The 246,168-nt window shown below is 43.5% G+C and overlaps 5 protein-coding genes and 1 long non-coding RNA gene across 35 annotated transcripts; 4 read left to right on the forward strand and 2 right to left on the reverse strand.

Moving 5' to 3' along the window:
• Positions 1 to 2,870: 2,870 nt before the first annotated feature.
• myo9bl (myosin IXb-like) lies at positions 2,871 to 57,058 on the forward strand. Of its 26 annotated transcripts, none has more exons than XM_023954634.2 (45): positions 2,871 to 3,431; positions 23,516 to 23,739; positions 24,248 to 24,467; positions 24,632 to 25,141; positions 35,522 to 35,616; positions 37,877 to 37,939; positions 40,111 to 40,210; positions 40,575 to 40,675; positions 40,905 to 41,034; positions 41,105 to 41,194; positions 41,325 to 41,441; positions 41,512 to 41,646; positions 41,837 to 41,958; positions 42,039 to 42,180; positions 42,568 to 42,763; positions 42,970 to 43,045; positions 43,465 to 43,557; positions 44,615 to 44,728; positions 45,331 to 45,370; positions 45,485 to 45,607; positions 45,695 to 45,775; positions 45,857 to 45,967; positions 46,124 to 46,249; positions 46,336 to 46,485; positions 46,599 to 46,759; positions 46,844 to 47,860; positions 47,964 to 48,039; positions 48,104 to 48,225; positions 49,668 to 49,786; positions 49,866 to 50,047; positions 50,114 to 50,221; positions 50,316 to 50,486; positions 50,557 to 50,598; positions 50,681 to 50,792; positions 50,869 to 50,942; positions 51,056 to 51,248; positions 52,043 to 52,171; positions 52,278 to 52,383; positions 52,537 to 52,668; positions 52,772 to 52,895; positions 53,054 to 53,104; positions 54,234 to 54,349; positions 54,431 to 54,579; positions 54,687 to 54,741; positions 55,019 to 57,058. In XM_023954634.2, exons 2-44 carry the CDS (start codon positions 23,579 to 23,581, stop codon positions 54,698 to 54,700), a joined length of 6,294 nt encoding a protein of 2,097 aa, XP_023810402.1. In that variant the 5' UTR covers positions 2,871 to 3,431; positions 23,516 to 23,578; the 3' UTR covers positions 54,701 to 54,741; positions 55,019 to 57,058. The 26 variants fall into 26 exon arrangements, with proteins under 26 accessions (XP_023810402.1, XP_023810403.1, XP_078802571.1 ...); XM_023954635.2 differs by having other exon boundaries at positions 54,431 to 54,567; XM_078946445.1 differs by having other exon boundaries at positions 48,107 to 48,225; positions 54,431 to 54,567.
• A 2,502-nt stretch (positions 57,059 to 59,560) lies between these two features.
• use1 (unconventional SNARE in the ER 1 homolog (S. cerevisiae)) lies at positions 59,561 to 65,495 on the forward strand. 4 transcript variants are annotated; one of them, XM_023954636.2, is made up of 8 exons: positions 59,561 to 59,844; positions 62,503 to 62,552; positions 62,660 to 62,738; positions 62,809 to 62,961; positions 63,046 to 63,064; positions 63,171 to 63,201; positions 63,269 to 63,431; positions 64,858 to 65,495. In XM_023954636.2, the coding sequence occupies exons 1-8, from the start codon at positions 59,746 to 59,748 to the stop codon at positions 65,038 to 65,040; spliced, it is 777 nt and encodes a 258-aa protein (XP_023810404.1). In that variant the 5' UTR covers positions 59,561 to 59,745; the 3' UTR covers positions 65,041 to 65,495. The 4 variants fall into 4 exon arrangements, with proteins under 4 accessions (XP_023810404.1, XP_023810405.1, XP_023810406.1 ...); XM_023954637.2 differs by having other exon boundaries at positions 63,049 to 63,064; XM_023954638.2 differs by lacking the exon at positions 64,858 to 65,495 and adding an exon at positions 63,554 to 63,790.
• A 6,454-nt stretch (positions 65,496 to 71,949) lies between these two features.
• LOC144991983 (uncharacterized) lies at positions 71,950 to 195,743 on the reverse strand. The gene is made up of 2 exons (XM_078946453.1): positions 192,831 to 195,743; positions 71,950 to 72,231 (listed from the first exon to the last, which is right to left on the reverse strand). The coding sequence occupies exons 1-2, from the start codon at positions 195,636 to 195,638 to the stop codon at positions 72,154 to 72,156; spliced, it is 2,886 nt and encodes a 961-aa protein (XP_078802579.1). The 5' UTR covers positions 195,639 to 195,743; the 3' UTR covers positions 71,950 to 72,153.
• Positions 101,785 to 191,892, forward strand: LOC101168764 (insulin receptor). 2 transcript variants are annotated; one of them, XM_023954641.2, is made up of 23 exons: positions 101,785 to 102,996; positions 128,090 to 128,638; positions 161,155 to 161,363; positions 161,432 to 161,565; positions 165,719 to 165,858; positions 165,931 to 166,075; positions 166,151 to 166,365; positions 166,997 to 167,123; positions 171,552 to 171,802; positions 172,509 to 172,676; positions 172,765 to 172,960; positions 173,392 to 173,518; positions 173,965 to 174,118; positions 176,949 to 177,097; positions 178,454 to 178,610; positions 178,718 to 178,814; positions 178,897 to 178,964; positions 179,288 to 179,517; positions 181,862 to 181,972; positions 182,104 to 182,266; positions 182,348 to 182,477; positions 185,421 to 185,555; positions 186,526 to 191,892. In XM_023954641.2, exons 1-23 carry the CDS (start codon positions 102,882 to 102,884, stop codon positions 186,878 to 186,880), a joined length of 4,125 nt encoding a protein of 1,374 aa, XP_023810409.1. In that variant the 5' UTR covers positions 101,785 to 102,881; the 3' UTR covers positions 186,881 to 191,892. The 2 variants fall into 2 exon arrangements, with proteins under 2 accessions (XP_023810409.1, XP_023810407.1); XM_023954639.2 differs by having other exon boundaries at positions 101,958 to 102,996; positions 172,762 to 172,960.
• On the forward strand, positions 167,323 to 170,854 carry LOC144991982 (uncharacterized). Its single transcript, XM_078946452.1, has one exon. It carries the CDS (start codon positions 167,543 to 167,545, stop codon positions 170,663 to 170,665), a length of 3,123 nt encoding a protein of 1,040 aa, XP_078802578.1. The 5' UTR covers positions 167,323 to 167,542; the 3' UTR covers positions 170,666 to 170,854.
• A 30,513-nt stretch (positions 195,744 to 226,256) lies between the features above and the next one.
• On the reverse strand, positions 226,257 to 230,060 carry LOC105358148 (uncharacterized). The gene is made up of 6 exons (XR_002873235.2): positions 229,862 to 230,060; positions 229,610 to 229,731; positions 227,168 to 227,235; positions 227,010 to 227,089; positions 226,584 to 226,682; positions 226,257 to 226,456 (listed from the first exon to the last, which is right to left on the reverse strand). It is a non-coding gene; the product is annotated as an uncharacterized LOC105358148 (long non-coding RNA).
• Positions 230,061 to 246,168: the final 16,108 nt, after the last annotated feature.

The raw sequence follows: 246,168 nt of genomic DNA on the forward strand, positions 1-246,168 counted from the left end.
ACTTTTATGCTCTTGCGGGCCACAGAAAATGACATGGAGGGCCACATTTGGCCCCCAGGCCTTGAGTTTGACACATGTGGCCTAGTGGGTCTAGATGACCCAACTCCCACTGTTAAAGTGCCTAGGATAGCACAAGGGTTAATGCATCTTCAAAAGATCTTTAACATCTGAAAAGCTCAGTCTGCTGTGAAATTCTTCTCTGCTACAGATGTTGCTGATGCGGCAGAAACTGTCTTTCAGCAGAGTTTAGCCGCTCCTTTCACACATCTGCTTCTGCTTCAGTTCATGACTGAATTCCACTTGTGGGTCATGGATGACCATAAGCACCTGTTTGCTATACCTGGTTGATCACCTGACAATTAACATACGAAATCCCGGCTTTGTGCAACTTGACCTAAAAGAACTGATGCTAGTTTGATGACAAAGGTGGAAACACGTGACATTGACTTGATTTTCATGTTTCTTTTGTTTGCTCACTTTGCATTTTGTAAAAAACATCAAACAACAGTTATTTCTGTTTTTAAAGTATTTCTTGTTGAAAGTGCTAGATTCCCGTGCACAGAACTGCATATTGAATGCACACAAATCAAATGAATTCAAATCAAGCACTTTTCATACTTATGTAACACAAAGTGCTTTACATAGTAAAAGCATTTTTTAATTTAAAAAACAAAATTCAGTTAAAAACCAGAGGCGGGTAGGAAGGTAGGGTGGATGGATGGATAGGTAATAGGGTGGAACGATTCATGTTAACAGCAATTCAATTCCCATCATAATATGTGGTTGACGATAGTATTCCTAGTCATTATTGATTCATTTTAAACTGTCCGATCCTCTGACCTAAAGTGGATCCAGATCCTCTGTCCTAAAGTGGATCCAGATCCTCTGCCCTAAAGTGGATCCAGATCCTCTGACCTAAAGTGGATCCAGATCCTCTGACCTAAAGTGGATCCAGATCCTCTGACCTAAAGTGGATCCAGATCCTCTGTCCTAAAGTGGATCCAGATCCTCTGACCTAAAGTGGATCCAGATCCTCTGACCTAAAGTGGATCCAGATCCTCTGACCTAAAGTGGATCCAGATCCTCTGACCTAAAGTGGATCCAGATCCTCTGTCCTAAAGTGGATCCAGATCCTCTGACCTAAAGTGGATCCAGATCCTCTGACCTAAAGTGGATCCAGATCCTCTGTCCTAAAGTGGATCCAGATCCTCTGACCTAAAGTGGATCCAGATCCTCTGACCTAAAGTGAATCCAGATCCTCTGACCTAAATTGGATCTAGATCCTCTGACCTAAAGTGGATCCAGATCCTCTGACCTAAAGTGGATCCAGATCCTCTGACCTAAAGTGGATCCAGATCCTCTGACCTAAAGTGGATCCAGATCCTCTGACCTAAAGTGGATCCAGATCCTCTGACTTAAAGTGGATCCAGATCCTCTGACCTAAAGTGGATCCAGATCCTCTGACCTAAAGTGGATCCAGATCCTCTGACCTAGAGTGGATCCAGATCCTCTGTCCTAAAGTGGATCCAGATCCTCTGACCTAAAGTGGATCCAGATCCTCTGACCTAAATTGGATCCAGATCCTCTGACCTAAAGTGGATCCAGATCCTCTGTCCTAAAGTGGATCCAGATCCTCTGACCTAAAGTGGATCCAGATCCTCTGTCCTAAAGTGGATCCAGATCCTCTGACCTAAAGTGGATCCAGATCCTCTGACCTAAAGTGGATCCAGATCCTCTGACCTAAAGTGGATCCAGATCCTCTGTCCTAAAGTGGATCCAGATCCTCTGACCTAAAGTGGATCCAGATCCTCTGACCTAAAGTGGATCCAGATCCTCTTCATCCAAACTTCCAGCAGTGAGACTCAGACAGAAATTCCTGCTACTGAACAGTTTTCCAGATTCTTGGATTTCTTCCAGATCATCAAGTTAATGAAATCTGTGTCCAAACCAACCAGTAAACTAGAATGAATGTCAAATCCATTCACATGTTAGTTTCCTAAAGTTCACCACTGTTGTTTTTCCACATCCAAAGAATCCAAAGGGAACATTCTTAGAACATTCTAGACACTGGATGGTCACATGACTTTATTCACAGTCTGTCCACACGTTGGACTGGAATGATGGACTGATCCGTGTTGATGACATCACACGTGTTGTCTGCTGTGATTGGTGGTTTTTTAACAATAATCCTGCTGTACCTCAGTCCAGATGGTATTTTCCCACATCGCTTATCAGTTTATCAGTTTGGTTGAATTGATTTGTAAGTTGCCTCAGACAGATCGATCTGGTTGGATCGTAGGAATGCAATTGATTAATTGATTAAGTTGATCAGTCGTCACTCTTCTAAAAAGTAAGCAAATAAAATTAATAAACAAACCTGAATAGGTGGATATAAGTCACTAAGATTGCAATAAATAGATAAAAAGATCAAATCAAATGAGTAGAAAAAAATCATGAATACATTAAAGAATTTATATCAAATAAATATATTTCGAAATTTCAGCTAGAAGCTAGATTAAAAAGGGAGGTTTTGAGCCTTACTTTAAAAACATTTATATGAAGTTAGACCAATAAATATTACTACTATTACTACTAAACGATTTAAAGGTTCTATTTATGTTTTTAAAGCTTCAATTTAGTTGGATAAATGCATATAAGCATAGAGTATTATTTAAGAACGTAATATTTACTGATTTGAAGCTATTCAACAGTACAATTATGAACCAAAAATGTTTATTGGTATGTTTTTTGTAACAGAAGGGGACGCGTCTCAGTACCGCTATGATCCTTAAGGGGCGCTGTCCTGTAACTAACGCGCCTCAGTACCGCTATGATCCTGAAGGGGCGCTGTCCTCTAACCTACGCGTCTCAGTACCGCTATGATCCTGAAGGGGCGCTGTCCTGTAACTAACGCGTCTCAGTACCGCTATGATCCTCCAGGGGGCGCTGTCCTCTAACCTACGCGTCCCAGCAACAGGGCGCCGTCATTGCTCAGAATCTGCCTTTTCCTCAACTTTTTGTCCGCCGCTGTTATTAGGACGAGCGGAAGGGAAGTAGCGGCAGGCTAGCGCCGGTTAGCCGGTGGAAGCGATTTCTGGTTGGAAACATTCAGCTGTTTTTAAAGCCGTCCTTTTTTAGTCTTTTCTTTGGAAACGACTTCGTCTGACATTTTCCCTCAACGGAAAGGATGCGAGTTCGCCCCCGGCCGCCTCGGTGTTGGCTCCAGCGACCCTCCAGCTTGACAACACCGAGCTTTGTGTGACTCTCCCGGGACTTCTTCGTTTGGGACGAGGCAGCCTTCGGTCAACGGAGGAGCGGAGACCCGGGAGACGCTCCGACCGGCTCTGAAAGCGTTTTTATATAGTTTCCAACGGTCGCGGGCAGAACCGAGGACTCCAGCAGGACAATGAGACAACGACCCGTAGAAGAAGGTATGTCGGTGAAAAAAAGCTTCTAGTTTTCTTTTCTGTAGAATTTCATAGAAATGTGCAGTTTATGCGGAAATAAGTAGCGGCATTCAGAGCCCGGTCTGCTCTAGGAAGTGGCTGAAAGTAGCTTTGCTTAGATCTTCGGGGCGATCCCGGAGGTTGTCGGTGCGATGACGGTCCAGTCTGCTGGTCAGTGACGCACGGTGGGAAGGTCCCGGTCCCGGTCCCGGTCCCGGCTGTAATCTGCACCAAACCTGGACTGTTCCTGTTGGTGTTGGGACCATAAAGGCACACAATGACCCCGTGATCTACCCCACATGGGGCAATATGTGTGTCTGGGTGCAGCTTGATGGACTGGGTTTCTCTGGTTTACCCTGATGTCATAGTTATTAAAACATCAACAGAGGAAATGAGACTTTAGTCAGTAGATGAGTAACATTTAGTAAAAAGTAAAATAAAAAAACTGGATCCTGACAGTATCTGACAGTATTTCAATGAACTATCAGGTATTTCCTCATATTCCTACAGTAATGAAGTCATGTATGGAGGTAAACACATACATTAAAATTAGTCCAGTTTGTCCAGTTGACTGTCACTTTGAGTCCCTCTCTGATCAACTTTGGATCTGGTTCCCTAATTAGGATTATACCATTTTTAGCTGAAATCATAAAAACCTGTGGTTTTCTTGGACATCATTTCTGCAGAAGGTCCTTGAAATATGCACCTCTGAGTTGCGGATGGGGCTGTTGGCACGGAGTAAGCCCACCCCTGCTTCCCGTCATCCATCTGTTTACTGTCCCACATGCTTACAGCCCCTCACACCCGAACCGTTGACTATATAAGAGAGAACTGGACCAGGCGAGTGTGACGTCATCCATAAAGCGTGCTTTCCTTCTGGCTCCAGCAAAATGAGGCCAATTCAGTCACCTTTTTTCCGCCATACGGTCGTCGCCATGTTGGAGCCAGCTGACCACTGGTTGGTCATCCACTGGTTTCTATGGCATCTACTGTCACCAAATCAGAAGAAAGCTTGTCCACACCCCTTCCACTGAAAGGTGGGGGCCAACGGGCACAGGATGCTTTTATTGAGGCATCTGATTGGTTAGCTTTTAACTTAGAAAACAAGCAATAAAAAATATGATAAAGAAGAGGATTATCAAGAACATGTTAAAGAAGTACCAGAGCATGAATGGTTATTCTGAATAACTGAGTAACAGCTGTTTATTTCTCTATAGATATGGGATTTTGGCTGTTGGGGAGGGATCGCTCAGTGCAGTTCTCATATACAGTCTATCAACCCCCACCTAGCATTGCCATAGCAATCAAAATGGTAGCAATATCAGATCCATCCATCCGTACCGTTTAGATCCAGATTCCAGCTCAGACCAGGGAAACAATGGAACTGCTTGTCTGCAGGTGGATGATCAGAATGGAGCAGAGCAGGAAGTAGGGTTGTGCCGATGGACGATACCATCGTCCATCGTGATGGGTGACTGACCTCACGATGGAGAGACACCATCGTGATGCCACGCCCCCGCCACGCTGCAAGTCCACACCATAAGCTGCAGTTACATGTGCAAAATATCTTGATGGGATCAATGGTCGGATTAGAATCCAACCGTGTAGATGGCCCAGAAAAATGTTTTCAGAATATAACAAACGTTCACATGGGTCACACTTTCACTCGACATAAATCATTCGCACATGCGCAGCAGTGTTTGAAATACCGGAAGAGGAAATGAGTTCCGCCGACCGGCTACATACATAGACATGTTTCAGCCCGGTCATATACGAGATGATCTTCTAAACGTGCTTTCATTAATGTTATGAATATTATGAAGCGCCTGTTCGCTCATCATTTTAATTTTAATCCGTGTGGTCAGTGCTTTTTCTGTTGAAGAACGGAGCCGGAAGCCAGGATTAGCAGTATGCTAACACAGGCTAACAACATTAGCTTTGGATGGACATAAATCCATGCTGGAAATCCTGCAATCTGCATCTTGGCTGAACGTAAACATGTGGGAATAACATCAGCCTTTATTTAGTCGGGACACGACTGGAAACACAAATCCACATGATTGTTTGAACGGTTTCTAAGGACTGAGCCACATTTCTGCTTTAAGCTCACACACCGCCCCAAAGCCGCTGTGTGTGCTGGCGGTCCGAGCTCTGCCCGGACACACACGTTTTGACCCGGTTCTCCTGAGTTCGGTAGCTCGTTCACCTAGAGTTGCAGGACGGATCACAGTCCTAAATCTCCCACACATATCGCACACGTAACAAAGCATACTTCCTTCCCCTCAAACACACAGCTGTAAGTCCGCGCTCTACCGGTCCACTTGACTGATTAAATGCAGGAGCGGACCACTTCTTTTCTATTTTGTTTGTTATTTTTTTGTTAAAGTCACTTCCCTCAGTTTAGACTGGATCATCGCGGATGAGTCATTAGTCGGGAATAAAATAAAGTAAAATAACGAATAATAATTATAATAAAAACAATATCATCGTCCATCCCGATGGTTTACTGCAAACATCGTCAACGGCCAATTTAAGGGACATCGTCCAACCCCAGCAGGAAGTTTGGGGCCTGCTGTTCTACATCACACCTACAAGCTTTTTCTTCTGATTTGACATGATGTGAATAATGAAAAACACAGAAACCCAGTTTTAATCCTAATCGTCTCTATATATGGCAGCCATCATCAGAAAAATGCTACACGAGCTTTAAAAACACCAAAAACAGTTTTCATGGGAGTGGGTCTTTAAATAGATGTTCATGCCATCTTTACCCATCAGGCAACATGATTTATTTACTTTGTTGTCTCATTGGTTGTGACATGATGAGACTTGAGCTTTCAGGGGAGAACCAGAGAGGAAATAATCTGTTTATCCTCCGTGACATAGGTATATGTATATAGAGGTCACATGTCACTGTGTCACATTAAAAAGGCAAAACACAATGTGTGAGAAGAACAAATAGCAGTTACACATAAAAGCACTTCTCACTCAAAGGAACGTTGTGTCGTTTTTTTTTCAATCTGATCTTGTGGAATTTTCCTCATGACGGAGGACATAAATAGAGAAAATTAATCGTAAAATTGCATTTCTGAGTATTTTTTTATTCAAGTTGTAAATCAAAGAATGTGATTGGAAAAGCTTGTAGGTGTGAGGTGGAAGCTACAATCGGCAGACTGCAGGCTTCCTGCTTGGCTCCGTTCTTGGAGACCATTGGATCCACGTACGCCTTTGTTTTCCTGGTCTGAGCTGGAATCTGGCTCCAATAGCGCCTTCCATTATTGTAGCACTGGTAATGGTAGGTTGGGAGGGGCTGTAAGCTAGCAGGTGAGACTGTAACAGCAACAGTCGCAGCAGGGAAATTTCTAATAAACTTCTGCTGCCCTGCAGAAACTATGACCTAGAAAAAACCACCCAGGTTTGGATTTAGGCTAAAAACAGCATCATCATCATCATCATCATCATCATTTAAAGAGCACTGGGAAGCTTTTACAATAGATCAAAGAGGATGACTTTAAGTTTCATTGACCTTTTATTCAGAAATTATGAATACTTTAGACTTAAAACTTTTTGCAAATGAAGCAGGATCTCATTAAAAACTGTATTTTCAAACTAAAAAGCAAACTAGTTTTTAAACAAGATAATGACATTATTCTGCACATTAGGACTGACTTTTTCTGCATACCATTCTAAACTCCTGATGTTTGCTAGTAGCCTTCAGTGGAGCACTGTGATGTTTTATTCCTTCAGTTCTGGTGTTTCCAGCAGCACAGACTGCATTCTTTCTCCCCGACACAAAGCCTGTGACGTTAGAGGTGTGGGGCTGAAAGTTTCCTCCCCAGCCTTACCAAATGCAAGAACCTGAAGCTTTCTTCAGGGCAGAGATTACCTCCAGGTCTGCCAAAGAAACCCAACAATCCAGTCATTACCCTGGGAAATGTTTTAAACGTCATAGCTTCTGCATCAGACTCTCTGGGGGCCCACAGAGGCTCTCTGCCATCGCTATTGAAAGAAAAAGACCATATGGCCCCCCGCTAATGGTCTTTACTCTGTGACAGTGGTTATAGAGGGGGTTGGGATGGAGTACCGGTCAACCTTCAGCTCCGTTTTCAGTCAAACCGCTGATGTTGTTGAGAAAGCAGAACATTTTGTATGCCTTTCTCTCAGATCAGACTCTAATTAATCATTACCTATGTGTTACACTTTGCAAGTTTCCTAAATAGAAAAGCTTTTTTTTCCAGTTCTGTAGATTTAAAAATCCCCAGAGCTACTTCTTCTATCTATAAAAGTTATATCCTCTTAATAATCACACAGTAGTGTTTCTGCTACGTTTTGGCCTTTAGTGGATTTGGATCGTTAACCTGACCACATTAGAGGAAGCTTTATTTCCTTTTGCAGAACGTTGTGCTGTGACTCTAAAGCCAGCTGAATATTTTAATGCTAATCTAACAGAAGCGCTTCCTCAAGCGTGGCAGGAATGACATGTTTTCTGAAGCCTTTTTTGGACTCGCTTGCTTATTGACATCGATTTTTTAAAGAACTGTGTTTCTGTGTTTTTGTATTTTTAAATGGGTGATTTCAGAGATGCCGTTTTTTTGACAGCAGTTGAAGCTTAATGGTTGCAGAGCAAAGTATTTCCATTTTTATCTACAAAGAAGTGTTTTGCAGATGTATTTGAAAACAGGAACAGATGCTGACACAATCTACCATGGTACTAGAGTGAAGTTAGCAGAATATGAGCGGCTGGCTGAACTTGTTCAGTCTCGTTTCATTGTGACCACGTGCTGGTTCGATTCCTGTCAGTTCTATTGTTTTCATGGGTTACTGGTTTAGGTTTTACAGAACAAGGACAGGAACCGCTGTGGCAGCACAGTGAACTGTAACGAGTCCCTTAGCTGTATATATTGTCTCTATACTGGTGAAATCTTCTATGTAGGCTACATGTTGAATGATTTAAAGACCTGCAGTCCCTCAGCTTTGGAGTCCAGCCTCACAGATCCACCAGGTCTACTATCTTTAGGCAGAGGTATCATGGGAGTTTGCTAGGACCTGCCCATTCTCCTACTTTCAGCAGTGGACTTGTTGCTTCAGATCCCTTTTTTCACTCCAGGAATGGATGTTAATCTCCTTTAAGATGGTGGAGGTATGTATAACGTTTGAATGCTTTTTATTGGCATATCATTACACCTGTAATGAAAACAGGCTTTGCATATTTATTTGATCTAGCTATTTGAAAGTGAAGTAAATGAAAGTGAAGGAGATATTACGAGTAGGTTTCATACTCAGCTGCTCCTTTATTTTTATTTGTTAAACTGGATTTTTACCTCAGAAATCATGAACCTTTAAAGGCTGCGGTGTGGGCTCATTTAAAATGGCATAACATGAACACATGCAGAGACTTGTACTTCTATTTATGTGTAAAAATTGCTATTACTCAATGCCCTTACATTGTTGCTGAGTAACCAGCTCAGGCTGGTGTTCCCTGCTTCCGTAAACTCTGCGTTCATCTACTGCATTATGTCTTAGAAGATAAATCAGTTATCTAACACTTAACTTCCTTAACAAGCTGAAGTTGGTCTTTTCAGTAGATGTTAGCCTCTCAAAAGCAAAGGCTGCACAAATGCTCTCAAACTGCTCTCTTAACCACTACAACAAGCTCACTAGATGTGTGCTCATGGAAAGAAGGAGGTCAGGAAGGATAAATGGGACACCAGTATGGATTTTTTCGAATGCAAATTGTGGTTGTGTTCTACTTGATTGTACAGTCTCAGGAATTCTCCAGGACATACTTTATTAAAGCAAAAGATTGAGCTATTGTAAACCTTTAAGTTTCCTTAACATGATCAGATGAATGCAGTCTCCATTAAACAACTTTGAAGGTGACACACGTTGCTTCTCAAGGTTTTCCGACAGTCTATATGACATAAGCAGCCGATGACGTCTCCTCTTCAGCTGCTAGCATCTCTGAGTGGAAGCTAACATGGCCAAACGTAAGGTTGAGGACTCAATCCAGAACAAGTTAAGCGGACTCGGTCTGGACCAAAGGGTTTCCCCAGTCTGATGACAATCCCTTACTGTTTTTAATCACTTGGCTGCTAACATAGTCAGAGAAATTCCATTATCACTCTGCTCTCCCTCAGACCACTCAGGGTCACAATAAACATAATCAGGGGTGTGTTTATAAAGTACTATTATAGGCAGTAAGCCCATAAGCTATATTAATATCAAGAGATTGCATTTAACAATATTTGCATTCTGTGTTGGCCCACTTATTTCTGAGAAGCACTGTGTCCTGACATCATCAGCCAACTTTTTATTTTTTAATTTGACAACTGATGTCAGCCCACACAGCCAGACTGGAGTGAACTGTCAGCTGTGATGTCTCTATTTTATCCACATGCAGTTTATCAGCCTGTTTCTGAGTGACTTTTATTCATCCTTTTTTTCTAGAGATTTAGACTCGATCGAGTCATTTGACTGAGATCTGAGCATAGATGAAACATTTTCCTCTTGCACTGAAAAAGCAGATGTTTGTGGTCGATGGCAGATCTTGATGCTGCGTTGAAGGCAAAGGGGTCGAGCAAAAGGGTTTTGATTGCCTCAACTCCTTAGTAACTCTTTCCTAAAGTGTTCTTTCTCTGTGGTTAGGTGAATTTGTGGACCTTGTAAATAGACCCAGCAGTAATGAAAGGGTATAAAGTTGAAAAAGTAGAGGGCCCTATTGGGGAATGGCCTACTTCCAGTGGATTTCTTTGCTCGTTGTTAGTCCTCCCTGAGTTATCTGTGTAATGTTGAACACATCTATTCAGCTTGATGGGAAGAAGCCAAGATGTTAACAGATTTTACCAGCATTGCTCAGTTTATTCTGTTTTCATTTAAAGTCCTTCTCAACTATAATTTTATCCATTTTATAATCCCACCCAGGGGTCTTTTAATTATGATTCTTTTTATGATTTTTTGCAAGAATCAAAAAGCTTGTGTTGTTTTTTAAGACGTATTTTCTGCAGCGCAGCAGGAGCTCGTTAGAAATGTGTCTTTGGGTTGTGGACCGGCCTGTTGGCACTGTCCCGCTAGCTCACAGACCCTCACAACCCCAAGCTAACATTAGCATATCAAAGTAAAAACGGCCGGCAGTATTGGAGCTACACAGCCGCGCAGTTTGTAGCCAAATGGTAGCTCAGACTTTAATGGATCTGTTGGTTTTCGAGTGGAGAATCTGGAATAAGAGCAGAGCAGGGAGACTTTGGTGGCCTTTTATCTGCTTCTGATCATCACATTTTGAGGATAGAAATACTCAGAAATGCTGTTTTAATCTTAAACTCTTTTATATATGTCCTCCATCACGAGAAAAATGCGAGAAGAACATGTTAAGAACAATCACCATTTTCATTGGAGGGGTTGTTTTAAGGGTTTCAAAGCTGAGTCAAAAAATTACAATTCAGGATTTTTTTAATAAAGAAAAGATAAAATGTCATTTTCATTGAATATATTATAAAAGTTTATCGTGGGAAATGTTCTTGTTAATTGTTCCTCTTAATCATCAGTGTTTCACGTTCCGGCCGGTGGATCGTACAGCGTTCCATGTTTTACAGAATTGTATTGGTAGACTGCATTGTGGACTGAATAAAATGGTAATATTTTGGTGTTAACTTCAGTAGAAATGTTATTTTCCTTTACACTGTTATGTTTAATGCAGAGAGATGATAGTGGGTCCTTTCTCAACAAAACCTAATTTAAAAATGTCTTGTACAAATAAAGTTTTTAACACAAATATATTTATGTAAAGCTATATACAATAACCTTAAAGAGTGTGATAGAAGAAGCCTCTTTGAAATGTTCCTTCATGCGTCATGTTCAACGGTTAGTTCTGCTTCTCATTCTTCATTTAAACAGAAATTGCACCAGACTCACAGTTGCACCAGATAAAAAAAATCCAGTCACACAGAAAGATTTAATTTTTAGGTGTAATCTTTTCAGTAATATTACTGCTTTTGTCAACAACTCAATAAATCTAAAGGTCTATGACCTATGTTTGTGTTTTTTTTAATATCCACTGAACTGTGTTAATGACTCTGGGTCAAGTGTATAAAAAACTTTATTAGCTATTTTACTTGAACTAGAATTGTATTTGTTCAGCTCTAATAATGGAAAATGAATCCACTCATAAGTTAAATATTTGTTGCTTGAGTTTGTGAAGATGTCTTTGTTCTAACCAGATAATACTAACCATGCATCTGTACTTGGATACAACAGAAACATTTCCTAGAATCCCATTGGTACAGTTAGACCTCAGCATTTTAGCGTTAAAGTGAATAGTTTATCCTTAAGGCAATGATCAATAAACCCAGTTTTATGAGTGAAACTGTGCATGCACAGAAATATAACATTCTTTTTGTCGGGTTTGAGAATCTGAATGTTCTTGACATGAAAGCCAAAAAAAAAGAAGTGCAGTTTAACAGTCTGTGAAACTGAGACACTTTTCAACAAAGAACAGAAAACAAATTTAGTTCAATTTGTTATTTCTGTTTCACAAAGATGGCGGAATTTCTGAAAAGAAAGGTTTCCTGCTGATGATACGGTGAGAAAAGCTTCATACATCCTTTTTCTTGAGCTTTCTTACCTTTTTGCTTTTATTAGTTTTGGTTGTGTGCCTTTTTAGTGTTTTGTCTAAATGACACAAACTCCTTCTATCAGTGTTTTGTAATAGTCAACCTAGGCCTGCACAATTTACCGCAAATTTATCGTTATCACAAGATCAAGCTGTGCAATATGCATATCGCAAAACACAGCAAAATATGCAATAAATGGTTACCTTAAATGTGCTAAAACAATCTTATGGCAGCTTAAATTATTTAACGAATCAAATAAATCCCTTTATGCATTTGACCAATCGGATAGAGCCTTTAGCGTTGTTGACAAATCAGATGGAGCCCTTTTATGTTAGATGTTCCCTCCTATGTCAACGAGGGTCATTTGGAGTACAATTCTAAAACTGTTGCAATAAAATGGGAGTGATGTTTTTGGTTGTTTCGCTATTTGTTTATATACCGCAAATTATATCGTTATCGCAATATTAATCCCTCATATCGCATATCGCAAGTTTTCCTCATATCGTGCAGACCTAAGTCAAACTATTTTGAAAATTCACCCACATTCCCTTGGATATAGCATGTATTAAGCTAATATTCGATTACATTCTCTAATCCAGAATGTCAAGATTGAGAAAGCTTCTTAAAATGATGTGAAACGTCTTTAAATAATAATGACAGTAAAGCAACAATAATAATGATAAAAAACAGTTCACAGTCTGCTTTTGTACCTGTAACGTTGATGGAAGCAAACTGGACGAACAGAGGCTGCAAACAGATATCCAGATTGTGGAACTTCTGTGTAAATTTGCTGACTGCAGCTTCGTCTGACCACCAGATGCCTGAAAGGCTGTGAAGAGTGACAAGGGGAACAGAAAAGTACAGAAAATGTACTAGAAGTGGAAAAAGATGGAGAGAAAGAGACCAGCCAAAGGCGTAAAGAGAAAGAGACAAAGTGGGAGCAGAAACCCTGGCAGTGCTCTTGCTGTTAGCTGAGCTTTGCTCTGTACTGTTTGCTTTTGCTCTATTTTTAACGTTCAGTCTGACTCTGGTCACTGATGAATGACTTCACGTAAGTTCCTTTACATCTGGCAGAAATCATCCAGGATGCCTTGTCCAGGTTGTGCAAAACGGAGTGCGAAGAGGCGATGGTAAGCTGAGGAAGCAGAGAAACGTGACGATTTAAACCAGGAAGTAGAGGAACATGACAATTTTAACCAGGAAGCAGCGGAACTTGTGACAATTTCACCGGGAAGCAAAAGAACGTGACGATTTTTAACAGGAAGCAGCAGAACATGTGACAATTTTACCAGGAAACAGCGGAACATGTGACAATTTTACCAGGAAGCAGCGGAAAATGTAACGATTTTTTACCGGGAAGCAGCAGAATATGTGACAAATTTACCCAGGAAGCAGAGGAACATGTGAAAATCTTACCAGAAAGCAGCAGAACATGTGACAATTTTATCAGGAAGCAGAGGAACATGTGACGAATTTACCAGGAAGCAGCAGAATATGTGAAAATTTTACCAGTAGGCAGGGGAACATGTGACAATTTTACCAGGAAGCAGCAGAATATGTGGCAATTTTACCAGGAAGCAGCAGAACATGTGACAATTTTACCAGGAAGCAACGGAACATGTGACAATTTTACCAGGAAACAGCATAACATGTAACCATTTTTTACCAGGAAGCAGCAGAATATGTGACAAATTTACCCAGGAAGCAGAGGAACATGTGAAAATTTTACCAGAAAGCAGCAGAACATGTGACGATTTTTATCAGGAAGCAGAGGAACATGTGACGAATTTACCAGGAAGCAGAGGAAAAATTTCACCAGCAAGCAAAGGAACATGTGACGATTTTAACCAGGAAGCAGCGGACCTTGTGACAATTTCACCGGGAAGCAAAGGAACGTGACGATTTTTAACAGGAAGCAGCAGAACATGTGACAATTTTATAAAGGAGCAGCGGAACATGTGACAATTTAACTAGGAAGCAGAGAAACGTGACGATTTTACCAGGAAACAGCGGAACATGTGACAATTTAACCAGGAAACAGCGGAACATGTAACGATTTTTTACCAGGAAGCAGCAGAATATGTGACAATTTTACCAGTAAGCAGCAGAATATGTGACAATTTTACCAGGAAGCAGCAGAATATGTGACAATTTTACCAGGAAGCAGCGGAACATGTGACAATTTTACCAGGAAGCAGCAGAATATCTGACAATTTTACCAGGGAGCAGCGGAACATGTGACAATTTTACCAGGAAGCAGCAGAATATGTGACAATTTTACCAGGAAGCAGCAGAATATGTGACAATTTTACCAGGAAGCAACGGAACATGTGACAATTTTACCAGGAAACAGTGGAACATGTGACGATTTTTACCAAGAAGCAGCAGAATATGTGACAATTTTACCAGGAAACAGTGGAACATGTGACAATTTTAGTAGGAAGCAGAGAAACGCGACGATTTTTACCAGGTAACAGTGGAACATGTGACGATTTTAACAGGAAACAGCGGAACATGTGACAATTTTACCAGGAAACAGCGGAACATGTAACAATTTTTATCAGGAAGCAGAGGAACATGTGACGAATTTACCAGGAAGCAGAGGAAAGATTTTACCAGCAAGCAAAGGAACATGTGACGATTTTAACCAGGAAGCAGCGGAACTTGTGACAATTTCACCGGGAAGCAGCAGAACATGTGACAATTTTTAACAGGAAGCAGCAGAACATGTGACAATTTTATAAAGGAGCAGCGGAACATGTGACAATTTTACCAGGAAGCAGCGGAACATGTGACAATTTTACCAGGAAGCAGCAGAACATGTGACGATTTTAACCAGGAAGCAGCGGAACATCTGACAATTTTACCAGGAAGCAGCAGAACGTGTGACAATTTAACCAGGAACCAGCGGAACATGTGAAATTGTTACCAGGAAGCAGCAGAACATGTGACAATTTTACCAGGAAGCAGCGGAACATGTGACGATTTTAACCAGGAAGCAGCGGAACATCTGACAATTTAACCAGGAAACAGTGGAACCTGACAATTTTTCCCAGGAAGCAGCAGAATATGTCACAATTTTACCAGGAAGCAACAGAACATGTGACAATTTAACCAGGAAGCAGCGGAACATCTGACAATTTTACCAGGAAGCAGTAACACATCTGACAATTTTACCAGGAAGCAGCAGAAAATGTGACAATTTACCAGGAAGCAGCGGAACATGTGACAATTTTACCAGGAAGCAGCAGAATATGTGAAAATTTTACCAGGAAGCAGCGGAACATGTGACAATTTTACCAGGAAACGGTGGAACATGTGACAATTTTACCAGGAAACAGTGGAACATGTGACAATTTTTACCAGGAAGCAGCAAAATATGTGACAATTTTACCAGGAAGCAGCAGAACATGTGACAATTTTACCAGGAAGCAGCGGAACATGTGACAATTTTACCAGGAAACAGTGGAACATGTGACGATTTTTACCAGGAAGCAGTGGAACATGTGACGATTTTTACCAGGAAGCAGCAGAATATGTGACAATTTTACCAGGAAGCAGCGGAACATGTGACAATTTTACCAGGAAGCAGCGGAACATGTGACAATTTTACCAGGAAGCAGCGGAACATGTGACAATTTTACCAGGAAACAGTGGAACATGTGACGATTTTTACCAGGAAGCAGCAGAATATGTGACAATTTTACCAGGAAGCAGTGGAACATGTGACAATTTTACCAGGAAGCAGCAGAACATGTGACGATTTTTACCAGGAAGCAGCGGAACATGTGACGAATTTACAAGGAAACAGCGGAACATGTGACAATTTTACCAGGAAACAGCGGAACACGTAACGATTTTTTACCAGGAAGCAGCAGAATGTGACAAATTTACCCAGGAAGCAGAGGAACATGTGACGAATTTACCAGGAAGCAGAGGAAAAATTTCACCAGCAAGCAAAGGAACATGTGACGATTTTTAACAGGAAGCAGCAGAACATGTGACAATTTTATAAGGGAGCAGAGGAACATGTAACAATTTTACCAGGAAGCAGCGGAACATGTGACAATTTTACCAGGAAGCAGCGGAACATTCGACGATTTTAACCAGGAAGCAGCGGAACATCTGACAATTTTACCAGGAAGCAGCAGAACATGTGACAATTTTACCAGGAAACAGGGGAACATGTAACGATTTTTTACCAGGAAGCAGCAGAATATGTGACAAATTTACCCAGGAAGCAGAGGAACATCTGACAATTTTACCAGGAAGCAGCGGAACATGTGACAATTTTACCAGGAAACAGTGGAACATGTGACGATTTTTACCAGGAAGCAGCAGAATATGTGACAATTTTACCAGGAAGCAGCGGAACATGTGACAATTTTACCAGGAAGCAGCAGAACATGTGACCACAAAGAACTGGAAACAAACCTTTTGGACTTCCAGCACTAACAGGACATTCAGTAAAAAGTGTTCATTCGGAGACAGCGGTGTCTTGGACTGATGCCATCATGCTACAATGCTTTCATGATGTGATGTCATCACGCTATGATGCTTTGCTAATGAGCTGTTCTGTGTGTCACTTGCATGTTATCATGGACCACTTTAAAGTTGGACTATGTTTTCACCTTTCATGTCTGGTGAGTCAAAAGTGAGATTTTGGTCTTTAGTTGGGACTTTAAACTTGGAGCATCAAACTCTAAACAGCAAAATCTGTTTCAAGCTTGTTGCTCTGCCGAGTGGTTCTAGTATTTCTCTTCAGGAGATGATCAAGCTAGCGGTAGCTCCCAAAGCATCAGCAGCATTGATCTGCGGACATTTTTACAGCTTGTGTTTAGGTGAACTTTGGGTTAGAGCTTTGTTCAAACCTCAATTTATTTCATCACTGTTTGGTTCGATATGTGATCTGTGTATTACAAAACAAAAAAAATCCTCTTTTAAATTTGTTGATAATCAAGTAAAAACGATGTAAAACCTTTCAGGTAGCCTGGTGTAATGTATTAAGACAATAAAGCCTTACATTTAGCACAACACGTTTGTCACTTTCAGCATAGATGTGTGGTAGGAAGCAACGATTCGCTTTCCCCACCATTCTGTGTAGCAGTGTAACAGAAACCCAGAATTGTGCCATAACTACAACGTCTTTCTGCAATATTTTAGTTTTGCTGTCTGTTTTCATGAACTCTAAACCAATTTCAAACAAATGAGAATCCTTTAAAGACCTCAAAGATTTGATTTTTTGCATTAAATTGCATTATTTTCCCTCCAGTACATTGTATAAATCCAGATTTGATCATGCATGAAGCTCCCGCCTGTCCTGGTCTTTTTATTCCACCAAAGTGTGTCTTTGTCATGTAAAGTTGCAGTGAGAGTACTGGGTATTCAAACAGCCATTTATTTGGAGCATTGCTGCAACTATTTTGGTCTTACAATGGAGTCATGTGTTTTAATGCTGGTAGCCCACATGAGCGAGTAGAATAATCCCCTCTGTCTGCCTCTTTCCCTTCATTTCCGTTTGCCTTGTGTTTCTGATTTTTGCATACAGCTGCTTCACGTCTCCAGATTCTATGTTGGGTGTTTATTATTGGGGTCAATCAAACCTGGACACCAGTTCAAGACCCGCTCAGCCTGTTTTCTGCAACAGTTTTGTTGATTTGGCGTCTGTTTTACCAAACCTTGCCATAAACGTATGCAAGCCTTTGATTGAATTTTGATTTCTCTTCAGCTCAACAACATTTAAAAGCTGAAACTCACAAACATGAATGGTAAATGGCGTATACTTATATAGCGCTTTTCTACCTACAAGGCCCAAAGTGCTTTACAATCACACACACAGTCACACACCCACATTCACACACATTCACACACACACACACATTCACACACATTCTCACACTGGTGAACATGAGTTCTGAAGGAGCCTTGATTTTCCTCTGGTCTCCTCAGCAGTAACTACCATTTGTAACCAAAATTAGACACTTGTACATGAGTTCACTTAAGCGCGAGTGCAAAAAAACCCAAACTGCTCTGGTTTTACCTTTTAATGTATTTGTATTTATGGCAGTGAGTAGTCTGGATCTGCTGTCATTTCCTTGGAGCATGACATGGGAAATGAGCTGGCTGCTGGGTTGCATTAACTCAGACATGTCATGATCTCACTGCTTTGGTGTATAAACACTGCTTTAGGATACTGATTAAAAACATGTCTTTCTCCACATTTCTGCATTTGTGTTTGCACGTGCTTTTAGCGGTGCTGTACTTTGGGACAGTTTGAAACCAGATAGAAGGTATTTTAATGTAATGTAACTATCTTCTCTGGAGCTTGGCCTCTGCCTTGAAGATGAAGTTCCACAGTAATACAATCTTGTAAATCAAAAACACCAGACATTGATGTTTTTCCTTTTATGGAGGCAGTATTATCTCAGGTTTGTTCTTTAGCACTCTCCTTTCCTTCCTCTTCATCTGGTCTAGGTTAACACAGAAATGGAGAGCTGAAGGGGTTGCCAGTAGGGGGTCAATTGGTGAGGTAGAACTGTGGGAGATTCTGTGAAATAGATGCCAGGAGAGATGGAGGGAAAGTAACATACTTAAAGAAGTAATTTAAAACACAGCTGCAGCAGACGGTCGCCCAGACGACGCAGGAGTCATGTGAGACTGAACCTGGATCCACAATCCAACGTAGAATGGATTTAAAGTACGAGTTCACAACATTGTCAATAAAGTTTAATTTTATTTTGATGAACTAGAACAAGTATTAATGGATCCTTTAGAGCAGTTATACAGGATACAAGTCAGAGTAATATGAATGAGCTGCTTCAGTTTGTACATACATGACCTGTAGGTATGATAGTGGGAGTGGCAGATCAATGCAGATGATCACATGGTATTCATAATCTATTGGACCAGGCTGCTGTCCTTTCATTGAGCTTTGGTTTAGGAAGTTTATGAGGGAGATTTTTTCATTGTCTGTACTTTGAAAGACTCTATGACGGCACCTTCCCCTCTGTAGTTGATGCTGTTGTGGCGGCGTACTTGTGTCAGGGGAAAATAGCCTGACAGAAGCACAGGCTTTATATTGAATGGACGGCATATTTCACAAAGTCAAAGGCTGCTTCCCTGTGGCTTTTCTCTCTTTTATGCCTTCCTTCAGACTGAAGGAGCAGATGCTCCTCTGCTCTGGTGTTATTGTGTGCAACCGGCCAGCCTGCAAGCTGGCGAGAAGGCAAAGGGGGAGGAGACAAGCTTTGCGTGCCCCTTTTATTTGACCTTTTTCACAGTTCTCGCCGTTAGTCTTGTTCAGCTCATGCTGTCTGTAGGACGAGTAAATCTCTTATGGTGGAGGATGGCCCCTTTAAGCACAAGTCTGCACATTTTCATTGACCAACTGACAAGTTAAGGCAACCAGCAATCTTCCTGTAAATGCACCTAAAACTAAAATCTAGTGGGAATAACAAACAAACACTGACCGACTTTGGTTTGGTTTCATTTAACCCAGGGGACAATAAATGCCTCGAGTTGGTCCCCATATGTTCATGGGAGGACAGTTGTCGTGGCGATGGATACTTAGTGGTCACATCTCCATTTTCCCTGTTGGCCTACATCCCTGCAGCCATGAACTCAGATGCCCCTTTGGAAACGTTGCAATTGCATCCAGACTTTTATATTCTTTTAGAACAAATTGTTTTTTCTACAATTTCAAATTCTGCATCCTGCTGATTTTCCCAGTTTATGTTTCTTTTCAGCAAAAACAAAGACAGTTTGAAATGGAAACAACTTTTTTGCAACAGTTTGTGAGATTTACAAGAGTTAAGATTCATGAAACAATTTGGTGATTCAGGTAAAAACTCGGTGACTAAAAAAGAAAAGGCAGACCTGTTACGTCACAGTTTTTGTGTGCATGTCATTTTGTTGGCAAAGTCAATGTAATGCATAACAGTTAGAATGAAATGACAGCAAACAGTGAAAGCGTTCCTTCACTATTTTAATGTGTCCATTTTTACAGCTATTGACAGGAAAGCTTCATGTCAGGGTCTGATTCCATCACTGACTCAGGACAAGCAACATACTTCTTGGTTGTTTTGTTTCTATGGTTTGCATTAGCTTGTATGAAGGACTTGAAGTTCATTAGGACAAAAATGGACTTTGTGTAGAAAAGAGGAAGTACATAAAACCTGAGCTTCATAAACAACCTACCTACTAAAAGTCCTTTTGACTGTCCTCTGAAGACATTCAATCATTTCTCCTCATTATTCTTGTTCTGCTGGTGGAGGCTTTTACTGAAAGGTAAAGGAACCCAAATGTTTGTCAAAGGGCCAGCTTCAGTGTAAGTTAAAGTCATTCCTTATGATGATTATGCTTTTTCTTTCCTCTCTGTCAGAGCAGCAATATTCATGATAGATTGCATGACTGTTCTCTTAAATTATCAAAGATATAATGTGTCGTGTTTGATAATGTTGCACCTTTCTGTAGAAATCTGTAAGTTTTGTGGATAAGAGTTTGTCATCTGAAAAAAAGGTAAACAAAAAAAATCAATAAATAAAAAACAGATGTTGATTGTCTGGGGAATGACATCTTTGTGTTCTTTCTGTGTGCTGTAATTGTATTTATTGTTTCTTTTTAACTTATAAATAGTATATATACCCAAACATTTGCTAAAAAGGCTTCCTTATCTAGCCAAAAAGGGGTTTGGTAGGGATATGCCTAGTCTTTCATGAAGAATGGCGGCTTTTAAATTCCCGCCATTGCCCACGTTAAGCAGGTACACAGAACCCTCAGACTGTGTCTCCGCCGTCTCCCCATCGACCCCCATAAGCAGCTAAAGGGCCAGGCTAAGCCAACACAAAGCAGACAGCGCGGGGTCTTATCTGTGGAATGCCGGGCCGTCACAGAGGGTCTCCTCTGCATCGAAGAGCTTTATTATCTTCAAGCCTCTGTCTGCCCCCCAAGACCTCGTCTTTCTATCTCTTTAGATGTTTACCTTTCTATTTCTGTCACTTCCCTAGCCTGTCGTTGGTACATTCTGGGTTTTTCCTGCTTTTAAACTGAAATGAGTCTCGTCCTCTCATGTACACTAGCTTTGTATTGGCTGTGCTGTAGCTTGTAGACAGTAGAAGCAGATTGTGTCCGTGTTGGAAGATCCGGAGGCTGCAGTTCCCTCTGGTTGCTGCCGTTCTGCACGCCTTAGCATTTTTATAGACTTGCATGTTTGCTGCGGTCAGTCTTCCTGGCAAGACCCAATCTTATGAATGCCCAGCTGCTCTTTTTTCTTCCCGATTCTGTAATTTGACCTCGTTAATTCTGTATTAAGCTTTATTATTCTATTTTCTGCTGTTAAATGGGTCATTCAATGTCTTTTTTTAAATCATCACCATCAAGGCAGAAGCATTTTATGGGACTTTTCACAGATTTATATGAAAGCAGGAGCCGTAATGGGGTCACGTCAGGATCTCATTACTGGAGCTTGAGCTTCTAGCTCTGTCGCTCCACAGAGTTTTCTTGGAATTTGAGATCTTTTTAAAGATTGGCCCCTCATGGTCACATGACGATGGAGGAAGACCCCAACCTATTGGTCACGCTCACACAAATGTATTTTTTAAGAACTTTTAAATGTTTAATCTTATTTTCATTTGTAACTTAGCTACAGTAGATGAGACATGTATCTATTTCTGTGAAATACATGTTAAGATATGGAAATATATTGTTGAATCAGACAATACCGTTGTCTGAAACGTGACGCCACATGTGTAGCATCTCCTCCTGTGTGGCATTCATTTCTCTGGAGTAAATAAACACTCAGCTTTAATGACAGACATTATGCATAAACGGAGGTAAAGACAAACCCGGATGGTTTCACCAAAGCGCTGCAGTCTGCCTGCCAGGCAGCAGTTTACACCAGGTTCCCGTTTCCTTTAAGGACTTTTTCAGAACCCACCATTACACTGAACTATACGCAGCTTTACACAGCTATAAATCACAATTCTATTGAGGCTTTATGACAGGTAAAATGGGTTCAAATGACCATTTTTCTGTAGCTGTGTTCCTGCGAGATATTTAACCAAAAAAAACATACTTTTCAAGCTGCTCCATGTGACTCACATGTAAGCGGTTATGATGAGATAATGGTTGTGTGCATGGCTGCAAAGCTGTCATCAGGCCACTTTGGCACAATAACCTGACTTAAGATTATAGCCAAAATATAAATATATCAAATTAGTTTTCTTCTTTCTGGAAAGGAGCTGAAAACGTTTGAAAACATAAAAACTCAGGCTGTCGTCATTGTTCTCCAAGTTGATCAAATCTGACCTTTGTTTACATGAGTAGATGAGAAAATGTTTGCTTTGGAAAATTTAACAACTGTTTTTTCTATGGCTATGCTTCAGTAAACTGAAATTACCATCGGTACCATCCGTGCCATCACCACTCTCAGCCTTCCGGTGGGCTGTAAGAAGCTGATGGGCACTGGTGGGCCAGTTAGCATTCATTCATTCATTCATTCATTCATTCATTCATTCATTCATTCATTCATTCATTCATTCATTCATTCATTCATTCATTCATTCATTCATCCATCTTCCAAACCCGTTTGGTCCCTTTTAGGGTCACGGGGCTGCTGGAGCCTATCCTGGCCACTTGTGGCCAAAGGCAGGGGACGTCCTGGACAGGTCGCCAGTCTGTGGCAGCCAGTTAGCATTTGACTGGATTTTATAAAGGATTTGAGAGTTCAGACATTAGCACACCTGTCATTCTTTTGGATTAGTTTGAGAATATCACAGCATTCTGCTTCTGCTACTTTGTTTAAATTGCAGTTCAAGGTTTAGTTTAGAATTTGGGGTAATGGAACAGAAACAAAAGCTGTCACAATGCTTACATTAACATGTATTTGTCTTTTTATGACAGAATCTGTGTTGTTATTAAAGGTTCCCCCCATATGGCGCTATATTTGTGGGGGGACTTAACCTGGTTGCACGGAAGCAGTCTTGTACCTGGAAGTGATTGTTTTGCAGTCAGGTGACTGTAGTTTACCTGCAGTGCTCTCTGCATTCTGTTATCAGAAAGGATCACGGCGGCTACCGCATGCTAAAGTTTCAGGCTAATTAGTAAAAAGCTTTTTAAGCGTACGTTGATCCTTCATATTTAACTTTTTGAAAAATTAAAGTACATTACAATTATTTATTATGTCTATTTGTGTATATTGTTACAGGTAAAAGCTAAAGATTTTAAATTAAAATTACATTTATTTTGATTACGTGTATTATGTGGAGGATTTTTATGAGAATGTAATATCCTTTCAGGTTCTGGTTTGCTTCCCACAAAAATAAAATGTTTAGCGTCTTATTAATAGGATAGCAAATAAGACTTTCTAAAAATGATGCAATGTCTTTGGATCTGCAATCTTGCACAGTCATCAACATGCATAAACAGGAAATTATTGTTACTCATCAATCTGCTTGTCATCTCTAGGTGCTGCTTGGTGAGACCGGCGGTGGCGGTGCGGCATGCTGAGGCCACTCCCCCTGGCTCAGGATGAGTGTCATAGATGGCCCTGCCACCATGGCAACGAATGGAGTTGGAGGGGGGGGCGGGCCAGTCGGCCCAGGTGGGCCTAAGGATGATGATGGCCGCACATACCTGCTTCAGATCTATCCGCGGCTGGCCGGACAGTCGTCTGCGTGCTGCGACCTGAGGTGAGTCCCCACCAGGCTGGAGAGCGTGATGCTGCACACGCCTGGAACACAACTCCTCTATACAATCAGTTTATTCTTCATATGTTCTTTTACATAGAATATTGTGATGCGTATTCTTTGTGGAGGAAAGTATTTCCCACACGGCACACACTTTTGCTCAATGGCACTCACACAGTTGAAAGTTAAATTGTTAAATGCTTGCCTATCATGTTATAATTAAAAACAAATCTAAGAAATAATTCCCAGATGTTCAAACTTTATGAAACTTGATTAAAAACAAAGGATTACCTGCACAACTGTCATGTTAACAGCTGATAATTAGTAATACATTAAAACGCTTTTAAAGATATGTGTTCAAACATTGGTTTATTATTATGTCATCACAGTGGGGGGGCCACTAAGTCAGGTCATGTGGTTGTTGTAGATCCACATAAAGAATGCAGAGAATCTGATTTCCTATTGCTTGTGCGTGTTGCTTGTGCGCGTGTGTTGTGGTTTTCCTGCTCAGGGTGCAGAAGGATGCAACGGCAGCCTCTGTGATCTCTGAAGCGGCGGCAGAACTGGGGCTGGACCCCGGCCGTCTGTACGTCCTGGCTGAGGTGAAGGAGTGCGGTGGGGAGGAGTGGGTGCTGGAGGCTGCAGACCAGCCCGTTCAGAGGTTTCTGCTGTGGCCCCGGAAAGCGCAGGAAAAGCATCCTCAGAGCTTTGGCTTTTACTTCCTGCTTCAGGTAATCACACGTCACTCAGTCTGTGAGGTTCGGTTGGAGGTTTTTGTTCTTTATGAATACAGAATAAGTTTCAATTTAAGCAGTGTGCTCTTTTGTACGTGTCTCCTGAAGCTTTATCCAACCACTGTACCTCTGTTTTTTGTCACGTCTGTTCTTTATTTCAGGAGAGGAATAATGATGGCTCCATCCATTACGTACACCTCCCACCTTTGACCAAGGAGCAGGAGGCGCAGCGGCTTGCTGCCAGGGGCTTTCTTCCTCCGCCTCAGGATGATTTTGCAGATCTCTGCAACCTCCCCGTCCTCAATGAGGACCGCATATTAAACAATCTGCGCTCACGCTTCTATAAGAAAAAGATCTACACCTACGCAGGCAGCATTCTCATCGCCATCAACCCCTTCAAGTTCCTCCCCATCTACAACCCCAAATACGTCAAGATGTACGAGAACCACCAGCTGGGCAAACTGGAGCCTCATATTTTTGCCATTGCAGATGTGGCTTACTATGCAATGCTCAGGAAGAAAATCAACCAGTGTATCGTCATCTCTGGGGAGAGCGGCTCAGGCAAAACCCAGAGCACCAACTTTTTGATCCACTGCTTGACCGCACTTAGCCAAAAGGGCTACGCCAGCGGAGTGGAGAGGACCATTCTTGGAGCTGGACCAGTTCTAGAGGTAAGATTCAGACGCGTGTAATTATTCCTAAATCCGTTATAACTATATCATTAAGTTGTCTGACTTCACATCTGCGTAAATCGGTCAGGTTTTGTGTCAGGGCTGCTGAAGTGCAACATAAAGACACGCAAGCACGTGTAGAGGAAGTGTTCAGGGAGAATGTAGTGAAGAATGGGCTCTCTCTGTCTTCCTGTTTTTGAACAAACACCATCTGTATGCTGGTCCAAATCTAGTTGTCTTTTTTAACTGTTTCAGTCAAGTCTGTGCTTTTTCCTCTCTGAAAAACTGCAATGACTTGTTCTCTGAGTTGCTGACAGGTTATTAAACCAAACTGAAACTTGAAACCCACCATCTCATTAACCAGACGGAGCAACTGTCTCTGCTGGGCCGGCACAATAAATCGCTCATTTATTGTTATTGCAAAAACGAATTCAAGCTGTACAATACATATATCGCTAAAGATGGGGAATATTGCAACAAATGGTTACCTTAAATGTGCTAAAACAATCTTATGGCAGCTTGAAGTATTTAACAAATCAAATAATTCAATTTATGCATTTGACCAATCAGAAGGACTCCTTCATGTTGTCGACCAATCAGATGGAGCCCTTTAATGTTTGATGTCAGGGTCATTGGGAGTACAATTTAAGTTATGTTGACTCTTACTTAAATTAAACCGTTGCAGTGAAATGGGAATGATGTTTCTGGTTGTTTTGTTATTTGTTCATGTATCACAAGCTATATTGTCCTTGCAATATTGATCACTAATATAAAACATGGCGAGATTTCCTCATATCGTGCAGCCCTAGTCTCTGTAATTCCCAAAGGAATAGATAGATTTGATTAGAAAAGTGAACACACATATTCATTGAACACAATGCAGAGTGCATCAGACATCTCTCCTTACTGCTGTTGTTTTTGTGTCTCTGTTGTGACTTGCAATGAACTGACCTCAAATACCTTCACTTTCAGGCTTTTCAAGCTGTTACGGTTTCAAATGATTAAGAACAATCCACTACAGAATCTGTATTTCCCCGTCCTCCCTCCTATGTGTTTTACTCGGGCCCTATTTGGCCGTGACCCCGTGCACACTGCTGATCTGGTGACAAAAGAATGTCGTGTGTGAATCGCTTACATGTTTTTGCAAATCGAGTATTACTTAACCTGTTCCGTGCGCATTCATGTGGCTGACGGATGGATCATTATTGTGCTGCTGAAACAGACAGAAAACCCCAGAAGTCGTCATGGCGTTTACCAGCATGTGATGTGACATTAACGTTCTCCAAACGCCTTATCATCTATTTATATCCTTTTTACTTTCACATCCTCCTCCATGTCCCTTTTTTATGTGCTTTGGTGATTTTTTTTTTTAGCCAAAGCTATGATAGTTTTTATAAACATCCTAAAAAACACTCACATGGACGCATTTATCAACTGTTTTGACTTGAAAATGCTAACCTTGCACTGTAAACATCAGCTGGGAAATTCCTAGAGACATCCTGTCTTTCATCACATCATAGGTACATCTAAATGAAATCTTATTTTATAAGAAAAATGTCCAGTAGGTAAACGGATCCTTTTTTGATCCATATTTGAATCAAAGTTTTGGAAATATAAAGTCCCCAGATAGCATTCTGGGAGGATTTGTAGTCTTAATGACTCTCCGTTCAAAAACTGTAACATTTAAGATAAAAAACCCTCAAGCCCCTTTTTCCATATTAGCATTTAGCTCCTTCTATGATTTTTTATTTTGTGGTGTGTAATCAGTACTAAAGCAAAAAGACAGGATAAAACACGAACATAATGAGGCACTGGATAAGACATTAGATCACAATAAAAGCCCATCACATGACAGTACAGCAGTAGAACTGCTTTGGTTGAAGTGACTTTTTATAATATTATTACAGTTGGAGCCTCTTGCAGACAGTTTACGGGAAAAAAAGAGAATCTAAACTAAGAAACAAAAGGCCTCATTCTGTTGACAAAAATATGAGTCTTTGCAGATATATTTTAGCTTTCATTTTTTATTCAAACAGCTTGCTCTGCATATTCTGTATATTTGTACTATCACAATTATCTTTGTATTTGAATTGATACCTTATTCTGCAACCTCTTTGGGTTTCAGGCGGAGCTTCCTGATAAGTAAACTGCTTGTTGTGTTGATGTACACCACTAACTGCACAAAAGACAAGTGTTGTTGTTGTAGAACGTCACTGCCATCTCCGTCATGTTATTTCACCTGGAACTCTGATAACGCTGTGCTGCTTGTATTCTGCTTGTATGTGAACACCTTTCCTGTGGGGAACAAAACTTGGTTTTCTGGATCCAGAAGTAAATCTCAGCCACAGACTTTTGAGTTTTATTTCACAGAAATGTGACTTAAAAATACACCGTTAGTCTGAAAGGAATGTCTTTCATCTGTAAAGTTCTTTTAAACATAAAATGTTCAAATTAGCATGAGTTAGCATGTTAGCAGGTCTACAGTAAAGCAGAACCACATTGGTCTTTACGTCTCCTCGTCTCCTCACATTTGCAGAACTGATGGAGTTTTCCAAAGCTTTGCATAAGGACAGAGTGGATGCTTGCCGTGCGTGAGCCGGTGGGAGGAATGAAAGCAGCACAGTTTCAGCACAGTTTCCGTCCCTTCGGCAGACTCGCTGCCACTGCTGCTCACGTGTAGAAAGCAGAGTATGTTTGTCAGCCCGCTCCATCTTTGTGGTCAGTGGTCACGGGCCCAGACGGAGACGGGCCGGACGGAGCTGCCCTGACAGAGGGCAGCTTTTAGACCAGATTGCAGAGGGAAACAGTCATGCAGGCATCTTCCCAGTAAAAAGCCTGAAACTTCTCCTGGTCTAGTAAAATATAATCAAGTGTTTCACTTAAAGATCTGAAAGAGTTCTTCAACACAAATGCTATGTTCATTTTTCTAGGCTGTCTAACTCTGGGTTATCTTTAGAATTTAATAGGTAGCAGAAAGAAAGAAAGTGTTATTATTTTTGAAGCCTTTGCCAAAGGAGTCGTAATTCAAGCAACACATCCAGTTTTACTTTGTCAACAAGTTTAATTAGCTTTTTTTCTTCTTGTAAAGCAACAACTGAATTAAAGCCGTTTGACGTGTGCACACATCAACGTGCACCACTGGAGAGCTGCTAGATTCTTTGTTTGGACCAATGCTAACAGCTCCTAACCAGCGTTCGACATAAGTGTTGTCCAAGACAACCAGATATGACGGAGGACAACCAAAATGAACCTGACGGTTGTCCGTGTGACAACCTGCTCTTTTATTCAACATTTTGGTATTTTTCCACTATTTTTCAAAGTTTTTGGGAAACCGACTTCCGACTTTTTAAGAAAAAAGCGAGTGTCATGTGACTTCCGGATGAACCGAGTACGCCCAAAGACATCATTACACCTGCATGTCTTGTTTAAAAGATCAGGGATATTAGTCTTTACTGCTACTCCAGCACAATGGAAACATGGTATCATGTTTATTTGAAATAGATGTTACATCATAACTTTTCATCAAATATAAATATTACTTTATATTTGGAATGCTGTACTGGTAAATGGTAAATGGCGCATACTGACAGACCCATTCACTCACGGGTGGCCGCTTCGCTGCCAAACACTGGCGCCAACCTCCCACCAGAGGCAAGGTGGGGTTCAGTGTCTTGCCCATGGACACTTCGACACATGGGCGTGCAAGGCGGGAATCGAACCTGCAATCTTACGATCATGGGTCGACCGCCCTACCGCTGCCCGTGTTCTGGTCCCAGTCCACACAAGTGTTCTAATTTTAAAAACACTCATTAGGTTACAGTGTTGGTTAATGTAATACATTTTCTGATACATTATAGGGTAAGATAAAGTATTTTCATTTGATCGTAACAGTATTTGATTTACATGGCAATACTTTGTGTAACCAGATGCTTCAATATTTAGTAAAATGTTTGTTTTTAATATTTAAAAAGTTTTTTAAATGTCCATCATAAGAGGCAGTTGATATTAGATGTATAGAAGAAATAAAGATGTAAGTACTGACATCTGAGTAGGTTTGGTTGCTGTTGAATATTGGTATCCAAGGACAACCAAAAATGACTTGTCAGTTTTTTCCCTTATTTCTAACACTGCTAACTATTCTCCTTCTTGGGTTAAGATCCTCCTCGTTCTCCTTTTGTGCTGTAAGGCCTTCCCTCCGTATTCAGCTGTCTTGTAGTTGTTAGCAGGAGAAGCAGTTTTTACGGGCAGTGTTCAGACAAAAAGGTTAACACCTGCAGAACAAGTCTGCAGCTCTCAATGCTTCCTTTTTTAGAACCGGTTGAGCTGGTTGATCCTCTTTCATGGAGTTACCCGTGAGACCATTCTGTTGCCTGACTTTCTTCATGAAGGTCCTCCTCTGCTTCCTCATATATGACTTATTGAATAAAAAAGGAAGTGGTGTTTCTGTAGCGTGTCTGGAAGCCGTGGTTAGGAGATGGTCAGAATGAGGCTACAGCCTGGAATAGACTCATACAGCGGATCCAGTTTATTATTTTAGTGTTTTGTTCCTTCAAACCTATTAAATTACAGAGTCAAATCACATTTGAATGAGAAACATTGACACTGCTCACTAGTTTGTGTCTGACCCTTTTAAGAGACTGGAAGGATGGAAGTTTAGCAGCTTTTGCTTCGATATGACCTTTTATGTTCATGCATCGCGCCTCGCGCCGCATCACGTAACATATAGTCCGCGTCGCGCAGCAGCACCGCTGCAGTTAAGATTCGGCGATATATATATGCTGATCGTCCCGATGGGTTGAATAAAGCATCAATTCAGAGGGAAAGTTAATCGCTTACCGCTTGTTTCTGCCCAGATGATGAAGCAAAAGGTTGTTTTACAGAAGCCGGCGCAGTGATACAAATCATTTAAGCTAGCCGACCGGAACTTCTTTTTTCACCGTGCGGTTATCAGGTTTTAACGCATACCCAGCAGCCAATCAGAATCGAGTATTCAACCGGACCATGGTATAATTCAGTTTATTGATCGTATTATTTATGTTTCCAGAGTAAATGTTCAGCTGCAGAAGATTCTCTTGTCAAATGATGACAAAACGCCAATTATTTTGATGCTAGGAGATCCAAATCTATAGAAAGACACTGAACTTCAGCGTTGTCCTCAAGTCAAGTCCAGATTCCTCTTTAAAGTTTCTGCCTTTTTTACAGCTTCAGACAGGAAGTGTCTATTTTCCAGAACCCCTTAACAGGAAGCTGCTACGACGAGGGAAGTAAAGGCTGTAGTTCCCTCTGTGGGCTAAAGGCCTGGAGGGGCGTGGTCTGTATTGTTGTTCAGGAAGTACAGAGTAGCAGGCCTTTCTGTCTGCTGATCTATTGTTGATCTCCTCTGGATTCAGGGTGGGTGGCATTGTGTGCAGGTCTGAGAAAAGCTGGCGTTAGAATGTTTATGTCATAGAGTCAAACCATCACAAACACAGATGGAGTTATACCTGCTGATATTTACCATGTATTTATCCCAGCATGCCTTTCCTTACAAACCAGAGGAGGCTGCAGGCCTCCAGAGCCTCCGTCCGTGGTCCTCTGACTACCAGATGCTGCTTGATGACTCGGGTTAGGCTTAGGTTTGACCAGACTAAATTACGTTAGTCTGATGAAAAAAAAGCTCAGACCACAAACAAAATAAATGGATGAAGTTTTAGTCCAACTTTTAAAACTTTTCTGTGTGTTCATGGAGGACGTGCTGAAGGCTTTCTTCACAGATGTTATGAGCTGTAATCCAAAGTGGTGGCTGGTTGCTGCGCTTAACTTCCTTCAGTTGTATTGAGCACAAAAAGGTTCATTATCACTTTTTACTGACTTTTCAATGGGAAATGAATCTACAAACAAAAACAAGCTGGAGTCGTTGAACCGTTTTGCTGCACTGGTCTGGATGAGCTTTCTGAGGTTTTCCTGGGATCGGCTGTACCCCCCCCTCCAGCTTGGGGGTTAAAGAACCACTGATGGAAATGCTGTTTTTGGCTTTTTAACATGTTCTTGTGGCATTTTGCTGATAATGGAGAACATATATTTAAAAAAAAGCTGAAAATTTTATTCCTGAATGTTTCTTTATTCAAGTTGCTATGAATTATAAGCAGATGGAGAAAAAAAAAGAACTTACTTATGACAAAAACCCAGGCCGGGCCAGAAGCTCTCCGCTCTGCTCCATTCCGATGCATCCGCTTGTAGAAGACCAGACTCGTGAACGTCTTTGTTTTCCTGGTCTGAGCTGGCATCTCAGCCAAAACTGTACAGCTGGATAGCTCTGATATTGCTCGCTATGTTTGTTGTGCCTGTAATCTTAGGTTGGGGTTGTGAGGGGCTGTAAGATAGTGGGAGGGAATGTCAATGGATAGCTTTCAGCAACAGGGGGGGTGGAGCAAGGTTCCTGCATGTCCGAAACTCAGAGGTGAATTTCTGATGAACCCCTGCCGCTCTGCAGAAACTACAGTGAGGTCAATAAGTATTTGATCAGCCTGTGATTTAACAAGTCCTCCCACTTAGAAAACATGGGGGGGTCTAAGATTTTCATCATAGCTGCATTTCCACAGTGAGAGTAATATACAAAAAAATTGTTTAAAAAAATCATACAACGTGATTTCTGAATGTGTCTTCAGATTCTGTCTCTCTCTGTGGAATATATTTTTAATCATTTTATCATAATCTGTCAATTATGAAGCAGCTATTATTATTATTATTGAATCAGTCAATTTCTTCATTTTCAAAAATTAAAATTTCCCATCAGGCTTGTTTACCTACTTGAGTGTTTTCAGTTCATCATTTGATAAACGTCTTAACCAGACCGTCGTGATCAGAAGCATCATGGGAACTGTAGTTCATGAAGGACACACCGATCAGGTGCTAATGAGCCAAAAGGGGGAAAACGGCCTCCATGTCATCATTCCACACACTGACAGAGAACAACTGCAGTCAATGAAACCGTCATAAAACCCTCAGAGTTGATGATGCCATCGATTGTACCTCATGGCGTCAGTTTCCCGCCTAAAGCTGGAGCGGCTGTTACTTATGCTCAGCCTGACAGTGGCGCACAGAGGAGGAACTGTGTAAAGATGTGGTTGCCTTTAGTCCCCGCCTACATCATGTGATTGCACCAAGGCATTTTCACACATAACACAACAACTGTGATCATTTTGTAACTCCTCACCACGGCTGTTTCTGCTGTCCATCACAGCGGCGTTCGGTTTAACCCTAACCTAAAAGTCTGAATTCAACCAAAGTTGGCATCTTGTCAGTAATCCAGTAAAGGCTGAGAGTTTCATCAATTCAAACACAAATTCCCTGTTTGTTGTTTTCTAACAGCTTGGACACATACATCATTGTGCTGCAGTGAGGTGACCTTTAACCTTTAGCTGAAGACTTTTAAGAAGAAGAGAGGATGTAGCCGAGGGTTCAGGACTTTACGTATCAGCTGCTAGTTTTTTGAGACTTTCTGAGTCTTGGAGACGACCCACTGCTTGGTTGTGTTTTTTTTTGTCATCCATGTCTTCTCATTGGGAATTTGAATCCCACATCAGGACCCACAGAAATGCTCTTCTCCCCACTCACACTGGTATCATAACTGTTGTTGAAGCTCTTTGGCAGTAGATTATTTATGCTTGCATACTTGTCCCCTGCTTTTGTGTTGAGACAAATGGCTCATAAACTCTGCTGTTTTAGAGACACGCCCACGTTTGGTTTCAAGAAGTTTGTTTGTGCTGTTGGCTAAATCAGTTTGTGAGCTTGCTGGTGGTTCTGACTACTGAACTGGAAAAGTACAGGGAAAATGAATTCAAGAAGTGCTGCCTCAGCACAGTTGGTCAACAGACTATTTTTCCGTGATAGAAATTATATCATGTGCACAAACTGCTGAGGCCTTGTGCGCCCCTTTTCCCATCACTCTCCTTTTCTGTGCTCCTTCGCCCCTCTGTTTGCTAACTCCGTGTCGTAAGACTGCTGATTAGCCTCGTCTTTCCCCGGCCTCAGTTTGGCAAGACCTCGGTCTTCTTCCTCATAGTTTCAGAGCCGTCCAGCCAATCAGAACGGCTGTGGTGAACATGTTTGAATATGAATGATTCTGGTAGATGCTTAGAATTCCCTCCGCGGTGTGACACTCTGCACATGAGGAGATTTCTCAGGGTTTGTAAGCAAAGGGGTTTGAGCATCCGCTCCAAATCCATTTACAGAAAGTAGCAGTTATCTAGATGGATATGAGCTGTTTAAATGGAAAAGGTTCAAAAGAAGCAGATACAAATATCTGGGATCTCTGAGAGCCTGCATCGAGATGGAAGTCATGTCTGAACGAGTCGAGTTAAGACAGAAGATAATTTTAGTCACAGACAGCTGAGCATCTCTGTCAAACTAAAACATGCAGCAACTGTGGCTTCATGCTCTCTCTTTTTAAAAACAGACCTGGCTTTAAACATTTCATTTAAATATCAACTTTTATCAATATCAATTTGACCAAAAAAAACAAGATCATGTTTTGCAAATTGTAGTTTTTGATTGATTTTAAACATGCAGGGATATGTGTGCTCCCATCAGCTACTGGACCCAATTAGTTCAACTGCTGTGAAAAACACAATGTGGGCCTTTTTAACATGCACCGAGTCAACTTCCTTTACTGTGTCTTTTGTTCAGTCTGCGTTTGTCTCTGTAACCATGTGAACACCAGCATCGCAGCGGAAGAAAGGCCGCCATTCTGTGAGCGTACAGACACGTGTATGTGTGAGCGTACAGAAGCACATGTATGTGTGAGCGTACAGAAGCACATGTATGTGTGAGCGTACAAACGCAAATGTATGTGTGAGCGTACAAACGCACGTGTACGTGTGAGCGTACAAACACACGTGTACGTGTGAGCGTACAGACACACATGTACGTGTGAGCGTACAAACACACGTGTACGTGTGAGTGTACAGACGCACATGTATGTGTGAGCGTACAGAAGCACATGTATGTGTGAGCGTACAGACACGTGTATGTGTGAGCGTACAGAAGCACATGTATGTGTGAGCGTACAGACACGTGTATGTGTGAGCGTACAGAAGCACATGTATGTGTGAGCGTACAGACGCACGTGTACGTGTGAGCGTACAGACACGTGTATGTGTGAGCGTACAGAAGCACATGTACGTGTGAGCGTACAAACGCACGTGTACGTGTGAGCGTACAAACGCACATGTATGTGTGAGCGTACAAACGCACGTGTACGTGTGAGCGTACAAACACACGTGTACGTGTGAGTGTACAGACACACGTGTACGTGTGAGTGTACAGACGCACATGTATGTGTGAGCGTACAGACAAACGTGTATGTGTGAGCGTACAAACGCACGTGTACGTGTGAGCGTACAAACGCACGTGTACGTGTGAGTGTACAGACACACGTGTACGTGTGAGTGTACAGACACACGTGTACGTGTGAGTGTACAGACGCACATGTATGTGTGAGCGTACAGACAAACGTGTATGTGTGAGCGTACAAACGCACGTGTACGTGTGAGCGTACAAACACACGTGTACGTGTGAGCGTACAAACACACGTGTACGTGTGAGCGTACAAACACACGTGTACGTGTGAGTGTACAGACACACGTGTACGTGTGAGTGTACAGACGCACATGTATGTGTGAGCGTACAGACAAACGTGTATGTGTGAGCGTACAAACGCACGTGTACGTGTGAGCGTACAAACACACGTGTACGTGTGAGTGTACAGACACACGTGTACGTGTGAGTGTACAGACACACGTGTACGTGTGAGTGTACAGACACGTGTATGTGTGCGCAAACAGACGCACAGGAGAAGGTCATGAAAGCAAATGGATGTAAGCAAAGGGAGGGGGGGTGCAAAGAGAAAATGAGTTGCAGATGCCGACTTAACCACACTGACATACACAGGCACATACACGCATACAGACACACAAATGCACATCCTCTTTGCAGTTTCATCTGATGCCTGAAGCAAACCCTTCCCTCTTTAGTTCTCAGTGGCTGTAGAGATTTGTTGCTGGTAGAATCATTATCATCGTCTTCATCGTTGTTGCTGGGACTAAACCAGCTACAGGATGACTTCCTTATATGGCTTCAAAGTCGACGGTTTGCAGTCAACATTGTTTGAAAGCTGCAAGAAATTCAAACTCATTTGTTTCAGGGGACTCTGATCAAATAACTCCCATCTTTTTGTCGTATATTGTTATACCTCTATATATTTTCAACACTTGCTTTGAATTTTTGAGAAATTACAGCAATATGTTTCTAAATATAATGAGGAAAATCATCTGTATGTTGCAATCACTCTCAAAAGTTTGTTCTGTTTTCCTTCTTGTTGATGTGTTTTTGTCTTTTTAGGCCTTTGGTAACGCCAAGACTGCCCACAACAACAACTCCAGTCGATTTGGCAAATTCATTCAGGTGAACTATCTGGAGAGCGGAGTGGTCCGAGGGTGAGTCATGGTTTGCAGGTACACGTTTGTAGTTGGAATGGATGGATGCAGTGACACGTAAAGGCGCTCTGCATCTGTAGGATCTACAGGTCACATGACTCTCTGCTCATGCATCGCCCCAAGGGGGGGCGAAACCTTTAACCACTCATGTTCTTCCTTTTCTGAGCAGTCAGACTAGTTAGGAGCTGCTGTAAAGTCTGCTAAGCCTGGTCACTTCCCTGTTTGCTCTTAAGGAAAGTGTAACAATGTGTTTCTCAAAGAAATGATGGTGGAGAACATGAATGACTTTGATGGCCTTAAAGCTTGTGTGCCACCAATCCCTCATCCTCTTCTAAAGGCCCGTTCACACCGGGACGAATTTCGCGCGCGATATTTGCCGGCGTTTAACGCCTGGTGACTAAACAAAGGGCACCAATGTGAGTGTCAAAGCGTCATTTTTTAAAAACGCCTCTGGTTCGTATTTTTGGTTTGACGCACCACGTCAAAAACTAAACGACCAATGAGAATGGCGCTTTTGCACACATGTCTGGAGCTTCTGAAGTTACAGTAAAACACAACTTGGGGGCGCTCAAACACAAAACTGCCTTGCTGAGCACACATACCAGCGAAGAAGATAGACGCCAAGTAGCGTCTACACTGCCGCAAAGAAATAAGACGAAGAAGATGCACTCACTGACGGACATTCTAAAATATCCCAGAAAACGCTCGTGATACATTTTCAGCTCTTGTACCAGTCGATAAAACTCCCCATGTTCTTCTCTTCTCGTAACTATGGGATGTACCCAAAATCGGCGTCTTTTCCGGCGTCTTTCATCATCAACAGAACAATAATTTCTTCATCTCTGGAACTGGAGCTACTGGTGATTGAAATATTCATGTTTTCTTTATTATTCTGACAAGCGCGTAAATACTTGCTCTCTTCTTCTGAGTGAAAAGCGACTTTAAGAAGCGTAAAGTTGCGCAGCGCCACCTTGTGTACAGGAGTATTTCTGGTTTACATTAAGCGCCATCTAATGTCAGGGATTGAAATTGCATGTTCGCTCGGCTCATCGTCGAAAATCGCCTGGGTGTGAACACAAAAAACGTGTTGGAAAACGCTGGCGAATATTTGTCCCGGTGTGTACGGGCCTTTAGTTTCAGAATTTCTCCGGTACATCAGCGCCTAATAGAGCGTGATTATTCTAAGTGGTGCTTGGTCTCACTCAGCTGCAATTTAACCTCCATTTTGAACTTAAACTGAGTCAATGAAACGAAGACAGTCGTCAACATTCTGTGACTTACTGTCAGTGATAGATAGTGATGGCCTCAGAGTTCTGCTCTGTGAACTGAACAAAGACGGCTGGTGTCTGCAGCCTCTGCAGAGAGGACTGCTGTGCTGTTTTCCTCCTCAAACATCGTCACCTTTTATGATTCCGTCTTTGGCTTTGAGGATTAACAGCTTTTGTTTGAGATCACAGTTCTTCTCATTTGCTTATTTTAATTTAGCTTCTATTGCAGATTGAATTATTTGTGATTCTGTAAACATATGATTGTTTTTCAATGGATGACCAATTTTAGGACTAAAACCTTTAAATCTACACAGGTGTTCATTCATGTCCATCCCATCATGCTTTGCGAGGGTTAAGGGGATTCTGATGGGATGTTTTTGTTGATCTGAAATCATTTAAAGCCTTTTACACAGAAAGTACTGACCGTTTTAGACCCAGTCAAGCTGCAGGTTCAGCTTTATTTCCACTCATTTATTCACTCTTTCTCTCATTACAGCCCATAATATCACTGATTGTCTGAGCTTTCTGTCGATGTGTGAAGATTATGACTTGTGTCAGGTTCTGTGTTTGTGGCTGTGGCACCATAATTAACACTTTGCTCCAGAATGGCTCTGAATGTAAACTAGCAGTGGTTCGTGTGATGACACTTTTTATAGCGGCTTCATGAAGCCAGATCTTCTCACAGCTGAGCTTTAATCTCAGCACATTATGAAAGGCTGGTAACAGTTTAGCTGTAGAGACATCAGACTAATATAATCTGATGTATTCTTGTTTGAATTCACGACTGATATGGAAATGAGGCCTTGGTTTCTTCTGAAGTCTCAGCCGTGGAGGTCAGTAGATGACTGGCTTTATGGCCTGTGATGTGCTTCAGTAAACATCTGACCACATCTGGACCTTTTGCTGCATTTTCTGTCTGTCCCTTCGTCGTCTGCTGTCCTTCACTCGGTCGCACACATTCTGACGGTGTTTTGCTTCTCTCTGCCTTTCAGCGCTGTGGTGGAGAAGTACCTCCTGGAGAAGTCTCGCCTGGTCTCCAGAGAGAAGAACGAGAGGTGAGGAGGGGGTCTCGACCTTTCACCCACACTGAGCTTAATGAGCAAAGGGCTTCCCTCAGGAGTCTGGGATTTTCACATGTTAGGCTTTAGACTTTACAACCTCCACACACAAAAACACTGTAAGTCAGTGTTTTTCAACCAGTGGGAAATTGCCCTCATTCACTGATCTAAAAACATTTCCATCTCCAGGATTTCAGCTCTGTGTTCATCCAAACAGGCCCTGATAACACACTGAGTAGTTAGGAATAGATCATGAAATACTTTTTTCTTTGTGTTTATTTGATTCTATTAAAAATTTTTGATAAGAATGACGGTACCGCGATTTAGCCACAGCTTCAGCTGTATTAGGAAAAGTCCCGCCCCTTTAACTATCTCCACCTATCATTCTTGGAGGCTTAATCACATGTCATCAGTCTGACCAATCAGAAGTGGTTAAAGTCTTCACTTCTTTATTCTGATACCAGCTAAAGCTCTTCTTTAGCGGTGTAGCTTTCCACAGAATCCGGTGTGAGACCGTGGAACAAGAGAACAAAACAATGAGTCTGTCTGCCATCACTACATCTCCCATGATGCATTGGGTTAATGTGACAGCGTCTTAGCGCACAATGAGTCTCTCCTCGAACACATCAAACAGTTTTTAAATCTTCTAACTTAACATCTTAACATCTTTTAGAAAAAACAGCTGCAGCTTCCAGCTTTTTCTGTCACAATTATCACTAAAATGCACGTGAGATCATGGAGGGACTGCAGATCAATACAGACTGATGAGTTTCTCCTTTTCTTTTCTTTTTTTTGGATGCTTGTGTACCGCGGGATTTTTGTCAAGGTCAAAGTGTGCCGTGGCTCAGAAAAGGTTGAAAAACACTGATCTAAGTAACCTCTAGCAGCAGATGATCTTATTGAAGAAAAACCAATATAAGTTCTAGATAGTTCATGAGAGGGTTTTTCCATTTTAAGGTAAGGATTTGATATCTGTACTGAAAAACAGAACAGTAACAGGAAGTGACTTCATCGTCTGTCACCTCTGGAAGGCTGCCTCCTTTGTTTTGTTTCTGCTCTCTTTTTTCACAATATGCAAAGTGTTGTTTTAACATCAGTCACTTAGAGACTAGACTGCAAGTCTGCAGCTACTCGGATGACTAATCCGCAAACAAATATCTAGTCTTTGGTTAAAGGGAAAGACAGAAATGATGTTTGAACTGATCTTCATTTTCTGAGAGTCAAGAGACAAACGGATCTCCATTAGAACCACTTAAAGGCTCATAAAGGTGTCAGTAAATCATTTATTGTTGATTATTAATTTTTAAATGAAGTTATAATTTAATTAGTGACTGCCTTGTAGAAAAATAGTTTGAGTTTTGAGGTGGCAAACGCAGTAAAGTTCTTTGGTTTCTGACTAAAGTGGTCCATCTGCAGGAGTTTGTCTTTGTAATCACTAGCAGCTGCACATTCAGCAGGACTGCTGCTGTTTGTCAGTGATAACTGGAAACTCATTAGTCCTGTGTGTCTTTCCTACACCGTCTGCACACAGAAAACTGAAATGATCAACTCCCAGAACTGATTTTTCCTTGTATTGCCTTTTATAGCATGTTTACCTGCATTTAATTAGCAGAACTTGTTCTTGTGTATTATTAGACTCCTATAGTAGAAACACCTTGTTGGATATCATCAAACGGATCAGTTTGATTATTTATTATTTCACTCTCGTAAAAGAACTTTAAAGTCCCACTCAGTCACATTTTAATATGAAGTGTTCCCAGTGGTCCTTTAATTATGATTCTGTTGTTTTTAGGCAAAACCAAAAACCCTGTGTTGGTTTCTAGGACATAGTTTCTGCAGAGCAGCAGGAGTTCTTCAGAAATGTGCCTCCAAATTGTGGCAGAAGTAAGCCTCCACTGACATCCCATCATCCCTTTGTTTACACTCTCTCCTGCTGACTTACAGCCCCTTCCAACCCCAATATTCGAGGCATCCAGCCGGACACTCAAAAACAGTTTTAATCTTAAATATTTTTATAAATGTCCTCCATTAGAAAATGCTGCGAGAACATGTTAAAAATCCCTGATGGTTTTTTATGGTCTTTAAACCTGTGTGCAGGAAGCTTCTTACGTTGCCGTAAGTCCTTTCAATGACGTACCGAGTGTTACAAGTGTTTCATTGTTTTCCAGGAACTACCACGTGTTTTATTACCTGCTTTTGGGTGCTTCAGAGGAAGAAAGGAAAGAATTCAAATTGCTGCCACCTGAAGAATATTCCTACCTCAAGCAGGTATGATTCTGTCTCCTCTGGCCGCTCAGTATTTCGGATCATTCGCTTTGATTCATTTCGTTTGTCCTTAAGCGTCTCGACAGTGAACATCAACCTGATGAGCTGTGTAGATTTGGCCTCAGGTAGCCCTGCAGCTGATTTGGAGTGGCACTTGTATTTACGAAGGCCGCCAAGCCTCTGAATAAGCTGCTGTATAGTCCCTGGGCTTACTTCTCTCCATGTGGACAGCATACTAATAAGGCGCTCTTTGTTTGCTCGCCTCTTTTGATTCCCCACTTTTTCAGCCTTGGTTTTTTTTCTGTTCCTTTTCTTTGCCAGTGTTGGCTTTCCTGCTTTTATTTTGAAAACCTTCTAACTCTTACAGGAGAATTTCAAGATTGAGGATGAGGAAGATTTGCGTCATGATTTTGAACGGCTGCAGCAGGCGATGGAGATGGTTGGCTTCCTTTCAGCCACCAAGAAACAGTGAGTGAATCCATGAAAGTCTTGAAACAACCGTTCTGTTAAAGGTTCATCCTGAAGGAGTTTTGTCAGATTTCAAATTGCACATCAGCCTAAAAAAGAACATTATTCGAAAGAACCCTTTGTTTTATGTGTTTCTGTGAACAAGTTAATAGGAAATGAGAACCTCCTAGATTCTGCTTCACTTCTCTTGCTTTCAGGTCTTGTTAGAAATATTTTTGCTGTGTTTCAGGATCTTTTTGGTTCTTTCTGCAATCCTTTATCTGGGTAACGTGACATACCAGAGGAAGTCAAACGGCAGAGACGAAGGCTTGGAGGTGGGGCCCCCGGAGGTCCTAGCAACCCTGTCTGACCTTCTGAAGGTAACTCTTCTGGCTGTTCTGCCAGGTTGTTGTTGGGGTCGGCAGCATTCAACTGTGCGTGCTCTCATAGGTTAAAGAGGAGCTGCTGGTTGAAGCACTGACCAAGAGGAAAACGGTGACGGTCAATGACAAGCTCATCCTGTCCTACAGCCAGTCTGAGGTGGGCTTCTTTCACATCTCTGCACCAAAGATTTTCATTTCCTGGCTATAAATGTTCAGTTTGTCGTTGATGGCGTTCCATTGGTGGTAGATGATGAAGCCAGAGTTCATTCCTCTCTGTGTCCCACCAGGCCATCACAGCCAGAGACTCCATGGCCAAATCCCTGTACAGTGCCTTGTTTGACTGGATTGTCCTTCGCATTAACCATGCATTACTCAACAAAAAAGACATGGAGGAGTCTGTCCCAGTAAGACATTGGACTCACTCACACTCAGCAGTACAGAAGCCCAGTTGATGAACACTTCTCTGCTTTCCAGTGCTTGTCCATCGGTGTTCTGGACATTTTTGGCTTTGAGGACTTTCCCAACAACAGCTTTGAGCAGTTCTGCATCAACTATGCCAACGAGCAGCTGCAGTATTACTTCAACAACCATATCTTCAACCTGGAGCAGGTGAGACGCGACATCATTAGGCTTCTTGGGATAAAAACCTTTGCTGTTTTAGTTTATACTCAGCATTCACCAAAAGCTTTGATTGCATCGAATCAATGAGCTGCTACCACTGCAGTTATGCTGCAATGTTTAGTAGGCATGAACAGCCCCTTTTCAATATTTCTATCAATGACTGCACTGCTTGATGTAGGAGGAGTACCAATCAGAGGGAATCACCTGGCACAACATCCACTACACAGACAACGTAGGCTGCATCCATCTCATCAGCAAGAAGCCCACAGGCTTGTTTTACCTACTGGACGAGGAGAGCAAGTAAGGGCATGCACTCATTCAGTCATGCAGGGACTCTGGACGCTTTCTTCAGATTTTCCTCCTTCCTTAACTCTCTGCAGCTTCCCACATGCCACGGATGAGACCTTGTTGGCTAAATTCAAGCAGCAGCACCTGGGCAACAAGTACTTTGTGCCCACGCAGGTCATGGAACCGGCCTTCGTCATTCAGCACTTTGCAGGGAAAGTCAAGTACCAGATTAAGGTGAGATGCCGAGAACAATCTAAGGCTCCTCTTCACAGTTTATATTCAAACAAATCACTATCTTTAAAGACAATTATCTTTGTAAAGGTTTTCCTAGTGCTCTTTCAATTATGGTTATGCCATTTGTAGCCAAAATCAAAAAACTGTGATGTTTTCTAGGACATAGTTTCTGCAGAGCGGCAGGAGTTCGTTAGAAATTCCCCTCTAAATTGCGGGTGGGACTGTCGGGCCCCCAGTTGTGGTTACACGCTCTTCCACATTTATTTGAATAAGGAAATATGAGAATTTTAAGCTGAATTCTTTTCGTCTGTTTGTTAAAAACATCAAAAAGACAGTTTTCATGGAGCTGCTCTTTCCTTTTTTCTTCGTTCTCTCTGACCTCACCAGGATTTCCGTGAGAAGAACACTGACCACATGCGTCCAGACATCGTGGCGCTGCTGAGGAGCAGCGACAGCGCCTACGTGCGGCAGCTCATTGGGATGGACCCCGTGGCCATGTTCCGATGGGGCATCTTACGCGCCACCATCAGGGGTATTTCTGCTTTTAACGAGGCTGGACGCTCCTGGGCGGCTAAGACGTCAGGTACAGAAATCCTAATGTAAATACGCATCACATGGTTGTTTTCCACCAATTAGAGCTTTTTGTTGCTTTGTCTTCAAACATTTTTTTTAAAGTATTTCTCAGCAAATAAATGTTTTAGCACTTTTATGAAAGGGAAAGCTCTACAGCAGCCGTGTGACTTTAGACTCCTAAATCATCTGTGTTTGTGCTTTTGCTCAATATTTTAGGCGTTGTCCGTTCAAAATCCAGAAGTCCTCTGAGCGAGCTTCAGCGGCCCAATACCCCCATAGAAAAAATGTACAAGTAAGTGCAGTTCTTGCAGGCGTAAGCTGCTCTCTGGTCTGTTTGGTGTCTCTCTTTCTGGAGCAAATGTTGGGTTCCCGTGCGTTCAGAGTGAGACCACTGCCGTCGTTTGTGGTTCATGGCTTTACTCGCTCACACAAAACAGTCAGTACACTCACACGATGAGTATTTGAAATGGTCCTCCTCTAAAAAACTGATTCTCCTCCCTTGAAAATCTCCAGTTTGAAGGTGAAGGAATGAATTCTGTCTGAAAGGAACCTTGTGGAACCATAAAACAGCAGGGCTCCTTTTTTGTCTCATCTGTTCTTGAGCCGTTTGCAGAAGCCTCGGTTCCCCGACAGTTACGTTCTCCTCATCTCCTCTCCACCTTTTGGTGACCCTGGTGTGTGCGGTTCTCTCCTTTCCTCTCCCCTCCACAGACGAGCCTCTTTGCTCGATTTCTACTTTGATCACTCTGAGGAGCGCCCTCTAGAGGCCTTTGAAGACATCTTTGCTAGCTATGAGAGGAAGAAGTAAGTGGATTTGATTGAACAAAGGGGAAGAAATGAGGACGAGGCCAAGCAGGCAGGAATGAAAAAACATGCATTTGCTTTTTTTCTAAAGGATTTTAAACTTTAAAAACGCTACTCTAATGAGTTATCAGATGTCCAATCAAAATAGATCAGATGTTAAATGTTTTAATGCTTTAGTGTTGTGGTCAATAAAGCAGAATTAGGCACTAAAATGAGGCACAAAGCTCTCTTTTAGCTTTCAATTCCCCCTTTTCTGACTGTTACCTTTATTTTCCTTTTTTCTTCAGTTTTTAAAGTACCTACTAGTACTTTTAAGCATACGAAAGTGTTTAGCAGATGTACTCCCTCAGATGACCCATGTCAGCTGCAGAGAGAGAAATAACCAAACCTTTTTGAAAACCTCTGAAATGTTCGTCACCTCAAAAGCCTGAATAAATAAACCAACATTCTTCAGATTCTGTCTTTTAGATAACTCAGAGATTTAGAGCTTAGGTCCAAGTCTTTCCTTCCCTGCTTGACCTCTGTCTGTAAGGTCAGTGTCTGTTGGTTTACAACGGTTCTGCATGGACCAGCACTGGAATACTGATGATTAACCTCACCAGAACCAGCTCAAAACCTCAAAGCAAGGACTCTATATACAAAAACTCCCCCTTGTAACCACTCACAGTCACAGAACGCAATAACAGTCGCAGCATGGATAGAAAAAAACAAGGGTTGATCCGACCCGGCAGACGTCAGCTCAGCCCTGCATGCTAACTGTCACAGTGGCAGGACCGCCCTGACTGTCCCAGCGGGTCTCTGCGTGTGGGGGTCCCTTCTGCAAAGGGGTTTGGCTGCATGGTTGGGTGGTGGAGCGTGTCTCATTGTTTCCTCTTTTCAAAAACCGGCTGTGGGGATCACAGATGAGCAGTGCGGAAAACCTGACGTATGAAAGCTTTCCTGGATATCAGAGCCTCAGCTGCCCTGCAGTGTGTGGGTTGCTGTCCTGTCTCTGTCCCCCCCCCAGTACTTTCCCATCCTTCTATATTCACTGTGCTTGTCTGTGTGGGGTGCTTAGAGAAATGCATGCAGAGATGATCAGCTCCATTAAGAACTTGCAGCTGGATGGGGAGGACCCGCGCAAGCTGCTGCAGTCATGGGGTCGCCTCCGCTTCCCCCGACACATCCTCCAGTGAGTCTGCAGGCGGAGCAGGCATCAGCTCTCTGACAGAACATTTAGCTTTCTAATAAAATAATAAAGCAGCTGCAACCGTTCACTTTGCATTTATCTTTCCTAGAGCATAATTAACGTCTCACATGACTCACTCTGAAACTATCACACTCTTACTTCCTCTTTATGCAAAATTAGTGTTTTTAGACATTTTCAAGGGTTTTTAGGGCTGATGAGATGCCAGGAGTTCTTTAAATTTCCAGTATGAACCTTTTTGAAAAGCGTCTTTTGGAAAATGTGTCTGTCAATACAGCATGTCAGCATTTACGCAAAAGTCTCAGGCTGAAAAAGGGAGAGCATCTGACCAAATTCACATCATCTTGTTAGTAGTCTGTGTTGGGCTGATGATTGCACACCCGTGTCCTGCATCAAACTCCTGCTTCCTCTTCGTCACCTTCAGCCTCTGGGCATCACTCACCTGAGTTCAGGCTGAAGCCATCATTTCATCACCGACTGACCTTGCATGAAGGAGAATTCCCTTCATACTAACATCCACTGATTCATCTCAAAGCCTGACTTAGAGCCTCTGGAACATCCTGAACTTTTCTTCTCCGTTCTGACAGGAAAAATAAGAGCATCAAGCAGAAACAAGCCATCCCAAAGGTAACTGTGAGCGCAGATGGGTGTCTGTCAGCTTTAGTGAGGCAGATCAGTTTTCTTAGACTGAATAATTACAATGCGGGAAGGAAATGACTTTATGTTGTTGCTGTTTTGCAGAGTCTGCTGGACTCACGGTCTTTGAAGCTTATTGTGAGTCTGACCCTCCATGACCGCACTACCAAGTCTCTTCTGCACCTTCACAAGAAGAAGAAGACTCCCAGCATCAGCGCTCAGTTCCAGGTGACATAAATAAACCACAGCAGGTAGCTCTATCTTGTCTTAGACCAGCATTGGTTCAATGTTTGCTGGGCTCTTCTCTCTCCTCAGAACTCTCTGACCAAACTGTTGGAGACTCTTAATAAGGCTGAACCTTTCTTCATTCGCTGCATCCGCTCCAATGCTGAGAAGGTAAAGGTCACCTGTCTGTTTTTGGGTACAAGGACAGGAAACGGTAAGAATGTGGTCATGTCTGCGTGCTCCTGTGAGCAGAAGGAGATGCATCTGGACGAGGCGCTGGTGCTGCAGCAGCTGCATTACACAGGGATGCTGGAGACGGTTCGCATCCGGAGGTCAGGCTATGGAGCCAAATACCACTTCCAGGTACCCCCCTTCTACTGTACCGCCATGAAAGCAATGATAAAGGCACATGTAAAACATACGTTTTTTAGTGATATTAATAATTTGCTGAACTTTCCTGTTTTAATTTCAAGTTCTTAACTTTTCTCAATGGAGGCCATCTTTTCTTTTCTCCTGCAGGAGTTCATTCAGCAGTTCAGAGTTCTGCTGCCAAAGAACCTCTCGGATTCTAAAGAGGACATCTCTTTGCTACTTGAGAAGAAAGTGGGCCTCGACCCCACCATGTACCAGATCGGCAAAACCAAGGTAATCTCACAGCACGCTAGACTCGTTTGGCTGCAGTTTCTCGTCTTTTCTTCTATTCTTGATTGCATTTTGTTTGGTTTCTTCAGGTGTTTCTAAAGGAGCTGGAGAGGCAGAAGCTCTTGGACATGCTGCACAAGGATGTGATGCAGAAGATCATCTTCCTACAGCGCTGGTTCAGAGCTCGCCTGCAGAGGAAGCAGTTCCTCGAGATGAAAGAAGCAGCTGTCGTAATCCAAGTAAATCCAGGCCATTTGTTGGGTTTTTTGCACCAATCCTTCTGTTTTCTACTTTGTCATAACTAAGAGGCAGTTCAGGCAGGCTCTTGATTTCTTTCTGCTCCGCCTCCCAGCGCTCGTGGCGTGGGTTCTGCAAAGATGAGCAGATGCGACACGCAGCCAAGTTGATCCAGAGCTTGTGGAGGGGCCACAGACAGAGACTCAAGTACCAACGACAAAGACGAGGAGCCACAAAGATACAGGCGCTGGTCAGAGGACACTCTGCACGAAGACGGTAAAGAAAAAACTCCAGGCTAACATTTCAAATGATGTGTTATGTCACAGCCGAGTGACATGGTAAATGTCTTGTGCATTTCAGATGTCACTCCATACGAGAGGAGAAACGAAAGAAAGAGGTGGAAGAAACTGAGATGAAAAGGAGGGAAGAGGAGGAAGAGGCAAGAAGACGAGCAGAAGAAGTTGCAAGGAGACTGGCTGAGGAGGAGGAACGGAAAAGAGCTGAAAAACTGAGAGAGGAAGAGGAGGAAAGACCGGCTGGAGAACCTCAGACGAGAGAAGATCCAGATATAGAGCTGCTAGCAGAGGAGACGCTGGACAGAAACCTCCCTGTCCTGGAAGTGCAGTTGGAAGAGGACAACGAGGAAAGAAAGCAGCAGAGCGAGGATGAGGAGCTCAGGAAAAGGTCTGAGGCTGGACCTCATATGGGTGAGGATGAGGAGGAAGAGCACCAACAGTCCGACTCAGAGGGAAACGCATCCTCTGCTCTTCCATCCTCATCTTCACCTGAGCAGAAGGATGAAGAGGCCAGCGGAAACTCCACAACTTCTGCTGAAGAAGCTGGACAGAAGAAGGAACAATTTCATCCCATCATGCGGCGTGTTTCCTCCCGGAACCAGGAGAAAAGGGAGCTGAGGAGACAGAGAGGCTTGGAGCACAATCAGAGAGAGACTGAACGTGCCGCCTTGACTTCCTCCTCCTCCCCCTCCTCCTCGGCCACAAGCCAAGACAAGACGTCTTCGAGGAGCAAAAGCCAGGAGAGCTTGGTACTGAAGGAGCGGTCAGAGAGCAAGGAGCTGGACCAGTACACCTTTGTTGCTTGGAAAGTGAAGGAAGACAAGGGAGGCAAAAAGGAACCTAAACTACCTTCCGCCAACCCCACCCGTCCATCTTTTCTACCCCTTCAGTCAGCTGACTCTGAAAACCAGAAAAACGAACTAGGCGAGGGTTTGGGGGCTATAAATCTGCATCGCCGTCCAGGAGCCATGAAGGAAAGGCCAGAAAAATGGAGGGGAAAGAGGAGTAATGGGGAGATCCCCTCAGAGACCTCCTCTGCTGCGCCTCCAAACAAAGATGAAAGGATGAAAGAGGCTCTTGTGTACGTCTGCTGCTCCTGGTCCTCACATTTACAGATAATGAACCAAACATGCTGGTGTTGTCACTGTTATGCTGAATATGACTTGTTTTCTTGTTCTCTGCAGAAGCAAAGCTGCTGCTCCATCCTCTGACAGATTGTCCCCCGGGTCTGAAGGAGCTAACTTTGTCTCAGACAGAGAGGTGAGCGCCGTTCTTCACCGCCGTAGATGTGAGGTCCTTCATGTAAGGCGTGTTCTGTGTTCAGCAGGTTCTTTCCTCGTCAGAGAGTTATGCCGACGGCTCCAGAGGAAGCTCCTTCAGGAGAAAGAGCCACGAGAGTTCTGCTAGCCAAGACTCCGCCCACTCTTTCCCAGTCACACCTGACAGGTAAACCATTTGTGAAGACAGCTTTCCTATTTAAAGACCCACTCCCACGATAATAATGGATTTTTTGGTTCTTGTGATGATGGGGACATTTATAAAGAAGATGAAGCTCAAAACTGCATTTTTGAGTTATTTTTAATTCAAATTGTTGTGAATCAGGAGCAGATGAAAACATGCAGGTGTAAAAAGCTTGTAGCTGTGACAGAAAAGCTCCAATATTGCTCGCCATTTCTGCTGCACTGTTAAGTTAAGTTGGGGTTGAGAGCGGCTGTAAGCTAGTGGGAGAACATGTAAACGGAGAACTCTCACTAACAAGAGGGAAAACGGCGGCGGGGTTGTTCTGCCCACGACTCAGACGTGAATTTCTAACGAACTACTGCCGTTCTCCAGAAACTACGTCCTAGAAAACGACTTTTTTTGTTGTTTTTTGATAAAATTGACATAATCCTAATTGAAAGGCCTCTGGGAACGCTTTGAAAATAGATCCAAAGATAATTGGGGTGGTTCCGTTTGTGTCTGCTGCGCCACGGTCAGTCCATTCTGCAGGTTTGCTTGTGTTTACAAAAATAATCGGGTTGCTTTGTATGATGAACCTGATGACACATAGCAGAAAGAGGTGACTGCATAGAAAGGTAGCCACAAAATAGTGCTCTCCAAAAATAAACCTCTTGAACTCGTCTCCCGTTCAATGCCGAGTGCCGCTGTGCGAGCGCTTATCAACATGAGAAACTCTGCCCGATTGACTCCGGTGCGTCTCTCTTGCGTTGCGTGGGGAGTCCGTCTCACAACTGTCATTTAGTTCCCATTGCCTCTGTTGCCCCCCTGGCTTCTGGGGGAGGGGTTTGTCCTGCCACCCGTGGCGTAATGAGGCTCAAAGTCCCCCTCCTTCCTCTGAGTCCTTGTAGAAGCCGTGCTTCTGGTCTTGAATGGTGTTTTTGTACTTCCAAAGTTACACTTCCATTGTCCGTGGTGACAGTAACATGCGTTATTGTGTGGACACGTCCTCTTAGATATAAAATACAATAGTATACATTCTTTTTTTGAAAGATCAACAGATGTTTTTATGTTGAAACCTGGACCTGTTTCCCATTTCTCCGGCTTTTTCCCCCCAAAAATCGGCACATCGACGGGCTGGAAATAGAGAACTCCTGCGTAAAGCTGGCATTGCAGAGGGACGGATGTCAGGCGCACACGAGGGCGGCGATGCAAACATTCTGATTTGTTCATGAACGTTCTATTTTCTCTGTCAGTGAAATGCAGCAGAGGCACTCTGCAGACAGACAGACGGACAGTGTTAATCAGGTTAAAATACCTGAGGAAATGCGCAAACACCATCTGCAGCTGAATAACTGCTGAGGAAGAATGTTTTTCAGCCCATGCACAGACACAAAATAGGAAAAATACACAAATCTGAAGATGTGATTCTTGTGCTTCTGTGTCTACAGGTCAGGTGGTTTTCTCAGCAAAATCCTAAAAAAACGACCCCACAGGGAGGCTCAAACTCCAGATAACGGCGAGCTGACATTGGCTCAGAGTCTCAGTGACAAGTCAGCCTCAGGAGAAGGTAGAACAAACACCACCTTTTTCCTCACATCCACGGAGACCCGTCTTACTTTGATTATCCCAATCTTTGCTCCTTTCAGGACACTCATCCAGGTCCGTTTCCCAGCCCCACATGGACCATCCTGGGAAGACGATGGGCAGAAACCCCTCCATTAAGATCAGTCGGGCCACACGGGTCTCTGAGCAGCTTAGCGCCTCGCTGGACCGAGAAATCACAAACACCAACGAGCTGCGACACCTCGATGAGTTTCTGGCCAACCAGGTAAACACCACAGACCTACGGCAGATAAAGAGGCCATTTTACAGAAATAACGGGGTTTTTCCGTAGGTTAATGATTTCCGCTCCAGAGGCAAGCCCCTGTCAGATACGGAAGCCATCTTTGTCTCAGCCACCAAAGAGTTCAGGGAAACCATCAAGTCCATGTATTCTGTTCCTGTAAGTTTCTGCACAGGCTTGATGCTCTTTGATCAAAGCATTCCTCGCCGTCTTTTCCTCATCGCGTGTTCTGCGTTTGGTCAATCTTTATCAGAAACTAACAACTGGCTATAAAGGCCTGATGGCAGGTTACCAGAACAAAGTCAGCCACCTAGCAGGCAGCAAAAACAAGGAAGAAGTCAAGCTGGTGGTCAACCTCTTCCAGACCATGCTGGATGGCTTCATCAGAGGAGAGATCAAGAAGGAGGAAGCTGAGCCTGCAAAGGTGAAACACTGACACCAACCATGGTTATGGCCCAACAGAAAACACTCATTCACTCACTTATTCGTTTCAGCCTCTGAAAACTCGAAAGAAAAGAAGAAAAAAGGACAAAAGTGTAAGTGAGGCCTTTAAAGGTTGACGGGACTTATGTTTTAGGTAGTTTAAAGCCTGACTGTGTGGACCGCTTGTCTTGGTAGATGGAGAGTCCTCTGGATCACGTTTTCATTAACTATCAGGTCAGCATTGTGCAGTCATGTGACCAATGCACCTCCTACATCTGGGCCATGGATAAAGCCTACATGTGTAACTGTGAGTACAGACTAGAGCAAAGAGCACAGCTTTACATTGACGTCTAAGACTTGAAAAGATGCTTTTGTCTGTACAGATTGCAAAATGGTTTGCCACAAGAAGTGCCTCTCTAAAATAGTGACTGACTGTTCCTCCTTCTGTGCCAAAAAGGTACGTCCTCAGTGTAAAAGCCAAACTAAAAAGGAGGAACACACTAATGTGACATAGAAAGAGCTGAAAAGTACCAAGGCAATGTCAGCAGCTGTTGTCTGCGTCCTCCTCAGAATGAGGAGGAGTTCAGCGGCCAGCACTTCGGGGTGAAGGTGTGTCACCTGGTCAGTGAGAAGAATCCGGTTCCCACGGTGCTGGAGATGATGCTGGAGCACGTGGAGATGCACGGCCTCTATACAGAAGGCATCTATAGGAAATCTGGATCTGCCAACCGCATGAAGGAGCTGCACCAGCGCTTAGGGACCGGTTAGACCCCTTCCTGTCTCCTAGGGCCGTGGATCCTGGCCTCGCTTGGATTCACGGCTCAACACCAACAGATCAGACCGTCATTCTTACTGTTCAATGCGTTATGTCTGAATAGGTGCTGTATGTATGTATCTTTAATCCTTGTTTAGAAATGAAAATCATGTGACTGGAATCACCATTATTTATATTTAGAACAGAGATCAGAATCACCTTTGCTGGTTTTAGCACTTTAATCGATGTCATACTCAAAGGTTTTTCCGTCAACTTCCTGTTTTTCCGTCCTCAACGTTTAGCTGACTACAGTTCCAGCAGTTCGAATATGAGAAGTTGGTCCATGAAGACACAGCAACACGTCAACACAAAGGAGAAAACGCTCACAGTCCCTTCAGAAACAGACAACCGTCTTTCCAACACACGTGTTTTGTTACCAGACTTTTTTCCTCTTAGGAGGAAAAAACACAAAAAGCTCCCAAACTTTACATGAACATGTTACAGATGCCAGTTTCCCATGATCCCTTTGTTTGCTAGCTTACAGCCCCTCACGAGCTAACATTATCACAGATCTATGGAAGACTTTGGCCCACCCATCGCCGTTTCTATGTCACAACTGAGACCTTTTTCAAACGGCATAGTTTCGTCTGGTCCTGATTGGCCACGGTTCTTTTCTTTATGTCCTCCATCATTAGAGACATTCTACAAGAACATGTTAAAAACATCATTTACATTGGAGTGGGACTCTAAGGCTTCTCCTGATTGTGTGACACGTGTTTCCCTTTTGCGTTTCGTGCCTTTAGACCCCCATCTGGTTTGCCTGGAGGACGAGCCCATCCACACAGTGACAGGCCTGGTGAAGCAGTGGCTGCGGGAGCTGCCAGACCCTCTGATGACCTTCACGCTGTACAACGATTTCCTGCACGCAGTCGGTGTGGAAACATTACATTTATGATTTATGACCGGATCTTATTTTGGGGGGGGGGGTTGAAATGAAGTTGATTTGTGTGGACTTGTGTGTTTTTTCTCCTCATTTAGAGCTGCCAGAGAAGCAGGAGCAGCTCCAGGCCATTTACAAGGTGCTGGAGCAGCTTCCCTCCTCAAACTTCAACACGTTGGAGCGACTTGTGTTTCACCTCGTCAGGTCTTCATCCCCTAAACATTTTTAATGGTGTCAAAACATCTGCAGATCTTTGTAAATCAAGAGTAGACGGAGCTCGTTTTCTAATTTAGATTGTTTTTTTTGGAAGAATGTGGAGCTTCACGATGGATGTGTGTGTGTAACGATGCTCCACAGGGTCGCTAAAGAAGAGCCTCACAATCGCATGTCCTCCAACTCGTTGGCCATCGTGTTTACCCCGTGCGTCCTGCGCTGTCCAGACAGCGAGGACCCCTTCCTCAGCATGAATAATGTCAAAAAAGCAACCATGTAAGCATATTTACAAAAGTCCTCTGACTGTTTTACCATCTCCTGACTCACACTAGACTCTGAACATGTAGAGCTTACATGTCGCTCCTCTTTTTCCCGGAAGGTGTTTGGAGATGCTCATCAATGAGCAAACCAGGCGCTACAATGAAAAAATGGAGGAGATTGAGCAGCTGGAATATGCTGAAGCTCTGGCCGTCAACCAGCTGAAGCTCCGCAGACAGAACACGGTGAGAAAGCTTTGAAAGGAGCACCAAGATGTGCTGCGCTAACTCTACAGAAGCATCCAGATAGTCCAGGAGTTGAGTTTGACGCGTGGACAGCCCTGGTCAGTAGATGTTTGTAGGTCACATGGGTAACATGGCCAATGTTCCTTGTCTCTCTTTAGCCCTTCCTGCATTTACCTCTCAGATTCTCAGCTCCTTACAAAGGAGTGGTGGTATGTATCTCCCAGCTCTCCTGCTACTGTAGATGTAGTAGTTGTGTGGTAGTCCATCTGCCTGTGCATGTTAGATGTAGAGAAGCACATTAATGCTGTTCACTCTTTCATACTAACTGGGACTAGAATGCATGCTGCTGGTAGTCTGGTTCCTGTTCTGCTGGTCACATGAGGACTTTGTGGTTCTTCTTTACCACAGGAACTCTAGGATGGACTTTCTGTCCTTAGAGGCCAAGCCCAGCATTAAGCCTTAGTCACAGCGGTCCTCCTGGGTGGATAAGGGCAAACCTGTACGGCGCACAGGACATATAAAGATCATAGACCGCTCAGAGAATCTCTGAAACGAAAAAGCTCCAGCACATTTTTTCTATGAGCATCCTCCGAGCGACAGGCCAAAGCCCACACTTCTAGCACATGCAAGGTTAGGGGGACGTACATGAGACGCAGGCGTGTCGTATGGCTTGTTGATTTTTTAACCCCCAAACCTGTTCAAGTCCTAAGGGCAGCCTGACTGTTTAGACAGAGCGTGGTTTGTGTGGACATCGTACAAGCGTCCTACATGCGACCTGCGCGCTCCGTACGTGCAGCATTTGAGCTTTGTGTACCAACTAGAGTGTGGAACCGTACGACGGCATCACCAAACGTCATAAGTGTGTCTAACTCCCATCATCTTTATGGATACTTCACTATACACCTGCCACACCAGCAACAATGGTACGTTCCTTCAGATGTGCCTGTAGGAGGCCTAAAGGCAGCAATGAGACACACCTGTGCTCCTCTCTATGACCCCGGATAACCCCAAACCCATACAGGTCAACCCCTGTACGTGTGCATGTGACTAAGGCTTTATGGATGTCATCTAGAACTAAATTATCGGTTTGTGGTGATGTATGTGGTAGCTGTAGTAAGATGGGAGATCGTTGACTCTACACCTGTTCTTCTGTTGTTAAAAAATGGCGGTTCACACATGAAGATGCATGAAACCAGAGGCTCCACCCACCCTGCTTTCATCAGCTGACTAACAGTCTTCAGTTTACGTTTTCGGTAGTCGTGTTACTAATGACGGGTGTTTTCTGGCATTTCCTGGGAAATGGCGATGTTTTAACATGACACGCCGTGTCCTGTGCAGATGCACGAGAAGGTGAACTCGGATCTCAGCGTGGTTCCGGAGAACGAGCCGCTGGACTCGGACACGGAGGCCGAAAACAGCCTGGTGGAACGCATCAAGTCCATCAGACACGAGAAGTAAAGCTGCTCTTAGCTCTTAGTGTGCGATCATCGATTGTCCCGTTTTGACCCATGTTCTTGTCCTCTGTGTCTCATCAGGGACGACCTGGCCTGCAGACTGCCAGAGATGGATCAGCCTGGTTCTGACCAGGAGAACCTGGACTCGGAAGCCTCGCTGAGCTCAGAGAGTCTTCTGGATGAACAGCAGCGTACGACCTACAGCTCGGAGCCGGACGGTCAGTATCAAGGCGCGTCTGGACTTTCTTTCCTTCGACCTGTTCCCGTCACTCGTCTGTGGGTTTCTGACTGCGCTGCCGGGCCACTGGGTTGGGCCCTTCCTGTCTTTGTGGTACAGGTCTGGACCAGTGATGGGGATGTGGGCGCTGATGTCTGCTCTGTTAACAAAGCAGGTTGGAGGAACAGCAGCCGTGTTTCTGTTGTGTTTGTGTGCATGTGGTTTGGCGTGTGGCACAGGAGCATGTTTGCACAATTCATTTTCTAAATCATGGAGCGTTTAGAGGCGTGCTTGAGATTCCAACACCTCCAGCACCCTTTCTCTTGGATAGCATGGTTGCATGATCTTCAATTTGGTGTCATCTTCTCAGCTCCTCTGTGTGTGGATTCAGCAGTTCAACACAGTTTGTCTTCCTCTTTAAATTTGTTTTTTCTTGTCTTTTTCTTTTCTAGGTCGAAGTGGCCAACAGATCAGGAGACACAGACCAGTTTTTCCTACCAGACCGTCAGACCTCACCCAAAGGTCCAAAAACCCAGACCCGTCCCCGGGAAGCCTCACTCCTTCCAGCTCCACCTCCTCGCTGTCGAGCTGCACGTCTACGACGTCCGAGTCCTCCAAGTCGTTTGTACGGCTTCAGCTGCACCGCCGCAGCCCCATCATCCCAGACACGGTGAAACTCCCCCTGGGCGTCCTTTCCCAGCCGGCCGGCTCGGGTCCGCCTCAGACCAGCTCTCCTCTTGGAACTATAACATTTCAGAATGCGGTCACCAAGAGAGGAAACGCCGCCCGGCGCAAAGACAGCACCCGCTCGCTGGTCATCGACAGCTCCGAGTGTGACAAGTTTAGGAATTTCTCCTCGTGCCCTCCTTCAGCTTCCTCCTCCTCCTCCTCCATCTCCATGGTTACGCCGTCTCCTCCGCTCCAGCAACTCAAGATAGGTACCTCAGCAGGACACAGACGCTTTTCTGACCCAGACATACCGTACATGGATGAGGATGTCTGACCGGGCCGGACGACGCTCATTTAGGAGCTGGAAAGATCCAAATCCCAGCAGACAAAGGAGCTGTGTGTGTGTTTGTGTGTGTTTGTGCACACGCACTTTGTTTGTCCCACAGCTTCACAGACTGGTTTTCAGAAAGGTCTTTAGATCAAAATAACTGGACAGGTTGTTGCCAAGCACCTTTACTAACATTTGAAAATGTTTGGGTTTCCTGAACCTTGAGCTGCGTCTTCCGCAGTTTTTTTTTTTTTTTTTTATTTGTGCTAAATTGAAAAAATGATTGCAGGTTTCATTTGCACTCTCCCTTCCTTTGTTTTTGTAAGGAGTAAAACTGCTCACTGAACGGCGACTTAGTGCCTTTTCCATCCAGTTGATTATATTTCCCATAATGCTAAGGGAGGGAGGGAAAGCCGGGACTTGTGTTTTTATTGCGCTGAAGTGGCCAAAGTGCCTTCATCCTGAGGACAAACTTCTTCTTTTAGCTTCTGCACCACCACATGTCACTGCTTTTAGACGGCAAAGGGAAACGGGAGCAGCACACGCCACTTTCTCCATGAAACGAAAACACGCCGCCATACCTGTGAGGCTTCCTGAGCGCAGCCTCTCCCCAAACGAACGCACGCGTGTGGACAGACCACGTTCTGCTGGCCGATGTACGAAATGTAATACTAATGCTTCCTGTCTGGGTTTTAAGGACGACGTCTGCCGTCTTATCAGTGAATGTCTGAGTGATTCCAGCTGTTGTTGGTATTAAGAAGAAAATACACAACGTGATGCTTGTAATTCCCTCCATTGTGTCTTTAATGCGTAGAGATGCTGAACGTGTAGGTCTGTGAGGAGAAGCAAAGGAGATTGAAGGAGTCGGAGCAGCTAAGGGTAAAGAAATGGAGACAGCTGAGCTGATCCGTTGGGATTTTTCTGCCTTTTCTCCCTCAAGCTGCAAAATGAGTCTATGATCCATTTAGATGCTTTAGGAATTTAGCATTGTAGACTTCAAATTAGATGTTGGAGCAGACCAGACAGCAGTCATTCTACTTTTATAATATCTATAACATCTAATTCCTGATAGTCTTCCTCTGTAAAAATGTAACAGCCAGAAGTTTCTAGAATAAAAGCCAAACTGAACATTTGTTGAACCTTTAGGTGAATTAAAGCTACGAACGGCAGGCGCTACCCCTCAGGGGTGTCCACATGAGGGAGGGGTCCTCCCCCAGGAGGATTGACTAATTCAATGAAAAAGCACTTTTTTCAAAATGCCGCTTTTCTGTTGGTTTATCGCCATAGCAACCATTTTATGTATTGGTCACCTGGGAGTTTTTTTTAACCACGCCCACATTGTTGATGTGTCCGTGTCGTATGTCACATCATTTCATTCAGCAGGAGCCAACGATTCATGTATCGACAATGTTCCAGTAAAAAAAACACGTTTGAGCGACGGGAACGGCCCTTTTGAGAGCTGGATAATAAAGATATGATGGCCTTGATCAACAAAGTTCCAGGCTTGGGTTGTGTCCAAATTCCTTCACCACGGACTTCTTTGCAGTGCATCATATAGCTTCTATAGATCTCTGGGTCTGTTCTTTACTGGACATCTCCTGCCTTTGCTTATTGTCAGACCAGCTCACAGAAACCTGACATCGTTTGAGAGCACAAGATGGTGGGGGGGTTACTGTGGCGGATATAGACCACAATGCATTGCGTTTGAACAACCTTTGTGAGAAAAATGTATATTAATCTTTTTGTTTTTTATAAACCAGCGCTTTCATCATCAGTAGGCATCATAAATAGCCTCCGTAAATGGATCCGTTTTTACGCTGGGAAATCTGTGACACCAACGTTAAAAAAAAGTAGTGAGCGGAGTCTCCGAATTGTTTTTAAAATCCAGATCTTTGGATATTCCCTCCCTGTTTGGGGAGGAGAGAGGGAATTCGGACAGCTGCTGGGATGTGTGGGACATTTTGGGAAGGTTGCTTGAATTCAAATGTTTTCCCATATTGTGGAAAATGTGAAAATCACCAAATTTCACACTTTGACAGAAAATGGGTGCCAAGCTGTAGATCCTGTGGCCATCCCATAATAATGTCATCCCTAGATATCCCCAACACTTGTGTTTTGGTTTTCCCACTGTGATGTCATCATTTGGGGGGGGGGGGGGTCACTGTACCCAAAATTCATTTTTGACCAAGTCCTACATTTCCCTTAAAGGGTTAAGGTTTGCAGTAAGAATTGCTAAAGGATTCTGGTCCTTGTAGTACTGACAGAATTCTAGCTCCTCTAGAAACTTTGATGTTTCTGCTCCTCCATTACCCAGCAGCCAATGCTCCTCCTGACGTCTGCAGCCTTTATTTTATTACAGATGTTTCCTAGAAGTGGCTTTTCTCTCACAGCTGCACTTTCATTTCCCCTTTAGCGGTTCAATCTTTGTCTTCCTGCTGCTCCCTTCAGGATCACCACGTTAAATCCTTCATCTAACCCCAGGATGGGGGCCTCCAGGGCCAATGTGTCTGCGCAGTTTCCAGCTCTTGTTAACCATGACTGCTTACCTGGATCAGGTGTGTCTTAGAACATTTCAGAGCAGCCCTCGCTCCCCACAAACCTCCTGCAGCCTCAGCATGTTCCTTTTTCTCAAACCGTCTATTTCCCTGCATTTGCAGAACATGAGCAGTCTCTTTTAGTTCTCAAATAAAGGAAATAAACTGAAACTTTCATTTTTTAGCCACATTCTTGTGGAGCAGAAGGGATTTTTGAATTCAGAGAGCTAAGTATCTGCAGCTTTCCAAAACACCTTCATGTCTAAAAAATGGTTTTCTCCTAGTTAAGTCGTTTTGGAAATACTACAGATGATGAGCTTAAGCACAGGTCATTGCTGCCAATCATCTTACAGTTTTGTTTTTTAAAAAGGTGAAGAGCTCAAAGAAGTAGTCGTTTTAATAAAATAACATGGTGGTGTTTCATCAGTTTGGGGTATTCTGAGTTTGCCTTTGGTGTAGAAAAGACTTTATTTTAACATGTTAATTGGTTTTTTAGGTTTTTGCTTTGCTTCCAATTATTTTCAAAGTAAAAAGGTCATTGAAGACATTAATGCAGAATAACCGGCTGAACAGGATTTGTGGAGTTCAGGTAAGTCTCTGTTTTGGTTCACTGTGTTTAGAAAAACTCCCTGAAAATATGTCCAACACAAGAGGCCCTCAGTTCTGGACAAGACAAGTTTAAAAAACAAAAAAAAAAAACTCCCTGAATTCTGCCTTTTTGAACGGTGACCTTTATTGCACTTTTTCTGCAAAAAGTCACACTAAACATCCATTACTAACAGAACCTTATGTGTGATTAATCCATATTTGTCTTTTATACTATGCACGTTTGAAGTATTAAGAAGCTGTACACTGGAGTCACTGAACCGGGTTTTTTGCCAAGTCAGCAAAATACTCTGAGAAGTACTTATTTAAATATATAAATTATTTTAGTCATATGCATGGACTAGTGAGTACTCACATCGCAAAAAGTAGTCTATTCAGGTATACTACGAGCATGCTTAGTTTACTACTAACTAAGGCCGTATACTTGAACTTTACTTTTTATGTACTATCTATATATTTTGTAAACTTAAAATATTCCAATTTAGTCTGAAGAATTCAGTTAATTTACTTCCTAAACTACCCACACATGGTAAAAAATACTATAAACATATATTTTATACATGGTATAAAATGGTATGAAATAGCTTTACAGAATACTTGCTATACTTTTACTAAAGTATATTTAATTTAAAAAAAAAACAAGTGTATTACTTTTGGCTCTGTTTTTTTTTTTCTAACCTCTAATCTCTTTTTGGTCTGAAAGGGAAAATTGGAAAATTCAAGCGTCCAGAAATGCTTCAACATTTATTTTAAAACACGAAAAGTTTATTGCAACATGAAGACTTACAAAGAAACAAAACAAAAGGCTTCCTTCCTGTTGTGAACATAGAAATACATCCACAGATTATAATATTTCTATCTAAAATACATCTACAGAGGAAACTTTAAAAAAAATTATTGATATATTTTTCAGTGGTAACAAAGTGTGTAGAGATTTAGAGAATTTAGAATTTACCTTTCAAAATGAAACACCCCCCCCCCCCCTCCTTAGCGGTCTTTTCCTGTGACGTCAGATTTCCGCGACCGTGTGTCAGCGTCAAACATGGCTTCAAGATTGGAGATTAATTTCATCAGATTGTTGTCTCGCTGTGAATCTATAGCGTCTGAGAAGCGAGGGGAGACAGAATGGAGGCTAGAGAAGGTAAGGAAGTCTGAAATTATGGGATGTTTTAGCAGCAGAACTGAATAGTGGGTGTTGTTGGGGTTAGCTGTGCAGCTATTAGCCGCTGTTAGCCACGTCGTCACTAAAACCAGACTGGTTTCTTTGAGCTGTAGTTTATGAGTGCTGCACTGAATTACTTTAGTTTAACCAGATTTCTTAAGGAAATTTGCAGAGTATGATACACATTGTGCCTAAAAATGCCAACAGTCATTTAGTAGTTTATTCGCGGGAAAACATTCATTTGTTTTTTTCTTTCCTCTTTCTTAAGTCCTCGTCTACATGTGCAGCTGTTTACACCGTTCATTCATTTTTCATCTTCTAATCCGTTTGTTCTCTTTCGGGGTCACGGGGCTGCTGGAGCCTATCCCGACCTCTCACGGGTGAAGACAGGTCGCCAGTCTGTCATAGGGCCACACTCACACACCCACGCACTCTCACAATCTCACACTCACACACCCATGCACTCTCACACTCACACTCACACACCCACGCACTCTCACACTCACACACCCATGCACTCTCACACTCACAATCACACCTATGGATAATTTAGATGGACCTGTCAAGCATGTTTCTGGACGGTGGTAGGAAGCCGGAGCTTGCTCCTCTTCTGTTGTTTTAGTGCCAAACAGTCCATTTTGTGTCTTTAGTTCAGAAAAAGGCTTTTCTTTCACATGTCGTATTTTTCTCAGGTTCCGGCTCGTCCTGGTCGTGTTCTCAGGGTTCTGGTCTCCAGGTCGGCTGCATTTTAAAGGTTGATCCAGAATCTGTTTGGCTGATCTTCAGTTTCAGCTGCTGATGGAGAACTTAGGTTAAAAATGTCCTGAAAACGTAAGCGGTGTAGAAAAAAGAAAGAAAGATGAAGTGAGTAATATGTGAGAAGATGCAAATGGATGAGGAAGGTCGGCTGATGTTCTGAAGGTTCCGTACCTTTGCCGACATAAATATCTGCTCGCATAGCATCCGGTTGTTAAACTTAATTAACCTGAATTCTTTAACAGCAGGTCTTCTAGATGAAATGTGAAAGTGTGGCTGACCTGAAGACCAGAATTCTGGGATTTTTCTAGAAAGATTCAGACATCAAACTCTTCCAAAGTGTCGAACCCAAACATTTTCTACTGCTTCTTTCCTTCCTTATACATATTTTTCTTGTCTGTTTTGTTTTTTATTGCCTAAATAATTATTTTTGTCTTTATAGTTTTTCGCATATTTAGATTTAAGATTGAACTCAAATGCTGTTTTTAAAGTTAAGTTATAGTTTTATTGCAACGGCGGCTGTGTCCCCGGGGTGCCGGCTTCCTGGGCCCGGCGGTGCTCTCTCCGCACGGTGGGGGGGTTCACATTACATCTGAGCCGGGGGTGTCTGGTCCCTGGGGGGTGGGTTCTGGTCCTCGCTCCTGAGTGCTGGGCCCCGCCAAATTTCCAACTGTGGCCGAGCCTGGTCGGGCGATATTTATAACACCCCTTGTGGGCCCTCTTTCTTTCCCCGGGGTTCCCCCCTCCTGGGCGGGGGCGGCGGGCCCCTGCCTCGCTCCTCCCTGGACCAACCGTGGGCCGGGCGGGTGGCTACCTGGAGTGCGGAGCGGGTCTCCCTTGGGGGGTCCTGGCTCGTACCTGGGGTTGGGGCGGGGGGTTGCCCGGAACTCCTGGGTGGTGGTGGGGTGCTCGTTTGGGGCTGTGGGCGTCCTTCTCCGGTGGGGCCCTGCGTTGGGTTCTCCCGGCGCGGCGGGGGGGCTGCTCTCCTGGTTGGGCTGGGGCGGCGCTCTCTTTCCCTCCGCGCCTCCCTGGCCTCTGGCTCTGGGGGCCTTGCGGCGGTCCTGCTGGTCCTGGCCTGGGTGGCGGGCTTGGTCGCCCGGGCGGCGGTTGTTCCCTGCCGGTTCCCGTGTGGCGTTGGGGGGATTCCGGCTGCCGCTGCTGCTGCGGTGGGGGTCTTGGTGTGGGGATGGCTGGGCACTCTCCCTCCTTCTTTTCACATTCCACCATCCATTTTAGAAGAACATAAACACTCACCTGAGCACAGGTGTTAGCTCACCTTTGCACTAACAGTTTGCATGACTGAAATATTTCACACTAGTTGGTTTAAAGGCATAAGTATGCGTGTGAACACTATCTGTTTTGTGTACATGTCGACAGGTGGACATTTTTGCAGCTAGCAGGTGTGTTTAATACATTTCAGTGTGTGTGTGGACAGGCTCCGCCCCCTTTTTTTTTTTTTTTTTTTTTTTTACTACTACATTTGAACCTTACCATAATGATTAACAAACAGTAAACTTGTTGCTGTATGCTGCTTCATGGTCTTATCCCCCTTCCCCTCCTATTATCACCCCCTACCCCCCCCTCTCTCTATCGTCCCTCCCTCTTCTTCCCCTCTTTCCTTTTCCGTCCGGTCCAACACCAAAGATTTTCAGACATGTTTGAAATTAATAAAGTTTGGCCTCAATTACAAAGGGGGTTTATTCAGACATACCTTTGGTTTGTCTGAAGATTAATAACCCCTGTTGTTAAAATAAAATATGTCCAACACAAGAGGCCCTCAGCTCTCATCTGTCTGCCCAGCTGTTGGACAGGACAAGTTAAAAAAAAAAAAAAAAAAAGTTATAGTTTTAAGCTAAATAGACAAATCTCTGTTTTTTTTAGTACGTTGGTGCTCTAGAGGAGATGCTGGTAGCCTTGAAGAAAAACCCCAGGTAAAGTGGCTTTGTTCTATTTTTACTCGTATATTAGCTGATGGCACTGATTTCTAATTAATAACCAAACAGAGATGGCGCTTTGTTGACGATCTGTCTTCATTCAGCAAACCCACACCAGAGATCCTGACTGAATACATCAAGAAAGTGGATTTTCTGAAGGGACTCCTGGAGGCTGAGAAGCTGGTGAGATGTGGCTCTGAAGTCCTTTGTGGCTGACTTTTCTGCTCTGAATGGTTCCTTGTTGCTCCTGCAGTCCTCACCCACGGAAAAGGCCTTAGCTAACCAGTTCCTGGCGCCCGGTCGGACTCCCACTGTAGCCAACGAAAGGAATTCTGCCACGAAGATGGTCCACATGCAGACCAAGGCCAGATGCACAGGCGAGATGAGGGACGAGCTGCTCGGCACGGTGCGATGCGGTTCCCAGTAATGTCTGTTGTTTACTGTGTTTGTCATATTTGTGATGCTCACATGTGGCTCTCTTGTGTCACAGCAGCAGGCCTCAGGCAGAGGTTAGCATCTATTTGGCTTTAATATCATTTACAGAAAACAAACAACTTTAGTTTCTATTCTGATTTTCCTCCCTTTTAAAATATTTTCTTCTTTCTTGACCTTCAGGACCAGCAGACAGAGATTTGAGAAACAGAAGGTAAGCTCAAATGTGGTTTCTGGAAGAGTCAGCTTCCTTCTCACGCTCTGCTTTGGAAATCTGCCAGAGGACTTCCTCTCGATGAACGCCAGTCTGCCGCGGAGCTGGACGCCGTCCTGCAGCACCACCACAACCTCCAGGAGAAGCTGGCAGAGGACATGCTCAACCTGGCCAGAAACCTGAAGAACAACTCTCTGGCGGCGCAGAGCATCATCAAACAGGACAACCAGGTGATTGGTGGGAACCGGCCCACAGGGAAGGAGCACTGATGGGACTTAGAAGCTAGCTAGGAGGTTTTCTCACAGCCAAAATGAGCTGAACAGCTTCTTCTGTTTTGATCACTTTGTTGCAGCTGATGCAGCATCTAAAGCGGCGTTCACACCGGACGCGGTTCGCACAGCGGCCAGTTTGAGTTTTAAGTCCAAGGGACGGACGTGATCTGAGGTTCTGCGGCAAAATTCGAGCGGCCGGCGCGAAGGTCTGGCAGGAGCGGGACCTGAGAGGCGTGTGCGCGGCTGGCCAGAGTTTAGGAGGTCGTAGCATCAGCCAATCAGGGACTGGACCTTGGGCACGGATTCAGTGACAGCGGGTAGAAAACATCCAATCTAGGGAATGGATCCACAGATCTGAACCTCCATTCAATTTCTTAACCCGCTCTTTCTCTTTCGGGCCAGCTGGGTTTCAGGAAGCGTCCTGACCGCCTTTGGGACGGTCTGTGGCAGGGCGGGGGGAGCGATTGATCTCGCTAAGCGGCTCCAGATACGGCCCGCTCTGCCTCCTGAACTCAGTGATATTTTCCTATTTTCATCGAGATAATAATTAAAAAGGTCCCTGATTTTATTCCTGTTTTTATTTTTTCCCTCTCGGGTGAGCGCGGGACAGCGAGCCTTCAAACTCTGGAGAGAAGCTCGCTGAACGAGGAGAATCTGTTCGCAGACGTGGAGACGTGATTACCCATGTTTTTGTAGAGCTCTTCCAAATAAATGAACCTGATTTCTCAACATCCTCCGTGTTTTCCATGCATAAACACCGCTCTATGTAGCCATCAGGCTAAGGAGCTGGTAGCTCCTCCCACACGCGGCAGTGAGCTTATGAACACTTTTTGGGACAGGCGGCGAGCAAAGAACCGCCGTGCGGTGAAGGAGAGGCGTTTTTGCAGCTTATGACGGCTTTCTAGGAGTTTTAAGATGAATTATGGGAAAATGAACCCTGTATAGTCTCACTCTGATCATCTTTTGATTGACTTTCAACGCGTCTTTTAATGATGATGCTGTTTTTAGCCTAAATCAGAAAACCTCTCATTTTCTAGGACATCGTTTCTGCACAGCGGCAGGAGTTACCGCGTCTCTTCTACCAAATACGATCTTTTTCAAACAGCCTTTTTCTTCTGCTCCTGTTATACAATTTGAACAAAGAAATACTCAGAAATGCACATTTTGAGCTTAATTTTCTTCGTAGATGTCCTTCATCATCAGAAAAAGCCATAAGAACATGAAGAAAACAGCATTTTAAGTGGAGTGAGTCTTCAGGGATCAAATTGGAGACTTATTTTATAAACCAGGTGGAATGTGGTTGCTTCATGCTGTCCACTAGGGGGCAGCAGAACCTGAGAAAAGCCCGTCTTCTGCTGATCCATCTTCTCCTTGTGTCCTGCAGACTCTCAGCCAGTCCATGCGTCAGGCAGACCTGAACTTTGAGAAACTGAAGACTGAATCGGAGCGTTTGGAGCAGCACACCAAGAAGTCTGTGAACTGGCTGCTGTGGATAATGCTCATCCTGGTGTCCTTCACCTTCATCAGCATGATCCTCTTCATCAGAATCTTCCCCAGGCTCAGATGATGGCAGCCCAGAACGCTTTTGGTCCAACTGACCTCCACAGATCTGCTGCCTCTAGGGCAAAAACGAGTCCCAATGAAGGAGGGAAGTGCCGTCACTTAAAAACAGGTGAACTGGCTTTGAAGTCCACCTTCAGCTGAACTTGGAGGACATGATGTCAAGAATTAGTGCTTAGAGCTCAGCAGCAGCAGGAGGAGCTGCACAGATGCAAATCCCTCTTCTAGAAAACCCGACTTCTTCCCGCTGTGTCTCAACGAGCCGCCGTTATGAACTTTCCATCAGTTACTTTATCGGATTAACCCAGTTAGGCCTCTGAACATGAGTTAATATAGACGGCATCAGGAGGTTCTGAGAGTCACAGAACCAGGCCTATAGGTCTGTTGTAGGTCCACAGCTCCATGTTTGTGTTCTTTTCATAAAGACACGGTTAATAAAGATGTTCTGTCTGGAAACGACAAGTTCTTCCAGCTGTCTGTTGGGTTTTGTCTCTGGTGTGTTTGGTTCAGTTCATTGAGAAATGCTGGTTTTCCTGCAGAACTGTTCGGTTTGGAGATCGATGAATGAGGAACGCACAAAACACATCACGCACGTGTCCCCAAAGACCAAAACTTCACACGTGGAAGATCCACCAGATGTGGCTGACACGGCCTTAAGAAACACTAAACATGAGCCTTTCAATGAAGACTTCCCTGTTTGTATGCAATGCTTTAATGACTAGGGGCCTCATTTCTAAAGCTTTGCGTAGGATTTGCGTCAGAAGTGGCGTACGGATGAAACATAGGATGTGCGTACGCACAGAAATATTCGGAGTTATAAAACCGTGCGCACGCACATCCTACGCATCTTTCTCTTAATAAATCACAACCAATTCTAAATGCTGCGCAGCTTTTGCGGCTTCATGACACGCCTATAGTTGCCCATAAATAGTCCGTGAAACGCCCACAAATGAATATTCATTGATTGCGAAACCATGCCAAACACGGAGAGAAAATCAAAAAAACGTAACTTCTCTCAATGTGAAGTAGAAGTTATCGTTGGCGAGGTGGAAAGGAGGAGAATAATGTTGTTTGGAGGGCACAGTGTGGCCTTACTATTGCCAAAAAGGCACGTGAGTGGCAGACGACGAAAATGCTGTAGCCTCACAACCTCGGACCGTGGCCGAAATAAAAAAGAAAAGGTCGGACATCAAAGTCAAGGCAAAAAAACGTCTAGCGCTGACCCCCCCCCCCCCCCCCCCCCCCCACACACACACACACCCCACCTCCACACACACACACACCCGTGTCTGCCACGGGTGTGTGTGGGGGGGGGGGGGGGGGGGGACACCGGAGCTGACCCCTCCTGATGAGAGACTGGCGGCAATAATTGGGGAATCCCTTTTAAGTGGAGTGGTGACTGAGGCGCAGGGGGACACCGACGCGCCAGATGCACCGGCTGACACACCCCCAAAAGCCAGCAGAGGAAGTCGGATCGGCTCATAAGCCACTCGTCCTCATTTGCCAGCACGTCTTCTTGCTGTCTAAGATGCGTTCACTCTGAATTCTTCCATTTGCCACATCTTCTAAGAGCGCAAGATCAGCCATTGTGCGTCATTACGCATTGTGATGGGGCATTTTATTTCCCTCCATTTTATTACATCTGACAAGCTACAGATGTCGGTAATAATCGACGTGGAAATGGGAAATTGATCAGCAAATGTAATTTCTTGTTGCTTTCTGAATGGTCGAGACATACGCCATACATTGTTTTATCAAAAATAAAACAAACTAAAGGCATATGCATGAATACCATAATTCTGTAGCTTATGAAGAAATATTTTAACATGAAAACAACTTTCCCCAGTGGACAATTAATGCATCTCTCTATCTATCCATCTGTCTGTCTGTCTGATTGCACCTATCTGCTCCTCCAGACGGACACACTGACGAGAATATCAGTTTTGTACATTATTTCGTTCTGTTAACTATATTATTTATGAGGATGAATTGCACAACATGCCAATATTGCAGAACATATTTCACTTTTCTTTTTGCAAATATGTTTTCATTTGAATTTCTGTTGTAATTTTCGTTTGATTTTTTTTTGTTTGTTTCACTGCTGATCGATCAAACGGGTGTTGGTGTAGCTGTTAATTGTCAGACTTGCTTTGTGAAGTCTTCATGTTATTTCTGAGAGGCAGTATTGTCATTTTCACTTTCACGTGTTTCTTCCATCTGCCGACGGTGTCGCCATTTCTCATTTCACCTGTTTTTGTGCGTACGCCTGGGTCAGAGCTTGCGTGAAGGACCGCACATTTTCCCGTCAAGTTTGCTTTTTATAAATCTCAACTATTGCGTAGAGAGTGGCGTACGCCTTCTTTTGTGCGTACGCAACGTTTATAAATGAGGCCCTAGATCTTTACAGATGAACCGTCTGCAGCGAAATGCAAACATTGTCTTCATCATTCCAGCTCATTGTGGGGGGGTCCTCTCTTGCTGCACGTACACAACTGAGTTTATCAGATAGCGAACAGCCTCATGGCTTCTCGCTCACATGTTGTGGCTCGCACAATCATTTCGTGTTGTCTGCAGACGTGTGGACCCGTGTGTGCGTGTCTGCAGACGTGTGGACCCGTGTGTGTGTGTCTGCAGACGTGTGGACCCGTGTGTGCGTGTCTTCAGACGTGTGGACCTGTGTGTGTGTGCATCTGCAGACGTGTGGACCCGTGTGTGTGTGTGTGTGTCTGCAGACGTGTGGACCCGTGTGTGCGTGTCTGCAGACGTGTGGACCCGTGTGTGCGTGTCTGCAGACGTGTGGACCCGTGTGTGCGTCTGCAGACGTGTGGACCCGTGTGTGCGTGCGTCTGCAGACGTGTGGACCCGTGTGTGCGTGTCTGCAGACGTGTGGACCCGTGTGTGCGTGTCTGCAGACGTGTGGACCCGTGTGTGCGTGTCTGCAGACGTGTGGACCCGTGTGTGCGTGTCTGCAGACGTGTGGACCTGTGTGTGTGTGCATCTGCAGACGTGTGGACCCATGTGTGTGTGTGTGCGTCTGCAGACGTGTGGACCCGTGTGTGCGTGTCTGCAGACGTGTGGACCCGTGTGTGCGTGTCTGCAGACGTGTGGACCCGTGTGTGCGTGTCTGCAGACGTGTGGACCTGTGTGTGTGTGCATCTGCAGACGTGTGGACCCATGTGTGTGTGTGTGCGTCTGCAGACGTGTGGACCCGTGTGTGCGTGCGTCTCCAGACGTGTGGACCTGTGTGTGTGTGCATCTGCAGACGTGTGGACCTGTGTGTGTGTGCATCTGCAGACGTGTGGACCCGTGTGTGCGTGCGTCTCCAGACGTGTGGACCTGTGTGTGTGTGCATCTGCAGACGTGTGGACCCATGTGTGTGTGTGTGCGTCTGCAGACGTGTGGACCTGTGTGTTCGTGCGTCTCCAGACGTGTGGACCTGTGTGTGTGTGCATCTGCAGACGTGTGGACCTGTGTGTGTGTGCATCTGCAGACGTGTGGACCCATGTGTGTGTGTGTGCGTCTGCAGACGTGTGGACCTGTGTGTTCGTGCGTCTCCAGACGTGTGGACCTGTGTGTGTGTGCATCTGCAGACGTGTGGACCTGTGTGTGTGTGCATCTGCAGACGTGTGGACCCATGTGTGTGTGCGTGCGTCTGCAGACGTGTGGACCTGTGTGTGTGTGCATCTGCAGACGTGTGGACCCATGTGTGTGTGCGTGCGTCTGCAGACGTGTGGACCCGTGTGTGTGATTGATTGATTGTGTCTTGATCCCACAGTACTGAATAATTACAGACCTATCTCTAATCTGCCATTTTTAGGAAAAGTCCTTGAAAAAGTTGTCTACCAACAGCTCACTGATTTTCTCTTATTAAACAATTCATTTGATGTTTTCCAGTCAGGTTTTAGACCCCATCATAGCACAGAAACTGCTCTTATCAAGGTAACCAACGACATCCGCCTGAACACTGATGATGGAAAAGTCTCTGTCTTAATCCTGCTAGACCTGAGCGCTGCCTTTGATACTGTTGATCATGGGATCCTTTTGCACAGACTCCAAGACTGGGTTGCATCTCTGGATCTGCCCTAAATTGGCTCAAGTCTTGTCTAGAAGACAGGAAATACTTTGTTGAAATTGGGGGTTGTGTCTCAGACTGCATGGCCTTGACTTGTGGTGTGCCCCAGGGATCGATCCTGGGACCCCGTCTGTTCAACCTCTACATGCTGCCACTAGGGCAGTTAATACGCAGTGATAACATATCACAACTATGCAGATGATACTCAGATCTATGTGTCACTGACAACAGGTGAATATGGGCCAGTGGATTCACTCAGCCACTGCCTCCTACAGATCAGCGCGTGGATGCAGAACAACTTTCTCCAGCTAAACTCAAACAAGACCGAAGTTATTATTTTTGGCCCTCAGAAACAAAGAGAAAGTGTCAGCAGCTACCTTCATTCTTTGTCTCTTAAACCCTCAAATCAAGTCAGAAATCTAGGGGTGATCATGGACTCTGACCTGAACTTTAACAGCCATATCAAGTCAGTAACATCAGCGGCATTTTATCATCTGAAAAACATTTCCAAAATCAAAAACATAGTGTCAAAGCCAGACCTGGAGATACTTATTCATGCATTTGTCTCCAGTGGGTTAGACTACTGTAATGTAGACACAGGGGTTGCAAGCCAGTTACTTCTGTGCCGGTCCCAAGCCCGGATAAATAGAGAGGGTTGCGTCAGGAAGGGCATCCGGCGTAAAAATTGCCAAAATAACCATGCGAATCATCCACAACACTTTAGACATACCGGATCGGTCGAGGCCCGGGTTAACAACAACCGCCACCGATGCTGTTAACCTACAGGGTGTCGGTGGAAATTTGACTACTGTTGGTCGAAGAAAGAGGGGAGGCAGAAGGGTCCGTGGCCAGAGAGAGAAGGGAAAAGGCAGGAACATAGGTTTGAGAATAGGGACTCTTAACGTTGGCACAATGACAGGGAAAGGCAGAGAGCTGGCAGACATGATGGAGAGAAGGAAGGTAGATGTACTGTGTGTGCAGGAGACAAGGTGGAAGGGCAGCAAGGCACGTAGTATTGGAGGAGGATACAAACTGTTCTATCATGGTGTTGATAGGAAGAGAAACGGGGTAGGAGTGATTCTGAAGGGGGAGTTTGTAAACAGTGTTCTAGAGGTGAAAAGAGTCTCAGACAGGATGATGAGCCTAAAGTTAGAAATTGAAGGGGTGATGGTGAATGTAGTCAGTGGGTATGCGCCACAGGTTGGCTGTGAATTAGAAGTGAAGGAGAGATTCTGGAGTGAGTTGGATGAGGTCATAGAGAGTTTCCCCAGAGGAGAGAGAGTTGTTATTGGAGCAGACTTTAATGGGCATGTTGGTGAGGGCAACAGAGGTGATGAGGAGGTGATGGGCAGGTTTGGTGTGAAGGAAAGGAATCTGGAGGAACAGATGGTGGTGGACTTTGCGAAGAGGATGGAAATGGCGGTAGTCAACACTTACTTCCAGAAGAGAGAGGAACATAGAGTGACATACAGAAGTGGAGGTAGGAGTACTCAGGTGGACTACATCCTATGTAGACGAGGTCATTTGAGAGAGGTTAATGACTGCAAAGTGGTGGTAGGAGAGAGTGTAGCCAGACAGCACCGCATGGTGGTGTGTAAGATGACTCTAGAGGTCAGGAAGAAGAAGAGAGGGAAAACAGAAAAGAAGACCAAGTGGTGGAAGCTACAGAATGAAGAAACTTGTGAGGAATTTAGGCAGAAGTTGAGACAGGTCCTGGGTGGTCAGGATGAGCTTCCAGATGACTGGGAAACTACAGCAGGGGTGTACAGAAAAGTGTACAGAAAAGATGGAAGTAGTATATTGAGGAGCTGATGAACGAGGAAAATGACAGGGAAAGAAGGGAGGAAGATGTGGTTGTTGTGGAGCAGGAAGTAGCAGAGATTGGAAAGGATGAGGTTAGGAAGGCTCTGAAAAGGATGAAGAGCGGAAAGGCCGTTGGTCCTGATGACCTACCTGTGGAGGTATGGAAGTGCTTAGGAGAGACAGCAGTGGAATTTCTAACGAGGTTGTTCAATAGGATTTTAGAGAGTGAGAAGATGCCTGAGGAATGGAGGAGAAGCGTTCTGGTTCCGATCTTTAAGAACAAGGGTGACACGCAGAACTGCAGCAACTATAGAGGAATAAAGTTGATGTGCCACACAATGAAGCTGTGGGAAAGAGTAGTGGAAGCCAGGCTTAGGAAGAAGGTGGAGATTTGTGAGCAGCAGTATCAGCAGTTTCATGCCCCGTAAGAGCACCACTGATGCCATTTTTGCTTTGAGAATGTTGATGGAAAAGTACAGAGAAGGTCAGAAGGAGCTGCATTGTGTGTTGGTAGATTTAGAGAAGGCGTATGACAGGGTGCCGAGGGAGGAGCTGTGGTACTGTATGAGGTCGTCTGGAGTGGCAGAGAAGTATGTCAGAGTAGTTCAGTACATGTATGAGAGAAGTATGACGATGGTGAGATGTGCTGTAGGTCAGACAGAGGAGTTCAAGGTGGAGGTGGGACTACACCAAGGATCAGCTTTGAGTCCTTCTTTGTTTGTTATGCTGATGGACAGGCTGACAGACGAGGTAAGACAGGAATCTCCCTGGACAATGATGTTTGCGGATGACATCGTAATTTGCAGTGAGAGTAGAGAGCAGGTGGAGGAACAGCTAGAGAGGTGGAGGTTTGCTCTGGAAAGAAGAGGCATGAAGGTCAGTCGTAGTAAGACAGAATACATGTGTCTGAACGAGAGGGATCAAGGTAGAAGCGTTAGGTTACAGGGGGCTGAGGTGAAGAAGGTGCAGGAGTTTAAGTACTTGGGGTCAACAGTTCAGTGTGATGGGGAGTGTGGAAAAGAGGTGAAGAGGCGAGTGCAGGCAGGTTGGAGCGGGTGGAGGAAAGTGTCAGGAGTGTTGTGTGACAGAAAAGTGTCAGCAAGACTCAAAGGAAAGGTGTACAAGACAGTGGTGAGACCAGCTCTGCTCTATGGGTTAGAGACGGTAGCAGTGAGACAGAGACAAGAGGCTGAGATGGAGGTAGCGGAGATGAAGATGTTGAGGTTCTCCTTAGGAGTGACCAGGTTAGACAGGATAAGGAACGAGTACATCAGAGGGACGGCTCATGTTGCCTGTGTTAGCGACAAAGTCAGAGAAGCCAGACTGAAATGGTTTGGACATGTTCAGAGGAGGGATAGTGGATATATTGGTAGAAGGATGTTGGAGATGGAGCTGCCTGGCCGGAGGGCAAGAGGACGGCCAAAGAGGAGATATATGGATGTCTTAACAGAGGACATGAAGTTGGCTAAGGTTAGGGTAGAAGATGTTCATGATAGAGTGAGGTGGAAAAGGATGATTCGCTGTGGCGACCCCTGATGGGAAAAGCCCAAAGAGAAAGAAGAAGGTTAGACTACTGTAACGGCCTGCTCACCGGCCTCTCCAAACGAGCTGTAAAACAGCTTCAGTACATCCAGAATGCTGCTGCTCGAGTCCTGACCAGAACCAGGAAGTATGATCACATTAGTCCTGTGCTCAGGTCTCTGCACTGGCTCCCTGTACCTCAAAGAATAGACTTCAAAGCTCCTGTTCATTCCCAGAGTCAGAACTAAACAAGGGGAATCAGGGTTTCAATATTCTGCAGCTAAAATCTGGAACAGCCTCCCTGAAGTCGTAAGACAGGCCTCTTCTATGTTCATGTTCAAATCTAGACTTAAAACATTTCTGTTTAGCCGTGTATATGACTGAAAGGTCCTATCTGCACTTTTCTTTCCTTTCCTTCCTTTGTTTTTAAATCAATTTTCAAGTTTTTTTCTTTTCTTTTAAAGTAAATTTTACGTTGATTATTTCCATGATGTATTGTGATTTTGATGCATTTTTCTGTTTTGTGAAACACCTTGAATTACTTTGTGTACGAATTGTGCTTTACAAATAAACTTGCCTTGCCTTGCCTTTTATTTTGAAAGGAAGTCACCCAAACTTCTGTCGAAAACAGTTTCACATTTTGACAAAAGGCTTGTTTCTATTTGTATTTCTGTTTTTATTCTCTCTCTTTCTCTCTCTCTCTCTCTCTCTCTCTCTCTCTCTCTCTACATATAATACATATATGGAACAAGATGAAAATGGACTAGATGTGAGAACAAGGTTCTGTTAAAATGCTACTACTCAAGTACTTTACCAGAGGGGTTACATGCAGAGAATGTGGAATGAATGGATGCTTGGAAACTCACAATCAAGGCAAACTGCCAAACAACTGGTCGCCCAATGCTCTAACATCCACAAATGGCAACTCCTATCACAACTTGAGATTGAAGCGATACAATACAATTCCAAGGGAGAGCCAAAACAGCAGGTCAGAGAGGAGGTTATACCACACTCCCACCCTGAGCTTGGGTACACAGCCCCAACAACTACAGATATCCTGAGCGAGGCAGCAACTGACCTGAAGGACAAGATACTGTCTAGAATGACCACTGACCCCGACACAAGCTACAACGGTTAAGTGATGTACCGCCTGAAAGTCTTCTGGAAACTGTGAATGAGGCATTGAGGGCAATTCCTACCACAACCATCACAGAAACCAATGAACTGGTTTACACTTCAGCAGCAGTGATCCTTGAGATGCTTGGTTACAAGAGCAACCATGGAAGAAAACAGTACCCACCATGGAAGCAACAATAAGAGGCCAAACTCAAGGCAACTTGGAAGGATGTGACTAAGCTGACAGAGGGTAAAAGAGGTGTAATGAGAAAGCAAGTCCCTAAGAGATACAGCCAGATGCCCATACCTGAAGCACTGGAAAATGCCAAACAAAGGCTCCTAGCCTTGAGCAGCCGCCTAAAGAGGTACACAAGAGACAATGAAGCCAGACGAATAAACCGGCTCTTCGCAACTCAACCTGCGAAAGTGTACGCTCAGTGGCAGGGTGAAAACAGCCAAGCAGACCCACCAAGGCTAGAAACTGAACAGTACTGGAAAAGTATATGGGAGAAAGAGACAGCATATAACAGCAATGCCCAGTGGCTGGTCTCTCTGAGAAAAGAACATAGCAACCTCCCTGAACAGAATCCAGTAACCATCACAGTGGCAGACATCCAAGAAAGAGTCTCAGGTATGAAGAACTGGACAGCACCGGGCCCTGACATGATACATGCCTACTGGCTAAAGAAACTCACCGCACTTCACGAGCACCTGGCAGCACAAATGAACCAGCTGCTTAGAGATGGGACTCACCCCTAATGGCTAACGGAAGGGCGAACGATCCTGATCCAGAAGGATCCTTCAAAGGGTGCAGTCCCATCCAACTACCGGCCAATAACCTGTCTCTCCACAACATGAAAGCTCATGTCAGGCATCATTGCAACCAAGATAAATAGGCACATGGATCAATACATGAGCAACACACAGAAGGGCATTGGTAGAGACTCCAGAGGAGCCAAACACCAACTCCTGGTCGACAGAACAGTCGCTCAAGACTGCAAGTCACGACACATCAACCTGTGCACAGCCTGGATTGATTACAAGAAGGCCTATGAATCAATGCCACACACATGGAACACTGAATGCTTAGAGCTGTACAACGTCAACAGGACTCTAAGAGCCTTCATAGGAAACTCAATGAAGCTGTGGAAAACCACCCTTGAAGCCAATGGGAAGTGTCCATCAAATGTGGGATATACCAAGGTGATGCTCTGTCCCCACTGCTGTTCTGCATAGGTCTGAACCCCCTCAGCCAAATAATCACCAAGACTGGCTATGGATACCGACTCAGAAATGGGGCCAACATCAGTCACCTCCTCTACATGGATGACATCAAGCCATATGCTAAGAGCGAGCGTGACATTGACTCCCTGATCCACACCACCAGGATCTACAGTACTGACATTGGGATGTCATTCCGGCTCGAGAAATGCAGCCGGATGGTGACAAAGAGAGGCAAGGTAGTTCACACAGGAGGGGTCTTACTCCCAGAAGGAACAATAGCAGACATCGAGGACAGTTACAAGTACCTTGGAATTCCTCAGGCAAATGGCAACCTGGAGCAGGCAACAAGGAAAGCTGCAACAGCTAAATACCTCCAGCTCAATGGCAAAAATAAGACCCGGGCAATGAACAGCTACGCACTGCCAGTTATCAGATACCCTGCAGGAATAATAAGATAGCGAAAGGAGGAGATACAGACCACGGATGTTAGTACACAAAAGCTCCTCACCGTGCATGGAGGGCTCCATCCCAAATCCAGCACCCTGAAGGAGGCTGAGGACTAGTGAGCGTAGAAGCCACTATCCAGGATGAAACATCCAAGATGCATGAGTACATCAAGCTCAAGGCCCCAACTGACAGTGTGCTCAGTGAATGTCTCAGGCAATGGACAGCAGAGGATACAGTGCTGGAGGACAGATCCTCATGGGAGGACAAACCCCTGCATGGGATGTACCACCGGACCATAACTGAAGTGGCTGATATCAAGAGGTCCTACCAATGGCTATAAATGGGCTGGCCTACAGGACAGCACTGAAGCGCTCATCCTGGCAGCCCAGGAACAAGCCCTGAGCACCAGAGCCATAGAGGCTCAGATCTACCACACCAGACAAGACCCAAGGTATAGATCTACCACACCAGACAAGACCCAAGGTGTAGATCTACCACACCAGACAAGGCCCAAGGTGTAGATCTACCACACCAGACAAGGCCCAAGGTGTAGATCTACCACACCAGACAAGACCCAAGGTGTAGATCTACCACACCTGACAAGGCCCAAGGTGTAGATCTACCACACCAGACAAGACCCAAGGTGTAGATCTACAACACCAGAAAAAAGACCCAAGGTGTGGGCTGTGCAAAGAGGCGCCTGAAATAATCCAGCACATAACTGCAGGGTGTAAGATGCTGGCAGGGAAAGCATACAAGGAGCGCCACAATCAAGTGGCTGGAATAATATACAGGAACATGTGTGCAGAATATGAACTGGAAATCCCAAGATCAAAATGGGAAACACCTCTGAAGAGGGTAGAGAATGAGAGGGCAAAGATCCTGTGGGACTTTGTGACGGTGTGGCACCGTCAGATGACGAGGGGGGGCCACACCGTGTTTTATTGTTTGTGCATTTCATGTATTTTATGTTTTGAAGTTACTACCTGTGGTGCCACCTGGATGATGATTAGAGAGCAACACCCAATAGGCTTGGCTTAGCGCTTAAAAGGGAGCACCACAGGTAGCGAAACGAGGAGGATGACAGAGGTGCCATGCGCTGGTGCGGCCCTGCGTGTAGCAACTGTGGTGCTAACTGTTCTAAATAAACAAAGAACCCCCTCACCTTGGCTCCTCTGCATTATTTCCTGACGGGACCCTGTCACAGACCTCCAGATCCAGACTGATAGGATGGTGATGGAGAACCAACCAGACATTGTAGTGGTGGATAAAGAACAGAGGAAAGCCGTTGTGGTGGATGTGGCAGTGCCAAGCGTTGGGAACATCAGGAAGAAGGAACATGAGAAACTGGAGAAATACCAGGGACTCAGAGAAGAACTGGAGAAAGCCTGGAAAGTGAAGGTGAGAGTGGTGCCTGTGGTAATTGGAGCACTCTGGGAAGTAACCCCCAAGCTGGAGGAGTGGCTACAACAGATACCTGGAAAGACCTCAGACCTCTCAGTCCAGAAAAGCGCAGTGCTAGGAGGCTGGATTACTGTAACTCCTTGTTAGCAGCGTGTCCTAAGAGTTCCTTAAGAAGTCTCCAGCTTGTTCAGAACGCAGCAGCTAGATTGTTAGCTGGAACCAGCAGAAGAGATCACATCACTCCTGTGTTAGTTTCACTTCACTGGATCCCAGTTGATTCTAGAATCAAGTTCAAGATCCTCCTGTTAACCTATAAGGCCTTACATGGAATGGCCCCGTCCTATATTAAGGACCTCATAGTCCCTTACCAACCAATCAGAACACTTCACTCACTAAATGCAGGACTGCTTGTGGTTCCTAGAATCAGTAAAAGTACGGTTGGAGGTAGAGCGTTTAGCCACCAAGCCCCTGTCTTATGGAATAAACTCCCAGCTCATGGAAGAGAGGCCGACTCAGTTTCTACATTCAAAGCTAGACTGAAAACATTCCTCTGTGGACAGGCTTATTGTCAGACTAGTTAGTATTCAGAGATTATTTAACTTAATGTTAATTTGTTTAAATTAAACTTAATAATAACTATTTCTTTTAAAAGGCTGCTAGAAGTTGAAGCTGGGGTAACTATGGTGCTCTGGGGTTCTGTCCTCTTTTCTCTTCTACTTCTACCCTTCCTCTCCTCTATTCTTGATCATAATTCATCATTTAGTTCTCCATGCCTCTGTTTGGTGCAGTGCGATTCATGTATTGTCCCTCCTACCCTCTTTCCCCTCCTGGGGAGTGGGAGTGCTTCCAGACTCCAGTTGGTTCATCCGTGCTCCAGTTCCTGACCGAGTACCTCGTCTCTGCTCCTGCTCCTACACCTGGCTGTGGATCCTGTCTCCGGCTCGACTCGCGCCTTTGACTGTCCCCCCAACCACGGCTGGATGAAGCTCGTCGGCTGGACTTTATATATGTAGTTGTAGATTTAGATAAGTTAATTCTCTCTAAGATTTCTGGTAAATCGCCTGTCCGTCCTGGGGGAGGATCCCTCCTTCATGTGGGCACCCCTGAGGTTTCTTCGTTTTTTCCGGAATCCGGTTTCTTTTGGGAGTTTCTCCTTATAGAGAAGGGGGGTCTAAGGGCAGGGATGCCAGTATAGCTTAGTCAGTTTGTTAGTTCATTTTAGTATTTTTCTATTGAACTCTTTGTATTCGTGATCCTTTTGATTTCATGTTTTACTTCGAAGCCCATCGAGACGACTGTTGTTGTAATTTTGGGCTATACAAATAAAATTGAATTGAATTGAATAGGAACAGCTAAGATACTGCAGGACCCTCAAGCTCCCAGGACTCTGGTAGAGGACCCCAGCTTGGAGGACAAACCACCAGCGGAGGGTGAGAGGGGTGTGTTTTTTTATATGTGTGTGTACACATTAATTCTTTTATTGTAGATTAACAGTGTAATGGCTGAAAAAAGCATTACATTTTTCTAAAGGATGAAATTAAACTTTTGCGATTCTTGCTCGTTTTTTATTTATTTATTTTTTTTAACTTGTCCTGTCCAACAGCTGGGCAGACAGATGAGAGCTGAGGGCCTCTTGTGTTGGACATATTTTACTTTAACAAGAGGGGTTATTAATCTTCATACAAACCAAAGGTATGTCTGAATAAACCCCTTTTGGAATTGAGGCCAAACTTTATTAATTTCAACCATGTTTGAAAATCTTTGGTGTTGGACTGGACGGAAAAGGAAAGAAGGGAAGAAGAGCGAGGGATGTCAGCTCGGTTTTGATTTGGCTCTTTTACTGTTAAAGCTCCACTCTAATATCTTTTGATCTTCTTTCAAAGCATTCCCAGTGCTGTTTTCGTTAGGATGATGCTGTGTTTAGGCAAACTGTAAAAAAAAATCTGTGTCGTTTTCTATTACATAGTTTCTACAGAGTTACAGCAGTTTATTATAAATTCACCTCTAAGTTTTGGGTAGGACTGTTGGCGCAGAGCAACCCCGACCCCCCTTCCCCTCCCTATTGCTGAGTTCTCCCACTAGCTTACAGCCCCTCACACCCCCAACCTAACATTATTGGGGCAACAAAAATGGCAGCAACATCAGATCTGTCCATCCGTCCAGTTCTGATCCAGATTCCAGCTCAGACCAGGAAAACAAACACCTTCATGGATCTGTTGGTCTGACAGTGGATGATCACAAAGGGGCGGAGCTGGTGACCCGCCCGGCATATTTTCTACGTCACACACAAACAAAAATTTCAAACTGCATTTTTTTTCGTCTGTTCCTGATTCCCTATGATTTGAATAAAGAAATCCTCAAAAATGCAATATTAAGCTTAATTTTCCTAATATGTATATGTCTTACATCATCAGAAAAATGCCCCCTGAACGTGTTAAAAACACCGTCTTTATTAGAATGGGTCTTTAAAAGGTGCAGACTCCTGATCCAAAGAATAAAACTGAAAAGAAAAGCTCCAATCTTTGTTCTTCATTTGTGATGGAGCTGGTCCATGTCAGACTCTTCTCCTAGTTCAGCTCTGATGTGACTGCTCAGCCCTTTCATGTGCCGAGCACAGGTAGTGCTGTTCCCGCTTGGAAGCTTAGCTTAATTTTCCCACTACACCTTTCTTTCCAGAGGTCTGGATCTCCCAGCAGGCGAGAATGGCGGCCGTCGCTGGGATGCTGGACGGATCAACATGCTGCTGGTTTCAGCAAGACTTCTGGTAAATCATTTAAATCCATCAGAACCACATTCCAAATACCTTTTTAATTTAAAAAAAAAAAAAAAAACACTTTATCTGCCATTTCTCTTATTGGATTTAAGCTGTAATTTGAGTTAAATTTAAAATATAAATACATTTGCATTTTGGCAAATGTATTTATATTTTCCTGTCCACACCTCGACTTTTTCTGATCCCTGCACTTTAAAATCTTTGTAAAAATTTGAAATAATGAACTTCTGTTTTATTTTATTATAGTTATTATTTGAATACATTCATTTTGAAATGAAAATGTTGTGTGAATTCGCATATTAATGAGCTTTGGCCAGAAAATGCATGAATACATTTTTTTATTATTATTCTACTAAATTAAAAAGTAGAGTAAGACTGTTAAGATTGACAATGTGAAGATTTTTAAGGACCAAATACTGCTGGACCCCCCCCAATCAAACAGAGGAGGTTCAGAAGGAGAAAAAAAGTATCTCAGGCTTTGAGGGACATTTGAAAATCCAAGTTGATGAAACATTTCGGTGTTGAGGGTGAGACTCAGCCTGTTTTTTTTGTGAGAATGTTTGAGATCAAGGCTCCCTTCAAGGGCGGCTGCACCGTCATCCGTCGGCTGGAGTGCCGTGTCACGGCCAAACAGACGCTCCATTATTGAAATGCAAAAATGTGGCTGTTTTTCTTCAGTTTTTTGGGAAAAAAGTCTCAGGGATGTCTCTGGGAAAAAGTCGTCCAAAACTGAAAGTGCTAAGGCTTTAGCTGGAAAACAATGAACTCCCTGTTTTTGCTCATTTTCTCAGCTTTCATCTCCACTTAGGGGTAGAAGTGGAGCATTCTTCACCTGTGCATTACTCCAACCGATCCAGATCCACACTGATACTACTGTGAAACCAAAACCGACTCTCTGTAGTAAACTACTGATTCATGTCTTACTGCGTTTCCTCTGCCTCATTAAATGACTGAGCGCTGGAAGCAAATATGTTACAGGCTGGAATGAGGAACCAGACACCGGCGGCAGAAAAGCTTCTGCTTCCAGGAAACACGAGGTCATGGTTTAAATCAGAACTTAACGGACTCTCATCCAGTTTGAGGTTGAGCCACAGGTTTAGGCGAGGGCATGTACGATCTGTGCTGTTGCTAGCTCCTGAGCAAATTTGCAGCTTATCTTTCATTTGCCCCCACTGTTGAAAAGTTTGACGTTATTTTCTCCAAGCCTTAGTCACATGCACCCCTACCGGTTGTTTGGGAACAACAGCAACTCAGCCACCGATTGGTAGACCACGTAAACTGATAGAGAGGGGTCAGAGGATGCTGAAGTATTTAAACACTGGGACTGTCAAGTTAAATTAATATAATTAGAGAGTTTATAGAGAGTTTATCTTGGCAGTGTGGTGAACCAATGAGGAGGAACGGATGTAAGAACCCACATTGGATCCCACCTCATCACAACGCGCACCAAGATTCACCCGTTCAACTCAAACACCAAGTAAATCCTTCTGAACGGAGCGGAAACATGGAGAACGACAAAAACCACCATCAAGAGATTAAAATCTGTTCCTGTCTACGAAGAAACCTCAAAATCCACTGAGCAGGAACCATCATCAACAGAGTTTTGTTGAAGAACAACCCAGGCAGCAGTGAAAGAGAAGATCTGAAGGAGGAGAGGGGGTTGGATCGGCCTCATGAGGAAACCAGCATCAAGCATCACCTGTCTGGCTCTGGAATCCCCAGAGGAAGAGAAAACGAGGAAGACCATGGAAGACAAGGAGATGGGACCTGGAAGCTGCCGTCAAGCAGATCGATCATTTCAAACCTGGATGGAGCTAGAAAGGATCGATCGGGACAAAAGACTGCAAAAAAGGAATCATTAGAAATTAAGAAGAACCTTGTTTCAAGAGAAACAAAATGTCTTGCAAGAAAAAGAATCTTATCAAGAAAGTTTTTCACCTGAAGTGAAGTTGAAGTAGTTTGATAATAGTTGTCTTTGGGGTAATAATCTCTGAAAGCCACAAATTTGCATAGGCATCTGGCAAAAATCTTGCACAATTGGGTGAGATTTATATAAACTATGTCAAATACACGTAAACTGCGTCATTTGCGTTGACTAACCATAAATTTCAAACAGCTCAAAACCAAATTCAGGTAAAGATCCATCGGCCGAAACCCTCAATGGACATCTGCGTACATCAATGAATGACGAACAAGAAACACTTACGTATATCACGCAGGGATCATAAAAGACTTCATTCATGAAAAATGTGAAAATGGAGATAGTGGCTGTGTGACACGGCCTAAATGTAGGTCATTTGACACTCGACAAACCAAATCTGCATATATATGGAACCAAGTGCATTTTACAAACAACTTCCCTTTTGTTCTTTAAAAGAAAAATGTCGTTTGAACTCCAACATGAATGGATATACACATTAAGCCATCTAAATTCAAAAATAAAAGCCAGGGAGCTTTTATTAAACACACTGACATGTTCCACTGATGCTTCAGTCCTCATGTCTACCCAACACTGTGAATATTTATCTCCCAGATTGTTGATTGATTGTTGAGTCCCAGACCTCTAGCTGAACTCTTCCCACTTCCCCGATCCCCAACTTCCTCGTCCTTCTCCGTGTGAGAACATAAACAAACACTATTTTTATTATTGTTATTCTGGGAAGTCTCAGGACCCGACACGGTCCCCGGTTCCTCCCATTCTCGGAGTGCAGCGAGCGGACTCCGGGTCACGGAGCAATAGTGGTTGCAGTCAGTCAAGCTTGAGTTGCAGGATGTGGAAGTGCAATGCCTCGGGGCCGAGTCTGAAAATAGATCTTGAGAAGACCAAACGGTTAAGGCCTCGAAGCCCGGCTTCCTCCTTTCTGCTGTTCCAGGATGGAAAGAACAAACCATGCACGCAAAAAAACACACACCCAGCCTCTCTGTCAAACAAATGACAAGGCCTTGGGGCCAGTATGTAGGCTTCAGTCCACAAGGTCAATCACAACAGTGAAGGCAGGCGCTGGAGGAAACTAATCACTGACTTTAACCGTTTGTTGGGCCAGCTGCTGATTTTACTTAAAGGGAAGTCTTCAGAGAGGGAAATGGTTCTGCAAGCTACCATCGAGAGTGCTCCCCTGTAATTGATGCAGCCAAGAACACTGCAATCTGACTTTGATCCTGGAAGAAGAAGTAGTTCTCACCTTGGATGTGGCGTTTGCACATCCAGCCTGGGCGGCGTGCTGCTCGCTCTGTTTCCTCTGTAAACACCAACACAATGCTGCTGCATTTATCCCACAAACCTTCCTCACTCTCAGGAAGTAATTCAATGTTTTCCCCCTATTTCTTCTGTTTCTTTTTGTGGGTTCTGTGGCTTTAGGTTTAACCACCTGCCATCTTTTCCTTTTAAACGCATACTTCCTGCTAAATCAACTTTTTGATCTTTTAAGAGTTTTATAATGGTCATTCCTCACAAAAAACAACCCCAAGACGGTATTTTGCTCCTTTCACACATTTCTGAGTATAGTAAACGCCCACTTTCTCAGTGGAGCTAGCGGTGATCAGCTTAAATACTTTCATTTGAAATGCCCAATATGTAAATTCATCTCTGCAATAGTTTGAATATGTGTTTTTGTGGACGAAATGCAAACACGCTGCCGAGGCCGACTCTAGGATGATGTCATGAAATGGGCGGCACCCACACTTAGCCTCAGAGATCAAGTCGTCTTATTTCCGGGTAAGAAAATGAGCTGTGAAAATAACTCATATTTTATTAAAAAGTGTTCTTTAGTGTGCCAATGGTGATGTATTATCATATATGGATATAGTTTCCTCTCAAGGTTTTATGAAAAGCATGATACAGTCCATTTAAACATGGGGTTCAAACATGTAGTTGTAGAGTTACATAAGCTCATTCTCTCTACGAGTTCTGGTTCATTACCTGTCCGTTCTGGGGGAGGATCCCTCCTTCATGTGGACACCCCTGAGGTTTCTTTTTTCCCCCCCAGAATCCTTTTTTTTTTTAAAGGATTTTTTCATTACCGAGAAGAAGGGTCTAAAGGCAGGGATGACCAGTTTAGTTTAGTCTGTTTAGTTAATTTTCATTTTCATTTATTTATTTGTTCCTTTCATGAAAATTGATATCCAAATGTTTACATGTTTGGTCACATATTGAACATTTTCATGATTCGAAGGGAGCAGAATTGAAGAATACAATTCTTATAATTATCTGCTCCCTTTGAAACATTGCATCCTATTTACATTTCTCACACCATCACCTGTGCTCAGATTTCACAATATACAGTTTAAATACACAGTAAATACATTCCATTCATTAAATACCAACATTACCACTTTTCTTGTGGCCAATCTAAGGCACACCTGTGCAATAATCATGCTGTCTAATCAGCATCTTGATATGGCACACCTGCGAGGTGGGATGGATTGTCTTGGCAAAGGAGAAGTGCTCACTATCACAGATTTAGACAGATTTGTGAACAATATTTCAGAGAACTGGTTATTTTGTGAATGTGGAAAATGTTTCACATCTTTGAGTTCATACCATAAAAAATGGGAGCAATAACAAAAGTGTTGCGTTCATATTTTTGGTCAGTGTATTTTTGTCTTAAAAGAACAGGACATCACTGCTTATTTTGAGAAATCTTACCAAGATAAATTCTGCAAGTTCTATTGGCCGATTCTTTCTCTTATAAAATGTAAAATGTAAAACACAAGAACATCTTGCTTTGAAGATGTTTTTGCTGATGAAATCCACTGACTAATATGTGATGCTTGTATTCATGTGTGAACCACCATAAAGCATGTTTAAAGTAAAATCTAAAAAAACGTTATTTTATCAATGATTGGTTAAATTAATTAAATAAAGAGACATTTATGTACTTAGAGAGTTGAATGCATAGAGAAAGAACAAGGCGGGGGGTTGTGAGGTCCTTATGCAAATGGAATTCTGGGAATTTGTATCCTCATGCTGATCTGGACTCATGAGTTTCCTCATGGGTAATTTCACATGGACCTGAGGAAAGAGGTTAAAAACAAAAGTGCAAACTGCATGACTGCTAGAAATGTTAATGAAGATGAAACATTTGATCAATAAGGAACAGGAAAATCTGCAAAAATTAATTTTCAAGGATAGGAACTTTTGCTAGATTCCTGGGGATTTTTTTGTTATTGTTTTTAAAATCATAGTAAAATTTAAAAATTATTAAGTCATCTTTAATCAAATGTTTTTTAGTCAGGGGTCAGAACTGTTTGGGCCAGTTTTTTAGCACCCAAAACCCAGCGGGAGCTGCAAAGTCCCACCTTGATATTTTAAAAAATGTAATTTTTTTTATGTTTTTGTGGCCTCTTAACAATTCAATTTTATAAATGTAGATTTTAAATATTTGACAAAAATTGAATTACAACAATGTTCTATTTTTCATCTATGTACAACATGGAAGAAGATATATCATAATAGTGGATTATTTTTATATTATATTTATACATTATTTTACTTTTGACAGAAGCACATATTTGTTCCTTTCAAAATAAAATGCATTTTGTATCAAATAAGATTTCATTGTACGTGTAACTATGACAAAGACCTTAGATCCTCCTGTTGCAGCAGATTTACTTTCAACTAAACCCCTTTTTTACTGCCCTTTCTTTTGTGTCTTCATCCCCCATCTCACATCACACTCTCACCTTCTCTCTTCTTTTTTTTCATCTGGTCCAACAAAAAAAGTAGACAAACATAATTATCATAAATAAAGTTTCGCCTGTAATACAAAAGGGGTTTTTACTAATATACTCTGTCAGAAGATTCACAACCCCTTATTGTAACCGGAAAATCAAACTCGAACCTAAAATATCTATACATATAAATGCAGTTTTGTACTGTAAGAACGTCATCTGTGAACAGCAACTAGATACTGGTGTGCAGCAGAAGAAAAGTTCATTAAAATAATTAATTATATTTAATTATTATAATTAATAAAAAACATTCTGACAAAGATTAAACATTTTACTATCATTTGTCTCAGTTTTCTGACATAGTAAAAATCTAAACAGAAATAACCAGACTTAACTAACTAAAACAAGTGAACCATAACAACGAATCTATTTAATTGAAGTGTCAAAATTTTAAGCCAAAGAGCTACAATGGCCCCAGAGCGTGAGGGTGCTGACCCCTAGTTTAGGCAAAAAGACAATCTGGTTGAACAGAAACTGCCTACTCATGCCACATTATAACAAAACCAAAATTATGATTAGCAGGTGAACTTCTCGTTGTAATTTCTTATATCCAGTTGATCGTTTGGTATTAAATGACATTTTATTCGTCGGGCATAAGTCTTTGATCCCTTTCATTGCATAGCAGGCATGAGAAGAAAGGAACAGACTTCACCTCAACTTAACCAGTAATCCTCACTCTTCCCAACAGTCGTGTTTCTTGGAATTTGGCCTCCGTCACGTAAGCACAGACGCGTACATTTCTACTCGCAAAAGGAAACAACAAAATAAAGACATACATTTAATGCAGGGGGGGACGCTCAAGAACTGGGCTTTGATGTTGTGCAGCACACACCATCTTCCTGAAGCCGACACACATTTTCCCCCGCAGATTGTGCTTCTCGCAGACCTGTGACCCTGACCCACTCTGACCATCCAATGCTTTAACCCTGCTTCTCCTGCTGGATGTATTTCTCTCATCATTAGTCTTACAGTCTGTGGATAACGCTGACACATCTTTCCAGGAAGCGCACGCAGGTTCAAGTTCCTCCCCGGCTCCATATCAACGATAAAACCTTTGACCCTGCACATTGCTCGGACAACCCATGGGGGCTCATCAGTGTGAGAAAAGGGAGTCTTCTATTTCACATGTGAAGAAGAGGAAGGAGCAAAAAAAAGGGGGGGGGGGGCAGATAAAGGTAAAAAAAGGCCAAGCAGGAGACAAACGTGCAGATGGATGGCTTGGGTTTTCAGGGTTGTGACAGGGCAGTCCAGGTGATGAGAGTCAACACAGGTAACCTTGAAAGTCTAATCTGTTTCGTGGTTTTGAACCATATGTGGGAAAAAAGGACTCTGTGGAGAATCTGGGTGAAACATCCTACCGTCCAATCATGAAACTTGCAGAGGGATGCACAGCACATGTACGACGTATAGGCAGAGCAACGCAGGGCTCCACAGCTCAGGGTTTTGTTTAGTGACAGAGCTGCTTCAAAAAGGGGACAACATTTTTAAAAAATGTATCTACCAATATGAAATGTGTGTTTTTGTATTTGCGGTGCTTGGAGACTCCACTTCATCAGTTTCACATATAAAACTAGAGTCAAATCCTGAGAAACACCTTCCTGTTTGCCCAAAAAACAAGAAATGTGATAAGTACTAATAGCAAAAGAAGGTAAATTACCTTTGAAAGAAATGTCATGCAAAATCCTTTCTATTAAAAGGATTAGAAAATCTGTGGGAACCGCATAATTAATTCATTCCATCTGTCATGCACGGACATTTTTTGTGGCTTTTTGAAATGAAGAAACCTGCTAAAAAAAAAAAGTAATAATAATGTGCATTTCCAGACGATCAAAGTTCTTCCACTGTGTTCATTATTCATTTATACTTGGTGGTGGTAACTACTGATGTAGCCACAGCTGCCCTGGGGCAGAACGATAGAGGCATGACTGCCGGTTCGCGCCATCACCGGGACATTTAAGTCAGGCTTTAAACATTCCTCTTTGGACTGGCTTATTGCCAGAGTAGCTAGTAATCAAATAATATTTAAATGACGTATACTTATATAGCGCTTTTCTACCTACAAGGCCCAAAGTGCTTCACAGTCGCACACACATTCACCCAGTCACACACGTTCACACACTTATGGCGGCTCCGCTGCCAAACACTGGCGCCAACCTCCCACCAGAGGCAAGGTGGGGTTCAGTGTCTTGCCCAAGGACACATGGGCGTGCAAGGCGGGAATCCAACCTGCAATCTTACGATCATGGGTCGACCGCCCTACCGCTGCACCACGGCCGCCCTCACTTACTGTGAACATGTTTGAATTTACCTTACCGGTAATAACAATAACAACTAGAGGCTGTTAAGCTGCTAGAAGCTGGGGTAACTATGGTGCACTGGGGTTCTGTCCTTTATTCTTGTCTACTTCTACCCTCCTTCTCCTCTCTATTCTTGCCTCTGTTTGGTGGAGTGCGATTCATGTACTGCCCCCCCCCCCCCCCCCCCCCCTCCTGGGGGAGTGCTTCCAGATTCCAATCGGCTCATCTGTGCTCCTGTACCTGATGGTGGGCCTCCTCTCTGCTCCTTCACTTGATTGTGGACCCCCCCCCTTTGGTTTGTCTCGCCTCCCAAGCCGTCCCCCCACTCATCTGGATGAAGCTCATCTGCTGGACTATTGTGCTATCTTAGATGACCCCCCCCCCCTTCCATTGAGGTGTTCTCCCTACCATGACAAAGGTGGATAAAGGTGGAAAGATTTCATGTAATCCATGGACACCAGTGAAGATCACAAATCATTGAAGAAAAAAGGTTCAGAGCACTGTCTAGTGGGTCTAGATGACCCAGCTCCCAACGTTAGAGTGGCTAGGATAGAACAAGGGTTACCAGAGTCGTGCAAAACCTTGATGTGAGGGTTTTTTTGAAGAGTGTTTTTTTTTTCTTATTTACAAGGGGGAAAATGAACTACTAAAAGGTTTATCGTGATAAATTACACATTCTATTTCAAACTGTACTTAAGAATTTGAGGAAATAATTTCTGTAGCTGTCTCCTGCTCCTTTGCCTGGCAGATGACAGGAAGATCTTGTTGTTTTCATAACCATCCCAGAACTGCAGCGACAAAGACCAGAAAGCGAATGAACAAATTCCTCTTGAAGCCCATGAGCAGATCTTTGGTGGATCCTGGCTCATCACACACTCATAGAAAAACACCTTAATGAACATAGTGGTGGTCTGTTCCTCATAACTCCCAATGCAGCTGATTACTGAGTTTTCTACACTGTGAGGAGAAGTCGGTTCATTCAAAAGTGTCAATTGATCCGTTTAGCAGGTGCAGCAGGGCCGAGTGCACACAGGCAGCAGAGGTTTGCCTTCTGCGTCTGTGTCAGTGCAGAGGATGACGCAATGCTGCTTTATGATGTGAGAAAAAGGAAAAGCAAACCAATATTTGACCTGTTTTTACTTCCAGGTGTGTTGGTGCAGCCAGTCTGGCGTCCATCAAAACTCCACGTTTGAGACAGATGTGTGCAGGAGAGCCATAAATAAAAACTGTACAGTTTAATCTCTGAAAACTGGAAAAGGATGAATGCTCCTTAAAGTTTGCCATAAACCACATGTGTTAGGTATTGACGTCGATAGCAGACTTATAAGTCAAACAATGAGTCTCTTTACCAAAAAAAAAAGACAGGCTCCACCTTTGAGGACACTCAGCCTTCTAAATGGGAACAACAGTGATACCCGTGTGTACTGCATGTTTTCATCAAGCTTTTATCAAGAAATGATCATCTTTTTCAATAAACAAATGAGATAAAAGATTTTTTGTTTGACAAATACAATCAGTTACTTTAAAAGAAAATTATTTAATAGATTTGATCAATGTTACGTTGATCCAATGGCTTTTTATAAACCTAGTGGTATCAATAATCCCATTCACAGAAATCTTCTTTCCCTTTGAGAATTCATATTCTGATTAATCCAACTGATATAAATTCAGTTCAATTTAATTCAATTATGAACTGAACTAGTCTAAACTAGTTTAACTGGACTGACTTGAATTAAAGTTCCTAAAATTGTTAAACATCTGTTGGCAAATACAGGTTTCTAGCATTGGTGAAGAGCATCGTTCCCATTGTTCGCTAATTCATAGACGCGTGTAAACACTGAAGGCTTCCACGGTAAACAACTCTTACAATAGTTTTTGAGGAAGACATAAACTATAACAAATATTTACATATTGGACATTGCTTCCTCTTTAAAAGAATTACGACTGACTAGACTGAGAAACTTGTTTACATTTCATTGGCATGAATAAACGTCCAACTTTAAAGTAGGAACGTCGTGAAAAAAGGAGGACGCATCAAAAAATCACTTTGGACAAAACTTCAGTGAAAGCCAACAGGTTTGTAAAATGTATATCTGTAAGATTAGAACACATTAGTTTTCCTGCACCAGCCTAGCAGATTCCAAAGTGCTCTTGTCTTGCCTTTTTTGTCAACATTTAGTCCTTCTTATCCTCAAAATGTGACTTTCTTTGTCTCTGTTTGGTGAGAAATGAATTGGTTGCTATTTTTGGTGCCACCTACTGAAATGCAGTTGTAGTACCACAGAACAAAAGCAGGGCTGCAGTGTCGCTCCTGTGACAGCCTTCTAAGAAGGCTAGTGGGATAAACGCCATTCGCTTAACCTCCTCTACACCCGCAGAAAGAAACAAACAACTTGTGCTCAGCACCTGAGAGGAAGTGGAACGAGTGTGAGAACGTGTGGGCCTCCTCTTGGCATCAGGCGGCATGAATGGCACAAAGAGATCCGTTTTTGACGAGATTCCACAACCCTTAGTCCTTCAGACCTGTGACATTTAATCTCACTAAGACCTCATTTACCCTGCTCACCGGGTAAAACACATTCCTCAGATTAACAACAATCCTGCTCCACCAGCTCTCAGGCAGGCGAAGCAGCGTTCATCCATCCAAGCATATCAACTGTGCTCTTAAATTATAAATAATCTATTTGTTCTTCAGACCTAAAGCTTCTTTCGGGGAGATTGCAGCCCACTCCCGGCTGTTGGAAACACTTGCAGTTTTATCAACATGACTGGTTACATTACGAGGTTATTTGCCATGCAAATCTGCAGGAACTGCATGTACCTTCCTTGCTGGAGGCAGGTATTTACTCTCTGGTAGCAGGATTGAGGAAGTGTGTAATGTTTACACTTCTCCATGACACAGGGCAGCTTTGTTTGGCCTGTAATCTCACTGGTCTACAACAATGTGACACTGTGAGAGAAAAAAGCACAATGGTTAAAAAACAAGCTTGGTTTCATGTTGTCCTAATGTAATGACTTTTAAATTCTGGTGTTTTTCACAAAACTGTGAAATGTGTCATTTTAGCTTCTGCGCCAGAAGCTTAAATCAATGGAATACTTTTACTTTTTTAAAATCATGAAAGTTTTCAATTGTCTATTCCATAAAAAATGTTCTGATGAGCAAATCACTTAATCATTACAATAGTGCTTTAAAATGAGTTAAAACAGAACATAACGGGGTGTAGAGATTCATTTGACCAACAATTTAATTCATATCATAATTTGTGGTTCATGATACAATACATAGTCAATATTGATTCATTTTAAATGATCCGATCCTCTGCCCTAAAGTGGATCCAGATCCTCTGACTTAAAGTGGATCCAGATCCTCTGACCTAAAGTGGATCCAGATCCTCTGACCTAAAGTGGATCCAGATCCTTTGTCCTAAAGTGGATCCAGATCCTCTTCATCCAAACTTCCAGACAGAAATTCCTGCTACTGAACAGTTTTCCAGATTCTTGGATTTCTTCCAGATCATCAAGTTAATGAAATCTGTGTCCAAACCAACAAGTAATCTAGAATGAATGTCAAATCCATTCACATGTTAGTTTCCTAAAGTTCACCACTGTTGTTTTTCCACATCCAAAGAATCCAAAGGGAACATTCTTAGAACATTCTAGACACTGGATGGTCACATGACTTTAGTCAAAGTCTGTCCACACATTGGACTGGAATGATGGACTGATCCGTGTTGATGACATCACACGTATGTTGTCTGTTGTGATTGGTCGGTTTTACCCTATAGTCACATAAACGTATTGTACCTCAATTCAAATGGTATTTTCTCATATCGATTACAATCAATCAATTTCATTTTAAAACAATTTTATAATGCATAAGTCGATTCAATTAACAACTTGCCTTAGCGTAGTAATAGAAATCAATTCATCGATCAAATGGATGGACCCTTACAGCCCTGTACTGTAACCATTTTTAAAAAGGCCTTTTAACCATTTGTTAAAGAGAAACTTGCCTCTGATATTTCCTATATGGAGGTGAAATAAAAACCTTTTTCTTGTGAAAACACTTGTGAACATAAACCACACTGAATGATCTTAATCTAAAGGAAAAGAACTTCCAGTTTGTTTTCAATGAGGCTACATCATGAAAACCTACAATGTGCCTTAGCATGTTTTTTATTTATTTGGAGTCTATATTTTTCGTGAAAGGGACAAATAATAAATGTTTAGTGCAATGCTTTGAGTAATTTGGAAAATATAAATTAAAATTTTAGACTTGGGTATATTAATAAAATTGGTCTAAAAACAGTGTTTTAACCCTCACCAATGTTTTTAACATGTTCGTGTGGGTTTCTTCTCATGATGGAGGACATATATTAACCCTTGTTCTATCCTAGGCACTTTACCATTGGGAGTTGGGTCATCTAGACCCACTAGACAGTGCTCTGAACCTTTTTTCTTCAATGATTTGTGATCTTCACTGGTGTCCATGGATTACATGAAATCTTTCCACCTTTATCCACCTTTATCATGGTAGGGAGAACACCTCAATGGAAGGGGGGTTTCTTTATTTAAATCCTTGGGATTTAGGAGCAGGTGTAATAATGTTTTTGGAAAGGGCTTGTAGCTGTAATGTATAAGGTACCACAGCGAGCCACAAGCTGTTGGAAAAAGAGCTTATTTGTGGCGTACAAAATACAACGGGCCGGGCAAAATCTCCCTGCTTTGCTCCATTCATTTTTTTTGTGTTCTTCTCTAACTTGTCCTGTCAAACAGATGAGAGCCTTTTGTGTTGGACATATTTTACTTTTACAACAGGGGTTATGAATATTATGATACACCAGAGATATATTTAAATAAACCCCTTTTGTAATTTCAGCTAAACTTTATTCATGTTAATTATATTTGTAAATACTTTTTGTTGGACCGGACGGAAAAGAAAAGGAAGGACGAAGAGAGAGGGATAACAGACGGGGGGGGGGGGGGTGTAGAGGGGTGATTATAGTAGTGAGGCTAAGATCATGAAGCGTCAGAAAGCAACAAGTTGCTGGAGCTTCATAATCACACCTGACACGTTAAGATGCATGAAAAATCTAAAATGGGCGGGGCCTGTCCACACACTCAAACGTAACAAACACACCTGTTGGCTCCAAAAGTGTTCACACACAAACATGTCTACATGGACATACTGCCACTAACATTCACACACGCGTACTTTCAGACTAACACATGTGAAACATTTCATTCAGTCACACAAACTGTGTGTTCGAGTGCTCGAGTGAGTGTTTATGTTCTTCTGGGGAGGATGATGGAATGTAAAAAGAGGGAGAGAACCCCCCCACCCACCCAGTCCCCACCGCAGCAGCAGCGGCAGCCGGGACCCCCCAGTAAAGTAGATAGAGAAAGACCGCCTGCCGGGCTCTGCTCCATTCTGATGCAACCACCTTTGTCTTTGTCCGAGCCGGCATCTGCCTTAAAACTGTACAGCTGGATAACCAAAATATTGTTTGCCATTTTTGTTGCACCAGTAATGTTAGGTTAGGGTTGTAAGCTACTGGGAGACAGTAGTAAACAGACGGATGATGGGAAAGGGAAGGAGGTTTACTCTGTGCCAATGGCCCCGCCCATAATTCAGAGATTAATTTCTAATGAACTCCTGCTGCTCTGCAGAAACTATGTCCTAGAACATGACACACGTTTTTTTATTTTTCCTAAAAACGGCATCATCATAATTAAAAGACCACTGGGATTGCTTCAAAAATAGATAAGAGTAAGGCGAGGATGCTGTAGTATCGCGAGACCCAGCGAGACGAGTGTGGTGAGTAGACTTGGCGGCGCGTAAGCATTTGAACAAACATTTTCGATCTTGTTTCATTTTTCCGCCATATTAGAATATTTCCTGCTAACTAACATAACCTGTTAAGAGTATTAAGCTTCTGTCAGCCTGGAGGACCTGGAGAATTTCATTGACGAGTGTTTTAATACCTGCAACATGGTGAAGCCCAGAACCGCCACCACCACCCCCTCCTCCAAGCGTGAACGGCCTGAGGACTCTCCCGGGGCTGTGTCCTCTCCAGGCAGCGGAATGAGCGATATCCTGGATTCGATTGATAAAAAGCTCTCCAGCTTTGATGGCCGCCTCAATTTGCTGGAGATCCTCCATAGAGAATTTCAAGGTCTGCGGGAGTCTCTGGAATTCAGCCAGCAGCAGGTGCAGGAGCTCGCAGCGGAGAACCAGGCCCTCAGAGAGACCGTCAAGATCTTAAACAGTGACACCGCTCGTCTCTCCGAGGAGAACCGATCCATCAAGGAAAACCTCCTGGATCTTCAGTCGAGGAGCATGAGGGACAATTTAGTGGTCGCAGGGGTTCCAGAGGAGGCAGGAGAAGACCCCGAGGCCACCGTGAGATCCTTTTTAGAGGTCCACCTGAAGCTCCCCAAGGAGGAGGTGCAGAAGATCTCTTTCCACAGGGTTCACCGCCTCGGAGGAAGAAGGTCCGACCACCAGCGCCCGCGTCCTATTGTGGCTAAATTCGAACATTTCAAACAGAAGGAGTTGGTGAAGGGCCGCGGACGGGAACTGAGAGGCACGCATTACAGCGTTAATGACCAGTTCCCGGCAGAAATCCTCCGTAGAAGAAAGATCCTGTTCCCGCTGAGGAGGAAGCATCTTGCTGCTGGTTCGAGAGCGATTGTGGCCGTTGACAAACTTTACGTGGACGGCCGGCTGTTCCGGGACCCGGAGATCACCCCCTGGCTGTGCTGAAGGCTTTCAGATCCGCGCTGAGAACATCTGCGCTGCCCAGAAGAAACCCGCTAAACTTACTTCAATGAATGGAAAACCGGATCATCAATAATCCACACCTCGATCTCAGGAAAAGTCTTTTTTTTTCTTCGTCACCTCAGTCCCACTGATGTTTCTATTGTTGTTTTGTTGTTGTTTTCGTTTTCCCTTCTATCTCTTTTCTTCTTTCCTTTACTCTCCCCCCCCCTCTCCCCCCTCATTGGCGGCTGGGTAGCTCGGTTGGTAAGGTGGGAAGCTACCATGCAGGAAACCAGGGTTCAATTCCTGGAGGGGAATGAGCAATGGTACTGGGGGCAATTACCATATCAATGGCGAGCAGTTAACATCACCCAGTGAGGATCCTTAGGCAAGACCCTTAACACTACTGCCTCCCGAGCGCGGTTTCGGCTGCAGCTCACCGCTCCCCAAGGGGATGGGTCAAATGCGGAGAAAGAATTTCCCTTCGTGGGATAAAATACAGTGTATAAAAAAAAAAAAAAAAATCATATGTAAATCACCTGGAAGCAACTCATCCTCGGTAAGTATTTATTTATGCACGGAACGGGCGCGCGCACACAAGCACACACAGGGGCGTGCACATGCGATCCCGCACACACACGCCGACATACTGCAATCACCTCACACAGGCTCTCATAGGACGCACGCGACACGCAGCTCACATAGCCAGAAAACGTTCACGCGCACAGCGCTTCTCAATGCGGGCACGCGCACACGGACTGGTACACAAGCACTACTTAGCTTTACACCTTTTCAGTCAGAGCAGTTATGAACAGTCTTGACATCGTTAGCTGGAATGTGCGTGGACTTGGCTCTGAGCCAAAGAGATTGAAAGTGTTAAATCACCTGGATGGTCTAAAAGCAGATATAGCTCTACTGCAGGAGACCCATTTATCAAATTATTTGAACCACCTTATGTGCTGCTTACAATTTCCAGTTATATACTCTGCCAGTTACAACTCCAAACAACGAGGAGTTGCTGTTTTAATTAATAAAAATCTTAATTTTACTCATAAGGATACAGTTACTGACCCAGAAGGCAGATTTGTAATCATTAATATATCCATTCAGAATAAGGACTTTTGTATAGCGAGTGTATACGGGCCTAATGTTGACGACTCTTCCTTCTTTCACAGATTCTTCACCTCACTCTCAGTTCACTCTGACTCCACAATCATTATAGGAGGAGACTTCAACCTTGTTTTGGACCCTGAACTTGACAGACTCAGCACAGCAGCAAATCAGCGTACATGGCAGTCTGCAAGTATTCTAAAGCAGTACATGAATGATCTGGGTCTCTGCGACGCGTGGCGCTCATGTCACCCAAACACTAAGGGGTTCACCTTTTTTTCTCCAGTCCACCATTCACACTCCCGTTTGGACTATTTATTAATCAGTAACTCTCTTTTAAAAAATATTCAAAGCTCCAATATCCATCCAATTATTATCAGTGACCATGCACCAGTCTCTGTAAACATTTCTAGGGAAAAATCCACACCCTCCGGTACAACCTGGAGGTTTAATACGTCTCTGTAAAAGGACCAGGAATTTCTTGAATTCATTAAAAAAGAGTGGGCAACCTTCTTAGACTTCAACAATACTCCAGACATCCCACCGTGCGTTCTTTGGGAAACAGCAAAGGCAGTCATGAGAGGGAAAATCATTTCTTATTCAACGCACAAAAAACGCAAAGAGGAAGCAGATTTATTAGAATTAGAAAATAAAATCAAAACCCTGGAGACTGCTTATGCTGCTTCTGCACAGGAACACATTCTGAGAGATCTGAAAAATTTAAAGCTGCAGTTAAATGACATCATTAATAAACGAACACAATTTCAAATACAAAGGCTACGACTTGAAAGATTTGAAAACTCTAATAAATCTGGCAAATTTCTGGCTAATCAGCTTAAAATTAATAGAGAAAAATCATCAATCACCTCTATTATGGACCAAACAGGAAATGTCACTCATGACCCGGTCAAAATTAATAACGCATTTGAAAAATTTTATAAAAACCTGTACACACCGCAGATCAATCCGTCAGAGCAAAGTATTGACTCATTTCTTAATAATGTAAACCTACCCAGGCTAAATGAGGATCAAATCACAAACTTAGATTCTCCGCTCTCGCTGTCTGAACTTCATGAAGCTCTGTTACTTATGCCCAATGGTAAAGCACCAGGGCCTGACGGCTTTCCTGCTGAGTTTTATAAAGAATTCTGGGAACAACTGGCACCAACATTTTATAAAACGGTCACATCTATTAATGAGAGCCAATCAATGCCACCTAACATGAACTCAGCCAACATAATTCTTCTTCTAAAACCAGACAAAGATCCCACTAGTCCTTCAAGCTATCGCCCTATTTCTTTAATCAATGCAGATGTAAAAATTATCTGCAAAGCACTAGCACAGAGAATAGAAAAAATCACTCCTCACATAATTCACTTCGACCAGACTGGATTCATCAAAGGCAGACACTCGGATGATAATGTCCGTAGACTAGTTAATATAATAGACTTTGCCACCATTGAAAACCAGGAAATGACTATACTATCGCTGGATGCTGAAAAAGCCTTTGACAGAGTAAATTGGAAGTTCCTTATTGCTGCCCTCCATAAGTTTGGTTTTGGAGAAGCATTCATCAATTGGATCAAAATATTATATCACAACCCCAATGCATCAGTTAGAACTAATAAACAGACTTCAACCAGGTTTTTTCTTGGAAGAGGAACTAGACAGGGCTGCCCACTCTCTCCTTCTCTTTTTGCTATATTCATTGAGCCTTTAGCTGCAGCAATAAGACAGAATGAGAGCATTATAGGAATAAAAACCAAACACAGCCATCATAAAATTAGTCTTTATGCAGATGACATATTACTGTTTTTAAGGAATTTACATTCTGTAAATGAAACAGCAACGATCATAAATGAATTCTCCTCCATATCAGACTATTCCATTAATTGGAATAAGTCTGTTTTATTACCACTCAACAGGAATATGGAACAAAGACTCACAATTCCAGTTAAAACAGGAAATATCAAATATCTGGGTATCTACTTTTCCCCCAAACTATCAGAACTGGTGCAGCTAAACCACACCCCATTACTGAAAAGCATACAGGACGATCTAACACGCTGGACCAACCTGCCTCTGTCCCTTATGGGCAAGGTAGCCACGGTTAAAATGAAAATCTTACCCAAGGTTAATTATCTCTTCTCAATGATTCCCACACAACCGCCATTAAAATGGTTCAAAACATTAGACTCATCCATATCAAGCTTTCTATGGAACAACAAACCTGCAAGAATTAGTCTAAAAACTTTAAAATCTGCAAAAAGCTGTGGAGGATTAGAATTTCCTAACTTCCACAAATACTTTCTTGCAAATAGATTACAATATATCTTAAAATGGTTAAAAAATAATCCAGAAACCAACTCATGGTTAGACTTGGAACAGGCGTTATGTGGAAAGATCAACCTGTCACAGCTACCATTTATTAGCCAAACAGTTAAAAAACAGGATTGTTTCAAAACTATTAATATAAATGCCACTTTAACAGCCTGGTGGGAATTTCTCAAAATATCAAAATCATCAATTCAACCGTGCAAAATGACACCCATCTGGAAAGACCCGGACATCCTTATTAACAAAAAAATGATTCACTTCCCAGCTTGGCAAGCAGGGGGCATAAAACAACTAGAGCACGTAATTATTGATAGAAGATTCATAACTCCCCAGGAACTTCAAGACAAACATGGAATAAATAACTTCTTGGAATATCAGCAACTCAAATCAAGTATTACTAAAAAGAATAAAATTAAAGACGACGATTTAAAGCTACCAGATGTAGTTACCACTCTGATTAATTTTTCAATGAATAGAACTCTCTCCAAAATATACAAACTTTTATGTAATTTAGATAACAATATTGCCCTTCCAACAAAAAAATGGGATGTAGATTTGAGCATCAGCACAGATGAAAGCTTCTGGTCAGAACTCTGTCTAAATACCTTTAAACTGACAAAAAGTCCAAATCTGCAGCTAATCCATCTCAAAACTCTTCACAGAATTTACTACACTGGACAGAGGATGTCCAAGATGGGTCTCAGTAACTCAGACATTTGCGAGCACTGTGACAGTAATCTACCCGACAGCTACATGCACGCACTGTGGTTCTGCACTCCTGCCCAGGCTCTCTGGCAGCAGGATGGGCTGCCCATCTGCACCTGGGGCTGGGATCGGCCCTTCCCTGGCTCTGGGACGGGACGGGACAACCCTCTCGGGGCCCCCGGTCGCTCTGGGTGTCACCCGCTTCGGCTGCGGGGTCAGGGGTGGGGTGGGGTGGGGGGCTTGTCGGCCCTGTCCTGTCGGGGGGCGTTCTGGGGGGGAGGGGGGGCCATTATTGGTACGGGTCGGGGGGGCTAGCGGGTCGGGGTCTCCGCTGAGGCAATCAGTGGTTGCCTCGGCCGGTTGGCCTCCTCGGTCCCGTCGAGGCCTGACCAGAGCTCCTCTAGGGCCGACGTCTGGGGGTGGGGGCCTGGGCTTGCTCCGGGGGGGGCAGCGCTTTCTGGCTCCTCTCTCTCTGTGTGGGGTGGGTGGTGCCGGGCCTGGGGTGTCGGCGCCTCCGGGGGTGGGGCCCCTGGGCTGGGTGGCCCTGGCCCCTTTGCTGGGGGTGGGCTGGGGGACGGCTGTTTGACCACCGGGGGACAGTCTACCAGCTGTCCCCAACTTACCCCCTTCCTCATATAACCTCATATTAGGGTGAGGGGGTGGGGGGTCTAGCCTGCGATGCGCCTTGGGGGGGGGCTACTTGGGAGTGGCCCCCCTCCTATGGTTGCCGTATGGAGTGGGCCCCCCATCTTTCGGTTTTATTTGCACCTTAGACATGTAGGGTCCTTGGTAGGGGGGGTGCTTGGACATCACTGCAAGCAAGCAGCAGATGTCCTCCTGGCACCCTACCCGCCAATTTTAACCGCACCTTAGACATTTAGGGCCCCTTGGTGTGGAGGGTGAGGGGACATCACTGTGAGTAATCAGGAGATGTCCCCTTAGTGCCCTACTCGTCAATTTTAACTGCACCCCCCTTAGTACACACACCCCTCCCCCTTCAATATATACATTCAAACATAAACACACACACATGCACACAAACACCCTCTCAAACACCCATACACGCACACACATTTTACAAGGAAGGTGGGACCTGGGTCCATCTGTCCCCTACCCCTTCCCTGGTGGGGGGTGCGGGCCCCTTGGCGATGGCGGCCGTGTCCCTTGGGTGCCGGCTCCCTGGGCCCGGCGGTGCTCTCTCCGCACGGTGGGGGGGTTCATATTACACCTGAGCCGGGGGTGTTCGTGTCCCTGGGGGGTGGGTCCTGGTCCTTGCCCCTGGGCGCTGGGCCCCGCCAAACTTCCAACATGGCCGAGCCTGGTCGGGCCATATTTATAACACCCCTTGTGGGCCGCCCTTTTTTCCCCGGGGTTCCCCCCTCCTGGGCGGGGGCGGCGGGCCCCTGCCTTGCTCCTACCTGGACCAACCGTGGGCCGGGTGGGTGGCTGCCTGGAGTGCGGAGCGGGTCTCCCTTGGGGGGTCCTGGCTCGTACCTGGGGTCGGGGCGGGGGGATGCCCGGTACTCCTGGGTGGTGGCGGGGTGCTCGTCTGGGGCTGTGGGCGTCCCTCTCCGGTGGGGCCCTGCGTTGGGCTCTTCCGGCGCGGCGGGGGGGCTGCTTTCCTGGCTGGGCTGGGGCGGCGCTCTCTTTCCCTCCGCGCCTCCCTGCTCTCTGGCTCTGGGGGCCTCGCGGCGGTCCTGCTGGCCCTGGCCTGGGTGGCGGTCTTGGTCGCCCAGGGGGCGGTTGTTCCCTGCCTGTTCCCGTATGGCGTTGGGGGAATTCCGGCTGCCGCTGCTGCTGCGGCGGGGGTCTGGGTGTGGGGGTGGCTGGGCGCTCTTCCTCCTTCTTTTCACATTCCACCATCCATTTTAGAAGAACATAAACACTCACTTGAGCACTGGTGTTAGCTCACCTTTGCACTAATAGTTTGCATGATTGAATGAATGAAAGATTTCACACTAGTTGGTTTAAAGCAGTGTTTTTCAACCAGTGTGCCGTGGCACACTAGTGTGCCGTGGTAGATGGTCAAGTGTGCCGTGGGAAATTGCCCTCATTAATCATTAACTAATCTAAAAACATTTTCCATCTCCAGGATATCAGCTCTTTGTTCATCCAAACAGGCCCTGATAAAACACTGAGTTGTTAGGAATATAAAAGATCTTAAAATTACTTTTTCTTTGTGTTTATTTAATTCTATTAAAGAAATTTTGATAAGAATGACGCTACCGCGATTTCCCTGCAGCTATGACAGTTTGCGGAAAAGTCCCGTCCCTTTAACTGTCTCCACCAATCATTCTTGAAGGCTTAATCACATGTCATCAGTCTGACCAATCAGAAGTGCTTAAAGTCTTCACTTCCTTGTTCTTAATTCTGCTGATAAAGTCGCTCAGTTCTAACAAAAATGCCAGCTAAAGCTTTTCTTTAGCGGTGTAGCTTTCCACAGAGTCCGGTGTCAGACCGTGAAACAAGTGGACAATACAATGAAGCTCAGAGACGCGAGTCTTTCTGCAAGTTTTCGGCAGTTTTCACACTACATCTCCCATGATGCATTGGCTTAAAGGTGTCACAGCGCAGTGTCCCAGCGCACAATGAGTTGTCCTTGCGAAACGCCTTGAAACCACAACAAACAAACAGTTTCTAAATTTTCTAATTTAACTTTCATTTCATCTCTTAGAAAAAACAGCCGCAACTTCCTGCTTTTCCGGCCACAATTATCACAAAAATGCACTGAGATTGCGGGGGGGCTGTCGATCAATACAGACCATGAATCTCTGTTTTTTTTTTTTTGGATGCTGATGTGCCGCGGGATTTTTGTCAAGGTTAAAGTGTGCCGTGGCTCAAAAAAGGTTGAAAAACACTGGTTTAAAGGCATAGGTATGCGTTCGTGAACACTATCTGTTTTGTGTACATGTTGACATGTGGACATTTTTGCAGCTAGCAGGTGTGTTGATAATGTTTGAGTGTGTGTGAACAGGCCCCGCCCTTTTTGTACTACATTTGAACCGTACCGTAATGATAAACAACCAGTAAACTTGTCTGCTCTATGCTGCTTCATGGTCTTACCCCCCTTCCCCTCCTATTATCACCCTCCTACCCCCCCCCCCCCCCTCTCTTCTTCCCCTCTTTCCTTTTCCGTCCGGTCCAACACCAAAGATTTTCAAACATGATTGAAATTAATAAAGTTTGGCCTCAATTACAAAAGGGGTTTATTCAGACATACCTTTGGTTTGTCTGAAGGTGAATAACCCCTTTTGTTAAAATAAAATATGTCCAACACAAGAGGCCCTCAGCTCTCATCTGTTTGCCTAGCTGTTGGACAGGACAAGTTAAAAAAAAAAAAATAGATAAGAATGATTGAAGTGGGCCTTTAAAATGATAACGTATAGTTTATTTGTATTAACTGGCAAACACAAATACATTTAGTGTATATTTTCTTTGTACTTGCTGATCTTTTGGCTCCAGCTTGTGGCGGGGGGCTCGGCGTCCTCCCTGACAAAGAACGCCGCTGTTCCGCGCTCACTCCGGATCCTGACTCCGGGAAAGCAGCGCCGCCGCGGCGGTCCGGGCCGGGTTTTCCCGCCGACCACGTGCGGCCCAGCTGAGGTGACTGGCAGGACTTGTTTACTGGTGGAGAGACTGAGAAAGGAGACGGAGAAGCTGCGGGAGAGCGATAGCAAAGCGGGACGGGAATCCAAGTTTCCACTCTTCACCCGTCTTTCTGCGCCTTTCTTCGGTTGATTTACCTCATTTTCTCCAGATTGTAGCAGACAGGACGCTCACTTTGCGCGTATTTTTGTATTTTATTATTATTCGCCAGCTGTGTCTCTAGCGCCGACGCCTCGTTTGTTTTGGATTAGCCCGCTAACGCTAGCTTCCATCGGCTAATCTGAGAGAAGCAGCGTGGTGGAGTTTACTCACTTCCCGGAGCCGCGCGGGCGAACAGCGGACACTATTTTGCGGTTTTCTTCGTCGTGATTTGCGGGCAGAAGTGTCGGTTTCCCCCGGATTTCACCTCCTTTCCGCCGCTTCATGGATGTTGGGTCGTCAGCGGGGGTGACGGAGTTCAGAGGAAGGTCGTAGTTGGAAAGCTGCTCGGTCGGTGTCCGTGCTGCGAGTTTCCCGGGATCCCAAAAAGGTGACTTTAGTAGCAGAACAGCAGAGGACACCAGGCAGAAGCCCAAACCTCCAACTTCAGCTGTCTGCGGGAAAAACAAACATCCCAGGAGCTGAGCGTTAGAATCCCGGAGGACGCTCCCACTTTGGAATATTGTTTTCTTCGACCTCCGAACCCATCAGATGGACGCGGATTGCCGCCTAAGTTCCTGTGAAAAATGAGCGTTTTTACACCTAAACCTGCTACCAGAACCCGAATTCACGTTATTTAGGGGCCTGCAGTGGTTTCCACCGAGAAACTTCACCTTCATCACAAACTTCCTCCCGCTAAATTAGGGAGGGTGACTTCAGAGGAACTTTTACATTTTCCCTGTTTCTTTGGCTTTTTTAAATATTGACTCCGAATGAAGATTTTCAGACTAGAATTTCTTCAATGCTTAACGAGGGAAGCACAAATCCAGTCAAAATGAAGAGGCTGCCCGCACAAACGGTGTTTTTGATCTTCTGCACCTGCATCGTTTGCCATTGTGGACTAATAAACGGGGAAAGTAAGTCTTTTTATTCTACTATTTTACACGCTAACACTTCTGTTTGAATAACTGTTAAAATTCTAAATGAGGTGTATATATATATATATATATATATATATATATATATATATATATATATATATATATATATATATATATATGGACACTGTTTTATTGGTTGCTCATTAAAACACATGATTCTTGCTTTCTTTTGCCACAAGACTTGTGTACATATTCGCGCATGCTCAGACGCTTGCACAGACAATCTTGATGCTCGTAATTTCAACTGTTGCGGCTGCGCGTTAATGATTGATATTCCAATCATGTGTCGTCACATCCCCGCCCTTTTCTTTTCTGTTTTTTTTTTTTGCCGTCTTGCGCATTTTTTAGCGGCTTGTGATGGTTGCGCGCGCGCCTTCGGGGGCAGATAAGTAACTGACCGGGGGTGGTGAGCTGAAACTGGGAGCAGCAGATCTGTCCCAGCTTACCTTTGGAGCCGCGCGGCGGGGACGCGCGCGCGCAGCCTGGATGTAAACAAAACAACCGCCGAGCTCATTGTTTGATTAGAGCATGTGAACCAAAATACTTTGCAGGATTGACAGCAGGAAGTTTCGCGTCTAGATAGAAATTTTTTGTTGTTGCTCGCAAGTGTTTACAAATCTGGAATTCTTATTTTTTCATATTTTATTATAATAAAATAAAAAAATGTTTTTTTCTATAAACAGATATTTTAAAAAGAGATGCAAGAAACATTTTTGAACGTTTGAAACAATATCTCAGTATGGAATTAAAATGAGAAATGTTTTGATTTCTTTAAGTAATTATTGCGTTATCTGCATTTCAGTCCAAATTTTCATTGTAAATAAATAAATTCATGATGTAAAACTAAAAAGTTTCTTTGGTAGAACAAGTACAACTGTTTTCCAAATCAGTTCATTAGCTTTAAACTTGTTTTTCAGTGGTTTAACCTTTGGCCTACATGCGCCTTTGTTGGATTTTGTCTTCAGAGTTGTAGATGAGGTGTTGCACAAGTCTGCAGAATGTTCCTGCACATGAGCTCATTACAAGCTAGCAGGTACCGTGAAACCATCCAAAGTGGGAAACCACCTCACAGGCCGTTTTTCCCAATCCACCGTGTTGTTTTTCTCCCCGGATTGTCATACGTGTTCTTCGGAAGGGGGTGGTGGTGGGATTCACATTCTGCTGCTTTCTGTATGTCAGGTATGCAGACACAACAGGGGCCCCAAAAGGGGGTCTTTTCAGACTGCTAGCACCCCCCACTTCTTTATATTTGTCTCCCTGCTTGTATGAAGGAGCACGGCGCGTTTCATTGGCTGCTAACGATTACTCTGGAAGTAACCATATTTGGAGTTTATGGGATGTTTGCAAAAGTGTGGGTAGTGACAAACGTGCGCAAGATATTTCATTCAAGGCGAGGCAGCGAGCTGGCATTCCAGGAAATTGAATACAATGATATGTTCTAGTGGTTTTTCCCTCCTCAGTTGAAGTTTTTGTTCCTCCTGGTGTGTCGCTGCGATATTCCTGGGAATGATATCTGTAGGAATAGTTTTCCTTTCACTTCCAGGCGCTGATAAAGCCCCACAGAGCTGTCCTCCATTTGCTGTTTCACTGCAGCACATTTCTCTGGCACCCTTTACTGAAGTGCACGTTGGTATTTTCAGACAATGCTGTGCATGTTGGGGAATGCCTTTGATGTGGCCCATCATGTAGGTGTCGCTGTGTGTGTTTGTGTGTGAAAGTGTGTATCGCTGAAGCTCGGCCCCTGCAGGCTGTTTGCGGGATCTTCTCTCAGCTCCTTACTGCCCTGCTTGTGGGCAAAGCCAGTTTTGTTTGTTTGTGTGCAGATGAGTGTGTGTGTGTGTGTGTGTGTGTGTGTGTGTGTGCGTGCGCATACTGCTGCTTAAAGCTTAAGTGTGGGCTCTCTCAAAGCTAGTAGCTGTTCCCCCGAGTGGCCCCTTGACCCGCCACACCTCCACATCCCTGTATAGGTGTCTTGATGTACAGTTAATCAGAGAAAAACGTTCTGGTTTAAGGCTTTACATTCAAGTTTATCCGCTGTTTGTGGAGATTAAGTTCATCTAACCAACCTATTAACAAGTTTCTGATTCAATGTATTTCCAATATATATTTGTCAAAATTTCGTTCCAAGACCAAACAAAAACAGGCTAGTGGGAGTTTTGTAAGTAACAGGAGGTTCAAAAGTGAAATTATTGCCATATACATTTTTTTAATGAAACAGATAAAGGATCATCATCTAGACTAGTATATTCATTCGTTATGGTTAAAAAACATCACGTTTACTTTAAGTTATTCTATTTTTCATAAAAAGGAGGTATGTGCACAAGTGGGAAGTGAAAGGATGTGGTTTGAAGATCACATACTGATGAGACGCCATTCTGATTCAAAAGACTGTTACTGTATTCCAGCTGCTGCTGACCTCATGCTGTGAAGTTGGGGCGACTTTGAGATGGAGGAAAGACGTCTTTGGAGAGTATTGAGCTGAAAGGACAGAAAGTGTCCACAGATGTCACCTCTTCTTAGTTTTGTCGTGTCTTTCTGTGTAATTTTTATTGAGTTTGATCTTCATGTAAGTAGATGGAATAGTGGATGTTATAGCGGAACATAGACTAACACACAATAATTGAGTAGAAATGCAATGTGCAGCTTTTAGGCTGTTTGAACTCCAGGAAGTGTGGAAAGGTTTAAAATAGTCGACTTTTGCTGTTTTACCAGGGCCAAACTTTAAAAACCCGCTCCAATCATCTTTGGATGTGTTGTCAAAGCCTTCCCAGTGGTCTTTTAATTATGATTATGCTGTAGGGTTGGGCGATGTCCCTTAAATTGGCCGTTGACGATGTTTGCTGTCAACCATCGGGATGGACGATGACATCGTCGGGGGGGTGGGGGGGGGGTGTTGGTGGGTATTTTTACATTTTTCGTTCTTATATAACTGCTATTCGTTTTTTTGCTTTTTTTCATTTTATTTTCCAACTAATGACTCATCCGCGATGATCCAGTATAAACTGAGGGAAGTGACTTTAACAAAAAAAGTAACAAACAAAATAGAAAAGAAGTAGTCCGCTCGCGCACTTAACTAGTGAAGTGGACCGGTGGAGCGCGGACTTACAGCTTTGTGTTTGAGGGGAGGGGGGGGGGGGTGCTTTGTTACATGAGCGCTATGTGTGGGAGATTTAAGACTGCGATCCATCCCGCAGCTCTAGGGGTACAAGCAACCGAACTCAGAACCGGGTCTAAAAGTGTGTGTCTGAGCACAGCTCGGATCGTCAGCACACACAGCGGTTTGAGCTTCAAAGGAGAAATGTCGCTCAGTCCTTAGAAAACATTCAAACAATCACGCGGATTTGTGTTTCCAGTCGTGTCCCGACTAAATAAAGGCTGATGTTATTCACACCATGCAGCACCACCCAAAGCTAATGTTGTTAGCCCGTGTTAGCATACTGCTAATCCTGGCTTCGTCCAGAAAAAGCCCTGACCACACGGATTAAAATTCAAATGATGAGCGAACAGGTGTTTCATAATAACCGTAACATTATTAAAAGCACGTTTAGAAGATCATCTCGTATTTTACCGAGCTGACATGTCAATGTATATAGCTGCTCGGCGCTGTTTAACATTGTTTTGTATTGAATTGTTACATTCAATAAAGTTTGAAAAAAAAAGCCGCTCGGCGGAATTTATATCCTTCCGGTTTTCAAACCCTACTGCGCATGTGCGAATGATTTATTCCGACCGAAATTGTGACCTTAGTGAACGTTTTTATATTCTGAAAACATTTTTCTGGGCCCATGTACACGGTTGGATTCTAATCCGACCATTGATCCCATCAAGATATTTTGTACATGTAACCGCGGCTTATGGTGTCGACGCGCAACGTGGCGGGGGCGTGGCATCACGATGGTGTTCTCTCCATCGGGATGTCAGTCACCCATCACGATGGACGATAATATCGTCCATCGGCACAACCCTATTATGCTGTTTTACCCCTAATCCCTAAACCTGTTGTTTTCTCTGACACAGTTTCTGCAGAAAGGTGGTAGATCATTAGAAATGTCCCTCTGAGTTGTGGGTGGGAGCAACATCGGTACGAAGCAACCCCGACCCCTCTTCCCTTCCCAAGCAGAGTGCTCTTGGCCCGCCCAGCATATTTTCCTGTCATAAATACAATTTTTATGATGGCATTTTTTTGTCTCTCCTCCTGGTTCACAATTTGAGTAAAGAAATACTCAGAAATGCAATATTGGGTGTAATTTTCTTCATATATGTCCTTCTTCATCAGAAAAATGCCACAAAACCATGTTAAAAATACAAAAAACACAATTTTTATCTGGATGGGTCTTTAAAAAATGTGACAAAGGAAATGGGATTTTTTTATTTTGTTCTTGTTGCAAAAACAAAAAAAAAGCTTTTTATCTAAAATCTGTCTCAAGGCAACACAAGTCCTTCCAAAGCTGTGCTTTATAGTGGTGAAAAACATTACACTAAAACTGGCAATGATTCACTTATCATATTTTTAACTTCAGTGCACAGGATAGAATCTCAACATGAAGCCTCATGTAAAAGTATCTTTGTCCTACAATGATACTTCAAGAGCCACTCCAATGAAAATGCTGTTTAACATGTCTCATGATGGAGGAAATGTGTAAAAGAAAATTCATTTCTGTGCATTTCTTATGAATCAGAAAATGAGAGAAGGTCACTGTAAAAGCTCTTTGGTGACGGTCGAAGTCATCTGGCTCTGCTCCATTCTGATGCATACCTGATGCACTGATGCAGCACAAAGAAGAAGAACAAGAAAACAACACTGTTTTTGTCTGACAGCATAATCATCATGAAAAGGCCACTGGAGTGCTCTGAAAATAGATCAACACAGATGAAGACATTTGTATATTTGAAGCTGAAAATACGTTTTTTCCTTTTTAAAGATATCTCTTTTTATTCTGAAATCTCTCTGGTTTACCCCACACAGGCAGTCATTTTCCAGCTCTTCACATTTGTCAAGGCGCTCGGCTTGTTCTCTGTTTGAGCAAAGCTGAGGCCGCACTTTGCAGGAAGTGTCCGAGTGTGCGAGGGCACTGAGTGCACGTATATTTGCATGCTGAGGGCGTCGCGCTGAAGCTGGCTTAGATTTATTTTGAGTGCTGTCATATGACAGGAGCAGTTTCACTCACAGCCAGCGGGTCTCCTGGCAGTCAATTAGAGCGCACACGTCTGCACGCGCACACGTCTGCACGCGCACACGTCTGCACGCGAACACGTCTGCACGCGCACACGCCTGTAAGTGAACACGTCTGCACGCGCACACGTCTGCACGCGCACACGTCTGCACGCGCACACGTCTGCAAGCGAACACGTCTGCAAGCGAACACGTCTGCGCGAGCACACGTCTGCGCGAGCACACGTCTGCAAGCGAACACGTCTGCACGCGCACACGTCTGCACGCGAACACGTCTGCACGCGCACACGTCTGCACGCGCACACGTCTGCACGCGCACACGTCTGCACGCGAACACACGTCTGCGCGAGCACACGTCTGCGCGAGCACACGTCTGCGCGCGAACACGTCTGCACGCGAACACGTCTGCACGCGAACACGTCTGCACGCGCACACGTCTGCACGCGAACACGTCTGCACGCGAACACGTCTGCAAGCGCACACGTCTGCAAGCGCACACTTCTGCACGCGCAAACGTCTGCACGCGCAAACGTCTGCACGAGCACACGACTGCACGTGCACACGTCTGCACGCGCACACGTCTGCACGCGCACACGTCTGCACGCGCACACGACTGCACGCGCACACGTCTGCACACGCACACGTGGGAACCAGGCGTGTAGAGTCCATCCGTTCACCTTTTCTGCGTCACAGAAAGATACGGTGATTGGAACCAAAAATCTCCAATTTGGACTCATCAGACCAAAGCCCAGTTTTCCATGGTCTGATGTCTATTCCTTGTGTTCTTTAGCACAAACAAGTCTCTTCTGCTTGTTGCCTTTCTTCAGCAGTGGTTTACTAGCAGATATTCTAGCTTGAAGGCCTGATTCACACAGTCACCTTTGAACAGTTGTTGTAGAGATGTGTCTGCTGCTAGAACTCTGTGTGCCATTGACCTGCTCTCTAATCTCACAGTTTTGATGTCTTCAGTGTGAATCTACAATTTTCATAGTCATGTAAATTAGGCCTGCACAATATACCGCAAATTTATTGTTATCGCAAAATCCAGCTCTGCAAAATGGATATCGCAAAAGACGGCAAATATCGCCATAAATTGTAAACCTTAAATGTGCTAAAAGAATCTTATGTCAGCTTGAACCATTTAACGAATCAAATAAATCCCTTTATGCATTTGACCAATCGGATGGAGGCCTATTATGTTAGATGTTTGTCACCTATGTCGACGAGCGACATTTGGAGTATAATTTTTAAACTGTTGCAATGTAATGGGAATGGTTATTTGGTTATTTTGCTATTTGTTTATATACCACAAATTATATTGTTATCGCAATTTTAATATCGCATATCGCGAGTTTTCCTCATATCGTGCAGCCCTAATGTAAATAAAGAAAACTCTTTGAACGAGGTGTATCCAAACCTTTGGTCTGTACTGTATGTCTATATTTACTTAAATCCAAAACAGTTCATTCATGTACAGTAAAAATTGGTATAACCATAGTCTTGGAATCATCTTTGTGGAAGTGAGTTATCAATGACCATTTTCAAAGTGAAAGCAGACATAATAAAAACAGAAGTAGTTAATGAAAGTCATTAACTCTTACAGTGAAAAAATCGACTTGCTAAAATATCATCTACAACCAGTTTATGTGGACTTTAGGCAGAAAAAGTTTCATAAATCCTCAGCATTTCTGCTAAAAGAAAATGCAGCTTAAATGCTACAGATGAGTTTTTTTCTCATGTCTGCGAGCTTCTCGTTCCTTCTCTTTTCTGAAGAAGCGATCCTCCTCGTCGCGCTTCCTCTTCCTCTTCCTCGCCTCCGTTCCTCCCTCCCTCCAGGTGTTTTTATGTTCAGGGGTGAGAGGGTTCGCTGTCGTCCCCTGATTTGCTGTTCGTCTCAGGCTGCAGATGCGCACAGCCTGCGGTCGTATACAGACCCACCGCACATCCACACCTGCTTGTCTGGTGTTCTGCTGTGGGAAAGCCTCTTGTTTTAAAAGCGTGTTGACCCCCCCACTTTGGCCTGTTCACATCCCTCCCCTCCCTTCAGGACAGTCAGGATTTTATGGGAGTAGCTGTTGAAGAGCAACCAGCTTTTTTTTAAAATGCAGACTAGATTAAGCTTTTCAAAGTCCTGAAGGTTTGCACTGCAAATACCTGCAAGTTATTTATTTCTTTATTTTGATGTTTTTGTTTCATTTCCTCTACCTTATCTGGGGCATTTAGGTTTTTAATTCATGAACTTGAAGCGTGGTAGATGCATCCTGATCTGCAATTGACTTCTCTGTTTATATTTATCACGTCCTGTAAATCAACTCAGCCTCCTTATATTTAGTCTGAACCCAAACACCGTAAATGTCCTGTGCAAACTGTCCACCTGCTCTGAGCTCCAGTTTAGAGACCAGAGACTCATGAAGGTTGTGTGAAACGTTGTTTTCTTTCTGTGAGTTTGTTGTGGACGTGGACGGTGGGGGCAGCAGCTCTGGTGTCGGTCAGACTCCCAGCAGTGGCTGGACGTGCCGCTGCTTCCAATGACTTCCTTTGGGTTCTGAAAAACCACTAGATTAAGCAACATTGACCCAGTTTGGGGGGGGGGGGGGGGGGTCAGCTTTGCATACATGTACACAGCAGGGAAGATGCTAAGATTGTGAGATGATAAAAATTAGTTCTATTATTTTAAGCGATCATTAACTGCCTTTAAAGGGGAGTAGGAAGATGCAACTTCACATAAATTCACCCCTGTTGTGGTATCATGGTTGCTATGATCTGGTTTGTAGCTTTTATTTAGAGGTATTTATACTTTTACCATTCTAAATGCAGATTATTTAGTAATTATAGAAGTTTTAAAAAAATCAAATGGCAAAAATGAAGTTAATATTGATTACTAAATGAAGACATTTCATTATTCCAGGAATACTTATCACATATCGTATGGCAAGTAACAAAAATGGAGTGCTTATTGATTATGATCAGAAAAGATTATTACATTAATCCAGAACTGATGATTGTCATTATTTATTATTATATATATCAGGGCTGGGTGATATGTCCTAAAAATAAAATCTCAGATTTATACATATACATATATATATGTATATATATATAATATATATATATATATATATATATATATATATATATATATATAGTATATATATATATATATATATATATATATATATATATATATATATATATATATATATATATATGTATACATACATATATATATATATATATATATATATATATATGTATATATATATATATATGTATATATATATATATATATATATAATATATATGTATATATATATATATATATATATATATGTATATATATATATATGTATATATATATATATGTATATATATGTATATATATGTGTATATACATATATATATATATATATATGTATATATATGTGTATATACATATATATATATATATATATGTATATATATATATATATATGTATATATATATATATATATGTATATATATATATATATATATATATATATATATATATATATATATATATATATATATATATATATATATATATATATATATATATATATATATATTTTTTTTTTTTTTTGACACGGTAACTGCGGTATATTGTGCAGGCCTAAACTGGAAGTTCTTTTGGTGATGTTGTACTCACGTGGTCCAGTTATTATATTTAGTCAGTAGTTCCATATGCTATAGATCAGTGGTCCCCAACCTTTTTAACACCGCCGACTGGTATGACGTCATACAAAGTTTCCACGGACTGGTCTTTAAGATGTGGCGGACGATTATTGTAGCAATGCTATGATGAAGGAGGAACAGAGACATGACAAGATGAACTCTGAGCTTTTACTTTGACAGGCATGTCATAGTACATGGCACAGGTGTCATCATCCTCTCCCCTTCCCACACTCATGGTGCTAAAAAGAAGTACTGTCTGGTAACCCTTGTACTATCCTAGGCACTTTACCATTGGGAGTGGGGTCATCTAGACCCACTAGACAGTGCTCTGAACCTTTTTTCTTCAATGATTTGTGATCTTCACTGGTGTCCATGGATTACATGAAATCTTTCCACCTTTATCCACCTTTATCATGGTAGGGAGAACACGTCAATGTAAGGGGGGGGGGGGTCATCTAAGATAGCACCAGGGTTAAACGAATCATGTGTTGATATTTTGTCCATGCATACTCATTAGATCATTCTAAATGGTCTGTCCATTCGCTTTCATTGTGTTTATGATGGTTATGCTGCTTCCAGTCAGATGTATTTTTACATTGGAGCTTTTAACAAATCACATTTAAGCTGTCCTTTGTTGCTAGGCAGGATAAGGGTATTCACCATGAGCTGTGAAGGCCTCCTAATGCAAAATCAATGTCAGTCGTTCATTTCCTACAACCAATCAGATTTTGAGTTGGTGTCAGCAGGGTCTTCTAGCAGGTTTACGTAACAGTATTCAGACTTCCTGATTGGACAGAAGTTTCAGGAAGTCACATGCAGCCTTGTCCAGTTTGACACAGATCCACAGAGCACTTTTAGATCCGTCTCAGTTAAAAACAGACTGACTGTAATGGATCCATGGAGGATCTCTCCCACTGATCTCCTCGACTACCTTCATCAGAAAAATCTGTGAATCATGAAGCAGCCGTACAGATTTGTGTGTTTGGACTGACCGTCCCCGTGTCCACTGCATCTGTCCAATGGGCTCCAAAGCGAATTCAAACCTACACAGAAACACAACTGGGCTCTCAGCACTGGCCTTGATGGAATAGAAAAGGACTTCTTGATGGAACTGAAGACCATAATCTACATAATCTTCATTATACAATGGATAATGACAATAAAAGCTAATCTAATCTGATGGATTGTTTTTGAGGACAAAGAAGATGATGGATTTTTTTCTTTAAATCATTCTATTTTTTTTGATGAGTGAAGTGATAAATATAATAAATAATGTTTCCAATTTAGGTGGTTGTTTTCAATGTTTTGTGCTGGCTGTAGTTGCATAACGGGATTTGTTTACTGTTTACTGTTTTGTTTATTCAGGTTATTTAGAGGCAGAAAAACGGTTATTAAAGGGTTGAGTGATTTAGACGTAGTACTACTGAAGGCCCAGGTGTGTAATACACTGTCTGCCACTGGTACCTGGTAAAGGAGTTTTTCATGTAAAGCTGAATTGTTTGGTCGATATAAATCAGTCTGTTTTTCCCATTATGTCCTATCCAGACGATCTGAAAGAATTCTGCTTTGACATGCACTTTCCACTTATTTCCTCACATTGTGACCAGTCTATTTTCAAAAAACGGTTTTAATGACCATTCACCTGCCTTAATGGTAAAATAATCACATTTTTTTTATCAATGACATGTAAGGAAACATGGAAGATGTGGCACATCAAGAGCTAGCTAGCTTTTGCTTGCATAGCTAATGGTGACAAACATCAACAAGAAAAGAGGCCATGAAATGGTGCTGGTAAAGACAAAAAACGTTTTTTTAAAACAGAAACAAACCGTCAAAGATGAAATTAATTTTTTGTCTTAGCAAGTGTTTGCTTCTTTAAATAATAAGAATATGTTTAGTTTTAGATTATTTTTTATCCTATTATTTTATTAGAATTACATTAAAAAATATAGAAATTAAGATTGGTTTACGTTCAAATCTAAATCAGGGCTCCAGACTAACTTTTTTCACTAGGAGCACAGTGGCCCCCAACTGAAAATTTTAGGGGCACAACCAGAAAATTTAGGGGCGCATACCGTAAATCAACATGCTAACCAAATCTACTAATTTCCACTGTATTACTAATAAATACTTTAATAATAGATGCAGAGATTACAATGTGCTGTTTCTAATTCAGTGTCACATTTTAATCTGCACTTTTGAAGATGCAACGAGGTAAACTGACAAAAGCATCGCTGTCATGACAGTACAAATAAGTAAAGAAAACGGATGGAAATTTATGTTGGTGACACCAAATAAGTGCAGCCAAGATGCGCAATAAGCGTGTTTGAGATCACCCAGGTGGACTCAACGCTGCACAGATCACCTGGTGTGTGACATATATTTTTGCTTTTGCTCCAACATCTCCTGTCAATCAAAACAAAAATATCAGGAGAAAGGGGTGGGAGCAAGGCCCCAACCTGAGCGAACGCAGCTGGAAATTTAGTACTGAACTGACTGAAAGCTGCCCTGGCGACTACAAAACAATGCATTATGGGACATGTGTCCTGATGGTTTTTGTAGTTCAGTGATCAATCAAAATAATTTAAAATACCAATTGATTAAAAAAAGGCTACATACATTACAAGACATTAAAATAATCATAAAATATATAATAACACAGATCATACTGAGGGAGAGAGGAATATTAAAACTAAATTGAGTGGTAAGGACAACTCCAACTTCCTGTTGTCCTTCATTCGCCTTCACTCCCCCCCCTTGCCTGGTCTCCCCAACGATCCAGGCGCTGCGTTGGATCATCTTAAACACGTCTATCGTTGCATTTTCCCCAACGTGTTTTCAGTGTGTCTAAGACTAAATCTTGTCACTCGCACATATTTAAAGTTCAAGCCCCGTTAGCTGTCACGCATGTAGGTGTGGGACATTTATTCTCCTCAGCTGACCCGACTCCCGCGGGAGCGGTGAGCTGCCGTAACAGCCGTGCATAAACCGTTTGTGGTCGGGGGTGACACGCCGCCGTGCGCTTGACCAAAACCCTAAACCTTCCTCCGGGTCTATGCGACCCAGAGAAAAGTTCGGCACGGACTGCATGTATTTAGAAAATTACGAGCGAATAAATACGTTCTAAAGGAAAGTAAGGAACTCCTTAATGTGGTCCGGGGAGGGGGCTGATAGGTTTCCTGCTTTCAAACCCTGTCATTGTCACGCCCCCCAAGAGTCATATACCCCACTGTGATTGGTTGGTCAGCTCCGTGCACGACAATGAAAATTTGACGCATTAAAATTGAACTTTTTCATATTAAGGCGGGGGCCGCAAAATATCATCTTGGGGGCCGCGAGTTTGAGACCCCTGCTGTACACTCTGGCACTGGTACACTAGCTGCAGGTCGGAAGAACGAATCAATAGTTTGCTTACCCATAGTTCAGACGCACATATCAGGTTGTGATATTTTTCTCTGTTTCCTTCCCACAGATGTTTACGCGCACTCGATTATCTCTAGGCCCCTCCCCCTCCACGCATTTTAGCCACTCACAGTGACTTTCCCTATTCTTCTCACACGCAGTGGCCGCCTCACACACAGGCATCACGCGAGAGTGTGCTCCGTTTCATGAATATGTGCACGAGTGTGTGTGTCTGCCTGCGTGCGTGTGGGCTCGCGTCTCATTGATTATTTCATTGATCATTGACGTGCCCCTTCTACGTTTGATGTATTAAAAATACGGAGGATGGGGGAGGCAAATTTACTGGTCGCACATGTGCGACTGGATGTAAAATTTAGTCGCACACTCTCAAATTTTGGTCGCAAAATGCGACCAATTGGTCGCAGTCTGGAGCCCTGTAAATACCTTTGCTGACGATCTGTATGTCGACTAAAGCGAGGCCTCCCCCAGCTGTTCTCTGCTCCGTCTGGTCAAAACGTCGCTCATCGTGATCTCAAGACCACAGAGGATTTGGCCGTGACTCGAGAAAGGAGGGGCTCATCAGTAAACAGTCTTTTCATTTTCTCCCGGAAAAGATTCTTAACATTTTCCTAAAATAAAGCATAAATTAAACCAAACTGCTTTTAAGAGGAAACCTTTGTGTTTTTGTAAAACTTGATTCTAAAAACTCTTTTTTTTAACGGACAAGTTTGTTTCAAAAAAGGTGCCATTTAATCCTGAGAAGATAAGTGCTAAACTTAATTTAAACACTATTGCGGAACGTTTTATTGGTAAAACCGGATTTTTCCTTCGCCTGTGGTTACTGAAAACCTGATGATGCTTATATGATTTTTAACCAGCAATTAGGTTTCACGCCTCTTTGAGAAAAGCAGGAAAATGGCGGCATAGAGAATAAAAACAAAAGAATCGTTTCAAGGGTTGTGACAAGGGACATGGTGCTGAGGCGCTTGTGTGCAGTTTATGAGCCCACATGAAGCAATCCTAATTCCATTAGAGTTAAAAGAGTTCTAGATTAAATTATTCCGTCTTGTTAAATGACAACAAAATAAATTGAAGTAATTTTACAATACCACTGTGGCCGCAGACCTCCCGCTCTAGGGACTTTCTGTCAGACATAAGTGAATGATTTGTTAGCCCGGGGTGTTTTGGACGTTAACGTGACGTCAGGAGGCCTTCTAAGTAATACCTTGCAGACGTACAAAGTAGAAAAATAGAGGAGCAGAGCAGGAATGGAACATCAGGGAATGTCTGAGGAGGTTTTCTGTAAAAATGGTGCATGAGATGGGCTTTATGTTCATGAAGAAATCACAAGTCTTCATTGGTCACGTACACGGAACACTTTGGAATCTTGTCAAAGAAGGAACTTTTGATTTTGTTACAGGTTTTGGAGCTTGTTCTGCTTTGTTTCAGGATAGTGTAAAAGGTAAAGGAAAGGAGGAATTTAGGAAGGGAGAAAGTTTTTTTTTTTGCATTTTTACAGCAGTTAACAAGAGATGTTGGCCTAATACAGGGGTGTCCGGCCCGCCAGGTGGTTAAGTCCGGCCCACACATGAAGAGTAAAAATCATAAGGATGTTTTAAAAAGAAAGCAAGTTTCTAGTCCATTCCTGTGGTGAGTTACGATTTTTTAAAGAAATAACCGAAATGCGCAATTCCACCACTAGGGGGAGCAAAGGAAAAGCTTAACAGGTGAAACAACATTACTCTGCATGTGCCAAAAACGAAACCTAACAGCTTTGTGTCTGGGTAGGCAGTAGTTTGGTTCCCTGTGAGCCTCGCCACTGAAGGATGATCAGTAGTGACTCCCTAATGACCAAAATGTTGTCAAAAAGAAAAAAGTAAAGTCCTGAGCTTTCCAGGAATATGGAAAGCGTTTTTTTTTTGTTCACGGAGCTGAATGCAAACCTGCATGCTTGGTATGTCATCAACAGGTTATCCAAGAATATAACATTCAGCACCACTATGAGACTCTCCACAAAGAAAAGTTTCACCATTTGCAGTTAAGAAAAAAAAGATTTAGCAACTATTAGCTGGACCGATAAATAACATCTGGATTTATTGCAGCCGTGACGTCAGTGATGGAGCAGTGACAGCAAGCTACCTTATTGCAAACAAGTTGGAGCAAACATCCAAACCATTTTCTGATGGTGAACTTATTGAAAAATGCTGAAGGCTGCAGAAGTCTTGTTCCCAAAAAGCAGTCGACCTTAAACACGAGTCTGTCAAGAATTACGATCAGATCCAACATCTCTGAGGAAACATGGGCAGCCATATGAAGGAATCCAGTCATTTATTGTATTTTCAGTCACTATTGATGAAAACACCAACATCACAGATATGTACAGCTGTGCATATTTATTAGAGGTGATGAATAGACCGTCACAGTGGAGTTTCTTGAGCTGATGGACACAACAACAGCTGATGACATAGTCAGCTCTGTAGTTACTGTGCTGGACGATGTTGAAGTGAACTGGTCACATGAAGTAATTTTGGTCACTGATGGCGCTCCATCAAAGGTCAGGAAGAAGGCAGGTGTTGCCACAAAATTCAGGCAGAAACCAGGAAAAGATTCTTATAATAATGAATGATAATAATAATGGACATTTCTTGTGTTTTGCACACTTGAATGACAGTAAATGTGTTTCTGCACAGGATCTGAATCCTGATATCAATGGACGGGTGAATTTTCAGGAGAGAAAGGAGGTTAACTCCAAACTCTTATGTTCACAAATGTTTGCAAGTTTAATTTAGTGTAATTTTGTCATCGTTTGGACGTTTACATTTTAGGAAGATGTTTCATTTTTATCTGTAGCCCCTCTTGAATTTATTATCAGGATTGCTTCAGTGTCAGATTTAATATATTCAGTCTGTATAAAGTTGAATAAAAAACATTTTTTATAGTGAAATTAATTTTATTTAAGATCCATTGGCCTCTGTGAATGAATGTGTAATAAGAAATGATTAGGCTACCATGTTGGTTGAGGCATGTTTTCCAATTGGGTAAAAAAACAAGAATAAAGCTGTTTGCCTTTACGCTACTGGTCCGGCCCACTTGAGATCAGACGCGTTGAATGTGGCCCCTGAACCAACATGAGTTTGACACCCCTGGTCTAATATGTCCAGCATCTCTGGGCCCTTCTGTGGATGGAGAAACAAAAAATTCCGTTTTATTTCATGACCTACAAAATTAAATCCTGTTTTGTTCATATTTCTCTCTTCTGCATCAAATATTGAGTTTTTCAGCTAATCGCGTCAAAATGCTGAGTGACTACGGCCTAAACTAAAGCGCTTCTTACCAGAGTTTGGAGCTGGGAATCGTAGCAACTTTGATCTCAAAAGCCGACGGGCTACTTGTGAGAAAGGAGGAATAAAAAAGCTATTTGGGGGGCTCCTCCAGCCTCTTGCAGCGCTCTGGTTTGTGGGTCGGTGTTGGCTCGGCCTTGGCTCTGCAGCTGGAGCTGTGTGGTGTGAAGTCGAGTAGAGCAAGAGAGTTTTAGCCGTTTCATTTTAAGGCCTGAAGTTCTTTATCGCTGTGATGATGTGCTGATCTCCAGCCGCAGATGTATTGAGGTTGCTTTCATTCTGCCTTGTATTTCACTTCCCCTCTGGTTCAGTGTCACACATTTCAGAAGCTGACCAATGACGGAAGCGGATCAGTCCGCCTGGAGCAACCATGCTGTTCCATGCTGCTCACTTGAGGCAATTGCTGCGTTTCCATCACACGTACGCGCAAAAGGTTATCAGAATGCTAGAAATGTTGAAAAAACACAATTATGCATAACATTGTTTCCATTATACTATGGCTGCACGATATGAGGAAAACTCGTGATATTAGTAATCAATATTGCGATGACGATAACTTGTGGTATATGAACAAATAGCAACCAAAAACACAATTTCCATTTCATTGCAACAGTTTAGAAATTATACTCCAAATGAGAGGCGAACATCTAACACAAAAGTGCTCCATCCAATTAGTCAACAACTTCAAAGGGATCCATCCAATTAGTCAACAACTTCAAAGGGATCCATCCAATTGGTCAAATGCATAAATGGATTGATTTGATTGGTTAAATACTTCAAACTGCCATATGATTGTTTCAGCACATTTATTGTAACCATTTATTGCAATTTTCGCAGTCTTTTGCGAAATGGGTATTGCACAGCTTGATGTTGCGATAACGATAAATTTGTGATATATTGTGCGGGCCTACATTAAATCCTTAATTATGCGAATAAACAACACAACTCAGGTGATAAATCAGTCACAAACATGGTGACGGATGTGACCAATACTTTGATTTACAGCAGATAGATTCAAATTTCTGCCACGGCACTAGTCTCTTCATCTATCAAAGGAGACATCAGCGTCTTCTTCAGGCCGTGGAGCAGCAAGCTCCTTACACGTAAGAGCGGCTGTGGATGAAGCCATTTTGGGAAATGGTGGTTGGTGATTTACCAGAAGAGCTGTGGATCCAACAATTCCACAAGACACGCTCAACTTCAAATGAGCTGTGTGACGCTGTGGGACCTTCTGTGGCGCCCGCTGTGCAGTCTCCAAGGCCGCCACTTCCTACCAAGAAGCGCATTGTTATCGCTATCTGACTCATTTAATTTGAAAAAGGTTTCCATTTTGTGAAATATGTCAGTCTTTTTTTAACTTGTCCTGTCCAATAGCTGAGCAAACAGATCAGAGCTGAAAGATTTTACTGTTACAACATGAGTTATGACTCTTCTGACACACCAGAGGTATGTTTGAATAAACTCCTTTTGTAATCAAGGCCAAACTTTATTCATCCTAATTACAATTAACATTTTTGTGTTGGACCGGACGGGGAAAAAAAAGGAGGAAATAAAGAGAGGGGGGGGGGGTAGGAGGGTGATTATTGAGGGGGGGGGGGGGGGACCATGATGCAGCATAGAGCAACAAGTTGATGGATATTTATAATAATTACTGTCAGGTTCAGATGTAATACACACACACAAATGTTATAAACATACCTGTTGGTTAAAAATGTTCACATACAGACAAGTCAACATGAACACAATTCAACTAATGTTCACACACGCATACTTACGCCTTCAGACCAACCCCTGTGAAATATTTCATTCAAAGTATTTGTATAAAGGTGACATAGCAGCTATGCTGAAGTGAGTGTTTATGTTCTTCTAAGGTGGATGATAGAGAAATATGTCAATATCGATACGCCTCAAGAACAGCTTCTTCCAAGAGCGAAAACCTTTTTTCCATAAAAGCGAGTTTTTTCATAATGTTGTTTCCATTAAGCTAATTTATCATCAGAAATCTAATTTCCCAATTTCATTGTCAATTGTTCATTGCCAAGACCTCGGAGCAGGAAGCTTGTGGCCCGCCCAGTGTGTTCTCTTTTCATATCGGTAGTGCCCAATAATAACCCCTCAGTCTGTTGTTTGTTTTAACCTTAGGGTGTATTCAGACTGGAGTATTAGGTTTGCTTAAAGTGAATCAGAGTACGTTTCCCCCTATAATGCAGAATACATTTTCATTCTGAATACTAGGGCTGAAACGATTCCTCGAGTTACTCGAGTTACTCGATTACAAAAATTCCTCGAGGCAAAAACTCTGGCTCGAAGCCTCGTTAAATTCCTATGACGCGCACTATACGCGCGGCGCAGGGATTTGATTGTGTCACACGGACCGTTTATTCACACGGACCTTTTGAATTTAGTTGGCGCGATGGCGGAGAATAGATCTATAAATAAACGGCAGAAATTGCCTAAAGTGTGGGATCATTACACACTTAAGAAGAGAACAAGGTGCAGTGTCTCTACTGCAAAATAGAGCTGGCATACCCGCGCGTGCCGCCGGCAGCAAGCGAGGGGCGGTGTCAGCCGCTCCGCGCCCCCTCCGCGGCCCGCGCTGGTCGCCGCGGAGGGGGCGCCGAAAGGCAGGGGCTGGGACAGGCGGTAGCTCGCCTTTCGGCGGACCGCGAGGCTTCTTTAAGCATTGCAAAAATAACAAAAGCATTATTTTTACACGAAATATAAACAATGATAATGATCAAATATGTTTTTCTGATTCTTTTATTTTTAATGGCCTTCCACTTTGGTGTTGTGCCACCCGTTCAAAGTCTTCTGCCCCCCCCCATACAAAATGTTCTAGCTCCGCCACTTCTCAAGACCAACTTAAAAACACCAAAAGTAACATTTGCACCAGAGCGGATCTTTAAAATCAAATGCTTGTTCATTTTACAACCACATCATTTTTGTTATGCATTATTTGTTTTGGTTGTTCAAAAACACACACAAATCGTTTTATCCGATTACTCGATTAATCGATCGATTAAGTGCTAGATTAATCGATTACAAAAAGAATCGATAGCTGCAGCCCTACTGAATACACCCAAAGGGACTCTGGCCCAAAACCAGGAACCGTCTTTCCATTGGTCTCTGTTTGTTTCCAATCAGTCTGAGCTTTAGTTCGCTCCAAGTTTCCTCAGTCTGAATAGGCTCCGTGTTCGGAGCGGAACAACTGGACTTAACGCCCACCATAGCTGTGTATTATGGGATGTAAATAGAGTTGGAAGGTATCAACCATGACAATGAAACACAGCAACTGATTGAAATGAGATCACATTCATGCAGGCTCATTAAAACAACTTTTATCGTGACACACATTGCTTCTCACACAGTTTCCCAACAATCTATACATCATAAACACTCATCAGCGTATATTCTTAGCCGTCGTTTCCTCCGTAACCGCCTTGCAGCATGCCTCTGTCGTACCAAGGTATGAAGTGTTGTACCGGATGTTGATACAGACGTTCAAAACTGCTCAGTGAAATATAAAGTTTGAATCAGTGGACTATCAAGGATTACAAAGCTGAGGACTTCCATTATTCTTTCTCCTATTGCTTTGCCTCGCCGTTGTGATTCCTGGCCAATGACTGTAAGATCATAGTCATGTGGATTTGTTTACAGTCTTTGGTTTTAAACAAAATAGTCTGCATGATGGCAGACTGAATACAGACCAAATGCTAGGTTCAGGACTGCACCCAGACCAATTTAAGCGGAATCGTTCAGGCCAACGGACTTTTCCGAATACGCCCTTAGTGTTCAGCACATCCTTGCATAGTTTTCCCCCTTATATATCCATTTTCACTGAGATTTCACATTATGCTCAAGTGTTTTCTATCCTCCAGCTTTACTTGTGTTTTTTGTCCATCTTTGTTCATTTGCAATGCATCTTGGGAAGAGTGGTGTCACGTCTATCCGTTATCACATCCTTTAAGTTGGGTCATATTCCACAAATTTGTGGATTTCTTTTTGCCTCTCATCTATCTCCAGGCTTTTCACCCATAATGTTTGCCAATGGGGTTAAGGGGGAAAAAGTAGCGGGTCTTTTGAGAGTTTTGACATGCTGTTTTTAGTTTGTTTCTCAGAGTTGCTAAATTCAAGTTGCATTTGCAATTTTTTTTCTTTTTCTCTCCTTAGTGCTTTGGTTTTAAGGTCAAACCAGTTGTCTGAACTAAAATTACATTTTTATAAATTAAACAAATGACAATAAGACAAAACTTTCACACACAAACGCTGTCTCTTCTATACCCATTTCCTGCTCGTCACGCCGTCCTTCCCCTTTGACTTAGTCTCGCCAGCGTCAGCAACATGTTGTGTTTTCGGCATGCTTTCTCTCTTGGAGTGTTGTCTGGCAGCAAACTGCCTGCATGTTGCTCTTTTCTATCTTTTGCAATCTGCCACAAACTGGCTCTTTGCCACAGCTGTAACAGGAGCCACTGTTGTATATAAATAGGCCGGGCCGTCTCCGTTTGCCCCACTCCTCAATGGGAAGCCGAGGCAATGGAGAAACAGGTGCTCCAACCCGCTGGCTATCTCACATTGTCCCTCCTTTCCCCACTGACAGCTTTCCCTTCATCTGGAATCAATTCAAAAAAGAAGAAAATCCTATTTTTATGACTTACTCTTGTTTTTTTTTAAAAGCAAGAACAAATGTTAAAAAGTATTTAACATATTTGTAAAGTATTTAACATATTTGGGCTACACTGGTTGATCTATCGATTGCTTTTGTTTTAGACCTGCGAATTGGTATATGTTAATCCACATTCTTCTCATGCAAATCCAAAGCATCATTTTGTTCCACAGAAGCCACAGATTTGCAGTTGGTACACGAGGAAGCTGTCTTCCCTTCTCAGGAGTTTCCAGTCAAAGCAACAAACAAATACTCTTTTTTCACTGGCAGTCCACTCTGCTCCGTGGCCGCTCTCCCAGGGTTTGTTCAGCATCTGAACTGTTGACAAATCTATAATCAGGGATGACATGCACCTAAGCTTACCAAAGAGAGGAAATTTCTCAGCCATAGTTAGCTGCCACCTGGTTTCATGCTGGTCAGGTCTGGTTTCACGCTTAGCTAATATGCGGCTGCCCCCGGCAACGGCAAAAGGCGGAGGCACGCTGCTCTGTGGCCGTTGAGGGCTCCACTCTCACCATCCAAAACTTCTGCCTTGATTTCACTTTCCTGCTGCCAGCTACCATTAGTTGATGCAGATTAAATTCACTGCAGGAAGCACAACTCTAAAAATAAGAAAGAATCTGTCTGAAATTGTAGCTTCACGTTCACAGAGCTTGCAGCTGTGGCTACGTGCTGTTGCGTCATAGTGGCATTTTTATGCTCAGGTCATTTTTAAAGGGAGGTTATTAATTTTTTCTTATGTTTTAAATAGCCTTTTAATTATTGAGGGTTGTAGCTAAATATTATTACTGTTATCGAGAGGAATGTTAAATTTACACCATTTTCCTTCAACCTCCCAAGTTTATTTTCCTTACAAATGAGTGATGCCATTGTCTACTTATGTACATATTTTGCGATTGGTACATTAGAACTGTCACTTTTGAGTTTTGCCTACCCTTTGCACTCTGTCGATGTTGTAGAAAACACTTTTTCCATTTGTCTGTCCCGCCCCCCCCTGCATAAATGCCCCCCCCCCCCCCCCTCTTGTCATTCCTGCTGACAAATTAAGTGTCAAGCAGGCAGGGAGGGCGGGTGGGTAGCCCACATTTCACATATGCAGGTCTACAGTATGACAGAGGGGTACAGTGCGTTCCGGGCGCCGCTCCCCCCCCCCCGGCTCATTAGTGGCTGATTTGATTGGGTTGTTTTTGTAATTTAGAGATCCCATGAGAACACAAGGCTGTCTGCGTTTGGGTGGTCCTTGGTGACAAAGGGGCCAAAGGAGGCGTCATGGTCATTGTTCCTGGACCCCCCACCTACTGTAATGGATGTCCACCATCACATACAGTTTGGTGGGGGTCAAAAAGACAAAAATATGGATTTAAAATGAGTCACTTACATTTTAGAGTTAACACTTTTGGACAATAGATGCAGATGCAATTACCCCTTGCGTCTTTTTTGTGTAACTTTTTCTGTAATGTTGTCTTTATATTGCCAGACTTTGCATGTAACTGTAGTCAATAGCAGTCCTCCAATCATGCATGTGGTCGCCAACCGTTCTGTAGGTTCCCATTTGGACTCAGACCCCCCCCCCCCCCCCCCTCCCTCTACTCCCTTCTTCTTGTCTTTGTTCGCAATCAACCCCTTCAGCTCTGACTCTGTCCGCCTTGGTTCCTCTTCAGCTATGACCGAAGCAGACAGGAGAGCTATCAAAATGCAATCCCCCACCCCCATCGTCGCTTCCTCATATATCCCAAGAGACCCCCCCCCCCCCCCCCCCCCCCCAAACTCCAAGATGTTTGCAGGACCGGCTCTTGGCAGCGCCCTCCATCGGTTTCCCTGATGGCCCAGTAACACGCAAACTTTGTTCCTACGGGTTCTCAACAGGAAGTGGGACTTTAGCACAGGACTTGTTAACTTATCACCAAAAGTCTCTGGCTGTGTCCCATTTCCCACCCTACTCCCTAAGTACTAAAAAAGTGTTGGACTATGTGGTGCCCTGGATTTTAAAAGCAATTCAGACACCATGCTCACCCCTTTTTTTAATGCCGAATATGACGTCAGCAATTTCATGAAATCTATTCGATATGAGCGTTTTGCGACGATCATTTATGAATCGGCCGTCTTCTGAAGATAAAGACATTGATGGTTTATTAAAACATACAATTAAATACATTCTTTTGGCAAAACTTGTTCAGACGTAATACATTGTGGTCTATATTTGCCAATCTAGTGAGCATCAATGCACTTCTGGGAAATTTCTACAGCATTCCATTTTGGAGTTGTAGATTTGGACAGCACTACAAAATGGCGAACGCCCTATATAGTGCACTATGTAGAGAGTTTATGGTCACAGAGGTAAGTTAACCCAGTAAATGTCAACACTGGAGCTAAAGCTTAGGTGTTAAAGGGTTAATTTGCTCTCCCAACTGCTGTGTGTGAAATGGGGATACTAATAAGATGTGTATAATATATAATAAAAGTATGGAATACCTGTGACGTCTGTGAACAAACCAGTACTTCAACAAACTCATATGTCAGTTTACCTTCCTGTTTGCACCTTGTACCTATAGATGCACAATGATAAACCCTCCAAATCACCAACTCTTGGGTTTCTTTTGGACTCTACTGAAAGCTTTCTTGCTGCATAGATTTTCTCTTGCAGTCAAAAATGCTATAACAATTTCTTCTTGTCTGCAGAGAGATGAAGGGCTTCAGTGGGAGTGTGCAAAGCTAAAAGAAACGTCAAATTGTAGAGTTTGTACTGGAAATGATGGTTAAAAGCTGATTGACTTGGCCAACTCAACACTGGCCTTTCATTACAAAAATCAGAGTGGATTCAAGTGTTTGATCTGGATTGTTGGACGGTAAAAGACTGATCTACGGGAAAAACCAAGTTGATTCCTTTTAATACTTTTTTTATGAAAAAGGATGAACTGAAGTGAACTTTGAGGATTTTTAACCCAGTTTGACAGTTTTCTCAGCCTCAGGTCTAGGTTTTTTTTCAAGGTTGCACTACCGCTTGTACATCTAACTCTGTAGGCCTGGTTATGTTTATTGCACTTAAAATATTTTTGTCCAGTGATTAAAAGTTTTGATGGTAAAGAAAACTTCATATTTTTTGCATATAGTCAAATTAAAGGTAGCATATTCACGATGTAATATTTTAAAGCTATTTGTACAAGTTCGTTTGTTTTATTAACATTAGAAAAACTTTGTGAATTCTACTGAAAGACTCATTCCGATGTGGTGGTGCTGTTTTTAACACGTTCTTGTGGCATTTTTCTGATGGATATTTAGTTTAAAAAAGGTTTGAAAGAAAAGGCTACCTTCTTTTTATGCTCGTTTTAAAAGAAGTTTTCTTTGTATCGTCATTTTTGAAGTCATTTTGACTTTGAGCTATAGGGGTGTAACGATTCATTTCATATGATTGACGATACAATTCATAGTCCATATTTGTTCATTCAGAACCATTGGATTCGATCGGATTCACTGATTTCTGCTGTTGTTGCGTAAGTCCGTGTTTTCTTTGATCGTGTTTCACAATAGCGACCCGCTTAGTGCTGCAGGCTGACGGTGACTGAGCAGCCTGCAGGTCTGCTTGATGTTCCCAGCAGATAAGGCTGGATCAACCAGAGGTGTAGGGTTGCCGGTATCTCTTGTAATCACACCTGTTTTTGTACATCAGAAGTTTTGTTTTGATGTTTGCGGCTGTTTGTATCCAACAAAAAGAGGGCATGACCACGGCACAAGGTGTGGAATGTTGTTGTTTGCAGATAGTTGAGTCAACCGTAGCATTGGTTTTATTTTTCGTGTAAATGTACACTTTCCAGTGATTTAATAGGCATGGCTGCTAAATGTGGTTCATCTTTTAATATTTAAAGAAAATTAGAATGTATTTTATATAATCTATGAAAAGAAAAGTACTGGTTACATTTGTATTTGGTCCATAGTAGATGGTTTTATCAGAAGGAAAAAAAAGTTTCTGTATTTTGCTGCTGAAATGATTCATGTACATGCTCACTTAAGGAAGTACTCACTGATGAATCCTCTAGTGTGTGTTCATGCAGTGGTGATTTCAAGTGTGTGCTTGTGTGTGTCACTGATGCAGCTAAAGAGTATGAATGAGCCTGGAGAAGCGTTTTGCCTGGAGGCGTCGTTTCTTTTAACCCTCTCATGCCTGCTGCAGTAACATCAGTCAATAGTAGCTTTAAAAATTTTCAGATAACAAATATTCAGAGTGCAGTGGTCCTTCATGGATTATGGAAGTTGTGTTCTAAAAATAACTGGCAATAGACAAAATCCACAGTTGTAATCTTTATTTTTAACAATTATTCTAAATATTTTAAGGCTATAAAATCCCTCACTGCACACTTCATACACTTTTCTCAGACAGACGTTAACATTTTTACACTTTTCTCTTAAGTTCAAAACTTCATTGAAAAATGGCAAATGGCGTGTACTTGTATTGCTCTTAACTACCTTCCTTGAAGGTCCAAAGTGTTTTACAGTCACAGTCCCATTCATCCATGCAAACATTTACACACTGATGGCTGCTGAACACTGGAGCCAACCTATAACCACCAGGAGCAACGTAGGGTTCAGTTTCTTGCCCAAGGACACTTTGACAATTGGTGTACAGGACAAAAACTGAACCTGCTAACTTCTGTTCAGAGGATTATATAGTGTCATAAAAGGAAGACAATGATCTGATTGCAATTGAAGATTTAGGTGAATTTGCCGCTCTGGATAGATGACACTTGTTGTTTATGGACTCTCACAGTGGGTAACAACTCATTCTTCTGTCTATTTTGCAGTCTGCTCAAGTATACACATCCGGAACGACGTGACCAACTTCCAGTTGTTGGAGAACTGCACAGTCATTGAGGGCCACCTCAAGATTCTGCTCATGTTTCAGACCAGGAGTGAGGACTTCAGGGGCCTCAGCTTCCCAAAGCTGCAGGTGGTGACGGACTATGTCCTGCTGTTTAGAGTCTACGGCCTTGAGACCCTCAGCGATCTCTTCCCCAACCTGACTGTGATCCGTGGCAACAATCTGTTCTTCAACTACGGTCTTGTGATTTTCGAGATGCGGGACCTAAAGGAAATGGGCCTTTACAGCCTCATGAACATAACCCGCGGTTCTGTGAGAATCGAGGAGAACTCCGACCTGTGTTACCTGTCCACTTTAGACTGGTCTAAGATCTTGGATTCAGTAGAGGACAACTTCATCGTGGGCAACAAAGACGAGCGAGAGTGTGGGGACCTGTGTCCTGGCACCGCCGAGGGTCGAACCATCTGTCCCCAGACCACCATCAACGGACAGTACAAAGCAAGATGCTGGTCACAGAAACACTGTCAGAGAAGTAAGTGCTTGTTTTTTCACTTCCTTTTCAGCAACAGAGATGGTCTTAACTATTGGTTTTTGCCAGGTAAAAGAATACAGGAGTGTGAACAATGACAAAATGAAAATGAGATGCTTAAACAAGAATCCAAAGTTTCAGTTTTGTGGCCTGGAGTCATTTGAGAGGATTGTAATAATGACGAGAATGGCAAATGGCGTATACTTATATAGCGCTTTTCTACCTACAAGGCCCAAGGTGCCTTACATTCACACACAGGTGGCGGCTCCGCTGCAGAACACAGGCGCCAACCTCCCACCAGAGGCAAAGTGGGGTTCAGTGTCTTGCCCATGGAGACATTTCGACACATGGACGTGCAAGGCGGGAATCGAACCTGCAATATTCCGATCATGGGTCGACCGCCCAAGCAGTATTTGATCACCCTGTGATTTAGCAAGTTCTCCCACTTAGAAAACAATTTTCATCATAGGTGCATTTCCACAGTGAGAGACAGAATCTGAAGAAACATTCTGAAATCATGTTGTACGATTTTTTTAAAAACAATTTATTTGTATATTACTGTGACAAATAATTATTTGATCACTTGATGATCAGATAGATTTCTGAGCAGCAAAGATCTGCTGTTCTGCTTTGAAATAGTCCAACTCCACTCTGCTCTGATTCTAAATGAGTGGCACCTGTTTGAGGTGGTTAGCTTGCATAAAGGCACCTGTGCCCCCCCACAATCAGTCAGAAGTCTAACTACCAACATGGACAAAACCAAAGAGCTGTCAAAAGACACAAGAGACAAAATTGTAGACCTTCACAAAGCTGGAAGTGGCTACGGGGCAATTGCCAAGCAGCTTGGTGAGAAAAGAACAACTGTTGGAGCAATTGTCAGAAAATGGTAGAGGCTAATGATGGCTGTCAATGTCCCTCGGACTGGGGCCCCTCGCAAGATCTCACCTGGTGGGGTATCCATGATGCTAAGGAAGGTGAAGAATCAGCCCAGGACGACACGGGAGGAGCTGGTAAATGACCTGAAGAGAGCTGGGACCCCCGTTTCCACGGCTACTATACCTAATACATGAAAACGTCCCGGTTTAAAATCATGTATCGTACAGAAGGTTCCCCTGCTGTAGTCAGCCCATGTCAAGGCCCGTCTGAACTCCAATGACCATCTTGATGATGGTCATTGGAGAAACGATGGAGAAACTCTTGTGGTCAGATGAGACCAAAATAGAACTTTTTGGTCTTAACTCCATTCGGCGTGTTTGGAGGAGGAAGAAGGGGGAGCATCATCCCAAGAACACCATACCTACAGTGAAGCACGGGGGTGGAAGCATCATGCTCTGGGGCTGTTTTTCTGACGACTGCACTGTATTAAGGAGAGGATGAAGGGGCTCTGGATTGTGAGATATTGGGCAAAAACCTCCTGACCTCAGTCAGAGCGTTGTAGACAGGTCGTGGTGGGTCTGTCAGCATGAAAATGACCCGAAGCACACAGCCAAGAAAACCAAGGAGGGGCTCCGTAAGAAGCAGATCAAGGTTCTGGAGCGGCCTAGCCAGTATCCAGAACTAAATCCAATAGAGAATCTTTGGAGGGAGCTGAAACTGTTGCTCAGCGACAACCCAAACCCTGACAGATCTAGAGAAGATCTGTATGGAGGAGTGGGCCAAAATCCCTGCTGCAGTGTGTAGAAACCTAGTGAAGAACTACAGGAACCCTTTGACCTCTGGAACTGTTAACAAAGGCTTCTGCACCAAATATTAAAGTTGTTTAACCCAAGTTATCAAATACTTGTTTGTCACAGTAATATTCAAATAAATTGTTTAAAAAAATCGTACAACGTGATTTCTGGATGTGTCTTCAGATTCTGTCTCTCTCTGTGGAAATGCAGCTATGATGAAACATTTAGACCCCCCCATGTTTTCTAAGGGGAGAACTTGCTAAATAATAGGCTGATCAAATACTTATTGACCTCACTGTTTGTGTGAATGCTCCCAAGTATTCTGATTATAATAAAAAAACAAGCGTTCCATGTAACATTAACGCTATTTTCTGTTAACCCTTCCATTTATGACTTCATTTGATATTATAGAAATTTAGTTTTTTCTTAAAAATCATCTTAATATAAATGTATTTTATTCTTTCATAATCTTTTGAAATGGAATTAAATCCAATGATGAATTCTGTTACACTCAGCCTTAGCAGCAAACCCGGTTTAACACAATCTGATGTGTGTTGTGATTTTTGTGATGTGGACGACTGCATCTGTCAGAAGCTGCCAATGGACCGACTGTTCCCCTTATTATTGACCGACTAGAGCTGGGGAGTCAAAGGAACTTTAATTATAGGAATCTTAAGTCTTGGAGGGACTCACACTTAAGGTTATGGGAAAAATGGAAGGGAAAAAAACTGTCCATGAGAATTCGGGTAACAAAAGCAGCCACAAAACAGATAGTTTAGATCATATTAACATCTGCATGATGCACAGAAACACAAACCCTGTTTTACAGACGTTGGTAAGAAAATATGACATTTAAGGCCCGTACACACCGGGACGAATATTCGCCAGGCGTTATTCGCCAGCGTTTTTCGCCACGTTTTTTGTGTTCACACCCAGGCGATTTTCACTGACGATGAGCCGAGCGAACATGCAATTTCCTTCCCTGACATTAGATGGCGCTTAATGTAAACAGAAATACTCCTGTACACAAGGTGGCGCTGCGCAACTTTACGCTTCTTAAAGTCGCTTTTCACTCAAAAGAAGAGAGCAAGTATTTACGCGCTTGTCAGAATAATAAAAAGAAAACATGAATATTTCAAACACCAGTAGCTCCAACTGGTGCTTGGTTCGGGGATATTTTAGAATGTCCGTTATTATTTCTTCGCGGCAGTGTAGACGCTACTCGGCGTCTATCTTCTTCGCTGGTATGTGTGCTCAGCAAGGCAGTTTTGTGTTTGAGCGGCCCCAAGTTGTGTTTTACTGTAACTTCAGAAGCTCCAGACACGTGTGCAAAAGCGCCATTCTCATTGGTCGAATAGATTTAGACGCAGCACGTCGAACCAAAAAAACGAACCCGAGGCGTTTTTTAAAAAGTGACGCTTTGACGCGTGGCGTTTTTTCGCGTCGGTGTGCACACTCTCATTGGTGCCCTTTGTTTAGTCACGAGGCGTTTAACGTCGGCGAAAATCGCGGGGCGAAATTCGTCCCGGTGTGAACGGGCCTTTAGATTTAAGGGCGACGTCTTGTGTACAAATGGCATGACTGTACTACATGGCTGTATGTGAGTGAAAACCTAAATTTCCCAAACTTGGACGAATGCACACAGAAGTGAGTAGTAGCAACATTAGACGCAGCATTACAATTTATGTGGGAGTGGAAACTGCGGCCTTGTTTTTGTAAGTTTTTATAAGGTTCCACTTGCCTTAGGTTAAAGCCAAGGGAGAGCCTGCATTCCTCTGATCTTACAGCCGCCCCTTTAAGCAGGAAAACCACTGAGCACTTGAGTGTGAACATGCAAGTGTGAGTAAAGAAGTCACTTGTTCTGCGTGTCAAAATAAAAGCTCAGGACTCGTCTTGTCACGCCTCCTTCATCATAGTGCAGTATAGTTACAATAGTTACAATAGTCATCCGCCGGGCCGTGAAAGTTTTGTGTGACATCATACCGGTCTGTGGCGTTAAAAGGTTTGGGGAGCACTGATATAGATGGTTATAGTTCACTCTGAAAGGCTTGAGAAAAGCAGGATATAGGACCTTTAAAAGTTGTTGGAGTTTTTTTGGGAAGGAATGTTACCGGTCCTGGAATTTCAAGTCATATCCTTTTCTCCATATCCATTAAGCGAGACAAAAAAAAGTTAGAGATAAGTCTTATGAGCCAGTCAGAATGTATTTATTGCGGCCACAGTCATTCTAGACCATGTTTGTAACACGCCACACATTAGCCACGTTAGCGTTTTTACATTACCTGTAACTCCTAACCTTGTTTGCAACATATAAAAAAGGAACTGCGCTGACTCCCAACCCTGTTAGCAAAAGGGCCGGACATCGCTACACGTTAGAATAGTCACCAAAACACCCAACCAGACATTTTGACAGTGCAGCGTGTACCTCTCAAAAACTATGTGGCCTCAGTGAGTACCACCAGTATTATTATATTTATCATTTATAAGAAACTCCAGATTATAAAGCACAACATGTTTTTGAAAAACAGTAAGGCTTTGAAGTGTGCATTATGAAGCGGAAACTAATCTGTTTAAACAAAAGCTTCACTTTTGCTGTGCAGACAAATGGGAATGTCAGTAACTGTCATAGCAGCACTTTTTACTAAAATATGTTTGGATTGAACTGTAGGAGAACACTACAGCAGTTTCTGCCACTGTTTGTGGCTGAAAACGTGAAAAACGTTTTTAGGGGCACTAATAATAATTTAAACAATAGACAGTAATTTAAACAAGGCTGAAACACGTATGAGTGGCTGAAACTGATGAGACCTAGATCAGTCAGATTAGAGCAGTTGCTTTCATCACTGTCTGTGTGTTTTTGTGCAAGTATGATCTGGTTTGGTTGTGATTTATTGTGTTCAATCAACATTTGAATAAGCGATTCTTAAAAACACGACTGATAACTATAAATGGGATTAAACCAAAGAAGAGTACTGGAAATTAAGGAGATGGAGAATGCGATAGTTCCAGTCTTGTCTTTAGATAGACCTATCTGCTCTTGCGGCTTGGCACATTGTGTTCAATCTCGCACACCAGTCAGCTCTTTCCTTGCACAACTCATGAAAATACAAAAACAGCCACACACAACCAGGGGGAGAGAGAGAAAGCTTTCAGATTAAAGTTCACCTCGCCTTTGCCAATGTCTTTTTTTTATTGTATACTCCAATTGTGTTTCAGTACACAGAGTCTCTGCTCAGGGCGACACCCCCTCCCCATGAAAAAAGTCACGGAGAAGAAATACCTTTTGAATCACAAATAAAGGTGTGAGATGGCTGCAGTCCTAACGGCGATTCCTCTGACATGGCAGTCAGTTAACATGCGTCATCAGGCAGCCTTCCTCTTTCTGGCCGCGGTTGTGTTTGAGTTGGTTCCAGTGCAACGTAGTGTATCCGTCAATGTGGACTTAAAAAAGACAAACACTGATGCTTCTCACTTGTGCTTTTCATTCATTTGGCTGTAAAGCCTTGAAACTGTTCAGAGTTCTGCAGTATTTCGGCCCATTTTCCACACTAGGGGGAAATTTCCTCATGCGAGAAATGAGAGTGCTCCTGGACTCTTTAAAACTTTTCCTTTGGGGTTTTGTAAATGTAAATACATTTGCATGACTCCTATAGATTAATACTCTGGCATTTCTGACCAATCAGAGCCTCTATATGGGACCTGGAGCATAAAACCTGAAACACAACCGCTTTTACGGGTGGATACAGCTGTCGGTGGGCATAGACAGGACATAGAAAATCCTCGGGCTAAACTGTCTAATCCTACGGATGCACAGGGAGCCGTTAGTGCTGTTCACGTCATGGGAGGCGGTCCTTGTGCCCTTTTTGCGTGCAGCTTTACTGTTAGAAATGAAGAAATGAGACAATTAGGCTGAATCCAAATACCTTCCCTGCGCCTTTCTCCCTACCCCTAAATGTATTTATTTTTTTTTTTTCCGGTTCCGGGTTACACAGCAGGACGCGTGGCGTGCCTCTCTGCGAATACAACTATCTTCAAATGTATCCCTCCAAGCGGAGAGATGTGGGGAAAAAAACGGTGTCTTCAAATTCGGACGTTACTAACGCTAAATGACGCCATCAATAGGCACCTGTCATCTATGTTAGCATGTAGCTGCCAGCACTCAGAAAATAATTCAATTCAATTCAATTTTATTTTATTTGTATAGCCCAAAATCACAACAACAGTCGTCTCGATGGGCTTCGAAGTAAAACATGAAATCAAAAGGATCACGAATACAAAGAGTTCAATAGAAAAATACTAAAATGAACTAACAAACTGACTAAGCTATACTGGCATCCCTGCCCTTAGACCCCCCTTCTCTATAAGGAGAAACTCCCAAAAGAAACCGGATTCCGGAAAAAACGAAGAAACCTCAGGGGTGCCCACATGAAGGAGGGATCCTCCCCCAGGACGGACAGGCGATTTACCAGAACTCATAGAGAAGAATTAACTTATCTAAATCTACAACTACATATATAAAGTCCAGCAGACGAGCTTCATCCAGCCGTGGTTGTGGGGACAGTCAAAGGCGCGAGTCGAGCCGGAGACAGGATCCACAGCCAGGTGTAGGAGCAGGAGCAAAGGCGAGGTAAACGGTCAGGAACTGGAGCACGGATGAGCCAACAGGAGTCTGGAAGCACTCCCACTCCCCAGGAGGGGAGAGGAAAAGAGGGACAATACATGAATCACTGCACCAAACAGAGGCATGGAGAACTAAATGATAAATGATGATCAAGAATAGAGGAGAGGAAGGGTAGAAGTAGAAGAGAAAAGAGGACAGAACCCCAGAGCACCAGCTTCAACTTCTAGCAGCCTTTTAAAAGAAATAGTTATCAAGTTTAATTTAAACAAACTAACATTAAGTTAAATAATCTCTGAATACTAACTAGTCTGACAATAATCCTCTCCAAAGAGGAATGTTTTCAGTCTAGCTTTGAATGTAGAAACTGAGTCGGCCTCTCTTATATGAACTGGGAGTTTATTCCATAAAACAGGGGCTTGGTGGCTAAACGCTCTACCTCCAACCGTACTTTTACTGATTCTAGGAACCACAAGCAGTCCTGCATTTAGTGAGTGAAGTGTTCTGATTGGATGGTAAGGGACTATGAGGTCCTTAATATAGGACGGGGCCATTCCATGTAAGGCCTTATAGGTTAACAGGAGGATCTTGAACTTGATTCTAGAATCAACTGGGATCCAGTGAAGTGAAACTAACACAGGAGTGATGTGATCTCTTCTGCTAGTTCCAGCTAACAATCTAGCTGCTGCGTTCTGAACAAGCTGGACACTTCTTAAGGAACTCTTAGGACACGCTGCTAACAAGGAGTTACAGTAATCCAGCCTCGACGTAACAAATGCATGGATGAGTTTTTCAGCATCACTCTTAGAAAGTAGATTTCTGATCTTAGCAATATTCCGCAGGTGAAAAAAGGCAGTTCTACACGCCTGAGATATGTGAGCCTTAAATGATAAATCCTGGTCAAATAAAACCCCAAGGTTTCTAACTGTGGAATTGGGGGCTATACTTATACCATCCAGGGAGACTATCTGAGCAGACAGAGCATCTCTGAGGTTTTTAGGACCAAGTATAATGACCTCAGTTTTTTCTGGGTTCAAGAGGAGGTCATTGATTGTCATCCAGGTCTTGATGTCACTGATGCAGGCATTCAGTTTCTCTATATTGTCATTCTGGTCAGGCTTCATGGATAAATACAACTGCGTATCGTCGGCATAACAATGAAAATTAATGCTGTGTTTCCTGATTATGTTTCCTAGGGGTAGCATATAAAGCGTAAACAGGATCGGTCCCAAGACTGAGCCCTGTGGGACTCCATAGTTGACTCGAGTGCACTGAGAGGAATGGCCATTTACATTAACGAACTGATACCTATCAGACAGATAGGATTTAAACCACTGGAGAGCAGATCCTCTGATCCCTATGTCCTGCTCTAATCTATGGAGTAAAATACCGTGGTCGATAGTGTCAAAGGCTGCACTGAGGTCCAACAGGACCAGAATAGAAAGTAGTCCCTTTTCTGAGGTCAATAACAAGTCATTAGAGACTCTAACTAGTGCAGTTTCCGTACTGTGGTGAGGTCTAAACCCCGACTGAAAGTCTTCAAAGTGGCTGTTGTCCTGTAGGTGGCAGTAAAGCTGCTTAACTACAACTCTTTCTAGGATTTTAGAAATAAAGGGCAGGTTTGATATCGGTCTATAGTTGGCCAAGATGCTAAGATCCAAACTGGGCTTTTTCAGAAGAGGTTTAACAACTGCATATTTAAAAGACTGTGGCACGTAACCCGTTTCCAGAGAGGCATTTATCATTGTTAATATGGAATCATTGATTAGGGGAAAAGTTTCTTTAGAAAGTCTAGTGGGAATTGGGTCTAACAGACACGTTGAGGATTTGGAGGACGTAATAATTGATGTTATTTCCGCTTGATCCACAGCAGTGAAGCAGTCCAATGTTACAGAGGTTTCTATGGATGCCTCCATTTCTACCGCTTCAGCCTGTTCTGGGCTGATAGTAGGAATAACTTGATTTAACTTATGTCTAATATTTGAGATTTTACTATCGAAAAATGTAAGAAAATCATCAGAGCTGAGAGAAACAGGAACATGTGGTTCTACTGAGAAAATACCTAGCAACATCCTTTTTTAACTTTAATAAGTCCTGCATAGACGCAGTCAGTACTTGCATTTAAATGTAAAGGTATGTGCTTCAGAGCACACCCATGTGAAGAAATGCGATTCACCTCTACGCCACAGCGGGATGCAGATCACGCTACCGGCGGGCGGTTCAGGCTACCGGCAGAGGGATAGCTAGCCCTTTGTCGCTACAGCTCCTGCTTGAAAAAACATGGAGCCAGAAGGCTAGGGAAGCAATTCAGAGTTGGCTTATTTTGTGCAGACGCCCTATGGATGTCCTACGGATTTATTCATCACATGTGCCCCCGTGCATTTGCGTGGGGTCAGACAGGGGCCAATTAGAGTGTGGCGTAAGGAAGGGATGGGTATCGTTAAGGTTTCAACGGTAATACTACTCTTATTGACACTGCTTATTGATCCGGTATTTTAATGATATTCTTATCGATACTTTTTGAGGACGAAAAATCAATAAATAAATAACAAATTAAGAACATAAAGTGTCTTATTTTTTCATTATGCAACAACATTGTTTTTTTAACAAAACATTTTACTTTATTCATGATAATGTTCCAATACAAACCTGGAATGCACGTGGATGTGCTAGACCATGGGTCAGCAACCTGAACCTCTCAAAGAGACATTTGGATCAGTTTGGATCAGACGTCCAATAGCATGGAAGTCAATTGTCCAATTACTTACCAGCCCATGAAATGAAGGGATTGAGTTTAAAAAATGCTTTCGTTTTTCACATTTTTATACAATTTTTTTGTTCAACCCTTGGAATAAAAGCTGAAAGTCTGCACTTAATGGCATCTGAGTTGTTTTATTTCAAATTCACTGTGGTAATGTACAGAAACTAAATTAGACAGAATGTGTCTCTGTCCAAATATTGATGGTCCTGACTGTACGTAGGAGTCTCTGGTTCTTCATCGTGTTGCAGCTCCTTAAGGTGTTTGGGATAAACCTCAATGTAAAATCATGTAAACGTTGGGCATCAAATGTACATGTTAATTCCTTTTTTAATGTCGACCATGTTTTTAAATTTGCAATTGCTGCTTTCTTAGCTGAGCTTTACAGAGAACAAATTTGTATGTTTACCTCTGCTGTATATTAGAATCAACTTCCTGTCTAACAAGCCCCTTGTGGTCATAAATCTGAACAAAACTGGCTCTTTTGTTCTTTAAAGGGTTTCAATCAGGAAGTTTCCACCTGCTTTAAGCAGCAGCCACTGAGACCAAAGTAACAAAAGACTATTTACGGAGAGAGAAAAATAGGTTGGAACGCATTCTCCAAAAAGTATCTCTCTGTTGCAAGATTACCAAAGCTGTTGTGAAATCTCAATCTTTCCGGACGTGTTTGTCTTCAAACTCATTTCTTGCATAACATCTTGAAGTTTAAATCCTGTCATTTTTAATGGATTGGAAAATAAGAAAAAGACCTCCCTGATATTGGAGAGCATAGCTTTTTTTCTCTTTTGGTGTTTTTGCACAAATTAAAGGTGCAATGTCGACTCTTGGAGGTCTCTGAGTGTTGACCTTTAAAACTGCGTTGGCGTGTCATACACCATCGGGTCGTGTTGTCGGTGGAAATGCTCATCTGGGACATTTCCATTAGTGTCTTATTTCTCATGCTAACGCAACTGGACCCCCCAATGGAGAAGGTGAGGAGGCCAGGAGGGGAAAGAGAAGAAGTTGGGCAAAGCAAAAAGAACCGAGCAAAACAAACAAGGCAGTAAGTTTCAAGTGTAGCTCCCAGCTAAGCGCTCACAACCTTCTGCACGCAGACAGCGGGTCGGATGCACAATCTGGAGCACAGGAGAGCAGGAAAATGATCATATTGAGCTCGCAGAAAGTAAGGCCTGTTGTTGGCCAACACACAGAACCAACCAGTAAGACTTTTCTGCTTCCTGATTAGAGTATGAAAGACAAGAAATTGGAAGAACTTCTGGTTCCGTGGATCTTAAAAAGACAAAGCCACACAATAGATTTTGCTTATAAGGTTAGTTTTTATTTCATTTTGTGGATAATCATAATCTTTGATTTATTGTTTGCTCAGTGCAAACTCTTTGACATTCATCAGGTTTGACCTTTTTAAACGTAACTTGTTTATTGCTCTGAAAACCTTTTCCAAACACAACAGAGGACGTGCTGTCATTGAAGCCACCCACCTGTATCACAGTTTAGCTCATTTACACCTGACGTCCTGTCCCTTTATCAGCTTTAAATGGCATTCCATTTATGTTGATGATATCAGGCCACAATAGACTGCTAAATAATTAAAACCAAATAAAGTAGTTCAGGGTCTATAGACAAAAAGGAGGCTTTAAAATAAAAAATGATGTTGCATTGGTTTCTAGTGGTTTTGCATGCGTGTAGTTTGATGAGCGTTTTTCTCTGTGGATTTATGACGGAAAGCATGCTGGTCGTTACTGCCAGAGCTGTCTAAGAGGACTTCCTCATTACTTCCTGCCTTTGTGGAAAGTGCTTCCTACCGCTGAGCTGTATGACTGAGTCCTGGAGAGAGCTGGCAGAGAGAGAGCAGTTATTTTCAGCTGGGTTCCATGTATTTAGTGGGCCAAAAAGAAAAGGTACATGGATGAGTTTTCAACTTTGAATGTTCATTTTGTTATCAGATATGCAGATGTGATCCACAAAGTTGTAATCCCGTAAATTTGAAATGAAAAAAGGTGGCAGCAGAAACACCAGTGAAGGACTATGAACTCTGCAGTGTTTGGGCTAGAGAGAGAAAATAATGATGCATGAGTCTGGTCGAAGGGGATTGTTTTCAGGCAAACTGCTCCCAGATTTGGCGGTTTTTGTGTTTTTGCAAACAAATTGAGCTTTAGAAATGGCCTTCTGGCTCCTCACCTGAAAAATCCCATGACAATTAAAGATTTTAGATATGATGTGCACAAATTAAAACCCCTCATTTACTCTCTAAAAGTTTGATCTTATTTCTATTCAAGGACACTGGTTTCCAACAGAGTAGTGTGAAAGTAGCTGAAAAGATGTTCCCAAAGAGCTGATGGGAAATGTATGAAAATGACATTACTAACGCTGAGTATGAAAACCAGTCTAACCCAGGTGTAGTTTTTACATAAATATGCATAAACACACATTACTAAATGCATTAACAATTTAGGCACGTGCTGATTATGTTTACATCTCTGTTAGGAATCAACATACGACAAAACATTAGTGCAAAGAAATCATTTACCTTATTCATTTTAATTTAAAATAGTTATATGAATATTTAATATCATAATTAGGTAGAAGATGTATAGTTTAATATATTACGGTAGATAAATAATTTTTATTCGAGTTTACACTAAGAAGGTGAAATTGTTTTAATTTTTAAGACTTCTTCTGTTTATACATTTTTTTTCTAGCACCAAACAGGAAGTGATCCACTGTAAAGGCAAAAGGTTACACTTAAGGTTAAGAGGCAAAGAAATGATTCATTTACCAGCTACTTATTAAGGTGGCAGTACCAAAAGAAACGATTCACGTTAAAGTAAAGCGCTAGTTGCGTTTTACTTCGTCCACATGGTTGTGAGCTCCTGCTTGTAAAGGGTGACCCCAACCCTAACTCTGATCAATAGGCTCAACTGAAACTTGACGCTAAACCTGCAGGCCGTTTGGCCCAAATCAGTGCCACACTAATGTTGATATTAACACATGAAATGAATCATGTTTCATGAAAAAATACTTGCAATTTTCAATATGCAGATGATTAAGAGACACATTTACATTTAGTTTCTGAGCTTTCATTAGCTCGATGCCTGAAGCCCCTCCCATTATCTGTCTGTTTAAAACAACCGCGACTCCTGCTGCTTCATCAGCGCAGTGATCAAAAATCCCACACCGTCACAGCTCTAGTTTATATCTTGTGGGACACAAAAAAATGCGACTTCTCCAGTACCGATAGCAGAACCGTGGAGGTCAGATCTTACAGATACTGCGGTCCTGAAGAATGTGGCCCCGGGGCTCCTTCAATACCGGGGCTCGGTACCCATCCCTAGGACAGGGGCACGGTGTAGAACAATCACAGAAGCCGTCGCTTTGCATACGGCGAAAGACATGGTACCCATATCGTACCACATACCGTTTCTTAATTGAATTCAAACCTTAGAGACCAGATATGAGCTGCATTATTAATCCTTTAGAAAATGATGCTACTCTCTCGGTGAATGTTTGTCTCCTTTTAGTCTAGACGGCAAAGTCCGACTGAAAACACAGCTGGGACTTTGATTCCAGGAGTGTGTTCATTTATGTATTATGCATCCCAGAAATGGGGGTCACATTTGTCTTGCGTTTGATTAAATAGACGCAAAATTTTCTTTAAGTTGTCTGCCGTTTGTACTTATTGCTTTCCTTAAGTGGGGGGGAATCGGAATCAGAAATCGAATAAAATAAAATAAAATCTCTGCTCAGCCCTAATTAGAAGGGATTTGTGACTCTGGAGTACATTTTCTCCTGATAATCTGGCATTCACCACTACGGTTTATGGTAATGGTAATATACCATAAAGTTATTTGACTTTTGATGCTTTAATAACAGAAACCTCAACAGTTGTTGGGCTTGAGTTCTGCATTTTGAACCAAACTCAAGATGTGGCTTTCACTTTTAAGAAGTTCCTTTATAACCGAACAATTTTTAAATGAAGAACTCGTTATTTCCTTCATTAAATGCTGAATTCTTTTCAAAAGGAGGATGATTTCCTAAGAATCTGCTTAATCTCTAGGAAGGAAGCATTGTTTTCCCAGGAACAGGAGCTCAACCTCTAAAAATCTAAGAATTTCTTCTTTAAAATCAATAAGTAAACACAATTTTCAACTAATTTTCAACAGAGTAGTTCTCTAGCGTACCTAAAACACTGGGTCTAGAAAAAGCCATTGGAAAAAACTTGTAGTTTTTGCGTTCAAACTATAATCAGCAACCCACCAGCTCCCTTCTCTGCTTCAATTCCATCTGACCACTTGCAGACAAATAGATCCATGCACGCCTTCGTTTTCCTGATCTGAGCTCCAATCCGACTCAAGATGTACAGCAGATAGCTCCAATATTGTTCACCAGTTTCGTTGCACTGGTAACCTTCGTTTGGGGTTGTGAGGGGCTGTAAGATGGCGGGAGACGGTGTCAACAGCAGGATGATTACTGTGAGCTAACAGTCCCGCCCACAACTTAGAGGTGAATTTCCAATGAACTGCCACTCAGCGGAAACTATGTCCTAGAAAACAGATCTTTGTTTTTATTCTATAATACTGGACTTATTTTTCTAAGTGTTGACCTTTAAAGATGAAAGTGTAAAAATAATTGTCTGTGAAAGCGTTTTATAACCTTTTAAACATCTATAATCCTACTTTGCAGATTTCACCTTTTGATGGTTATTTTTAGAACGTAACTCCTGTAATAAACAAGGGAACTTTGTATTTACTGCATTTTTTACATACATTCAACTATAGTTCTACTTTTAGTACCAAAAATACTCTGATAAATGTTAAAAATTTTAACCCTATAAATCCTGGTGGTTTCTGGTCCAATTCTCACTTGATAGCTTTGGTTTTCAAATATATCATATGATGGTTATTCCTCTGTTACCTAAATGTGTCTTTTGTTTTATACCATATAAATGAGACTTTTTATAGTACAATGAAAATGTTTGATCACCTTGCAGTTTTACGGTTTTCAAATAAATGTGACTTTTGAGCCTTTAGGAAGATTTAAAAGTGTTTATGTAAAACTTCAAAAATCTACCAGGCATCTTCTCTGATTGAAAATAAAAATCAGAATCTATCAGCTTTCCTGCTTTTTTGTCTTTCCATTTCTTGCTTTTCATTGCTTTTGCTGCTCATCTTCATTTGAAAAATCCTCCATTTTCCTTCCCGTGCCTTTTTTCCTCTGCTGTGCGCTCCGTTCCCCCTCTCTCTCTGGTATGCAGACATGCTGGAATTTCTGGGCCTCAAAATGATAGACCAAACTCGTCAGCTATGGCTCCCAGTCCTAAAGATGGGCACTCCGGACTCCGGCAGAGTCTGTGCCTGTCGACTGGCCAATTTCAAGGCTGCTCCTCTTCACAGAATCAGCCGTAAAATGCCCAAATGTCATGTGTTGTTGTAAATAATTGAATAATTAATTGATCTTTTGGCCAAATAATGACGGTGGAGATTTTTTAGGCATGTCTTTGGACTTTTAAACTTTGCATTTTTTCTACAAAAAGATATGATATATGAAATAAACTTTTTGTAGCTGTGATTGCAGCTTTTTCCAAGTAAATTCAATTCAATTTTATTTCTATAGCCTTAATTCACAAAAACAGTCGTCTCAATGGGCTTCGTACCGGTAATTGTGAGATAAAAATACAATCAGAAAGGATCATAAATGCATAAAATTCAATAGGATAAAACTAAACAGACTAAACTGAACTGGGCAGCCCTTAGACCCTCCTTCCACCCATTTTCTTTTGTGATTTCTTAGTTCTACTTTGTAAACCTTCTGTCATAAGTGTGGCAGCTACAGATGTAAAAAAACAATTGTCTGAATTTACTGACTGCAAATAGGCTGTGTTGTAGTAAACAAATAGATGATCATTAAAATCCTTTTGGCTTTGAAGATTATTTTAATGTAGTCAGAACGGAGCAAACCCCTTTTTTCTGTCTCTGAAGACGCCATGAGGCTGAATTAGACTATGATCTAGTTGCTGGTACTGTGTGTGTTTGTCTATCAGCAGGCAGAATGACGTCCAACTCTGTAAATATTTGGCATGCTTAGGCTGTTGCCTCCCCTCTCTGTGTGCGTCTCCTGCTCTGGGCCTTGTGATGGCATTGCTGCAACTAAAAAAGGTCCTGCTCCGAAGCTCCACTTACAACCTGGGTGTCCTTCATTCATGACGCTGGGTGTTGGGCCCTCCGTGACCTCCTGAATCCTCCCATGTGATCTCTGTCTTGACAGTAGATTTAGATTTCTTCCATCAAGAAATTTACCGTTGCGTGCTGTCCCTTTTTCCCTTTGCAGTGAGCTCAGGTTCACCGTGCCAGAGTCTGACCTACCGCAGCTCTGTATTTAGGTTAATGAGACCAACTGGAGCCCCGTCATTCTGACGCGTGCACAGCAGGCATGTGATCTTGTGTGTTCATATCTATCCCGGGGGAAGAGCAGCAGATCTTAGCAGACGCACAACAACAGCTCTCATCTATTTCCAGTCCCACTACTACTTATGACTGTTTGTATCAAATAATGCCTTCATTCAGATTTCCTCAAGAGTAATAATGGGACAATTAAAAAATTCTTCGGGTACTCGTCTGTCCATGTGAACCGTGAGCTGGCCGGGTTTGATCACATTTATCGCTGTGTTCGGGGACAAAGGGACACTAACTGGCTGAGTGAACCTTTGTGGGGGTGTCACCAAAGGTTTTTGTCTTTGACTGCAGCACGTAGATAACACTAGAGGAGGAAACGCATGTTGGTTTTCCTTTCACTTATCCAGACACCCCGCAGGATTCTACCAAACACCTAGCTCAGAAAATGACTATATCTGAGTAATTATTTAGAAAGTTTTGTTTATTTTTCAAATATTTTGTCTGTAAGAGCTCATTTTTGAATTTTTCATTATTCAAGCCCCACCCATCAACTGTCAAGTAATTGTATTTTAGTCCCATATTTTTTAGCTTAAATATTGTCATTATGATTATTTAAAGCAAGATAAAACTTTGTTTAATTAATATTAACTAACAATGATGGAACTTTCCCATCTTTTGTCTGTTTAAAGTATTTAACATTAATTTATACATTTAAAAAAATAAAGTAATCTATAATGAGCTTTATTCATCTTTTCTTCTTTAAAATTACTAACTGTTTTTTACAGTCGAAATATAGTCAAAAATAGGAAAGGGTTTATAATACCACAGTGAATTTAGTATACAGTATTGTTAAACTGCGTGAATCACTAACACATTTATTGGTTATTTTATTCAATTTCAATTCAATTTTATTTGTATAGCCCAAAATCACAACAACAGTCGTCTCGATGGGCTTCGAAGTAAAACATGATTTATTAACATAACACAACTTATAACATATTTATTACACATTTTTAATGTAATGCATTGTTCATTTCTTCTATTATTGTTTTGTATGTTAAAGTCACAATTTTCTCTTCACCCAGCACATTTTGTAAAAAAAAAAACATGCATACATACATCACTTTCAATAAATTTAAAACGAGTGACAAGAACCAAAGGGGTCATCATTTCCTGGCGGGACGTCTCACAGCATGAATTGGAGAGCCACTGCCATATTTGACTTGATTCAACTTGATTCAACACTTCAAATTTGGACTTAATTTTTTTCATTTACACCTTTATCTGTCTTGCATCTATTAATAGAAAAAGGAAAAAACAAATCTTTGGTATAAAAAGTGTTTCCACAGAATTTAAACTGAATTGAAAGAATACAAGAAAAATGAAGCAAAAATATTCATAGATTTTATCATCAGTACCGTAATTGCCGGGTTATAGAACGCACCTGATTACAAGCCGCACCCTCCCAATTTAATGAGGATTAACAGGGGTTGACATAGCCCAGAAATTTGCACTGGCCCACAGGGCCAGTAGTTTTTGAAACTTACTGGCCCTGCCTGAAAGTTACTGGCCCTGCCTGAAACTTACTGGCCCTGCCTGAAAGTTACTGGCCCGACACCGCGCATAGCAGGACCCGCCGCTTCGCAGGTGCTTGCAACTTTAGGGGGGTCCGGGGGCATGCCCCCCCGGAAACTTTTAATATGGTGCAATTTGGTGACATCACTTATTTCTACACTTTTCAATGACTGAAAATAGACCATATCAAACTTAAATCTGCTCTAGTCTGTTTCAGATGTTTTGAAGTGTAGTAGGTAACACTAGTTAAGAAGTTTTCATGGTGCTTCTAACGGCAAATATCGCAATAAATCATAAACCTTAAATGTGTTAAAACAATCTAATGGCAGCTTGAACCATTTAACGAATCAAATAAATCCCTTAATGCATTTGACCAATTGGATGGACGCCTTCACATTGTTGACCAATCAGATGGAGCCCTGTTATGATAGATGTTTGTAACCTATGTCAACGTGGGTCATTTGGAGTATAATTTTTAAACTGGGAATGGTTATTTGGTTATTTTGCTGTTTGTTTATATACCGCAAATTATATCGTTATCGCAATTTTAATCTCTGATATCGCATATCGCGAGTTTTCCTCATATTGTGCAGGTCTAACTGAGATCATTCAGCTAACTAGAAATACTTACTGCTTACAGTGTTGTAAAGAAAAACAAAATTAAGTAGTTTAACATTCTACTGCATTTCAGTCTGAGATTCAGGTATTTGGAGTTGCCTTTGATTCTTTGACATTCAGCTTAAAGCTTAGTGCATACAGTTTCATCTTCAATGCATTCATTAAATATCTTGCTGTCCATACTACTAATTATACCCACTAATGGCTATGTCGAGCCCTGATTAACCACTTTTTACATACACAAACCGCACTTGTATACAAGCCGCATGTTGTGGCAATTCAAGTCACTGAGACCACGGTAGTCTCAGAGAGGGAGGAGTAAGCAGTAGTTTCTTATTTGTTTGATCACACCCATGTATTATCAGTCACTATTGATGAAAGCACCAACATCATAGATATGTACAGCTGTGCATATTTATTAGAGATGATGAAGAGACGTCACAGCGGAGTTTCTGGAGTTGATGGACACAACAACAGCTGATGACATAGTCAGCTCTGTAGTTACTGTGCTGGACAATGTTGAAGTGAACTGGTCACATGAAGTAATTTTGGTCACTGATGGCGCTCCATCAAAGGTCAGGAAGAAGGCAGGTGTTGCCACAAAATTCAGGCAGAAACCAGGAAAAGATTCTTATAATAATGAATGATAATAATAATGGACATTTCTTGTGTTTTGCACACTTGAATGACACTAAATGTGTTTCTGCACAGGATTTGAATCCTGATATCAATGGACGGGTGAATTTTCAGGAGAGAAAGGAGGTTAACTCCAAACTCTTATGTTCACAAATGTTTGCAAGTTTAATTTAGTGTAATTTTGTCATCGTTTGGACGTTTACATTTTAGGAAGATGTTTCATTTTTGTCTGTAGCCCCTCTTGAATTTATTATCAGGATTGCTTCAGTGTCAGATTTAATATATTCAGTCTGTATAAAGTTGAATAAAAAACATTTTTTATAGTGAAATTAATTTTATTTAAGATCCATTGGCCTCTGTGAATGAATGTGTAATAAGAAATGAGTAGGCTACCATGTTGGTTGAGGCATGTTTTCCAATTGGGTAAAAAAACAAGAATAAAGCTGTTTGCCTTTACGCTACTGGTCCGGCCCACTTGAGATCAGACGCGTCGAATGTGGCCCCCGAACCAACATGAGTTTGACACCCCTGGTCTAGATATTTTTTTTTCATGGTGCCCAACGAGTCCCCATGGTGGCAATATTGCACATGGAAACTTGTAAAATGCGAAGAAGAAGACAGGGTCAATGTGGGCGGGGTTAACATTCTGCAGCCTTCAGACATTCCGCGACTTTGAGCGTTCCCCAGGCCGCAGCCAGGTGTAGTTGAGGAATCTCGCATAATCTCGTGATATCGTGAGGTTGTCTACAGGGGTAATCCAATTTAATGGTATCATGTTGGATCAACATGATTGAAATGAGGAACTATTAAATTGATTTTATTTTTTGTACTATCGACATGATTCAATCACCTATGATTTACAAACATATGGGCTTGGTGAGTTAGTCAACATGTAGATTATTTTAGGGTTAAACCATTTTAAATTATTGAATGCTGCAAGAATAATTACAACAAACATGAGCTTTGTAAAAGAAAAAAGTGAAATCCATTAAGTAAATTAAAAAAACAATCCTTGTAGTAACAATGTGTCCTTTGGTCTCTTATCAGGGCTTGTAATAAAAGTCACTCATGCATACTATCTATGTATGTCAGTGACCTTCAATTTTATTTCTATAGCCCAAAATCACAACAGTCATCTCAATGGGCTTTGTACCGGTAATTGTAAGGTAAACATAAAATCAAAAGGATGGTAAATGAATAGAATTCAATAGGAGAATACTAAACTGAACTAACGTTTTCTGTGTCTCTGCGTCAGATGTAGAATTCCATTAACCGCCAACCATTTATGCAGAAACAATAAACGCCTCTATTTACATTCATACCAGTTTGAAACTGGTTTGTAATGTAAAGTTTGGGTTGCTCAGTCGTTTATAGATGAGGGGTCAGTACCCTACTCCATGATTACTGAGTCATACGAAGGGCTACCAGTTTGAATCACAAATTTACTCAGTTTGCCTTTAGTTATTTATTAATAAAGATCAATGTTACTCATATATGTGAAATGATGAATCACTTCATGATTTCTCACAATAATTATCAGGAAACGGATATCAACATTCAGCCCTTTATGAATCTCAGTAATTGTTGTGTTTTCAGATGATCCCTTCCATCACAACATTTCATAGGAAAATTGTCCCATTTTCACTATGGTGCACTATGTTTATCAATAATGTAATGTGAAAGAAAAATCAATGTACATATTTTTAAATCTTTTCACATTTTAACTGATGACCTTCCTTATTTTAATTCAACTTTTCCATGGCATTGCCAGGTTTCCACTGACGTCTGGTATTTTTTTGTGTTGGTTTTAGCCCAAGTCTGTTTATGACGCCACAGTACTTTTCTGCCACTTAGTCAGATGTCTCAGATGCAGAAGAATGTTTTTCCTTCCGAATGCACAGAGGGAAAGTCTCCACAGAGAAAATGTTGTTTAGGATTTTCACAGTGGGAGTCGTCACGTGCCCAAAGCCCATCACTTTTGCTCACAACGCTGCTGTTGAATGATACAGCGGTTATGCAGACATTTTGGGAAGTCCGGTTCAGCTCAAAAACCTTCTGAGATATTTCTGATGCTTTGTGAAACATTTATTCAAATATAAAGAACATTTTATTGCTCAACCTAAAGAGTTTTATTTATTAATTCAGAGCAATCGACTGAACCGTAGTAGGAGAGTCTCTCTGTGGATTGAAGCGTCGGGAGCAGCACATCTGTCCAGCAGCAGCATGATTTGAGCGTTGCTTCTTCCACAAAAGGCCGGTTTCATTCATCTGGATGATAATCATTCTCCGCGATTATATTCTTTGGCGCTTCTGAGTCAGCTGATGCCATTTCTCCATGCAGGGACACAAATTTTGGTAATAGCGATTCAATCAGTTTATGTGAAACCATGAATATTGAAAGGCGAAGAAGCGGGGAACACTGTAGAGTGAACATATTTTTAAGATATTGTCATTTTTATATCTATATTAATTGAAGTGTAATTTAAAAAGAATAGCAACACAAAGTCAACTTGTTACGCAGCTCACTAGGGAGTTGTGCTATTTTTCGAACGTGCCTGCGGGCGACTTATGTGGCCGTTGGGGGCAGCCTGGTGCCCGCGGTAATCGTGTTGGTGACCCCTGGGATTGATCATCTAAATATCGTTAAAATCCTGTATGCAGGAAAATAAATTCAAATTTTTGACACTGTGATTCCGTGTTTTCCCCTGTTTAAGATCAATCATCAGTGGTTGTTGTTGCAGCGTCCCTTCCTGCCTTCTGTTCACAGTTTTTACCTCAACCATCTAAACCTCAATTTCAATTAAGTCTTCATTGTCCTTTTTGCAATTCATTACAGAGAACAACACGATTTTCCTTGGTTTTTGCCATTGTTCTCAGTGAGGGAAGTAAAGCTCTGCTGGCAGACGCCATTTTAAATGTTCCCGCTCAAACTTGGACCTGATGCTCGATTCTCTTTTTTTACATTATTTTTCATCAGTTTGTTCATTCCTGTGAGGTGTCAGCCACCATGGGCTGTATGGTGGTGTAGTGGTAGCACTTTAACAGCAAGAAGGCGCTGGTTTGAATTAGGGTTGGGCGATGTCCCCTAATTTGGCCGTTGACGATGTTTGCTGTCAACCATCGGGATGGACGATGACATCGTCGGGGGGGGGGTTACATTTTTCGTTCTTGTATAACTGCTATTCGTTATTTTGCTTTTTTCATTTTATCTCCCAACTAATGGTTAATCCGCGATGATCCAGTTTAAATTAGGGAAGTGACTTTAACAGAAAAAGTAACAAGCAAGATAGAAAAGAAGTGTAGTCGCTCCCGCACTTAATTAGCGAAGTGGACCGGCGGAGCGCGGACTTAAAGCTTTGTGTTTGATGGGAAGGGGGGGGGGGGGGTACATGAGCGGTATGTGTGGGAGATTTAAGACTGCGATCCGTCCCGCAGCTCTAGGGGTACAAGCAACCGAACTCAGAACCGGGTCTAAACGTGTGTCTGAGCACAGCTCGGATCGTCAGCAGACACACAGCGGTTTGAGCATCAAAGCAGAAATGTCGCTCAGTCCTTAGAAAACATTCAAACAATCACGTGGATTTGTGTTTCCAGTCGTGTCCCGACTAAATAAAGGCTGATGTTATTCCCACATGTTTACGTGCAGCGCCACCCAAAGCTAATGTTGTTAGCCCGTGTTAGCATACTGCTAATCCTGGCTTCGTTCAGAAAAAGCACTGACCACACGGATTAAAATTCAAATGATGAGCGAACAGGTGTTTCATAATAACCGTAACATTATTAAAAGCACGTTTAGAAGATCATCTCGTATTTTACCGAGCTGACATGTCAATATATATAGCCGCTCGGTGCTGTTATCGTTTTGTATTGAATTGTTACACTCAATAAAGTTTGGAAAAAAAGCCGCTCGGCGGAAGTTGTATCCCCTTCCGGTTTTCAAACTGCGCATGTGCGAATACTGCGCATGTGCGAATGATTTATTCCGACCGAAATTGTGACCTTAGTGAACGTTTTTATATTCTGAAAACATTTTTCTGGGCCCATCTACACGGTTGGATACTAATCCGACCACTGATCCCATCAAGATATTTTGTACATGTAACCGCGGCTTATGGTGTCGACGCGCAACGTGGCGGGGGCGTGGCATCACGATGGTGGTCTCTTCATCGGGATGTCAGTCACCCATCACGATGGACGATGATATCGTCCATCGGCACAACCCTAGTTTGAATCCCTGCTGGGACCTTTCTGTATGGAGTTAGCGGGTTCTGCCATGCATGGGTGAGTTCTTTGAGGACTCTGGCTTCCTTGCACCATCTTAAAATACAGGGAGAGTGTATGGCCCTGTGATCGACTAGCGAACAATCCAGGATGTAGCCCACCCTCAACCGATAGTGGGTGAAATAGGCTCCAGCAACCCACAGACCCTGAAAGGGATTGAGCAGGTTTAGAAAATGAATGCTTGGTTAGCAACCATTGTTTGGAGGTTTACTTCAGGTCTACTTGATCTGTTTCATAAAATAAAAGTCAGAATAGCCAGGTTTTGTTGACAGTTCCTACTAAAAGCCTTTTCTGACGTTTGCTTGGTGTTTCCAGAAAAATCTTATATTTGGTGATATGTTAGAACCTGCCTGAATCTGTCAAACAAACGTAAAAGAAAAAAACTGTTTTGCTATACTGGTGCGGCTTAAAGTCTGCAGTGTTGGCTCAATGAATTGTCATCAACATTAAATTTGATTCAGACATAAGGTGTTGGAGGTTTCCTGTTGTGTTCTGCATGATAGGTAGGAGATTAGCTTGTGAAAATACCTCCTATTTCCTAAAAAAAAAGGTTCTGTACTGTGCCAAAGTAATATATTATATCTAGTTTATTCTGATCGCACACTTGAACTTTTTGTAGGGTTAACGGGGTAAAAAAACAAATCCTTACGAGACGCCTGCGTCTCACCACTTCACCCTTGCGGGTTCTACACGTGTTCCTGTGACCTGCAGAAAAAATGTGCATAAACGTGTTCTCCCTACGTGCTCGCCGAGCGGTCTGCAAATCGGAAATGTTGCCCATTTTTCACCATAGATGGCCCGTTTTCAACCATAAGGGCTGCTATGACGAAGACCTCGTTAGGGCGGGAGCTTCTTTCATTGTTACTGCTGTTTAAATTGACATCCAGATAGGATGCTGAATTTAAAAAAAGAGGATGAATGATTCTTTAATGACCTGCTCTGGAGGCTCTGGGGGTCCAAACGGGGAAGTGAACCCCGAAGGAAGATCCGCCTTAGACGGAGAGGAACTCCCCTTGCATTTTCCGACCACTGTCAGAAAGAAAAAAAGTAATCGCAGGAAAGGTTCAACACATGATATATTTACAAAGAAAGATGGTACACAGAGTTTTCAAAATTTTAATGATATACCTGAGCTTTTCTTTCAAAACAGTGCCTAGTTCAGTGTTCACAGTGGTGTCCAGCAGTAACTTATAGGTGTGCTGCACAGAGGCAAGCGCTGCACAGCGCGTGTGCCGGAAGTTTTTTTCCACTACAGTGATACACCCTAACACAGCACTAACATGGCTGGTGCAAAAACATGAACGTAAAAGTCACTGAGAGCTTTCTTCATCTTCCTCCTGTGCACTGAAACCATGGAAGTCTTCCTCTTCAGTGTGGGATTGGAACAGTGTCAGACATTCTTGGCCACTCTCTCTCAGTGTCTCCTTTGTTGTCGTCAGTTTCACTCTGAGGTAAATTCCCTCCTGAGCTTGAGCTGTCCTCTGCGTCGCGCAGCAGACCGGCTTTTCCTAACCCATTGGGGATGGTGGATTTTTTTCACACTGCTTTTAACAATTGCTTTTAACTTGAAAGCTGTGTCGTAGTGGCAGTCACGTGCACGTTGGGTCTAATAGCAGCCAAGGATTGTGGGATGCGGCCACAATAGGGCTGAGCATGGGTGTTTCTTTTTGTTGCACCATGACTGAGGGGTCAAAGAGCAGAAGTGACGTCCATGCTGTTTGGCTGCTTGTGGGTGTGTCAAAATGAATAGGCTTCATGCTGGAAATGTGATTACACCTTTAGCTCCCTCCTCTCTGAGACTGTTGGACAGCTCTCCAGCATGGCCAATTGATTGGGAAACTTGCGTCTCACACATACCGTATTCTCCCAGTCTCATGCTTACCATTTCTGCTCGAGCGGCCATTAGAAAAAATTGCATAAATTAGCTGCATCATTGAATAAGCCGCAGGGTTAAAAGCGTGTGACAAAAGTAGCAGTTTATAATCCAGAAATTACAGTAAATAAATTCAATACTATAGGTAGTTGTCCAAAAAAGTGTCTTTATTATATTATTAAGATAGTGTCATCGTCCTCTGCCTTAGTTATTTTTTAAAGCAATTTGTCAATTGATGTATTTTTTTCCTTTGTTTTTAATTCTTGACATAAAGCAGGATACCAAACAAATGGAATGAATTAAACTTTAATTTTCCTAAATAATACAGCTTCTTTTGATATTCTGTAGCACCTTATGTCAATCTCTGTTGTCAATCGATGCCGCATACCTAATATACTGGAAGTAAGTAAATTTTAGGACATCCTCAATTTAAAATGTTTAAATATTCCCATTCCCAAATCATTCCAGGAGATTTTTAGGACAGCACTGGCTGCAAAATCCTTATTTAATCATGCCACAATCCTAAACATTTTCTAATATCCCAAGTTTGGTGTCATTAATTACCATTATAGGAGGATATTTGTCCAATAAAAGGTCTCCTTTAATATCTCTGTTACAGACTGTGCAAACTAAACCCTCACCCTGTTCCCCGTTCAGAGGTTTCAGTAAACCTGAAGCCAAGAAACAAAAGACGGAGAGCCGGATGTAAGAAAGAATGACAGAGTAATGAACGAGACGGATTTTCTGGGCCAGCATGCACAATCGGTTCTTTGATAAACATTTTCTCCATGTCAACTGAGAACATATCAAGCTGTTGGAGTTCTCTACTCGGGCCCGCTTTTCTGTGGTCAAGATGAAAAGATAAGGATGGAAAGTCTTACAAAAAGTCTACCTCATAACTGGCCCGCCTTACAGAATCGTATTTTCTAGATTGAAAAGGTCCTTTATGTCGTTTAAATTCAAATCGTAAAGTGAGATGTTCTCTGGACGTGTCAGGTGCTCCTGCAAAATATTTCCTTGTTTCGTGTAAATGAAACATGGAAATATCATTAATCCAACTGGTGGTCTCGTGATCCATTATGAGATCCACTGAATGTCTGTCAAACGGTTAACCGTGGACAGAGGACTTCCTGAAGCTGTCTCCGTCCACAAGTCGATCCGATCATTCTTCCATCACAAGAAAGAAAGATGAGGTTTTAATTTAAGTCTGTCATTACTTTGCTTGCTTTTTTGTTGTTTAAGTTTGTAAAGAGAGCTGGAGCAAATAAATCCAGATTGACTGAAAGCATGTGCGTGTTTCCAGCCTGAATATAAGAAAAGTGCAGCGAGTAGCGGGAACGCCGGAGCCGGTGGCCACTGTGACAAAATGAAAGACTTGACACGACAAGCGCTGGGGATTTGTGGGTAAGGAGGGATGAGCCCACAAATGTTGGGTGCAAAGAGGAGGCTTTTCAAGGAAATGGGACTGCTTCAGAGGAACAAGTGAGTGGAAAAAGAAAAATTGTTGATGCAGAACAGAATGACTGAGTGGGATGGAGAGCTCTAAGTGAAGTGTATTATTGCAGCTCTACCCTGGAGTATCTGTTATCAAATGGAGCCATTGTGGATTCCAGGAATAACAGATTTGTCAGAAAAACATTAAATATGGTTGGAGCGGGGGGGTAGAGGATAAGCACAGCCTGAAATTCAGTTAGAAAAAAAAAAAAGATGAGACGAACACTGTCCAGAGAAAGCAAGGGGAGGCCTGTTGGGAGCATGCAGCTAATCACTGCAGACGCACCATGTCTGGACTCATCTCCATGGTAACCGTATGGCCTAGCTGGACTGGTCATCACAGAGGAAAAGGAAATCAATGAGCAGTAAAACAAAGCAGGGAGCAAAATGACTGTCGCAGAGCCTGATTCACATCTGTGTTCTTCAGGTGATCAAGAACCCAACCCAGCCATCGCCATCGCCACGTTCTCTGTTCAGTTGCATTAAGGAGCTGATTGAATGGCTTTCAGGTGACACTAAGGCTACGTTCACACTGCAGGGCTTAATGCTCAATTCCGATTTTTTTTTTTAAATCCAATTTTTTTGCAAGACCGTTCACATCTCCAATTAAATGTGAACTTTTGTGATCACCTGTGTGACCGTGAAATGACCCAGAAGTGACCCGCATGCGCAGAAGAGTGCTCAACGGTGAACGACGTCACGCATTGTTTGTGGAAGTAGCTAACGTTAACAATGGATGTCAACAACAGTGTTGTCAACAGCGGAGCTCTTTTTGCTTTAATACATTTATTTTAACAAAGAAGCAGCACAAATACAATCTTCTCATTTTAAGAAGGCATTGGAGCCGGGATCGTCTGTACCCACTGTTGTGGAATGGGGATGGGTGTGTGTGGTGGGGCTGCGCGCGTGTGTGTAAGAGAGAGGAGAGGGCGTGCAGCGAGGTAGGGAGTGAGGGGGGCAGTGGGGGCCGCATTCATGTTGTGTTTTACGAAGGAAAGAGAACAGTAATAAAAGAAGGTTTCCCCCAGAATAAATTCTATTGATTCTTTATCAACCCGCTCTGGAGAATCTGAGGGTCCGAACGGGGAAGTGAACCCCGAAGGAGGATCCGCCTTCGGTCCCCCGCGCTTCTGACCGCAGTCGGAAAGGGGGGAAAAAAGTCATGGCGGGAAAGGTTCAACACCATTTCGATGGACATGTTTTCAAAATCCGCCCGGTTGCGATAAGAGCCCTTGAGTTTGGCGTGAATAGAGCTGTCTCCCCAAATACTGCATGAATCAATCGGTGACCTCGCTTCCCTTCCACTGACTGGTCTCAGCAGCATCGTCCACCATGGTTGATGTTTATGTTCTCGCTCCCGCCTACTTCAACGCAGAATGATGACGTTTGTATCAATGACGTACGGGTCGGATACATGTGGCCTGGCCGTTCAGACGGAGGTCGCATTTCAAAAGATCGGATACGTATCGGATTCAAGACCACATACCCAAGTGGCCTGGGTCGCATTTGAAAAGATGGGATCTGTGTCGTTCAGACTGTCATGAAAAGATCAGATACAGGTCGCATGGGGCAAATAAATCGGAATTGGGTCGTTTCAGCCTGCGGTGTGAACGTAGCCTAAGATTGTCTTCCTGACGCTGCTGCTTTAATGAGGGACTTGGGGAAGTTAAAACAGTTGCACTGTTTTTAACAAAAACTTGATTTAAACGGAGATGAGAGTTGGATGTTCTGACGGATGTGTGATGCGAATCAACACGCAGCAGATGGAGAACATGTTTGTTTATTTAGCCGTGAAAACACTGCAGGTTGATTTAGCAGTGCCTGCTCTTTAACTGACAGCCTGAGCTCTTCAGGGGCTTTTCTTCCATGTGGGAAGTTTTCGTTTTGATCATGGATGGAATGTTGCTGTTTATGCAAGTCAGCTATCAGACATGTTGAGGCAGATGTGTGTGGAAAGGGCAGGGACATTTGGTTACAAGAGAGGAGAGACAAAAAAAGCTCCTATATTTGTAATTATATATATAAAAACACCAACTGAACGCGCTGTTCCCGTGTCATCCATTAAATTCTGATAATGGACACATCAAAGGCCAATGTTCCACTTATACCATGGTCACTTACAGAGCAAATAAATAGTAAATCCATTATTACTACTTTCATCTTCTTATTTTTTTTAAACGTTTTGCACGAAAAGTCAACTGTTCGATACGCAAAGGAAACCAGGTGACGGTAACGGCTAACCCCGTTGCGGTGCCAACCTCGCTCTGCCGCAATGAGGTTAACGTTATAATACGTTAGCCAAAGCTAACGCTAATGATGAAGCAAAGGTTTGTTTCAAAGAAACAAGTCAGTTTTCTAGATTGCCTTTATTCCCAGAAATACCCACTGTTATCTGATCGTGAAATGTTTTTAACGTGTTTACTGTGTCCAGTAATAACGTAAGCCAGAAAGATGAGCAACAAACTATTTTAAATTTAAAATGCAACAGTGCTGTTGATTGTAAAATCTGATAGAGGCTTTGGCATGTCCATCATAGAACCATTTGAAGGACAGAGATCTTTTCTACTGTCCTGCTGTCAGGATAAACTGTGGAATGACTTCTGTCATATGCTTGTATGTTTAGGCCAGCGCAATAAAATAGAACATTCAGGGTTTGTTTCTTTAGATGCTCTGTTGCCGAATGTGAACACTCACCTGAATCCAGTGCAGATGAATCAAGCAAACCCTGTTCTGCTCAACAGCGAAGGTCTGGGGTTATTTGAAGGTGAACCAAAGTGTGGAACAAAACTCCATTGTGTCATTGACTTTAGTGTTTGGGGTTAAATCAGGATCAGTAAAAGTATATGAAAAAGAACAGATAATTGGAAAATATACTTTCAATTTGAGGTTTGTTTTATTTGAAAAAAGTGTCATTCAAAGATACACTCTGTAAACATGAAAGAAATATTGAGAATTTGAAAAATAGGTAAGTATGAAACTTAAGTAAAAAATAAAACAGAAACACCTCCTTCTCCTCTTCGCTTTCAGTCCTCAGTTTACAGTTTCAACCTAGAACTTTAGCTTCCATGTTGACCCTGATTTTACGTGGGGGCGGGGATTTGAGCCCATTGGCTACAAGGACATGATTGACATTTGGAGACGGAGGTTATTGTGATGTCATTTCTGGTCCAGAACATTGTCTGTCTTTGGCGCCGCCCGTGTCATCCCTCCTCTGATGTGTTTTACTGTATTCTCTCCAAACGTTTGGTAAAGTTTGTAGATTGAAACTGTTTTCAATTTTTTCCTACTTTTTCTACTTTATGATATCAATTTTTCACATTTCCAATCAGTTTTTTATACACTTGAACCTGATCCTGATCTGACCCTGTATAAGTGTTGTGAATGATGATTGGTGAAAGAAAATCACTAAACTAATGAAGTAGAAATCGGCAAAACATTGGAAAACCTCTAAGATGCTAAGATTGATGCAGCGACAGACAGAGAGCTCCGTATTTTGCCGTCTCACTGTTTATCAAGGACAAAGGACTCTTAACGATCCGAAACCATGCAGGCTAAGTTGACAATACCATCCAGTTTCAGGTGAAGCATCTTCTAACTTTAAAAACTACCGTAAGTCCAGATGACCCCTAAACCTACTACTATGATGGAATCAACCTGGATGAATGAGTCTTCATAGACATTTCTCACTGTTTAGTGGGTTTTTTGGTGCAACTTTCCATCTGTTTTTTAAAGCGTACTGTGTTCTGCGTCGTGATTGGCTCTTGATCTAGTCATTTCATTTGACTTTTTGTGCTACTTGGTGAGTAACATAAATCTCTAATTGCAATCAGATCTTTCTATACATTTGATAGTATTGCACTTGGTTTTTATGAAATTTTGAGTTTTGAGAGAAAAGTGTCTCTGAGAAAAATGTAGAAACTGGGGACTTTTACAGCCCTGGACATCTGTAATGGTGCTTCACGGATTGCATCAATTGCCGGTTATTTATGGAACGTGTCCCCTGTGGTTAACGAAGGAAAACTGTAAATGCATTTGGTTTGTAAACATAGGGAGGCGCCACCGGCATTTAATAATATAAAGTCAGCTGCTGCAGGAGGACAATATGCTGCTTAATAGTAAAAAAGTGTTTGTTTTTTTGTGAGTGCATTCAGGCGTTTGTTTTTTTTCCATCCGTACTTCCGCTTGTCGCGATGGCGTCACACCTCTTCCCAGAAATCAGCATGTTTATGTTAGCGGCCCCTCCCTCGACCGTCTCAGGGTGGACGTCTTACAGCTCGGAGCGTTCACGGCGAAGCTTTTGAAGCGTTGGACTCCCACCGTGGCCAGTTTTAGTCGATGTGAGCCCAGCAGCTGTGTGCATGTGTGGACGAGGCGCATGTTTTCTCCTGAGTCAATGGCCCTGGGGTAAAAACATGTTTGTTATTGTTCCCAGCACTTCTGCCTTGAGACAACACTACCAATTAAAGGGGAGGTTTTATGTGAGGAGCAGGAAGTGCAGCCGTGTGTGGCTGCCTGCTATTGGCTGCTTCTCCTGGATTCCCTCCCTTATTACAGGGACTAAGCAGCTCTTTATTGCTGCGGCCAAATGAAAGGTAAACGCAGCACACCTTTGATCTGGCTTCGCATTCAAAACCTTTACTGGAAGCCGTTCGGGTGTGGAAGGAAGACACGAGCAAATGATTGAATAAGACGGAGCGTGTTCCGTGTTTGCATGTGCTTATCTTCATGCCAGATAACCTGACCTGGATGCTGATGCCACCTTTTCTCCTCGGAAGTCAGTGAAATGATCCCTTTGTCCGTGCCTCCTTCCCCCCCCCCCACCAAGGCGTTGTATGAATGGACGTGGGCGGGGCCCAGTGGCCTAGAAAGGCAGGCAGACAGACACTGGTGCAGGCTGGGTAACGCTGTGGCGGAGAGGAGTAGCGAGGGACCGAGGGGAGGATGGTGCATGAATGAATGAGCTGACGGAAGCACGTTTGCATTAGCAGCTAACTTTTTTAGCTCTTCCATTTCTTTTTTATGCAGAAGTGCTGATGTTTAAGAGTCTCCTGCTGCATCCCATTTTTCATTGAGCTCAATTTCTATCTGTAATAACTAAAAGAAAACTTCAATAAATTAGCACTTTTTTTGTTTGAGTGAAAAATAAATAGACTTTGTCCAGTGGTCGATGGGTCTGTCCTTGTTTTTTGGTCCTCCAAAGCAGCAGCTCGGCCTTCCCTGTAACGCTGCCTCCTTGGCTGCGTTTGCCCCGTCTGGCCCAGCAAGGCCAGGGTTAACCCCGGCCAGCACTCCTCCCTGAAATGGAAGAAGCCACTGAATAGCTGCATCCCTCAGCCAGCAAATATATTGGCTGAAGCTGAGGGTGGATCTGCGGCTGGAGTGACACTCCGGCGTGGATCTGGAGCGGGATCAGGCAGCCCTCCCCCGGTTGCAGCACGTACACACGGCGGGCGGGGGAGGGCTGGCGACGATTGCGTGCTATAGTAGGTTTACAGCTCTCAGCAAAGAAAATGGAGCGACCTCTGGATGAACTACTACACCATAGGTCACATGTGGCCTTTTATTTAGCTTTATTAGTAAATCTGCCTCACAGGAATTCTCACCTCCTGCCCCTATGATTTTAGCCCGTACCCCACTGTCGACCCCCCTCCCATCTTGCCTCCCACAAGCCTGTCAGTTCTCTTTTGTTCAGGCAGCACATTGGGCAGCCTTCCAGTTTAGGCAAGAGGGGGGTCCTCGCTGTATCCTTGTCTGTGACGGGTCATGTGATGTTGGAATCCAGTTCAGACTGAAAAACAGTGCCCCCCCCCCTTGCATGGTTTCTGACAGGGACCCGCTCGTCTGTTGGATCGGCGTGATCGATGTGTGACTCATAATTTAGAGGTCTTTCATTCTGAACGTCAGGTTTTTGCTTTATAAGTCTGTGTAAGCGTTTGAATTGTCTGACACTGAAACACAGAAAGCTAACACGTTGCTGTTTTCAACACATTGGAAAGAAAAACCTGTTTTTAAAGACTTTATGTACAGAAAAACTAATCATGGATAGAACCGTGTTTTTACTGAAGGCTTCCTTAAAAAAAAAGTCCCACTATTGTTTGAGCTTTTCTAAAATTTGAGTTGGACCTTTCGGCACCGGCGGCGATGTTTACATCCACACATAGCTGCTAAGAACAGGCTGCCTTTTCACCGAGCATTCCTTCACAAATATAGCTCTTCTGGGCAGATATGGTAAATTCTGTAAGTGTGAATAAATGTGTTTGCTGTTGGAGGTAAATATCAGTCATTACAGTAAAAAGCCTTGTAAAGCCAGACGGATTCGCTTCTGGGGTTTTTATTTGCCTATTAACCTTTTCAGTACACTCCTACAAACTATGAAATCAATTCAAACTTTATTTCGAAAGCCCTTGCCATACAAGAGTAATGCACGGGGATGAAACGTCAACCGATGACATGATAAAACACACAGAATGTCCTCAACGCCCCCCATCAAAATAGAAATAGGAAGGCTGCATATTTGTCATCCATTCTAAACTTCCATCCCAGTTGTGGAATCATGGCATGTAATAAGGCAATATGAACCGTTTCTTCTGGCTCTGCTTTCCTTCAGCGTGCCTGGATAAATGCAAGCACGGCGCGTGCAACAGCAGGGGTCAGTGCTGCCACGACCAGTGCCTGGGCAGCTGCAGGGAGCCGGGCAACGCCAGCAGCTGTGTGGCCTGCAGGAACCTCCAGCATGGAAACACCTGCGTGGACAAATGTCCTCCGGGATACTTCGTCTTCAGGGGCTGGCGCTGCGTCAGCTTCTCTTTTTGCCAGGTGGGTGACGAGGAAAACACTTTTGACGCAAGCAGAAATGGAGGACTCATGTGCTTTTTGGCTTTTAGGAGCTCCACGACCAGTGCTCGCTGACAAAGAAACAAAACCAGGACCGGGAGGCGAGCTGCGTTGAGTACGTCATCCATGAAGGGGCCTGTATTCCAGAGTGTCCGTCCGGATACACCACCCTGAACTCCACCATGTACGTATCGTTTACACACCTCAAATGCCACCATCAACTAAAGCAGAGGGGCTAAACATTCAGATGTTTGTACAAAAGACACCAAATGTGAAAGGAGCAGAGAAGAGAAGCATCAACATGTCAGCCCTTCGCATTTTAGAAAATATAGGCAGCAAACAAGAGAAAGGCCGTTTTCCACTTTAAAATATAATGAGTGTTCATAAGAGGAGCTTTTGGGGCTTAAAACGACGGTTAATGAGACCTCCTGATTTACTGCTTTTGCTGAGCTGCTAAATTTGTTTTATAACTTCTCAGAAACCTTGAATAAAAATAGGGATAAATCCATTCAATTCTTACTTAAAAGTCACAATCAGTTGATCAAGAAATCAATAGTTTTTGTAACATTTTAGGCAAAAAAACCCGAATCTATTTAAGTTTTTATGAAAATTCACTAAAGTTGCCCCTTTTTTTCTGTTTACAGCAATCCCCCGCCCATTCGCGGTTTAATATCCGCGCCCCGCCCATTCGCGGGTGGCCGCAGATGACGTGACGTCACAAGCGTGAGACGCAGAACAGCGCTCATTCCGCGAATTTTGAAAAACGATTTACTCTGTATTTACTGTAAAGTATAAGGACCCCGAGTTGGACAGAGCTGCGGGCGGGTGGCGCCCCCCTCTTTCTGCCAGTTGCTGGACCACAGCGTATCTCAATCAGCGGTGGGCTGGTGACTGGTGGATTAGAGGGGGCGGGGCCTACCTGGGTGCGCGTTGGCTGAACGTTCTCCTCCGGCTGAGTGTATGAGCAGGCTGCGCTATTTTTGTTCGAGCTGTAACCATTCTGACAAGGTTCATAAAAGCCAATAAAAGCCCTGCATCATCTCCAGCTTCTGGAAATGAACCCAAACGGCAGAAAAAGGTTCCGACTCTGCAGAAGCTCAAGCTCTGGGAGTTTTAAACAGCGTCAATTATTCACGGATTTTCGTTATACGCGGGGGGGCGAGGAACGTAACCCTCGCGAATACGGGGGGATTACTGTATCTCACTAGTTATGGGCACATTGTCATAGCCAGAAAACAGATTGAAATTCGATCATCTGAAGTGATATTTCATTGAGTTACATATTAAATCAAGTCTACGTTGCGGTTTTCTCACAGTCTTTAAGTTTTGTTGTCAATGATTACAGGCACATATTTCACTAAACTACTCAAGCAGCTGAAGAAATGCTTGATAAAACATCTTCATAAATGTTCACTGCAGCTGTTAAATCAGCTTTTAAATCATATTAAAATGGATATTTTACTAAAGGAATTAAGTTAAAATAGTTCCAAACTACTTAATATTGCAGGATCATTTGGAAGAAGTGCCAATAGAACTGCAATATTTTACGCTGACTCCATTTAAGTCGAGGTTCCAGTTACAGACTGATGGGGATTTTAGAGAAGTGCAGTGTTTTTGGAATCAACAAACACCTTTGTGTTTGTCTTCCTCGTGTTTCAAAGGACAGATAGATGTAAAAGGAGATGTAAAGTAAAGTGCTGGAGTGGAAGGGAAAGCGCCGACATGTTACAGTCTCTGTGGTTTTGACTAAACGAGGAAAACATTCTTGTTCGAAAATCAAGAAACTGCTCTTGTTTACCTTCTCTTACAACACATACATGAAGCTTTTGGCAGTGAAAGTTGTTTATCCCTTGTGCTATCCTATGGGGTCAAGATGACCCCCCCTTCCATTGAGGTGTTCTCCTACCATGACAAAGGTGGATAAAGGTGGAAAGATTTCATGTAATCCATGGACACCAGTGAAGATCACAAATCATTGAAGAAAAAAGGTTCAGAGCACTGTCTAGTGGGTCTAGATGACCCAACTAGCATGAGCACAAGGGTTAAATTCCAGTCAGGCGGCCGAAATACTCACATGAAGGGAACATTCATGTGAAAACATTGTTTTACTGCAGACTGCTGCTTCATTCTCGCTATTTGCAGTGCTGTCACATCAACATAAAGTTAAAAAAGTTCATCAAGAGGGAATATTTAAGGCATTTTCACTAAATTAACCTGTTACAGACATTTTAGATGATAAAGTTAGTAACACTAACATGTCCCAGATCATCAGTAATCACAGTCGTTGTCTGTGACGTCTGAATTTGGAGTCCGTCATGTCCGCTTCTCTTCATCAGCTTTAAGGTTTTTAAACCACATTCTAACTGCAAACGCTGCACTTTTAGCAGAAAAACGGTTTCCTTTTCAGAAAAAAATGTTCATTTTCCTCAACTCCTGCATGGAAACGGAGTTTTTGAGAACACCACTTTCCATGGAGAACGATTTGCCTCATTGGCAAAGTATCTAGACGGAAAAAGGTTTCAAACTGACATTTTTAAACTATTAAATCATTTGAATAAAGGCTCATTGGCCAGTAGACATGTTAGCTCTTACATTATGATGGTAGTTTAAAACCACTTATTATTTGTTTAGGCTCCCCGTGAAGAAACACAATAGGTCTGTGCCATTCATAGTTCAGGCAATAAAGCAAATAAATCAAATGCAGCGATTCTCCAACGTGGAGCATTTTTGAGGGTGTAGTTAAAGATGATGTGGAGATCTGTGCAGAATGTACTGACAGCACTGGGTGTTTGCATCGGCTCTTCTTTGGTCAGATGCTCTTCTGTTTCAGTTTCCATCAGGTTTTTAATATTCAGACGGCATAAGTTAAGGACATTCTTAAAGCACAATGTGCAAAAGTGTGTGCTTTTGTTATTTTTTCAAGAAACCAACAGCCTCATGCTTTGTGTGTTTGTAACATTTCAACGTTTTTTTGGAACGTCATGACTGTTTTGTCTGCTGTAGTTTTTTTCCCCCCCTGGATTGTGTATCTACTTGGTACAGCTGTGTACACGCACGCATGCACGCGCGCGCGCACACACACACACACATGCACACACACACTATTGTTTTTCGAGATTTGGGCCTAACCGAGCCAGAGCTGCAGCCGCCTCCTGATGGCTCTAACAGGCTTCAGAGTTAAAGTCACAGAGTTCAGGTTTAGATGGTCCTTTTCAGAGCTTCTGCAGAACTCGGCCCGTCTGCCTGTGTGTCCGTGTTTATAGTACAATATCCCCAAAACAATCTTATTTCTTATTTTTAAACTGCAGCATACCTTCTGGTAGCTGTGTACGATGTTAGAGGTGGAAGACAGACTCAACACACCCTTGAAATCCTGTGTTTTATTGTTTTGGAGACCGTCTCTGCTTATCCAAAGTCAAAGAAGATGTAAAGTCTTCTGCGTCTGTGATTTTGAACTCCAAACCAGGGACAAATCTTTCCCCTTTGGGAGGTTTTACTGCCTGTTTACTAAAGGATGCTGTGTGTGTGTGTGTGGGCGTGTGTGTGCGTGGGTGTGCACACAAGGTAGCTGCTGGTGGGAACTCTGGTGATTGCATCTCAGGTGTCTACTGGATATTGAATCAGTCTTGTCAAACGTAGTTACAGACTGCTTTCCCTTCCGTCTCGTCGAGAGCACCTTGAATAAATCAGATGTGAGTCAGGCACGTCCTTGTTGTGTAGACATATTTCTCTAACCATCCAAATCCAGAATTCTCAGCAATTTCTCGGCAGACTTTGGTTTGGAAGGTCAAAGCGGCTCAAAAAAATAGGATTTAGTTCTTATGAGCGGCTTTATTTCTGCTCACTGTCTGATAGAGTTCCTCAATTTTTTGGGAATGACCATTCTTTAACATTGTTTGGCTTCACTGCTGTTCTGCATTAGGTCATTGGAAAAGGAAAGGCATAAAACATCCATCTCTACTTATGGATCGGTTATTGAGTTACTAATCGGTTTGATCAACCCAGCCCTAGTGTTGTGTGACTTCACACAGGATCTAGATGTGGATGAGAGTTTTATTAGTAACAGATTTCCTTCCCATCACCTCCTCTATTGGATTAGTTTAGAAACTGCCATGTCGGGTGCCGCTTGCGCCACACCAACACGTCATTGAGCTGTCCTGCTTCATTCCAGTCAGTCTTGTTTCATTCATCATTACAACCCTTCCAAACACAAATATGTGACCACTCATATCACAAGTTCATTTTCTGATGGCTGTAACATTTGGTTTTTTCCTCAGTTGTTCTGAGGAAAAATGGAAGCGCACACACGCTAATCTGTCCTTATGTCTCCCATGCAGGTTGACCTGTTTGCCTTGTGCCGGTCCATGTCCTAAACTGTGCGTTGGAAATAAGACGATTGACTCGGTAACCTCTGCCCAGGCTTTAAGAGGCTGCACTGTTCTTCATGGGAACATGATCATAAAGATAAGAGGAGGAAGTGAGTTGTGTTCTTCTTCAGCCCTGCTTGGCCTCCAGTTGTTCGGTTTGTCTGAATCTACTCCTTTTGCAGATAACATAGCGGCTGAGTTGGAGTCTAGTCTGGGGCAAATCGAGGTGATCACGGGTTACCTGATGGTGCGCAGAGCCTACGCTTTGGTGTCGCTCTCCTTTCTGCGAAAACTGCGAATCATTAAGGGGGAACATCTTGAGGGAGAGTAAGTTCCCTTCTGTCCACTTGCCAACCTTTGCTTTCAGAGCTGGTTTGCATTTTCCTCATCTGTCTTTTTTAGTACATATGCTTTCTACGCATTGGACAACCAGAACCTCAGAGAATTGTGGGATTGGTCCAAGCACAACCTGACGATCGAGAACGGTCGGATCTTCTTCCACTACAACTCTAAACTCTGCATGTCTGAGATTAGAAGGATGGAAGAGATAACGGGGGCCAAGGAGCGCAACCAGAAGAACGACATCGCTGTCCGCACCAACGGAGACCAAGCCTCCTGTAAGATGAAAGGCCGTCGTGGTGATTTTGGGGTTACCACTTTCTGATAAGCCCCTCATTTACTAACCATAAATTAGAATGGAAGTGATGGGGTTACCTTAAAATAAATGAAAAGCAAACACAGAAAACACTAGCAAAGCTTCCATAAGACACCCACTCAGAGGAAAATCCTGTTTTTGGTGTTTTGAACATGTTAGTGTGGCATTTTTCTGATGATGGAGGACAAATAGAAGTTAAATTTGCATTTCTGAGTTTTGGTTTCTCAAATCATTGTGAATCAGCTCATTGGTGACATAGAAAATATGCTGGGTGGGCCACAAGCTTCCTGCTCCGAGCTCTTAGCAACGGCGAAGGGAAGGAGGGGCGGGGTTGCTCTGTGCCAGTAGTCCGGCCCACAACTCGGAGGCAACTTTCTGATGAACCATAACCTCTCTGAAGAAACGATGTTCTAGTAAAAGAAGCCAGGTCTTTGACTCTGCCTAAAACGGCATCATCATAACTAAAGTCCACAGGGAACGCTTTGAAAACTGATCAATAGATGGAGGGGGAGCATCAAAACCTCATAGTGACGAATCATTTTTTCAGAAATGAAACTGGCGATGAACTGACTGGAATGTGTTTTGTCTTTTAGGTGAGACGAAGCTTCTGAATTTCACTCAAATAAAGACTTCGTTTAAGATGATCATCCTGAGGTGGGATGCGTTTTGGCCTTCGGACTTCAGAGACCTGCTGGGATTTATGGTTCTCTACAAAGAGGCGTAAGTTTTTGGGTGCCGTAGGGTGACAGTCAGCGTGACCGGCATGTTTGAACGGACAGCGGTTCCTCGCTCTATTGCTCTTCACCTAGTGTGGTCTCGCTGTGTTTTTATTTTTTATCTACTGAAATCCGCCCGTTTTCTTCTGCATCCTAATTGGCCGTAGACCATTGTTAATTATCTCCTCGTCCTCCTTGGCGCTGCCCCGTGCGGCTGCCTGTAGTAGCAGCTCCCGGCTTCTTTGTCTTTTTCTCTTTCCTATGTGTTTCCCATGTGTTTATGTACGTTTAGTCACTTTTTGTTTTTGTGTTTGCACCAAGCTTGCTTTTTTTATTACTACCAGCATAGCACACCACTGAAGATTTCTGGATACTTTTCCCTTTTTCCCTCCTTTTCTCGCCCTCGGGGGCCTGGACTAACTCATGGCCCCCCGCAGCCAAGCTGATAAGGCTCCCTGCATAGCTTACACACGCGATCAGCTGTTGGCGCTAAACAATCCACCTACCTTCAAAACTGGAGAGAAACTCTTACTCCCGGAGGAACTGAGGAGGAGACGACGAGGGTGCAAAGCAGGAGCTAAACGACGGATGAAGAGGAGGCGATTTAAACCCTGCGTCCCCGCGATCATCACCGGGAACGTCAGATCCCTGCCTAATAAGATGGATGAACTGGGGGCTCTCGTACGGACCCAGCGGGAGTATCGAGAGGCCAGTGTCATGTGTTTCACTGAAACGTGGCTTCACGAACTGACACCGGACGCAAACGTGACGATCACGGGCTTCCATACAGTGCGAGCGGACCGAGACACCACCGCGAGCGGCAAGAAGAAAGAAGGGGGGCTTGCTTTACTCGTAAACAAAAGGTGGTGCAAACCGGAGCACATCCACGTCAAGGAACGTGTGTGCAATCCCGATGTGGAGCTCCTTGCCATCGGACTTCGCCCATACTACTTGCCAAGGGAATTTACAAACGTGATCGCCATCAACGTCTATATTCCTCCGACCGGCAAAGCAGACGCGGCCTGTGACGTCATCCACTCAGTCACTGCCAACCTGCATACTAAACACCCTGGTGCCTTCTTCTTCATCACAGGGGATTTTAACCATGCCTGCCTCTCCTCCACTCTTCCCACATTCCATCAATACATCCAGTGCACAACAAGGGACAAAAAGACTTTGGACTTACTGTATGCTAATGTCACCAACGCATACACATCCACTGCACTTCCCCCACTGGGCAAGTCTGACCACAACCTGGTCCTGCTCTCCCCATCATACATACCGGTGGTCAAACAGAAACAAGTCACTGTGAGGAATATTACAAAGTGGTCTGACGGTGCCACGGAAAGCCTGCAGGATGCCCTGGAAACCACAGACTGGTCTGTTCTGTATGAAAGTCATGGTGACGATCTGGATGGACTAACAGACTGTGTCTCGGACTACATCAAATTCTGCACGGAAAACTCCATCCCGTCCAAGAGGGTGCGATGTTACCCGAACAACAAACCCTGGGTTACACGTGAACCGAAGGCCCTTCTAAATGAAAACAAAAGGGCCTTCATGGCTGGGGACCGCGTGGAGCTCACTAGAGTTCAGAAGGAGCTGAAACGCAGCCTGAAGGAGTGTAAAGACGCCTACGGAAGGAAGCTGGAGGAGAGACTACAGAGAAACCAGACCAGGGATGTGTGGAGTGGGATGAGAGCAATCACCGGCCTTCAGAGGAAGGGAAAACCTGCAGCCGAAGGAAATGTGGATCGAGCCAACGAGCTGAACAATTTCTTCAATAGGTTTGATTCCTGCTCCCCCTCCCCCAGCTGTCCCCTTACTCCTCTTCTGAGTGATCAACGGTCTTCCTCCCACCTTCCAGGGCCATTAACACATCAGCTTCCCCCACCTCCCTCCCCCAGCTGCCCTGCACGGCATTCAAACCAGTTTTTAAACAGGTCTGACACCAGCTCCCCCTCCCTCATCAATCCACCCATTTATCCTCTGAACGACCACTGGACACCTTCCACTCATCTTCCAGGGCCATCATCATCATCATTAGCACCTCTGAAATCCCCACCCCCCTCCCCACAGCTGACATCCTTCACAGACCCAAAAACAAGCTCCACCACCCCCTCCTCCCAAAATGGCCTTCTCATCACATCCACTCAGGTGAGGAGGGAGCTGGAGAGGCTCAACCAGCGTAAGGCTGCTGGACCTGATGGCATCAGTCCCCGGGTACTCAAAAACTGTTCCAGCCAGCTATGTGGTGTACTTCAGCATCTGTACAACCTGAGCCTTAACCTTCAGAGGATCCCAGTGCTGTGGAAGACTTCCTGCCTCGTCCCTGTGCCAAAGAAAAACCATCCAGAGTCGCCTAGTGACTACAGGCCTATAGCACTGACCTCCCATGTTATGAAGGTCATGGAGCGGCTGGTGCTGTCACATCTCAGACCCCTGGTGAGCCCTTTCCAAGACCCACTGCAGTTTGCATACCAACCCAAGGCGGGAGTGGAGGATGCACTGCTATACCTGCTGCAGAGAGCATACTCCTCCCTGGAAAAGCCTAACACCACAGTGAGGATCATGTTCTTTGACTTTTCTTCAGCCTTCAATACCATCCAGCCGAGACTGATGAGGGAGAAGTTAGAGAAGATGCAGGTGGATGCCCCCCTGGTCTCATGGATTGAGGACTACCTGACAGGCCGACCTCAGTTTGTGAGACTGCAGAGCTGTGTGTCTGACACCCTGACAAGCAACACTGGAGCCCCTCAGGGAACCGTGCTGTCCCCCTTCCTATTCACCACATACACAGCTGACTTCCAGTACCACTCTGAGCTCTGTCACCTCCAGAAGTACTCTGATGACACAGCTGTAGTCGGGTGTGTGAAAGATGGATGGGAGGAGGAGTACAGGAGCCTCGTGGAGCGCTTCGTCAGGTGGTCTGGGGAAAATTACCTGCAGCTAAATGTGGCCAAGACTAAAGAGATGGTGATAGATTTTAGCAGGAGAAAGTCTTCGCCTCCCCCAGTCTGTATCGGTGGGACGGATGTGGAAGTTGTCTCGTCCTACAAGTTCCTGGGAGTACATCTAGACGATAAACTGGACTGGTCCACAAACACTGAGGCCGTCTACAAGAAGGGCACGAGCAGACTTTACTTCCTGAGGAGACTCAGGTCCTTCAATGTTTGCAGCAGGATGCTCTACATGTTCTACCAGTCTGTCATGGCAAGCACCATCTTCTTTGCTGCAGTGTGCTGGGGTGCTGGCATCAAAGCAAAGGACGCCAACAGACTGAATAAACTCATTAGGAAAGCAGGGTCTGTCATTGGCCTCAAGCCTGCCAAGCTGGAAGAGGTGGTTGGGGACAGACTACTGGCTAAACTGGGGACCATCATGGACAATCCTTCCCATCCCCTCTTCAGGGAGGTGGACAACCTGAGAAGCAGTTTCAGTGGCAGGATCATACACCCTCGCTGTGCCAGAGAACGATACAGGAAGTCATTCCTGCCATCAGCCATTAGACTCCACATCTCATCTGGCAGACTCGGATGTACATGAAAATTCTAGTTTCTAGTCACAGACTACACTTTTCAAATTGTATTTTACTCAATTTTTGTCCTGTTCTACTCTCTGTATTTTTTGTATCTGTGTTTGTCTTTACCCCCCCCCCTCCCCCCTTTTCCTTAGTGCTGCTACTGCAACTAAATTTCCCTTCGGGGATTAATAAAGTTCTTCTTGAATCTTGAATCTTGAATTGAATCTTTATGCCATTCATACATTTATTCATAAATCTTCGATCAAAGCAGAACTTTGGTTATATTTTACTGTATTTTCCAAACTATTTGGCGCCTTTTAAAGAGCCTTAATTAAAAAAATGAATGTGCTTCTCATGATGTGGATTCAAATATAAGGATTGTAAAAATGAACGAATGTTGGGTGTCATTGCGAATACGCTAATGCAGCTAATGTATAGCGGTGTGGCACTGGATTTTTTATTTGTTTCTTAAAAAGGTTGGGAGTTGGCGTAGTCAAAGTGAAGTTGTTTTAACGGAATAATTCTTTTTTTTCCTGTTGCAAACGAGGTCGTTACAGTTATTGTGCAAACGATGACGTGGATAATGTTTAGCATGTTACAAACAAGATGTAGAGGTCCTGTGGACGCAATCAGTTTGACTGACGGAGACGGGGTTTCACACCCTAAAACTTGACAGTTGTAAAAAATAAAGATCACTACTTTGCAGATTTCGTCTGCCACTGGATATTTTTCTAACCTAACTCCTACAATAAATGAGGGACCACTGCATTAAAGCAAAGCAGGCTGAGAAGTGCAAGCAACATTTAGAACTTGCCTCTCGTGGTCTATAGCGTTGTTAGCCTACACTTTATCAGAAACGTCTTGTTTTCCTTCATTCAGTTTGTCAATTTCTACATGGATTTCCTCCAGGCCATACAAGAACGTGACAGAGTTTGACGGACAGGATGCCTGCGGTTCAAACAGCTGGATGATTGCAGACGTTGACCCCCCGCCTCGCCCTACTCCCGGCAAAGAACCAGAACAACCGCGGCACCTGATCGGACCGCTGAAACCTTGGACGCAGTACGCCATCATGGTCAAAACCCAGCTCTCCGCGTCTGACGAGCATCAGGTCCACGGAGCGAAAAGCGAGATCATTTACGTCCGAACAAACTCCACCAGTGAGTGAAGCTGAAATACAGCCGTAAAGGTTCACGGTCTCCATTCGGCTCTTTCCTGTAAGCACTGCTTTGTTTAGTGTTTCCTGTTGAAACAGCCGGTGTTTGTTGTCAGGCATAACCGCTGTGCCGCATGCTCCTCCGTCATGAATCATTTCCAGCATTGTTTTGCTGGCCTCCACAGATGAGCATTGCTGTTCTGAAGGGTTTTTTTTTTTTGTGTGGAAGAATTCTACATTTAAATTGGCCTCTTTGATACGTTCTTTTTAAATGGTTGAAAGAGAGAGAGAAAAAACTAGGAGGTGGAAATTTTTGTTTATGCTGGTGATGAGGACTTTTTATGAGGAAAACTTGTCAGTTGGCTCAAAGAAATTAAAGAGAAATTTTGGTTCTCCAGTAAAGTTGGTTCACTGGTTGAATTGATAGACATATTTCATAATTAAGTGTAAACGGTTAAAAACCAGAGTGAGCGACTAAAGGCTACTGAAGAGAACAGATCAAAGGTGTTAAAAAGGAAAAGAGAGACAATGCAGGGTTTCATTCCAGAAGGTCCAAATCATGAGGTTTCGTTGTACATCAATGTGCAGTTCGGTCAAATCTGGGCAACGTTGACTTTTTCTTTCATGGGTTTGAGCTGCTCTCGTACACGCAAAGGAGTTGTTGTGTTTTTCTCCTCATAGCAGTATTTTTGTCTATCCGTCCCTGTCAGAACCTTCTGCCCCCCTGGACCCCGTGTCCTCGTCAAAGTCGTCCTCTGAGATCAGTCTGAAATGGAAACCTCCCACCAGTCCAAACGGCAACATCACACACTACAAGGTCATCTATCGAAGGCAGCTGGAGGACAGCGACCTCTTCAAGTTTGACTACTGCCTCCAAGGTGAGCATCTGCCGCGCGCCTTCTGGAGACGCACCTGCAGAGCAGCCGTTCCCGCCGTTTACAATGTCCTCTCTGTCCCTCAAAGCAGCAAAGCTGCCGTCTAGAATTCCAACAAACAAAGACATTAAGGATGAGCAGAAGTGGAACCACACAGATGAGCCCACCTCAGGGGACAAGTGCTGCGCCTGCCCCAAGACGGACAGCCAGCTGAAGAAGGAGCAGGAAGAGATTGAGTTTCGCAAGACCTTTGAGAACTACCTCCATAACGAAGTCTTTGAGAGCAGGTGAGCGCTTAGCAGGTGGAGAACAGCTGGTTTTGTGTCAGGGGGACGGTAATGTAGCAGCTCTTCTTCTGTCTTTTGACTCACAACATTTTAGATCCCAGAGAACTATTCTGGATCAAGGGTTCTATTTCTGTTCATTCAATTAGTGTGAGTCTCATCAGTGGACCTTAAGTCGATGTGTTTTTCCAGACCCTTGTCCTTTTTGCTCCACTGAATTGCCGTTTGGAGGCAGGTGGAGCAACAAAGGAGGGGGACCAGCTTCTAGTTGGGACGGACAGGTGACATTTGAAGTCAAAATTGGGCCATGGTTCCCTCTAGTGGGGAGGGAAGCTGAGAGTTTCCTCAAATGACTAACACCAACGAATCCAAACCTGTTTTCATTCTTTTTTTTCTGCACAAGCGTTTACGCTGCTTTTTCCGTTGACCTGCAGACCGTCTCGCCGCCGCCGCTCGGTGGGGGTTGCGAATGCCACCGATCCTCCTCTGTTGATGTCCACCATGTCCAGCATTGAGGCCAATGCCACCACTGTGCTCCCTGACGATGAAGACAGCTCTAAGGTTCCACCATTTCACAACAAACATGTCATGTGATATTCAATTCAATTTTATTTATACAGCCCAATATTTACAACAATAGTCTTAAGAGTAGAGGATAAATTATGAAGAGTAGAGTGGATGAGAGTAGAGGACAGAACCTCAGTGCAGCATATGTTCTCCAGCTTCTGATGAGGGTTAAGCTCAGGCTTCAGGTCAGAGGGGGGTCAGATATTAGTTTCTGACCCCTTTTGTTCTTCCAAAAAAAATAAAATTCACATTCTATAACTGTCTTAATATGTTTTAAAATTCTCCTATTTGTATTTATTAAAGTTATTTGTGTTTTTTGTCCCAAATTTGTTTCAAGAAAACAGAATAATAAAAAAAATGCTTTATTAAAACCTTAAGATGATAAAAATCCTTATATGACATGCATCAGTGGAGTCATTGTGGCTGTTTTTGTTGCCCAGGTGGAGCTAAAGGTCGTCTCAAAGGAATCGATTGTCATTGGTAACCTGCACTACTTCACAAGCTACAAAATAGAGATCATAGCGTGCAATCATCCTACAGACCCTGAAGGCTGCAGTCTGGCCAATTTTCGCAGTGAAAGAACCATGCCGGAGGGTGAGAACTAACTACTGTCTGCTCATTTACACAAACACAGGCATTTATTAGGGGTATGTATGTTTCCCCTCACGTGATTCCATACACGTCTCCATTCATAGTTCAAGACCCACTCTGATGAAAATAGGGATTTTGGTGTTTTCAATGTTTCAATCTTGTGGCATTTTTCTAGAAATGAAGGACATATATGGAGAAAATTAAGCTCAAAATTGCATTTCTGAGTGTTTGTTTGTTCCAAGCGTTAATGAGAAGCAGATGAAAAATGCTGTTTGAAAAAGCTTGTAGCAGTCGGCTGGATAGCTCCAATGTAGCACCCAATGAGTTATATCACTAGAGGAGACACGCCCACTTGAGAAGCCTGGCCACCGGTGGCAGAGCGCCACGCCATCTTGGTGATGTCGTCGGCGCCTACATGACAATGCTTTCTATTACCTTTAGTGGCATCTAAGTAGCTTTTATAAAATATATATATATATATATATATAGATTTATCATTTGTTGTTGTTAAATAAGAGAAACAGTCAGCCTTAAAAGCTCAAACTTTAATGAAAAATGCATAGTTGCAGGACTTCTTACAAATAAAAAAATTATTACGAAGAATTTTTAAAAATAATTTCTAAACATTTAGAAGTTCTAGACCTCTTTGACATGTAATTTAAATTATTTAGAAAAACCCAACAATAAGTCAATAATAATAATAATATTAATAAATAAATAAAAAGTCAACAAAAGTTAACAATAGAAAAAAAACCATAGATCTACTCCACCAATTCATGTGAGTGATCAGTTGGTGCAACACAGATGTTATGGTGCCGGTTTCAAGCTAACATTCTGGTCTCTTATCAAAATGTGTTTCCCCAAAAGGTTTTGAACATATCCAGACTGTATCACTAGTTGGTAACCACAGTGATCCATCTGGGTTAGCTCCAGATTATTTCTAAGGCCCACTTTTTCCTTAAATCTGAATCCATTGCAAGAAAAGTTGAGTCTGAGTCAGAAATGTATAAATCTATATTACTATAATAGCCTAGTCCTAGTATGCTGTATACAGGTTTAGCAAAATAAAATGTACCGTACATTTATGTCGACAGCAAATTATCCGTACATCATGCAGCATGTAGATAACAGCCCTGCAGCATCATGCATGTCAACATGTGTTCTATTAATGAAGCCCCTGCAGCATTAAAAGAAAAACATTATAGTACCTACCTGTGAAATGTTCTGCCTTCCTCCTTTGTGGACTCATTTCTCTGATTTTGGCAGTTCAAACCCAAACATTGAACTGCCATTTTGAAAATATGTGTTCACATGCTGCACTGCAGCAGTGACTTGACCTCACCAAGATGGCGGTGCTCTCCTCCCATGAGGAATCACGTGATGTCTCCTCTAGCGATAGAACTCATTGGTTGCACCGCTAATGTTGGGTTGTGGTTTTGAAGGGCTGTAAGCTTGCAGGAGAGAGTGCAAACGGAGCACTCAGTCATGGGTGATGGGAAGTTGGGCGGGGTTGCACCTACATCTCAGGAGTGAATTTCTAAGGAACTCCTGCCGCTCTGGAGAAAATATGTCATCACAGCATCATCATGATTAAAAGACCACTGGGAACGCTTTTAAAAAAGGTCAAAAATAATTGGAGTGGGTCTTTAGACTCAACTAACTTTGTGGTCATTCGATATAATTCTTTTACCTAAATGCATGCAATCTAGATATCTATGACTTAAGGCCTGTTCACACCGGGACGAATTTCGCCCCGCGATTTTCGCCGACGTTTAACGCCTCGTGACTAAACAAAGGGCACCAATGTGAGTGTGCACACCGACGCGGGAAAACGCCACGCGCCAAAGCGTCAAAAAAAAAAAAAAACGCCTCGGGTTCGTTTTTTTTCCGACGCGTCGCGTCGAAATCTATTCGACCAATGAGAATGGCGCTTTTGCACACGTGTCTGGAGCCTCTGAAGTTACAGTAAAACACAACTTGGGGGCGCTCAAACACAAAATTGCCTTGCTGAGCACACATACCAGCGAAGAAGATAGACGCCGAGTAGCGTCTACATTGCAGCGAAGGAATAATGACGGACATTCTAAAATATCCCCGAACCAAGCACCAGTTGGAGCTACTGGTGATTGAAATATTCATGTTTTCTTTGTTTGATTCTGACAAGCGCGTAAATACTTGCTCTCTTCTTCTGAGGGAAAAGCGAGTTTAAGAATCGTAAAGTTGTGCAGCGCCACCTTGTGTACAGGAGTATTTCTGTTTACATTAAGCGCCATCTAATGTCAGGGAATGAAATTGCATGTTCGCTCGGCTCATCGTCAGTGAAAATCGCCTGGGTGTGAACACAAAAAACGTGGCGAAAACCGCCTGGCGAATATTCGTCCTGGTGTGTACGGGCCTTAAGTTGGCATTTAAAACAATAAATACAAATGCCTTTTAACAGAAAAACTCCTTTTCTTTTTTTTTGTTTTATGCACCAAAAACAAAATGACTTTAACATAACAGCTTCAAACATAAAAACCGGCCATTTCGGGTCTTTTGGACCGCTAGAAATCTGACTTGTTAGATTTCTTATGACAACTGTTTGGCCGTAAAACTAACAACAATCTAATGAACCTGGTTTTTTATTGCATGGAATGTTTTTCTTGTAAAGACATGATTGGATGTGTTTTGTGTGAACTGACAGAAGTGAGTTAACGTCATTATTTTACATAAAAACAAGCATCAGTTGAAGTGACAGAGATTGATAGAAAGTTAGCTTCTATTTTCATGTTTTATCCATGTACAGACTTCACAGCAAGCCTTTTTTCTTCTTCTCTTTGCTTGGTACCAACAGAAAAAGCGGATAACATTCCGGGCCAAGTGACCCATGAGATCGTGATGACCGAGCCTCCCTATGTGTTAATTAAGTGGAACGCTCCTCCCGCGCCCAATGGACTCATCATTTTGTACGAGGTGTTCTACAGGAGGGTGGAAGAGAAGGAGGTCAGTTTCAAACCGACGTTAGTACAGTAGGTAGAGAAAGTTTCAGAAACAATCCAATCCTGTCGTGCTTTGTGGGAGGACAAAGGTCAGGAAACCAACGAAACAGAAAAGTGACGCTCCTGTCGGCCTCTGAGGGACTTTCCTAGCATGAACGGTGTGTCAGCGTACTTCACTGTTGTTGCTTACTTGCTGCAAATGTGCAGATTCTGTTCTCATTGTTATTCATCACTGCTCAGCCTGACCCTAGGAGCTGGTGGCAGCTCCGTTACCATAGTGACAAAGGCAGGAGGGGGAACACAGCTGCACAGCCCCCCACAGCGGCCATAGCCGTCCACGCCGTTTCAAAGCGTCAGAGCACACGGACATTTCTTAGAACGCAACCTTTTTAGTTTTTAAATTCATACCCAATGTGAAAGGGTGGGGCTCTGGGAATTGTAGTTTTGGTGTATTTTAAAGCTTTTTTTCTCTGGTAGTCAAGAGGATAACATAAATGCTTCAAAAACTCCATTTTTTTAATCTAGTCATGGAGGAGGGTTGTGCCGATGGACGATACCATGCGAGTCGACACCATAAGCTGCGGTTACATGTGCAAAATAACTTGATCGGATCAATGGTCGGATTTGAATCTAACTGTGTAGATGGGCCCAGAAAAACGTTTTCAGTTTATAAAAAACGGGCTAACAACATTAGCTTGGGTGAACATAAATCTATATAAAATCTATAATATGTGGGAATAACATCAGCCTTTATTTTGTCAGGACACGACAAAACAACACAAAAATCCAGGTGATTGTTTGAATGGTTTCTAAGGACTGAGCGACATTTCTGCCACACACCGCCCCAAAGCCGCTGTATGACCTGACGGTCCGCCCGAGCTCCGCCCGGGACACACACTTTTACCGGGACACCCGGTTTGAGTTCGGTAGCTCGTTCACGTAGAGCTCCCGGACGGATCACAGTCCTTAGTCTCCCACGCGTAACAAAGCATCTTCCCCTCAAACTCAAAGTTCTGAGTCCGTCTGCTCTGCTCAGACGCGGTCGCTCGCTCCACCGGTCCACCTGACTGACTTAAGTACAGGAGCGGACCACTTCTTTTCTATTTAGTTTGTTTTTGTTTTGTTAAAGTCACTTCCCTCAGTTTAGACTGGATCATCACGGATGAGTCATTAGTTGGGAAATAAAATAAAGTAAAATAACCAATAATGATTGTATAATAACGAAAAATTACCCCCCCGACGATACCACCGTCCATCCCGATGGTTGACTGCAAACATCGTCAACTGACATCGCCCAACCCTATCATGGACTTCCCCTCAGCTGTTTTTATTTTTGCTCTGTTTTTGCGTGTCTATGCAGGAGCAAACCCTCTGTGTGTCTCGGCCCGCCTACCTGAAAACCAACGGCACCAAACTCCCCCTCGTGCAGCCCGGAAACTACAGCGTGAGAGTCCGCGCCACTTCCCTGGCTGGAAACGGCTCTTTTACGGAAACCATTTACTTCTTCATGCCACATTGTAAGACTGCAGCCAAATGTTTTCATTTCTCCTGAATAGTAATTTTGATATATAGAAGATACAGTCTGTGTTGTTTTTTTTCACTTGGAAACTTTTGTCCAACGCAGCCAATCCAGGGTTGGTTTGGATAGTGAGTGGCCCGGTCATCTGCTTCATTCTGCTGTTGTTTGTGGGGGCCGGCGTCTTTGTGGTCATCAAGAAGAGGTGAGGTGTTTTTGATGGAAAAGCCACGGGGAAGGATGAATGCAAAACCCAACAGCTTAAGGCTGTTTTTTCTCTCTTCCAGGCAAATAGAAGGACCTCTAGGGGACCTCATCACTTCACCAAACCCAGAGTACTTCAGTGCAAATGACAGTAAGATGAAAAACTGAACATTCAACACAGTACTTATCTGTTACTGGTAAATGCTTTGGAAAGGAAAATGTTCTTTTCTTTAGAAATAGATTTATAAATAGACAATTTGCTTCCAATCGATGACAGTTACAACCTTTCCAGGTATTAAAGTACACACAACCTGCACATTCCTTTTTATTCTTGCTTGACGTTTTTTATTTTTCCTGTATCTTTTAATAATTCATCGGCATTTGTAAGAGTTTAGACATCTAAAATATCCCAGAGCGAGGAAGAGCTGAGAAAGAAGCTGATGCACCCTGAGAAATGGCCGTTTGTGTGTGCAGTGTACGTTCCTGACGAGTGGGAAGTTCCCCGGGAAAAGATCACGCTGCTCAGAGAGCTGGGCCAGGGTTCCTTCGGCATGGTGTACCAGGGAATTGCCAAAGACATCGTCAAAGGAGATCCAGAGACCCGTGTTGCTGTCAAGACGGTCAACGAGTCGGCCAGCCTGCGAGAGCGGATCGAGTTCCTCAACGAGGCCTCGGTCATGAAGGCCTTCAGCTGTCACCACGTGGTACGCTCCTCTTCACAAACAGCCAAAAACCACAACTCAGCTGTAGGCCTTTACAGATTATCGACCAGATCGATTATCGTTCCAATAATTATTTGGATGTGTCTGCCTTTTTTAAGTCTGATTTGAAATCGATTGTTTTGCCTGAAATGCAGTCGTTCTTCTGTCCTCCAGCATTGTTCCGCCCACGGCGCCCTTCTGATCGGTCTGAATGGCCTACAAAAAACTCCCCCAAAATTGTAATAAGCATCTCTGTTAATAATGCGATAAATGTCTTTGAACGGCAATATTCCCGCGATTCTAAATAAAATGTTGTTGTCCTTGTACTGAGAAAAAGCCAAGGCAAGCGCCTCAGCTGCTCTGTCGGGTTCCAACTCTAGCTCTTCCCTTCGCTAGGTGACATCAGTCACCATCATAAAAAGTTTGGGAGTTTCTAGATTTTGAATGGCGTTAATGTGGCGTGCTGGCCTTTCCTTGCACTTCTTTTTTCTGGAACATTGTGAAAATGCAATGCATGAATCATTGGATCAAGCTGAACAAAACGATGTGACATAGAATATGAACATATATCTAATCTGATCATTTACTTTAGCAGATTCTTCTAAAAACGATCTAGACCTGTCCGTCGCCCCCCCGACAAACAAAACCAAAGGGAAGTTGCCATTTTGAAAGAATTGTTTATTTATGAATTTGTCACATTCAACTCTGACCGCAAGGACAAGCATTTGTTTGCCTCTTTTTTATTTACTCGTTTTTAAAGTAAACAAAGTAAATGTTGGTTTTTGTATTATTCTAAATTTTTATGCCAATATTTTCACTTTTCCCGCAAAGGACATTATCTCTGAATATTGGTTATCGGCCTTCTGGACTACTAATAACTGGTGTCAGCCCTGAAAAACCACACGGGTCAATGTTTACTCAGCAGTTTGACATCGTTCATCACAGCCTCTAAATGAGAAGACATTCAGATGTTTGCAGTCATTAGCCGCGGTTACATGGGCAGAATATCTTGATCGGATCAATGGTCGGGTTAAAATTCACCCGTGCACATGGGCACAGAAAACCTTTTTCCGATTAGAACACACGTTCCCATGGCTCACACTTTCGGTCGGAATGAATGATTTGGGCATGCGCAGTCGTGTAAAATCACCCGGATGAGGAACTAGGTCCCGTTGTAAACAAACCGCTGCCACAGACAGACAGCATGTGCAGCAGCTCCGTAATACGAGACGATCTTCCAAACGTGATTTTATTAATGTTATGAATATTATGAAGTGCCTGTTCGCTCATTGTTATATTTAATCTGTGTGGTCGGTGCTTTTTTGTGGAAGAATTAAGCTGGAAGAAGGCTTGGGGCAGGCTAACACGGGCTAACATCATTAGCCTGACACAAAATCCAGGACCATGCGAGAAACACAGCAATCTGATCTTGGCTGCACGGAAATGTGTGGGAATAACATCAGCCTTTATTTTGTTGAGACACAACTGGAAACACAAATCCACGTGACACCACGCGACATTTATTTCTGCTCTGAAAAGTTCACACAGACCGCCCCAAAGCCACTCTGTCAGCTAGCGGCCCGAGCTCTGTTCCAACACGGCTCCTCCTGAGTCCTGCTGCCGCTAACCCAGAGCGGCGGGACGGCTCGCAGTCTGAATTCTCACACACATAACAACACAACAAAACACACACGTAAAAAAGCCTCCTCCCCCCCTCAGACACACAATTATTAATCCAGCTGTTCTGCTCACTCGGGTGCCAGTGGACCGATTGAGCGTCGGGGGGCACGAAGCGCTCCTGCCCCGCATCTCCCTCGTGAGGGGTGAAAGAGAGGGGAGAGCCAGCGGGGCGAGAGCGGAGCGGCGCTTTTCACGGGGCGTCCGCAGAGCAGCTGGTGGTCCCGTATGCGCTCCAAAGCTTTCTCACAGCGAAACACCGTCTATGCGTGACGTAACCCAGAGCAGTAGTGACACACGATCGGAATGACCGTTTACATGAACAACGATCAGATAAACGATCGGTATAACCCACCCATCTCCATCGGAAAGAAATTCTGATCCGAACGGGTCCGATCGGGGCAGACTATTCCGAACGGCGCGTTTACATGACGCACTTTCTTTCCGATCAGGCGTTCATTCCGATTACTTTTGCGCATGTAAACGTGGCTAGTGATGGAAGCTGCAACCTGTTTGTTGAACTGCTGTAAAGTCAGACTAGGAAACAGGGAGAAGCCTTTTAGGTTCATAGTGCTTCAACGGCCGCAGTCTGGAAGGTTTTTAGTGAATGTAGGAAGCCACGTTGGCAGATTTTGCCTGTAAACAAAAATGTTTTTTCATTTTCCTGCAGGTGCGACTCCTCGGTGTCGTGTCTAAAGGTCAGCCCACCCTGGTGGTCATGGAACTGATGACTCATGGGGATTTGAAGAGCTATCTGAGGAGTCTGAGGCCAGACTCTGAGGTCTGTTTGTTTAATCCGCCCATGTGTCAGAGCAGATTCTCTAATCTGTAATCCCAATTGTGGCTTCTGCCCTCCTCTGATGGAATAGCTGAAACTTGGGTGAAGCTTTGACGCCTTTGTGTGATTTGTAGAACAACCCATCGGGCGCACCGCCACCGTCTCTGAAAGACATGCTCCAGATGGCAGCAGAAATTGCAGACGGCATGGCTTACCTCAACGCCAAGAAGTTTGTCCACAGAGACCTGGCAGCCAGGAACTGCATGGTGGGAGAGGACTACACGGTCAAGATTGGGGGTACGGCCATCTTTGATTCCGTCTTTCTAACCTTTGGGGAGGTTGTTCACAAACAGCTAAAGGATCTGTTCTTTGTTTCAGACTTCGGCATGACGCGAGACATCTACGAGACGGACTACTACCGCAAAGGAGGGAAAGGTCTGCTTCCTGTCAGGTGGATGGCCCCGGAGTCCCTGAAGGACGGCGTCTTCACCGCTCACTCAGACTGCTGGTGCGTTGCTTCTACTGAGCTGGGGTTGTCGAATGTGTCCCACTGACGCCTCAGACGCACAGAAATTCAATTCTGTACAACACAGTGGGAACACTTGTTTTTTAGGGGCTGGGCGCTCAGAGACCAGTTGGATAGGAAAAACTGTCCTATCCAACCCTAACCCATTGCTATTATTTCTGTTATCAAAAGTTATAATACACAACAGAAAAGCAGCTTTGATGTTTTTTTAAAATAGATTCATGGATTTGATTTTCCAAGTGAAGATCAGTTTGATGTCATTATTTGATTCTTTCAAATCCTGTAGGGCTGCACGGTATGAGGAAAATTCCGATGTGCGATATTAGTGATCAATATTGCAATGATGATTTAAGATGTGATACATGAACAAATAGCTAAACAACCAAAAACATCATTTCCATTCCACGGCAACAGTTTAATTTAAATAAGAGTCAACATAACTTAAAGTAAAGTCCAAACTAGAAGGAGCTGCATTTCCAGAAGAAAATGCAGGGTTGAATGCTGTATTGCTGAATGAAAGCAGAAATATGAGGAAAAAGCTGAACATTGTAAAAGTAGAATGTCTAAAATAGGTCAAACATTGTAGAAGGAGTTAAGCATGAAAGCTGAAATTGTTCAAAAAAATGGCTAAACTGTCCTGCAAAATCCTGAAATATTTTGAAAAGTTAAAGGACCACAAGTCAAAGGTGAACATTGTAAAAGTAGAATGACCAAAACAGGTCAAAATTTGTAGACGGAGTTGAGCATGAAAGCTTAAGTTGATGAAAAAATGGCTGAACTGTTGAAAATTTAAAGATGTTGCTAAAATGGCTAAAAGTGCTAGCATTGGAATCAGCATCATCAACTGACTCAAAAAACACATTGTTTGAGAGTATCATATTGGTAAAAGCTACATGTTCTTGGTTGATAAAAAAATCCACTTTTTTCAAAATGACGGCTTTTCTATTGATTTTATCTCCATAGCAACCATTTTATGTTTGGGTCGGCATGGGATGACGAACAAATCGACGTCAGTTTCAGACAAATCGGTAAAAGTAAACCTTTGGACGTCCTTAGCAACGAAGTTTGTTGGCTAACCACGCCCACATTCCTTATATGTCCAGATCCAGTGAATTTCAATATGTTCAGTTCCAGCCATGGATTAAGTTTATTGCAATATTTGCTTCAGATTTTGTCATAAAAAGGCCACCAACATTAGGTTGTGTCGACATCCCATAATGATTTCTAAACGTATTTTATAGTCCAAAGCCTTGTGATCATTTTAATGTTTGAACGGTGTCTCTAGCGACAAGTATGTTGAAGTTATATTCGTTTAAAGAAACAAAGGCTTCAGATTTGAATAACAAAAAATGGCTGCCAAACAGTCTCCATCCCATAATGACTACTTAACATTTGACAGTAAAAGTGGAGTCACCTGCTGCAACAGGTGACATTCTGTCACATGTTGAGCCTCAAGATCAATTCTCTCAACTGTGTATGTGCCATTAGTCATAGCACACTCATCAATGTGTAATGGTGAGTTACGTTGATCATCCGCTTGCTAGCTGAATGACACAGCAAAATATTTTCATTTTAACAATATCACATGTGGTGTGAAAACATGATAGTCACTTCTCGTAACAGCCACCTAACTCATGGTTTGGGAATCAACACTTTCCCATGAGCCTTAGCGGCCGTGGGCGGGGCTAAGGCCCGGGTCCCAACGCTTGTCCACAAGATGGCTGCGGAGCACATGTTTGAACTGCAGCTTCCAGCTACGAGGAGGAAAATAAAAAATACATCAAAACTAACTTAGATTTGCTCCCACTGTTTTTTCTAACATACATTGAGTGTTTGTGTGTGTGCTTTAAGCTGCTGTGATCATTTTAACGTTTGAATGGTGTCTCTAGCTAAAATTGTGTGGAAGAAGCAAAGGTTCTTGAAAAGATAAAGGAACAATGAATGAAAGCTGAATTTGCTGATGAAATGGCTGCACTATCCTGGAAAATCCTGAAAAATCTTTAAAAGTAAAAGGATAAAAAGTCAAAGCTTATAAGTAACCCCACCTGAAAGAAAATGTTTCCATGTAACGAAATATAATTGAGTTAGTGGAACTGAATTTTATCAAGAAAGGTAAGGTAAAAAAACATGCAGAAAAAGTCAGATGCTGGAATTGAACTCAGAACCTCAGTATTATAAGACCGCTTTCTAAGCCATTGAGCCAACACTTCTGTGATGATAAGATGCAGCCGGTATATATTAATCAGGCTTGTCGTGTATCATCTTATTGGGAAAAGCCGAGTTGAAATGATTTCAAGCCACAGTTCGTTATTTACGTGGAAAAAACGAACGACAATTTTCACTTTTGAAAAGTCAAAGGATTTGAATGACCAAAAGTGGTGGTAAAAAAGGATTCTCAATGTATTTAAATGGAGCAAAAATCTTGGAAAATCCTGTACAAGCATGGAATATCTTGAAAGGTTCAAGGATTTGAAAGACCAAAAGTAATAGCTGAAAGGATAAAGCTGAAAAATCTTAACATTGCAACAGTAAAATGGTTAAAATAGGTAAAAACTGAAGTTAAAATCGCCTCACATTTAGGCAAAAAATGGCCGCAAAACCGTAGTTGGTGTTGCCATCCCATAATAATTTCAAAACTTATATTGAAATACAAAGTCTTATGAGCAGTTTAATGTTTGAACGGTATTTCTAGCTAAAGGCATGTTGAAGTTACAATGGTTGAAATAAACAAAGGTTTCAAGGATTCTCCATGTATTTAAATGGAGCAAAAAATCCTGGAAAATCCTGGAATATCTTAGGAGACAAACATCTAACGTTAAAGGGCTCCATCTGATTGGTCAATAATGTGAAGGCATCCATCTGATTGGTCAAATGCATAAAGGGATTTATTTGATTCGTTCAAAGCCTGTCTGTGTTTGTCTGCAGGTCCTTTGGGGTTGTGCTGTGGGAGATCAGTACTCTTGCAGAGCAGCCTTACCAGGGGCTTTCCAATGAGCAGGTCCTGAAGTTCGTTATGGACGGAGGATTCCTGGACCGGCCGGACAATTGTCCAGAAAGGATGTAAATATTTACTTTTCTCTTTTCATAAGAAGCGACTTCTCTTTCTGCAAAGACCAGATTGTTTTCTCAGTTTTTCTTTCTTATTGTACTCAATCCTTGCTGCATAGAAAAACGCCTTTACCTCATCTACTAATTTAAACTTCTTCTAGGGCTTTCGATCTATCACCTCCTAAGTCCTCGAGCATCATTGGGAAGCTAACTTGGGAAAAAAATGTTAAAATCAGAAGTTGTGATTGGTAAAATACCTGTACAGCGCTTTTCTACCTTCCTCCAAGGCCCAAAGCGCTTTACAGTCACAGTCCCGCTCACCCATTCACACACTGATGGCGGCTTCACAGCCGAACACTGGCGCCAATCTTCGACCACGCAAGGTGGGGTTCAGTGTCTTGCCCAACATGGCAATGGCGGGAGTTAAACCTCCGATATTCCGATCAGAGATCAAATGCACTACCACTGCACCACAGCCGTTCTAGATTCTGTACGCGTTCACATGCCGAGCTTGAAAAGACTTGCTCCCACATCACATATTTTACTAGAACATTGTAAAAAACGTGATGCCTGAATCAAACAAATTAACATGTGATGGGAACATAGACGGAATGTGGGCGTGGTTAACAAAAACGAAATCCAAAAATGTACTTTTGCCGATTTTCCTGAAATGATCTAGCCCTGTTCGTCACTCACCAGCGACCAAAGCATAAAATGGTTGCTATGGAGATAAACCAACAGAAAAGCCGCCGCCTTGAATTTTCTCATGTCGCGCGCAGCTCTGACCGGAGAGGGAGGGGCTGGTAGCAGCCGCTCAGCCAATGAGGACGAGTAGGAAATACAATATAGGGTCCATTAATGGCACAGAAGACGGCCTCTGTCTAATTTGATTTACTTTGTAGAAGTTGAGTCCAACTTTTACATTTTTTCCTTCTTAAACTTGTTGATGTCATTGATTCTGTTTGACATTCTCCGTTTGTAGGCACAGCCTCATGCAGATGTGCTGGCAGTATAACCCCAAGATGCGGCCCACCTTCCTGGAGATCATCGACATGCTGCGGGACGACCTGCACCCCACTTTCCATGAGGTGTCCTTCTTCCACAGTGAGGACAACAAAGTCCCAGAGACGGAGGAGTTCGACCTGGACCTGGACAACATGGAGAGCATCCCTCTGGACCCATCCTCTTACTCCCAGAGAGAGGAGAGCTTAAGCAGAGACGGCGTTCCCTCCGTGGCTCTGAGGGGGAACTACGAGGAGCACGTTCCCTACACACACATGAACGGGGGCAAGAAAAACGGGAGAATACTGTTGTTACCCCGATCCAGCCCTTCCTAACATTTGCTGCCCCTCTCTTCCTGTGTCGTTTGGAAGGATTTTCGTGGAGGAGCCCTTCAGAAAAACAAGAAACGTATCTCAGGACTTACTCGTTCTTTTTCTTTTGAGGCTGTCCCGAATGGACGGGAAGGGGTGCAAATATTTTTTACTATAAGCTTGCTCCCTGACTCATCAGACTTATGATCTTTCACTATCGTCATGTTTCCATGACTCCTGAAACACTGAGGGGTTGTTCGTGTGTTTGTGGGGTGGGGGGCTCAGTGAACACAACAAACCTTAAAAAACCAAGAAGGCTGCTCAAAAACTCCAGGACCCTCCTTTCCTGCCACATTTGGGGGCTTTTTCTCTGGACGGTCTTTTTACTCAGATTGTGGCCTTTTTTCTGTGTGGCCTCCAAACAAAGAGAAGTGTCTGTTTCTGTTCGCACCTCCTTCCTCTTGGATTCTTACTTCAATCAGTGATTTGCAAAGGCTCAGAACAAAGAGGCCTTCCTACAGGAAGGTGTTCTTGTTTTTCCTAACTACTCGCAGATTCATTTGCTGTTTGACTAGTTTTAATTTATTGGCTGTAAACATATTTTCATTTGTTTTTGTCTGTGTCCTCACTATGACTGTGGCTGAAGGATATTTAAAGAGTTAAGAGTTGGACAAAAGCGTTCCTCAGACTGACCAATAGCTGCTGCTTTGATCATATATACATTTATATGTGTATATATGTTCTTTCAACCATTATTCTAAATATAATATACTGGATGTTCTCGTTTTTTGTAAATATTTGATATTTTTCCTCACAAGCTTTGCTACTTTTTCAGGTTTTCTGTGGTTTTTCTTTAATTTCTTGTTCCAGAAATCCTACCCATCCTCCGTTAAGGTTCTTATTCCTAGATTTTCCAGATTTCAGTCCTTTTCCAATCACACCTCCAATGTTAAAAACAACACATTTTAGAAGATATTGTCGATATTTAGGGACAAATCCACCACTCCTGCAGAGATTAAAAGGAGTTAAAAAACCGTCACATATAGCTCTGAATCGTGCCGGCTCCCCCACCGGGGGCTGAACTCAACGGACCGGATGAACCCTGGTGGAAATTTCCACCATTTTAGTTGGAGGGGGGCTTCCAGCCGGTGAATGGGAGACATCGGCAGACATTTGGATTGTTGAGCCTCTCAGTTAAGCAGTAAAGGTCTGCTGGGCTGTGGATATTTCACTCAGCAGTGACATTCCAGGGTTCAGTTTAGCCCGCCCGCCTGCAGAGTTTGTGTCATCCCCAAATCCTTCAGTCGTGTTTTTTTTTTTTATTATCACAGTTTGGTCATTATTTATTTGTTGGTTGAGCTAAAATCCTGCAGAAGAAAACCAGTCGTCAGTTTAAAAAGGTTGATATTTTTGGCCCTCGGAGGCCGCCATAAGGTCATACTTCAGCAGGAGCGGGATTTCTGAAGGTGTGGGTGTTCAGGCCATCCCAACTGCATCATCGTGGCGGTTTTCCTGGGCGTCTGCTAGCACAGGTTGAGGCAGAGCAGCTGTCGTGGCATTGAACCAGTGCCTTCCAAAGCCAGAACCTCTTCCAGGCTGCTTCTTGTGGCGATCCCACACACAGACGGCCTTCATCTCTGTTCCTGAGCTGCAGCCTTTTTCTCTCAGAAACAGGAGTTGTAGGTTTCAGCCCCTTAATGCGGAGTTGACATGTAGGGCTTCTGTATTTTGTAAAATACTTGTGAAAACAGATGAAAAAGAGAAAAAAACCTGTCGTCCTTCAGTTGTGGACAACAAAAACCATGTTGCTTGCTGCCATGAGAACACATCTCCTGCCATCATCCGCTCTGCTGCTCACATCCATATGCAATTCCGGTGGTGCCCATTTCTGTGCACCACCCGCTATTTATTATTGAATCCGATTACTGTTGTCACTTCGGGGTTGACGGGGACGGAGAGGCGGACCTGTCCTGGTGGAGGAAGCGTTAAGCAGCAGCTTTAGTCATTTGTTTGGTTTGCTTCCTTGTCGTTGGTTAATCATTCTTCTCCTCTTCGTGTTTGGCCGAAGTCTACCTCAGTGCTTTGGGAAAAATCCGTTCAAAGAGCCTCTTCATCCACTACTCACTTACCAGAACAGTCCGTGTGTCTTTGTGTTTCGGGGAAGCATCTGTCATATGTGAATATTTTTGTTTTTGCAACAGCTTAGATTTTGGCCATTTTTATTTTTTGTATTGCACATCTAGATTTTGTAGCTGGTTTGTAAACACAGGTGTTGAAGTCTATTATCTTATATTTCAGTTGTAGCACCTTTTTAAAAGTCAAACTATCAGGCACTGAATCTGCTGTTTTTTGTTTTCTCTGTAGTGTGTGTGCGCGTGTGTGTGTGTGTGTGTGCGTGCGCATACATGTTGGTTATTTTGGCGCCGCGTACCTCCAGTCTCTGAGGCGTTTGTATGCATCCAAAGCTAACTCTGTGCAGCGGTTTATCACGCCTGCAGCAGAGTTCAGGCTGAACAGAAGGCCTACATTCAGTTTGTCGGTTCAAATCCCACACTGTCTGTGTGTATAGATATTTTTTTCTACTGTGAATATCCAGAGATGACTTTTAATTTTGTTGTCAACGCCATGGATCAAGCATTTTGCGGCTTACCGGGGCACACGCTTGTAAAAATGTTTATATTAGAGGGGGCCTAACACCCCCACCCTCTGTAATGGAGAAAAGCCGGACTGGGACAATCCTGTGTGCCATTAAAAACTATCAACTGACATCGAATCAAGATTGTACAATTTCGTCTCAGGGAGGCGGCCGGATGTTTTGTGGGCGGAGGATGAAGAGGATGAGGAGGAAGAAAAAGCTACCTTCTCCGACTGAAACCCAAGTTTTCAGCACCTTTGCAAAACCCAAGCCCAACAAATTCTCCCTGTTCTGGATAATCAGGGCTCCTCTGCTGTGGTTCTGACTGCCCTCTAGTGGCTGGATTGGGACCATTGCAGGTCAGGGGTGGCAAAGCATGACCCACAGTGCCTTGCTCAGACTACAAGGGCCGCCTGACCCCCCCACCCCACCCCACCCAGTCCTGAACTGCCTCCTGACTGGCATGTGTCCACCAATCACAGAAGAGGACTTTCCACACCCCAAAAAAGAGAAGTTTTTATTTAAATGCGGAGATGATTCTGGATTACAAGACTGATGACTTTAACCAAAAATGAGAAAAAACTGTTAAACTGGTGTCTGTACTCTGCTGAGCTCTAGTTTGCTTTGTGCATGGAACATGAAATATCTCTAAGCTTGATCATTTGATGCTCTCTGTCTTTGCCTCTCATCAGCGACTCCCCAAAGCACTTAACAATAATAAGAACAATAACAATAAAGAAAAAAAGCATAAATGTGGCATTTCAATGTTTGGAATGCATTCATTTCCTGTCATAAACTGATTCATAACTGTAAATACCAGTCTGCCCTGAAATTGTAATGGTACTTGATTTTAGGGAATTTTTGTTTCTTTGGTTGAACAGAGCATGCTCAGAACGCAGCGCAGGCTGAGAACAAAGCATTTTATGTATTATTGTGTTTTAAAGAAAAAAGTATTACCATTTAGAGATGTTGATTTTTTTTTTCCAAAACCTAATAGGGAAGACAAATACAATTACTTTTTCTGACTGTAAAGTTTTAGTACTCTTGTACATTTTGAATTTAATGTTGATATCAATGTGTATATAACTTTTTTTCTAAATCTATAAGATTGGATATTTTCTTTCCTTCCATCATGACAGCCCACCACACAGTGGATTCAGCAGCACAACTTTTGTCTGAGCCGATAGGAAACCTTCAGTGTAGCGTGAACCCTGCATGTTTCAGCCGTGCGTTGGGAGCGCCCCCCCGCCCCGCCCCGCCCCGCCGCAGAGCCTGTCATGTCAGATGAATCACCTTCCATCTCCTGAAATGATTCCTTCAAACTGGGACAGACCACTGCACATCTCTGTTAGGAGACACAAGTATTAAAATCCATTTAGAATTTTGACTAAATCTATATCTCAGAATAGTGCAACATTTGGAAAAATTCTATTTTTACATGAGGGCTAAAGAGATGAAAACATTCATTTAGAAAAAAAATAGGGTTAAGAAAAATGTCTACACAAAACTATCTTCTTCAGTGTTTTACTCCATACTCAATGCTGACACCTAGTGTTGAAGTTGGAGATTACCACCAACCAGACGCCTTTTCTCATGATGCAAACTTGAAACCCTCTCTTCATCTCTACTATGACCTGCATCAGGTTGGGATGTAGCTACACCAACTGGCTGCAGACTTGAAATTAGTCAGAGCCTCCGAGCTGTCCACTTTAAGGTCTTTTTGAAATGGGATTCCTCCTGAATTAGCTTCTCAACTCTGGACAAAACCATTCCAAATCCTAAATTTGAGCCTGGTGTCATTAATATGATGAACTGTAAACTCAGTGGTCTGTTCCAGTTTTTTTACCGTCTCTTTCCCTGCCTCTTGCTTCCTCTGCCATTCAGAGTACAGTCTTTCTTCGTCCATCCTCTTCCTCTTTAAGTCTCCTCAGTGCACATAGATGGTCCCCAGAGTGCTGTGTCTAGTCTTGCAGGATACCTCTTTATTATTATTATTGCCAATGAATATGCTGTTGTGTTCATTTTTGGGATGTGTCGCGTGCATACATTGCAAAGAGATTGTGTGTTTGTACTGTTCACACCCTAAATCTGCAAACCCACAAAGATCACTTCACATCCCCTCGGACCCCCCCCAGCCCCCACACTGGATCCAACTATGCCATTATCTCTGTGTAACACGGATACTGAACTTAACGCTCACACACAAACCCAAATGCATTTTGTACAGGATCAAAAATGTGCCATGACTAAAAGAACGCTTGATGATTTATTTTTTCTATGTTTTTAACGGAGAGCCAAGTAGTAACATTTAAAGAAAAAAAGTTGCAATGGAAATAAAAAAATCTTGCTGTGTGTAAATTATTCAAAAATAAACTGTTTATATTAAAATTATTGGAGAATATGTTTGTCGTTGCACTTATGTGTTTTTTTTATCTTTAGGGATTTTTTTCCCGAAGTTGGAGAAAAAACAAACTTATTTTAAGATCCATGTGTTATACTGTACAATTCCATTCAATTTTATTTATATAGCCCAATATTGCAACAATAGTCATCTCAATGGGCTTTCACAGGATCCACAGCCAAGTGTAGGAGCAGGCAGGTTCCTACGTTCAGTCGGAGTCACACGAGCCAACGGTTCACTCAAAAACACTTTTATTAAATACCCAGATCCCAAACGGCCAGACAAAGAATTATTACAACTTATTGAACTTTGCTTAAATAACAATGATTTCTTATTCAATAATCAATACTATCTCCAGATTACCGGGACGGCCATGGGCCAGAGGTTTGCCCCCTGCTACGCTAATCTTTACATGAGCGAGTGGGAGCAGGAAGCCTTAACCAAATGCCCAATCAAACCAACCCTCTACCTCCGATATCTAGACGATATATTTGGTATTTGGTCCCATTCCCTCACTCAATTATCCGAACTCAAATAACCATCACCCATGCATTAATCTTAAACACACCATTGATGCCCATCAAATAAACTTCTTGGACACCACCGTCTTTTTTCAAGTCACCAACAGCACGCAATATACCCTACAGACCTAAGTTTATTTTAAGCCCACAGACACGCATTCACTACTTCATAAAACCAGTTATCATCCTAGGCATACATTTCTCTTCTTTCTCTTTCGGCTTTTCCCATCAGGGGTCGCCACAGCGAATCATCCTTTTCCACCTCACCCTATCATGAACATCTTCTACCCTAACGTTAGCCAACTTCATGTCCTCTGTTAAGACATCCATGTATCTCCTCTTTGGCCGTCCTCTTGCCCTCCTGCCAGGCAGCTCCATCTCCAACATCCTTCTACCAATATATTCACTATCCCTCCTCTGAACATGTCCAAACCATCTCAGTCTGGCTTCTCTGACTTTGTCGCTAACACAGGCAACATGAGCCGTCCCTCTGATGTACTCGTTCCTTATCCTGTCTAACCTGGTCACTCCTAAGGAGAACCTCAACATCTTCATCTCCGCTACCTCCATCTCAGCCTCTTGTCTCTGTCTCACTGCTACCGTCTCTAACCCATAGAGCAGAGCTGGTCTCACCACTGTCTTGTACACCTTTCCTTTGAGTCTTGCTGGCACTCTTCTGTCACACAACACTCCTGACACTTTCCTCCACCCGCTCCAACCTGCCTGCACTCGCCTCTTCACCTCTTTTCCACAATCCCCATCACACTGAACTGTTGACCCCAAGTACTTAAACTCCTGCACCTTCTTCACCTCAGCCCCCTGTAACCTAACGCTTCTACCTTGATCCCTCTCGTTCAGACACATGTATTCTGTCTTACTACGACTGACCTTCATGCCTCTTCTTTCCAGAGCAAACCTCCACCTCTCTAGCTGTTCCTCCACCTGCTCTCTACTCTCACTGCAAATTACAATGTCATCCGCAAACATCATTGTCCAGGGAGATTCCTGTCTTACCTCGTCTGTCAGCCTGTCCATCAGCATAGCAAACAAAAAAGGACTCAAAGCTGATCCTTGGTGTAGTCCCACCTCCACCTTGAACTCCTCTGTCTGACCTACAGCACATCTCACCACCGTCATACTTCTCTCATACATGTCCTGAACTACTCTGACATACTTCTCTGCCACTCCAGACGACCTCATACAGTACCACAGCTCCTCCCTCGGCACCCTGTCATACGCCTTCTCTAAATCTACGAACACACAATGCAGCTCCTTCTGACCTTCTCTGTACTTTTCCATCAACATTCTCAAAGCAAAAATGGCATCAGTGGTGCTCTTACGGGGCATGAAACCATACTGCTGCTCACAGATCTCCACCTTCTTCCTAAGCCTGGCTTCCACTACTCTTTCCCACAGCTTCATTGTGTGGCTCATCAACTTTATTCCTCTATAGTTGCTGCAGTTCTGCGTGTCACCCTTGTTCTTAAAGATCGGGACCAGAACGCTTCTCCTCCATTCCTCAGGCATCTTCTCACTCTCTAAAATCCTATTGAACAACCTTGTTAGAAATTCCACTGCTGTCTCTCCTAGGCACTTCCATACCTCCACAGGTACGTCATCAGGACCAATGGCCTTTCCGCTCTTCATCCTTTTCAGAGCCTTCCTAACCTCATCCTTTCCAATCTCTGCTACTTCCTGCTCCACAACAACCACATCTTCCTCCCTTCTTTCCCTGTCATTTTCCTCGTTCATCAGCTCCTCAAAATACTCCTTCCATCTTTTCTGTACACTCTCTTGGGTTGTTAGCACCTTTCCATCTCTGTCCTTAATCACCCTTATCTGTTGCACGTCCTTCCCATCTCTGTCTCTCTGTCTGGCTAGCCTGTACAAGTCCTTCTCTCCTTCCTTTGTGTCTAGCCTGTCATATAGCTCATCGTAAGCTTTCTGTTTGGCCTTTGCCACCTCTCTCTTCACTCTACGCTGCGCTTCCTTGTACTCCTGTCTACCTTCCTCAGTCCTTTCTACATCCCACTTCCTTTTAGCCAGCCTCTTCCTCTGGACGCATTCCTGTACTTCCTCATTCCACCACCAAGTGTCTTTACCGTCTTTCCTCTTTCCAGATGACACACCTAGCACCTTCCTACCTGTTTCCCTGATAATCTCTGCTGTAGTTTCCCAGTCATCTGGAAGCTCATCCTGACCACCCAGAACCTGTCTCAACTTCTGCCTAAATTCCTCACAAGTTTCTTCATTCTGTAGCTTCCACCACTTGGTCTTCTTTTCTGTTTTCCCTCTCTTCTTCTTCCTGACCTCCAGAGTCATCTTACACACCACCATGCGGTGCTGTCTGGCTACACTCTCTCCTACCACCACTTTGCAGTCATTAACCTCTCTCAAATGACCTCGTCTACATAGGATGTAGTCCACCTGAGTACTCCTACCTCCACTTCTGTATGTCACTCTATGTTCCTCTCTCTTCTGGAAGTAAGTGTTGACTACAGCCATTTCCATCCTCTTCGCAAAGTCCACCACCATCTGTCCCTCCAGATTCCTTTCCTTCACACCAAACCTGCCCATCACCTCCTCATCACCTCTATTGCCCTCACCAACATGCCCATTGAAGTCTGCTCCAATAACAACTCTCTCTCCTCTGGGAAAACTCTCTATGACCTCATCCAACTCACTCCAGAATCTCTCCTTCACTTCTAATTCACAGCCAACCTGTGGCGCATACCCACTGACTACATTCACCATCACCCCTTCAATTTCTAACTTTAGGCTCATCATCCTGTCTGAGACTCTTTTCACCTCTAGAACACTGTTTACAAACTCCCCCTTCAGAATCACTCCTACCCCGTTTCTCTTCCTATCAACACCATGATAGAACAGTTTGTATCCTCCTCCAATACTACGTGCCTTGCTGCCCTTCCATCTTGTCTCCTGCACACACAGTACATCTACCTTCCTTCTCTCCATCATGTCTGCCAGCTCTCTGCCTTTCCCTGTCATTGTGCCAACGTTAAGAGTCCCTATTCTCAAACCTATGTTCCTGCCTTTTCCCTTCTCTCTCTGGCCACGGACCCTTCTGCCTCCCCTCTTTCTTCCACCAACAGTAGTCAAATTTCCACCGACACCCTGTAGGTTAACAGCATCGGTGGCGGTCGTTGTTAACCCGGGCCTCGACCGATCCGGTATGTCTAAATCTTTCTCGTGGATGATTCGCATGGTTATTTTGGCAATTTTTACGCCGGATGCCCTTCCTGACGCAACCCTCTCTATTTATCCGGGCTTGGGACCGGCACAGAAGTTACTGGCTTGCAACCCCTGTGGCTAGGCATACATTTAAAGGTCTTATAAAATCACAAATCATCCGTTTTTATCCAATCTGTTCTCTGCAACCAGTATCCTTTTTAAAAGTCTGCAGACCAGGGGCTACTCAAAACGCTTCCTGAGATCCATAAAATCCTTCACCTTGGCTTCCCTCACTCCCACTCACTCTCAGTCTACGCCTTTCCCTGCCCAGGTCCCGGAGCCCGACCCTCAAGATCCCTCCCCTTCATCGCATCCCCCTTCTCATTCTCCACAATTGGTACTATTCGTATCTACGTTTTTACACAAGGACTTCCTCGCATAATCAAGCAGAATTTCACCAGCTCAAAAGCTCACCTGCCAGCCTTTGACAATCTTCAAATCATATCAGCATATCGAAAACATAAAAGCCTCAAGTCTCTCCTGGTCACATCCCTTTACAGCGAAAATAAAACCACACCTCAACCCCTATTGAACCATCATTTCAAATCCAGGAAAATCATCCACAATACCAAAACTAGCTCATCATATCCAATTTCAACTTCAAACTCAAACTCAAACTTTATTTATTTATATAGCGCCTTTCATTTTGGTTAAAAACACAAAGCGCTTGAAACCCTCTACCCTAGTGTTGTTCACTATCCATAGCAACAACAAACATAGTTTACATTATCACTTGCACCCTTTGCAATAAGCATTATATCGGAGACACTCAAAATTCAATTCAAACCCGTCTAAATCAACATCTTTACAATATTAGGGTAGGACGACTTACCATCCACCTGGTTTTACACTTCACACTCCACCCCATTACTCATCTGATAATATATGGACTGGAACACAATGACCGATGAACGTGTGGGCAGAGAAAGAGAGCAGAGAGAGTCTGGATCCAGAGACTTGGGATGATGGCACCAGGCGGCCTAAATGAGGATTGACCTCTCTGACAGGCGCTCCAATATTTCCGTTCCTCGTCTTTGCATCCATTTCAACAAACTTTTTTCCCCCCTATTCATTTATGAGTACAATTTTATTATTTTTTAAATATTTTTTAAAGTATTCTTCTAATTATTCTTATGATTATTACTTACTTATTTACTTATCTATAATTTTTTTTCTCCACTCCTACCCCTGCCCAATAATTGAAACCTACCCGGTGACGGGCCAATAGATTGTTTAAACCCCCCCCCCAAATTGATTTTTAAACTCTTAGTACTATTGTGGCTTACACTTTTATATTGCTGGATGGATCTAATACCCAATTGTTTTTTGTATGAATGTGATTCACGCAGGCGGTAATGATGCCCGATGGAGACAATCAGAGGTGGTTAACTTAAACGTAGCTTCGGTGTGTAAACTGGCTAAGACGATGTCCGACACTAGGCCTGCACAATATACCGCAAATTTATCGTTATCGCGAAATCAAGCTGTGCAATATGCATATCGCAAAAGACGGCAAAAATCACAATAAATGATTAAATTAAATGTGCTAAAACAAACTCATGGCAGCTTGAAATATTGAACAAATGAAATAAATCCCTTTATGCATTTAACCAATCAGAAGGACCCGTTTACGTTTTTGATCAATCAGATGAGCCCTTTTATGTTTGATGTTTGCCTCCTATGTCGACGAGGGTCATTTGGAGTATAATTTTTAAACTGTTGCAGTGAAATGGAAATGATGTTTTTGTTTTTTTTGCTATTTGTTTATATAACGCAATTTATATCGTTATCACAATATTAATTACCAATATCGCATATCGCGAGTTTTCCTCATATCGTGCAGCCCTATCCGACACTGTCATTTTCTCTGGTCCCCTGCCGAACTTAGTCAGTGATGAAATGTACAGCCGCTTTTCATCATTTAACCGCTGGCTTTCTAGATGGTGCCCAGAAAACGGCGTTGGTTTTGTGGATAACTGGAGCGCGTTTTGGGGGAAGCCCGGTCTCATGCGGAGAGACGGCGTCCATCCCACCCGGGACGGTGCCGCTCTTCTTTCTAGAAACATTTCTGCTAGCCTTAGTCTGTCAACCTGACAATCCAGAGACAAGACCCGGGCGCAGAGCAGCAGTGTAAAACGCTCCTCTGAGCCTCCCTCAGGGTTAGTGCCGGTGCAAAACCCATGCAGGGAAAGTCAAGCAGGTCCGAGCTTTAGCTTATGTGCTGAAAGACAAATGAAAGGAGCGCGTCATAGAAACCTTAAAGTGACAGACAGCAGTTCTCATAAGCAGAATTATGATGTCATTAAATAGCGACTCGTCGCATTTCGGGCAGACACTCGGCAGAATTGCAGGTTACTCCCCTAGGGCGGGTCAGTTAATTAACCCACCTGCTTAGCGTCCTATTTAAGTCAGGTGTACAATTGTTCATTCTCTCTTACCTTCAGCGCTCATTCTTTGCCCCTCCCTCCTCCCCGGCTTCCACCTGTGGGCTCCGTTACGGGGGTTGTTACCCGAAAGTGTATGGGAAAAAATAAGTGTCTCAAGGAATTGAACGGAGCCTTATGCCAAAACGAAGTTGTGAATCAAATTGTGAATGTCAACCTAAAGATGTTGTGAAATAAATATTCTTCTGCAAGAGTTGTCTGACTGAAATGCGGTTTATTAAACATTCGATCCATTTCCTCCAAGTCCCTCTTAGTCAATGAGTTAATCATTGATAACAACCTTAGTCTTTTAGCCTTAACAGAAACTTGGCTCCAACAGGATGACTATGTTAGATTGAATGAAGCAACCCCCCCCCCCCCCCCCACTTATGCTAACTATCAGAAATCCAGGATTTCAGGGAAAGGAGGTGGTTTGGCAGTAATATCACAGTCTAGCTTACTTCTCAGCCCTAAAGTTAAAAATGTTTATAATTCATTTGAAAGAATCATTTGTCTATAAATCACCCAAACAGGAAAACTCCAAAACCTGTTTTACTCATAATTATTTATCGCCCCCCCGGCCCATATTGAGAATTTTTAACTGAGTTTTCCGACTTCCTATCGACTATTGTCTTAGATTCTGATCAAACTATAATATTAGGGGATTTTAATATTCATGTTGATGACCCCAGTGACTGTCTAGGAAAGGCTTTTGCAGCTTTATTAGATGATGTTGGTTTCACCCAAAGTGTGAATGAACCCACTCACTGTCATAAGCACACCCTGGACCTTGTTCTAACCCATGGGATAGAGATCAGCCAGCTGAGTGTCCTTCCTCTTAACCCCATCATTTCTGATCACTTTCTGATTACCTTCCAGTTTAAACTGGAACATCCTTCTGTCCCAGTGAATAAGAAACAGCTTAGAAGAACCTTAACTGACCGTTCTGTGTCTGAGTTTAAACACACAGTTCAGCCAGTACTTAGTGATATTCTGAGAAAATACTCTGAGTCCAGCTCCCATAGCATCAGTCCTAGTATAAATGACCACTTTGTCAATGATGCCTTACAAGCCCTCAGGAGTACACTCAATGTTGTTGCCCCCCTGAAACCTAAGTTCGTCAGACAAAACCGAGTAGCACCGTGGTTTAACGCTGAAACTCGTTCTCTCAAACAAGAAACCCGTAAGTTGGAAAGAGAATGGCGCCGCTCCGGTTCAGAGCAGTCTCTGGATATCTGGAAACATAGCCTATTAAATTATAAAAAAGCTCTGCGTAGAGCTAGAAGCCAGTACTATTCAACCTTAATATCAGAGAATGGAAATAATCCAAGATTTCTTTTTAGTACTATTACTAGATTAACTCGCAGTCAGAGCTCAGTAGAACCACATGTTCCTGTTTCTCTCAGCTCTGATGATTTTCTTACATTTTTCGATAGTAAAATCTCAAATATTAGACATAAGTTAAATCAAGTTATTCCTACTATCAGCCCAGAACAGGCTGAAGCGGTAGAAATGGAGGCATCCATAGAAACCTCTGTAACATTGGACTGCTTCACTGCTGTGGATCAAGCGGAAATAACATCAATTATTACGTCCTCCAAATCCTCAACGTGTCTGTTAGACCCAATTGCCACTAGACTTTTTAAAGAAACTTTTCCCCCTAATTAATGATCCCATATTAACGATAAAAAATGCCTCTCTGGAAACGGGTTACGTGCCACAGTCTTTTAAATATGCAGTTGTTAAACCTCTTCTGAAAAAGCCCAGTTTGGATCCTAGCATCTTGGCCAACTATAGACCGATATCAAACCTGCCCTTTATTTCTAAGATCCTAGAAAGAGTTGTAGTTAAGCAGCTTTACTGCCACCTACAGGACAACTGCCACTTTGAAGACTTTCAGTCGGGGTTTAGACCCCACCACAGCACGGAAACTGCACTAGTTAGAGTCTCTAATGACTTGTTATTGGCTTCAGAAAAGGGACTACTTTCTATTCTGGTCCTGTTGGACCTCAGTGCAGCCTTTGACACTATCGACCACGGTATTTTACTCCATAGACTAGAGCAGGACATGGGGATCAGAGGATCTGCTCTCCAGTGGTTTAAATCCTATCTGTCCGATAGGTATCAGTTCGTTAATGTAAATGGACATTCCTCTCAGTGCACTCCAGTTAACTATGGAGTCCCACAGGGCTCAGTCTTAAGGCCCGCACACACCGGGACGAATTTTGCGCGCGATATTTGCCGACGTTTAACGCCAACGTGATTAAACAAAGGGCACCAATATGAGTGTGCACACCGACGCGAAAAACGCCACGCGTAAAAGCGTAATTTTTTAAAAAACGCCTTGGGTTCGTTTTTTTGGTTTGACGCGCCGCGTCAGAAACTATACGACCAATGAGAATGGCGCTTTTGCACACATGTCTGGAGCTTCTGAAGTTACAGTTGAATTGTATGTGGTAAATAATTTTATTATTTATTAATGCATGCGACCCTAATTTGCCTGCTTATGTGTTTTTAATCTTAGCACTTGTTTTTATCTTCAGCACTTTAAAGTTTAGCACCTGTTCAATTCAATTCAATTCAATTTTATTTGTATAGCCCAAAATCCCAACAACAGTCGTCTCGATGGGCTTCGAAGCAAAACATGAACTCAAAAGGATCACGAATACAAAGAGTTCAATAGGAAAATACTAAAATGAACTAACAAACTCACTAAGCTATACTGGCATCCCTGCCCTTAGACCCCCCCCCCCCCCTTCGCGGTTCTTAACACTAGAAGTCCTTGACGTAATAATTAAGTAATTCATCTTTGTCATGTGCTTTATCGATATCTTATGATTTTTAATTCTGTCTGATAAAACCTAGGAACCGGATATTGATAAATCATGTAATAAAATGGTTATAGTATAACGGGGTGGGATTATATAAATTCCCTTCCTTCCACTTCCTTTCAAGCAATATTTATTAATGTCTAATTATCCTAAGTATGATTAGTTAGTGTATGAATGTACAACTGATGTTTATAGTGCTGTTGTGTATTATTTCTACTTAATTGCTTGAAATAAACCATTTCAAATCAAAATCAAATCAAAATATATTTTATTAAAAGGATCATGAATGAATGAAACTTTATTCAAATAGCATTTTACAACTCCTTGAAGGTACCAAAGGGCTTCACAATAAAAAAAAATTGGTCTAAAATGGGAACAAAAGTTTTAAACTAAGAATTCTAGAATAATCTGTTTTACAATATAATTTTCCATCCAAATGTTTTTATCCAGATTCCATATTATATCATTGTCACTCCACACATCTGCTTGTGGTCAGGCCCTTCTAGCGAATTGTAGAACCCAATGTGGAGCGCGATTAAAAATAATTGCCCACCCCTGATCTAAACTTTTTTCTTTTCACTGACTCCTGATAAAAAACACGTCAATGGTGTTAGAATTACATGGGGTATTTAAAACAAGCCCAACATTTACTTAAACCTTGCAGTCTGACCGCGTCGATCGACGTCTCTCACTCTCAGATGAGGTCGTTTCAGAAAAACGGGTCTTATTTCACCACTATTTTTCTTTTATGATGTGTTTGGTAAATAAATAAGAGCAATTGTGATGTTGAGAGCTTTATACAAACTAATTTTGCTATATTTGTCTCCTTTAACAGTTTGTAACTGTAAGCTGTAGAGTTACTTTAAATTTATACAAAACTGTGAGTCACCAGAGATGCCGAGGTCAGTGGTTTTTAATGACTATTATATTGAAATGCTATTAGCTTAGCATTAGCATGTTAGCCCGTAAGAAGATCTCCTACTCATTAAATGCAATCGTTTTTCTTGTTTTTTTTTTTTTTTTGTGGTCTGTTTCTAACTGCAAACTACTAACCCAAACACATCTGGTGGGAAAAACTCACACTGGCTGTGTCCGAATTCCTACCCTAACCCCTAACTACTAAAACCCTATATAGTGCGGCACTATATAGTTCTCTATATAGTTCTCTGAATTTTCAAAGCAATTCGGACACCCATGCTCACTACTTTTCTCTTTCGTGTTCGCCACCACCTGGTCTGGGGGCGAACTACTTCTATTTAACTCGGAGACTGACACCTATTTGTCAAAGTAAAAACATAATAAATATGAACATTTTTACAAAGACTATGTATGAATCTGTTGTGTTCTGATCATGGAAAACGTGTCTGATTTATAAATAATAAATTTATAATAATAAAATTACAAACATATTTGTGTTGATTTTTTTTTTTTTTTTTTTTTTTTTTTTTTTTTTTTTTTTTTCAACTTGTCCTGTCCAACAGCTAGGCAGACAGATGAGAGCTGAGGGCCTCTTGGGTTGGACATATTTTACTTTAACAAGAGGGGTTATTAATCTTCAGACAAACCAAAGGTATGTCTGAATAAACCCCTTTTGTAATTGAGGCCAAACTTTATTAATTTCAAACATGTCTGAAAATCTTTGGTGTTGGACCGGACGGAAAAGGAAAGAGGGGAAGAAGAAAGAGGGACGTTAGAGAGAGGGGGGGTAGGGGGTGATAATAGGAGGGGAAAGGGGATAAGACCATGAAGCAGCATAAAGCAACAAGTTTACTGGTTGTTAATCATTATGGTAAGGTTCAAATGTAAAAAAAAAACAAAAAAAAAAAAGGGCGGAGCCTGTCCACACACACACTCAAATGTTATAAACACACTTGTTAGTTGCAAAAATGTCCACCTGTCGACATGTACACAAAACAGATAGTGTTCACACGCATACTTATGCCTTAAAACCAACTAGTGTGAAATATTTCAGTCATTCAGTCTGTTGAGCTGACACCTGTGCTCAGGTGAGTGTTTATGTTCTTCTAAAATGGATGGTGGAACGTGAAAAGGAGGAGGGAGAGTGCCCAGCCATCCCCACCCCAAGACCCCCACCGCACCAGCAGCGGCAGCCGGATTCCCCCCAACACCACACGGGAACCGGCAGGGAACAACCGCCGCCCGGGCGACCAAGCCCGCCACCCAGGCCAGGGCCAGCAGGGCCGCCGCAAGGCCCCCAGAGCCAGAGAGCAGGGAGGCACGGAGGGAAAGAGGGCGCCGCCCCAGCCCAACCAGGAGAGCAGCCCCCCCGCCGCGCCGGGAGAACCCAACGCAGGGCCCCACCGGAGAAGGACGCCCACAGCCCCAGACGAGCACCCCACCACCACCCAGGAGTTCCGGGCATCCCCCCGCCCCAACCCCAGGTACGGGCCAGGACCCCCCAAGGGAGACCCACTCCGCACTCCAGGCAGCCATCCGCCCGGCCAACGGTTGGTCCAGGGAGGAGCGAGGCAGGGGCCCGCCGCCCCCGCCCAGGAGGGGGGAACCCCGGGGAAAAAAGAGGGCCCACAAGGGGTGTTGTAAATATGGCCCGACCAGGCTCGGCCACAGTTGGAAATTTGGCGGGGCCCAGCACTCAGGAGCAAGGACCAGAACCCACCCCCCAGGGACACGAACACCCCCGGCTCAGATGTAATGTGAACCCCCCCACCGCGCGGAGAGAGCACCGCCGGGCCCAGGAAGCCAGCACCCCGGGGACACAGCCGCCGTTGCAAAGGGGCCCGTACCCCCCACCAGGGAAGAGGCAGGGGACAGATGGTCCTAGGTCCCACCTTCCTTGCAAAATGTGTGTGCGTGTATGTGTGTTTGAGAGAGTGTGTGTGTGCATGTGTGTGTGTTTATGTTGGGATGTATATATTGAGGGGGGAGGGGTGTGTGTACTAAGGGGGGTGCGGTTAAAATTGGTGGGTAGGGCACTAAGGGGACGTCTCCTGATTACTCACAGTGACGTCCCCTCACCCTCCCCACCAAGGGGCCCTAAATGTCTAAGGTGCGGTTAAAATTGGCGGGTAGGGTGCTAGGAGGACATCCGCTGCTTGCTGGCAGTGATGTCCAAGCACCCCCCCTACCAAGGGCCCTACATGTCTAAGGTGCAAATAAAACCGAAAGAGGGGGGGCCCACTCCATACGGCAACCACAGGAGGGGGGTCACTGCCTAGTAAACCCCCCCCCCCCAAGGCTCATCGCAGGCTAAGCCCCCCACCCCCTCACCCTATTATGAGGTTATATGAGGAAGGGGGTAAGTTGGGGACAGATGATAGACTGTCCCCCGGTGGTCAAACAGCCGTCCCCCGCCCCCCCCCCCAGCAAGGGGGCCAGGCCCACCCAGCCCCGGGGCCCCACCCCCGGAGGCGCAGACACCCCAGGCCCAGCACCACCACCCCCACACAGAGAGAGGGGAGCCAGAAAGCGCCGGCCCCCCCCGGAGCAAGCCCAGGCCCCCACCCCCAAACGCCGGCCCTAGAATAGCTCTGGTCAGGCCTCGACGGGACCGAGGCAGCCAACCGGCCGGGGAAACCGCCGATGGCCTCAGCGGAGACCCCGACCCGTCAACCCCCCCTGCCCCGTACCAATAGTGGCCCCCCCCCTCCCCCAGAATGCCCCCCCACAGGACAGGGCCGACAAGACCCCCACCCCACCCCACCCCCAGACCCCGCAGCCGAAGCGGATGACACCCAGAGCGACCGGGGGCCCCAAGAGGGTTGTCCCGTCCCGCCCCAGAGCCAGGGAAGGGCCGATCCCAGCCCCAGGTGTAGACGGGAAGCCCATCCAGCGCCGCTGGGCCCCCCCCCCCCGAGCAGCGCCCCCCGCCAACCCCCCCCAGCACAGGCAAAGGGACCACCCCCCCAAGCCAAGCCAGACCACCACCCCACCCCCCCCACCACGCACCCCCACACCCAAGCCCAGAGGACCACGCAGCGCCCCAGGCCGCCCCACCCAGGCGCCGGACCCGACCCCCCGACCAACGGAGCCCCCACCACCCCCGGCCAGGCACCGGAGGCCCCGACCCCCACCCCGGCCCACGGCAGAAGGGCAAGGAGCAGCGACGACCATGCCCCCCCCACCCCCTAAGTCACGGAGTTAGCTATGGGAGACCAGAGAGACCGAATTCTTTCAAAGTTACTTGAACTTTGGGCTGACATTTTTTCCAAGCTGATATGATCAAGCAGCAGATTTCTGTGTTGACTTATATTTATATTTTTTTTGCTTTTCCAATTTATTAAAATAGTTTTTTTAGCAATGCAAAGAGTTATGAAAATGATAGAGCCTAATCCTCCTTCTACATCGATGGCACTCATGTCACCAAGCACACAAAGTGACGGTGAAGCTGTGATTGAAACCTTAAGCCAGACTGATAGATCGGCACATACCTGCTGCCAGAGAGCCTGGACAGGCGTGCAGAACCATAGTGCATGCATGTAATTGTCGGGTAGATTACTGTCACAGTGCTGACAAATGTCTGTGTTACTGAGACCCATCTTGAACATCCTCTGTCCAGTGTAGTAAATTCTGTGAAGAGTTTTGAAATGGATTAGCTGCAGATTTGGATTTTTTGTCATTTTGAAGGTGTTTAGACAAAGTTCTGACCAAAAACTTTCATCTGTGCTGATGCTCAAATCCGCATCCCATTTTGTTGTCGGAAGTGAAATATTGTTATCTAAATTACATAAAAGTTTGTATATTTTGGAGAGAGTTTTATTCATTGAGAAATTGATCAGAGTGGTAACTACATCTGGTAGCTTTAAATCGTTGTCTCTGTATTTAAACTTTTTAGTAATAATTGATTTAAGTTGCTGATATTCCAAGAAGTTATATATTCCATGTTTGTCTTGAAGTTCCTGGGGAGTTATGAATCTTCTATCAATAATTATGTGCTCTAGTTGTTTTATGCCCCCTGCTTGCCAAGCTGGGAAGTGGATAATTTTTTTGTTTATGAGGATGTCTGGGTTGTTCCAGATGGGTGTCATTTTGCACGGTTGAATTGATGATTTTGATATTTTGAGAAATTCCCACCAGGCTGTTAAAGTGGCATTTATATTAATACTTTTGAAACAATCCTGTTTTTTAACTATTTGACTAATAAATGGAAGATCTGACAGGTTGATCTTTCCACATAACGCCTGTTCCAAGTCTAACCATGAGTTGGTTTCTGGATTATTTTTTAACCATTTTAAGATGTATTGTAATCTATTTGCAAGAAAGTAATTGTGGAAGTTAGGTAATTCTAATCCTCCACAGCTTTTTGCAGATTTTAAAGTTTTTAGACTAATTCTTGCAGGTTTATTGTTCCATAGAAAGCTTGATATGGATGAGTCTAATGTTTTGAACCATTTTAATGGCGGTTGTGTGGGAATCATTGAGAAGAGATAATTAACTTTGGGTAAGATTTTCATTTTAACCGTGGCTACCTTGCCCATAAGGGACAAAGGCAGGTTGGTCCAGCGTGTTAGGTCGTCCTGTATGTTTTTCAGTAATGGGGTGTAGTTTAGCAGCACCAGTTCTGATATTTTGGGGGAAAAATAAATACCTAGATATTTTATATTGCCTGATTTAACTGGTATTGTGAGTCCTTGCTCCGCATTACTGTTCAGTGGTAATAAAACAGATTTATTCCAATTAATGGAATAGTCTGATATAGAAGAGAATTCATTAATGATTGTTGCCGTTTCATTTACAGAATGTATATTACTTAAAAACAGTAATATGTCATCTGCATAGAGACTAATTTTGTGATGGCTGTGTTTGGTTTTAATTCCTTTAATACTCTCATTCTGTCTTATTGCTGCAGCTAGAGGCTCGATAAATATTGCAAAAAGCGAGGGGGAGAGTGGGCAACCCTGTCTAGTTCCTCTTCCAAGAAAAAACCTGTTGGAAGTCTGTTTATTAGTTCTAACTGATGCATTGGGGTTGTGATATAATATTTTGATCCAATTGATGAATGATTCTCCAAACCCAAACTTATGGAGGGCAGCAATGAGGAACTTCCAATTTACTCTATCAAAGGCTTTTTCAGCATCCAGTGATAGTATAGTCATTTCCTGGTTTTTGATGGTGGCAAAGTCTATTATGTTAACGAGTCTGCGGACATTGTCATCCGAGTGTCTGCCTTTGATGAATCCAGTTTGATCAAAGTCAATTATGTGAGGAGTGACTTTTTCTATTCTCTGTGCTAGTGCTTTGCAGATAATTTTTACATCTGCATTAATTAAAGAAATGGGGCGATAGCTTGAAGGACTAGTGGGGTCTTTGTCTGGTTTTAGAAGAAGGATAATGTTGGCAGAGTTCATGTTAGGTGGTAGAGATTGGCTTTCATTGATAAATTTTACCGTTTTATAAAACGTTGGTGCCAGTTGTTCCCAGAATTCCTTATAAAACTCTGCAGGAAAGCCGTCAGGCCCTGGTGCTTTACCATTAGGCATAAGTAACAGAGCTTCATGAAGCTCAGACAACGAGAGCGGAGAGTCTAAATTTGTGATTTGATCTTCGTTTAACTTGGGCAGGTTTATATTGTTGAGAAATGAGTTGATGCTTTGTTCTGATGGATTGATCTGTGGAGTGTATAAGTTTTGATAAAAGTCTTTAAACGCATTATTAATTTTTACCGGGTCATGGGTGACATTTCCTGTTTGGTCCATAATCGAGGTGATTGTTGATTTTTCTTTATTAATTTTAAGCTGATTAGCTAGAAATTTGCCAGATTTATTTGAGTTTTCATATCTTTCCAGTCGAAGCCTTTGTATCTGGAATTGTGTTTGTTTATTGATGATGTCATTTAACTGCAGTTTTAAATTTTTTAGGTCGCCCAGTATGTGTTCCTGTGCAGAAGCAGCATAAGCAGTCTCCAGAGTTTTTATTTTATTTCCTAATTCTAATAAATCTGCTTTCTCCTTGCGTTTTTTATGCGTTGAATAAGAGATATATGCTGGCTATGCAAAAGTCTTTATTCTGAATGGATATATTAATGATTACAAATCTGCCTTCTGGGTCAGTAACTGTATCCTTATGAGTAAATGTAACATTTTTATTAATCAAAACTGCAACCCCTCTTTGTTTGGAGTTGAAACTGGCAGAATACATAGCTGGATACTGGGAACAGCACAGGAGATGACCAGCTGATAATGATAAATGGGTCTCCTGCAGCAGAGCTATATCTGCTTTAAGATCATTCAGGTGATTTAACACTTTCAATCTCTTTGGCCCAGAACCAAGTCCACGCACATTCCAGCTAACGATGTTAAGACTGCTCATAGCTGTTCTAACCGGGAGAGTGCAAGGCTAAATAGTGCGTGTGCCCGTCCGTGTGCGCGTGCCCGCTGTGCGTACCTGCTACACTGACAAGCGCTATGCGTTGTGGGTGAACGTATCTTGGCTATGAGCTGCATGTTATGTGCGTCCTGTGTGAGCCTAAGTGAGGTTTTTGCAGTTTATCAACGTGTGTGTGCGGGATCGCGTGTGCATGCTCTTATGCGCGCTAGTATGCGCGCGCGCCCGTTCCGTGCATAAATAAATACTCACCATGGTTGCGTTGACTTTACCTGATTCACATATGAGGACATGGGAAGGGGGGGGGGCAAGAGAAAAGAGAGAGGGAAAGAGAAAGAACAAAAAACAAAAACAACGAAACAACAACAGAAACATGAATGTGAGAGAAAGAAAAAACACTTTTCCTGAGAGGTGTGGATTATTGATGATCCGATTATTTCCTATTCAGTTAAATAAGTTTGCGGGTTTCTTCTGGGCAGCGCAGATGTCAGTGCGCCTCTGAAAGCCTTCAGCACAGCCAGGGTGTTACCTCTGGGTCCCGGAACAGCTTGCCATTCACAAAAAGTTTATCAACAGCAACCACCGCGCGTGCTCCAGCAGACAGGTGCTTCCTCCTCAGCGGGAAGAGGATTTTCCGCCGGCGGAGGATCTCGCCTGGGAACTGATCATTCACGCTGTAATGTGTGTCTTTCAGCTCGCGCCCTCTGCTTTTTACCTGCATCTTTTGTTTATAATGTTCAAATTTAGCAACAATAGGACGGGGACGCTGATTGTCCGGCCTTTTTCCTCCGAGCCGGTGAACCCTGTGGAAGGAGATCTTCTGGACTTCTTCCTTGGGGAGTTTCAGGTGGACCTCTATAAAGGACTTAACAATGTTCTCCGGGACTTCCCCTGCCTCTTCTGGAATCCCTGCGAACACTAGATTGTGTTGATTTAATGTATTTGTTCAGAAATAAACCCTCAAGTCATTAGTCCATGGCAATATTTATTTTTTAGCCGCTGAACGATTTACAGGCTCTTGCGAGGAGGCATTTTTTTCAGCAGTTTTCTCTTCTACCTAAATGAAAAAAGCTTTGAATATGAATTTGCCCGTGTTCCTGGCAATAATTCAACCGTTTTTCGTGAGATCAAACCGTAAACGAGCAGATATGCAGCATCACAGGACAGCAAGGAGGAGAAGCAGACGTCTTAGAAGATTTCCTCTGGATGCCCTGGCCAGACATGAACAACTTGTGAGTTAAGATAAGATAAGATAAGATATTCCTTTATTAGTCCCACGATGGGGAAATTTCTTTATTGCGGCAGCAGTACAGGAACAGAGCGCAGTATATAAAAGAAAAAGTCTATGGAGTAAGTATAAACACCTATATACACAATATGCACACATACATTCCAAAATATTGCACAGGATGATCATATGATCGGTTATTGCACAGGGTAAGATACGACAGAGTCGACGACGTTGATTACGTTGGTTCACTGGGAGCAGCTAAGGTTGTAAAGTCTGATGGCAGAAGATGGGTTCAAGATGGGTCTCAGTAACTCAGACATTTGCGAGCACTGTGACAGTAATCTACCCGACAGCTACATGCACGCACTGTGGTTCTGCACGCCTGTTCAGGCTCTCTGGCAGCAGGTATGTGCCGATCTATCAGTCTGGCTTAAGGTTTCAATCACAGCTTCACCGTCACTTTGCGCTTGTGCTTGGTGACATGAGTGCCATCGATGTTGAAGGAGGATTAGGCTCTGTCATTTTCATAACTCTTTGCATTGCTAAAAAAACTATTTTAATAAATTGGAAAAGCAAGAAAAATATAAATATAAGTCAACACAGAAATCTGCTGCTTGATCATATCAGCTTGGAAAAAATGTCAGCCCAAAGTTTAAGTAACTTTGAAAGAATTCAGTCTCTCTGGTCTCCCATGGCTAACTCCATGACTTAGGGGGTGGGGGGGGCCTGGTCGTCGCTGCTCCTTGCCCTTCTGCCGTAGGCCGGGGTGGGGGTCGGGGCCTCCGGGGCCTGGCTGGGGGTGGTGGGGGCTCCGTTGGTCGGGGGGTCGGGTCCGGCGCCTGGGTGGGGCGGGCTGGGGCGCTGCATGGTCCTCTGGGCTTGGGTGTGGGGGTGCGTGGTGGGGGGGTGGTCTGGCTTGGCTTGGGGGGGTGGTCCCTTTGCCTGTGCTGGGGGGGGTTGGCGGGGGGCGCTGCTCGGGGGGGGGGCCATCGGCGCTGGATGGGCTTCCCATCTACACCTGGGGCTGGGATCGCCCCTTCCCTGGCTCTGGGGCGGGACGGGACAACCCTCTTGGGGCCCCCGGTCGCTCTGGGTGTCATCCGCTTCAGCTGCGGGGTCTGGGGGGGGGGGGGGGGGGTCTTGTCGGCCCTGTCCTGTGGGGGGGCATTCTGGGGGAGGGGGGGGGCACTATTGGTACGGGGCAGGGGGGGTTGACGGGTCGGGGTCTCCGCTGAGGCCATCGGCGGTTTCCCCGGCCGGTTGGCTGCCTCGGTCCCGTCGAGGCCTGACCAGAGCTCTTCTAGGGCAAGCGTTTGGGGGTGGGGGCCTGGGCTTGCTCCGGGGGGGGGCAACGCTTTCTGGCTCCTCTCTCTCTGTGTGGGTGTCGGCGCCTCCGGGGTTGGGGCCCCTGGGCTGGGTGGGCCTGGCCCCCTTGTTGGGGGGGGGGGGGGGGGGACAGCTGTTTGACCACCGGGGGACAGTCTATCAGCTGTCCCCAACTTACCCCCTTCCTCATATAACCTCATAATAGGGTGAGGGGGTGGGGGGCTTAGCCTGCGATGAGCCTTGGGGGGGGGTTTACTAGGCAGTGGCCCCCCTCCTATGGTTGCCGTATGGAGTGGGCCCCCCCTCTTTCGGTTTTATTTGCACCTTAAACATGTAGGGCCCTTGGTAGGGGGGGTGCTTGGACATCACTGCCAGCAAGCAGCAGATGTCCTCCTAGCACCCTACCCGCCAATTTTAACCGCACCTTAGACATTTAGGGCCCCTTGGTGGGGAGGGTGAGGGGACGTCACTGTGAGTATTCAGGAGATGTCCCCTTAGTGCCCTACCCGCCAATTTTAACTGCACCCCCCTTAGTACATACACCCCTCCCCCCTCAATATATACATCCCAACATAAACACACACACATGCACACACACACTCTCTCAAACACACACACACGCACACACACTTTGCAAGGAAGGTGGGACCTAGGACCATCTGTCCCCTGCCTCTTCCCTGGTGGGGGGTACGGGCCCCTTTGCAACGGCGGCCGTGTCCCCGGGGTGCCGGCTTCCTGGGCCCGGCGGTGCTCTCTCCGCGCAGTGGGGGGGTTCACATTACATCTGAGCCGGGGGTGTTCGTGTCCCTGGGGGGTGGGTTCTGGTCCTTGCTCCTGAGTGCTGGGCCCCGCCAAATTTCCAACTGTGGCCGAGCCTGGTCGGTCCATATTTACAACACCCCTTGTGGGCCCTCTTTTTTCCCCGGGGTTCCCCCCTCCTGGGCGGGGGCGGCGGACCCCTGCCTCGCTCCTCCCTGGACCAACCGTGGGCCGGGCGGATGGCTGCCTGGAGTGCGGAGTGGGTCTCCCTTGGGGGGTCCTGGCTCGTACCTGGGGTTGGGGCGGGGGGATGCCCGGAACTCCTGGGTGGTGGTGGGGTGCTCGTCTGGGGCTGTGGGCGTCCTTCTCCGGTGGGGCCCTGCGTTGGGTTCTCCCGGCGCGGCGGGGGGGCTGCTCTCCTGGTTGGGCTGGGGCGGCGCTCTCTTTCCCTCCGTGCCTCCCTGCTCTCTGGCTCTGGGGGCCTTGCGGCGGCCCTGCTGGCCCTGGCCTGGGTGGCGGGCTTGGTCGCCCGGGCGGCGGTTGTTCCCTGCCGGTTCCCGTGTGGCGTTGGGGGGATTCCGGCTGCCGCTGCTGGTGCGGTGGGGGTCTTGGGGTGGGGATGGCTGGGCACTCTCCCTCCTTCTTTTCACGTTCCACCATCCATTTTAGAAGAACATAAACACTCACCTGAGCACTGGTGTTAGCTCAACAGACTGAATGACTGAAATATTTCACACTAGTTGGTTTTAAGGCATAAGTATGCGTGTGAACACTATCTGTTTTGTGTACATGTCGACAGGTGGACATTTTTGCAACTAACAGGTGTGTTTATAACATTTGAGTGTGTGTGTGGACAGGCTCCGCCCTTTTTTTTTTTTTTTTTACATTTAAACCTTACCATAATGATTAACAACCAGTAAACTTGTTGCTTTATGCTGCTTCATGGTCTTATCCCCCTTCCCCTCCTATTATCACCCCCTACCCCCCCTCTCTCTAACGTCCCTCTCTCTTCTTCCCCTCTTTCCTTTTCCGTCCGGTCCAACACCAAAGATTTTCAGACATGTTTGAAATTAATAAAGTTTGGCCTCAAAAGGGGTTTATTCAGACATACCTTTGGTTTGTCTGAAGATGAATAACCCCTCTTGTTAAAGGAAAATATGTCCAACACAAGAGGCCCTAAGCTCTCATCTGTCTGCCTAGCTGTTGGACAGGACAAGTTAAAAAAAAAAAAAAAAAAAGTCTGATGGCAGAAGGTAGAAACGACCTGCGGTGTCGCTCCTTCAGACACTTAGGATGTCTCAGTCTGACGCTGAAGGAGCTGCACAGTGAGGAGTTAAACTTAAAGTTTTTTTTTTAGTTAAACTTAAGCATTTGTCACTAATTGTGCTCAAGGTTACACAATCTGCTGGGATTGTGTAACCTTCTTTTTCAACATTGGATTATGGAGTTGTATAGTCTAACTACATGAAACACTTGTGAATTCAAAGTTTAGTATTTTTTATTCAGAGTCAATCCATATCACTTGTTTAAAACAAAAATACTTTCATTTTTCAAATACTTTTATTTTTCACCCAGTAAAAAAACACGAGATTTTTCAGCATTAAAAAATACTTCGTAAACTAAAAGGTAAGACATCAAAAATAAATAGAAACATTCAAAAAATGAAATATATTAATGTTCCATTTTACAGGGTCTTCCACGTCTCTCCTGCTGTGCAAACATAAAGGTTTCTGTCCTGGCCCCTTTACGCTGACAATCAGCCCGACACAAGACCGGATTTTCGGTTGACCCGCAGGACCATCAAGCATCTGGTGGAGCAGCTTCGGGTTCCTCACACTCTGGTGGGGTCACAGGAGACTGAGGTCTTGGTGTTTCTTTTCTGGCTGGCGTGTATGGTATGGTGTGGTAGCCAGAGCCTTTGACATGCCACAGTCCACTGTAAGTGACATTGTCCACAGGACGGCAGACCGCATCCTCCAGCTGATGAGCAGGGTCATCCAGCTTCCCAGTGGGAATGAACTGCCATTAGTCACCTCTGGTTTTTTAGCAGCTCGCTTGGTCTTCCACCTTCCAAAAGGTCGTGGGGAGCATCGATGGCTGCCACATTAGAATAAAGCCCCTAAAAGAAAATGCAGCTTGTTATTTTAACAGGAAGCTTTTTTATTCCATTCAAATGCAGGCTGTACGTGACTCTAGTGCCAAATTTAGAGATATTTTTGTTGGGACTCCAGGAATAATCCATAATTCACAGGTTCTACGTAAAAGCCCAATTTATGTAAATAAAACATTACCCACCTGAAGGATCCTTTTTGGTGATGGTGGGCATCTCTGCATTGCACATCCCATCACGCTGCTGACGCCCAACAGGGAACCCATGAGGAATGTGGTTGAGGCCCATTACAACCAGCACCACTCCAGAACACGCTCTGTGGTGGAGAGAGAGGATTTGGCATTGTAAAGATGAGGAGGAGAGAAATATTTCTGGGGGCACTGGGAATAAAACCAACCTTTGCAATGAAAATCATTGCCTGAAGTTCAATTCTGCACAATCTGTGCATCAACAAAGTAGACTGCTGGGAGCCACAGCAGGAATGACACCAGGAACCAGCAGGACGAGCAAAGTAGCGTCCGTCTGCGAGGACAAATCTCTGCTTTCCTTTCAGCTCCAACTGGGCCACACATGACTCTGGAGGACCACAATTATTGTTAACATGTGTAAAAATAAATGTTAACATATAAAACGAAATTGTGAATGTGTACATTTGATATTTAAATGAAAATCCTTTTGAGATTGTTTAAAATGGCTCAGATTTAAATAAAACATGTAAATTATTCATCTTTGTTCATGCATTTATTAAACAAATTGGAAAAACAACGGCAACATTACATTTTTTGAATAATATTTTCAACTCAAGTAAGCTTAACAGACTCTCCTGTCACTGTACCTCCCTTCTTGCTCTTTGTCTTTCCCCCTCTCTTCTGGCTCTTTCAACAAAAAAATTTACCCCAATATGACAACGATTAACCGTTTATTAACAAATGCAGACAAATCTGATCATCGATTGTCTCTTAACTACCATCCGGCACGAGCTTGCCTGAAAACAAACAGGCTATCTTTCTCCATCCGCTGATGGATCAAATTTTCCTCATCCTCGTCTGTCCCTACATGTATAAACACATTAAAAACCTGTTAATAACTTATGACTACGGTTAGAAGTCACTGCTTTTTGATGTAATAGCTAGCATTTGTTTTTAGCCTTCGGAATCGGCGCTAATTCGCGCTAGCGTTAGCTTAGCATTACCGAAATTGATGAGCTTCAAAACAATGTAGGTTGTCGATCGAGGAATATAACATATTAAACATATCATCTTACGTATTTACAAATATATTTTACAACAGATACTAGATACTTTTTAATATACTTAAATGTTTCGGTTGTTTTCCTTGCCCAACCGGCTGCCATTTTCGAATAATTCAAACGCAATGCATTGTGGCTCATACGCAGTGCATTCTGGTCAATATTCGCCAATCGGGTGAGCATCGATCCACACTGGTTTTTCGTACAGACTTCTGGGAAATTTCAAGTGCACAAGATTTTTGAATTATAGATTCGGACAGCACTACAAAATGGCGACCGCACTATATAGTGCACTATATAGGGGTTAGGGCGGTAATTCGGACACAGGGACTGTCTGCCGTGACCGAAGGCTTGCGCTGGTTAATTCATTCCAAAATCTCCACTTCCTTTCCGTATCCTTTCTAATTCTGGGTTCAGTAGTTGTTCTAAAAACCGCCTTGAAGCCAAATTGATCTGAAACATGCATTAAACCACGTTAGCCCCACATTTATTTAGCCAATCTTGTGTCTGAATTTTTTTCAATATGATAATAGGAACCTCTGTTAGTTTCTCGTAGGAGATGTTTAGGTGTAACACACAACATCACGTGACGTCAAACACGGTTTTTTCCGTTCAATATTCTTGAAAAAATGTGCAATCCAAGGTAAGTTTTGTGAAGATTAAAATGTATGCATGTTTATTGTATATTTTTATTTACAGTGCTCACAAAGACATTATTTCCCTGTTTATTTATCAGAACACTCTTACTTTTGTATATATTCTTTCAAATGTGTGTCTGTCTAACTTGTCATTACTGTCTGTACATACTTGTGCCAAACTCCATGCTACTGTGACAAGGAAATTTCCCATTCGTGGGATTAATAAACAAAATCCAATCTAATCTAATCTAATCTTTTTTTTTTTTTTTTTTTTTCTTAACTTGTCCTGTCCAACAGCTAGGCAGACAGATGAGAGCTGAGGGCCTCTTGGGTTGGACATATTTTACTTTAACAAGAGGGGTTATTAATCTTCAGACAAACCAGAGGTATGTCTGAATAAACCCCTTTTGTAATTGAGGCCAAACTTTATTAATTTCAAACATGTCTGAAAATCTTTGGTGTTGGACCGGACGGAAAAGGAAAGAGGGGAAGAAGAGAGAGGGACGTTAGAGAGAGGGGGGGTAGGGGGTGATAATAGGAGGGGAAGGGGGATAAGACCATGAAGCAGCATAAAGCAGCAAGTTTACTGGTTGTTAATCATTATGGTAAGGTTCAAATGAAAAAAAAAACAAAAAAAAAGGGCGGAGCCTGTCCACACACACACTCAAATGTTATAAACACACCTGTTAGTTGCAAAAATGTCCACCTGTCGACATGTACACAAAACAGATAGTGTTCACACGCATACTTATGCCTTAAAACCAACTAGTGTGAAATATTTCAGTCATTCAGTCTGTTGAGCTAACACCTGTGCTCAGGTGAGTGTTTATGTTCTTCTAAAATGGATGGTGGAACGTGAAAAGAAGGAGGGAGAGTGCCCAGCCATCCCCACCCCAAGACCCCCACCGCACCAGCAGCGGCAGCCGGAATCCCCCCAACGCCACACGGGAACCGGCAGGGAACAACCGCCGCCCGGGCGACCAAGCCCGCCACCCAGGCCAGGGCCAGCAGGGCCGCCGCAAGGCCCCCAGAGCCAGAAAGCAGGGAGGCACGGAGGGAAAGAGGGCGCCGCCCCAGCCCAACCAGGAGAGCAGCCCCCCCGCCGCGCCGGGAGAACCCAACGCAGGGCCCCACCGGAGAAGGACGCCCACAGCCCCAGACGAGCACCCCACCACCACCCAGGAGTTCCGGGCATCCCCCCGCCCCAACCCCAGGTACGAGCCAGGACCCCCCAAGGGAGACCCACTCCGCACTCCAGGCAGCCACCCGCCCGGCCCACGGTTGGTCCAGGGAGGAGCGAGGCAGGGGCCCGCCGCCCCCGCCCAGAAGGGGGGAACCCCGGGGAAAAAAGAGGGCCCACAAGGGGTGTTGTAAATATGGCCCGACCAGGCTCGGCCACAGTTGGAAATTTGGCGGGGCCCAGCACTCAGGAGCAAGGACCAGAACCCACCCCCCAGGGACACGAACACCCCCGGCTCAGATGTAATGTGAACCCCCCCACCGCGCGGAGAGAGCACCGCCGGGCCCAGGAGGCCAGCACCCCGGGGACACAGCCGCCGTTGCAAAGGGGCCCGTACCCCCCACCAGGGAAGAGGCAGGGGACAGAAGGTCCTAGGTCCCACCTTCCTTGCAAAATGTGTGTGCGTGTATGTGTGTTTGAGAGAGTGTGTGTGTGCATGTGTGTGTGTTTATGTTGGGATGTATATATTGAGGGGGGAGGGGTGTGTGTACTAAGGGGGGTGCGGTTAAAATTGGCGGGTAGGGCACTAAGGGGACGTCTCCTGATTACTCACAGTGACGTCCCCTCACCCTCCCCACCAAGGGGCCCTAAATGTCTAAGGTGCGGTTAAAATTGGCGGGTAGGGTGCTAGGAGGACATCCGCTGCTTGCTGGCAGTGATGTCCAAGCACCCCCCCTACCAAGGGCCCTACATGTCTAAGGTGCAAATAAAACCGAAAGAGGGGGGGCCCACTCCATACGGCAACCATCTAATCTAATCTAATCTAATTATAAAAGCATATTTAAAATATCTGAGCTTCGTTTGCTCTTTGGCACCATCTAGTGGACAAGAATGTACTACACTCAGAGTAAAAAAAGCAAATGATAATTGTGGGACAGAAAACATTATTTCTATTTAACTTATGAGCAAATAAATATGTAAATCTTTATATATGTAAAAGTAAATGTATTTGTAAATAAAATGTGTTAATCTTTGTTATATCAACATAAATAGTAACTATAGTAAGTATATAGTATACTATAGTAACTAATAGTGCGGCGCTGAGGGACTGTTTCGACACCACAGATTGGGATATGCTATGCAGGCCACACGGGGAGGACATCGACAGCCTGACAACCTGCATCACAGACTATATAAATTTCTGCGTGGAGAACACCGTACCTATGAAGAGGGTACGGTGCTTCTCCAACAACAAACCCTGGGTGACCCCAGAATTAAAAACTCTGCTGAAAGAGAAGAAGAGGCTTTTCAAGACTGGTAACAAAGAAGAGCTGAGGAGGATCCAGAAAGAGCTGAAGAGAGAGATAAGGAGGGGTAAGGACAGCTACAGGAGGAAGCTGGAGGAGCGCCTCCAGAATAACAACACCAGAGAGGTCTGGAGAGGTCTGAAAACTATCTCTGGACACGGGAGGGACAGCGGAAGGGGCCCGGAAGCGGGAAACCGTGAATGGGCCAATGAACTTAACCTGTTCTTCAATAGATTTGACTGTGCTCCTGCTTCCTCCCCCACCCCCCACAGCCCTGACCAAACGGCACCCATTAACCACCCCCTATCCTCAACCCCCCACGACACCCCCACCCCCGAGAACACCGCTGAACCAGAAACACACCTCCTTCCACCACAATCTGCTGGGGGGATCCATTCACCCCAACCCCCACCCAACATAACAGGGCTCCCTTCACATCACCCCTCCAACTTCTCCATAACCACGAACCAGGTGAGGAGGGAACTGAGGAGGATCAAACCAAGGAAGGCTACTGGCCCAGATGGCATCAGCTCCAGACTCCTCAAGGACTGTGCAGATCAACTCTGTGGGATTTTTCTGCACATCTTCAACATGAGCATCAGTCTGGAGAGAGTTCCGACCCTGTGGAAAACATCCTGCGTGGTCCCAGTTCCAAAGACTGCACGTCCCTGTGAGCCGAACCACTTCAGGCCAGTAGTCCTAACTTCTCATCTGATGAAGAACATGGAGAGGATCATCCTGGACCACCTCCATCATCTGGTGAACGACAACATGGACCCGCTGCAGTTCGCCTATCGTCCAGGAATAGGTGTGGAAGACGCTGTCATCTACCTGCTGCACAGATGCTTTTCCCACCTAGACGATACTGGCAGCACTGTGAGAGTCATGTTCTTTGACTTCTCCAGTGCTTTCAACACCATCAAACCATCACTGCTCAGGGGGAAGCTGGAGGGAGCTGGAGTCAACAGTAGCCTGGCTGCATGGACCATCGACTACCTCTCCAACAGGTCGCAGTATGTGAGGCTTCATGACTGTGTGTCTGATGTGTTAGTCTGCAGCACTGGGGTACCACAGGGTACTGTGCTTTCTCCTTTCCTCTTCACCCTGTATACATCAGACTTCACACACAACACTGACAGCTGCCACCTCCAGAACTTCTCTGATGATACAGCCATTGTCGGGCGGATATCTCAGGGAAACGATCTGGAGTACCTTGATCACCAACTTTGTGGACTGGTGCGCTCTGAACCACCTGCACATCAACGCCAGCAAGACAAAGGAGGTGATGATCGACTTCAGCAGGAAACCACATCTGACTGCACCGGTGAACATCCAGGGCTTGGACATCGAGGTCGTGCAGGACTATAAATACCTGGGTGTTCACCTAAACAATAAACTGGACTGGACACACAACACAAATGCCCTGTACAAGAAGGGCCAAAGTCGTCTCCACCTGCTCAGATGACTGAGGTCCTTTGGGGTGTGCAGGACACTGCTAAGAACTTTTTATGACTGCGGTGTCTTCATCCATCCTTTATGCAGTGGTCTGCTGGGGCAGTGGGAGAAAGGAAGAGAGAAAGGAAGAGACTGAACAAGCTGATCAGACGGGCCGGCTCTGTCCTGGACTGCTCCCTGGACTACATCGAGAAGGTGGGTGAGAAGAGGATGTTAGCCAAGCTGACATCAATCATGGACAACCCCTCTCACCCGTTGTATCAGACTGTTTCAGACCTCAGCAGTGGCAGACTGCTGCACCCACGATGCAAGAAGGAACGCTACCGCAGGTCCTTCATCCCAGCTGCTATCAGGCTGTTCAATGCCAGCCTAAGTAAATACTTTCATAGTTTTTTGTTTTTATTCACTGTACAAAACTGTATATACAGATGACCTCTATATACCTGCACATCTCTTTCCCTGTTTATTTATCAGTACACTCTTACTTTTGTATATATTCTTTCAAATGTGTGTCTGTCTAACTCGTCATTACTGTCTGTACATACTTGTACCAAACTCCATGCTACTGTGACAAGGAAATTTCCCATTTTGGGGATTAATAAACAAATCTAATTTCTATATTAACATAGAGTGTTGTTGTTTCTCTTTTGGCTTTTTCCCATCAGGGGTTGCCACAGCGAACGAGTCACATGGTAAACTTGGCAATGTTTTACGCTGGATGCCCTTACTGACGCAACCCTCTCAAAGCAACCGGGCTTGGAACCGGCACAGAGGTAGAGAGGGGAACAGGGAGCAGCCCGAAGTCGAACCCTGGTTTCACGGACGGAAGGTGCTGCAAACCAGCACGAGCTAAACCGGCTCCCTTTATTAACATAGAGTATGTAACAAAATATCTCATGTTGCAGAATTTTTAAAAGCAGAAACCAATTTCATGTTGAAACTGCTCTTTTTTGTCATTTAGTAAAGATATCAGAACAGTTTAGATTCATTGTTTCCAAATATTACTAACATTTAATTCACACTTGCTAAATATCTCATTTACTGATGTACTTGTTCAACACTTTTGTATTTTTTATAGAAATTGTTGTTGTCATCTCAGAAATATTGTGGTGGGACATGGATGTCATTTCTATCCATTCTTTTTCTTCAGATCTGTCCATCTAACAATGAACATGGATCCCTCCTATACCCAATAGCACACGGACCTCAGCCCAGGCCTTCACCTGTGGACAGTCGTGTGTCAGTGACACGGGGACAGCATTGAGGTGTGCACTCCTGAACCAGGTCACTCCAAAGTCATGCAGTGCAGACTTTCAGCATGGTTGTGTTATGTGTGGATGTGAGTGTGTAGCAGGGTTCCTGTGGGATCCTAAAACGTCTGAAAAACGTTACATATAGGTATGTGGACATTATACCTGAAAAAGCCTTCTAAAGTCTGAAAATGTGATGGCCGAGCCTGGAAGTTCTGCGTATTAAAGCTCTTGTCAGGAATAGATAAAAAGTCATTAAAAAAAATAAATCTCAAAAATCTCTCAAACACACCTGACATAAAGAAATAATGACAGTGATATGAGCTGGACGCGATGACATACAACATGGAGGTGGTACCCAGGTCAGACCCCTGGCGGGACTACAAACATGTTGTTGACCACCCATCTGGATTTTGTCCCTCTTTTACTGCTGTGGTTTTGTTTGTTGAAGAATTACCTGATGGGACATTGAAGGATTCCCTTTTCTTTGTCAGAGGTCCTGGGAAACAGGCTGAGACATTGGTTTGAATTTTTTAAAAAGGTCTCAAAAAGTCTTCAATTGAACTAGAAGAAACTTCCAGGAACCCTGATGTGAACTCATTGAACAGATAAAATTCCTGCTCTGTTCTAAAAGGAGGTCTCTTTTCTACATCAGGTGATGGAAAGCAGAAGCTGCAGTGATGAAGACACTGATGGACTCTTCATGCCAAGGACCAGCAAGACGGAAGTCTGCACATCCTCACAATCACACACACACAAGCACACACACACACATACACACACTAGCCGCGGTTACATGGGCAAAGTATCTTGATCGGATCAATGGTCGGGTTACAATTCACCCGTGCACATGGGCACAGAAAACCTTTTTCCGATTAGAAGAAACGTTCACATGGATCACACTTTCGGTCGGAATAAATCATTTGGGCATGCACAGTAGTGTCCAAAACCCGGAAGGGAGATGTGTCCCGTTCTAAACAAACCTTTGCTGTCACATATATTTATGCAGCAGCTCGGTAATATACGAGGCGATCTTCCAAACGGGCTTTTATGAATGTTCTGAACATTATGAAGCGCCTGTTTGCTCATCACCTTATATTTAATCCGAGTGGTCAGTGCTTTTTTTGTGGAAGAACGGAGCTGGTACTAGAACCCAGTGTTAGGAGAGGCTACCAACACGTGTTTAACAACATTAGCCTTTTGATGGACACAAAATCCAGGACCATGCTGCATGCTGCAATCTGCAGCTTGGCTGCACGTAAATATGTGGGAATGACATCGGCCTTTATTTTGTCGGGGCACAACTGGAAACACAATTCCATGTGATATTTTGAACAGTTTCTAAGGACTGAGCGGCATTTCTGCTCTGTAAAGCTCACACACTGCCCCAAGACCGCAGCCGCTAACCCAGAGCGGCGGTTTGGCTCAAACATAACAAAACAACAAAACGCACATGTAACAAAACACCCTCCCCTCAAACACATCCGGCTTCTCTGCTCAGAGAGGTTCACTCGGTCCACTGGCACTGCTGCCCGAACGCAGAGCTCGGGTGCCGGGTCCAGACGTCAGTGGGCATGCATTCCCCCCGCAGCTCCCTCGTGAGGGGTGAAAGAGAGGTGAAGAACCAGCGGGGCGAGAGCGGAGCGGCGCTTTGCACGGGGCGTCCGCAGAGCAGCTGGTCGGTCCCGTATGCGCTACTAAGCTTTCTCTCAGCGAAACACCGTCTATGCGTGACGTAACCAGAGCAGTAGTGACACACGATCTGAATGACCGTTTACATGAACAACGATCAGATAAACGATCGGTATAACCCACCTATCTCGATCGGAAAGAAATTCTGATCCGAACGAGTCTGATCGGGGCAGACTATTCCGAACGGCGCGTTTACATGACGCACTTTCTTTCCGATCAGGCGTTCATTCCGATTACTTTTGCCCATGTAAACGCGGCTACTGATGTTTGTGTTTACAAGGCTTTTTTGTTCATAGTGGTTTCAGATTGTGTCAGTCATGAAATTAAAAATCTTGTAAATAACTGTGTTTCAGAAATAAAAGTCTCTTCACACTGGAGAAATGAACAGGTGTTTTTCATGTCTGTTTTCACATATTAGCATCATACCTAAAATAACATTGATTCCATGAGCTATAGTCAAATGAACTGTTATCTGAATGAAGATTCATGCATTCATCTCTTCACTCAAGTTCTGGCCCTTCATTTTAAAAGCTTTGACTCAAAGACACATTCTTGTCAAATATGTGAAAACATTCACTGTTGGACAGTAACACATAATGAAAAATGGGTTGATAAATTCAAACAAACTCTTCATACTTTCATACTAAGGAGTTACCACGTTTACAGTCAAAAGAGGCGACAACACAAGAAAAATGTGACCTGCTGAGGATGTTTAACCTAGAAAGTCAAGTTTCTATCCAGCCATCCATTTTTCTTCACCAGTTTGATCCTTTTTGGGGACACAGAGCTGCAAGAGTCTGGCTACTGTTGGGCTAAGGCTACACCCTGGACATCACTTATATCACATGCATCTCAGATCAGCCTTACAGGAAGAATAGAATAGAATAGAATAGAATAGAATAGAATGCCTTTATTGTCACTGTGCACATGTACAATTTGCGTCATACGCATTTGCAGTGAAATGAAAAAAGCCGCTCACTATTCAGTGCTAACATGCATAGAAAATAATTTCACAGAAATAATGGAATAATAAAATAATTTCTCAAAAATGAAGAATACAATATACCAAGTACCAAAAAAATGTACAAAGGTGCAAAATGTGCAATAGAAAATAGAAGATTTCCACGGAGAGGTAGTAGTTAAAACAAAACGAAAAAACAGTTATGCCCATGATGGCAGAGATATATTGCACTTAATATATTGCACACGATGAGATTATATTGCACATAATGAGATGGTGTTGACATGATGAGATGAGCATAGTGAAAGAGGGAGACATGGGGGGTGGAGCTGTCAGTGACCGTGCATGTGGGAGTTCAGGATGGTTATGGCTTTGGGGAAAAAACTGTTCCTAAGGCGGTTTGTCCTTGATCTGATGCACATGTAGCGCCTTCCTGGGGGCAGCAGGTCAAACAGTCCAGAGCCAGGGTGGGAAATGTGTTTTATGATCTTCCCAGCTCTGCTAAGACAGCGGGAAGTGTAGATGTCCGACAGGGAGGGGAGGGGAGAGCCGATGATCCTCTGAGCTGCTTTGACTACCCTCTCTGCAGTCTCTCCCTGTCTGCCATGGTGCAGCTGCCATACCACACCCTAATACAGTACGTCAGAAGACTTTCAATGGACGTACGGTACAAGGTTGTCAGCAGGCTGGGGTCCAGATTGTGCTTCCTGAGGACCCGCAGAAAGTGGAGTCTCTGCTGGGCCTTCTTGATGACCTCTGTGATGTTTTCTGTCCAGGATATGTTGTTGGAGAAGACATGTCCCAGAAACCTGAAGGTGTGGACCCTCTCCACACACTCTCCATTGATGTAGAGGGGAGCTGGGTCGGTGCTGTGCCTCCTGAAGTCAACGATGATTTCCTTGCTTTTCTGGGTGTTCAGAGCTAAGTTGTTGTCTGAACACCAAGCTGCCAGCTTCAGGACTCCTTCCCTGTAGGCTGCCTCGTCTCCCTTTGAGATGAGTCAGACGAATGTGGTGTCATCAGCAAACTTCACGATAAGGTTGCTGTCGCGCTGCGGACTGCAGTCGTGGGTGTAGAGGCAGTACAGGAGGGGGCTCTGCACACAGCCTGGGGCCGGTTAGTGAGGAAGACCTTTAACCAGGCACATGTGAGGGGGTGCAGGCCTAAAGTGAGCATTCGGACATAGCTCTGCTGCTCCTCCAGGTGGCTCAGCGCAGCATGCAGGGCAGTTACAGTTTGTAACTTGCGGCTTTAATTTTTTTAAAATCTGGCCACACGATCAAGACGTGACATTTTCTTCCCCCCTTCTGCAGTCTGTACTCCAATCTGAAACCCTCTAAAATCCCTGTGAAACAGAACAGAAAACATTCTTCCCTTTGTACATAGCAGTTCATCTTTCCTGGTTTAGCTCATTCTTTCTGAGCGATCATGCAGCCTTTTTCAAACAGTGCACCCTGTTCTATGTCCTGATTGGCTGGAGACCTTGTCAATCAATCTCCTCAGTCCGTGCAGTCTGGGGACGCGGAACGCGTTACGTGGAGCTCTTAAATCAGAAATTTGTGATTGAAATTTGTGATCTTTGTTTTCATTCTAAGATCCTGGACCTTATTTCTAGGAAGGTTTGAGAATTTAAACAAGAGAAAGGTGTGAAAATGTTCATGTTTGTGTGAGAAAAGTGTAAAAGTGTGCAGTGAGGAGTTTTGGTACCATAAAAAAACATCTGTAAACAATCATTCTCCGTGGATTTCACAGATCATGGTTATTTTTAGAACGAACACTGCGAAAAAGCCCCCAGAATCAGGAGATATATTTGTCTGGATATCCTCAGAAATACCCCATATCTGGTGATATCTACGGTGGATACTCTCCGGACATGACTGTTTCTAAGTTCATGTCCTGAGCATATCAACTCAGAGTATGGGACACTTTTATTCTGATAGAATCTGGAGATGAGATTCTCTCCAGATATGAGATGCGTCACTAGTGATATCCAAAGTCAGGATATTTCCAGATTCTATCCATGTCATATCTGTTGATATCTGATGTCTGTATACCAGTCATATCTGAAGTTAGGATTTGGAACATATGGCCAGCAGACATATCTGAAGAACAAACACTAGTGATGTAAGTCAGGATATTTCAAGATACCAGTCATATCAAAAATACATAAGAAATAAAAGGTGACAGAAAACCGGTATTACTCAAAAATATTTTATTACAAAATAAATAAATAAATCAAAAACCACAAACAAACATGCATCCTTTTTTTCTCTTCTGCCAGATAGCAGCTCTTGACTGGTGGTGGGTTTCCTTCAGTAAAGCCAGCTGAGTGTCTCGTGCGTAATTTTGGCTCAATTCCACTCCTCCAGTTTTCATCCCAGGCTTTATGGCATTTCAGCATCACCATGGTTAGCCTAGTGGAGCGCCACTTTGGCGAGGCTTGATAATAAGATGGTTTGTCCTCGCCACTTTCCTCGTCGCTGACATAGTTTGCATTGGCTCTTTTTATATATGACAGATCCTCTTGATTGCCAATACTGCGCTCTCTGCACTGGCTGCCTGTTTCTTTTAGAATTGATTTTAAAATCTTACTCTTGGTTTTTAAATGTTTAAATGGTCTGGCACCTCCTTATCTTTCTGAGCTCCTGCAGAGCCATTGTCCTCGTAGAGCTCTGCGATCTGTAGACCAGACCAGAGGTTCCAAGGACTCGACTGGTGACCAAGGGGGACAGAGCATTTTCAGTGGTTGCTCCCAAACTCTGGAATCGTCTCCCCCTGTCTATGAGATCTGCCAGATCCTTAAACGATTTTAAATCTCTGCTAAAAACTCATCTTTTTACATTGGCTTTTAACACCAGAGAGAATGATAATTAGACAGTTTTTTTTTTGTTTGTTTTCTTTTATTGATGATTTTATTATCATTTTACTGTGTTTCTTTGAATTTTACCTATGGTTTTAGTGTAGTTATACGTGTGCAGCACTTTGGATGTCTGGAAGATGTGAAAGTGCTATACAAATAAAGATTTGATTGATTGATTGAGAATCTTCTCAGCAATTCTGACCCTCTTTTTGAAGAGCTGTGGACCAACAGGAAAGGAAAATATTATTTTAATTAGAGGAAACAACATACACACACATACACAGTTCAACTGGACCATGCACGACCTGAGTAAATGAAACAAGTTCACAAATAGGACAACTCACCTGATCGTGCTGACTCGTCCTCCTTTTGACCTCCTCCTTGCTTCTATCTCCATTCTCTCTCTTTGTATTTGAGACTGTCAATAGCTCGATTGCAAGCTCCTAGTCGATGGAAATATGAAATGTACAGAAGATGAGGTCAACATATTGCAAACATGTTTCCAAAGTGGAATATTCAAAATGTGCCATGCAGACTGTCACAGAGGCTTATCTTAAATATCCATCGTCAATGCTATATCGTTATTGTAACTTAGTGTTTGGTCCTAAGACATGGAAACACTAAATGAGCTGTCTATCACACTAATACAATTGCAATCCTATTCAAAAAATCTCTGAAAAGAAAGTAACACTGATTATTGACATTGAGTCTCTCACATTATCTCTAACTTATGGCGAGTTGTGTAAATCCAACTTCATGTTGGTGCTTACTTCTAACTTGGTGGAAACTCCAACTTGGTTCCACATCTTTCACTGCTGCCGTCATCTCCTCATTGTGTGGTGTTCTGAAGCTAAAAAAAAGACAATATTTTATAACTGACTGGAGTTCTTGTCAAGTTTCCTAAAATGATAGTGAGAAAGAAACATACTTGTCATCTGCCCCGACCTTCCACTGGAGCTGCTCTCCGAGGTTCTTGTGTTTGTGATGGACAAGAATCTGAAAGAAAGAAGAAGTCTGTTAGGTTAAAGCAGGGGTCGGGAACCTTTTTGGCCAAGAGAGCCAGAAACGCCACATATTTTGAAATGTAATTTTGAAAGAGCCATACAATAATGTAGTGTCCCTTCCCCACACTGAGGCACGGAGACTTAACCTCTTTTAAGATTCTTTATTCGGGTTACTGCAGACCGCAACAAACGCCGAACAATTAATTCAGCAACTCCTGAATCTCTCCCGCCGAGACGAGACGAGAGAGCGTCTCCTAACTTTATATTCCCCTGCTCCCGCTGCAGCCCTCCCATTTCCATTATTCGGCCCATAGCTGAACCCCATTGGTCCAAACTACCTAACAACTGGCTGAGCGACAGAATGAGAGCCAATCAGATCTCTGCTTGATGCGTTCATGAACTCCAGAACTTTTAACGCGGCCCAACAGCCATCCAACTCAGTCCGCGTCAATATGTTTAAAACTAAATAAACAAGTGAATGTGTGCATTTGATGTAAATTCAACACTTTTAAAGTACAATAAGTCTGTGGATTCTTTTTAATAACATTGTTATGCTGTTGCTAATAAATGATGAGTATTTCTCGTGGTAGTTTTGCTGATGGTCTAGTCTGGTTGATACGTGGTGAGTTTCTGCTTCATGCAGGCGTTGAGACTTTAAACGTGATCGTAGCTCTGAATGTTCTGTAGATGTGAGACAGACTGATCACATGCAGACCTGGAGCCAAACACACACTCACACGCTGCAGTGAGTGACGGGCAGCGGGTTTTACCTATTTACAATCCCTGCGCGATTCACCTGCTGCCTGTCCCCACAACCCCTCACCCCCACCCTCTGCTTTCTCCCTCACACATCCCGTCCCCGCTAATGCGCGCTCTTTCTCAGAGACGGGAGCGCAGTTTTAGGCACGGCAATTCACAGGTTTCCGGGTGGTACAAACTCTGTGAATTAATAGACAATTTTAAACTTATACTATTGCTGGCGCAGATTTGTCTCTCTAAGCACCGCTACTACTGCGCGCCTCTGCCATCGCATCGCGCACGAGAAGGACTGGTCTAATGAAGAAAAAAAATTTGAATTAAAGATTTGTCTGCGAGCCACATGTGACCATCAAAAGAGCCATATATGGCTCGCGAGCCATAGGTTCCCGACCCCTGGGTTAAAGTAACATTGCTGTTCTGGCCAATGTTCTAGAATACAGGCACCTGCCCAACACAAAACCCCCCAGCAGCCGAGTGCCAAACTCAAGAACGCATGTAGCTTATAACCCCAAAGGAAGATCCGCCAACGTTTTCCGACCACGGTCAGAAAGAGAAAAGTCCTCGCAGGAAAGGTTCAACATAGGCTAAACATGAACAACCTTTTTTAAAGTGCAAAAAAAAAAAGTGAACACGTGTTTGTCTGTTTGGCTGCTTTAGTGAATCGTGCTGCTGCTTTTATTCGTCCGTCTTCATGTTACGTCACCGGAACACCAACATATTAACCGTGTCAGCTATCAGTGAGGATCTTAACGGGGTGACGATGTTTCCTATTGCGCTGAATTCACGCTCCCACGAGGAGCTCGTTGCGCATACAGACAAATGTTTTCCTGCCACTTTTGACAGAAGTGCAGACACATCGGGGCGCCTGCGCTCCACCCTCGCCCCGCAGGCTCCTCGCCTCTCCTTTCCCTCCTCCGGCGCCCTTAGCGAGAGGGGGGCCGACGTTCGGACCCTGTGCAGCCGGTTCGGGCGCAGCTGCCGGTGGACCCCCGTGTCTCGGTGCTGCCCGCGCTACACAGGCCCCACGGCGGTGGGGGGCGACGTCTGCCGCTCCAGGGGGGGAATCGGGAGGAGTGACGCCGCGGCCGCCCAACACGTAGAACCTAAGAAACCTAATTGACATAGTGCCCTGGGTCTCCAACATTTGTCCATAACCGCACGAGAATACACAATAATTAGCAGATGAATATGTTTATAGTTCAAATCACACACCATATGAGTCCTCTGTGTCTTCAAATAAATAAATAAATAAATAAATAAATAAATAAATAAAGTGTGGGTCCGCGGTGACGACGTCCCGCGAGTGATGAGGTTTTAAGGTCTGACACCGAATCCCAGGAGAAGCTACTAGGCTGCGCGGATGATCCATGATCCATACGGATCACAGGCCCCGGTTCTGCTCAGACGTGTGCCGCGGATTGCACCCCCATCCCCTCCACGCACTTCATTTAATCTGTACGGTCACGTCCTGCTGTTTACCGCGTTAAAGTCGCTGCTCGACGTTTGTCCGTTAGGTGATGAGATGACATGTTTCTGGGTTACTTGAAGTTTTATACAAAAGCGAACTTTTTCAGCACAAAATATTTTTACACACTGAAGATACATACGGAAACTTCGGGGGGGGGGGGGGGGGGGGGGTGTCGTATCCGGTGTTCTTGTAACTTCTTCTTGGTTTTTTCGTCCAGCCTCTGTGATTATGTTTCAATCGCTTCAGATGAAGACTCTTTTCCTGAAAAAAAGGGAAGGATGTGGTTTACTTTTGCTATTTAAAATAGCCCCCAGAATTGGTTAAATATAACCCCGTAGCCTCCAAGCCCCGAATATAACTATAACATGCCCATTTAGATCAAAAGTTTTACCTGAACTTATCGGCTCGGCCGGGTCACTGCCGCCAACTCCCGGATCCTCTGAGGTCTTATCGTTGTGAGGACGCGGTCGGCCTCGCTTACTAGAGGGTGTCCATGTCTCCTACGATCAACTTTTATTCTTCTTTTCCGTCTTCATCTTCGGACCTAACGCTCCGTGCCGCCATTGTTTTCAAACAGATTGCGTCATGGCGGCGCGGAGCGCTGTAACTCGACAGCTGATTGGTCGCGTTGCAGAACGTGACCAATCAAATTTCACTTTACTGGAGCTCGGGTAACACGTCACGGCCGTCCGTTCTCCTCGTGTTGTTTTGCGGCTTCGAAACTACTGAAGACGTTTTGTTCCCGGCAGCATTTGGAGAAAGGGCTGGAGTGTGACCCAAAAATCTATGATAAATAAAATAAAAAATGAAAGAAGTTTCTTTTAAAATCACTCACAAAATGTACCCCACTAATCAATTCATGCTAAGATACATTAAAAAATTGATTTGTCCCTTTTGCAAAGAACATCCAAAAGCAATTAACCATCTTTTTTGGAATTGTACTGAAATTAGATTTTTTTTGGAAGAAGTGTTTACAATTTATCATTAATCATATTCACCCCAACTTCACTCTGAAATTTTAATATATAATTTTTGGGTTTTATAATAAAAACTTGGACTCAAATAAAAACTAATAATTAATGTTATTATTATATTTGGCAAATTGTATATTCATAAATGCTAATTTTATTCATCTTCTATCACCCCCCCCCCCCCCCGTGTTAATCAAACAAATTGAAATGTATCTCAGTTAAATCTCTAAAAGCCTTAAGAAAGCTGTATGTTTGTATGAAAGTTGTGGAAACCTGAATGTTTTTGTGTAAAAGGCATGTAATATGTTTGCTCTCCTGTACTTACATTTTGAAGAATAAAGTAAAAAAAAATGAACTTTCTTCACCCACTCCCTGAAAACACTAAACAGAGCAGCAGTTATCATTGATTTCTTACCAAAAACAATCCTAAAGTTTTTTAAAAGGTTTCTTATGTTTTTTTTATTGGTATAATCTGAGATACTGTTTTACAAAACATCACAAAAGACTTTCCTGCCACTTGATACATGCTCAGGAAGAAATTGGCTGTTAAAAATGACAAAATTTGTTGTATGCCCGAAGTGCCATTGTATTTATTACCTTTGATGAAGCAATGAGGATATTACTGTATATCTTAATCAAACTTGGGTTGACTTGTCAATACTTTTCACACCTGTTTTTAAACATTTGTGGGAAAATATAAGTGCAGAGCAAACTCAGCTTAACAGATCAGATGTGTAATTCAAATTTGTCATGAACAATATATGTCTGGAAAAAATATATGTTCTTTTGAAGTATCTTGTGCATATAAATTGCTAGGCAAGGCACTTATCAAACAAGTGATACATATAATATCCAGAGACAATACATGTCCTAATTCAGTATCGCCTTTGCACATATCACAAAATACGGTGTAGGTACCATAACCTTTCGGCCTGGAACTTCCGTTCGGGGTCCTTTCGACTGAGTATAACATCACACTACAGTAACCCCACTTGGACAAACTACGTAGCATTGACATCTGCTTGGGCGCTACGTATTTTCATTTCACGTTACCTTTTGTAACCTAAAGGAGTTTTTCCCCCATAAATTGTGTATGACAATATTCTTTGTCATTTTTATAAAGACATGTTGTCACAATCCGCTCGTTACTCCAGTTTAAGTTCAGCCGTGGCTGAAATTTTTGTCAGCACGGCTAAGTGTTGCCCTTCCGGGTCCGTTCTGTCAATAATAAAGCAATGGGTGCACAGATTAAAAGAACTATAAGAGAACATGAATTCAATAATAATCATAACAATAATAAAGGCACCTTTCGAATACTATCTCGCAGCTCTGTTCGTTTACAACAGACGTCATAATAGTTTCTTCTATGGTAGTATCGTAAATTGGTGAATGTGGAAAAGAGTAAGGTGATGAGGTGTACGAGGTTAAAGGGTGAACGCAGATTGAATGTGGCATTAAATGGGGAGTTGTTGGAAGAGGTAGAGTGTTTTCAGTATTTTGGGTCGTGTGTCTGTGTGGATGGTGGAATAGGGGGAGAGGTAGAGTTTAGAATGAACGAAGTACGAAAGATATGGGGGGGGGGGGGGATGAAGAGAGTGATTGAATGTAGATCACTGGAAAAGCATGCGAAACGGAGATTCTATGAGGGTGTGGTGGTGCCTGCAGCGTTATATGGGGCTGAAACGGAGTCTGAAAGTGGCGGAAAAGAGGAAGCTGAATGTAGTTGAGATGAGATGTTTGAGGAGTATGTGTGGTGTGACGCGTATGGATCGTGCGAGAAATGAAGTTATCCGAGAGAGAACTGGTGTGGTGCGAGAGTTGGCCTATAGAGCAGAGCAAAAGGCATTGGGATGGTTTGGACATGTTGAAAGAATGGAAAGGGAGCGTTTGGTGAAAAAGGTATACGAATCTGATCTGAGTGGAGTGAGAATGAGAGCAAGACCGCGAATGGGATGGACAGAGGGTGTAAGGAGAGCGCTGAATGCCAGAGGGATGACTGTGGTGCAGGGGAGAGAGGCTGCTCAGGACAGGGATGGGTGGCGAGACTTTGTGTATGAATGAATGGATGGGTGTGGTAGAGGTCTGGTCTTGGGATGAAGCGGCAAGGGGAAACCAGCCTTGGCTGAGGCCCTGCTGTGGAGGTGCCCATACTGGAGTGTGCAGCTGACCCTGGTTCAGTGTGGTGTGGCTTAGACCAGGCCTTAGACCAGTCTCACACACACACACACCAACGCACACACACGCACACACTGAAGGAGGAGGGTTGGGGGAAGAGAAGGAGGGAGTTAAAATTGTGTGCCCTGTCTAGGCTATCCCACCTTGGTGGGACACAGCCTTGGTAAATAGATAGATAGTATCGTAAATTGTGTCCAGACCAATCACTGTCTGACACGTCATCAGACCAACACACAGCCAATCACATAATGTGACGTCAGTACTAGTCCAAGTACCCCGAACAGAAGTTCCAGGCCGAACGGTTATGGTACTTACAGCGGCAATGGTAACTACCGAGGATATGCACCAGAAATGCCTCAACACTTAGATAAGTATACACTACAGATACTACAGGATATTTACCTTCTTCAGTATCTTTACTCCAGATATTTCCAGATTTGACTTCAGGTCATATTCGGAACTTAGATATGACCAAAATAAGACACAACCAGTATCTTCTGCCCGGATACCTTCAGATATGCTGCCTGTCTGGATATGCACCAGAAATGCCTCAACACTTAGATAAGTATACACTACAGATACTACAGGATATTTACCTTTTTCAGTATCTTTACTCCAGATATTTCCAGATTTGACTTCAGGTCATATTCGGAACTTGGATATGACCAAAATAAGACCCAACCAGTATCTTTTGCCCGGATATCTTCAGATATGCTACATATCTGGATATGCATTAGAAATGGTCCAGATTCTTTAGATATTTAAGAAAGTATCCACAACAGATATTAAGGATTCTGGCTCTTTTCGCGCAGTGAGATATAAAATGGGAACAAAAGTTTTTAACTAAGCTTAGAATATTTTGTTTTAGAATATAATTTTCAATCCAAATGTTTTCATCTACATTCCATGTTATATCATTCTCACTCCACGCATCTGCTCGTGGTCCGGCCCTTCTATTGAATTTAAGAACCTAATGCGGCCATTGAGTTAAAATAATTGCCCGCCCCTGCTCTAGATGGTTCCAAAGGATCTTGACATATTCTGAGTGTGATACAACAGGGGGTTCTCGAACTGGCAGCCCAAAGGCCAAGTCCGCTGGAAGGCGATGTGATCAACGGAACAGGAGTTCATATGGTGTGAACCCTGTGACCTCATTTTTCGTGCAGTTGTAAGCATGTACAAGAGGTTTTATGTACTCTCGCCACTTGGACTTTTCCAGTGTGTCCAACATGTTTAAGAGTGTCCTGTTGAAACGTTCGACTGGATTTCCACGTGGGTGGTAGGGCGTAGTTCTACTCTTTATTATCCCAGCTGTTTCACAGAGCTCTTTGATTAATTTTGACTCAAAATCTGGTCTTTGGTCTGAATGCAAGCACTCTGGAATGCCATATGGCAGTGTTTTTCAACCAGTGTGCCGCGGCACACTAGTGTGCAGTGGGAGATGGTCAAGTGTGCCGTGGGAAATTACCCTCATTAATCATTCACTGATCTAAAAACATTTTCCATCTCCAGGAAATCAGCTCTTTGTTCATCCAAACAGGCCCTGATAAAACACTGAGTAGTGAGGAATATAAAAGATCTTAAAATTACTTTTTCTTTGTGTTTATTTGATTTTATTAAAGACATTTTGATAAGAATGACGGTATTTACCTGCAGCTATAGCGGTTTGCGGGAAAGTCCCGCCCCTTTACCTGTCTCCGCCAATCATTGTTGAAGGCTTAATCACATGTCAGCAGTCTGACCAATCAGAAGTGGTTAAAGTCTTCACTTCCTTGTTCTTAATTCTGCTCATAAAGTCTCTCAGTTCCAACAAAAATACCAGCTAAAGCTCGTCTTTAGCGGTGTAGCTTTCCACAGAGTCCGGTGTCAGACCGTGTCAGACCGTGAACAAAACAATGAAGCTCACAGACGCGAGTCTTTCTGCCCTTTTTCGGCAGTTTTCACACTACATCTCCCATGATGCATTGGCTTAAAGGGCCTGTGTCCCAGCGCACAATGAGTGCGCGTGAAATGTCTAGAAACCTCAACGGACAAACAAACAGTTTCTAAATTTTCTAATTTAACTTTTATTTCATCTCTTAGAAAAAACGGCCGCAACTTCCTGCTTTTTTGGCCACAATTATCACAAAATGCACGTGAGATTGCGGGGGGGGGGGGGGGGGGGGGGGCTGTCGATCAATAGAGACCATGAATTTCTGCTTATTTTTTTTTTTTTTTTGGATGCTGGTGTGCCGCGGGATTTTTGTCAAGGTTAAAGTGTGCCGTGGCTCAAAAAAGGTTGAAAAACACTGCCATATGGCACTATGAAGTCATTCCAGAGACACTTAGCAACAGTCTTGGCTTTTTGGTTTAGAGTTGGAATGGCTACTGCAAACTTTGTAAAATGATCTGTGATGACTAGAATGTCCTTGGTGTTTGAACTGTCAGGTTCAATTGACAAAAACTCCATACAAAGCACCTCGAGTGGACGAGACGTTTTAATGTTGAGAAGTGGTGCGGCTTTCTCTGTCAGTGTCTTACGACTGACACACCGGTCACATGTTTTTATTGTCCGTTCCATGTCCGCTGCCATTTTGGGCCAGAAAAATCGTTGGCGTAGCAGATCCAGGGTGCGTTCTATGCCCATGTGGCCCATGTCATTGTGAAGGGCTAAGAACAATTGGCCGCAGCCCTGGGGGAAAAACACGACCCTCCTCTTGTCGTCTCCTATATAACACTCCGTCTTCCAATTCCAGTCGGTTCCACTCTCGTAGCAGTAGGGGCAACTCTGGCAGCTCCTCTCTGACCTGGGGGGGGGGGACTTTTTCACTAGTGTTGAGTTGATGAACAACTTCACGGGTGGCCGAGTCAGCCTGCTGCTCTGCTCTTAAGTCATCATGAGACATTGAAGGGATGGAAAAGGCCATTACTGTTTTCATCAAAATCGGGTGGAATGGCACGAGCAGTCTCAGTATCAGGTAAAAAGACCCACGTGAACCAAACCTTTTCCTCTTATTGATTTCTATTTAGGATTATTTGGATTTAAAAACACTGATTAAGGGTTAGGGTTCGAACTAGGGTTAGGGTTAGAGACAAAATTAGGGGCAGGGTTAGGATTATAAAAATTATAATAATAATAACTTTAACCATAGCCATAATAACAGTAACAATGATAATGAAATCTCTCACACTGTTCACCATAAAAAACACCCTGGGTCATAAAACATTCAGGCCTGTTGGCACTCTTGTTCCGAGCAAATATATCCATCTTCATTCCATTTTTGTTCTTTCTTTATCTGTCCATACTGAGTTGCTCTGAATGCCGCATATTTTTAGTGATTCGAAACCATGAGCCAGAAAATGCTTGACCAATGGTGTATGCACCCCTCTCTTGTTAGCAATATTGTATTTATGTTACCACATTCTTGTGCTAATAGAATTTTTGGTTTGTCCCACATATTGTCTGTCACACAAGGAACAGGAAATAAGATAAACACAGTTTTGTGTTTTGGTGTGAAGTTCTGTTTAATTTCAAATAGTGTGTGATTTGAGTTATTTCTAATCATCTTGGGTCTCCAGAAAAATGTTAGGGATCTTTGAATTTTAGATTGCAAAGGCTTTACTTTTGCTCTAACCAGAAGGTCTTTTAAGTTTTTATTCCTTCTGAATGCCACAATTAATTTATGATCCTCCAGTAAGCCATGTAAAATATCCTGAAAATTGTTCTTATAAGTTCTCTGAATTCTTGTACTCAGTGATGAAAATGTTGTGATAAAAGGATTTTTTTTTATTTAACCTTTATTTACCCAGGAATTGTCCCATTGAGATTAAGAATCTCTTTCTCAAGGGAGTCCTGGCTAGGGGGGAAACAATAAATTACATTTACAAAAAAAAATGTCAACATTAAAAACAAATAAAAATTAGACCTCATGTAAAACAGGTACAATTAAAAGTGACTTTCTCCTCAAATCTCAGCTTGGATTTAAAAATATTCAGAGGAATGAGTTCTTTAAATTTCCATCTTTTCTGTAGAGTGTTCCATGTGGAGGGGGCAGAAAAGACAAAAGCCTTTTTCCCCAGTTCTGTACGAGCAAATGGAACGGCGAGCGATAGATGGTCATTTGAGCGCAGTCCGTATGATTCAACAGTCCTCAGCTTGATCAGGCTGCAAATGTAGGAAGGTAAAAGTCCAAGAAGTGATTTGTAAATAAAAATGCACCAGTGTGTGAACCTTCTGGTGGACAGAGAAGACCATCCCACTCGAGAGTATAGTTCACAATGATGAGTCGAGGCCTTGCATTTTGTCACAAACCTCAAAGCGGCGTGATACACGGAATCAATCTTACTCAAACATTGAGCTGTTGCATTCATATATAAAAGGTCTCCATTATCTAAAATGGATAAGAAAGTTGCTGTGACAAGTCGTTTTTTAATCCCAAATGAAAAACAACACTTGTTTCGAAATAAAAAACCCAGTTTCAATTTTAGGAGGTTTTCTGTGGTTCAGAGTTTTGAGAGCTTTATGAACTTGATTTACAGTAAAAGGTACAAACGTAAAGGGTTCACCGGAAAACATAGAAGAGTTTACACTGTGGGGCACTGAGGCAGCTCCTTTGTAGTCAGAGCAGGAGCCAGATGATATAAAATGATTATTGAAACAATTTAAAACCTCAGTTCGGTCATAAACTGGGACTGAGTTTTTTAAAACAAACAAAGGAAGATCATGTGAACTTTTGTTCACAGAGAAGGATTTTATCACCTTCCAAAATTTCTGCGGATTGTTGAGATGCTCAGTTGTGACAGATAGATAATATTCTGATTTAGCTTTTTTAATGAATGAAGTGCATTTGTTTCTCAGTTGACTAAAGGTGGACCAGTCCCTGGCTAAGTCTGTTTTTCTGGCTTTGGCCCAAGCCCTATTCCGAAGGTGAATGATGTCCGATAGCTCTCGGGTGAACCAAGGATTATCTTGTCCTTTCACTCTAAATTTCTTCATTGGAGCATGTTTATTTATAATCTTTTCAAAGTTGCCCTTAAAAAATGGGCGTTAGGCCTTTGCGCTCCCAGTTAACCAAGAATAAATCATGATGGTAGTGTAACCTTTACGTGTATCAATATCAGATACACAGTAGATATTCAATGTACACCGGGCTAGATCAGAAGATCTCTGTTCGACTCTAGGAGTGGAGAAAGAGACCGAGACTGAGTTGCGTTTGTTGGTACCATGTAATTGAAAAAAACAAAAGGAAAAAAACAATTGCAATCACCGACACATAGAATGGCCGTACAATATTTACAGGAAAAAATAATTCACACTTGTAAATGATACTTTTTCCTCCTCCAAGAAAGTTTAGTTTCTCACGATTCGACTCAATAGTTCATTGCAAGAGTTCAGAGTCCGTTACAACGGCCAAGTGTCCAACAGAGGGTAATCCTGAGTGAAGGATGGGGATTGTAAGTGTGAAGATGTGAATGGCCGCGTAGCTGAATCGTAAGAGAACTGAAGGGAAGGAAAAGAGGGTGGCTGAAGAAGCCTCCTACCAGCCCGACCAGAGCAGGTGGAGTTCATAGGGTGCCCTGGACTAATTGCCCAGAGTTCCGGTTTGGTTCTAGGTCCTGGGCTGTAGCTCACCATCAAAAGTAATCACCTGACCTAAACAGAAAATAATAGGTCCCAGTTCCGTGTGCACACAAGGGTATTCATTTCTCAACATCACTAATAAATAAAGCTGATTGCATTATAAATAAATGTCATCTTTCATAATTGTACAATTGTAAGCAAAATTGGTTCATGATCAAAATAATGAAATATAAACTTATTCATTAACCAGTTCATTCATCCTATTAATCACGATTTAAAGTGCAAAATGCTAATACACAATGACATGTCATGATCAATTCATCACTTCAAACGTTCTGACCAACGTGTGGACCGTAGAAATTCATGCATGTAAAAACATCACAGTCGATGAAAAATTGGCTATAAGTTACGTTTCAAATAAGTTAACATTTGGAGAAAGTTGGTTGAAACAACATTGCTAACTGCTCCATGTAAAGTAATGGGACGGTGGCTAAGCTAAGCGCTAGCTCACTCACCAGTTCTGTTCTTCTAAGTGTGTCACTCGTGTGTCACTCGTCTCCGTCTTCAAATCGGCGCCAGCAGTTGGCTTCTCCAGCTAAACACCCGAGCCTTCCTCACACGTTTCTTCCAGCAACCTACCCACAGCTGTTTTTAAAGGGTTCCGATTGCACGGCCGAGTCACATGACCGCGTGACGCACCGACGTGTCATCACGTACGAGATGCGAAAGGAGACTAAACGCAGTATCTCACCCGGGTTACATCCTCCCCCCTTTAGAACATGCAACTCCGGTGCAAACTAAACGTCATAAACACGAGAGTGTGAAAAGGTGTTTACAGCGGAGGCACGCAGCACTTCATTATACGCATCAACTAACCCATGAAAGAAATTGTGAACCACAGAGACCAGCGGCTTACCCAACCCCGAATATTGCAACCGATTGGGAGGATGACGTTGACGACCGGTACGCCGGACAGTGGAACTAGAATCAACATCAATGTCCGGAGAGTCAAGTTCCTCAGTAATTGTCTCATTGGAGTTGAGCAAAGGCTCACTAGCCCTGAGTTCAGGCTCTGCCTCTACCTGGTCAGTGAGTTCTGGTCCTTCAGGTGGATTCTCAGGAACGGTAAGTTGTACCTCTCCGGCCAAGTCCTCACCCCCAGGCTCAGATTCTCCTCTCTCCAACCGAGGATATCTAGAATCTGCAGAGGAATCTCCATTAGTACCTCGGTCAATCTCCTCAACTGCAGGCAAGTCTGGTTGCACAGCCGGGATCAACTGAGGGAGATTAACCGAAAGGGCAGGCCCAAGAGCAGTTGGTACAGGACGCTCTCTTTTGAAGGTAAATGAGGTAGGATGGATCTGAGATTGAGATAAGCCCAGCTCTACCTCCACATCTTCTTGATCAATGCTTGGATCAGCGGTAGCTAGTGTCTGGCTTCGAGTCTGAGGACGACGTGGAGGAGTATCAACCAATGAGTCTTGAGTATTTCCATCCGACAAGAAAGGACATGGTAGGAGGAGGTCTCTGTGTAGCGTGCGGGTTGGCCCGTTTTTGGTTTCTGGTTGAACTGTGTAGACAGGTAAATCTCCAGCCCGCTTTAAAACAACATAGAAATCCTGCTCCCATTTGTCTTCAAGCTTGTGTTTGCCACGTAGTCTGACATTACGAACAAGTACTCTGTCTCCTTCCTCCAAACTTGATGGTGTAACACGTCTGTCAAAGCGAAGCTTGTTCTTCTCACCCGCTTTAGCAGCATTCCTGGACGCTATCTTGAAGCTCTCTTCAAGACGAGACCGGAGGTCCTCAACATACTGGCTGTGAGATGACAAATGGCCCTTCTGCAAAGGCAGACCAAAGGCGAGATCTATTGGAAGGCGTGGTGCACGACCAAACATCAACTCGTAAGGCGCAAAGCCGGTGACATCATTTCGAGTGCAGTTGTATGCGTGCACTAACGGCTTCACATATTCCTTCCACTTCTGCTTCTGCTTCTGTCCTAGAGTACCCAGCATGCTGAGCAGCGTCCGGTTGAATCTCTCTACCGGGTTTCCTCGAGGATGGTAGGGCGTTGTTTGTGTTTTTTGAATTCCAGCAAGCTGACAGAGCTCTTTGATCAACCTTGACTCGAAGTCGGGACCCTGGTCTGAATGTAGACGCTCCGGTATTCCATAACAGACAATAAAGTTCTCCCATAGGCATTTTGCCACAGTCTTCGCCTTCTGGTTTGCAGTGGGTATGGCAACTGCGAATTTCGTAAAGTGGTCAGTGAGTACGAGAATGTCTTTTGTATTGCTCTGATCTGGTTCAAGTGAAAGATAGTCCATACATAGCAATTCCAGTGGACGGGTGGTTCTAATATTCACCAATGGGGCAGATCTTTCTTGGAAAGCTTTACGTCTCACACAACGACTACAGGTCTTCACCTTTGACACAACATCAGCCGCCATGTGAGGCCAGAAGAATCTGGAACACACCAGATCTACCGTTCGCTCGATACCCATGTGTCCCATGTCATCATGAAGGCTTGTCAAAACAAGGGACCTCAGCTCTTCGGGCAACACCAGTTGATACAATACTTGCTCCCCCTCTTGTCTCCTTCGATACAAGATGTCCTCTTGTAGCTCCAGACGATTCAACTCCCGTAGCAATAATGACAGGTCGGGAAGTTCATTCCGGGCAGTAGGAGGTACTTTTTCTCCTGTCTCCATCTGGTGAATGACCTCTCTAATGACTGGATCAGCTCGTTGCTTTTCTCTGAGGTCCAGATGGGACATTGAGGGAACAACTGGTAGTCCATTGTCACATTCACTGGCATAACAGTCTGGAATAGCATCAGCGGACAGACTTAAGGATTCAACCAAAGTGACTGGGTTCCCTGTTGAACTGCAGTGATGGTTGATGGCAAGACAACGATGACATATGGCAGAAACAACATCCGGGTTCATGTCTTCCACATCACTGGGATCTGTAGCATGCTCTGCCATAAATTGGCTGATCAGATCTTGATCCTTCTGTGATGTAGTACTAGTCAGCTGGTTGTGAGGGCGGCGAGATAATGCATCTGCGTCGAGATTCTGCTTTCCAGCTCTGTACTGCAGTTTGAAAGTGTAGGTGGACAGAGCAGCGAGCCATCTATGGCTGGTGGCGTCTAACTTTGCTGATGTTAGCAGGTAGGTGAGAGGATTATTGTCCGTTACCACCACGAAGTTAGCTCCATACAGGTAGTCATGTAGCTTTTCTGTCACACTCCACTTCAACGCAAGAAATTCAAGCTTGTGAGCGGGATACCTCGATTCACTTGGGGACAGACCTCGGCTGGCATAAGCAATCACTCTCAGCTGACCGTCTTGCTCCTGATATAAAGCTGCGCCGAGCCCTGTAGTGCTGGCATCTGTGTGCAATACATATGGCAGTTTTGGATTAGCGAACCCAAGGACTGGAGAACTAGTCAGCTTTTCAATTAGCGTTTCGAAAGCATGTTGACAGGCAGGTGACCATCGCTCTCCAAAAGGCTGTTTGATGTCATATAATGCTAGTGTGCTCGATCTTTTCCTGGACTTGGAGGCAGGTGTATAGCCACGTGTAAGGTCATTCAGGGGTTTTGCGATGGCTGCATATCCCTGGATAAACCTCCTGTAGTATCCAGCAAACCCTAGGAACGATTTGAGCTCTTTCAAAGTTTTTGGTACTGGCCAGGATTTTAGAGCCTTGAGTTTTTCTGGATCAGTCTCCACTCCTTTCTCTGAGACTATGTGTCCAAGGTATCGCACAGATGTCTGGAAAAATGTGCACTTCTCTGGGGATAATTTCAGACCATATTCTTTTAACCGGTTGAGCACTCTCAGAAGTCTCCGTTCATGCTCTTCCAAGGAGCTTGAGAACACAATAAGGTCGTCAAGAAAAACAAGTACTTCCTTCAAATGGAGATCTCCCACACATTTTTCCATTAATCGCTGGAAGGTACTTGGCGCGTTAGTCACTCCTTGGGGCATACGGTTGAACTCCCAAAATCCAATTTCCGTCACAAATGCAGTCTTCTCCTTGTCAGACTCCTCCATCTCAATTTGGTAGTATCCTGATTTTAAATCAAGCACACTGAACCACTTTGAACCGGTTAAAGCTGAAAACGACTCTTCCAAGTTCGGCAGGGCGTAAGCATCTTTAACAGTCTGAAGGTTTTAGTTTGTTTAGTCAATGCACAACCGAATGTCCCCGTTCTTCTTACGGACCACAACAATAGGTGATGAAAATGGAGATTCTGATTCTCTGATGACACCAGCCTTCAGCAAATCGCGCAGATGTTGACGCACCGCCTCAACGTCTTGAGGATGAATGGGCCGGGCTCTATGCTTGAAGGGTGTTTCGTCATACAGTTTAATTCGATGTTTCACCTTGTCAGTGCATCCAAAATCCAAGTCATGGTGTGAAAAGACTTCAGGAATCTCATTAAGCATGGACATGATCCTTTTCTTCCACTCTGGAGGAATAGGCGATGCTCCGAAATCCAGCTTCAGAGATTTCTTTCCAAAGGATGGATGATTTTGGGACACTCTGTGTGACAGAATCTGAGGTGAGTATACAAGTTCAGCAATAGTGGAGAATGGTGGGATGGTTACCTCGTGATCGGACTCATTGGCAAGTGTGACAGGAATAGTCTCATGGGATTGACTTGAGTGAGTTTTTAACACACAGCCCACCTGGCAGTGGTGAAGCTGGGTGCTCCACAAGCACCCATTGACCGAGAGCTGGCATGCTACTGTACACGGAGCCAATGGTGATGATTGTCTGCCCAGCAGGGATAACAACTGGAGATTTAGTGGCTAATCTTACAACCCCATCGATGCCTGCTTGGTGTTGCTGGTGACGTGTCTGCAGCAGTTTGAGCACAGCCTTGTAACCATTAGTAGCTGGCTGGAACTCTGCACACTCACTTCCAGTGACTGTATAATGACTCCAATGTATTCATGCCGATTAATACTGGGGATGAATGTCCAGTTTTGATGTCAGGAACAACAAGTGCCAGAGTAACAACATCAAAGGCCACCCCCAGGAATTCTTTCGGGAATGTAACCATCATCTCCACATATCCAAGGTATGGAATTGCTTGTCCGGCAGCCCCCTCAACTTGTAATAAATCATTTAATTGTTTCACTGGTTGGTCTGACAGGTGCTGATTATAGAATGAGACTGGAACGGTTGTAACTTGTGACCCTGTATCGAGGAGACAGTTACATTCTGCATTAGCAATCTTCATGTTGGCTGTGCAACGAGAACCAATTAAACCTTTTGGTAATCGAGATGGAACATTGGAGCTGCTTTGAGTTTGTTCATCACAAATTACAGTTTTATTCTTCCCATAGTTCTTGTACTGGTTGGGACATTGCAGGTCCACAACAGTTCCAGTTTGCCCCACAACAGGAACTGGATCTAGTTTAAAGAGCTCATTGTGGGATTAAATTCTTGCCTTTTTGCTTGTCCTTCTGCGAATTGCTTCCTCTTGAATGCTACGAGAGCAGAGTTTGGGGGGTTCTCACAACTAGGTTTAATATGGCCGTCTTCGCCACACCTATAACAGTATCCAGGTTTGAGTACAGTAGGCAGGGCCTTTGGTTGTTTACCTGCCCTCTGACCCTCCCCCGGTTTGCAACCTGTTCTAGGCTTGGCCGCAGCAGCTTGACTGGATCTTGATTTGGCAGCAGTGAGTGAGGCAAGCTTCTTCTGAATATCAGCCATTTGTTGAGCAAGCTGCTGCGTGACAGCAGTGAGAGCAGCAATCTCTCCTTTTTCTGTGTTGTCTGTGTAGGCATACTGTGCATGCGCTGAAGCTCGGGGCCTTACTGAGCTTACTGAGATGTTGCTTCATTCTGATCGCTTTAACTGCTTCTCGATCTTCCTCTGTTCGCAGAAGTCGTAGAAAATCAACAAATGTCGGTGGGTTGTGTTTCCGTTGTTTCAGTTGCAGCTCTGTTATGAGGGAGTTATCCCAACAACCACGGCAGAATTGAGTCAACAGATGTCTTTCGGTGTCTTCATCTGAAATTCCTCCACGCTTAACTGCGGCGTTCAAAGCAACCTGCAGCCTTTGCAAATAATCTGATGGTTTTTCACCAGCATCTTGAAAAGTGTCTAAGAACTTTGCATATAATTCTTCACCATCCTGTACGACGCCATATGCTGAGTCCAGAGTGTGAAGATAAGTGATTGGTGGAGTATCTGGTGACAGATGTTTCACCATATCAGCAGCAGGTGGTAACAAACTTTCCAAAATTTTACGTGAGCGTTGTAAATCAGACACTGCAGAATCTTTAAATAATAGTTCCATGCTGGATCTCCAGGTGTCGTAGTCTGATTCGTTCTGGGGACGAGGCACTCTTCCTGAGAAGACTCTGACACGTGCAGAAAAATGTCCTGTGCTGTCTTCCTTCTTTACTATATGTTCCACTATATAGCGTTGGACTTCAGGTGGATTCAAATCATGCTGTGACATAGCTGGCAGTGACAGTCGTGGTGAATTCAAATAACTGGGATCTGGTTTGATTGTCGGCTGGCCTCCACTGGGGTTCTCATCAGTGGCAACTGGGATACTTTGAAGACCCATCTTGACGACCGAAGGAAGTGTAGTGACTGGTGCAGGAGTTTTTGGCCCCCCCTCCGTGTCCTCTGTTGCGTTCTCAGTCTCATCAGAACCAGGATGGAGCCGGCCAACAGTTTGACCAAGCAGAGGCATCACCCCATTTAATACAACCGCAAAATCTTGCCCTGTTAGTTTTGCTATTTTTTGCAATTCTTCCAGGTAAATTTTAGTTTCCATTTTGCCTATTCCTTCTGCACAAACCAAAGACAAATCTAGAATTTCATACGTCACCTTGTCATCTTCACAAACATACGTGTAAGGCAAAATCTTTCGCAACGCAACTAGCGGCGCACCCGAATTGAATTCAACCACAATTGATTGATCAAAAATTGAGTCGGACACGTCAAAGAGTTCGATCTTTGAAATTGAACCAAAACATTTCAAAAATTGGACGACCTCATCGTCAGTTTCTGTTCTAGTTGCGTCTTGTATCAAAACCGAGTTGGGGATTTTAATACCACGTTTCTCCAATGTTTCCATTTCTTTCACCAACATGACCAACACGATTCAATTCTACTTACTCCACTCCTAGCTAGCTCACCACAAATTATGTAACCTTTACGTGTATCACAGTCAATGAAAAATTGGCTATAAGTTACCTTTCAAATAAGTTAACATTTGGAGAAAGTTGGTTGAAACAACATTGCTAACTGCTCCATGTAAAGTAATGGGACAGTGGCTAAGCTAAGCGCTAGCTCACTCACCAGTTCTGTTCTTCTAAGTTCGTGTGTCACTCGTCTCCGTCTTCAAATCGGCACCAGCAGTTGGCTTCTCCAGCTAAACACCCGAGCCTTCCTCACACGTTTCTTCCGGCAACCTACCCACAGCTGTTTTTAAAGGGTTCCGATTGCACGGCCGAGTCACATGACCGCGTGACGCACCGACGCACGTAGGGTAATGATGTCATCACGTACGAGATGCGAAAGGAGACTAAACGCAGTATCTCACCCGGGTTACAGTAGGCTTGTTCATTAAATTTCTTGAAATTTCTCCTAAAGACGATGCGTGGTTTACATTTGGGGATTTTTGCGTCTCTGCATGCAGCAACAACACAGTGATCACTCAAATCATTACAGAAAACACCCGCAGATGAAAATTTGTGTGGAGCATTTGTTAGAATTAAATCAATCAAAGTAGACTTTTCTGGACATTTAGTATTTGGCCTAGTTGGCTGACTAATCAACTGGCTAAGATTTATAGAGTCACAGAGGGATTTAAATTCTTCAGAGGCCGTACTTGACCAGTCCCAGTTGAGATCTCCGACCATTAACAGTTCGCCATAATTTATCCTGGAGAGAAGATCTTTTAAAGATGATAGTGCCTCCTTGGTGGCAGATTGGGGCCTATAGCACCCC

The sequence above is a fragment of the Oryzias latipes genome, chromosome 4 (genome assembly GCF_053564925.1).
Source record: "Oryzias latipes strain Hd-rR chromosome 4, Olatipes_Hd-rR_3.1".
NCBI classification, from domain to species: domain Eukaryota; kingdom Metazoa; phylum Chordata; class Actinopteri; order Beloniformes; family Adrianichthyidae; genus Oryzias; species Oryzias latipes.

Coding starts and splice junctions, on each gene's coding strand:
- use1 (XM_023954636.2), top strand. CDS start 59,746: ATGGCTTCAAGATTGGAGATTAATTTCATCAGATTGTTGTCTCGCTGT. Junction 59,845..62,502: donor CAGAATGGAGGCTAGAGAAG/GTAAGGAAGTCT, acceptor TGTTTTTTTTAG/TACGTTGGTGCTCTAGAGGA. Junction 62,553..62,659: donor GCCTTGAAGAAAAACCCCAG/GTAAAGTGGCTT, acceptor GTCTTCATTCAG/CAAACCCACACCAGAGATCC.
- LOC144991982 (XM_078946452.1), top strand. CDS start 167,543: ATGGCCCCCCGCAGCCAAGCTGATAAGGCTCCCTGCATAGCTTACACA.
- LOC101168764 (XM_023954639.2), top strand. CDS start 102,882: ATGCTTAACGAGGGAAGCACAAATCCAGTCAAAATGAAGAGGCTGCCC. Junction 102,997..128,089: donor TGGACTAATAAACGGGGAAA/GTAAGTCTTTTT, acceptor TCTATTTTGCAG/TCTGCTCAAGTATACACATC. Junction 178,965..179,287: donor GTACTTCAGTGCAAATGACA/GTAAGATGAAAA, acceptor TTGTGTGTGCAG/TGTACGTTCCTGACGAGTGG.
- myo9bl (XM_078946429.1), top strand. CDS start 23,579: ATGAGTGTCATAGATGGCCCTGCCACCATGGCAACGAATGGAGTTGGA. Junction 37,940..40,110: donor TCCAGAGAGAAGAACGAGAG/GTGAGGAGGGGG, acceptor ATTGTTTTCCAG/GAACTACCACGTGTTTTATT. Junction 40,211..40,574: donor AATATTCCTACCTCAAGCAG/GTATGATTCTGT, acceptor TAACTCTTACAG/GAGAATTTCAAGATTGAGGA.
- LOC144991983 (XM_078946453.1), bottom strand. CDS start 195,638: ATGCGAATCATCCACGAGAAAGATTTAGACATACCGGATCGGTCGAGG. Junction 72,232..192,830: donor GATGGTTTGGACATGTTCAG/AGGAGGGATAGT, acceptor AAACCATTTCAG/TCTGGCTTCTCTGACTTTGT.